The sequence below is a fragment of the Nyctereutes procyonoides genome, unplaced genomic scaffold, assembly GCF_905146905.1.
Source record: "Nyctereutes procyonoides isolate TBG_1078 unplaced genomic scaffold, NYPRO_anot_genome, whole genome shotgun sequence".
NCBI lineage: Eukaryota > Metazoa > Chordata > Mammalia > Carnivora > Canidae > Nyctereutes > Nyctereutes procyonoides.
Window position 1 is genome coordinate 19,909,863 of NW_026575020.1, and position 224,413 is coordinate 20,134,275.

General features: G+C 40.5%; 3 protein-coding genes, 1 long non-coding RNA gene, 1 other non-coding gene and 3 pseudogenes across 6 annotated transcripts; 4 read left to right on the forward strand and 4 right to left on the reverse strand.

Moving 5' to 3' along the window:
* Nucleotides 1-7,562: 7,562 nt before the first annotated feature.
* On the reverse strand, nucleotides 7,563-137,981 carry AP2B1 (adaptor related protein complex 2 subunit beta 1). 2 transcript variants are annotated; one of them, XM_055320846.1, is made up of 22 exons: nucleotides 137,837-137,981; nucleotides 131,309-131,368; nucleotides 125,125-125,230; nucleotides 118,182-118,317; nucleotides 116,883-117,128; nucleotides 99,319-99,509; nucleotides 96,755-96,976; nucleotides 96,098-96,218; nucleotides 95,873-95,968; nucleotides 88,683-88,798; nucleotides 86,365-86,530; nucleotides 85,089-85,187; nucleotides 77,041-77,300; nucleotides 70,022-70,214; nucleotides 57,226-57,267; nucleotides 56,203-56,349; nucleotides 53,015-53,160; nucleotides 45,530-45,659; nucleotides 22,163-22,247; nucleotides 21,134-21,220; nucleotides 14,775-14,929; nucleotides 7,563-8,022 (listed from the first exon to the last, which is right to left on the reverse strand). In XM_055320846.1, exons 2-22 carry the CDS (start codon nucleotides 131,343-131,345, stop codon nucleotides 7,948-7,950), a joined length of 2,856 nt encoding a protein of 951 aa, XP_055176821.1. In that variant the 5' UTR covers nucleotides 131,346-131,368; nucleotides 137,837-137,981; the 3' UTR covers nucleotides 7,563-7,947. The 2 variants fall into 2 exon arrangements, with proteins under 2 accessions (XP_055176821.1, XP_055176829.1); XM_055320854.1 differs by lacking the exon at nucleotides 57,226-57,267.
* Nucleotides 10,682-12,422, forward strand: LOC129509040 (60S ribosomal protein L26-like 1; annotated as a pseudogene).
* LOC129506837 (ubiquitin-conjugating enzyme E2 N-like) lies at nucleotides 90,674-91,132 on the reverse strand (annotated as a pseudogene).
* Nucleotides 137,982-140,631: 2,650 nt separating the features above from the next.
* Nucleotides 140,632-144,908, forward strand: PEX12 (peroxisomal biogenesis factor 12). The gene is made up of 3 exons (XM_055301361.1): nucleotides 140,632-141,380; nucleotides 141,707-142,260; nucleotides 143,078-144,908. Exons 1-3 carry the CDS (start codon nucleotides 141,255-141,257, stop codon nucleotides 143,475-143,477), a joined length of 1,080 nt encoding a protein of 359 aa, XP_055157336.1. The 5' UTR covers nucleotides 140,632-141,254; the 3' UTR covers nucleotides 143,478-144,908.
* A 614-nt stretch (nucleotides 144,909-145,522) lies between these two features.
* LOC129511573 (uncharacterized) lies at nucleotides 145,523-148,266 on the reverse strand. Its single transcript, XR_008664863.1, has 2 exons — nucleotides 148,220-148,266; nucleotides 145,523-145,635 (listed from the first exon to the last, which is right to left on the reverse strand). It is a non-coding gene; the product is annotated as an uncharacterized LOC129511573 (long non-coding RNA).
* LOC129518319 (Z30 small nucleolar RNA) lies at nucleotides 145,769-145,865 on the reverse strand. The gene has a single exon (XR_008666166.1). It is a non-coding gene; the product is annotated as a Z30 small nucleolar RNA (small nucleolar RNA).
* A 4,073-nt stretch (nucleotides 148,267-152,339) lies between the features above and the next one.
* On the forward strand, nucleotides 152,340-153,328 carry LOC129515236 (palmitoyl-protein thioesterase 1-like; annotated as a pseudogene).
* A 5,144-nt stretch (nucleotides 153,329-158,472) lies between these two features.
* On the forward strand, nucleotides 158,473-167,255 carry LOC129503342 (protein SLFN14-like). The gene is made up of 4 exons (XM_055315330.1): nucleotides 158,473-159,532; nucleotides 161,872-161,991; nucleotides 163,664-164,378; nucleotides 166,421-167,255. Exons 1-4 carry the CDS (start codon nucleotides 158,473-158,475, stop codon nucleotides 167,253-167,255), a joined length of 2,730 nt encoding a protein of 909 aa, XP_055171305.1.
* Nucleotides 167,256-224,413: the final 57,158 nt, after the last annotated feature.

Below are 224,413 nucleotides of genomic sequence, written 5' to 3' on the forward strand. Positions count from 1 at the left end.
GATAGTGGAGGCTGGAAGGGCCCAGTTACTGGTCTTAGGGCAAAATTTAGAATACAAAGATGGGATCCCTACTTGGGCGGCCCTCCCAGCCCAAGGGGGAGAAGCAGACCCAGCAGCACCAATTCTGTGTAGCTGAAAAGCCAAGGTTCTGGGTGGGGGGGCTGAGGGAGGGGCCCAGCTAGTTAGAGGAGTGGCAGGCCTCAGGGGAGGCAACTCTGAAAGGAAGGAGTTTTGAAAGTAGTGGATTTGGGGCTTTGGGTGTGAGGGAGGTTATGGGAGAGGAGGGCTGCAGGTGAGAGAAGGTGGGAGCAGGTACAGGGGTTTGGGAAGGGAGTCCACCGGGGGTGGGGGGATGCTCCTGAGAGGAGGCAGGGAGGGGCATTGAAGTGAGGTCTCAAAGTCCGTGGTCGCTGTTTAAGGAGTTTGGACCTAGCCTCTGTGCTGGATCAGAAGGCAGTGAAGGGTTTTGAAGCAGGGCAGGAAAGTGGCCAAAGTTGCTGTTTAGTTACCTGCAGGACAGGGAGAAGGAAGGGGAAGCTCAGAGCACTCTTCCGAATTTCTTACCCCTGGGATCCAGCATTCTCCACTATGACTTTCTATTACTTTCTAGACTTTCTATTACTCGTGGGCTCAGGATTCCTCACAGAGCCAGTTTCCTCCTCCCTTTGGGCTCTGGCATTTTGGGCATGTTCCCAATTGTTCCTCCTCCCTCTCCCATCAAGACAGAAAGCGTAGTGGTTATGAGCCTGGGCCTCAGAATGGGACAGATCTGGATTTAAATCCTGGCCCTACTACTTTCTACATGACCGTGACTGAAGGCACATGACTTGAACTATCCTAACTCTATTACCTTATTATTATTATTTTTTTAATTTATGATAGTCACAGAGAGAGAGAGAGGCAGAGACACAGGCAGAGGGAGAAGCAGGCTCCATGCACCGGGAGCCCGACGTGGGATTTGATCCCGGGTCTCCAGGATCAAGCCCTGGGCCAAAGGCAGGCGCCAAACCGCTGCGCCACCCAGGGATCCCTATTACCTTATTTGTAAAGTGGAGATGTGATCAGGTGTCCTCAAGGGCATAAAGGAGTTACAGGTGTACCAGAGTTCTTATGGCGCTGCCTGACTGTAGGAAGTCTCAATGTGTGGCCTTAATTTTTTCGTGTCTTTTTAAAAGACATACAGTCATTCATATGGGAGGTTGGACACCAACTCGGGAAAGCGTTTCCATTTATTCTAGGGGGGCTCCTAGGGCATTGGGGTGGGGTATGAGAAGGAACAGGGCAGCGGCTAGAAGCAAATACAGGGCTGAAAAGGATATGGCTTCCTCCCAGAAGAATTTGCAGGGAGAAATTGGAGTTTATGGACCCTTGTGGGGTCAACAACAGGGTCACTGAGAGCTTTTCCTAACTTGACTAAATTGTCCAGAGCACCGTCCATCCTCCATTCTGTCTCAAAATCATTAATGCTTACTCTGCCCAAGGATCTCAGACTTTATGTCTACTCCCCTGGCCATCACCCTACATTGTTCTACTTCAGCCCAAAGTGGACTAGAAGTACAAATTGTGCAATATTCACACTCATACCTTGGTGCCAGGCTTCCCAAAAGCTTCTCCTGCTAGGAGAACACAAAGCCATAGGTTAATTATGGGATTTCATCCTTGCCTTCAGTGGTAGGTCATTTAAAACATTATTTTTATATAAAAAACAAGCAGCCACGGTATTAACATAAAATGCAAAATATGCCTGCATTTAACATTCCGCTAAGTCATTTTGGTTTTTTTGAGTCACTTTGGGCTAGAACTTACACCAAAGAGGCCTGCTCACTCTATCATTACAATTACTTTGGTGAAAAAGTTTGAGAGGCCCTGTCTTTAGGTCTGTGCCCTGTCTTAAGCCTCACGTGGCTCTGGCTCAGCTGGGGATGCCTGAGGTACAAGCGGGGACTCTGGGAGAGCACATGTGTAGGTCTACTTGCAGCATCTGAGGCCCAGACACCCAAGTGGGTCAGAAGAAACAAAGACCATGTGCTCCACCCCTGCATCCCATCACAGCTTGAAAACCCCACTGAGCTTTCAGAGGCTGTAGGACCAGATTTTGGAGCCTAAGACCGGAAGTGGAGAGTGAATGAACCGATGGAGGGAAAGCCAGAGGCTGGATGTGAACATCCTCCTCTAATACCTATATGGTGGGAGATGCTGCTGAGCAGTTCTCTGGGTCCCAGAGTGCTGGGGCAGTCCTGTTTCAAAGCAATACTTCAGGAGACTACATTTGGATCCAATCAACCCCCAAATCAGCCTTCCCCTTGTTGGCAGCATCAAGAATGGCAGGGCAAAAAGCTAAATGAGAAACTGAGATGGCAAGTTTGCAGCCAACTGGGAAACTTTTCAAGAAACATCCTTGTTGCTAATAACATGTCTGGGGGCTGGCTGGGATTCTAGGATTAGTGCTCAGGAGATAGAAACGGGTAACAACGGGGAGGTGTGATCTTTCCAAAGTGCCACACCAGGTATTAAAATAAACAGGCTCTTGCCTCCTGGAGCTGGGGGTGGCAGGGAAAAGAAATCTGGGTCCAAGCAAAATCAGAAAAAGCATCAATGCATGAGGTGGGAGTAGAAAAGCTCAAACCCGGGAGTCCTCAACTGTTTTCAGGCTTCAGAAACAACGTACCTGAGATTTCAGTATTTCCTAGTTGCCATTCCGGGGCTGAGAAGGATGGTGCAAGGGAAGGTCAAAGTCTGCGGGCCAGCGTGCTCTGCTTTTAGTTCTACAGACTTGTAGTTTGGGGGGCCTAGCAGGTCGGGCCATTGGCCTGGTGGAGGGCGGGGAGGGCCTGTTACAGAACTTTCAGTAGAACTAAAAGGGAAATCTGTAGCGTCTTGGGATAAGGACACGCACAGGGAGTCAAAAGATGTGAGTGGCTCTGCCACACCTCACCTGGAAGATGGGGATAATGCCGGATTCATGGGGTAGGCAGGTATCATGGGCATAAAAAGTGCTTTACCATTTTTCCTTTATTTTCCAGTATGTGTCCGGGTCACTGGCATTTTATTTGGCAACTTTTTTCTTGGTTATTTTTAAAAACTGAAGTATAGCTGACATACAATATATCCATTTCAGGTGTACAAGAGTGATTTGACAATTATGAAATATTCACCATGTATATGTAGTTACCCCGTCACCATGCAAAACTTTCACATTATTGACTGTATTCCCTATGCTATTCACCCCCATGACTTATAACCAGAAGCTTGTACCTCTTTTTTTAAGCTTGTACCTCTTAATCCTCTTTGCCTATTTCACCAAAACTCCCCACCATCCCAGTGCTTTAGCATTTTTCCACCTGTTACAGGAACACCAGCATTCCTTTAAAAGTAAGTAGGCAAACAGGTGTGTCTTTCGCAGGCAGTTGAGGTTCAGCTGCGCAGTACAAACACCTGAGGAGTTTTAAAATTTTTTTTTGTTTTTGAAAGTAGAAGCAGGGGGTGCGGGGCAGGCAGGGCAGGAGAAACAAGACTCCCTGCTGAGCAGGGAACCCAACTGAGTGACTTCGGGGCTCAATCCTAGGACTCTGGGATCTTGACCAAAGTGGAGAGAAGAGGCCCAATGGACAGCCAGCCAGGCACCCCCTGAGTTTTATTTATCTATCTATCTATCTATCTATCTATCTATCTATCTATCTATCTATCTATTTATTTTATGATAGTCACACACACAGAGAGAGAGAAAGAGAGGCAGAGACATAGGCAGAGGGAGAAGCAGGCTCCATGCACCGGGAGCCGACGTGGGATTCGATCCCGCGTCTCCAGGATCTCGCCCTGGGCCAAAGGCAGGCGCTAAACCGCAGCGCCACCCAGGGATCCCCCCTGAGTTTTTTTAAATGCAGATTTTCCCCAGGTCCCGCCCTGGCCTGGCTGAGCAGAAATCATCAGCTTTTGAAACCTGATGTGGTATTAATATGCATATAAGAGTTGAGTGTCTGTGGGGGCGCCTGGCTAGCTTAGTCAGTGGAGCATGGTACTCTTGATCTCAGGGTTGCAGGTTTGAGCCCCATGTTGTGTTGAAATTAAAATCTTAAAAAAAAAAAAAAAAGAGTTGAAAGCCTCTGCCCTGAGAGTTTGCCCGACCTGACATCATTCTTAGTTGGTGAATCCAGAGATATCTTTAGAAGGCCCGTCTCTCTTAATTTCTTTAACCTTGAACCTCAACAAAGACCATCCTGGCCCCACTATTTCCCAAGTGTCATTCCTTTTACAGCTTTAACTAACTGCAATTCAGCAACATGGTGACAACTAAAAAGTTGCTGGCTCCCAAAGACCGTTCTTTCATGGAGCTTGGACATCCAAGTAATAAAAGCAACTACTGTCCTGCACACCAAAATGTTGAACACTGTGCAAAGCAGCTTACATACATTTACTCTAGTGGGGACAGGTCCAAGGACTAGTCTAAGGGCATCTTGGTGTTGGATCCCTCTGCCTCCTTCTCCCACTCCAGGTTGTGAGACTTCAGAGGCTGTTGCTCGTCAGAATCTAGGGAGGGGCCTCTATCTTGACAACACCTGGGTCTTCTGCTCCTGAGACGTACCTGCAATGTAGGTGACTAGACTTAAACTCCTAGGAAAGCTTGCTTTCAGGCACGAATTCTATTCACTTGAGGGCACCTGAGTGGCTCAGTGGTTGGGCATCCGCCTTTGGCTCAGGTCATGATCCCAGGATCCCGGGATCTAGTCTCACACTGGGCTCCCTGCAGGGAGCCTACTTCTCCGTCTGTCTGTGTCTCTGCCTCTGTGTCTCTCATGAATAAATAAAAAAAAAATTCTATTCACTTGGGAACATTTGAGCCCTGAGTCCAGGTCCCAGAGGCTTTTTATACATTTCAAGATGAATCATCCTGGGTAACAGGAAACTGGTGAGTAGCTCTGCTGTGCTGCTTCTGCCCCTGGGACTACGTGCCTAGGACCCTAGCAGGGAATCCAGACTGGCTCCTGTGAGCAATTCCTGCCTGTGGTGGTGGTGGTGATATGGGGCTTTGTTAACAGGAGCCTCCGCAAGGTATAGGATTCTTCCTCATGTCAATCTTAATTCTATCTGGCTAAATCCCTGGGAGGGCTGGGCAGCCAGAAAAAAAAGTTCTAGTAGTATGGTTATTATTGCCCTATCCCTTTTCTGGGCAGCAGTGTTGTGCCCTAGAGTGTCAGTTCTGGGGAAAAAAATACATACCACAAACTTCATTTTGTGTAAATGAGTTTATTGACGAAGATACAAGGTCAAGCTTCCCCCCTGACCCCCACCCGCCCCAAGAACAGATCCCAACAACCAAAGAATGATAAGCATTCTTAGGTCAACATTTACCCCTCCCACTCCCAGTTTCTCTCCAGAGTCCCAAGCTTCACAACACAGACACACAAAACAGGCTCGGGCGAGGACACTCAGGGAATCTCTGACTAGCAAGAGTTCTGGGTATGTGTGTTTCCCTGCCCTTTGTATGACACCAGCTGATGTTACAAAAAGACACACTGAGGCAGAGAAGAGGAGAATGGAGGGCCATCTCCCCGCGGTCTCCCCACTTCGGCCGAGCTCGGCACGGGCCAAAAGGGAAGCTGCAGTGGAGGCAAATAGGTGCTGTCTCTTCAGGAGATAGGTCCTCTTCTTGGAGCAGAATCCCTCCCTAAGCGCTCAGGGGTGCAGTGGGAGGCAGCCTCCCCAAGGCATGAAGAATTCCCAGATTGGCTCAGTCAGGTGAGCTGAGAATAGCAGCTGTTACCCATTGCTACTGGGGGTTGAGAGAAGCCCCATTTCAGGGGCAAAGGGACACACTCTGGTATAAAATTGTGTTGTCTGCTTAGCTGACACATACACTTCTTTGTGGAACTAGTTTGCTCTGAGATGAGAACATGGTATTTGTAGTGTGAACCTTCTTTACTGCCTGTATCCATCCGATTCCATGAATGATTTCCCAACCAGGAAACCATCAACCTGCTTTTCCATTTGACACACAACCAATCTACCCACTCCCAACATTTATTTCCTGTGCTACTTCCTATTCTCCACGTGGTTCAGGGTAGGTGAGTGCAGGAAAGAGTTCCTCACTTCTCCCCCATACCCCTACCCCAGTCATTCTTCTTGTGGAGTCTCAAGGCTTTAGAAAACTGCTTTGGGGGGGGCCCATTCCCTCCAACCTCTATAACTGGTATGAATCAGGGTTATTTCAGACATGACTGGGCTGTGGGGTGGTTTCTGTTCTTGTTTTCTAGGATTCTTCCTCTTGGACTCACTCTGAGGTCTGAGTCAATGTGAGGCCTGTGGGCCCCAAAGTGTCTCTGACTTGTGTGGGCCATCCGAGAAGAGCAGTGGTGTTCATAGACCTGAATACTGGGTACTAGGCAATGTGATAAATGCCCAGAGATGTAACAGTGTGAACACCGCTGAACAGTTGGTGCTTTGGGCACAAAGCATTCTTTGACAAAACACACCCAAAGTGTTAAGGAAGGAGACTTCACATCTCCCAACCTTCAGAGAGAGGTCAAGAACTGCCTGACCCTCCAAGATGGTCTCGACTGCGATAGAGCCTAAGTAACAAGGCAGATCAGAGAGCTAAGGGGATAAAGTGAGTCTGTGACCTCTCTAAGCTCACTTCATCTCTGCACCCACCCTGCTGGCCTCAAGAACTGGGGCTCTGGGAGCATGTGGGGAAATATTTAGCTACTCTCTCACTCTGGCATCTGGGTTTACCCTCCAGTAATTGAAGATACTCTGATGCCAATGAATGGAGTGCCAAAATCAGTATGGAGTGTGAGAAGAGTCACAAAAAAGCAGGCACAGAGAAGGCAAGAGAAAGACATTTTCCTTTCGGAAAATTAGTGAGACACTCCTGTAGTGAAAACAACATTGATGGGAATTTAGGAGACCCAGTTCCCGCCCTCTGCTTTGCTACTCACCAGCTAAAAGGCCACAGGTAGTTAACATCTTTTTTGCCTTTTGTCTTTTTCCATTTTAGGAAAAACAGGGTTGGATAAGTTAAAGTCTGTTTCAACTCTAAAACCATGATTTTAGATCTGAATTGGACCGGAGAATTAAATTAAATCCAGGGGAGGGAGAGGGGACAGCACATTTTGGTTCCTGTTCCCAATCTCTACTCAAATTCCTTGATCAGTGTTATCTGCAGGTTAGATTGAGGAAAAGGAATGCAGTAAGTTCTAGTTTCTCTCAGCTTTAGTGCCAATGGGCCCTACCTATTTCCTGCACCTTAAAACACCATTCAAGGAAGACCACCATTCCTGACTGCAGAGCTATCAACTGAGATGGTAATAGGTAGGGTAGGGAGAGTCACATGGAAAGAGTTTGAGGAGGGGATACAGAAAAAAAAAAAAAAAAAAGTGAAGACCAAAATGAGCAGGGCCAGAGTTGCCACAGATAAGAGAAGTACAACCAGCATAGGCAAATAACTGCATCTCTTCCTCCAGGATTATGTGGTTAATGATGGCCAGTTGTTTAAACACTTTCTACCAGGTACATTATTCCCTCCATCTCTCATATGTACAAAAATATAAAACGATAAAGTGCAGTTTATGTTTCAGTGACACTTTTCCTTGCTTTAATATTTTTTGTCATTTTCTGCTTTTGAAATGAGCTCTCAATGACAAAATCTGAAACTACTCTCAGAAATGCCAGCCACCGGCAGGTTATGAAGAAGCTCACAGGTAAGGACAGAGCAGTGGCAGGGGGCAGGAGGTGGGAAGTGACAGAAGCAGTGGTTACAAACGTTCACAGGAAGCTAAAACTATCCACAGCTTGTGCCCTAATGTTAGCACAGGTTAGACTAGTCACTACCTTGGTGGGTGGCCTCAGTGTGTTTGGGTTCAGATTCTATGAGGCAAGACGATTTCTTCCAGTTAAGAATTCTTGGCTTGCACCGATCGCGGGGCGGCTGGAGGGCACCAGACCTGTCTGTTAGTTTTTCAAAATGCTGTCGTAGACCTGATAGATATACTGACAGACTTCAGGAGCTCTACACTTCAGCGACAGCTGTTAGGAGGAAAAGGAGAAGATTAGCATGGAGGCTGGCATTAGTTCAAAAGATATCCCACCCTCAGTTCAAGGAAATCTCCTGATTCAAAGAGAGGAGCTTCCATCAGTCAGAAGCTAAACCAGGAGATTCTGTTAAGAAGTTCTGTGGTTTTCAGTTTCTAATTCAATCAATGTCATGTTGTACTATGTCTTCTACCTACGTTCTCAGCACGTCTATGAGGTTGGGAACCATCCATACTAAAAACATCAAAGTAGGGGAATAACTGCTCCAGTGCTCTGCTGATAGTCACAGAGTTCTTACCAAACAAGAAGGGAAGGGCTAAACCTTAACTTGTTGGTGGTCACTTCCACTACCTGCCCCAGTCTCTCACTCAGACAAGGATGGTTATCTCAGGCCCAGTTCAAGAGGATGTGAAACCAAGTAAAATAAAAGCGAGGTACAAAAAAAAAAAAAAAAAAAAAAAAAAAAGTGAGGTACATCCAAGATACCCTTCTGTATTACAATGAGGATGCAAACAAACATGTTATGGAAGGAAAACAAGAACACAGAGAGACTCAGTATAAGCAGACAGCAGTTCATGGCAACAGCTTCCTTATTTACTCACTGCCTCACTGAAAAGGCAAATCATATACTCCTGGTGTCACTCCTCTGCCACCTCTCTTCTTCTAGTCCCACAATTACCAAATCAAGATGAAAACATTTTTTTAAAAGATTTTATTTATTCATTCATGAGAGACAGAGAGAGAGAGAGAGAGAGAGAAAGAGAGAGAGAGAGAGAGAGAGAGAGAGAGAGAGAGAGAGAGAGGCAGACACAGGCAGAGGGAGAAGCAGGCTCCATGCAGGGAGCCTGACATGGGACTCGATCCTGGGTCTCCAGGATCAGGCCCTGGGCTGAAGGCGGCACTAAACTGCTGAGCCACCTGGGCTGCCCAAGATGAAAACATTTAAAAAGATTTTAATGTTACACACTGAGGTTTTCACTGTGTGGGTCCATGAGAACAAAACTTAGACCTAGACTTGAAATCCTTGATTGTATCAGAGTAGGCAAAATATTATTAAAAATAATGTAATAGTAGATGCATGTAAACTGCCTTTAGAACCAGAAAATATGGGATCCCAAGGTGGCGCAGTGGTTTGGCGCCTGCCTTTGGCCCAGGGCGCAATCCTGGAGACCCGGGATCGAATCCCACATCGGGCTCCCAGTGCATGGAGCCTGCTTCTCCCTCTGCCTGTGTCTCTGCCTCTCTCTCTCTCTCTCTCTCTCTCTCTCTCTCTGTGACTATCATAAATAAATAAAAATTAAAAAAAAAAGAACCAGAAAATATAACATCTGCTTTCTGCATTGCTGGCACTGTTGTCCCTATCTATTAGGGGAGACAGGCAAAACTTGTCTTTAATGATATAGCACTATGAGATTTTAGATTATTTTACCTCTTTATTATCAGAGATACCAGATGATTTCACACAGTACAAAAGGTGAGAATATTTTTGGCAAAAATATCAAAATATTGGTCAGCCCCAAATTTCATGAAAAAACTCACATCCTCAAAACTTAAAAAATGCAAAAAAAAAAAACCCCATGGTGCCTGGCTGGCTCAGTCAGAACAGCATCTGCCTCTTGATCTCAGGGGTTGTGAGTTCCAGTTCCACCTTAGGCACAGAGGGGAAAAAGGGGGGGGGGGCAAAAAACCAAAAAAAGAACATCAAAAAAGGCTCTATTATTTACAGCTATAATATTCAGTCTCTAATGCACTTCCAAAGTTGTTACTTGACATTAATCAAGAAAGCAATTCTGACAAATATAAAAACAAAACAAAACAAAAAAGCCCCCCCCCCCCCCAGAGCCCAAACTCTCAAAAAAAGCCCCAACTAATTTAAGAGTATAAATATGCATAGAAAACAGCTCCCTATTTGGTCAAAGTTGCAGCTATAGGCATGTCCCTGACTTTCAAGCTCTCTATAGAATAGGCAATTCTGTACCTCTTCCTCCACAGCCTCTCTGCTGTCAATGTTGTGGAAAGTTCTTGTGGGAGAGTAAGTGGGTTCAGAGGAGGAGGAGGAGGAGGAGAGGAAGCTAAAACGAGTAAGAACAGCCTATGGTAGTTAACTCCCAGACTAAAGAGCGGTGGTTCCTCTCCTCCAAATATTTTTGTCCACATTCTTTGTAACAATACTTGAAGATCTACCAGTTGGGAGACTGATTTTTTTTTTTGGTGGGGTCCATGACTGAAAAGGAAATGTTGCCTACAGAAGCCCAATCTGCCAAGGCTAGCACTGGGAGGACAGGGGAGTCATCATGGATCGATCATGCCTGGATCGGAGTTTCTGCTGCTCTTTGGGGTGGAGCAGATGGGGGTGATGAGGAAGAATCAATCAATCTCTCCCTTTCCCTCCCCTTGTATCATATCATACTCCCCTCCCTAAGCCATGCCAATCTTTAACAAAGGGTCAGGTTTCAACTTAAACTTATCCTTTGCTTTCCAACTAGTATAACGAAGACAAGCTAGAATGAATTTTTAAAAAAGAAAGAAAAAGCATTTTGCTAAATCCTGAAGAAAGTACAAGGGAAACATACATAAAGAACAAAGTAGCTAAATAATCTGGCTTATAAAATAAATCTAGGACTTTGGGTCTCATTTTGTAAGGCTCCTTAGGGAAAAGAGATCTTACTAGGGTTTTAACTTTTGAACTGGTCTGCTTCTGTGACACATCCTTAATCCCAACCACTCAGGAATGTCACCCATCTAGAACCACCATGGAAAGAAGAGTCACCTCTCATGGTAAGTAAGCCAAGGACTTAACATATCCACTTCTGGTTTACAGTATGGAATACATACATACTTTTCCATCAGAGACAAGTTACCTTCCAAATAAGATGCAGCAACTTGGGAGTGATAGGACCTCATCCTTACAAGACAAACATACTTTCCTAATGAAATACAGTAAGAACTGGGTAAGGGGTGGGGGAAAGTGATTTATCAACCTCTTAGGAGGCTAAGGAACCATCAGTCCTCATGCATTAGTACTGGCTCAACCAGATTTCCTTTCCTTTTTTTTTTTTTTAAGATTTATTTATTTATTTATGATAGACAGAGAGAGAGAGAGAGAGAGAGAGAGAGAGAGAGAGAGAGAGAGAGGCAGAAACACAGGAGGAGGGGGAAGCAGGCTCCATGCCGAGAGCCCAACGTGGGACTGGATCCTGGGACTCCAGGATCGCGACCTGGGCCAAAGGCAGGCGCTAAACCGCTGAGCCACCCAGGGATTCCCCCAGATTTCCTTTCATGAATATTGTAATGGGTGTTTAGCATGATGGAGGGGAGGGAATGGACCTGAGGGATTCTGAAGTCTGTAGCACCATTTAGGGGAATGGATTAGGTCTGTGTCAGATGTTGTGATGGAAAATTTGGATTGTTCTGTGGGCAGAAGGAACCTAGTCACCAGATGGATGGAAAACAGGAAAAAGGAGAAGGAAGTATAAACAAATTTACCATTTATAAATATAAGGAAAGAAGAAGGTGGGTATGGCTATAAAAAGGCACCATGAGTCAGGGCATCTGGGTGGCTCAGTGGGTTAAGCATCCAACTCTTGGTTTTGGCTCAGGTAATGACCTCAGGGTTGTGAGATCAAGCCCTATGTTGGGCTCTGTGCTCACTGGGGAGTCTGCTTGACATTCTATCTCTCCCCCACCCCTCTCTCAAATAAACAAACAAATCTTTAAAAAAAAGGGGCACCATGAGAACAAAATCCCACTGGATTATTTCTTACAAGTGCACATAAATCTATAATTATTTAATAAAAATTAAAAAATATTTGGGGGCCCTTTCCTTTTGCAGCCATTTCTGAAGCACCAGCAGCCAAAATGAAGTTCAATCCCTTTGTGACTTCTGACTGGAGCAGGAACCATAAAAGGCATTTCAATGTACCCTCCCACATTTACAGGAAGCTTATGTTTTCCCCTCTTTCCAAAGAGCTGAGACAGAAGTACAATGTGCAATCCATGTCCATCTGAAAGGATGATGAAGTACGGGTTGTGTGAGGACACTTTACAAAGGTCAGCAAATTGGCAAAGTAGTTCAGGTTTACGGGAAGAAATATCTCATCTACACTGAATGAGTGCTGCGAGAGAAGCTGGATGGCGCAACTGTCCATGTGGGCACTGACCCTGGCAAGATGGTTATCACTGGAGTAAAACTGTACAACGACTGCAAAAAGATCCCTGAACATAAAGCCAAATCTCACCAAGTAGGAAAGGAAAGGAGCAAATATAAAGAACAATTGAGAAGAAGCAGGAATATAGGAATCTCCTATATGACTTTAAATAAAAACTGTCAAAATGAAAAAACTATATATATAGGGGAAGAAATGACCTTCAACAGGTGGATGGGTAAACTGTAGTACATCCATATAGGGGACTACTACTTGGTCATGAAAAAGAACTATTGATGCATTAACAACCTGAATGAATGTCAAGGGTATTATCATAAATGGGGAAAAAAATCTCAAAAGGTTTCATACTCTATGAATTTAAATTTATATAACACTCTCAAAATGACAAAATTATAGTAATGGAAAAAAGCATGAGTGGTTGCCCACGCTTAGGGCTGGGTGAGAGTCTAACTATAAAGGGACAGCAAGAACATCATTTTTTTTGTGGTGATGGAACAGTTCTAAGTCCTGCCTGTGGTAGTGGTTATATAAATCTATGCAAATGTGATAAGACTGCGCAGTGCTGTCTACTTCCCAACCACCACTGTCAACAACAAACAGTAATGTACGACCTGGTAAAATCTGAGTAAGGTCTATAGTTTAAATAGTGTACCAATATCAATCCCCTGTTTGAAAATGTACTATGGGGGTGCCTGGTTGGCTCAGTTGATAAAGCATGCATTTCTCAATCTCCAGATCATCCGTTCGAGACCCATGCTGGGCATGGAACCTACTTTAAAAAAAATGAAAGAAAATGTACTATGGATGTGTAAGATCTTATCAATGGGGAAAACTGGGTGAAAGACACTTGGGAACTTGGAACCACTTCAAAAATTTTTGTGGGTCTCAGATTATTTCAAAATAAAAAGTTAAAAAAAGTTAAAGAAATTATGTTTAAGAGAGTGACATTAAGAGGTCCTTTTCAAAATTCTCATTATCCTTACAATGAATACGGTAGAAAGGGTCAGGAGATGATCCAAATTCTAAGCACAACATACCTATCAACAAATTATATGATCTTGAACAAGTTGCTAATTATTCTTTTTTTGGAGGGTGGGGGAGGGAGAGAGAATCTAAGCAGGCTCTGTGCTGGGTGTGGAACCCCCATCATGAGGCTTGATCTTACAACCCTGAGATCATGACCTGAGCCAAAATCAAGAGTCAGATGCTTATTTGAGCCACCCAGGCACCCCAAGTCACTAATCATTCTTAACTCTGGTTTCCTTATCTTCAAACTAGGAGTAAATCATATGCTTCTTTAACTTAACTGAGATGAAAGAATGTATACAAAATGAATGATAAAACAAAACAAAACAAAACACACACACGCTCTCTCTCTCTGAGCACATTTCTAAGGAAGAAAAGGGAGTTATTTCACAAGATCTTGGTTTTACAGAGAAGACATGCCCTTCCAGGAACAACACAGAAGGGCTTTTTCCTTTCTCGGGGAACTCAAAGTAAATGATGGGGTAGTTTCTTTCCAAAAAAGATGAGATTGTTGGAGGAGAAGGTGGGTGGGAGGAGTGTCTACTTCATGGAGGAAGCCTGAAGTTTCCCACTCAAATATCTAGCTTGATAGAATCAAGCCCATGTGCCTATGCATGTACACGTGCGTGTGTGCATGCACACGCGCGTGCACACACACGCACACACTCTTCTAGCTGCTTCAAGGGAGGGAACTAGTGGGGAAAACACCAAGAATTCTCAGTTCTGGGTGGTAGTATTCCCTTGACGTACGCTAAAGAAAACAGAATTGGCTGTTAAAATTAAGGAATGCAGCCACAGGCTTTTCTCTAAAATGCTCCCTTAATCTCCTGTTCAGCTTTTTCAGAGTTACTCAATATTGAACTGTATTCTCCTCTGTCCCTTCCTTCAAAATAGCCTACAGAAACCTCAAAGATAATATAAGAATAAGATGTTTTCCCTCTCCCAAGGGCTTTTATTTTACAAAATGTGATGACAAGCAGCATCCTTTTGGGAGAGTCATTAGAGCAAACAAATGTCCGGTGCCTGCAGGGTCAGTCTCTGTCTTTCCAGGCAATCCCTCCTGCTCTAAAAATATTGCCAGAACTTTAATTTTAGTCCAGTATGGTGCTAAAGGAGTCTTCCACACCACAGTCCCCTTGTAGTCTTCCAAAGGTGTACTACAGTTTTGCTGCACCTTTCTCAGCAGACACTTCGGCGCATAGGATGCTGCTACAACAGGGCTCACAGGTCTATGACTCTGACAGCCTTAGCAGCTCATGACCGCCAAAAGTAGGAAAGAAGGCCTTGTCAAAATGAGCTATGTCAACAACCCTCTCAGTGGCTTGTTAGAGCACCAGAAATGCTAGGTGAGTATCTTGAGTAGCTCAGCCTATACCAGGGCAAGTCCACAGCCCTCCTTAGGAGAAGGTCTTCCAAGGAGGTGACTGGGGACTTCTTAACGGCTTTTTTGGCTCTCTGGGGTCTGAAGTACCTCCCCCAGTCCTTTCCACAGTGCTAAACAATTAAACTTCCCTCCTCAAACCCATCCCATCTGGGTTTCAAGAAAAGCCTTACCGTATAATTTGGGTTTCCTGGCTGGATACGTAGCTCAGCCAAAATCCAGATACCATTAGTGAGCTTCAGGGATTGGTACAGCATGTCCTGCCCTTCCACATTCCTTTTAGCGATAGTATAAACGTTGTTGTTCTGTAATTTGCTGGAAACAGTGTCTAGAAACACAGATTCAAAATCCAACACCTTCAGTTAAAATATCAAACAAATGCATTTAACTTTTCTGACGTCCTCATGTCCTTACGAGCCACATGTCCACAATCTCCTGAGGAGTACCATCACACATTTCAGAAAGCCCTTCTGCCACAATAGCGTAGGGTGAGGAAGAGGCTCTTTAAGTGTCTAACAGATTCCAGGGCAGAAAAAAGAGTAAGGTGCAACTAAACATTAGTGTAAACGTTACCTGTGGAGATTATGGTGAATCAGCAGAGTTGGTGATCTTAAATTAGATGCTAGACAGATAAAAATGCTCCGAAGAAGACAAAGACAGCAATGGGTGTATGGGTGGTGCCACAGTGACTGCCATGTTGATATTCATTTCTCGAACACTGATCCTAGAGCTACAGGGATACACAGACTGATGATCAAATCCACACTTACTCCCCAAGTCGCTACTCACTTCACTGTGAGCCACTCTGGCCTCAACTGCCAGGATTAGAAAAGGGCACAGAGTTGCAGAAATCCTGCAAGTCAAATTTATTAACCTGGATGCTTAACAGTTTTTTTTTTAAGCAGGTAAATGATTTTTTAGGCCTGTAGGGAATATCATGTCTCCAAATGAATAAAGAAAAAGTCTTAAGCAAAGACTTTGATAAAGACTGAAGGTGTGCTAAGATGAATGCCACCAGGTTCTATATGCCCTGAGCCATGACTGCTAGTCCCAGCAGAGGCCTCTGCAGTTACCAACCCAGGGTGAGAAGAGGCTGGCATCTGAGGTCTTCCCTGTAACTACCACATCAAAGAGACATGAAAGTCTGGAATGAAAGGTCATTTTGCTCTTCTTGTTCTCTTACTGCTTAGAGGAAAGATGCTGAAGCATCAGAGAAAGAAACTTGAAAAATAGAGATGATACACACTGCTTTGTTGATAGTTTATGATGTTCATTTCTCATGAGAATTCTAAATTACTCATGCTGACTACAGGAATTCTCCACATAAAAATCCATCCTATTCTGTTGTGCTCTCTAGGAAAGGGATGCAAATGATGGCTGGCTTCTCTGCTCTGAGAGAGGAAGCTTTCTGCGCACAGGGGTCCTGGAGCATTTCATCCCCACACTTCCCACGGTACATAATGGGTACTTGCCATCAACATCTGTGAATAAACCTCTGGCTCCACGGCTGGAGATGCTGACACATATGTATTGCCAAAGGCATTAAACACCACCTACTTGGATGTGAGCTAATTTTGGAAGCAGTTCTTGCTCCTATGTCTTTCTCCAACATTCAGACCAATGAGAGCTCAGGGGAGGAGGCATGAAAGCCCAGTCGTTAGACATCTGTACCACATTTAGCTGTTACTTGACTCTTTCCCTTTTCCCTCCAAGGTTTTCACTAACACCAAGCAGAGCAACTATAGCTTAAGAACCGGCTTTCTTTAAGGAGCTAGAAAGTCTATCTCAGGGCTGCTATATGCAAAACTGTTGGAGGAGGGGCCTCCATGTGCTTTTTAACCACCTTCCTGGGGGTCAGGCAGTTCTGCCACCTTGCTTCCCATAATGAAGGGCTCTGGGGGCTTAGACAGAGTTGCTAAGCAACACCACCAGCTGGAGTTTGGCTAATGCATTTTGACAGGAAAGTCTTGTTTTCAAAGACATGGGGGGGCTTGTTTTAAGTTCTAAAAGCCATTCCTAACTTTCAAGGCTCTTGCCCATTTCCAAGGAAACAGAAAACACACAGGAGCCTTTACTGAAGAGCTGCCTTGCTGCACAGGCACAGACACGTTCTTAGACCATGTATACAACCAGGCCCAGATTCCTATAAACTTCTCATCATTTCACCACTTACAGAAGAGAGGGCAGGCTAAGAAATGGAAGCACAAAAACATACTTCCAGAATCAGAAAACGTGGCAAACAGCCAGGTATAATAAACAAGCTGAATGAAGGTAAACTTTAATACATTTAGGAAACATTCTGGCCAGAGACCTGGCTCTGCCCCTACAGAATGGCTGTATAAGACTTCTACCAGAAACTAAATGAAGGGAGGGCTCCAGAACATTAGTATGTGTGAGTCAATTTTATAAATCTTAGATATTAGGTTTGAACCTGAGGACGCATAGAAGAAAGGGTAATCAGACTATGCTAAATGTTCTTATTAAGAATAGCAAAGGGAAAAAAAAAAGAATAGCAAAGGGAACCAGACTTAAGGAGGCTTCCCAGCCAAACTGAGATACACTTCTGTTGTTTTTTTTAAAGTTTATTTACTTATTTAGTAATCTCTACACCCAACAAGAGGCTCAAACTTACGACCCTGAGATCAAGAACCACATGCTCTTCTGACTGAGCCAGCCAGGTGCCCCTTGATTGGAATATACATACTTCTTGATAAAATGCCATAGTTTTTCCTTTCATCTACCTGAATCCTGGGAAATAAGATGTCATCTTACCACTGTTGTGAGAGTCTGAGAATGAGAAGGCAATGTAAAGACATGGAGATTTGCCTCAAAGGATACAGTAAAAAAAAAAAAAAAAAAAAAAAAGATGTCAAATAGGTTTATACTTGCTTCCAGATGTGATTTCTTCTAGTTCATTTGTCTTCTTTCCCAAAGTTGGCTCTTTGAGTCTGAGGAGGTGTGGATGTGATCTTCATCTTCCTACTGTAGCTAAGGTCACACTTTTAGCAGCAATGAGTGAGGACGGTACTTGTATTAGAGAATGGGAAGGGGAAATTTGCACTTAGGGCCAACCAAGTCCAAAACTACTCTGACTGCTGAAAACAACACTTTATACCATTTGAGCAACCAAACTATAATGCTGGTCAGCGAAGCCTTTCATTTATGAAATGTTCCACAGGATAGAGAGAACTACAGCAAAACAGAGAAACAGAACTCACCCCTACCAAAGTCCCCACACCAGAAGAAAGATCTGTTCCTAACTGTAGTGCCTAACTTGTATGTATAGATACATCATGCCACTGAGCTTTTCAGAATAAACAATTAAAAAAACAGGCTTGTAAACTACTTGCTGGAAAGATTCTCTTCTAGAGCTGCAACTCATTCTTGTGCTATTAAGATAGTGGTGTCAGACAGACACTAACCCCAAATGTAGCTATCATGGTAGGCTGCCAAACAGATTCATATAGAACTCTTGACACCACTAGAGATGATAAGTGCTAGCAAGCAGGGAGATCCATACGGTAGTGCTTTCATGATTTAAAGTTGTCTAGTGTTTATACAACTAGTGGTCCCACAAGCACCTCTATCATACACATCTTTCTATTAAAATCAGATTCATTATTAAGGCATGGGAAGAGGGTTTCTTGTTTCTTCTCTAGAAAGAAATAGAAGAGCAAAAGTAAAGGCAGAAGGCTAGGCTGGAAGACACCTGTGTGGCTCAGTGGCTGAGCATCTGCCTTCAGCTCAGGGCGTGATCCCTGGGGTCCGAGATCGAGTCCCACATCAGGCTCCTTGCAGGGAGCCTGATTCTCCCTCTGTCTATGTCTCTGCCTCTCATGAATAAATAAATAAAATCCTTTAAAAAAAAAAAAAAAGGCTAGGTTGGTAAAGTCCTTGAAGCCTGTGACTTCCTATAGCCCTCAGAGTTCCATCTGTCAAATGTCTACTCTGGCACAGAAAAGCTATTTAAAGTGTTGGTGCTGTTGTGATTAGGGCAGATCAGCTGGAAAGGATGGTATTTTTAGCTCCCAGCTAGACCCAAAGTGTTGAATCAGAAGGCACCAAACCTGGAAACGTACTGTTAATAGAACCCTCAGGACTGGAAAGAAATGTAAAGGCCGGGCCACTCCAGACCCTGGATGCAGAGGAAAAGCTAGAAAAGGAATTTAGTACAGGAAGTGGTCCTGCAAGATTAGCACTGATTTAGTGTGGGGAAAATGATGGCCTTTGGCTCCCAGAGAAAACAAAAATGGCTGTTTTCTTTTCCACCCCATGTGTGGCACTGCTATAAAGTAGTATGTCACTAAAAAACTCATCCGTTGGTATTTGGAGCACCCAAGGCAGTGAGGAACTGGCATGAAGCCATGGCAGAACTGATCAAAACTGAATTTGCTTCTGAAAAACTGTGCCAGGCTACAGCAAAGGACACGGCCCCACTGGGAGAAAGGCCAGACACCTCTTTTTTGGCAAAGATCATAAATGATGGTACAATAAGGGTTCAGAACTCCAATCTGGAAGCAGGGGGATCTTTATTATTTTGGCAGGCCAGACTAAAACCCGCAGTCATCCAAACTTTTTTTTCTTTTTGAAAAAGCATTTCTCTTTCACACTGGATGTCTGAAACCAAACCTTTTTTCCAATTATTCTGGCTTTTCTTTGTTCTCTATAGGCCAGTGTTTCTCAGATCTTGCTCAAGAGCATTGGTGTTGGGACAGCTGGCTGGGTCAGCCAGTGGAGCAACTCTTGATCTTGGAGCCCCATGTTGGGTGTAAAGATTATTTAAAGAGAAAATCTTAAAAAAAAAAAAAAAAAAAGAAAAGAAAAAAAAAAAAGGAACACTTGTGTTCCACAAGATGTTAATAAGCATTTTGTAATTTTAAATTCCATGGTCAATAAATTCAATTAACATTGAGTTAAACAGGTTTCCTCAACAGTGAAGTCCTCAGGTTTTATGTCTGCTTACATGCAAGGGCAACTTCTAGCAGAGGCTTGCCACACACTGCAGTTTTCAGCTTTAACTGATACAGAACCTCCTTTTATTCTTTGAGGGACAAGTATTCTCAGGACAGTAATACAAGAAATGTTGCCATAAGACCAATTACCATAAGAGTGACTACAATGAAGTATCTCTTCCAAGATGGGTACGGAAGCTGCTTCTCTAACAGGATCTGCTCTGGTTCTCACCATGAGCTACTTTGGATTCTGCACCTGAAAAGCATGGCTTATACCCAAGCTCCTACATTCATGAAATGAGGTTTGTAGTAACTGACCGTGAGTCTCACAGAGGACAGATAACACTGTCATCTACCTAGAATATGGCACCAAAAGCAGCTCAATTTGAGTATGATTTTTTGTGAAAATGCAGCAAAAACTTAAGTTTTGCTTAATAAACATACACACATAACCAGTCAGGGTGAGAAACCTAGAGCAGGAATATGTTAGGAAGAAGGTAAATGTGTGGTATTCCTGAAGAGAATCAACTTAGTAGTTACTAAAACAAATTACAGAAGACTACCTCCTCAGACACCTCTCCAAAGGCTCAGGAAGCCTCATAAGAGATTTGTCTGAACACAGAGGATGAATCATAGAGCTCCGAAAAATGAAAATTAAGAAGAAAGGGTTGGAAGGAGAGGACAGTGAGTTTCTCCCCCTTCTCCATAGTTTCATTTTGCCTCTTCCTCCCAGTGTCATGCTCTAGCTACACTGGGAGGGCAGCACGCAGGAAACCCCATCTGAGAACTACCAATCCTCGAGGAAGAAAGAGATAAAAGAAAGAGAAGGCACTGACTAAGCACCAAGGCTCATTTTCAGTCAAACTCAGAAAGCCTTATACTAATCTCAAAAAAGAGCAAATGGGACCAAGGTGGGACAATGCAGAGCTCAGGGCCCTTCCACTTCTGGGAAAACTGTGTGAGATAAGCCCTATCGGTATCAAGCCCTAGAGATTGATAGCTACTATTTCTCCTCTTGGGTAACTGCCTTGATATTCTATTATAGTAATAAAATTAACTACAGAAGGGTCTGGGGCCTTTTAATGATGATTAAAGAGGTTAGTATCACCATATGAAAGCTGATTCAAGGCCAGGAAAAAAAGAGGCTGATTTAATCAACTATGATGTATTTTTATTTAATAATGAACACAAGATTCTACCTAAGGATCTCAGAGAGTCACCTTTCTTTCAATACCACAGAGGTTAAGACAAAGGATGAGAGTCCTTTACATCTCTGGGGGGATGCATATACTCAAGTGGCGCTTCAATCACCCGAGGATCACCACAGGCCTCACAAGTGACATGACTAACACACATTCAACTACTGAACTGGGTGGATGGACCCATCCTAAATTTGTTTCCTAAATCTGTTAGTACTAGTAATCTAGTACTTATATCAAAACACCACGTTTTTCAAGAGCAGTTTACCAAATCAAATATCTACCATGTACCCACCAGAAACAGGTAGATGTGGAAAGAAAAGGTAAGACAACATTTTCAAATACTTAGTAAGATGCACATGAAATTCAGTCATTACTCACCAGCATTTAAATGACATTCCTTAATCTGAAACTGAAGTTCATTTTCATTGGGAATATCCTTCCATGTTGCAAGGAAGACCTGGCGTTCTGTACGGGGAGGCAGAGGGAAAGAAAGGATGTGCACAGTCTGTCAATATTATGATTTCTAGTGCCTCACACCATTTCTCTTTTGGAGTGCTGGCTCTTACAATACATCCAGGAGCAGCCTGGAACTGGAGCCAATTCTTAGCTATGCAGAGGTGCCACATTCCACATCAATGAATCTTGTATCAGTAGCACTAAGACACACTGGAAGAAGGTGTCATCTAGGGTATAGTCTTGGCTCCACTATTTTCATGACTCTGGTTAAGTCTTGGGATCTTTCTGATCCTTAATTTCATCACATATAATTACATCTGGCTTCCCTACCCAAAAAACCATTATAAGGATCAAATCAATTAAGTGCCAATATAATTAATATGTATCAGTATAAGTGAGTTTTATTAGATGGTGGTTTCATAAGTAGGGGAAGAGAGAAACATCAATAGCCACTAGGGGAGTATTAATGTTTATTACGAATTATTGAGTTCTTATTTTGAGACAGTAAGAACTTAGTACAGGGCTGGCTAAGTGTTAAATTTGCATATATTACCTCACCCAGCCTTTATAATAACTATTTCTGCTTTGCAAACTTGGAAACTGAAACTCAGAAAAGTTAAGCACCTTGTTACAATCACACAGCGAATACACAGTCAAGGTGAGACTCAAATCCACATCTCTTTGTCACTAAACCACTTACTCTATGCTGGTGTGACTGGATTATTCAGAAAACTGGCAATGTGATATAGAGACCAACAGCAAGGCAAGAACAACTGTGACTCAGGAGGATAAATATGTTTAGCAAGCATTAGACCTTTAAAACAGCTTTATCCCCCTTCCCTTTTTTTTTTAATCTCAAAAAAAAAACTTGTACTTCTGGGCTTTGCTCGGCCTGACATTCAGAGGAAGGGCAGAGGTATATCTGGCAGAAGGACAGGAGGAAGTACTTACCCATTTTGCCATCTTCTACAAAAAGCACGTTGAGTGGGATGAGGCAGCTGAAGTAGAAGACGTCAATATTGTTTTTCACAGCCACCTGCCAGGAAAGAAATGAGGGAGAATTAGGACATTATAGGAAGCCAGGTAGGAGGGAAAGAATGATATGTGTCTAGAAACATATCATTCTATTTCCTTCCTCTTAGTGCGGGACTCCCAAGATGAAGACCTACCAGCCCATATGCTGCAAAGCACATCCTTACTCATTCCACTTCGGACCTCTGCAATAAGCTGCAACTCTACGTCCTTCCAGAAGCAGCCCCTGGAAGGATAAGCTGAAGGCACAAGTTCTGCACCCAAAATAACCCATTCAGTTATTGTTTGCTTCTATAGTTATTAATAGTAGGCTCCTGTTACCACTTACTAAGTACTGTTAATGATACCTCTTCTACTTCTCATTATTACCATCCCAAAGTAGGTGTTACTCTCCTCTTACTTTGCAGATGAGGAATGGAGGTTCAGAAAGATTAAGTAATGGATCCAGGATCACACTGCTAGTGCATAGAAGAACCAGGATCAAATGCAAATTTACTCTAAACCTTTATTTCCTCCTCTTTCCAAGGTAAATGGTGCCATACAGTGGCCCTCCCCACTTTCCTAGATATAAGTTCTATTTAATTTATTTTTTATTTTTATTTTTATTTTTATTTATTCATGATAGTCACACACAGAGAGAGAGAGAGACAGGCAGAGGCACAGGCAGAGGGAGAAGCAGGCCCCATGCACCGGGAGCCCGACGTGGGACTCGATCCCGGGTCCCCAGAATCACGCCCTGGGCCAAAGGCAGGCGCCAAACCGCTGCACCACCCAGGGATCCCCTAGATATAAGTTTTAAAGTTGCTTTTAAATAAATCTTGTTTCTTAAGTCCTACGGTCAGAAAAAGCTTGTTGGGTCAACCGCTTTGTTAAACCTGACAACTAGAAGAAGGAAAAGCCACAAAGAAATGTATTTTCTCCTCACAATACAAGCTTCTGATTTAGGTAGGCTGCAATTCTACCACGATCCCTTCAGTTCAGAGCATGCTGTTTGTATTTCTAAAAAGCTACAATAAGTACTTTTATTTGAGGGTGACAGTGATTGGTGTATATACACAGCAACAGGCAGGTTCCACTGCAGCAGATTATAAAAACCACATACTTTAAGAAAGGCGAGGAGGAGGAGAACCACTCTAAACCACCACTTCCCACTGGCTTCTGTCACTAGTAACTCATCTACGCTCTCGGCACTACAGGAAAACATTTTTCTGGGCAAGTCCCATAATCGGTAACCATGCCTATTTCCTTTTTCATTTTGCTCTAAGCAAATCAAGTAAAAAAAGTGCTACCCCCCTGCCCCTTCGGGGCAAATGTCCACACTCCAACAGCATATCTAGCTATTTATCAAAATTTTGGCTATGGGATCCAGATATCCTTTTTTTAAGTTCTTCTAGTTCTCTTACTAGAAGAACTAGATTATCAACTCCTCTCCCTTAGCTTTAACAGTATCTTTATTTCCTCTTCACAATGTGCTTATGTCTACTCAACACCATCCTTCTCTTCTTGCTCTCTCAGAAGAACCCATCAAATTACTTTGTAATTTGTGCTTTTAAATGACAAATCCCCTAGGAGTTTCTGACCTATGTCCTATAATCTGATGCCCAAAATGCTGAGACAGCAGGATTCTCAAAAAGCTTGAGTCTGGTAAATATAAGCAGAGTAACTAACCCCAGGAACGATGTCCTCAAACATCCTTTTAGATGTAGTAGAGCACCACTTGAAAAGATTTATACCAGTTGTGGGCTGCTGGGAAAGAGAGTATTTTCTAATGCATCCAGTCCTCAGCAATGAGAAAAGAACTCTTATTTCAAATAAGGATAGTGCCAGGCACCCTCAAGGGTATTTAGAAGGGCAAACTGGGGTGGTGTAGGTTATGGTTCTGGGTTATGGAAAGGTCTTATGTGAAAGGTGAGTGATTATCTTTACTATCATCTTTGAATAAAAAGCAGTCATATTTCACAATGTGCCATCCATTCAAATGTTCATTAGTGTTTTACTATGTCCCAAACATTTGTGATACAATGAAGAATGCAGAAAATATAATCTTTGTCCTCCAGGTGGCTCTATTAATGATTCTTTTTTTTAAAAAAAGATTTAATTTATTAATTTGAGAGAGAGTGAGCAAGCGAGAAAAGAGGCAGAGGGAAAGAGGGAGAAGCAGACTCTCTGCTGAGCAGAGAGCCTGCCGTGGGGCTTGATCCCAGGACCCCAGGATCATGACCTGAGCCGAAGGCAAACGTTCAACTGACTGAACCATCCAAGTGCCCCCACACTGGCGGTTTTTAATCAGACATATTAGAATCACCTGGAGAGATTTTTTTTCCAAAACACATGCCAGCGTTTCATCCCATGTAAATAACAATCTAAATCTGGGACCTGGCATGTGTATTTTGGGAAAAGTCCCTAGGAAGATCAACCAGATAAGCAATTAATTTAGAATAATGTCAGCTAAGAAGTATGAACAGGCTTACAATATCTAGTTCTTCTGAGGGAATCCCTCTTCTAAATGGAGCTCTTTAGCAATGGAAAAAGACAGAAAAAGCTCCTCTAGGTCAGTATTACTAAACCATTCTTCCTTGGGACACTTTTGACAAATAGACTTAAGTCTTGGAGACTCTTCCTGAAAAACATGCATGCAACATTTTAACATATAATCAGGGGTTTCAGGACATCCTGAAGACTATCCTTGGATTTTTGCTCTAGAATAATTCTGAGAAGTGGGACACCCAAGTCAGTGGACTTGGGAACCAGACCAGACCACCTGATCTCAAATTCTGACCCTGGCACACTGACTAGCTATGTGACTGTGGGTGAGCAGTACTCAGCTCAGGGTCCTGCTGCAGATGGAGACAATGGTACAAAATCCACTGGTTGCTATGGGAAGAGTGAGTTAATATCTGCAGCAAAGCACTTAGAATGGTGCCTGGCTTATAGGAAGTAATAGAACAAGTATTTGTGAAAGAAAAATTCTCTTTTTTCACCATCTCTTTTACATATTTACTCAGAATTCTGATAACTATAATAGATGTAAGTGAAATCTTACAGATGCTCTAACGTAGTATTACTACTATGCTAAAAAGGGACTGGACAAGAGGGAAAACAGGCTTATTAGCAAACTGTTGGCCTAATGATTCTTCTTGCTACTGTGTTCTTAGTAAATATCTCTTTATAGGATCGACAGCACAGGTCACACTAGGGGAGGCAGTTCCCTTCTTTTACATTGGCTTTTCAAACACTGCATTTTGTAGCTCTCAAAGTTGTACTGTTGGCTAGAACTGCATTGATTCAAGAATATATGGTTCTCCAGAAACTTCAGCTGCCTGGAAAATACCTATTTAATCTTAAGATTCAGTTCAAGCTTAAGATTTTTTTTAAAGATTTTATTTATTTATTTATTTATTTATTTATTTATTTATTTATTTATTTATTTATTTATGAGAGAGAGAGAGAGAGAGAGAGAGAGAGAGAGAGAGAGAAAGAGAGAGGCAGAGACACAGGCAGAGGGAGAAGCAGGCTCCCATGCAGGGAGCCCAATGTGGGACTTGATCCTGGGTCTCTAGGATCACACCCTGGACTGAAGGCAGCGCTAAACCGCTGAGCCACTGGGGCTGCCCCAAGCTTAAGATTTCTGAGGAAAACTCTCGTCTCTCCCCATAGCACCTAGTGCATATACTTCTACCATAACATAAAAAGACTGTATACATCTGCCTCACTCACAATATAATGAGCTGAGTGCAGGGCCTCTCACTCACTGGCTTAAGAAATATTTGTTGCATGAAATTAAAGGGAAGATATTGAGCAAATGGAAAGAAACACCGATTTCCCAACCCCTTTTCTACCTCTATTATTATCTGTATGCATAACACAATTCTATTAACAACTCTCGTTAGGCAAATTGGTACTCAACAAGGCAGGGATAATAGATAAAAGCTATTTTTTTATTTCAAATCGCTGAGCTAAAATAACATCTGTATGCTAAGAATAACATAGGTAGTAAATCACAACCCAAATACTAGATTCTCCAAAGATATGCCAATCACTCTTTAGAGGAGTTTAAGCCAAAAAGAATCAAGGGAAAAACAGCATGAAGCCAGTTCTACTCCAATCCGGATGGTACCTTCTCTTACTCAAACAGAACCTTTAAGAGTATAATATTGATTGCTTCACTTTTCTTATTTTGAAATTCACTGTCCCAACAGGTCCAGAGTATAAAGACATAATCCAGACAAGCTGGAGAACTATTTTCTAAGAGTTTTAAAATCAATGCCTATGGTAAGCCCTGGTGGCTCAGCCTATGGGAAATAAATTATGACATATATATCCCAACGGCCTTAGTATCTTCACCTGGATAACTAATCTCTCAATATGAACAAGTCCAAAACTGATTTCTTGATTTCCCCTCCCATCCCTAAACAGAACCTCCTACTGTCCTTCCAAACTCAATAAATAGAATACCACAAAGCCTTCTAATAGTCCCCCTGCTTCTGCACCTGCCTCTTCCACCTCCTGTAACACTTAGCTTCTCCAATCTATTCTCAACACAGCAGCCAGAGGGATCTTAAAATGTGGGTCAGCTCATAAATACCTCTGTGCTCAAACCTCCAATGACTTCCCATTTCACTCAGAATAAAAACCAAAGTTACAATCGCCTATAATCCGATGCCTATTATCTCTTTGATGTTATGTGCTGTGACTCTCTCTCTCTCTGCTAACTCCATGTCAGTCACAGGAGCCTGCTGTTTTCCCTTGCACATAATAGGCACTCTGCTATCTCATGGCTTTGTGCATTTGCTGGATCTTCTGTCTCCAATTCTCTCCCTCCAGAAATCTGCATGGCTCATTCCCAGCCTCCTTAAGTCATTGCTTAATCGAATATTATCTTTCCACATAGGTTTTCCACAACCAACATATTTAAAAAAATCCACATGATCTTATCTCTAACCCAAGGACTGCCTAGCCAAATCTTGGCTTTATTTTTCCTCCCTTGCCCTCATCTGACATACGATTTTACTTATTCATTGATTTATTGCTTGTCCCTGTGCCACAGATACCCTACTCTCCAGCAAAATATAAAGCTATGAAAGAAGGGGTTGTCTCTTGTTCACTACTGTATTCTCAGTTTCCACAACAGCGACTGGTACAGAGTACTCAAGAATACTACTTGTAAAATATACTACTCAAAGTACTTGGAAACCATTTAGGTTTAGAAAACATATAAACTTAATCTAAAGTTTCCAAAAGGACAGTACTTCTCAAATTTTTTCTAGCATACTTCCCTTAACAGAACAGGAAAGTATGGATGTATATACTGAGGTGGAAGTAGCAGGCAGGGTCAGGACTGGGAGTATAATGTCAAGTAGCCCACCATAAGAACAAAATTTATTTGAAGGTCCATGCTATTCCATAATGCATCTGTACGTTTTAATATGAAAAAACATTTATTCCTCTCCTTTGAGTAAAACTGATGCTCCAGGAAAAATGTGCCACATGTATTCTTCACTTTAAGTACCTCCTAGCAGTTTAAAAATTGTGGCTCATGATCAAATGATGCTTCTTAAAATTAATACAGTGGTTGAAACTGGTATAAAAAAATAAAATAGAGGGGCCCCCCGGGTGGTGCAGCCAGTTAAGCATCTGACTCTTGGTTTTGGCTCCAGTCATGATTTCAGGTCATGAGATCAAGCCCTGTGTCAGGCTCCACACTCAGTGGGGAGTCTGCTTAAGATCTCTCCTTCTCCCTCTGCCCCTTCTGCCAGAGCTCTCTTAAAATAAATAAATAAATCTTTAAAAAAATAAAATAGAATGGAAAATATCAGTGCATCTCATGAAGAGTTAAGTGGTTTCCCAATACTGTTTCAGTTTTACGTATGTGTTGTGTATATGTGTGTGTGTGTGGGGGGGGGTATATAGTGTGAAATACATTTCACATTTCTTCCTGTAAGTTTTGGTCAAGAAAGTATAAAAGCCATAATATACACCATATTAAAGGCAAGCAGTGAGGAAATGGATTCAACGGGCATAGGAACAGAATGCACACCTCAGCTTCTGCTCTGAGGATGCTTAAAACAGATCACAGATGGTACTAAAGAGCAGATGACCTAATCCTCTACTCCTCTGTTCTGTCACGTGCAACATGTGGCCATCGCAATATGAACTCGCTTCTCAGGGACATCAATAGGAGGAGCAAATAGAAATGATTATAAGGTACTTGAAAAACATAGAGCGGGCTATAAATGCTAAATAATAATAATGATTTTTAAAAGTTACTTTCAGTGGCTGCTGGGGAAAGTGCAGCCTGTCAGCTTCAGCCTGTAACCAGCAATTAGTTTCCTCCCATAGTATAGGAAGCCTACTGCAATAGCTGCAGTCTCTTTATGGCGCACAGCTGGAGACGAACAGGCTAAATTAATATTCTAACCTTGTTCCAGTGTACTCAAAAGTACTATAAAAAGGTACGAGATGAACTCAGTCTGAACTCTGGTAAATGCGGCCAGAGATAACTGCAGGAGGCATTGCCACAGGAAAAACCCAGGCAAGTGGCACAAGGCTCACCTCTGAGAGTGTATCATCTACTCTTCCATGACGTCACTTGTGACCTTTCCAAGTCTCTGAAGAATATTTTTTTCTTTCATTCCTCCTCTCCATTTAGCTTTTGGAAAGATTATTTGCAGGCTGGTCCAAGCTAGGACCAGGCAGTGACGCCAACCATCTCCAGTTCTCTGAGGAATGATGATTCAGATGTGTTTTAAGCGCCATACCACCTAGTCCACAGATCCTGGGGGAATAGCTCTGAGTGACAGGTTTTTAATGGCACTGACTCCAACTGTGTGATATATGTCATGTGAGACTCAAGTAGAAGTAGCTCTTTCTGGTAGCTGCTGGAGTTACTAGCTGTAGTTCTGCGTTCCTGGTCAATGCCAAAAAATATCTATCATCTTTAGTATAAATATGGTCTTCCATTTCAAGCCCTATTAATCAATACATTGAGAATTCTCAAAAATTGAAGTTTAAAGTAGTAAAGAAATTACAGTTAAAAATATAGCAGAAATAAAAAAAAATAGGAGAAATAATAACGAAACCTGCCACTGAAAATGTCAATTTACTTTCCTTCTGATGCTAATTAAATTTGAACTTGGAACTGCATCTTTCTTTAAGTTTACTTCCAATACTGAGATTCAAACTTAAACCTTCTCTCTGTTTTCTTACTCCACCCAACAAATCAGATGGGATTATCTGGCAGCTGAGCAGCCCTTAAACAGTAACAGTCTGTTGCTTATCATAGATAAAAGCCATACTTGTTTAGTCTCAAAAGGTTAGTACTTTCTCATTGTTAAGAGTGCGTGGACAGTGGAACTTCTTACTGGGAAAATTTGACAGGTTTCCCATCTCCTGATAATGCAGTGGCTCCGGGACACCTGAGTGGCTCAGTGGTTGAGCGTCTGCCTTAGGCTCAGGGCATGATCCTGGAGTCCTAGGATCAAGTCTCGCATCAGGTTCCCTGCATGGAGCCTGCTTCTCCTCCCTCTGCCTATGTCTCTGCCCCTCTCTCTCTGTCTCTCATGAATAAACAAATAAAATCTTTTTTTTTTTTTTAAAGTAGTGGCTTCATGTCTCTAATTTCCTCTTGGGCAACAACATGCACTGCAGCATTTGAAGGTTCCATGTTCAAACAGCTCTTAGAAGGGAAAGAAAAGATCCCCAGATGAGCTCAAACTGTAAATCCTCTAGTAGCACATATAATTACTGGGCTTTAGAAAGGCAACGAGATGCTAAGAGCCAAGCTCTCTCAGTAGGCCCTGTTTTGAAAGGAGGTGAAAAGAAACCAAAATAACCAAGACTCCCCTGGTCTCTATCCTATCATAGGATCTACTTAATCTCAATCTCAAAAAATTCCCAAAGAGTTTACACTACGAATTAGAACACAGGCTGACTTAAAATCTCTAGAACACCAACGAGATTAAGATTGTAAAGTGGTATGGATAGAAGGTAGTTTAAAAGACTCTTGGATTAAAAGAGTAAAAAATCTTCTCACTGGGGCAGGAATAAATCAGAATGATGACTGTCCACTGGAAGAACCCCCAAGGTGCAGCAGGGTTAGCTACTAAAAACTGGGTAATTCTTTTGAAACTTGAATCAGACCCTCAAGCACTGCCTTAAAAAATAATTCCCCTTCCTTCAAAGCCATTTGGAAATGAGGTGGATAGGTCACAATTCTCATACAAGATGACCCGTGTGTGTGTGTGGGGGGGGGGGAGCAGAAAAAGCAGCCCACCCCTCGAGGTCACTAAAGCCACATGAACCACACCCTCACTATCAGCAGTCTCCAGTGCCAGCTTTGTAACAGCTCATGCCAGAGTGGATTTCAGCTTAAAGGGGTCTCAACCTTTTTACTCCTTATCTCTGAATTTAAAAATAATCACACCCATTCCCACCAAAGTAAACTCTTCTGATAGCAAGTGCAAACATTCTGGAATTGAGAAGTGCTAGACCATTCACTTTCAAAAATTTCTTTACTTTTTTTCCCTCTTTAAAGGCAAAAGTTAAGACTGTCTTGAGTATTTGAAAAAATTGTTTTCTAGCAAAGAATTGAGCAATGAGATACAATGAATATCTATTGGCAAAGGCAACCTTTTTTGCTCTTCCTATTAAAATTTGTCTCCTTGTAGCTCTGTATCTATCAGGACTATGAAAAAGGCTTCTTTCTGGTCTCACAGTAAAAGGGAATTGTTCAGCTCTAATTCCTACCAGGCATTCAAATGATTTTGATTTTCTCTGAGGCTCTAAGACACTTATAGAGCACCCTTCAGCTTCCAAATTTACTCTGAAAATATTATCCAAAATAGTCTAAGGCAATTAGGATAGCAGTTTAAGTAAGTAGCTGCAGGGTGGCAGTTTGTTTTATTTAAAGTGGCACACGGACAAAGATTAGCAGCAGAAAAAGTTCTCCAAATACTAGAACAGTAACATATTCTATTTTCCTACTTCTCTCCAATCTTGGAATTAGGTTCATTAATGTGCTGAGCTCTTGCCCCTTCAAATACTGATGAACAGAGTAAAGAAGCAACAGCTTCTAATGTCTGCTCAGCCCATTTAAGAGAAAATGAATTGGTACTTGTGGTCCTCAGATGAGAACTGGGACTGAGGGGCATCTGGCTTGGCTCAGTCAGTGGAGCATGTGACTCTTGATCTCGGGGTTATAAATTTGAGCCCCACATTGGGTGTAGTGATTACTTAAAAATAAAATCTTAAAAAAAAAAATTAGGACTGGGACCAGACCCACCCAGGTAAAAGGGTATTAATTCAGAGTCAGGGGGTAGACTATAAGGCCACTGAGAACAGCAGCCAGAGACAGTTATCTAGGGATACTCTGCTTGCTAAGACAAGGAGATGGCCTTGCTAAGTTTGGTTCAAGAACCACATGCATCTGATATTTGTAAATACTTCCTTAAATGAAAACAAAAAGTTCATTCAACAACAAATATTTATTAAGTACTGTGTGCCACAGGTACTCTTACTGTTCTAGATGCTGGGAGATAATACCAGTGCAGAAAAAACCCAGAGACACAAAAACTGCTGCCCATTTAGTCTGCATTCTAGTGGGAGAGGAGGTGGAGGTGATCAGGAATAAGCACATTAAATAGTATTTAACATGGATAAATGCTCTGGGGAAAAATAATAAGGGTAAGGGAGGGTCAAGAGTACTTGGAACAGAGAGAGGAAGACTTGTTAAAAAGGTACTGTTTTAGCAAAGGCCTGAAGAAGGAAGTAAGGCATGCAGATATAGAGACTGGGAAAAGGAACATTCCAGTCATGGGACACAGCAAATCCAAAGGCTCTTCAGTGGCAGCATACCTATCTAAGAATCAGCAAGAGAGCCAGTGTGGCCACAGTGGAGTAAGGAAAGGGGTGCCAGATGCAATCAAGGAGGTATGGCTAGATCACAAAGGGCCCTAGAGACCACTGCTGGCATTTTGACTTTTCCACTTAGAAAAAAATATCAACACAAGTTCTTCCAGATTGGCAGGACTCTACCAGGGCAGGGTATAGCAAAAATTAAGCAGTCATCACCACTCTGATAGAACCAGTGGAGAGGGTCACTGGAGAGGGCAGCTGTGTGCTTCATAAGGAACCTGGGTCAAGGGAAAATAATGCTAAGATCCATGGCATCTGTTTCCGTTCCAGGTAGCTCCCACAGTTTTAAGAAGTTTTAGATGTCACGCAAATTAAATCAGAAACCTAGAGCAAATGTAAATGTGATCTCGTTCTGCCAATATAGAACCCACCTGCCATAATGTGCTGACCAATCTGGTTACTATCCAGAAGCCTCTACTGCAAACCCCAGATTCTCTCTCCCTCTAGAAGCCTACAACAGAAGGACTCTATCCAGTTTCAGTTGCCAGATATAGCCAGCAATATTTTCATAGACCTTTCACCCTGCCTGACAGTTCCTCAAACTCTACAGTCTTACCCTGAAGAGGTTCTGCGAGACCCATACAGGCTCTAAACCTAAAGGCACCACTTTCTCTCTCTTTCCCTTGAGAGGTCTGGCTGATGTGCCTTTGGCTGTGGCTGCCACCTCTCAGAATACTACTTGCTGTGACAGCATGAACTTTTTGCTATGTAGGGCTTATTGTTAAACTTAAAAATACATTTAATACATACCGTACTGAATCACAAAACAGTAAAGACAGGACTAGTGAACTAACTACCAGTTAAAGTGATTAGATGATCTACACCTCAATCTGGTATGTCATAAGACAGAAGACCCAATGGAAATTCACAGACCTCAATAATGAGAAAGAATGAACATTACTCATTTTAAAATCCTAGGCTAAAAGTGATCTAGAACCTAAAGCAGGTTCTAGGTGCTAAACATACAGCCTCAGATTAGTTAGCAGCAAATCAGAAATCAAATGGGTTCAAAGGTGTGTATGTGCTTTTTGCCCAGGTATATTATCTAACCTTAATGTGGGCAAAAGGAGGGCATATGGTTTCCAAGATGACTGGGCACATGGGCAGGCCACCATGTGCAGATGCTGGCTCAGTACTTTTACTGGGGCAACCGGTCAGACATAGAAGGGACAGAAATTATTCTCAGAAGCATGAGCTGTGGAATTGAGAAGTTTTGTGCTTTTAGCTTTTCCACTCCTTCCTGGAAAGGAACACTGCTACCAAACCAAGGACCACCATTTATTCACACTTCTCAAAAATGATTAAATATTTTCCTTGGTCTCTAAACTGTTAACTGATTCTAAGTACATTTACCAGTGTCTCTATTTCTAGCCAATTTTTCTACTTAAAACTAGAACAATGAAACTGACATCTATTTGCAGTGCATACAAAGGCTTTCCTGAAGTGGACTGAAAGGGAAAATGAATTCAGACTGAATATATTTTCATTATAGGCTCACCTAACTGATTTTTAGACCCTATGAGCCTTAATTCAGAGAGAAACTTATTCTATAAAACCACAAGCTGAAAATAAACAAAAATATAAAGCCACAAACTGTTGAACTAGGTTCTACAGATAGAATTGAAAGGAAGACATATTTTAGTTCATTACAAGTAACTTTAACAGTTTTAAGAAGAACAGGACATTTTAGGGTAGTAAATGACTAGTAGTATTCCTGTAGATGTTGAGATGTCATCACTGTGAATACAAAGTAAACTCCATCGGAAATAGGGCTTGGGGCTGAGTGGCTCAGTTGGTTAAGTGTCTTACTAGTGGTTTTGGCTCAGGTCATGTCATCAGGCTCAACCCACTGAGCCCAGCAGTGGGTTCTGCCACTCAACATGCAGTCTGCTTGATATTCTCTCTCTCCCCATCTCCTGTCCCTTCCCTTTTGCTCTCTCTCTCAAATAAATAAATCTTAAAAAAAAAAAAGAAAATAGAGCTTGAAAGTTTTATTTTAAGGTGTATGGACCTCAATATCATGAAGCCTATGCATAACTCCTACATAAAAATTGTGAATAAAGGAAATTCTTTTATGTCATTGAACATGGTACTACAGCAAAATATGACAGTATAAATATGAATGAGGGCGGGATATGGCTCTCAAGTGGGCTTTAATCCAGCTGAGAAAAATCCCAGTGAGCCCTCTTTAATTCCAACGCATGGGGCAGCCCCGGTGGCACAGCGGTTTGGCGCCGCCTGCACCCTGGGGTGATCCTGGAGACCCAGGATCGTGTCCCACATCGGGCTCCCTGCACAGAGCCTGCTTCTCCCTCTGCCTGTGTCTCTGCCTCTCTCTATGAATAAATAAATAAAACCTTTAAAAAAGAAAATAATTCCAACGTATGATATAGCATAAGGCTTTAAGGCTTTGCATAAAGATTATCAGCCATAATGAGAACACAGGGACTAGAAAGAAGTATCCACTTTTTATTCAAAGTCCTCTACTGCATAAAGATCCCATGGTTAAATCTACTTTCCAATTATTATTTTTTTAAGGACTTTTTATTTATTTAGGAGAGAGAGAGAGGCAGAGACACAGGCAGAGGGAGAAGCAGGCTCCATGCAGGGAGCCCGACATGGGACTCGATCCCGGATTTCCAGGATCACGCCCTGGACTGAAGGCGGCACTAAACCGTTGAGCCACGGGGGCTGCCCCTACTTTCCAATTATTTATTAAATCAAAATTGATTCCATTTTTCTTTCTTTTTTTTTTAAAGATTTATTTATTTATGATAGTCACACAGAGAGAGAGAGAGAGAGAGAGAGGCAGAGACATAGGCAGAGAGAGAAGCAGGCTCCATGCACCGGGAGCCTGACGTGGGATTCGATCGCGGGTCTCCAGGATCGCGCCCTGGGCCAAAGGCAGGCGCCAAACCGCTGCGCCACCCAGGGATCCCTGATTCCATGTTTCATCATCAACTCCTAACTTACCTTCATGATATAAAGATGGCTGGGATTTTAATAGATGACAGCCTATAAATTAGTATACCACTTTAGAATTACTGTGTGAAATTCATTATTTGCTCAAGGTTTGCAGGCTGGGCCTCTGTTACTTGAGTAATCTGATCTCAGAGTCCCCCTTTTTTTATGATGAACAAGGTCCCAAGGTTGGGCGTTTTTATTTTTTTTTAAGACTTTTATTTATTTATTTATTTATTTATTTATTTATTTATTTATTTATTTATTTATTTATTTATGTGAGAGAGAGAGAGAGAGAGAGAGAGAGAGAGAGAGAGGCAGAGACATAGGCAGAGGGAGAAGCAGGCTCCTTGCACCGGGAGTCCGATGTGGGACTCGATACAGGGTCTCCAGGATCGCGCCCTGGACCAAAGGCAGGCGCTAAACTGCTGCGCCACCCAGGGATCCCAAGGTTGGGTGTTTTTAGAATTGAATTCTGGATTTTAGGAACAACCATGTCCTGCCATTGATGCCAGATTTCTTTTTTTTTTTTTTAATTTTTTTTATTTATTTATGATAGTCACAGAGAGAGAAAGAGGAAGAGACATAGGCAGAGGGAGAAGCAGGCTCCATGCACCGGGAGCCCGATATGGGATTCGATCCCGGGTCTCCAGGATCGCGCCCTGGGCCAAAGGCAGGCGCCAAACCGCTGCGCCACCCAGGGATCCCTGATGCCAGATTTCTGATTCACTAGACCATCTCTGCTTATCAGAATCAAACTTGTCTACTGCTTATGAGTGGTTATTCAAACAGGGCAGTTGCTATTAATATATATATCCTAAAAGAGAGTCCCAGAAGCCAGTAGTTGAGTGACGGTTAAAGAAAGACAAAAGATATTGCCTAGTAGAATCTTGATTACCTTAATAAAAAGGATAAGGAGTATTCTCAACAGGAATAATTGAGTAAAAAAGCAATATCTAGTATGTAAGATAACTATAATTTCTCAGATGAAACATGAAAAATATATCAAATTGGAATCAGCAATCACAGAAAATAAGATTCTCTTTTCTTTAGTAGTAAAATGTTTTGATCCTTCATAACCAAGCCTCCATGACCTACATATTGCTAACGGAATATTTCAGGTTCTAGCCTGTCTACAGGGGTTATTTTCAGTACTGGGTCTATCTGTCCAACTTGGGAACCTCTTATAGTTCCCATAAAATCCACCACTTCAAGGACTCCACATCTATTCAAGCAGCAAGCAGTCCCATAAAAGCCATCAGAGTGCACAGTCCTCAACTATGGATCCTGGAAGACCAAAGGAGGGTTTTAATACTGATTTTGTTTGGCTTGCACAACAGTCTAGAAAAGTCAGCAAATGCCAAGCTGGTTAGCTTCATCTGATAGAAGCTGCTGAAAGGTCTTCCATTTGGAAGCATTTATCAGGTTTTCTGGTACAATAGCTACAGCTGTGAGCTTTCTGAGTGTGAACTGACATATGTAAGCCATGAAATATCAGGGACAGGCACCATCTGCAACTGATTGTCTCACAGCCTGGGACTCAAATGTAGGAGTAGCAAGGGACAGAATTTTCTCAGGGCCACACGCTGGTAAAAAAAAAAAAAAAAAAAAAAAAAAAAAAAAAAAAAAAAAAAAAAAAAAAAAAAAAAACCCACAAAAAAAGCAAACAAACCCTTTTGGTTGACAAAGATCTTAAAGTTATGAATAAATAGGATTATAAGATTGTGTTCTTTGCAGCTGGGATTTTCAGCACTTTCTGCCCTAATTATTCAAAGGTTAAAATGAACAGAAGTTGGGGCACCTGGGTGGCTCAATTGGTTAAGTGTCTGCCTTCTGCTCAGGTCATGATCTCAGGGTCTTGGGATCAAGCCCTGCATTGGGCTCCCCAGTCAGCAGAGTCTCCTTCTCCCTCTGCCCCTGCCCTTGCCCCACAGCTCATGCTCACAATCTCTTTCTCAAATAAATAAAAAAAATCTTAAAAAAAAAAAAAGATGAATAGAAGTTGTTTTACAAGAGACATTCAAAGACAAAAAACCAAAAGGTATTTTCATTAACTAACATTCATCCTCTTATCAAACAATCCTTATGTGGGGTTTAAAGGCGATAGATTGATAAACCATTGGGAAAACCCCAATTCTTTATCCATAGTTTACCTGTTAAGGCTCCTAATTATAAACTGGTATAGAAGGAAGGAAGGATTTTTATAAAGGTGCTATTAGACTTTCGGGTAAAGACAGTAGACCAAAAATCATAACTAAATTTTCTTCTTCCTGGAAGAAATTCTGCCATAATTACAGAAAAAAAAATTAAAGGTATAAATTACACACAGGATTGGCAGCACCTCTGGAACTGTATGAAGGGGAAAGAATGAAGATTAAGATGCTGTTGGAGTCCTATATCCCTACCCACCACTCTAAGCTACCTTAGCCCCTCAGCCCCTGCAAAAAAAGGTAAAAACTCATTCTTTTAGAGGATAAAATACATGGTACTTTGAAGGGAATGCCAGACATGGCCGAGGGATGGTGGATTCAGTGAATTTATGCATAATCAATGCTGAGACTCTCCCGTCATCTTGCCTAACTTAGCTGCCAGAAAGCTGGCAGAAAGCCTTTATATTCTAGACAAGAGAGTCAAAGATAATTTTTGAAAAAATTAAGCCAGCCCAAGCAGACAGATGTAAAAGTACTGACAGAGGATTCCAGCTGCCCACAGTGAAGAGTAAACTGGAGCTCTGGTCCTGGGTCTCATGGTTTAGAAAGACATACTCTGTGATTCTCCTCTGGCCTCCCTGCAACCCATGGACAGAAGAATCCTCAGAACCCAAGAGATATGCCCAAATAAAACACACAGAATCTCCTAGCAGACACACCTAACACTGTTTTCAGGGCCTAGTTGAGATACTTCTACTAATCTTTTTTCCTGAGGGTCAGTAAGCATAGCTTTAGGTCCAAGGGATGGCCAAAGGGTAGAGTTAGGATGCAGAGTAGAAGGTGAAACAAGTTTCTCCAGTTGTACTCCTGAGTGAACAAAGGGGGAATTTTAGCAAAGAACCAAACAGAAATCCTAGAAATGAAAAGTACAATTTGTGAAATGGAAATTATAGTGGATGAATTTAACAGAAGGCTGTAGCATACAGAAGAGTTGATACACTTGAAGACAGATCAATAGGAATTATCCAATCCGAAGAACAGAGAGAAAGAAGATGGAAAGAACAGCTTTAGTAATCTGAAGGACAATATCAAGTGGTTTAACATTTTTGTATAACTGGAGTTCCAGAAGAAGAGAGATAATTGGGCAGGGAAAATTTGAAGAAATAATGGCAAAATTTTCCCAAATTTAGGAGAAACTATTAACTTATAGATCCAACGTTAGTGACCCCCCAGCCAAACATAAGGAAAACACCTAGGTCCCTAATGGCTAAATCGCTGAAAACCAAAGATTAAAAAAAAAAAAGAGAGAGAGAGAGAGAGAGAACCCATAGATGAGTACCGTTCAAGAAAACTTTCTGCAAAGGTGGAAAAATTCTACTTCCACAATGCCCAATCTAGAAACTACTAGCCACGTGAGCATTTGAAATGTGGCCGATGCAACCAGGAAAATGAGATCCTTATTTAATTTTAATTAATTTCAATTTATATAGCCACATATGGCTAGTACCCATCATAATGAACAGTATACCCAAAGAGAATTATGACATACTAAGCCATCATAATATATGCACCTTACTGATTCAAACAAATAGCAACAATAAAAACAAAACAGTTTAAGGTACTGAAATAACTGGAAACCTAGACACCGGGTGTTTCATGTTAAGGAATTTTTACTAATTTTTTAATGTGTACAGCAGTTATTGTGGTTGTACTTTTAAAAAGAAACCTGCTTTAAATATATATATATCGAAATATTCACAGACAAAACGGTATGTCTGAGATTTGCCTCAAAATAATATGGAATAGGGCTGTGGAGAGGGGTATAGATGAAATAATATTAACTATGGATAATCACTGATGCTCAATGATGGATATGGTTTACAGAGACTCATTACACTATTGTGTTTACTTCTGTAATGTTAAGAATTTTCCATAAAAAATTTTTAGAAAGTTAAGCAAAAGGAGAAAGAGATGGGAAATAAGAGGGAAAAACAGGAATTGGCCCAGAAGGGTTAACGTCCAATGACAAGACTTCTCTTAAGAGAAACAGAAAATAAAGGGAAAGCTACAAAAAAAAAAAAAAAAAAAAAATCCCAGGACTGAGGGCTACAAGTTTCCACTTTGAAAGAGCCCAATGAAAAACAAACAAACAAACAAAATGAAAGAGCCCAATGAGTACCTAGTATAATAGGTGAAAAGGGAGTCATACCTCTTGAGGCACATCACTGTGAAATTTCAGAACATAAGAGATAAAGAAAGGATCTTACAAGCTTTCAATGAGAAAACACCATGCAGGAAAAAAAAAAAAATCAAGAATCATAATGGCATCAGATTAGGAAGAAGATGATTTCTAACCTAGAATGTTATACAGAAACTGTCAAAAAGCATGAAGACATTTTAGAACACATGAAACTTGAAAAACTTTATTGTCTATATACTCACTCTCAGAAAGTTACTGATGAATGTTTTTCATCAAAATGAGAAAGTAAACAAAGAAAAGAATAGGAGACCCAACATAGAAGAGAGCCAATGAACTGAAGAGTGATGATGAAGGGAGATCCCAGGATGACAGCCATATTTCACTCACAAAAGAATCAATCCTGAATAGAGCAGGTCAAAAGACTACAGCAGGGGGATCCCTGGGTGGCTCGGCAGTTTAGCGCCTGCCTTCAGCCCGGAGTCCCGGAATCAAGTCCCACGATGGGCTCCCAGCATGGAGCATGCTTTTCCCTCTGCCTGTGTCTCTGCTTCTCTCTGTCTCTCATGAATAAATAAATAAAATCTTAAAAAAAAAAAAAAAAGACTCCAGGGGAGACTTCAAGAAAGTGATGGGACTGTTTTGAAGAGTCTGATCTCATGGGAAGTTGGGACTGAATTATAGTTAAAAACACAAAAAATTAAGCAAACAAGAAGAGACAGGTATTAATAGTTAAGTATCCAACTACATACAAAAAGTTTTATGGAGAAAAAAATAATTACACTTTATAGCTCAGCTTTGAAGTATAGTCCTAATAACTTAAAACCAGGGGTGCCTGAGTGGTTCAGTCAGTGTTTAACAGACTGAACCCCAACCAGTGTCATGGGATTGAGCTCCGTGTCAGGCTCCCTGCTCGGGGGAATTTGTCCCTCTCCCTCTGCTCCTCCCCCAACCCTGAATCAATAAATAAAATCTTTAAAAAAATAATGTAAACACTGAACTCTGATTAAAAGCAAATTCTTAGCTAGCTCTGTTGGGGAAATGGGATGACAGGACATAGGCATGAAGAGGACATCAGTGAGTGTGGAAAGATGTCAAGGACACCTAAATGGAAAAAATCCAGAAGTCACAATACAAGCATATTATTCAGAGACAGAGAAGTAAATACAAAAAGTTTCAACTGCAAGAGGCAAGAGAGATTGACTAGGGGAAAGAGAAACCGGGGCCAAGTTGGGGAGAGAAGGCTGGGGACTGGGCTCTTGTTAACGAACTACAGAACTAGTTGACTCTTGGGTGTGTGGGTGACTCAGTGGTTGAGCATCTGCCACTGGCTCAGGTCATGATCCCAGGGTCCTGGGATCGAGTCCTGCGTCAGGCTCCCTGTGGGGAGCCTGCTTCTCCCTCTGCCCATGTCTCTGCCTCTGTGTCTCTCATGAATAAATAAATAAAAATCTAAAAAAAAAAAAAAAAGGAAAAAAAGAAACCAGTTGACTCTTCATATTGTTTTTAAACAATGGACAAAATTAAAACCAATGATCTCAGTGAGAAAGGAAGCCAAGCAGCTGTAAGAACTCTACAGCATTTGTACAAAGCCCAGGATTCGCATATGTTATGTTGTAAGTCTATTGTTTTTTTGCAGACACTTGAAGAAGCAGACACTTGCCAGGGGTCAAGTTTGAAGAAGAAACACTGGGAAAATGTTTCTAAGCAACTAACACAGATGAAAGTCAAGGATATCAGAGTCAGAGAAGACTCATTTAGAAATAATTCATTTAGACATTTGTTAATGTTTTTGTTTTATTTAAATAGATGGAATCAATTTTCTTTTTAAAAGAATATAACTGTATGCTATAAATAAACTCAAGAGAAGATACCACCAGAGGCAAGCTAAACTTTGTGTACTATTTATAAGTTGAATTCACAAAGGCTTTAACACAACCAACATCAGTACAGTAGAGACATTTTCTAGGCTCACATCTCTACTAGGTACCCAATTCTTGTCTCTAAGGTAGAATCTATTTTACATTTTAAGAGAGAACAGTGTTTTTAACTTTTCAATAGTGTTCCCGACGGACTGTAAGCCAGTAAGTAGTTTGATAAGCACTGTAATGAAATATTTTTGTGCTGGTGCTATAATGACAGTTCTGGCAGTTAGTTGGGTTTATCTGTCCTATATATTGATACAAAATTAGCCAAAACAGTTAAACCCACACTGCCTTCAAAATTTCATTTCCTCAAACCCCATCTTTTCTTTCCTGATTTTATGGTCTAAAGGAGGAAAGCACTAATTTTCCCACATGAGTTCTTGAAATTAAACACTATGCAAATATAATGTTTAAATGCCAATCAATCTTTACCTGGCTTTACCTGGATCTTTATGACCTAAGCTTGTTGGGAGTTAATATTTGATTCTTTTTGTTTATACTGGGACAAGTACAGGATGGAAGCCGAAATCTAAAGTAACCCACCCACCTTAAGCTAGCCATTCCTTTCAACTAGCACCAGGAGACATTAAATAGAGCTGCTCAAAGGAGAAAAAAAAAAGTGTTTAAGTTTTTGCTTATTTTCTCCACTGGGAAATGTCATTAATGAGAAAACAATCATAATTATCACATCCCTGAAAGAAGATGGGAAATTTTTAAAAGCTTGCTTCTTATACTTCAGGTTTGCAAAAACAAAAACTTATTAGTCTTAATCAATACTTTTGAGGGAAGGCTTTGGACTAAGATGCAACTGCTCTTATGAGAGTTCCTTATTTGGGATGCTCATTTCACTGCATAAGAAATGGAAATACAAATAGGAAGGCAAACTGACATTCATTTATTTATTGTTTCCTTTTTGTTTTAAGAACAGAAAATTTTGCCCTGGTTTCTGTGACCCAAATTCCTTTCCTAGTTCTAAAGTAAAGCATTCTTGCATTCATGCTGACTGTCCTCAAATACTGTGCTGGAGGCTCTATGGGCCAACAGGAGGTTAGATTTCAATGAAAAAGGAGCAGGTGTAGATTTGGGTTAGTTCCTTACTTCAGGATTCTGTGCTGGAAAAGCCCCTTAACACACTGCTCTCATCATAGTAACAGCCAATTCCATCTGTACAGTAATCCTTGTTTTATTCTTCTAGCCTGAGCCAAGTTCCATCATGACTCACTCATCTTTGCTCCAAATCATTATACCCTTTACCGAGAAAGAGGCATCCACTAATTGTGGCAATAAGGTAGTGAACTGGTGAACAGGTGTGCTGGTATTTAAACTACCAAAGAATATTAGTCGTAACTCCAAGTAATTGTACTGTCGATGTCTCACCATCAATAGGACTAGGATCTCACACTGGTATTTCCAGAGATTAAGCAATGGTATCCATCCCACCTGTCTTGACTGGGAAGTGGAAGATTATTTTTCTTTAACCATTTTAAACATATTTTGTATTTTTAGCCTCATTTAAACTATTCATTTTAAGTTCTTCGTGGAAGGGGAAATACTCATGCAGTCTGCTCTTCTGTTTTTCATAGTACAAATTTCCCTCTTTTTATGGTTCAATTTGTGAGGCTTTTTTATTTTTATTTTATTTTTATTTTTTAAAGATTTTTATTTATTTATTCATGAGAGACAGACAGACAGAGAGAGGCACAGAGGGAGAAGCAGACTCCACACAGGGAGCCCGACATGGGACTCGATCCTGGGTCACCAGGATCAGGCCCTGGGCTGAAGGTGGCGCTAAACCGCTGAGCCAGGCTGCCCTTTTTTTTTTTTTTTTTTAAAAGATTTTATTTGGGGATCCCTGGGTGGCTCAGCGGTTTGGTGCCTGCCTTCGTCCCAGGGCGTGATCCTGGAGTCCCGGGATCAAGTCCTGCGTCGGGCCCCGGCATGGAGCCTGCTTCTCCCTCTGTGTCTCTGCCTCTCTCTCTCTATGTCTATCACGAACAAATAAATAAAATCTTTAAAAAAAATAAAGATTTTATTTATTTGAGAGAGAGAGAGAGAGAGAGAGAGAGAGAGAGAGAAGAACTGGGGGGACGGAGTGCAGAGGGAGAGGAAGAAGCAGACTCCTGCTGAGCAAGAAGCCTGATACAGGACTTAATCCCAGGACTCTGAGATCATGACCTGAGCCGAAGGCAGATGTTTAACTGACTGAACCACCCAGGCACTCCTGTGAACTCACTTCCAAAAGAGATTTTCTTTTCAGCTGGGAGTCTGGACAGTCCCTGAAATGGACTGCTGTGCATTTGCTTCTGCCAGGTTCCCTGGGTTTTACCAGTCTGGGACCAATTTTACATTAACTTATTGATTTGGAGAACACTGTACCTACATATCTTGTATACATTTGGACTATATGCCCATATATTATGTCATATGTGGCAAAACACTGGGCCTCGGATTTGTCATAAGAGGGTATCCAGAACACTGGTCAGAGAGAAACTTCTCCATCCCCTGTCGTAATGGAAACACTTTTTCCAGTTACCCTTCCAGGGTACCAACTCTGTGCAGAGATCAGTTACAGTTTCCAATCTCAGGTGGACCCAGGGCTGTCTCTCTTGACCTTATGAGCACTTCATTTTTTTTTTTTTGAGCACTTCAAAACCCCCTATATATCTACAGCTTATATCTGTATTCATAATCCTTCAACACTGCTACACTCAAGCTTACTAGTCTGCCTTCATGTTACTTGAACCCCAGAAGGCTTATATTTCAAAGAGAAATTCAAAACAGATGAAAACTGAATGAAATTCTCAGCTAGTACTTAAGCATTCTAAAAAATACCAGTATTTTCAAGATCGAGGCTCTAGTAGATCTGATAAAGTTCTGAGCTCCTGTAAGACGCTGCTACTTATCATGGTTATGTGCTAATAGGGGGCCTTTAAATCCAGATAACTGTATTTGTGGTTGCATGTTCAAAGACAACCACTATGTAAATCTATTCTTTTATAAATAAAAATTCACTATAAAAATCTTTAGAAAAAAGGTTTGTAAATAAGATCTTTAAAAGTTTAAAATGTTTGTTGAGTAAAAGAATGAGTACCTTCCCATGTCAAGGTATGACTTTATTTTTTAAAGTAAAAAAAATAAAGGTCGTGCCTGAACTCACGACCCTGAGATCAAGACTGAGCTGAGACCAAGATTTGAACTCTTAACTGACTGAGCCATCCAGGTGCCCTGGTATGCTTTTATAATCTGCTTTTATTTTTATTTATTTTTATATACGTATACTTTAAATTTTTTTATGTATTTGAGAGAGAGAATGAGCACGAGCAGGGGGAGGAGTAGAGGGAGAGGAAGAAACAAACTTCCTGTGAGCAGGAAGCCCAATGTGCGTCTTGATCCTGATCCCAGGATTCTGGGATCATGATCTGAGCTGAAGGCAGACACTTAACTGAGCCACCCAGACACCCCAATCTGTTTTTATTTTTTATTTTTATTTTTTTTAAATTTTTATTTATTTTATGATAGTCACACACACAGAGAGAGAGAGAGAGAGAGAGAGAGAGAGAGAGAGAGAGGCAGAGACATAGGCAGAGGGAGAAGCAGGCTCCATGTACTGGGAGCCCGACGTGGGATTCGATCCAGGGTCTCCAGAATCGCGCCCTGGGCCAAAGGCAGGCGCCAAACCGCTGCGCCACCCAGGGATCCCTGTTTTTATTTTTAAATTAAACTCTACATCCAATGTGAGGTGTGAGGCTTGAAATCATGACCCCAAGATCAAGAGTAGCATGCTCTACCAACTGAGCCAGCCAAGCACCATTATGACTTTTTAAAAAATAAAAAATAAAGGGCACCAGGGTGGCTAAGTTGGTTAAACATCCAACTCTTGATTTTAGCTCAGGACATGATCTCAGGGTCATGAGACTGAGCCCTGTTTTGGGCTCGGAGCCTACTTAAGATTCTCTCTACCTCTCCGTCTGTCCCTCCCCTCTGCTCTTTAAACAAACAAACAAACAAGGAAGCAAACTTTTCCATAGTTACTTTAAACCTGAATGTTCCATGACCAAATCTGAGGAAAAGAGAGGGGTTATTTATATATAAATGAAAAATTTGGAACGATATCAAGTTGCACTTGAAGTAAAACCCTAACCTGCAGGTTATTCAGAGGTTCCATCTTCATGACCGGGCCCAGGGTGTTGAGAGGCAGGGAGACATCAATACTCTGGTTTGGCATCAGTGGTGTATGGATGGCCAGAGGAGTGCTGGGGATGACACCAAAGCTAGGAAAAAAGGATTAAAAAATTCCAGAGGTTAATCAGGAGGCATGATTTAGTCACATCTTTGGATTTCAATGGCTTTTTACTCCATTTGGAGGAAATATAATTTTTAATAAAATTAAATGGGAAGAATAGCAGGAACCAAGATGCTTAATCCTAATTTGCTAAAACACTGATTACAATATAACCCATTTCCCATTAAATGGATCTGAGGAAGGAGAAAACACTCATTAAGTACAGAAGTACTTTGTTAGTTTCTAATGTTTCACACTACTGGAGGGTCAGATTTAATAAGTTTCTCTCTTTTCTTAAAAAACATTTTTCCCGGATCCCTGGGTGGCTCAGCGGTTTAGCGCCTGCCTTCAGCCCAGGGCACGATCCTGAAGTCCTAGGATCGAGTCTCACATTGGGCTCCCTGCATGGAGCCTGCTTCTCCCTCTGCCTGTGTCTCTGCCTCTCTCTCTCCTGCCCCCCCCCTCATGAATAAATAAAATCTTAAAAAAAATTTTTTTCCTTAGATAATCCTTGGGAGAAAGATGACTTAAGAATATACACTCTGTAAAGTACAATAAATTGACATTATTTCACTAGCTTGATACCCTGTTTTAGCAATCCAGATTATTTACTGGCAATTCTTTTTTTTTTTTTAAGATTTATTTATTAATTTATCATAGACAGAGAGAGAGAGAGCGAGGCAGAGACACAGGAGGAGGGAGAAGCAGGCTCCATACTGGGAGCCTGACGTGGGACTCGATCCCGGGACTCCAGGATAGCGCCCTGGGCCAAAGGCAGGCGCTAAACCCACTGAGCCACCCAGGGATCCCCCTATTTACTGGCAATTCTAATTTTCTTTTTTATTTACCTATGTAAGACAAAAATCACTGAAACAGAGCCAGTGAAAGTAAAGCAACACTGATTGACTTAGACATTCCAAATGACTAGGACATTCTGGTCACTTTCTAAGCCTAAGGCAGGAGTGTGTACCCACCAGTTTGACTCCACAGAGCAGCCTGTCTAGTAGCAATACAGAAATAGTAAAGAGATAGGAAAAACCTGAGTCTGGAGTTACATAAATAACAAATATGTATGACAAGCAGACGTGTTTTGTTTTTGCTTTGAGAGAGCGGGAGTACGCACCCAAGCAGGGAGTGGGGGAGGGACAGAGGGAGAGAGAGAATTCTGTTTAAGATTCTCACCCACCACAAGATTCTCACCCACCACGGGAGCCCAGTACAGGGCTCAATCTCACTACCCTGAGATCATGACCTAAGCTGAAATCAAGAGTTGGACAATTAACGGACTGGGCTACCTAGGTGCCCCAAGAACAGACATGTCTATGTTCAAGAAATTTAAGAATAAAATTTCAGATAGAATGAGCAGGTATAACAAATACACAAGTGAACAACATAAATTTATATTGAATTTGTTTTCTAATTAGCCTCAGGAAGGAAGATGAGACTATAATATTTATAAAATAACTATAGAGTTTATGTAGGGACTATCTTTAAAAAAATCACAGGAAGGGAGAAGAAACATTTTATTTTTCCTAAACTATGCTTCAGAGTATCAAAATATAATAAAGTGATCCTGAGAATATACATCACTCATTTTGGTATAACATTTATAGATCAAAAAAACCATGCTGCTTTTGTGATCTTGCTCTCATGGTCAGTGAACTCCGTCTGAAGGCAATATTGGGATAGAAATATGGCAGTAGCTTTGTTTTACAAACAAAACATACTTGAAAATAAATTGCCATAGAAACAATGGAAATTATGGGGGCACCTCGGTGGTTCAGCTGGTTAAGCGTCTGCCTTTTGTTCAGGTCATGATCTCAGGGTCCTAGGATTGAGCCATGGACTCAGCCATGGCTGAGCTTGCTCAGCTAGGAACCCGCTTCTCCCTCTCCACCTCCACTTCCCCACCCTTCATTTGTGCTCTCTCTCTTCAATAAAGAAATAAAATATTTTTAAAAAATGGAAATTATGAAACATTTATACAGAAGGGGAAAATACACTTAATAAAATGACTAGTCACCAAAGGAGAACACGTAACAGTGAAGGAAGAACTGGGGGAAGAGATGACCAGACAAGAGAAGTAAAGGAGAGCCAGTAAAACCCAGCTAAGAAATAATAATAAAAAAATAATAAATCATGCCAGAAATGAATTAAACTACATCCAGAACACAGATGCAAAAAAAATACTCAAAAAATTTTAGCAAATCAGCTTCAACAATATATAAAAGTAGACAATATATCCTGACCAGACGGGATTTATCCCAAGAATACAAGACTGGAGTAGCAGTCAAAAAATCAATCACTGTGAGCCACCATATAAATAGACTAAAAAAGAACCACATGATCATTTCAATAAATGAAGCATCTGACATTAATTTTTATCCACTTGTAATAAATTAATAATTCATAATCAACTTAATTCCCACTCATAGTAAAACTCAACAAACTAGGAAGAGAAGGAACTCCCTCAACCTCCATGAAAAATCTACAGTTAACACTGCATTTAATGGTGAAAGATGAATGCTTTCCCCTAGAGAACTAGAACATGACAAAGAAGTCCCTTCTTAGCACATGAACATTCACTGCAGATCCCAGTATAGTCAGGCAAGGAAAGAAAAGGCATAAGACTAAAAAGAAAAGATAAAACAGTCTCTATTCACAGACAAAACAATTTATCTATATAGAAAACTATAAGGAATCTATAAGAAAGCTACTGGAACTAGTAGGGGAATATAACAAAGTTGTACAATATAAGTTCAACATACAAAAATCAATTCTACTTCTATGTATCAGTAAAAAACAAATATTAAAATGAGAAGAAAGTTATTTACTATACCATCAAAACCATGAAACACTTAAATCTGACGGACATGTAAGCACACAAGAAATTATAAAACAGTGCAAAGAGAAGTTAAAGATGACCTAAATAAAGCAAGTTGATGGATTAAAACTCAATATTGTTTGATGTCAATTCTCTCCCAAATTCTCTACATATTTACTGCATTCTCAATCAAAATTCCATCAGGTAAAGGACCTAGAACAGCCAAAACAATTTTGAAAAAAGAACTAAGATGGAGAGTTTGTACTATCTGATTTCAAGGCTATATATATTTTAAAAAGTTTACTTTGACTCTTATTTTACACCATATTTAAAAATTATCTCAAAATGGATTATAAAAGTTAATGTAGGAGCTAAATCTCTACCACTTCTATTAAAACAACAACAACAACAACAACAAAAAACCCCTTTGTATCCATAGGCCAGGCAAAGATTTCTTAGAACACAAAGAGCATAAGCAAATACAAAACTTTTTGAAGACACTCTTAAGAAAATAAAACCAGAGAAAATATTTGTAAGACATATATCTGACAAAGGACTTGTATCCATAATATATAAAGAACTTTTACTACTTGATAATAAAATTAAAAAAAAAGAAAGATCAGGGCAGCCCTGGTGGCTCAGAGGTTTAGCGCCACCTTCAGCCCAGAGTGTGATCCTGGAGACCCAGGATCGAGTCCCATATCAGGCTCCCTGCATTGAGCCTGGTTCTCTCTCTGCCTGTGTCTTTGCCTCTCTCTGTCTTTCTCTCTCTCTCTGTGTCTCTCATGAATAAATAAAATCTTAAAAAATAATAAAATAAAATAAAAAAAATAAAGATCTGAGCAGATACTTCACTAAAGATATAATGGTCAATACACTGATGAAAAAATTGCTCAATATCATTAGTTGTTAGGGAAATGAAAAATAAATTAAAATGCATATTCATAAGAACAGCTAAAATTGGTAAGGCTATACAATATCTAAAACTCTCACATTTACCATATGCCCCAGCAATACTACTCTAGGTAATTCCCCAGGAAAACTGAAAACATATACTCACACAAAGACTTGATTATGAATATTCCTAGCAGCTTTAATCATAGAAGACAAAACAGGAAACAACCCTAAATTCTACCAACTGGTAAAAGGTAAACAAATCGTGGTATACTCATCAACGGATACTACTCATCAATAAAATGGAACAGATTACTGATTTATCTCCAAGCATTACGCTAAGCAAAAGAAACCAGATGCAAAAGCCTTCATACTATGTGATTTCACTTACAAAAGAGTAAAGAAAAAGCACAATTACAGTGATAGGGAGAGAGTTACACAGAAGAAAAGAGACCACATGGCAAGTACCGTGTATACTGAGAATAAAATCACTGCCTTCCCTGTAGCACTCTTGCCAGAGGATGAAGTGTAAATCTGATCATGCTTATAGATCTGCCTCCAATTTATAGATGTAATCGGCAAAATCTAGATTGTGGGAAACTCCACAGATAAAAGATGTAATTTCTCCTGTAAATAAATTTCAAGAAAAAAAAAAAAAAAACAGAGAGGAGAAATCTATAGAAGAGACTTAAGATACTTATCAACCAACTGGTATAAATGGGGACCTTATTGGGGCCCTGTTCAGACAAAACAAACTGTACAAAAACATCACACAACTGTGAAAACCCATAGATTGGATGTTTAAGGATATTAGAGAATTTCTGGTATGATAACAGTGTTATGGTTATGAGTAAAAAAAGGTATGAGGCATATATTGTAATAGTTACAGATAAGAAAAAATCAGGGAGGAAAAAAAGTATTTATAAAAGATAGACAAAGAAGAGTTAATATAAACATAGTTCTCCAGAGAAGAAAATCCAAACAATGGAACAATATAAAACTTTAAACAAACAAACAAACAAACAAAAACTTTAAACATATGGGGGCACCTGGGTGGCCCTGTCACTTAGGCATCTGCCTTTAGCTCAGGCCATGATCTCAGAGTCCTGGGATCAAGCCCCACATTGGGGGTCCCTACTCAAAAAGGAGCCTGCTTCTCCCTCTCCATCTGCCCGTCTCCCTGCTCACATGTGCTCACACACACACTCTCTCTCTCAAATAAATAAATAAAATCTTTTAAAAAAATAAAATTTTATTTTTTTAAGATTTTTATTTATTTATTCATGAGAGACACAGAGAGAAAGAAAGAGGTAGAGACACAGGCAGGGGGAGAAGCAGGCCTCATGCAGGAAGCCTGACACGGAACTCGATCCCGGGTCTCCAGGATCACAACCTGGACTGAAGGTGATGGTAAACCGCTGAGCCACCCGGGCTGCCCTATTAAAAATTTTAAACATATAAACCCTAAGAATCTTCCTACAGTAAAACACTTGAAGGTACACATTGAATGGGCACACCTTATTCCATGAAAAACTGACCAAGATTGGTTAATACTAGGAATATCCTAGTAAAATTATTGGACCTCAAAACTTTGGGCAGCCGGACAAAATGATGTCATCACTTATATGGGGAAAAATCAGGCTGGCCAAGGACTTTTTCCACAGGAACATTCGATGACAAAAGACACTAGAGTGAAACACTTAAAGAATTTGAGTCAAGAATTTTCAAGTATAAAGGTCACAGTTTTGACCACATAAAAATTCAAAGACTGTTGTTTACATGAGCCCCCTTTGAGGAACCTACTAAAAGACATCCAAGAAAGGGCAGTGGGAACTTAAATGAGTGGCAGTAAGCACAAGTCCCAGATAAAACAAGGATGAAGTATAAAGGAAAAAAAAAGTGTAGAAATGATACAATTTACAAAAATGAGAGGAAGAGGAGGCAAGTGGGTGGAAAGCAGAATAACTAGCTCTGGCCTCATCAGTCATAAATGGACTTCAAAGACAACAAATCAATTAGTAGAATTTTAGTCATACTTCAAGTACAAAAGTAAATCCAAAGAAAGACAGTACTATTGACATTAGGGAATATGGGGGACAAAGAAAATATGTTACGGTAGGAAATTAAGAGACTTCCGACCGAAAGCAGGAACTAAGAAGATATTATAAAAGAAAAAGCAGGGATCCCTGGGTGGGGCAGCGGTTTGGCGCCTGCCTTTGGCCCAGGGCGTGATCCTGGAGACCCAGGATCGAATCCCACATCAGGCTCCTGGTGCACAGAGCCTGCTTCTCCCTCTGCCTATGTCTCTGCCTCTCTCTCTCTCTGACTACCATTAAAAAAAAAAAAAGCGTAACTATCAACAAAAATATAAAGTTTTCTAAATATCAGACTACTTAAAAGAAAAAAAAGCAAACACAAACAGAAATGAAGTATGAAGGCAGGCTATGAAAATGGTTATTAATACACCAGCCTTAGCTTTTAACATGGCCAGCTCCCCCCAAAATAACTGGAAAAAAACTAGTCTGCCAAAAGGAAACACAGACTTTCTAAATACTTAAATTGTTTCTAATGTGCCTAACTTTCAAATCTAGGGTAGAAAAGTTATTTCCAAATGCTTAGAAATAAGTAAGACAGTTACTGATACAAGTTGTCACTGACAAATTTTATTAAATCTGATTTAAAGGTCCAATTACTACTTTGTTACAAACAAGTCTGATTATCTAGTATTTATGAATAAATGGACCTGCCATCAAAGCCTTAACAGGCAGGTTCCTGAACCATGGTATTTAATAAAAAAGTGACATTTCAGAACTATAGAAAATCAGTATTTACATCTTCATGCTCTCTTCCTTATTAAGGCAGAGAATTCATTGCTAAAAGCAGACCTCCCACCTATATTATTCAGCTAACAGGTATATTATGTTTCAAACTTTTGACATCAACCAAAGTATGTGCCCCCCCCCCAATAAATTGGACACTTATTGTTTCGTTCATTACTCTAGCCCCAGCACCTAGAAATGTCTGGCACATAGATGCTAACCAATTATTTGTTGAACAAATAAATGGATTTCAATTAAAACTTTTTTTTGGGTAAATGGTTTATTAAAAACATTGTAGTCCTACAACCCTTTAAGAAGGCAGTAAGTTAGTTCTGGTTTCTTTTTTCCATATGGATGAGTTTCCCAACAAAATTCTCTAAGGCCTCCAGAATGGAAGCTGACAAGTAAACAGAATGTAAAAGTCAGCTCTCACTCTACATTCAACATCTGCCAACATGAGAATTTTTTTTTTTTTAAAAGCACATTATTTTTTTTATTTAATTTTTTTTTTTTTTATTTATTTATGATAGTCACCCAGAGAGAGAGAGAGAGAGAGAGAGAGAGAGAGAGAGGCAGAGACATAGGCAGAGGGAGAAGCAGGCTCCATGCACCGGGAGCCCGATGTGGGATTCGATCCCGGGTCTCCAGGATCGCGCCCTGGGCCAAAGGCAGGCGCCAAACCACTGCGCCACCCAGGGATCCCCCAACATGAGAATTTTTAACGCATTGTTAAAAATGGAACATTATTTTGCTGGACACAAGGCACAATGCTGCTTCACAATCGAGCCGAGGACTCAGACTTCTTACCTATTCTTGTTAAACTGGATTGCAAAGTCTGTCATGTGCTGCAGAGCTTTGTTGGTGAAGTTCATTTCCATATAGATGTGCCCTTGGCGGTGAGTAAATGTTCCAGAAATCTCCAAGCCTTTAGCTTTTACTGCAGGCAGCCAGACCTAAAAGACAGTATAAAACCCAATGGAACCACGCAAGATTTATCTTGATGCTATTTGTTTGAATATACAAAGATGAAATTAAGACTTCACTTATTTGGGCAACTGGTGATTTTTATACTATAAATATCAAGTCAGATGCCAAAGGCTCTGGATAAAGTCATATTCTCTGAATTTTGAGACTGTTCTCAATTGAAGAACCAAACTAAACCAAGCCAAATCCACAAAAGTCTATGAATAACCCTGGCTAGTTCTCCATCTTCTATTCAACTTGGTCATTTTACTGCTTGACTACTGCTACCAAATGTGTATACATAAGGAAAAGAGAAATTCCAGTGAGTATAGTGTGTGTGTGTGTGTGTGTGTGTGTGTGTGTGTGTTTATTAGCACCTTTGGTAAAAGACTTAAAAGGGAAGAAACTGAATCTACTAATGAAAATAGCATGTCTATATCTTTGAAGACTTTTTTTTTTTTTTCATCACTATACCCATTAACAGTAATCTCTAGGGCAAGGACCATGTCTTATGTATATTTTTTAACTCTTGTTATAGCTTCTGGTAAACAGGACTTAGATGTGGTTTAAGTAGTTTGAATGCCTATCTTCTCAATATAATCCATTACCCATCTCTGGTCCTAAAACCTGTGATACTCCTGGAATGTAAGAGTTAATTTAAAAGGTGGGGGGGCACCTGGGTGCCCCAGTCAGTAAAGTGTCTGATTCTTGATTTTTGGTTGAGGTCATGATCTCAGGGTCATGAGACTGAGCTCCAAGTTGGGCTCTGAGTTCAGCGGGGAGTCAGCTGAAGATCTCCCTTGCCTCTGCCTCTTTCCCTGCTCTCTCTAAAAATAAATAAATCTTGGGGATCCCTGGGTGGTGCAGCGGTTTAGCGCCTGCCTTTGGCCCAGGGCACGATCCTGGAGACCCGGGATCGAATCCCACGTCGGGCTCCCGGTGTATGGAGCCTGCTTCTCCCTCTGCCTGTGTCTCTGCCTCTCTCTCTCATTCTGTGTGACTATCATAAATAAATAAAAATTAAAAAAAATAAATAAATCTTAAAAAAAATCAGGAAATTTATGAACTGTTTTGACCATCTCAGACAGAATACCAAAGCTTCAGTGGGTGGCTGAATAAACATGAAAACATATTTAGCCATATTAAGGAAAAAAAAGGAAAGAAGAAAGTGAAATCAAACAACCATAAGCTATCAGAGGGTCAAAAATCCTAAAAACCAATAATACTCAATGGAAAATATAAGCAATCTGGCACTCTGTACTGTGTTGCTGGGAATATAATCTAATGTTAACTTTTGGAAGGCAAGTTGAGAACGTCTATTTTAAAATGTTTAAATGATCAAGCACACTGCAGGTTTATCCTGTAGCTATAATTACAAAAATACACCAGGATAAAAAATATATATATTTACCAAGATATGCATACAATAAAGATGTTCACTGCAACACTGTAATAGCAAAAAAGGGTGATAAAAAAAAAGGTGGTGATGGACTTTATGTCCATCAACAGGAGAATGATTAAATAAGTTGTGACACGTCAATACGGTGGATACAGACATTCAAAATAATATGATAGAGAAAAACATGACACAAAACAGTATATTCCATTGACATAGTACTGTTAAAGGACACAGACATATAGGCATATGCACAATCCTTTTCTTTTCATAGGACACACAAGAAAGTAATAGTGACTATGGGAAAGTGAGGAAACTTAATTTTCCATCTGTTGTTTCTACATTACTTAAACTTGTCATTTGTATGTATTACTTTAATGTTACTAAACAAATGCATTAGATAATCTTTTAACCAATAATTAAAAGTCTGTGGGATAACACCCAATACAGAAACCTCACAACAAAGTTACTGAATTGTGCCAAAATTTTATGGCTCAGTTTTAAATCCTGTTTTTGGTTACTCTATTCAGCAGCTGTGTAGAAAAAGTTATGACCCCTGGAATGGACAACTGGTCTACATTTCTGTAGTAGGGATCCTTTAGAGTCAGAAGAGCAGGGTAAAGAATTCAGGAAACAAACAGGCATGTTGTCCCTCAGAAAGGCATCATTATAAGAAACTGGGCCTAGCTAAAGATGGCACTATACTCTGAGGCTGAAATAAGCTTCACTTACATCGAGTTTCCACTTTTGAAATTCAGTCTGAGTAGAACATTAAGGTTGAGACTAGAAAAGCACCAGTGATAGAAACCTAAATCAGGACTCTAAAAAGGTACACTAAAATCCATGAAAGCCAAATTGTGAGCAACAGCACTCTAGAATTTGTATATAATACCAATCAAAAAAGGGAATGGAAGAAATGAGAAGAATGTTACTCCCCTACGCTATAGTCTGCCCCCACCCCCACCCTCTGGCCCTTGCTGTTATGTTGTGAACTGGGTCACACTAGATTGACTTCAATACTGACAAACAAGACATTTCTAAACAGGATAACAAAATACAGGGATGCCTGGGTGGCTCAGCAGTTAAGTGTCTGCTTTTGGCTCAGGGCGTGATCTTTGGGTCTGGGGATCAAGTCACACATCAGAATCCCTGCGGGGAGCCTGCTTCTCTGTCTGCCTATGTCTTTGCCTCTCTCTCTGTCTCTCTCACGAATAAATAAATAAGATCTTTAAAAAAAGAAAACAGTTTGGCACCTGCCTTCGGCCCAGGGCATGATCCTGGAGTCCCAGGATCAAGTCCCACATCGGGCTCCCTGCATGGAGCCTCCTTCTCCCTCTGCCTGTGTCTCTGCCTCTCTCTCTATGTCTCTCATGAATAAATAAAATCTTTAAAAAAATAAAAAGAAAAAAAGAAAACAAAATACAAATATTTAAGATTTCCAATTTTAAGTCTAATTATAAAAATAGTTAATATGGATGCTACGGTGTTTCTTATTGCTAAGTTTCAGGCTACTTTTCATCTTCTTCTTAAATCCTGTAGGACAAGGGCCCAACCCTTGGCTTTATGATCAGGGGAAGTAATAAAACATGTTAAGTAATTCAGGTGTTCTACATTACGAAAGTATTGCTTTACTTACAGCCTTAGGAGCCACATATCCACCAGGTGCCATGCCTATTCCCGTGGAGAGTTCAAACAGGTCATTCAGACCACTGCTGACCACAGCAGGAGTAGGTGAGGGAGCAAAGGTTGCAGGCACTGATGATGGGATGAATGACTGTCCCACCTGCAGGGAAAAAGGGAAGGGGAGTGGAAAACCAGGAAGAACAGATTAATAGCCCTTAACATGTTGCTCTTAGCCCTTAACATGTTGCTCTATATTTCAGAAGTATTGATCAAATAATAAGAACACACCATAATTACAAATTTTTGGAGCTGAATTAGTATATTCTTTGTCCTTTTAATCATCACAATTATTTTTTCATCATTGATAATATACAAACACTCTTTAAAAGTTCTAACACAGAGTAATCAGTAGGACCAGGAACACAGTGATCCAAGATCTTTTCTGTTTGTTTCCAATTTTAGCTTCCATGATTCTGTGCAAAAGGCCTACAGATACCCTAACAAAGGGAGTCTGTTTCTATAGAAAGAAGAAGCATCCAACTTAGAAAGCAGTTCTATTTCCACTTGGGTGCAGACAAGTCTTACTTTCCCATTTAGGCATAAATATCTAGTAGGAAACTCTCCTGGGGGGGAAGAGGGATATTCATACCCCCCAACCTCAGTCACTTACAAGGAGAGTCTCCCTCTGAGTCCAGCTGACTCTCTCAAGTTCTTTGTAGATGATACTAGAGAATAAGAGCATTCTCCAGTCAAGATGGGAGGTTCCATTTCCTTTAGCTCTTTAATGTCAGGAAGACAAAGATCTCTGTAGACACCACAGTGCCAATCCCTAAAGATGTCCCTACACCACATGTGGTGTATGCCTCTGAAGAATCCAAGTAACCCTATGCTACTTTCTACTCTTCATATACTGTTATAGAGGTTTTGGTGTACAATGCTAGATAGCAGCGGTGGCTGGTCTGAGAATGTGTGCATAGGAAAAGGCATCAAACAGGGGGCAGCGCATCCCATGGTGAAAAAAACGGATGGCACTTACTGCCGGACTTCCTCCAATGCCCCCGCCAAGGTCACTGCCAAGCTGAAAGAGAGAAAGGAGAGAGAGGAGAGAGAGGTAGAGTTCATTTAGCTAAGTACTAGATGCCCATATAGAATCTGTAAATCTCTACCAAGTTGCTGGGAATACATGCTGTTCAACTGGACTCCCAAAGCCTAAAGAAATTCTAGATTACAAAGAAATATGTCCTAGGGGAATCGAGTAGTGGTACTGATGCTGTGTGGGAGTTCTGAGAAAACTTGGAAAGAAGATGGAGCTGGGACATCTCAGTGATGTTTCAGATCCAATCTTCCCACTGGGGTACACAGGCACAAACCTCAACCAGATTTAAAGAATTTACATATTCCAAGAAGCTCTACCTCCAAGCAATAATGTCTTGAAAGTGTTTTACTTTTTTTCCCCTAAAAAGAAATTTAAGGGAGGAAAAAAAAGAAAAGCAAAGAAAAACTAAAATGTGCTTTGATCTAAAAAACCTGCTATCCTACTGAGAAAGTGGGAACCAAATCAGCATTGAGCAATTTCAAGCTTCAAAAATTATAGGTGGAACAAGAGTGATTTTTAGAATTTAGAACTTTCCTAAGCAAGAAAACAGCTGGGAGAGGAAGATATCCTACCTGGGGAGGAAGTAGGAAGGCATGCAATGCTTCAAATCTCTTTCACAATCAATAGTACTAAGGAGAAATGCTGTGATTTATCTGGAGATCATGTAAAAGGATGCTAACTATTGGAGAATTAGATGAACTTAATTAGCTAGGTGACAGGAAAACCATTCCATATGGTCTTAATCTGGCCTTTTTCCCCTTCAGGGCTTTAATATAATTCACCCTGAAGTCAGGCTTCCATGACAAAAGTATTAAAGAAGAACTGAAACTGAAAATAGCTGGCATGGAGAAACATAAAACATACATATACACAACTAACAGTGCTGTTTAAGAAGCAAACACCACCTTTTTTGGCTACAGTTTCACATTTGTCTCTTCCCTAGTTCTCACTGTGCATCTGAAATTCCTCTGAGTCACCAAATGCCTTGTCTGCTCTACAAACACTGTTTCCTTTATTATCTGTCATTTAGTGGTAAAAACTTGGAAATCTTTGTGCTGTGGTTATGTTAAAAAGCAAAACTTGGGCAGCCCCGGTGTCGCAGCGGTTTGGAGTCGCCTGCAGCCCGGGGCGTGATCTTGGAGACCCGGGATGGAGTCCCACATCGGGCTTCCTGCATGGAGCCTGCTTCTCCCTCTGCCTGTGTCTCTGCCTCTCTCTCACTCTCTCAATGAATAAATAAATAAATCTTAAAAAAAAAAAAAAAAGCAAAACTCTACAGGTTTTCAGGATTTGAGAAAGAGGATTTAGCTTCTTAGTGAAAAAATACATGAAACAGTGTTGCCAAAATCTAAAAAATAATCTATACTGAAAAACGTCAAAATCTATGACAAAACTGTTTCTACTATGACAGAAAACGGGCTGGGCAGATGCTTTGTAACCAGCATTAATAACCATTCTCTGTGCTAAGTTATAGAGCACTACAAACCTTGAAGAGCCATTTCTAGAACCTGATTCCAGAAGATTACTTAATGGTTGAAAATAAGCCAAAAAGCACATGTGTAAATAAATGAAAAGGTCACCACAATGAAGAATTCAAACTGGCAAAGTCTGAAAGCAAAGAGAAAAAATATCACACATCCACTTTCTCTCCGGTTCTGTAATGGCACACATCTGTAGCATGACATCAGAAAACCACCTTTTATTCAAACAAACACTGAAGTAACATCAATTGGATACAGGAAACTATGAGTGGAATACACAGATGAATAAGATCCAGACTTTGCAAACTGGCAGGAGAAATAAAACATGAATGCAAAACTACACAGAATGAACTAAAGCAAACAAAGAGAAGTACTGAAGGGAAGAGCCTCCTTTCGGCTGAAGGATAATGAAAAGCTTTACAAGAGGTGGTAGTGTGGGATTATAAAAGCAAGAAGGATTATAAAAGCAAATAGCATGCACAAACGCTGCAAAAAACATGAATAAAAGCAAGATCAGGAAGAATGAATAGTGCAATTAGAGTGAGCACAGAGTAGATATGTGTGGGGGAAAAAAGGTCACAGAAATTAAGTTTGCAAAGACAGGCTAACTAAAGGCAGGGAGGTCTTTAGTTTTTTTTTTTCTTTTTTTCTTTAGGTCTTTAGTTTTTAATTTCTCCTTCATAAAACCTTGGGAGGTTTCATAAGATGTAAACTTTCTTAGAGTACTAATAACTACTTCGGTTGTGTCCTATCAACTATGGTTTTCAACCTTAGATACCTAAATCAACCACCTATGTGTGTGTATAGTGGGAGGCATTTAAAAAAATACTGATGCTTCTCACCCCGAGAGGTAGTGATTTTTTCTTTAAGGATTTTATTTGAGAGAGTGAGAGAGTAAGCGAGAGAGAGAGAGAGAGAGAGAGAGAAGAGCAGGGGGAGGGGCAGAGGAAGAGGGAGAAGCAGACTCCCCACTGAGCAGGGGGGCTCAATCCTGGACTCCAGGATCATGACCTGAGCCAAAAGCAGAGGCTTGACTGACCAAACCACCCAGGCACCCCACCAGAGGTAGTGATTTAACCGTTCTAGGGTGGAGCCTGGGCATCAGAACTCTGAAAAGCTCTCCTAGTGATTCTAATGTATAAACAAGATTGAGAACCAATGCTTTGGAGAATTAACTAATGTTTGGAATCAGAAAAGATTTACCTGTTTGAAAATGACTTTGGAGCTAACACCTGAATAAAAAGAAAGCTAGACCTGGAGAAGAAGAAAAAAACCCAAAACCCTTAATTAAGGAAAAGGAGGATGCACAATATCTTGTTTGTCCTGATGCTTTTTGATCTGGTTTGACTTTCTAATGGGCTTACCCTTTCTTCCCCTCAACCATTCTCTTCCCTTCTGGCCAGGCTTATAAGCCAAGCTTCATAGAGATGGAATTCTGTATGTACCTGGTTGGCACTCAGTGGCAAGAAAGAAAAAATACACTGGAAGAGAAATGGTGGTTTTTATCCAATAGGCTAAATTCAATAAAAGGCATTGAGAAAAGACACTCATTGGTGGTGTTACTTCCAAAGTAAAGCCCATGTATAGCCCATACTTTCTTAGATTTCATTCTTGTTATCTTTGAGTATTGTATGAACATTATCTTAGCTGGATAAGATCTGAATGTATTCTCCCCACCATGCTGCTTGTGAATTTCATTCAAAAACATGAAATTGAAAAGCAATCCCAATAGTCCCATGTTTGTTTTTTTTTTTAATTTTTTTAATTTTTATTTTATGATCGTCACAGAGAGAGAGAGAGAGAGGCAGAGACACAGGCAGAGTGAGAAGCAGGCTCCATGCACCGGGAGCCCGACATGGGATTCGATCCCGGGTCTCCAGGATCGCGCCCTGGGCCAAAGGCAGGCGCCAAACCGCTGCGCCACCCAGGGATCCCCCAATAGTCCCATGTTTATGTTTAGTGTATCAGATACAATTCAGCCTCAACATAGAATCAAGAACTCTGATCTTAAGAGACAGAATCCAAAGGGTATTAAGAGACACGTAGCCAAAAATATAAATGTTCACCTGTGTCGTTATGTCCAGAGAGCAAAGGGAAAGGATAATTTCAAAACATGTTTGCTACCCAGCAAATCTATAACTTACTCAGACTTTATTCAGCATCTTTCCTTTTGCCTGAAGAAGCTTCAGGTTATCATCTTCATCTCGGAAAATATGACAGGGGTGATAGCATAGTGATGGGTAGGAGTGACTAATAAAGAGATGTCAGCAAGCATGGGAGGCAGTTACCCAGGGAATGGTCTTTCCTGTTCACAGCGACAAGCAGGATGATACAGGTAGTAATCAAGAAAAAGAAAGAAGAAAAAAAAAAAAAAAGAAGAAGAAAGCTGAATAAAATACAGAGAAATTCTTCTTGTATGGCCTGGACAAGCCATTAACCATTTCAGTTCAGTTGTTGGTATTATCTGGAGTCAGACAAGAGTTATCTGCCTGGTCATACTTATCAGGTAGGGTACAAAATCAGCCAACTGAGGACTTGTAAAAATTCAGTGGTATCTGTTACCTAGTGAGCTGGTGAGAGCCGAGTGAAAAGGCTAGGTGTGCAAGTCATGGCTTCAATCTCCATTTTAGGTGTCTAGCTACTGTGTTTTAAGTGTCTCTTGGAGCTATCTAATTCCCGCTGTTCCTAGGATTCCCTGCCATTTTTTCCATGAAGAAAATAATGTCAGGATAGAGGAAGATGTAGAAAAGCAAAGTGCCAATCTTAGCAAAAGAATATTTCCAACGTTGAAAATTGAGCAGAATTTTCCTAAAGGTCTGTAGCTGATATCCAAGTCCAAATGGTGGCATGGTTAGTGGTATGCAAGCCATAGTGGTTTGGTTCTCATAATCCTCAATCTAAATCCTGGTAGTTGTAGTCATTAAATGGCACTGAGAATACTACTAAACATTTGGCTACTGCCAAAGAGTGGCCACTTTACCATTCCTGAAGTAGTGCTGAATTGGGCTCAGTTCATGTTCAACTACATAGTAATATGTCCTTGCAGTGTTGAAATCGAGTAACTGGATGGAAAACAATGATTTCATGGTGACTTATTGTAATTTATGTGCTAAAGGGATTTCAGCAGAGTTACATGATCTCTGCAACAGAGCCAGGTTAAGCCAAAAGTTTAAGCTGAGCCTGCCCACAGCTCTAGTTCAGCTAGATACCAAAAGGAAACACCCTCATCCAATGACAATATACTACAATAGCAGAAATAGGGAGGGAGAACTCCTGAGTAAGGTTCTCTAAGGCAACAAGTCTACCTGAGTCCAAGAAAAGAAAGTCTTTTATAAAAGAGTATCAACTGAGATGGCCACTAAGTAGACCCCCTCCACTCCAAATCCCACAAATGATTACAATGGCTGATCTTGGTTAGCCCCTTTCAGGTACATATATCAGACTCGTCCAAAATACACCTACTTTCTTCTAAACCTGTGGTGCTGAATATCTGAAGACATTCTCTTAATTAGAGGTACAGATCTTAAGCTCAGAAATTTCTTTGCTCCTGTCTAGTTATTACCTTTTTCATTTGATGCTTTTCAGAATGGATTTAATTAATGGGAGTCTACAGGAATGCTGCCAGTTATATAGCTTACCAACAGCTCTATTACTCAGGAGTCAAAATAAATGATGTAAAAATAGTACACAGTGATTACCACCACAAACAAAGAATTTTAGACCCAAATCCTATTGGTGTCAAAAACAGCAGTCTGTGTTCTTCCTATTAGGGTTTCAGATTTTAGAAGGTACATATCATCTCCTAGGTAAAAGTGTAATTTTCAGCTGTTTGGCTGCCAATATTAATTTGATCTTCAAAAAGCTATTCAGAAAAGCATCATAAAATTTCACTAATCAAATTGGTGAAGAGAATCTGTAACCATGCAAAAGCTATTAAATAAGCTGATGGCTAAGAATGGACTTGATGTAGAATAGCATGAGTTATGATCATATAAAATCATCCAAAGACTCCTTAGCTTGATGGGAAAAAAAGGTTTATATCAAAAGAAAGGTTTATATCAAAAGAAAACGAGGAAGATGTAAGAGAATACTTCCTGAGATGGAATAGGGAACAGAAGAATGTGGCACTATCAGTCTCTTAGGCCCGACAGAACCCCATGATGAGTAGAGTAAAAATCTGTTTCATTTTCTTTTGCAATACTTACTATCCAACTATATCGTTTCATCTCTCTTCCCCAACTAGAATATAAGCTTGCAAGGACAAGTCACAACTATATTCCTAGTACACAGAATAAAGTTTGATATAGAATCAGCACTCAAATAATGATTCGGTGAATGAATGTTCTATTAACCACATAAGCAGGGCTACTGGCAGTATTACTTCTTGGGGAGATAATTTTGAAATGAATCATTTTATTGGAGAAAATTATCACAAAATGGACAGAAGGCTGAAGAAATGGTTGCATCAACTGGCTTAGCACAACCTATCAGCATCGGTATTTCCAAAACACAGGAATGGAACCAATCAAGGAAAAAAAAAGGCCAGCCCTCATCCCAAGCCAAAGTCCTCTCTAAAAAAGAAATATATTATTGTCTGAGCAGTTCTTTTTTTTTTTTTTTTTTAATTTATTTATGATAGTCAGACAGAGAGACAGAGAGGCAGAGACACAGGCAGAGGGAGAAGCAGGCTCCATGCACCGGGAGCCCGATGTGGGACTCGATCCCGGGTCTCCAGGATAGCGCCCTGGGCCAAAGGCAGGCGCCAAACTGCTGCGCCACCCAGGGATCCCTGTCTGAGCAGTTGTGACAGCAAGTTTTCAGCAGAAGAATGCACTGTGCATCATTTATTTGCTCTGAAAGCAGTTGGTGTCTCATACCACAGCTCACTGCCAACAGATGAGAAGATAAGATTTCACAGCTCTGCTTACAAGAGGGTAAAATGAATGATCTTGTTCCTTTTGCTGCATGATATATGTATGAACTTACCTAGTCCCTCTTTTCACAAATGAATACACTTCTCGTCTTTCTCAAACTTTCATAATGTGTCCTAGTGGCAAGCCAGCCCAAACGCATATACCCAGAGCACTGGGGAGGTACAGTGAGAAAAGGCACAGGGCAAACAAGCCTTGTGTTCTACTATAAGCATTTCTGCAATTTTACATTCTAAACCTTAACACAGCAGTGTTTAGTCCGTATTTACAATCCTTACCATCAAGAAGAATGACACTGTAAGATGGGAGAGTCAAGTTTGTTCTACATCCTGTACTCCACTGTGTACTCCAGAGACTGTGTACACTCATTTGAGAAGGACCAAAGTTAAGTCAGACTGGACTCTATTCAAGACGATGACAATAACAAACAAACTGGAGGAATCACAGGATAGTCTTGGATTCAAATCTTGACTCTGAGACTTACTTGCTATGTCACCTTTCTGTTTTCTGTGAAACGGGGCCCAATACAGATTTCCTTGCAGAGTTATTTTGGGGATTAGAAATTATAAAAGTTCTAAGCACAGGAAACTGGAACAGAAATAGAAACTCAGTATTGGGTAATTATTTAGTCCTATGGGCTAAAACAACTACAATCATCACTGAAATAGTACCAGACTTAAAATTTCTGAAAGGTTAAATTTTTTTTTTTTTTTCTGAAAGGTAAAAATAAAAACCTGTAAGATAGGACATCTGGGTGGCTCAACGGTTGAGCACCTGCCTTCGGCCCAGGGCGTGATCCTAGAGTCCCAGGATCGAGTCCCGCATAGGGCTCCCTGCATGGAGCCTGCTTCTCTCTCTGCCTCTCTCATGAATAAATAAATAAAATCTTTTTTAAAAATCTGTTCTTTAAAAAAAAAAAAACACTTGTAAGAAACAGGGTAGGAGGGTACACTTATCATGATAAGCACTGAAAAGCGTAAAGAACTGCTGGATCACTATATCATACACCTGACATTAACCCTGTACATTAATTACACTGGAGAGAAAACAACAACAGATAGTGGGAGGATTTGAAAAACATACACTGCAGTTAGGAAAAGGCAGTTTCTCCTCTAGCCTACACTACTCCAGCTGGGCACACTGAAAGGACATTTCTCTGGATGGAAAACCTTTGTCAGCAAAAAGAAAAAGGCATTCTGGATAATGCTTCCTTTCCAGTCTTGATGCAAAATAGCACCATTTATCTAAATAGAATAATAGAATAATGCACAGCACCTTGGATGAATAAAAGGCTTTTAACCAAGGCCTCTGCTGACACACTGAAAGTAAAGGTGACAAAAAAAAAAAAAAAATCAAGATTCAATTATTACTTTAGTGATTCTCACAGATGTCAGACTTATTAGCAAATAATGTATCTTTATAACATGTATGCAAGAGTTATGAACATGGACATCAGGTTACCTCCCACACTACACCAAAATAGGATTTGAACTGTCAGAAAAGTTATACACTCAGAATGAGCACTTTCTTAGGTTCCACATGAGAGGCATAAAAAACCCATAGAAGATTTCTGAAACGAAGAAACAAAAAGACTCAAATAACTTTGTAAGCCTATATTTAGATCCTGCTATCCTGCTTTACATGTAGAACACATCAACCACATAAGTTTCACTAAAATCAATCCATATCAAGGTGACAGTTAAGTTTATAGTAACAGAAAGAGGAAACTATCTGCAGAGTTCAAGCAAAAGAGAATACGCTGAGATAGGCAGAAACTAAAAATGAGGATATTTCAGTAAGGAGAATGAAAAGAATATGGAAGAAACCCATTTTGATTTGAGTCCTATGGTGAAAAAGCATTCCATTTTTAAAATCTGAAGCTCTGCCTAAATCAATGATTTTCAAAGGTACCTGCCTCCACAATATATAAATAAGAATCAACTAGGAGGCATGGAGGGTATATGTGTGTGTTTTCTTTACATAGCAATATCCACTCTTTTTTTTTTTTTTTGTAAATTTTTTTTTTTTTTTTAAATTTATTTACAATAGTCATACAGAGAGAGAGAGAGGCAGAGACACAGGCAGAGGGAGAAGCAGGCTCCATGCACCGGGAGCCTGACGTGGGATTCGATCCCGGGTCTCCAGGATCGCGCCCTGGGCCAAAGGTAGGCGCCAAACCGCTGCGCCACCCAGGGATCCCTCCCCACTCATTCTTTTTAGTTAAAAAATCACAGCTGTTATGAGTCACTATTATTGATGGAAGAAGGCTGGAGTCTTCAGGTATGTTGTGACAAATAATGATAGAGTAAATAAAGTACTTCCTTAATGACAATTCTGATTCTCAATTCACTAAATCTCAAAATTTTACAACTACAACAATGGAAGAAGGTTAACGAGATCTAAGGGGAGGATCACCAGAATATGAAAAGAGAAGAATAACTTTCACTGGTTAATATGCAAATTTTAAGTCAGAAGTACAGAGGGGCGCCTGGGTGGCTCAGCTGATTAAGTGTCCAACTCTTGGTTTCAGCTCAGGTCATGATCTTAAGGTTTTGAGATTGAGCGCCATGTTGGGCTCCGCACTGAACACGAGCCTACTTGGGATTCTCTCTCTCCCTCTCCCTTTGCCCCTCTGCCTGGCCCTGTGTGCATACTCTCTCTTTTCATATTAAAAAAAAAAAAAAAGAGGAACAGAGAAATAAGTGACAATCTAAAATACAAAAATGACTTTCAATCTCTAATTATGCAAAATGAACAGAGGTAGAAAGAACCCTGGGACTGAGCAATTAAATCTAAATTGGTCAAATTCGACTTTTGGCCAATTTCTGGTAGGCTGGACTACCTAACTGCAAAATACAATAAAAATGTCCTGGGGCAGGGGAATGAACACAGGTAAAGTCAGAGAGGTCTGCTGTGTAGGAGGTACTGAAGCGGCTCATCAGAACATAATTCTTTGGTAGAAATCATTGTCTTGGCCTAGAGTTCAATTTTTAACATCTCTACCTATCTCCATTTGGAACTTCCTTTGGCTCAATGTTCTGAACCTTGGATACAAAATAAAAATAACCCGGGCTATCTTTCCAAAATATCAATGTCTAGGTCCTGTCTCCCAGAAATTCTGTTTAATTGCTCTAGGATTGGGCCTAAACACTGACAATTTTGTTTTGTTTTTAAGATTTATTTATTTGAGAGAGAGAGCGTGAGCATATATAAGCAGAGATAGGGGCATGGGAGAGAATCTCAAGCCAACTCCCTTCTGAGTGTGGAGCCTGACTCAGCTTGATCTCAAGACCTAAGCTGAAACTGAGTCACCCAGGCACCTCGATAATTTTTTTTTTTTTAATTTATGGTACTAATGTGGGACTAACTCTGCAGCTGTAATTGAGAACCCCAAAGCTTAAATAAAAGGTCTGTAGCTGCCATACTTCATTAGCAGCACACCACTGACCCCTATGGGAAGGGTTCTGTTAGCAATAATAAAAGCAGTAGAAATCATAGAGGCCTCACTGTCTGCCCTTCTGAAGTGAACACTAAGGTAATCTCTTTGCCAGGTGAACACATAACTCTAACTCAGGCCAATTTTTTTATCGGGGTCTGGATGAAAAGCTATGACTCCCAGCAACACTATTCTTCTTAGAAAATAAAAGAAGGACCTTTCCTTCTTTAATTATTATCCAAAATAATTTCAGGAGTTTCTTGCTCTCCCTCAATTTGGGGCAGAGGAGGGACTCTCTTTCCAGGAGTGTGCTTACTGCTGAAGTCAAGAGAAAAAGACATCTGGGTTTACCAAAAACTATGGTTCAAGCACCAAACTGAAGTGGTTCATAGTGGTCCCAGAAATGCTATGGCTTTATGCAAAATATGGCCCATGGAGCCAGGAATTTGTTAGAAATGCAGATTCCTTGGTCTCACTACAGACCAACTAAGTCAGAATCTGCTTTATACAAGATCTCTAGGAGATATATAGAATTTATATAGATTTACACTATAGTTTGAGAAACACTGCTGTAAGAAAAATAATCATTCAAGAAACAGCACTATCTATATAGATTAAAAACTTCAAGGACTATTTCCCTCTTTAAATTAGATAATTTACAAAAGAACAATAAAAGCATTTTAAAAACAGCATAGACTACAGCTGCCTTGGAAACTCACCTTCCACACAGATTTAGGCCTTCCTTGTGATGTTCTCTTAAAAGGATCTTATTTCTCTGAGTGAATATATATTTAACCCCATACAGATCCAAAGCAAAAAGAAAAGTTTTTTACTCATTTTTATTTCTGAGATATATTTATATCACAGAATAAGTTGAAAACTGCATGACTTTCTAGGGCTATAACACCAAGTATATACCATTTTGAATCCTGAAGTCAAGAAGTCATAAAATACAGTTACAAAGGAACATTAATGGGCCTAGATAGCAAAGGCTGTAAAATATTTACAAATCCAAATAGAAAAATAATGTACTCCCAACCCCAAAAAGAACATCCTTTATGAAAAAAGAAAGAAAAAGGCCCATGTGTGACTTTGGCTACTACAACCTAAAAATGTGACACTTTTTCTATTTAAAGTAATACCTGTGGGAATCCTAACAGAGGAGTGGATAGCTAAGCAAAATATAAGGAGAAAACTCATGGGTGTTAAGGGCCAGCAATTGCTAATACAAAGCCACACAGAAATACCATGGCTCTTTCCTTCCACGCTAAAGTGGGTCAAGAAGCAAGAGCATAAAATCCTGGGCCAGACAACATTAAAATCTAGGGCCTCTTTCTCCCCTCCATCCTATAAGCTTAAATGTCATTTTTAGGTTCAGAGTGAGTCCATCATATTGTCAGCCGCCAGATAAATTAATAAGTAGGGTTGTTAAGGCATAAACTTGAAGAGAACATATAACATATAACCTGTGGGTGATGTGTCAACAGAACAGGGAGAGTTATTTCAAAGGTTATGTGGGATTTCTGGGAGAATCCATTAATATTTCAGTATTCATTTTTAATCTCCTGAGAGACTCCACAGATTCTTCTGAGTCTACAGGGTGGCTAGACAGCCATGACAATTATATGAGGAAACTATCCTTATATAATTGGTCAACTCCATTCATTAAAGAAATGAGTATGAAAAGCAAATGCTAATATTCCCAAGAAACACAATAAGGAATGTTATTTGCATTTTTATGAGCTGGTGTCTAGAGCTTGGTCAGTGTACAGACTGAAAGCAGTGACTTTCCATTACTAAAAAGCACAACCCAGAGAGAGAGGACTGTAACCCTATTTTCTTAGACCCTCTGCCAGCCAAGAATTAAATGTACCTGTACTGGCTGGCATATATCCCAGACATAATGCTGCTCATAAGGTAGAAAAGAAAATGCTGGTGTGTGTAGCAGAAAGTGAGGCTGTTTAGTTTATGTAATCTCTGAGAACATATATTTTCATATCTATGGCATGTCTTCCAATTTCTGATGTTGGGAAATAAGTTTGTTGGGCATCTTTGGAGAAAAACATGTACAAATGTCTAGCTGAAAGAGCCCCTCTAATTCTACCACAATTAAAAACCTGGTTTGTAGGGAGCCATGTGATGTGACCTATTATTTTTCCAGCCTTCTCTACACAGATGGAAGGTCATCCTTAATATTTCTCATTTATTTTGTACAGCAACAGAAACTAATTTTAGTTCCACTGGTGGCACATATTCACAGATACTCTAGACTTTGGAGCCTTTTATTATTAGAATCCTGGAAGCTAATTAAATTGGAAGTATGGGTGGGAGGAAGAAGGGGGACAAGAAGAACCAATCAAGCAGTACCTCCCAACTGGAATAAAGGTACATTTTTTACACAAATGGCTCAAATGGCTGCCTCAAAACCTTTCAGAATTAGGGCATACACCAATAAAATATAAAAAAGGCAAAGGTTTGAAAGCCTCAAAACAGGATGATCTCTATGAGGTCATTTAAATGCTGTTCAAGGAAAAAAGGAATTATAGGGGCTCTCCAGAGTTAAGAAGCGGGAATAATAATAAGCTCTGGAAAAGATACTAAATATTAAAGAGTGCTGAACAACAGGTGGGCTAAATATCAAGCTTCTGTTTACAGGCAAAACAAAACAATCTCGTACACAACTGCAAACATGCCCCATAAGGATTAATTAATTAATTGACAGTATCAACTAATTCTATGAAGACAAATAATCCTGTCCTTTATCAAAGGACATTGCTCTGCTCATCAAGGAAAGGTCCAATTCTAAAAAGCTGAGTAATTTAAAGCTCTTCAGCATATCAAGAATGAAAAATAACCAAAAGAAAGAATGAAGGAAGAAAAATACTTACCAGACTATCTAGTCCTCCTCCCAAGAGATCCACTGCTCCCATCTGCATTGAGGACACCTGTGGCACATTGACTGGGGGACCAAGGTCAAGGTTTAAGAGATCTCCTAGAAGGTCACCTTGAGAGGGGATAACCTGAGGCTGTTCCAGGTTCGTGGCAGTGGTGGTGCCAACAGGGCTGTCACCTGCATCAGTGCTGCAGTCACACACACAAAGAGGGGAAAAGAAAAAAAGTCACTTTCACCCAGGACATAATAACAAGGCAACAAGTGAATGTCAGATCCAGAAAATAGAGAAGGGAAAAAGAAACACCAAAAAATCCCCACACACTTTATTTTATTCATTTATTTTTTTTAGCAGTGTTATTTTTTTAAAAGATTTTATTTTTAAACAATCTCTACACTCAATGTGGGGCTCAAACTCACAACACTAAGATGAAGGGTTCCATGCTCTACCAATTAAGCCAGTTAGGCACCCCTAAAAAAACTTATTTCATAATCATTTGTTGATGTATATGAAGAGATGATAGCAATTCTTATTTTTATCAAAATAAATAAAAATAAATAGTTGCTACAATGAAAATTAATGTATACTATGTAACCTCATCAGTCAGTCCATTTTAACTGAGTACCTACACTATGACAGAGCACTGTAATGAGAACCCTGGGGCTGTATTTTTTTTTTTTAAGATTTTATTTATTTATTCATGAGAGACAGAGAGAGAGAGAGGCAGGCAGAGACATAGGTAGAGGGAGAAGCAGGCTCCATGCACGGAGCCCGATGTGGGACTTGATCCGGGGACCATGGGATCACACCCTGAGCCGAAGGCAGATGCTCAACCCCTGAGCCACCCAGGCGTCCCTTGGGGCTATATTTTTTTTGGGGGGGGGGCTATGTTTTTAAAAAAGGAAATATATCTCCTGTCCTCAACTTAAACAACAACAAAAAGCAGCATTTACAAGATGACTGCAAAGCATATTCACTGTGTAACAGCAGAAATGAGTACTGTATGAGTGTCTGCATATGGACGGGATATAGATGACAAGCAAAACAAGCCAGGTAGGACTGATTCTAAAAGCTTCTGAGAATGATTTTATGACTAGAGTTTGAAGAATAGCAGTTATGAGGAACTACCTCCCCTAAAGGAAGGGATGGTTTGTGCAAAGGCACAGAAATGAACAATCTGACAGTAGAGGTGGTAAAAAATGATGTTGGCAGGGGCAGGGATTGGGATTAAGATTCTGGGAAACAGAAGATGGGGAGATAAAACTTTGAAAACTAGCCTGAAAAATTAATTTTTTATGATAAGCAATACAGAATCACTTTGATTTGTTGAACAAAGAACTAAAAGTAACATTTCAGAAACATCCCTCTAGCAGCTGTGTCTCAAATGGACTAAAGGTGGAAAAATGAGCATGGAGATCAGAAAAGAGTAATCTCAACTGCTACATAAAAACAAAAAGCAGGATCCCTGGGTGGCTCAGCAGTTTGGCACCTGCCTTCGGCCCAGGGCATGATCCTGGAGTCCCGGGATTGAGTCCCACATCATGCCTGCTTCTCCCTCTCCCTGTGTCTCTGCGTCTCTCTCTGTGTCTCTTGTGAATAAATAAATAAAATCTTTTTAAAAAATAAAATAAGGGATCCCTGGGTGGCGCAGCGGTTTGGCGCCTGCCTTTGGCCCAGGGCGCGATCCTGGAGTCCCGGGATCGAATCCCACGTCGGGCTCCCGGTGCATGGAGCCTGCTTCTCCCTCTGCCTATGACTCTGCCTCTCTTTCTCTCTCTGTGTGTGACTATCATAAATAAATAGAAAAAAAATTAAAAAAAAAAGAAAATCTAAAAATAGTTAAGACTGCTTGTGTAATATTAAATAATTTTTTCTAATTAGGCTGGATAATTTATTGATTTTTTTAACATTTTATTTATTTATTCATGAGAGACACTCAGAGAGAGGCAAAGACACAGGCAAAGGGAGAAGTAGGCTCCCCATGGGGCACCCAATGTGGGACTCAACCCCAAGACCCTGGGATCATGACCTGAGCCAAAGGCAGATGCTCAACCACTGAGCCACCCAGGTGCCCTGTGATTTTTTTTTTTTAAAGTCCTTATCTGTTAGAGATACCAAATAAAGGTAAAATGAGAGGAAGTCTGGGATTTGACTTAAAGTACTCCAGCTCCCTCAAAAAATAAAAAATTGTGGGGGAGATACATGAAACAAGTTTGGCAAAATAGTAAGAACTGCTGAACCTGAGTGAAGAGTAGACAGGAATTTGTTATCCCACTCTATCTTGCATGTTTTCTGAGATTAATATAATACAAAGAAAAAATACTGTAAAAATTCTATTAATGATATTTTCTTGAACATAAAAGAGAGAAAAATGAATAACCAAACTCAGAATAAACAAACAAAAACTAAGAAGCAAAAAGACTGCTGATGCTCCTCACAATGACAGAGGAATCTGAAAGGATGATGGGAAAAACAAATGTCGTGCTCAACTGTTAAATTTCAAGTATGAGACACAAGTGAAGAAATCAAACAGGGCAGCCCGGGTGGCTCAGCAGTTTAGCGCCTGCCTTCAGCCCAGGGTGTGATCCTAGAGACCCGGGATCAAGTCCCATGTTGGGCTCCCTGTATGGAGCCTGCTTCTCCCTCTGCCAGTCTCTGCCTCTCTTTCTCTCTCTCTCTCATGAATAAATAAATAAAATCTTTATTTAAAAAAAAAAAAAGAAGTCAAACAGATAGCCAAGGACAAGGGACTGGCAGTCAGAGTTCGGGAAGAAATCAGACACACAACTCAGGTGAAATCAGCAGAGCACCGTGAGTGTGGCAGGAGGCAGGAGGAGTAGTAGGGGGTCTAGAGTAAGCAGACAGAGATCAAATGTTGGCTCCAAAAATGACCATGTGATCTTGGGCAAGTGACAACTTTTCTGAGACAAAGACTCCTCATCATAAAATGGTAATAACAATGTTACCCAAACACAGGGATCTATTTTAGGCAGGATGAAATGAAAACATGGTATAAAATGGAAAAGCCTTGTAATACATCAGTGGCTGTGCTTAGTAGATCAGACCCAGAAGGGAATACAAAGAGAAGCACAGAGAGAGCAAGCAAGTTCAGAATGAGCCTCGCAGCACATTCAAGATCAATGACTAGAAAGAGAATGAACACAGAACAGCAAAGATTAAAGACAGAATAACAATCTAAGAAAGATGACTTAGGAGCAAAAAGTGTCAAGAAAACCAAGATGAGAAGTATCTAGAGTGGGGGAAGAGGAGCATATACAGCCAAAAATTAATAAAGAAGTCAAAAGAGGGAAGCAATTTCATATGCACCTGCCAAGAAATACATGAAATCTCTATAAAGGATGTTCTCTGAACACGAAATTCTATCATCTCATGACATGTGCCATTTAAGAAGTGTTCTGTCATATTGCTTATCAGGACCTCTACACAGAAGGCAAAAGAAGTAACAGTGCACATATTTTCCTTCCATGAGAAGAAAAACAGAGTTAGATGAAAAGAAGTAAATGATCCTATGGTTTCAACAAGAAGATGGCAAACCATTATGCATTTTTTCTAAATGACAAACACAAGAAAACACGAAAATGTTCTCCATTGTAAACTCCTGGAAATAACTGCCTAATTGTCATCAAAGCAGTATTTTTTAAAAGGTGAGATTTTTCTAAATTAGGCAACTATTTACCCTCACCTCCCTGCTGCCCAGAGCAGCTGACAAGTTTTAGTAAGCAATACCCAACTGAAAAGCACTTTTTGCTTTCCCAAGTAGATATTAAAAGATTTAGTTAAGTAAGCATTTTTAGATCTCTAGAAGAGGCAGAGTAAGGTTTTACAGTCTAGCTGTATTTCATGTCAGAGCCTTATCCCTTCTTAACTGAATGCTGCAGAAGAGAGCTAGGTAATGTCTGTGCTATTACAGATATACCATTTGGAGTAATATATCATCCCCGTTTATTTCAAAGGGAATTTTTATGCATTTGTGTTTCCTTTAAAAAGATAATACAAGCACAATGGACCAAAAAATCCTTTTTTTGTCTAAAAAGGAACCATATAAGGAATTGTGAAGGTAACAAATTAAAGACTATTAATCAGATAAAGATCTTATGTAAGAGATTGTTTCTTTTTTCTTTTTTAAAAATTTATTTAATTATTTATTCATGAGTGAGACAGAGAGAGGGAGAGACACAGGCAGAGGGAGAAGCAGGCTCCATGCAGAGAGCCTGGCATGGGACTCGATCCTGGGTCTCCAGGATCACACCCTGGGCTGCAGGCGGCGCTAAACCGCTGTGCCACCAGGGCTGACCCTGTTTCTTTTTCTAGTATAAATATTGGTTCTTTCCTTATGTTCAAGAAAGCGTTGTTTTTATTTGTTGATTTTTTTTCACTTCCCCTCCCAAGGGTCAAAAGCTATCAATATTGTGATATTACTTATCACAAGTAATCTAAATGGCATATAAATATGGTTATGGAGCCAAGTTAAAAAGAAAATCCCTATTTATTACCCAAACTTAACAGACTAGGAGGTGGTGTACTTATTAGTCAAATGGTCATATCTAGGTTAAATACATATGCCTACAAGAGAAACATCCTACTGTTACAAGGTCTAATCCTTATGAAGCCACAACTTCCTTTGAGTAAAAATCACAGCATCTGCACTAAAACCAGATTCAACTCATGTGAAGGCTAATGAATATCAATAAACATTTGCTTGGATGTTGCCCTTTCCTCTTTAAATAAGTCCTTTCTCTTCCTTTTTTCGATGAGCCTGACTATAGGCTTATCAATTTTATTGATCTTTTCAGAGAACCAGCTCCTAGTTTCCTTAATCTATTGTTATTTTTTTTTTGTCTCTATTTCATTTATTTTTGCTCTAATCTTTATTATTTCCTTCCTTCTACTGGCTTTGTGATTTGTTTTTTTTCTACTTGCTTTAGGTATAAGGTGAGGTTGGGATTTTATTTATTTCCTAAATTGGCCTCAGGAAGGTACTGCTATAATCTTCCCTCTTAGAACAGCACTGCTGCATCTCAACTCTGTTTAAATGTTCTAATCAAAAAAACGAGTGACTGAATGGATTAAAAAAAAACAAGAGCCGGGCAGCCCTGGTGGCGCAGTGGTTTAGCGCCGCCTGCAGCCCAGGGCGTGATCCTGGAGACCTGGGTCGAGTCCCGCATCAGGCTCCCTGCATGGTGCCTGCTTCTCCTTCTGCCTGTGTCTCTGCCTCTCTCTCTCTAGCTGTGTCTCTATGAATAAATAAATAAAATCTTAAAAAACAAAACAAAACAAAACAAAACAACAAGAGCCAGGCAGCCCAGGTGGCTCAGCAGTTTAGTACCACCCTTGGCCCAGGGCCTGATCCTGGAGACCAGGGATCGAGTCCCACGTCAGGCTCCCTGCATGGAGCCTGCTTCTCCTCCCTCTGCCACTCTCGTTCTCTCTGTGTATCTCTCATTAATAAATAAATAAAATCTTAAAAAAAAAAACAAAAAACAAGAGCCAAATATACTCTCCCCACAAGAGACTCACTTCAGACCTAAAGACACATGCAGACTGAAAATAGAGTGGAAAAACATTTACCATGCAAATGGAAGCAAAAAAAGAAAGATAGGGTAGTAATATTTATACTGGACCAAACAGACTTTAAAACAAAGACTATAACAAAAAACAAAGATGGATACCACCTAATGGGAGGAAATAATCCAACAAGAGAATATAACAATTATAAATATCCATGTACCCAATATGGGAGTGCCTAAATACATAAAGCCACTATTATTAGACATTAAGGAAGAAATTGACAGTAGTTCAATAACAGCAGGGGACAAGACCCTACTTACATCATGGATATATCTCCCACACAGAAGACCAACAAGAAGCAGTGGCTTTGAATGACATGCAGGAGCAGATGCTTTTTTAACAGATATATTCAAAACATTCATTCAAAAACAGCAGAATACACATTTCTGCGTGTATCCCAAGTGCACATGCAACATTCTCCAAAACAGACCACGTGTTAGGTCCCAAAACAAATCTCATAAATTCAAAAAGACTGAAATCATATCATGCATCTTTTTTGACCACAATGTTATAAAACTAGCAATCAATCACAATAAATAATCTGGAGGGAACATAAATTCACAGAGGCTAAATATGCTCCTAAACAATGAATGAGTCAACCAAGAAATCAAAGAAGAAATTAAAAAAAAAATACATAGAGGCAAATGAAAATGAAAACACAACTGTCCCAAATCTTTGGGATGCAGCAAAAGCTGTTCTAAGAGGAAGGTAACAGCAACATAGGCCTACCTCAGGAAGCAAGAAACCTAATCTTATCCCTTAAGGAGCTAGAAAAAAAAAACAAAGCCCAAAGCCAGTAGAAGGAATGAATCTAGGCTGCTTTTATAAAACAATCCTGCAAATGTTATTTCATTATCAGCTTTACAGCATAAAATAAGTATCTGCTAACTTTATCCATACACTTCAACCAAAGTTATGCTAAAGGTAGGGGAGCTCAGGTGGTTCTGTCAGTTAAACAGCCGCCTTCAGCTCAGGTTATGATCCATGTTGGGCTCCCTGCTCAGCAGGGAGTCTGGTTCTCCCTTTGCACCAACCCTCCCCACTCCTGTTCTCTTGCTCTCAAATAAATAAAATCTGAAAGGAAAAAAAGAAAAGAAAGCTAAAGGTACATATAGGCTTTCTTCCAAATTTTCAGCCCTGACAAGATTTCCAGTGCCATCTGCAGACTTAAGCAAGTTTCAAACTTACTAGTTTAGAAGTTTTCACCATTTTCTAAAGCCATTATCTTATCTACTCCCAGTTTAGAACACACAGAGGCCTTTCACCTATTATGTTTGTGGTCACTGGTCTTCAGATGGAGCCCCCAGGGCAGTGTAACAGGTTTGCAAAATGCACAGCAAGTTCTTTTCTAGACTATAAAAGCATGAGGAAAACCAACTCTGTTCTAAACAGTTACTTCTCACTCAAAATCTAGTTCATCTGCTTACCTCCCATGATGTATTGGCAAGTGTTTACGATGGATTCCATGACTTCCTTCCACAAAAGCATTAGGAGGCTTATGGTATACTGAAGCCAAAGATCCAATGTGGCAGATGAGCTCATCCAGCAAAGTTGGCTCAATAAGATCTGTTTCCTCAGAAATCAGTGGCTTCTCAGACAAGACTACTTCTTTGGCTGTGACAGGGTCCGTTGAGAGAAGGCGCCAATAAATATAGCCCCGGTCTCGAAGGTCAGGATTATCAGAATCCTAATGAAAGGCAAGGGCAAGAAGGTTTAAATGGAACTTTTCTCCATACAGAAAACCAACCTGCTAGATTTATTATCAAGGCAATGCTGTAGTGATTTATAAAGAGTTGGCTATTAAGATATTTAAACTCAACATAGTTTTAACACATTCATAATTCTATAATCTTTAGTGTTTCAAAGAGTTTAAATTGAAAGGTTAGTCCTATGACTGAAATTCAAGGAACATTGGGAAAAGGAAAATAGAAATTTAATCAGGCAGAAATTTACTCCCTGAGATGGCCTCAGAACACAAAAATAATATTTTTTAACTGCTATAAATATTAGGATTATTCATAAAATATACCTTACAAATATTTTACCCATACCTTCTTTTTTCATTCAAATATTTATTAAGTATCTCCTATGGAGATACTGTCTAGGCCCTGAAAATTAAGAGATAATGGGCAGCCCGGGTGGCTCAGCGGTTTAGCGCCTGCCTTCGGCCCAGGGTATGATCCAGGAGACCCAGGATGGAGTCCCGCGTTGGGCTCCCTGCGTGGGGCCTGCTTCTCCCTCTGCCTGTGTCTCTGCCTCTCTATCTTTCTCTCTCTCTCATGAATAAATGAATAAAATCTTAAGAAAAGAAAGAAGAAAGAGAAGAAAGAAAGAAAGAAAGAAAGAAAGAAAGAAAGAAAGAAAGAAAAGAAAAGAAAAGAAAAAGAAAAAGAAGGAAGGGAAAAGAAAGAAAAGAAAGAAAATTAAGAGATAATAACAGAGAGTACCTGACTTTAATAAGCGCAGAGTACTAATTATTACAATATAGTATGAGAGGTAGTAGTATTTAAAATAATAAAAAATTGTCAAAGATAACAACAGAACTAAGTGCTTCCCAAAGGGATGACATTTGGCCGGGGCGGGGGGGGGGGGTAGGGGAAAGAAGGAGAGAATCTTTTTAAGATTTTATTATTAGAGAGAGATGGAGAGAATGCACACGCAAGGGGAGGGGGGCAGAAGGAGAGAGATAAGCAGGCTCCCCGCTGAGTGGGGAGCTGGATGCAGGACTCAATCCCAGGACCCTGAGATCATGACTTGAGCTATGGTTAGACACTTAACCAACTGAGCCACCCAGGCGCCCCCGCAAAGGGATGACATTTTAATCTAGTGGTCTTGTTTTATCTGTGGTAGTTTTAAAATAATTTTATATACTTATGACAAAAAAAATTATCAATGCCATATCACAATTAGAGGTTTGTAACATAAAAATAAGTCTCTGAGGCACCTGGCTAGCTCAGTTAGTGGAGTTAACAACTCTTGATCTTAGGGGTCATGAGTTCAAGTCCCATGCTGGGTGTACAAATAAAATCTTAAAAAAATTTTAATTAAAAAAATAAAAATACAGGGACACCTGGGTGGCTCAGTGGTTGGGCACCTGCCTTTGGCTCAGGTTGTGATCCTGGGATCCAGGACTGAGTACCGCATCAGGCTCCCTGTGAGGAGCCTGCTTCTCTCTGTGTATGTCTCTGCTTCTCTCTCTCTGTGTCTCTCATGAATAAATAAATATTTACATCCTTTCTCCATTTTAACTCTCCACCCCCAACATAGCCATATTAACAGTGTGGTATGCATCCTTCCAGAATGCTCCTAAGCACACATATATTCATTTTATATAAAACCAGTTTCACATTATATATACTGCTCTGCAAGGTGCTTTCTACATTCACATGTATACCTGCAAATTTCTCCTCTTTGTACAGCCCTGCATCATTATGGACTAGTGTCCTATTGAAGAGCATTTAGATGCTGCCTCTTTCTCCTTCCTTCCTGCCATTCATTCATTCATATGATTATAAAGTGGCAATAAATATCCTGGTATCTACCTCTCAGAGTATATGTATATGGTAGCATGTATGCCCAAGCTGTTCCAATACTACAACAGTAAGCCCTGTTTCAGTATCTGTATTAAAACACACATACAAAAATATTTTCTTTAAAACTGGTCCAATTTGAGGGCTTCCATGTGAGTTTCTAAACGGGCAGATGAACTTGTTCGTGATTTAAAACACATAAGGAAATTAGTGTTCAGCTTAATACTAGCAGTGAATCTGATGGTTTTGAATACATGGTTTTAAATGGTTTTTCTTAGTCATATATTGTTTAATTTGCATCTGCAGTAGATTACTGCTTACAAACAAAAAAGCATTAGAAATGCCAAGATATGGGAAGTTAGTGAATAAAATTATCAAAATGGTAAACATAATCTAAAATAATCTTTATCACATAAACTGCATCATTATAATAGAAGTGCATATATATACGTATTACATACCATATCAAAATGTTTGTAGTATTTGAAATGTCAGGGTTAAAAAAAGGAAACAGTGATCTAGTGTCCCATTTACATGATTTTGTTTTTGTTTTTGAGGAGTTGGGTAATTTGTTTCTAAATAGCAGCCTGAAACCTCACTTAGATTTTCATTTGGAAACAAAGCTTGAACATTATAGAACATAAATAAACTGATTTTATAAGAGAGTTGAATATGAATTTTCCAAAATAAAAGGCCAGGAAAGGAATCCCCACCCCAGCTTTTGTTGATACATAAATTAAGAATTAAATCTTAAAAAATAAAAAATAAAATAAAATAAATAAAAATAAAAATTAAATCTTAACTTATATATTCAATCCCCAGAGCACACCATTTGAAATTTGTAGACTATGCTTTTTATTATACAATTAAAATGAATATTGCACATCACTTGACTGGAAAAATTTAGTCTCCCATCTTTACAGATTAGTAACATTGTTGAGGTATTTAACTTTGTAATACAATTTAATAATATACTTATTAAAAATTTGAGTCCCATCCCCCCACAAATTCAAAACACTGCAACAGGGCAAAATGCTGCATATGGAATCACTGGACTAAATGGTATATATGTTAGGGGTGCCTAGGTGGCTCAGTCAGTTGAGTCTGACCCTTTTTAAGATTTTATTTATCTGAGAGTGAGGGAGCGAGCTGAGGGGGGGGTGGTGGGAGGTAGAGGGGTATGGGGAGAGGCAGAAGGAGAAGCAGACTCACCAGTGAGCAGGAAGCATGATGCAGGGCCCCATCCCAGGACTCCAAGATCATGACTGAGCCAAAGGCAGACACTTAACCAACTGAGCCACCCAGGTGCCCCAGTTAAGTCTGACTCTTGATTTTCATTTAGGTCATGATCTTAGGGTCTTGAGACTGAGCTTCATGTAGGGCTCTGCACTGGGCATGGAGACTGCTTGAGATTCTCTCCCTCCATCTCCCTCAGCCTCCCTTCCCTCACACACTCAGGCTCTCTCTAAAAAAAAGTTAAATAAATAAATAGTAAAGGATATACATACTGCAAATCTTAATAGACTTTAAAAATATAGCCCTGGGGCAGCCCCAGTGGCGCAGCAGTTTAGCACTGCCTGCAGCCCAGGGCGTGATCCTGGAGACCCGCGATGGAGTCCCACGTCAGGCTCCCTGCGTGGAGCCCGCTTCTCCCTCTGCCTGTGTCTCTGCCCCTCTCTCTCTTTCTCTGTGTCTCTATGAATAAATAAATAAAATCTTTAAAAATATATATATAGTCCTGTAAGAAATGATTATCAATTTTCTAAGACCTGAAGTTAAAAACAGGTAAGATCTCCACTGTTTGAACACTGCTGTTCTGAGAGCTGACTTGTTAGGCCTACTATAAGCTGGCCTTCACTGCCTCACTCTTCACCTGGAGCCACAAGAAATCAGTCCTAGTCAAGACTTGGAACACGAAAACAGAAACCTTTTATGATTTTAGGGTGCCATTATGTGTTTAGTGACTCAGAAAATTTGGTTTTGAATCTGCTTTTCCGCTAGCCCCATAGTTCCTTGCCAGGATCTGGAAAAGTAGTACATTTCTAAAAATTTGAGGGCTTCCAAAACAATTCTTACCAGGCAAACTCTATAACAGTAATTCTTAAACTAGACTTTGCATCAACATTATAGCACACCAGGGAAGCCACTCAGTGAGAGATTCCAGGGCCGTATCACAGATTTTCATTCATTATATCAAGAGCAGGCCCAGGAATTTATACTTCCAACCAACAAGCAGCACAGGTGATTTTGATGATGATGGTTTCTAGTTTACAGATAGAGAAGTCTTCATCTTATTTTTTCTTTCATATATTATAATAGGCTAATTATTAAAGTCTGGACACTTCTGTGTATATTAACTAATTCCTAACTACCAAAGCAAAGAAGACAAATCTTTAAAATGAAGCCTTGGATTCAAAGGTTCATTTTATTTTCCTCTAATAATATTTCTTTTTTTTTTTTTTTTTTTTTTTTTTTTTAATTTTTATTTACTTAGGATAGTCACAGAGAGAGAGAGAGGCAGAGACACAGGCAGAGGGAGAAGCAGGCTCCATGCACCAGGAGCCCGACATGGGATTTGATCCCAGGTCTCCAGGATCACGCCCTGGGTCAAAGGCAGGCGCCAAACCGCTGCGCCACCCAGGGATCCCTATTTTCCTCTAATAATATTTCTAATTATATCACCAGTTTATTTAAAATTAGAAGAATATTTTACACAGTTCACTGAATTCTCAGTACAGTTAAAAAATAGTATTAATTAACTCAACTGTAGAGATGGGAAAGGAACAGTATTAAAAAGAAATTTGCTCAATCATGTCCTGAACCTGAGATGTGGCAGAAACAGAACCCTATCAGCCAATTCAAATTAATACAACTTAGCATATCACACTGCCCTCAATTTAAATTGGTACCAGTCATAAGTATTAGGTTCTTATTTCACAAACTTGAAGGGGGCAAAAAGAGAAAAAACTTCATGGAAATTATATATAATATATAAATATATATACAAAATATGCAAGCACAATATATAAATGTGCTTGTTCTTTTATGCTCCTCAGATCTCATTAGCTGGATAAAAACAGCAGGGCTAGGGAAATTGCTTAATAAGTATTCATAATCAAATATGAAATAATCATCCACAATGATCTTAAAACTACTAAGTTTATTTGTATGTACTGATTTATGCACAAGAGTGCTTTAAATAGAGAAAGCAGGGAATGTGTAGTCTCAAAGTCATCCCTGACTTTCACATTAGAGAAGCAGCACAGCATAGTAGATAGGGACAAAGACACTGAAGCCAGGCTTCCTGGGTTTGAGTCCTAGCTCTGACCCATACTAATTGGGCCTATGTCTCAGATTTCTCATCTACAAAATAGGAATAATACAACAGTAGAAACCCTTATTGAAATTAAGTTATTATGTAAAGTGCTTACTAGAATGCCTGGTATACAGTAAGCATAATACAAATAGTTATCATTAAAGATTCTATACTATTCTATACAAAAAGTCTAGAATTGGGAATATCTGATGGTTTACTTATATCCTCCCCTGTCCTAGAAAAGAACTTAGTCAAAGTTTACAAAAATGCATTGAAGGCTTGAGAGCCTAAATCAAACTAAAAACAGAAAAATGCATGCCACAAGAACTACACTTTTTCTACAGGAGATCCTTAAATTTGATTCTAAGGTTTCCAACTGATACAAACAAGAAATCTGGTCAGGTAAGCCATTCAGATGGGCAGTTAACTACATATTAATGCTTAGGAGAATCCAAAACTGGTTAGGAATTTGTTTGATGGGACTTCATAAAGAAAAAAACATAATGGAATAACAAATGACTGACAACAGATTCAAAGAGGATAGTTTCTCATGACAATCCTTAATACAAGATGATATAATTTAGTAAATGCAATTCTCTTGAGGGTCAGGTACAATGAGTCTAGATAGCCAGCCCTGGCTGAATTAGGCTTGATTCAGTGGTGAATTTCAACTATCAGTAAGAATAGAGAGTCCTTGTATCATTTAATCAATCCTCCCTAAATACTTTATCTCAGGCAAGTTTTGGTAAATACCAGGAGATGGTAAGATTGAGTTTGAACTCTAACAAGAATCCAAAATACAGCTCTCTTATGATGCCTTTTAAATACAGATCCATAAGCCTTAAATAGGAGATGGAGACAGGGTTGAGAACTTGTGAATACAATGGAACCTACCAAGGACACTTGCTTGATTATAAGCCTATCCCTATCTAGAGATGAGCAGAGAGAACATAGCCCAAATTCTTTTTAGAAAACTTGCTTTAAGAGAAAGAAAAGAAAAAAAAAAAGAAAAGAAAGAAAGAAAACTTGTTTTAAGGACACCTGGGTGGCTCAGTGGTTGAATGTCTGTCTGCCTTTGGGTCCTGGGATTGAGTCCTGCATCGGGCTCACCACAGGGAGCCTGCTTCTCCCTCTGCCTATGTCTCTGCCTCTCTGTGTCGCTCATGAATAAATAAATAAAATCTTTAAAAAGGGGTGGGGAGGGGAACGTAAGACGCTGGGGTGGCTCAGCAGTTGAGCATCTGCCTTCATTTCAGGGCGTTATCCTGAGTCTGGGATCGAGTCCTGCATTGGGCTCCCTGCAAGGAGTCTGCTTCTCCCTCTGTGTCTCTGCCTCTGTGTGTCCCTCATGAATAAATAAAATCTTTAATAAATAGATAAATAAAACTTGTTTTAAATACATCTTAACACAGATACAAACGAGTGATCAAGGGTCTAGACTGGGAAGTCTACAATCCTCATTTTAAAAACAAGTAATATTAAATAACCACTGCCTTGATAGTTCCAGAAACTGCTTCGCTTCAGGCAAAGGAAGACTTAAGTAGAAAAGGGAAGTTAAAAAAAAATACATTTTGGGGAGCCTGGGTGGCTCAGTTGGTTTAAGCAGCTGCCTTTGGCTTGAATCATGATCTCAGGGTCCTGGGATCAAGCCTTGCATCAGGCTCCCTGCTCAATGGGTAGCCTATTTCTCCCTTTCTACCACTTGTCTCTCTCATGCTCACTCTCTCAAATAAATAAATAAAACTTTAAAAGACAAAACAACAACAAAAAACACATCAAAGGACTCTTACAAATAAATTTTAAAAGATGTAAAATCAGTAATAGGAAAGATGACAGGTCAGAACTAGGCACAGTACTGTGAAAAGATTTTAAATTTGATAAAATACCACTATAAAGAGACAAATAAGAAAAAATGGTAAACTGAAGATCTGAATCAGATTCATGTGTAGACACACACCTGAACTTTCAATGGCCTGCTATAGCCAGCCTGTTCAGAAATTCAATTAAGAACATAACCAAATTAAAAAAAATAAATTATGAAGAATCGATGATTACTATTCTAGTTACATTAGATAAAATAACTATTTTCATCTCTGTGGATCTAAAACAGTGACCTGATCCTTTTGGCCGGCTGCCACATTCCAGAAATCAGAACTCATCCTAGGAAGGACCAAAAACATTCAATGATTAAGGAGGCAGCATAAGCATTTTAAAATTATTTCAAGAGACAGGCTATCAACTCAAGGCACTTACTAGCATTACATGGTGCTTTCATTTCAAAGCTGGAATTAAGTCACCCAGAAGAAGTGAGACTCAAGTGAGTCACCCAATACTGTAAGACTCAATGTCATTTTCATCATTTTCACATAGGTTCTTGACTAATAGTAAAAAAAAAAAAAAAAAAAAAAATCTAATTTTCATGAATAATCATAAAAATGAGTCAGTCAATTCACTTAAAAGCCATAGAACCAGCTATAATTCAGTGGTATAAGAGACACTTTGTATATTTTAACAGGATTTAAAGACTGTACCCAATTAAAACCTCCCCGAATGAATTTTCTTAGAGTTTCATAATTTCCTAAATATAAAACCAGACAAATCAAACCCATGCTTTTTCTAGATTTCATACCTGTGTTGCCAAACTCAACACTTGCTGTACCAGCTCCTGTGTTTCTGATGGTTTTTTGAGAAACAGCTTCACTATGGCAGTAAGCAGAGTGAGCTGCACCTAAGGGGAGGACACAATTTAACAAAGATAAAATGAAAGGCATTTACATTATTCCCTACCATCATTTCCAAAGCAGTGCTTACCCATTTATGAATTACTATGGGGGCTTTCTGATTTTGATGAAGAGATTAAGGCTAAAACTCAACCATTATCAAAAAGAGTAAGTTAAAGGTATTCATCAACTAAACACTCACTAGCCGCTTATCCCCAAATTGTGTTGTTGGTGTCAAAAATTGCTTATTATTTATTAAATCCTTTATTATATAATTCTATCAAAAGATACAAATTTGAGAATTAGGAAATTACCTGTCATACTAGGCCAAGAGCCAAAAAACAGTAAAATTGTACCAGATCACAGCTAATTAAGAGTGGGCTGCTGAATCACACACAAAACTACAGGCTTATATGTGTTCCTTATAAAGACCCATTAAAATTACTATGATAGATTACATACATGACCTTCAATTTGCAGTGAGTGCAAATGCCTGGGGAAAAGGGTTTTATAATATATCTGCTTCTCTGGGCCTGTGGCTGTGAGGTCAGGTCTCTCCATTTCGGTAGAGGAGAGACAGAAGATGGGAGGAAGTCTATCCATCCATAGAGATTCTTTCTAAACTACACATGCCAGTCCTTACCCCAGCCCCAGGTAAGAAGCTCCGTTGTAATGAGCCACAACCACTGTGGAATAAGGAATAAGTCATCTTATCCCTGGAATAGGAATGAGTCATCTGCTTCTGGTGACAGAAAATTTAAAAAGTGGTAACTACTGCTCTCAGCCAGTAGTTGTTACAGTGTGGTTCCTGACCACTAGCAGCTGCAGCACTCTAAACCTGATGAGAAATGAAAATGCTTAAGCCCATCTCAGACCCACTGAGTCAGAAACACTAAAGGTGGGGCCCAGCAACCTGTGTTTTTAACAAACTCTCTAGGTTCATTAAAGTTTGAGAACCGCCAATCTAAGGCAGATTTGTCCCACCAGAAATCAGCACAAATGAAAAAATGACCCCTTTGGGGAGAAAAAGGTACTATATATTATATATATATATATATATATATATATATATATATATATATATATATATATATATATTCACACACAAACAAATGAAAGTGCATAACCTTTACTTTCCTTGAAATCTTTCCCAAGAGATCTGACACAAGACAGATAAGAACTTACCTGGGTGCTTTCATCATGAAAACCCTCCAGGAAGCTCTCTAGTAACTCATCTGCATTGTCAATTCTCTCAGCATATTCTCCCACAATCCAAATCATAGCTGCTCGAGCATCTGGTTCATCAAGTGAATCTAAGTTCTCACACAGAGTGGCAATGATACTTTCATACCTGATTTAACAAAATGGACTATGGTTAATTGAACACATATAAGAACCGTATTTAACAACGAAGGTTAAAAACAAAACCACCAAAAACAAAACAAAACAAAACCACCAACAAGGTACCCTAAACCAAACCACCAAATATAAAGGCTTTTGGCCAAGAGAATGCACAGGCTTTAAGCCAGAATATTATACATGTCTTAAATTTCTCTTCAAATATGTTTTCATAACTGGACCATAAACTGTTATAAAAGCTCATCAGATATCCTTTTCACAAGGAAAAATTACCCTGTGGTATAAGATATGCCACTAACTTATATTTCTAACAATCTTTCCTATAACTACATCAGAGAATTTTCTTATGTATTATTCCATTTTCCCTTTATGACAGAGGAAAACAAATTCCACTTTACTTTTATTAAAAGAGTTAGACAACAACAGCATCCAGACTGGAAACAGTAATTTTGTCCATTAATCCACTATCTCTGCTTTTTATAGAGATCTTTATGTTCTTTCCTCCCAAGGCACCCACACTAATGACCTGTTTCTCCAAAGAAATAATTCAAGTATTTATTTTTATTTGTACAGGTCTATAGTGTTCTCATTTTTACCACATTGAATCCATCTCCTTGGTTAATGTAGTTTTAAACATAGAAATGATTATGTGGGGGTGACTGGGTGGTGCAGTTGGTTGAGCATCCAACTCTGGTTTCAGCTTAGGTCATGATCCTGGGGTCATGGGATTGAATCCCATATTGGGCTCTGTGCTCAGCAGAGTCTGCTTAAGTTTTGTTTTTTTTTTTTCTCCCTCTACCCCTCCCCCCTTGCTCACTCTCTCTCAAAAACATATAAATTTTTATAAAAATGACAATGTGTAACAAGTTAGATGTAGACAAGTGAATAGTACATTTAATTGTTTGCCCTACCTTCCACTGATTAAATCAGGTTCTTGATAGCACTTTCTTAAACTGTCATAACCCCTTATTAATAGAAATCAGAAATGAACACATTTCTCTGCTAATCACAGTGAAATATACATCATCTCCACCCTTAATCTTTCTAAATTTAGAAGGCCAACTCTCCTCTTTTCTGGGAGAGTGGTAAAAGCATATGGTCCTTTTCCCAAAAATACCACTTCTAAAATTTAAAAAAACACATATAATGTTTTTTCTTATATATAATGCTTTTAATAAACCACTACCTTGCTAAATAAAGTATTTCTTCTAATTCTGAGTCCACCACTAAGCTAACTTACTGCAAGTTGCTTCATTTAACAATATCTTCAAAGACTAATCAGAAACTTTAGCACAACACATCTCTATGATTTTAAGGCAAAATGAGATCTAGGATGCTTACAAGACCTGTTCTTATTTTACCCTTGTAGATCTTTTAATCACTTGCCTTCAAAATCAATCTAATGAAGCATTTTTGCTTCATAAACTAAGAGGGCTTAATGTGAAAAACCTGTGGAAAGAAATTGTAGAGTTTACACATCTTTATGGGAATAGCTATAATACTACAGAGAAGGACAGACACTGATAATTTGTTACATATTCTATAATTTTCTACAAAGTAGAAGGTAACACGCAAACAGTGCAACTGTTACCTTTCTGGTTTTTATAATCATGTGGCTATTAATTTATCATTCAAACTGAAACATTTATTTCTGAGTGAAAAGCAGCACAAACATTAATTACGCCTGGTAACATGCATAAACTGAAATATGCCTGGACAGTCTGTAATACATGAGCTTTCTATTTAATAGTAACATCACCCAACAAAAAAAAATCTGGTCAACTTCAATATATGCCAACTGACTATAATTCAGCTTCAATTCCTCTCAAAGTAATAAAGCAGGATGAAAAATCAGGTTTTAATACCTGTGCTAACCACCTTATTTTAGCACTTAAAACATACTTTTATGTTTTTAATTATGTTTAATTTAAATATTATTTTTCATAAAAATATCCTATTTTAATAGGATTTTTTTTCTATTTTAATAGGATTTTAAACAAAGTATCCTATTATACTTTACATTACAAAGAATTATTACATTACAAAGTTACATTACAAAGAATAATTCTTACCTAGCCAATTTTAAAATGCCTTAAACATTTCCTTAATGATTTGAGAAAGAGGGTAGAATTATTTGGACATACTTGTTGGGGTATTTGCGAAAGATGTCCCTGATGACAACAATTGCCTCTTGGACCACATAATTTACTTTGGTCTGGATGAGATCAAGCAATGTGCTTACACAGCGCTCTGCAGATTGCTAGGAAGAAGAACATAACAAATAACAAGTCAGATGATCTCTCCAATAATGTAACTTCAATATAAAAATTACTTTGAAACATATGGGTGTACCAACTAGACTAAAACATCAGGCACTTAATTTGACCAAGATATACTAGAAGCTAGGCTATTTGATGGAGATACACAGAGGTTCCAGATAGACTCCACATTTTATTCGTTGCAAAATAGAATGACAGATAAATCAATTCAAATGAAAATAATCATCTTGGATAGCTACGGAGGATAGAAATGTTAAAAAAGAATGAGTCAAGGAAGGTAGGAGGAAAGAAAGAAGAATTAAAAATAAGCCAAGGTAGATCTTTTTCTGGAGTTCATGGTAAGTGCAGAAAACAGAAGGCATCCTAAATGAAACCACTCCAAGCAATTTAATAAAAACAAAACTGCATCTTGCAGTTATTCATATGATGACTCTGTTGCACCATGAAATGGTTTTGCCATCTTTTATGTATTTTTTTCCATTTTTGGATTCTGTTTTATTCATTTTTGGCTAGTAATTCTTGTGCAGTTACTGTAACAGCAAAATAATGGGAAAAATTTAAATATATAAATTGTGATAATTATAAAGTATATAAAATATACGCTGCTATAAGATTTATATTATCATAAATTAAATAATACATGGGCGGCCCCAGTGGCTCAGCAGTTTAGCGCCACCTTCAGCCTAGGGCGGGATCCCGGAGGCCCAGGATTGAGTCCCACATTGGGCTCCCTGCATGGAGCCTGCTTCTCCCTCTGCCTGTGTCTCTGCCTCTATGTCTCTCATGAATAAATTAAATCTTTAAAATTAATTAATTAATTAATTAATAATACTAATACAGTGGTTAACACAGGGCTTGATATAAAGCCCACATTTAGTGAGCCCTTCCTACCATTATTATAATAAAGACAGAAGGCCATTTCCTATGATGCATCAATAATTGAAAAATATTTAAGTCTGGGACATAATGGTGAGTTTTATAGAAGTTTGAGATGAAGCATAATCTTCTAGGTGTGCCACTAAATAACTGCTGAGAAAACAAAAGAACTCACCATGTAAGGAAATGTAAACTTCTGTGTATCAAGACATCAAATGAAACAGAAATGGAAAATAATTGCTAACAAAATGAAAGATTAGTATCTTTAATTATAAAGGATTTTTTTTTTAGAATAACAAAAAATATTTTACTAAAACATAAGATTTACAGAAGTTTCCAAACAAGCCATACAAAATGGTCACAAGCTTTTTTTTGAAGGAAGGATTCTACACTTGACAGCAAAGTCACAATGTTATTAGTGAGGGCTGTAATGTTTGTTTAATGTTCCCATTTTGGTTCAAACAATCAAGCTTGTCCATCTACAGCCTCTAAATAAAGTTAGACTTGGCTAGAGAGCATATTCTAAAGAACTGGTTAGCTGCTTTTAACCGATGCAATTAGATCACCATAAAAAGGGGGAAAGGAGCCCATAAAATTAAAATAAAACCACCTCTCCCCCTCAAAAATAATGATAAAGAAAAACACCCACACCCCTGCAGCTAACCCTGACAACTACGTTCATTCACAGTGCTTTATACTTAAACCATGATGGGGGAAATGAATAAAAGCAGAGAGGGGCCACTGCTTTTAAACGTTTCACAACAATCCAGACGGTACTTCTAGCCTCTGCTCATGCTTTACAACAGTGAATCAGGACAAGACATAGATTTGCTAATGTGCATTTAATCACCAAAGGACTGAAGATGTCTGGGCTTTTATTCTGTAATGTTTCTAAGACTGTGTCCATTAAATGCAAACAAAAAAGGAAGAAGTCTTGGCAGAACAGAAGAAGTGATGCACACTTGATGATCAGATCAATTTTAAATATTATTCATGGCATATAGCCTACTCTATGCTCTAGCTGTTTCTATGGCTTGGGCTTTGTTGGTCTTCCACTGCTCCACTACATCATTTGCTAACGGATCATCTGGATTGGGAGCACTTAACAAAGCCTGGATCGATAGCAGAACTGTACGGATCTGCAGTGCTGGGGACCACTTATCTTTCAAAATATCTAAACATATTCTTCCCAACTTGTCTACATTAGGATGATAAATTTTGGTCATGAAACGTACTTTAGGGGCTGCCATCGGGTATTATTCTGGAAGGAATAGTTCCAGTTTAAAAGTCCCTCCCTCAAAGGGGGAATCCTGGGGGCCAGCAACGACCAGATGAAAATAATGGGTGTTGCTCTCATCTGGTTCTGCTTTAATGCCAGGAACTGGTTCTGCCAGCAAATGCTGGGTTTCCTTGATAATCCAGTGGGGCAGCCCGGCCATCTTGTCAGATCCCAGAGTTCGGCCTCTGCTCTCGACCCTCTATAAAGGATTTTTTTAAAAAATCAATGTGGGGATCCCTGGGTGGCGCAGCGGTTTGGCGCCTGCCTTTGGCCCAGGGCGCGATCCTGGAGACCCGGGATCGAATCCCACGTCGGGCTCCCGGTGCATGGAGCCTGCTTCTCCCTCTGCCTGTGTCTCTGCCTCTCTCTCTCTCTCTCTGCGTGTGTGACTATCATAAATAAAAAAAAAAAAAAAAAAAAAAAAGAAAGCTTTAAAAAATCAATGTGGAAAAGCCCATAGGAAAAAGGTGCACAGGACGCAAAAAAGCAATTCCAAATGGCTAACAAAAGAAAAAATGCTCGGCTTCAGCAGAGAGCAGAGATTTGGTTACAAAGTCTTCTTTATACTATTATTTGGAAAAATAGTAAGAACTTCAAGGTCCAATAAGAGGAAGATCAAATAAATAATGAAGCAATCATATATTATGTCTATAATCCACAAAAAATTGTCAAATATCAGTAAAATGGAAAAATGTCCATGTATAATTTAATGAAAATGGCAGACTACAAAGTAAATACTATTTGTAGGATGATCTCATTTGTGTGAAAAGTACACCTGTGTACAATAGACTACAGAGACAAAGACTGAAAATCACATCCATGTCATCTCTGGGAGGGTGGAATGAGTAGGAGAAAATACAGTGTTCCACTTTCACTTAACACTGGTCCTATTTTATATATATATTTTTAGTAAACAGTTTTCCTAACAGGAAAAAATAGAACTTTTGTTTTTAACTTAAGGGATGAGACACACATCAGTACCTTATTTGATTTACAAAAATTAGAAACAGTAAACACCAGAGAGCAGAAGACTAGGAAATTAGAGCTTAGTGTCTTAATCTCTCTCAAAGAAATGAAGTCATTTGATTGTATTTGGAAGACTAAGAACCCAGGGGTTTATCTCCTCCTTATAGAAACAGGTATACGCTGTAAATATATAAAACTTTGTAAATCATACCTCAATAAAGCTGGGGGTTGGGGAGTAAAATCTAAAAAAAAACAAAAATCAGACAAAAGAGAAATAGGCAAAAATTACTGAAAAAACTATACTATGGGATTGCCTTTCCAATGCTATTTTTTGATTGAGCAGCTTACTGCTTAATCTTTAATCTAGCCAAGGGAATGTAAGAAAATTATATATTTTTGGACACCTGGGTGGCTCCGTGGTTGAACTTTTGGCTCACTCAGGTCATGATCCCAGGGGCCTGGGATCGAGTCCTGCATCAGGCCCTACAGGGAGCCTGCTTCTCCCTCAGCCTATGTCTCTGCCTCTTTGCGTCTCTCATGAATAAACAAACAAAATGTTTAAAATATATATATATTTTTTCCACTTCAGGATACTTATAGCAATAAAGAAACAACTGTACTTATACTTACAGTTATGATAAAAATACAACTCAAACTCTTAAAGACACCTGAACTTTCTAATAGGCCCTGCTCTTGCACCTAAACATTAAACTAAAATTCATTTTTTCTCATCTGTCATATCTTTAGAACCACTACACATTACAAAAAAGGGTTCAGAAGCCCTGAAAGAATGCAGCAGCTTGGTTTAGAGGCCACCCAGGAAGTCTACTACAATTCCCTCATTGGTTCTTCTCCCTTCCCATTAATGCTTAGTTAGAAATAGGCAATCATCATCTCTCCTGCCCCAATTACTGTGTCTGGGCCAGGCAACTCTTTCCAACTGATAACCTTCAGGATTGAAACAGGTCTAGGAAAAGTGCTCCAACAAATGCAGGCAACCTAAGAGAGCACTAGCTAGAAGACAGGAGTCTTGAAGGCTGATCTTACATTTCTAGACAAAGTTCATTCCTCGCATACTCTCATATTCCCACGAGGGCACCCTGAGTCAAAGGAAGAAGTGAAAGCCATCAGAAGTTTATCCCTTCCAGGAGATAATGGAATATTTTTCCATTAGTCACAATACATGGCATTAACAGCCTCTAGGAATCCAGATGGAGAATACTTTCTAGTAATTCCAGGGATAGAAAATCTCTTTTAACTTCTGAATGATATAATTTTGTATGAGTTATTTAGAGCTTTGCCAGAGAAGTCAATGAGACAATGATAGTCTGGCAATGAAAAGCACAAAGTGACTCTTACGCTACCAAAATCCCTCTGAAAATTATCTAATAGTAAGTGGGTAAGAAAAGAAAAAGAAGAAAAGATAAGAATGTGAAGAGTGGTGATACAAAAAGATGTATCAAGATCTGATAATCAGACATGCCCATTTCTCACTGGAGCAACAGAATATTAAACACCTGAAGCAACTAAGCTACGAGAACCAAGAGTAGAGGATGCTTGGGTGGCTCAGTGGTTGAGCGGCTGCCTTCAGCTCAGGGCGTGATCCGGGGGTGCCGGGATCGAGTCCTGCATCGGGCTCCCTGCATGGAGCCTGTTTCTCCCTCTACCTGTGTCTGCTTCTCTCTCTCTGTCTCTCAAGAATAAATAAATAAAATCTTAAAAAAAAAAAAAAAAAAAAAGAGAGAGCCAGGAGTAGAAACCGGGATGAATGAACTTCTTGCTCCAATAACTAGTCTGCTGAATGATTTACCAATGGTAACTACATGAAGCAGTCATCTCAAATAAAAACAAGGAAAGCCAATCAGGAACTTAGCTTTTACAGACACTTCTCTGACACAGCATGTTTCTTTCCGTTCCCATGAAGTATTGGACAGACTATACAAATTATTTTAGTATCCTTGAGAAATCATATGGTCCAACCCTCTGACTTTAAGCAGAATTGCAAACAGTCAAGTAGCAATACTACTACTGAATTCTACCCCCTCTGAATCCACACCATCATAGCAAACAGAGGCCTTCATAAATTCCAATATATTTCTTTTTTTTTTTTTTTTTAATTTATTTATTTATGATAGTCACAGAGAGAGAGAGAGAGGCAGAGACACAGGCAGAGGGAGAAGCAGGCTCCATGCACCGGGAGCCCGATATGGGATTCGATCCCGGGTCTCCAGGATCGCGCCCTGAGCCAAAGGCAGGCGCCAAACCGCTGCGCCACCCAGGGATCCCCCAATATATTTCTGAATAATGAAGACTAAATGGAGGACCGGAGACTGATAAAGCAGGGCAGTGTAAACTGTAGCCCATACAACTGGAAGGCTGCAACCAAGCTAAAAATTGAAACAAGTTCAACTCCGTGCCCTAAAGCAGAAACCTGTTAGTTAAGATCCCTGCTTATGTTCACAGAAGTCCTGACTGACTTTTCTGTTATCCCATTCTTAAATATAAATGGGTTGCAATTTACTATATGCATGCTATACTCTTCAATTAAAAAATTATACAGACATTGAACAATCACCATACGATACTCCAGATAATTAAATTTAAACTGCAAACACGGGCAGCCCTGGTGGCGCAGCGGTTTAGCACCGCCTGTAGCCCAGGGTGTGATCCTGGAGACCTGGGATCGAGGCCCATGTCGGGCTCCCTGCATGGAGCCTGCTTCTCCCTCTGCCTGTGTCTCTGCCTCTCTCTCTGTGTATCTCTCATGAATAAGTAAATAAAATCTTAAAAAATAAATAAAAAATAAACTGCAAACACAAAACACTGTCCCCAGAGACTAAGAAGCTATCACAATCACACTAAAAGGAATGCCGTGAAAGAAGTACCAATAAAAAGAAAGAGCAATGAAAAGAGGCGCCATGGAATAATGGCTGTGCAGAGGCCAAATAAACAATAAGCCAGGCTGGAGCAAGTGAGAGGACAGAGGACTAGAAGACAGAAGGGTCCAGGACAAAAGAAAGTATACAGATTTGATACTATGCTTGAAAAGCTGGAAGAATATAGGGATGCTATGAAGACACATAATGCAAGAAAAAAAAGAAAGGCCATTACAGAAACTCCAGAAAAACGAAAGACTCTGTAAGAAAGAAAATACAATCATTTGAATTATACTGCTCTACATATTTGGTCATAATATGCATATAACGTTTTGCAAGCTTTCAGTTGATAGAACAATAAAAGAAGGCCTTGTATCTCAATTTATAAAGATAATCGATGTAGGAACAACAAAACTTCATGATACAACTATTGGAGAACATGAATAAATAAGTAAAATTAAAAAAAAAAAAAAAGAGGCAATTTCCTTTCGATGCCTGGGTGGCTCAGCATTTGAGCATCTGCCTTCAGCTCAGGGTCAGCTTAGGGCATGATCCCAGGGTCCTGGGATAGAGGAGATAGAATCCTACATTAGGCTCCCTGCAGGGAGCCTGCTTCTCCCTCTGCCTATGTTTCTGCCTCTCTCTCTCTGTGTCTCTCATGAATAAATAAAATCTTAAAAAAAAAAAAAAAGAGGTAGCTATTGGAGAACAGGAGGGTTCAAAAGTAGGAATGGTGGGGTAGAGGGATCCCTGGATGGCTCAGCGGTTTAGCGCCTGCCTTCACAACCAGGATGTGATCTCGGAGACCCAGGATCGAGTCCCACATCGGGCTCCCTACATGGAGCCTGCCTCCCTCCCTCCCGCCCCCCTCCTTCCTCTCTCTCTCTCTCTCTCATGAATAAATAAAATCTTAAAAAAAAAAAAAAAAGATTCCCTCTAGGAATCTTAACTGTGTGCTTCATTATTTTTAAAAAAATTTTCTAAAGCATTTTTAAAAAAGCAGTGAAGAGCACACTCTGAATCCCATAATGTGATCACAACTACCATTAGACACTTGCCTCCACTTTGATGGCACACCGTCCGATGGCCCGCACAGCTTTGCGAACAAAGTCAACATCCACCTCTGTGGCATATTCCTTTAACTCTGCCAGAACCTGTTAAAAATCCAGGAAGTAGACAATCATTAAGGATTCTCAATCAGTGATTTCATAGCCTAGCTTCTTCTGAAGACCAGACCTTAACATATAAGTGATTTATAAACTTGAGTCTGCTTTAAGTCTGACCTGAGCAATGTTGGCTTGGGATGCTAAACGAATCATGATGTCCAGTTTCTCTAGTTTAACATAGATAGGATCATTGTACTTCACAAAGAAGACTTTGATTTCCTGCTTCAAGATTTCAGGCCTGTGGTACACAGAAACACATGATAAGTGGAACATGTATTGATATGCCCTTCTAAATCTGTATTAGTATCTAATTAACCTAAATAGATATTAGATTATTATCTAATCCATGCTTCTCTGCTCTCCAGCCACTCCTCTTCCTCATCCAAACCTCACACACTTCCTTTATACTCCCTAACCAGTTCCCCATTTGGCAGACCATTTTTAAGGGTTAGGGCACTTATTGCTAAGAACTGCTGGAAGAACAAAAATCTGACTCTAAACTATGGCCTAAGTCATATAAAGCAAGCACTACTGGTCCACTATTAGCAGACCTATCAGGAAACAAACTAAACTGTAGAGCAACACCAACTGTTTATCACAGGAACACTCCAAAAACAAATGTTACTCTCTCCGGATTCCAGGCAAGTTGCCCTATCATAAAATATTTTCATTTCCATATATTAACAAGAACTTAACACTGGCCTCTGTAATATTGATATTATTAAGCTTAATTCAAAATCACAAACTTTCATCACCAATTCATTGTTTCCTAACCTTTTTTGGACAATTAGATTGATATTCCTCAGGGCGACGTACTGCACCTCTGGTTCCCCAGACAGCAAAGTGACAAGTGGAGGGGCCAACTTCTTCAGCAGCATGTTATAGTAGTCAGAGTCCTTGGGTAACAACTCTAGAAACTTCATTAGGACTTTTACCGCTGAAAGAACCACGGCTGAGTTGGCATGAGATAGCCGGGGAGTTACACGCTCACAGATGCTAAGGGCAGAAAAGGAAAATTAGTATCTTAAATTATAATTTCTTGCTCAATCCAGCCCATAGCACACTGTATCAGAGTCCCATGGCCCAAGAATTAAGAAACTAGACAATCAGTTAGAAAGTCAAAGCTCCATGTGTAGACAAAACTGGGATCCTGCACTGCAGAAGCTTCATTCCCAGCAAGCTACAGACAGAGCAGAGCAGGGCCATCAGAAGACTTCAGGAAACCAGCAATAAGGGATGCTTAAACTGGAAGGAAAGTAGACAATATCCAAAACATTTGAGGCTCACACCATTTACTCTCCTGTTTTAGTCTTCTCTGCCTCCCCATATTATGTAAGGCTCCCTGCCTCAGAGTCCACTTCTCCTCTGCCTACAAGATGTCAAATTAAGTTCTGAGAGTTACTTCATAGTTAGAGATATCAACCAACCATGACTGAAGTTTCATAAGATGCAGGAGTTGAGGTGAGTTGAGCAGGAAAATAATACAACCCCTTGTCTTCAAGATAATAAAAAAAATCTCTGAAAAGTTTGTTTTTGTTTTTTTAAGATTTATTTATTCATGAGAGGCAGAGACAGAGAGGCAGAGACACAGGCAGAAGGTGAAGCAGGGCTCTACCGGAAGCCTGACACAGAACTTGATCCCAGGGGCCTGGAATCATGACCTGAGTCGAAGGCAGACACTCAACCACTGAGCCACCCAGGCACCCCTCCAAAAGGGTTAAGTGACAGAACACCACTACAATATTCTCCAAACCTCCTCCCCCATCCACTTAGTCCCTGCTACCTACACTTAAAGGCCTCACTAGATCTTGAGTTTTTAATTATCTGTTGAGGGTTCTTCAGAAATTAACCTAATTTTGATAGCTCTTGGGCAACATGAGAGGCTAGCTGATTATATTCAGTTAAGTTCAAGATAAGTACACAGGGCTTCTCTCCCTTCCTCCTGTATCTAACTGGCTCCTTGACCTCCCTCAGGTCTTTATACAAATGGCACCTTCTCAGTGAGGCCTTCCCTGACTACCCTTTTACAAAATATAATTCCTCATCTCCAAATGTCCTGCATATCTTAGACCTCCTCCCTACTTTATCTTTCTCATTAGTGCTTATCATCCTCTGACATTATACTGTGTTATATGTATTTCTGCCCCATCCCTCAGAATAAGTGTTCATGAGGGCTATGATTCTGTTGACAGTATATACTCAGGGCCTAGAATAATACCTGGCATGTAGCACAGCCTCAATAAATATTTGCTAAGTGAATGCATGAGTAAGTGTGAGATGTTGGGCAGCCTGGGTGGCTCAACGGTTTAGCGCCACCTTCAGCCCAGGATCTGATCCTGAAGACCTGGAATTGAGTCCCATGTCGGGCTTCCTGCATGGAGCCTGCTTCTGCTTCTTCCTCTGCCTGTTTCTCTCTCTCTCTCACTCTCTCTCTCATGAATGAATAAATAAAATCTTTAAAAAAAAAAAAGTGTGAGATGTCAATGACTAACAAAAAATAAAATTCTACATAAAGTCTTTCCATAAGATTACATGTACTTTTTAAATGACACTTGTAGTTTTGATAGTGGAAAGAAACGATCAGGGGGAGCTTTAGTTAGGTCCAGAGGGAACAATTTCCCAGACAAGTGAAGAGAACTTACGTTATGGTAACTTGAACTTCAGCCAGGCAAGGAAGGTTCTTATCTACCATAATTAAAACATGTCAACTTTAATGAAGAGCCAACATTTCTTCTGAAGTACTTTACCTAGTACAGTGCCTATATACACAGAATGCTCAAGAAAATCTGTAACAGTGAACTTGGTAAAGGGCTGAGGAGAACAGTCCAGGTGCAGCTTCCAAAATCTTTTCCAAATTCAGACTGACATGATTTCTGTATCTAATAAAGACACCAAATGTTTTGCGGGCTTTGATACATTTTTTTCTACTACTGAATTATAGGTATAGTTCAGCTCAGTAACTAGTATCAAGTCACTTAGTATGTATCTAATAGAATGAAAAGTTTGTCACAGTGGTTAAGAGACACTCAAAAACCTTTATGTGCCAAATGGCCAGACACAGCTGTATGGGAGATGTGGACCATGATGAGGGAAATTTCAGCAGAAGGTAACTGCAGTATTCAAACAATACACACCTTATAGGAAGAGATATTTTTGCGTGGTTCACTCTACCACCTAAAATGTTCCTAAAATCCAGTGGGAAAATACCACAGAGATAGCAACATCTACCCCACAAATCACAATCTTTGCCAACATAAGAGATTCTTATTCTAATACAGACAGTAGAACTTATTCAAACAGGCAAATCTCCAGATACTACCCAGGAAAACAGAACGGACCTCTGAGCCTCCCGGTCATCTTTAGGGTTGTAATTAGACAGGCAGTCCAAGATGAAAATCTGGCCCCATTCAGTGCACTCATTCAGGGCTGTCAGCAGCTTGTTAATGTTCTGTGGGTTCAGATCGAGTAGGTTGCTGTTTGGGTGAGATTCACTGATTTCAGATAATGCTGCTACAGCATTAGCCACCACCTGGGAAAGAAACAGACGAGACCCTAAATTACCAAGAATAGGACAATTATTAACAAATACTTAATTTTCTCTGGATCACTTCACAGATCTCACCTCATAACCATTCCTCAACATTTTACCTAATCAGCTAGAAACATAAACTGCATTCAAAACATGTATTAGGGATCCCTGGGTGGCGCAGCGGTTTGGCGCCTGCCTTTGGCCCAGGGCGTGATTCTGGAGACCCAGGATCGAATCCCACATCAGGCTCCCGGTGCATGGAGCCTGCTTCTCCCTCTGCCTGTGTCTCTGCCTCTCTCTCTCTCTCACTGTGTGACTATCATAAATAAAAAAGAAAAAAAATAAAAAAAAAAAAACCACATGTATTAAACCACCAATAATGGCATACATAGCTTCCTGGTGGTCAGGAACCCAGAATTAAAACAATTCATGTCTTAGCAGAGGGTCACACACAATTTACTATTAAAACATTAACAATTGGGATCCCTGGGTGGCGCAGCGGTTTGGCGCCTGCCTTTGGCCCAGGGCGCGATCCTGGAGACCCGGGATCGAATCCCACGTCGGGCTCCCGGTGCATGGAGCCTGCTTCTCCCTCTGCCTGTGTCTCTGCCTCTCTCTCTCTCATTCTATGTGACTATCATAAATAAATTAAAAAAAAAAATTAAAAAAAAAAAAAAAAGATTCTCTCCCACTCCCTCTGGCTGATACACCCCGCCCCCAGCTTGAATGTTTGCATGCTTTCTTTCTCTCAAAAAAAATAAAAATAAAAAAAATAAAAAAAAACATTAACAATTTTAATAGTATTCAACATTATCATTAGAATCAAGACATGTGACCAGTTTTGAGATGAATAAAGTTTAAACATGTACAGTAGGCAAGCAAAGGACAGAAAAATATAGACTAAATAATTTTAAAGCTGTATGGGTATATGTGTATGGGGGGGGAATTGATACTTTCAATCATGTCATGAGTCACAGAGTGAGAAAACGTAAGCTTGAAACCTTAGTTCACTATTGAACGACGTTAGGAGATGTTCCACATCTGAAAACTCGGGATAACTTTTTTTTTTTTTAAGATTTTATTTATTTATTCATGGGAGGCACAGAGAGAGAGACAGGCAGAGACCCAGGCAGAGGGAGAAGCAGGCTCCCTGCAGGGAGCCCGACATGGGACTCGATCCCAGGTCTTCAGGATCACACCCTGGGCCAAAGGCAGGCACTTAACTGCTGAGCCACCCAGGGATTCCCAAAACTGGGGATAATTTAATCCACCTCACGTATTATGGTTTAAGGATCAAATCAGATAACACACTTAAGTGCTTTCTATAAAGTCTTATGCAAATTTTAGGTGGTACTACTACCATAACTCATCAAGACTAAGTTACACAGTTTTTCACATTAACATCTCTGAAACCGAGATGCATTCTATAATCAAAGGCATTTCAGTTGGGGGTGCAGACAGTTAAATGTCCAACTCTTGGTTTTGGCTCAGGTAGTGATCTTATGGTCATGAGACTGAGCCCACATGGTGCTCCACGCTCAGCACATAATCTGCTTAAGACTGACTCTTATCATAAAAATGACTGACTCTCCTTCTCCCTCTGCCCCTCTCCACCACACACTCACATGTGCACTCTCACATAAATAAATCTTTAAAAAAAAAAAAAAGAGGGAGAATGTCAGTTTAACAGGAAGCACATTTCTTTCCAAGTAACATAGAAAATAACAATGCATCTTATAATCAATGCCATCTCAGAATCAATGAAATATGGTACCTCAAATATAACCTTTCAGGCAGTATGAAATATGAAAGATTGTGACCTAGGGGCACCTCAGTGGCTCAGTCGTTGACCGTCTGCCTTTGGCTCAGGTCATGATCCTGAGGTCCTGGGATCGAGTCCTGCATCAGGTTCCCTGTAGTGAGCCTGCTTCTTCCTCTGCCTATGTGCCTATGTCTATGCCTCTCTCTGTGTCTCTCATGAATAAATAAAATCTTTAAAAAACTGCTCCCTAATATAATAAAGTATACTTGGGGGCACATGGGTGGCTCAGTCAGTTAAGCAACTGATTCTTCATTTCAGCTCAGGGCATGATCTCAGGGTTGTGAGATAAAGCCCTGTGTCAGGCTCCACGCTGAACATGGATTCTCTCTCCCCCCTTCTCCCATCCCCATCCTTGCTCACACGCATTCTCTAACTTGAACATGGATTCTCTTAAGATTCTCTCTCTCTCCCCCTCTCCCATCCCCATCCTTTTTTTTTTTTAATTTTTATTTTTATTTATGATAGTTACACAGAGAGAGAGAGAGAGAGAGAGAGAGGCAGAGACACAGGCAGAGGGAGAAGCAGGCTCCATGCACCGGGAGCCCGATGTGGGATTCGATCCCGGGTCTCCAGGATCGTGCCCTGGGCCAAAGGCAGGCGCCAAACCGCTGCGCCACGCAGGGATCCCTCCCATCCCCATCCTTGCTCACACGCATTCTCTATCTCTCTCTCTCTCAAAAAGAAAAAAAAAAAAAAAAGTACACTTGTATCCTGACTTATAGATCTGGGAATCCACATTAGTTGCAAGGAAAAAAATGAATAGTCTTTAACAAAATTATAGATTATTTCTGATATAACTAATACATTTACAGCCAATGATGTTCAATTTAAAAATTGCAAAAGCACCCAAGAAAAAAAAAACCCACAAAAAAAAACCTATAGTATGGTCCTATACAAGTGAATCCAAAGTCGCATTTTTCAAAAGTAATCTCTATGCCCGATGTGGAACTCAAACTCACAACCCCAAGATCAAGAGTCCCATACTCTATCAACTGAGCTAGCCAGAAACCCCTAAAACCACATTTTGCAATGAAGTTCCCAGATGTTATATGACTTTTTTATCACATAATATACTTATGACAATATTATTACATAAAAGATATGGTATCACAGGGTGCCTGGGTGGCTCAGTGGTTAAGCAACCAACTCCTGGTTTCAGCACAGGTCATGATTTTAGGGTCCTGGGATTTTCACTCAGTGCAGAGTCTGCTTGGGATTCTCTGCCCCATCCTGCTCACATGCATACACTCTCGTTCTCTCTAAAAAAATAAATCTTTTTTTTTTCTGAAGATTTTATTTATTTATTCATGAGAGACACAGACTTAGAGAGAGAGGCAGAGACACAGGCAGAGGGAGAAGCAGGCTCCACACAGGGAGCCTGATGTGGGACTCAATCCCGAAATCACACCCTGGGCCGAAGGCAGACACTCAACCACTGAGCCATCCAGGTGTCCCAAATCTTTTTAAAAAAGTATGCTGCTACGAATGGAACCATCTTCAGCTATACTTCAGTGATCACAAAATTCCAAGATGAAAAATCAAAGGCTCATTTGTTTGATTATAGATATATGATTTAACGGTTACTAAGAAAAATCAGGAAGAATTATCTACTCCACCTACCACATGGTACCATGTATAAAGTTCTTTTCTTTTTGTCTGCTATCATCAAGCATGGGATATAGTGACAATCAAAAAGCATGAAGTGTGAAATACTAATCCCCTCCATCATCTCAGGTGTTTTACATGCAGGGAAAAGAGATTTCCCATGTACTATACACTTGATAGAACTGATTATGGTATAAAGGATCAAAATATCATATCAGAAGCCCAAATGCCTATTTTCAACTATTACTGCCAACACATGCCCAATCGTAGTTACTGGCTGTCCAAGATCCTAGGTCCTACCATAACTTACCATTTCTGCCAGTTAAATCCTTTTAATGTTTAAAAAAATTACATGCTAACTATAAAGTCTGTTAATAGGAAATGTAGGGAAAAAAAAGGAAATGTAGAAAAAGAAAAGGTCAGAATTGAGGGAGTGTGGAAGCAATGTGGAATAAAGAGAACAGAAGGATGCTGAACAGAATGAACAACGAGAATTCCTCTGTCATTATCGTAGGCAATTGAAAATTAAACCAAGTGTATAATGTGGCTAATGAAGTATATGTTCTGGTGGCAAAAGAGGCAATTTCCTCTCATTATCACATTAAAACAAAAAAAGAAACAGGGAAAAGTAAATCTAATTAAAAGATCCAGAGAGACCAGATTATAGGATTATGTTTAGAAAAGCTTACATTGAGAAAAGAGATTGCTACCAATCACTGAGCCAATGGCCAACTAGAGAAAAAAGCATCATCAATAACAAAATTCTACTGTTCCTCTCTTCAAGTTCCTTCTGTTCTATCTTTTCACTTTCATCTCCTAATCCTCACAGGAGATTATGGTTTCAGAAACATACTATGGTGGGCCTGTAGGGACCGCTTAGTGTTCTCCTAGTCACTAAACTATGTTTCCCTCAGCCTAATGGGAGCCTACAATAAGCTAGTCACACTGAATCTGAAGTAGAGAAAACATACTGACTTCAAAACAAACTGGGTAGTTAGGGTACACAGGACAACTCACTCGTCAACGTTTATGCTCTGTTTCTTTGGAATTGTGTACTATGTATATAGCACATACATCATCTGTTTCTAAAAATAAACTTTAAAAATAATAGATTGAAACTTAAGATTTGGGATGCCTGAGTGGGTCAGTGGTTGAGCGTCTGCCTTTGGCTCAGGGCATGATCCTGGAATGTGGGATCAAGTCCCCCATAGGGCTTCCCTGCAGGGAGCCTGCTTCTCCCTCTGCCTGTGTCTCCCATAAATAAATAAATAAATAAATAAACAAATAAATAAAAATGAACAAATAAATAAATAAATCTTAAAAAAAAAGAAATTTAAGATTTACTTTCTCTTTCCAAAAGACTTCACTAAAGGATAATTTAGTATCACAAAGTGCAAATTGAACCCTTGCAGTAACTGCCCTGATACACCCATATGTTAAAACAAAAGTTATATCTCTTTCACTTGAACTATCACTTTGAATTTGAGTAAGAATCACATGCACATTTCTCCCCTAGAAATCTCTAGTTTCTCTTAAGAAACACTGCCAGAAAAGAATAATAGCCTTTTAACTAAAATCTCAAAAAGACCCTACAGTTCTCAATAAAGATTTTTTTAAAGATTTTAAGAAATCTCTACACCCCCTCCCAAAAAACAAAGAAATCTCTATTCCCAATATGGGCTCGAACTCACAACCCTGAGATAAGAGTAGCATGTTCCACTGATTGAGCCAACCATGTACCCAGAAGTGTTTCTAAAGAAGTTTTGCTTAAAAATGGATTTATAAATAGGATTTCTTAAATGACTTTCCTCAGTACATTAGCTGATTCACAAAAAGTTGGCATCTAGGGTACAAAGGAAAACATACATGCTGTAAAAAATTTTTTTTTATTCATCTTATCTTCCAATTAAGGTATTTCTGGGGGAGACTGCAACTAAACATTCCTCCTCCCTACCCCACCACTCTAGACCTAATATATTTCATACATAATATTAAACATAAACACCTATATACTTACTTACAAAAAGCACATGTATTTAAATACATATAAAAATCACATCCCATAGTAGACAAATCTTTCTGTCTTGACTACAGAATTCTCTTCAATGTGATAGTTCCTTATGGAGCCTTGGAGTCTGCTGAGTTTAAGGTAAGCAATTTGTGCTTTACTTTATACTAAACCTAACAGAGAAGGCTGCACAGAGATAAAAGACAGTAGTCCCTAAAACGTATTGAACACTTATTATGTGCCACTAATCCTCACAGCAACTCTGAGGTAGTTGCTATCAAAATCCACCTATTACAAATAAGGAAAAAGGCACTTTTTTTTTTTTTAAGAGATTGATTTGGGAGTGAGCGTGTGCAAGCAAGGACCAGGGCAGAGGGAGAGGGGAATCTCAAACAGACACCCTGCTGAGGGCAAAGCTCAATGCAAGACTCGATCCCAGGACCCTGAGATCATGACCTGAGATAAAATCAAGAGTCAGATGCTTTGATCGATTGAGCTACCCAGGTGCCCCAAGGAAACAAGGTTTAACAATGAATTCATAAATCAGTTTAGAGAAGTTAGTGCCTTGCTTAGTCAACACAACTAGAAAGGAAGAGTGCTTGAATATGAACTCAGGGTTTGTGTTGATTCCAGTTTCTGAGTGCTAATTACTCTGCCTCTAGCATTTACAGAAGTGCCAAGAGCTAAGAACTTCAGCTGGGAGAAAGGAAAAGAAAAATCAGACCTGGGGAAGCACAATATAATCAAAACATTATTTCCAAGCAAAAGTGACATGCAGATTTATACAAGGAGAAAAATGTATTCTTCTACTTTATATATTTCAGAGATAATCATATCCTGACATCACTTCAAGAGGCAAGATTTACTATCCAGCTATAAAATCTGATTTATAAGCTACAACTATCTGATATTCACCAATTGTGAGGACATAAATTTGACTCCATTTTTTTTTTTTAAAGAAGCAATCAAGAGCTGCAGGTATGGTCAAAATAAAAATGATCCTGTAAAAAAGAACTCTAGAAGAGAAATCTAGATCTATAGAAAAACTAGAGTGTCACAGACAGAAGCTCCTTTATGAGAAATCTCTCACCCATTTTCCTGTCCCTTTGAATGACTTTCATCCTGCACCTTCATTTCTATAGCCACAGAACCCAAAGCAGAGATCATTTTCCAGTACAGTGACTTCCTATTAACAAATTACTATTTAGAAGACTTTCATTTCCAGCAACGACCTTCAAGGTCACACAATCAAAGCAGATTTATACTTCAGTTATCCTGTTCAATTTATCATCCTTTTGGCTGGTACCCCTAAAGACAATTTTTTTTAAAGATTTTTATTTATTTATTCATGAGACATGGGGGAGTGGGGGGCAGAGACAGAGGCAGAGGGAGAAGCAGGCTCCATGCAGGGAGCCTGATGTGGGACTCGATCCTGGGTCTCCAGGATCATGCCCTGGGCTGAAGGCGGTGCTAAACTGCTGAGCCATCAGGGCTGCCTCCCTAAAGACAATTAAATCAAGTGAAAGCAAAATAACTGACCAAAACTATTATGCTGAAATATACAGGAGGTGTATACTTTTATCCGACTAAAAATCAGCAACATTAGGAATCTTTCTCCTTCATGGAGCTGCCCCAAATGACGCGTAAAAGCACAGGGCAACATGTATTTGTCCTCACCATGTTTTAATCATTATCGGCTCCTTAAGGACACAGTGACTACGTGGTACCAGTTCATTTTTTTCCCCTCAAATAAGTAAAACCGAGGGCAGCCTGGGTGGCTCAGCAGTTTAGCGCCTGCCTTCAGCCCAGGGCATGATCCTGGAGACCTGAGATCGAGTCCCACGTGGGGCTCCCTGCATGGAACCTGCTTCTCCCTCTGCCTGTTTCTCTGCCTCTCTCTGTCATGAATGAATAAATAAAATCTTAAAAAAAAAAAAAAACAAAAACCTGAGAGCTCATACTTTAATAAACATCCAGGAAGCCAAGAGATAAAATGCCAACCATGTTAACATTCTATAATGTGCCACTGTCCCCCCTCATCTTCCCAGGAATAAGGAAGTTGTCAACACAGCTCACTATGACCAGAAGGTCTGAATACATGGTAACAAAGTTTATGAATAAGACTCAGTAAAATTCATTACTTAAAGTGATTTAAGATGTGGTCTGCAGGGGCACCTGGGTGGCTCAGTGGTTGAGCATCTGCCTTTGGCTCAGGTAATGATTCCAGGATCCTGGGACAGAGTTCTGCATCAGGCTCCTATAGGGAGTCTGCTTCTCCTTCTGCCTATGTCTCTGTGTGTCTCTCATGAATAAATAAAATCTTAAAAAAAAAAATTATGGCCTGAGAAAAATGCAAGTATTCTCAAAGTCAAGACACTACAAGTAGATATTTATAAGCAGACAAAAGGCACTAATAACCAGTTACTTGGCCCACAGACCCTAAAATTACACCAGAGCAAGCTGCAGCATGAACAAAACAAAAAATCTATTATTATACCACTTATTAGCCTTTTTTTTTTTTTAAGATTTTTTAATCACTTATTTGGGAAAGAGCACAACCAGGGAGAGCCGCTGGAGGGAGAAGCAGGCTCCCCGCTGAGCAGGAAGCCCAATGCCCATGCCAGACTCCATCCCAGGATACTGAGATCATGACCTGAACCAAAGGCAGATGCTTAACTGACTGAGCCACCCAGGTGCCCCTTGTTATCCTTTTTGAGAGTAAAGTAATTCTTTGCCACAGTAAACGCCTTGAGATCATCTTAAAGGGGACACTAAGAAAGGAATGAGCTGTGATCTTTTGGGACACTATGTACAAGAGATCCAATTTTCAAGAAGTTGCTGATGAAAACTGCTTTAAAGGTATATCCTTGAATAATTATCTTCTAAAAGTAATTCTGCAATGATGCAGTAAGTAACACTGTAATTATACCTAGGTTCATTTGTGGGTAAACCGCCATCAGAATTACCCTAAAGAGGTGATGAGGTCACGAAGGTTTAGCTCTCACGAATGGGATTTTCGCCCTTATAAAAAATAACCCAGTCCACAGAGCTGCCATGTGGGAGACACAAGAAGAAAGCAGCTCTGAACCAGGAAGTGGGCTTCCACCAGACACCAAATCTGCAGGTGCTTGGGCCATGGACAACAGCCTCTAGCACCTTGAGAAATCTGTGTATGAGCCACCCAATCTCCTCTCTGCTCTTCTGTTACAGCACTGAGGCAAAAAAGTAACCAATTATTGTGCTGTCTTTTTTTGGCATTTTGTTTATTTATTCATGAGAGACTCACAGAGAGGCACAGAGTCACAGACAGAGGGAGAAGTGGGCTCCATCCAGAGAGCCCAACGTGGGTCTCCATCCTGGATCTCCAGGATCACGCCCGGGGCCAAAGGCAGCGCTAAAACGCTGAGCCACCCGGGCTGCCCGTGTGCTGCCTTTTTAAACCATATCTTAAGAAATGTTTTCTTTATATAATATTGTAAATGAGTAAAGAACATTCAGTAAGCAAGGCAAGTATGGAGCATACCACTAAGCTGTGTGCTTTCCCCTAATCTCATCTCACAGCCTACTGTCTGAAAGATAAATATATGCTGAATAATTTCATCATTCCTTCAGTTGGTTTGATAGTTTTATAACATGTACATATCCTTTATATAATCTATTATCTCATTATAATGTAATGTATTTTGTAATATTATAAATACTATATTGCTTAAAAAAATTACCCTAAAATACAATGTCTACCTTTAAATAACATATATTAAAAAATTAAATCTTTTAAAAATAAGTTTGCAATTGAAAGATTAACCCTTCTGGGGATCCCTGGGTGGCTCAGCGGTCTGGCGCCTGCCTTTGGCTCAGAGCGCGATCCTGGAGTCCCGGGATCGAGTCCCGCGTCAGGCTCCCGGCATGGAGCCCGCTTCTCCCTCCTCCTGTGTCTCGGCCTCTCTCTCAATCTCTGTGTCTGTCATGAATAAATAAATAAATAAATCTTTAAAAAAAAAAAAGATTAACCCTTCTAAAATTATTAATATCCAACTCCATAATGACTATACAATATGGACCATAAATGGCAATTATCTTATAAAGGGCTTCATCTCTACCATGGTCAAGATTAAGTGCTATGCAAGCCCTCTATCCTTCAATGTTCACAACAATCCTTTGATAGAAGGATTATTTACTACTTCCACTTTGTACATGAGGATACTAAGAAGCTTAGGGAGCTGAGAAATGACAGAACCAGGATACAAACCAAAGTCTTTTTGACTCAAGAGTCTAACCACTATGTTATATGGTACTGAGGGGAAAATACCATCTCATAATTACAAAGAACTTTTCTGTTTTTTAGAAACTTTTCATACAGAGTGAGTCAACTGATTAAATGCAATTTGGTATTTTGGACTGAATCCTAGAATAGCAAAAGGACATTTGTGTTAAAACAGGTGAAGTTCAAATAAAATCTGTACTTTAGTTAATAATAATGTACCAATGCTAATTTTTAGTTTTGAACAAATGTGCCATGGTTATGTAAGATGTTAACATGAAGTGAAACTGAGTGAAGAGTATATGCAAACTTTCTGTACTATCTTTGCAACTTTTCTGTAAATCTAGAATTATTCCTCCACAAATGAGCTTATTAAAAAACCCTGGGGATGCCTGGGTGGCTCAGTGGTTGAGCGCCTGCCTTGGGCTCAGGGAGTGATCCTGGAGTCCTGGGACTGAGTCCCACATCAGGCTTCCTGCAAGGAGACTGCTTTTCCTTCTGCCTGTGTCTCTGCCTCTCTGTGTCTCTCATGAATAAATAAATACAATCTTAAAAAAAAAAACAAACCTGTAAGTTGGTAATAACTGATAAAATAAAAATTGATAATGAATTTTTCAAAAGAAGTGAGAATTACAGAAAGATTTCCAGAGTTTATTATAAAGGAAAACAAAAACATTTGGTTCCCTTGTAAGGAGAAACAAAAAAGCATTCAGATGGATAAGGGAAATTCTAGAGCTGGGCAGTCAGCCTCATATCCAAGCAATGAGTCTACTTACTCCATTCCTGCAGAAATTAACAGTAGATCCTCCATTAGTACCAAATATAACATTACTCACTTGGGAGAACCCAGACAGACTGCATATATTACCTCCCACATTACTGGTTATTAAGTGCCTACCACATACTGACACTTTCACACATGCCTAATACTGTACCAAGCTCTAGAACTCCTTTATGGACTTTTGGCATGAAGAGCATTACGCATTTCTCATTTATGTATGAGATTTTACTTTAATATATATGAAATGTATATCTTACTTATTAATATACATTTGGGAATAACAAGTCATATAAAGTAGTAAATTAAGTGAGGTCATTAAGTATTTCTATGTGTTCTAGATCTATCTTTAATAGAAAATTTAACATAGCCCACAGGACATCATTTATGTTTTTTTTTTAAGATTTATTTATTTATTCATCAGGGAGAGAGAGACAGAGACATAGGTAGAGGGAGAAGCAGGCTTCCCACAGAGAGCCCAATGCAGGACTTGATCCAGGATCACGCCCTGAGCCAAAGGCAGACACTCAACCACTGAGCCACCCAGGCGTCCCAACATCATTTATATTCTGATAAAAATCCTCACATTTACAAAGTCATCTAGAGACTTGAGTTTTTCAATATGTATCATCTCAGACTGATGACAAACCACAACTTTCTAAGTCCTAAATTAAAAAAATTATAATGATCAGAAAGTATGCAATGTTAGCTCTGTTCCTCAATAGTTATTTACCAAATATCAGGCACTATTTTAAATTACTCCTTCGTATTCAAAATAATTGGTAAAACAGGCATCATTACATTCATTCTGCAGATGAGGAAACTGAAGCTCATTTTAAATAACTTGCTCAAGGCCACGTTTCTAGTGAGCAGCCACTCTGGCCCAGAAGGCCACATGCTATTTCCATAATCCAAATTTTTGCAACTTAGCACTACTAAATTTGGGGATGGGTGACCATTTGCTATAAGGGGCTGTCCTGTACATTGTAGAATGTTTAAAGCACCCCTCCCATTAGTTGTGACAACCAAAAAAGTGTTTCCACATATTGCATATTGCCAGATGTCCCCTAGGAAGCAACACTGCTCCCAGTTGACAACCACTGCCATAATACTACGCTGCTTCCACATGCTGGTGTTGGGGATGATCACTGAAAAGATGTGACTGCCAAATGACCTGTGAGCTGGAACCCAGCCCTTAGAGGTTTCTCATCCTATGCCCATCCTTAGAACGAGGTTCCATTACTTTCACCTGCATGGTATACATGACGGAAGCCAGTTAGGGCCTCTTTATAAACTCTTTAAGATTTGACAGGCAGGTGCCAGGCATCCACACTGTCCTGCTGCCACCCAAGACAAGCCTTGTAAGTTCTCTTTGCTTATTAGAAGTGCCATCTACTGATCTGTAGTATTCCACCTCTTTCATCTCTCTGCCTTCCAATTCAAGGGGGCTGGTTTCAGATTATACCAGGGAAGTTCCTAGAAGGCTTAAAAACCAACAGCTGGCTAGCACACAGTTAAAATACATTTTCTGAGAAGAGGTTAGTTTTTATAAAACAACTTTCCAGAATCAGTTCCAATTAAAAGAAGCTAGTGGTTTTAGCCAGAACCTTTGCTAAATGCTACTGTGGGACAAACTGAGGCTATTCTGAGAATATACGACTTGTTCAGAACACTCAACAAATAAAAACAGGTTTTTTACTTATTTAGTAATTTGTGCTTTGGTGGGAGGCAGAGCAGTGGAAGAGAGGCTTCCAAGGGGCAGCTCTCTGAGTAATGGAAGCAGAACTGAGAAGGCTTGGAAGATAGAAATCAAAGGGGCAAAGTCCGTAGGCCAACAGGTCTCAGGAGAACAGAGTTCACACACTAAAGCAAACTGCCCGGTGGGGCTGTTGAGTCAGTCTCTGGAGCAGCAGACTCTGTCATGAATATGTTAACTGAAGTCAGAATGCCTCAAATGCCTTAGAAGAAAAAATATATATATAAATATAAAGGAAAATCCTAATTTGTGGGCAAAATGCTACAGAATAGTCACTATCACCCAAAAGTCCTTTTTTTTTTTTGTATATACACTTAGTGGAAGTTAAAAAAATTCTGACATCTGTGAAGAAATGTGGGAGCTATTTTTCTGTAGCTCCAAAGTGGTTTCTCATTCTGAATACAGGTTAACTTTCAAAATAACGAATAATAAAATCTGTGTCTGAAAATAAATTTGGCTCTAATTCTCTCAAAGTAGATTGTACTGTATGAATTTGTACAGCTATCAAAGGACTCAGGACATTTGAAGCTACTATTGTAGCAATAATGTTAACATTTGCCTAATGTCTACTTCATGATTACCCAGCAGGAGCCATTACTCTCGGGCTCCCATGAGCCAAGTACCTGAATACATGCTTCTTATGCAACAGCTCAATAAATACTCCCAACACTTTTCTACAATGGTTCCCCTCATTCAGCAGAAGAGGAAACAACAAGGAAGTTGAGCTAGATTTTAACAAAAAATGTTTTTACTTCAAAGCCTACCTTTTCTCCTTTAAATAGTATTTGACTGAAAGTCTGCTCTAACTGGTATAAAGGGTATAACTGCAGGAAAATGAGGCGTGATTCCCCACAGAAGGAGAATGAGAACACACTAAAGTTCTATCACTTGCATCAAGGTACAGTAGCCCCAGGAATCAGCCTGAAGATCAAAATAACCTGCAAAAAATTCAGATCTTGATCAACATTTTACTCTCAGATTTCAAAGTCACTTCTGCAGGTGTTCTAGTGCTCTCACATGTACGATGACCTGAAACGCACTAAGAAAATTCCCAAGGCAGAACCCTCTGGAAATGTTCATTTTAAGTTTTGTGAGAGATTCTTGCTGGTTCAGTGCTGCCACCATGCGGAACAACTGCAAAAGTGGGGCAAAATTACTCCACGAGCAGGAAGAGAGGACTCATGCCCATCATCACAGTAAGAGGACAGCATTTCCATAGTAAGACAGATAAAGACTTCCATATGTTCAAAATCTTAACCATTTCAAGAAAATCAACTGTTCTACAGGTATATGTGTAAATATACACACCTACACCCTGTCACATACATACATACATCCATGAAGGCAGTGACCAGTAATGGGTATTGGGATTCAGAACTAGGTCAAGATCCTGGCTACGTTACCAGCTGTCTGATTTTGGCAAAATGGCCTGAGCGGACATTTTTTGATCTCTAACATGGAATACCCTCCACTTCACTGGGAAGATATGAGAACTATGTAATATACCTAAAAGCATCTATCTGGCATAGTACGCAATTACATTTAAATTCCCTTTTTCAGGGCAGCCCAGGTGGCTCAGCGGTTTAGTGCCACCTTCAGCCCAGGGTGTGATCCTGGAGACCCAGGATTGAGTCCCACTTCGGGCTCCCTGCATGGAGCCTGCTTCTCCCTCTGCCTGTGTCTCTGCCTCTCTCTCTCTGTGTGTGTGTGTCTCTCATGAATGAATAAATAAAATATTTAATAAATAAATAAATTAATTAATTAATTCCCTTTTTCCTAATGACACCTGGTCATCAGAAACCTTAGGAATTTCTCAGGTGTTTGAGCTACTGTACTTTCATGCACTCATCTGTTTCCTATCAACAGCATTTGACCCGGCTGATAAAAAAAGGAAAATCAGTGGTCTAAATGCCAGTGGTAAGGCTTTTTGGTAAAAAGCAGGATATACAGTAGAGATGAAGAGTACAGGTTCAAGATCAAAAGCAGGCATGTATATTTTAACCCAAGTTTTTCAGTTCTTTACTAAAACAAGCATGAAGAGCTCAAAAATCGATTTGAATCTAAGGCCAGGGCAAGAGTAGGGCAATCAAGGCACAAATTTAAGGAGGCATTCCACTTTCAGGCTTGTGCAGGTATAGAGGTGATGCCTAAATGTGAGTACCACCTTAAATTTTGCACTCTGTACACTTTGCTAGAGCTCGGTGAAAGCTTTGCTAGAGCTCGGTGGAACAATACTAGGGAAACAATATCGGGAAAATTCTGCTACTGAAAAATCTGACAAGAATCAGAAATATTTTCTATTTGGAGGGCAATAGGTCCAACAATAATGCTGATATGTGCTCTAGAAAAATCAACAATAAAGACAGTAAAATAAGTCATTCCTGAAAGTTTCTCAAAATCTACCAAGTAATCTTAAATTTTCTCTAAAGTTTTCTCAAAGATAATTGTGAAAATCTCTCCAAATCACCTCCTGATTTGTAAAAACAGGTTAAGAAATTTTAAGAGTATTATAGTTTATTATAGTGTTTTATTACATTCAAAGAGACCCATTGATGTGTTGCCTGTTTAAATCACATATGTGTAAGTATGAAACAGGGGACAACAGATGATGATAAATGGGCTCATTTTATTTATCTATTGTTTTCATTTAGTCACTCTAAGTTTGAATACGTTTGAAAATTCCAATAATAAAAAATAAACATATGTATAAACATATATATTACTTGAGAATATGGTGGGCGGGACAAAAACCAGTCCCTCCTCCACAAAAAAAAACTTAAAATAGGTCAAATTAGGCTTGTTCCAGAATCCTTCCATCCTCTCAACTGGACAAAAATCTAAGCGCTTGGGTACCAAACAAACGAACAAAAATTCTTTATTAAACCATCAGTTAGCCCCTATCCCTGACCATCTAATTTTACAGGTTCTATTTCAAGAAATTTACATTATTGCAAAGATGCCTTTTTCTCCCTAAACTGGAATTACCTATATGAGTTATAATTCATTTTCACCTCACTCCACTGCACATTGTTAGCCCCACTGGGTATTTAACAAGTTTCCATGGATTGCATGATATCCTGTTTATTTGGAAGCCTGAAACCTGGAGCATGGAGCCCAAACACTTATTATCTTCTCTTTTGTCCTCAAGTAGAAAATTTCAAAGACAGTGGCTCAGGGTAAGAGTGACTCAAAAGCAACACCAAAACACAACTTGGGACCAGCTAAACATTCTATAAAATAGATACTAATGCCCTGTATCTTTCCTTATGGAATTAAAAATAAAATGTGCCACATGGTCTTACTCGAGGGAAAAAAAGAAAGGTTGAATCTTCTAATGCTGGTGGTGATACCTATAAGAAGTCAGGGTTTAAGCACATACACACCTGCATCAGCTTCTGTGCCTGGAAGGTGGCTACAAGATTTTTTTTTTTTTAAGATTTTTATTTATTTATTCATGAGAGACACAGAGGGAGAGAGAGGCAGAGACACAGGCAGAAAGAGAAGCAGGCTCCATGCAGGGAGCCCGATGCGGGACTCCATCCCCGGACTCCAGGATCACACCCTGGGCCAAAGGCAGGCGCTCAATCGCTGAGCCACCCAGGCATCCCATGGCTAAAAGATTCCTAATGATAGGTACCATAGTACCTTAAAACAAAACAAAACAAAACGTGGTTTTCTTCATCCCTTGACCTTGATGCTAAACTTGAAAGATAATAAAAGCCAAGGCTACTCAAAGAATAAGATGAACCAGATGAAATATTAAAGCAGAGAACTGAGCACATGATTTGCAAGTAAGAGACAATGTCTATTTCAAGGCAAATTCCAACTCTATTTCAAAAAGTTCAACAGCAAAGAAAGCATTCAGAGGTTATTCAGTGATTAACTCAAAGTTATTCACCTCCAAGTAAAGAGTGCATTAGGCAAAAAGGGGAGGCCTTATTCCTCCATCTTCTCAATAATGGCACCTAGTAATCAATCACTCCATTCAAATGAGCTCCAGTTACTAGCAGAGTCAACATACCACTTGGGACTTTCTCCCCTTCATTATATGGACAAAGTTAAAAATATTAGTAAGAGAAATAAAAGGTCCTCAAACTTTAAAGTGTTATGTTCTAGCTGCCAAACACTTAGAATATTAATTGTCGAAAAGAATTTTGTCTTAGAATTTTCCTGTATAAGAATGCATTACAATAATTAGGCAATAAATAAAACTTTGTTTCTACTTCCACACCAGAAAAGACCACAAACGTCTGAAGAAATAATCTTTAAAAAAAACTGATATAGGGACGTCTGTGTGGGTCAGTGATTGAGCATCTGCCTTCGGTTCAGGATGTGATCCTGGGGTCCTAGGATACAGTTCTGCATCAGGCTGCCTGCAGGGAGCCTGTTTCTCCTCTGCCGATGTTTCTGCCTCTCTGTGTGTGTCTCTCATGAATGAATAAAATATATATAAATTTAAGGTAAAACTCTTAAAAAATTATTAAAGAGCCAAGGTTTCTGAGCAAACACAGGGGTAGGTATGATACAAATGTTTGCTTTAAGACCCCTGTATTTTAGTAGCACTTGGTTTTCACTTGAGAAAACAACTACTGTGTGAGACATAATCTGAGGGACACACAGAATTCATGTTTCTCATATCTAATCTGTTTCAATACCCCAGAGACAAGATTTGTTTTAAATATGCTTTTTAGGGGATCCCTGGGTGGCTCAGCAGTTTGGCGCCTGCCTTTGGCCCAGGCATGATCCTGGAGTCCCGGGACCGAGTCCTGCGCCAGGCTCCCGGCATGGAGCCTGTTTCCCCCTCTACCTGTGTCTCTGCCTCTCTCTAGGTCTATCATGAATAAATAAATAAATAAATCTTTAAAAAATTTAAAAATAAAAATAAACATGCTTTTTAGGGAAGCCTCGGTGGCTCAGAGGTTTAGCGCCATCTTCAGCCCAGGGCGTGATCTTGGAGACCCGGGATGGAGTCCCATATTGGGCTTCCTGCATGGAGTCTGCTTCTCCCTCTGCCTGTGTCTCTGCCTCTGTCTCTCTCTGTGTCTCTCATGAATAAAGAAATAAATAATCTTAAAAAAATAAACATTCTTTTTAAAGGGATGCATTTTAAGTACTGCTCTCTATAAAAGCAGAAGCTTATTACCATTGGATTTGAATCTGCTATGAGATCCCGCAGAGAATCCAGAAATCCCTGATCTTCCACCATTTGGGCATTGATATCATGGAGTTTTGCCACACAAACTGCTGCTGTTTTCCGAACATAGGGATCTTCATCCTTTAAGCACTTGCGTAGAGGCTCACAGAGATATTCTGTAATCTTGTCCACCCGGATGCACCCCATGGTCCTGACTGCCAAGGCCCGAATTAGAGGATTGGGATCTTCACAATCCTAAAAAGAAAGAGAAAGAGAGAAAGAGAGAAAGAGAGAAAGAAAGAGAAAGAGAAAGAGAGAGAGAGAGAGAGAGAGAAGAAAAAAAAGAGGAAGAGGAAGAAGAAAAAAAGAAAAAAATCATTGACAACTACAGGTATACATGGTGATTAAAAAGTAAACAGTCTAGTTTATACAAGCCTCAGAAGAACATTTCCTTTATGTAAGCTTCCAGTTACACTCTGTATCAGACACTAATCCCCCATACTATTGTTTCCTAAGTACAAATCTTAATTGCCTATTTAAGAGTTTAGGTTAGGAATTCATTTAACTATTTTACAAACACAATGAAGAAATGCCCAGTAGTATTCATTCCATGGTGAGGCAGAAGTCAGCTGGTACTACCATCACCATGGCTGTTACTGGATGTGCCTTAACAACAGGAAAAAAATAAGGAATTGGAAAAACGTGTACCACTCCCAAGTCAGTCTGCAAATATCCCCCACCCTGCACATGCATTCACTTTCTTGCTCTCTCAAATGAATAAATCTTAAAAGGAGATCTTACAAGGATGAAATGATTTTTCATCTTTATGTTTGGAATCTGCTTTAAAATTATCCATTAGGAGGAGTGGGAGTCAGGAAAGCATGTATAGGGAGAATAAATAAGATTGGTCATGGGTTGGGGTGCCTGAAATATGTAATTTAAAAATTAAAATTAAAAATTAAAAATTACTTTAATTTCAGTGTTACTGAAACTTCAATGATACGCCTAACCTTTGTCAGCCTGGGAAGGTTTCTTCTGGCTTTCTTCTCCCATCTGGCAAGGATGCACCAAAACCAGCTAACAGAAGGCTCTCCATATGGTCTGAACTGGATGACGAATGCTGGCATAAAGAATGCTTAAAAACCTGAACACTCTTAGTCACTGCCAGTACTTCTCTAGAGGCTCTCTTTTGCAACAGAGGTTGCTTATTTGCAATGCAGACATTACCTACATCAAACAATACTTTTCTGAAAAGCCTACTTGAGGTAGACGAGACTGGTCTTGAGTTCCTAGGGGTGGAAATGTTACCTTCACAAAGCTGTTGACAGCCATGATGGCCATGTCTGGCTGACTCTTGGCATAGTTCATCAAATAGAGATAAACAAGCTTCTTTAATTCCAGGTTGTCGGTTTGCATACAGTTTACTACATCTGGAAAAAGAGAGCTGAGAAGAGAAAAAAGAAAAGGAAAATGAATAGATGTTGGTGCCAAGCTATTCGATAGAATATGGAGAAATAGCCTTTACAAAGTGATCTGATGCAAAGAAGTATGTCCCCACAGTGATAACAATTAACACTGATCTCAATTTCTAAGGAAACTGTAGTACAAGACCCAAGAAGATCTCTGAAATAGATTTAAGGGGATCCCTGGGTGGCTCAGCAGTTTAGCGCCTGCCTTTGGCCCAGGGCGCGATCCTGGAGTCCTGGGATCGAGTCCCACGTTGGGTTCCCAGCATGGAGCCTGCTTCTCCCTCCTCCTATGTCTCTGCCTCTCTATGTCTATCATAAATAAATCTTTAAAAAAAATAAAAATAAAAAATAAAATAGATTTAAGAAACTTTTCATTGTTAGCAAAAAAAAATTTTTTAAGTTTATTTATTTATTCATGAGAAACACCGAGAGAGAGAGGGAGGCAGAGACACAGGTAGAGGGAGAAGCAGGCTCCTCGCAGGGAGCCCGATGTGGGACTCGATCCCGGATCCCGGGATCACGCCCTGAGACAAAAGCAGATGCTCAAACGCTGAGCCACCCAGGCGTCCCAGCAAATTTTCTAACAAAATAGAGCAATATGGGCAGCCCGGTGGCTCAGCAGTTTAGCGTCACCTTTAGCCCAGGGCCTGATCCTGGAGACCCGGGATCATGTCCCATGTCAGGCTCCCTGCATGGAGCCTGCTTCTCCCTCTGCCTGTGTCTCTGTCTCTCTCTCTGTGTCTCTCATGAATAAATAAAAAAATCTTAAAAAAAAAAAAAAGTAGAGCAATATAATGAACCCAATGTATCCATCACCCAGCTGCAAAGAAGCATTAATACATGTCCAATCTTGTTTTATACATGTCCTCAATCCAATATCCCTTCCCCTGTCCCTATCCCACCTAGTTGCTCTGGATTTTTTTCCCAACATAGGACTTGAACTCATGACCCTGAGATCAGGACCTGAGCTGAGATCAAGAATTGCACACTTAACCGCCTGAGCTACACCCAGGAGCCCCAGTCTGGATTATTTTTAACCAAATCCTAGACATTATGTAATTTCATACATATTTTAGGGCATATCTTTAGGAATCTTGTTTTTTATTATTATTTATTTATTTTTTTGGAATCTTGTTTTTTAAAAGCACAATCTTTATCACACACAGAAATTAACAGTAATTCTACATATTGCAGGTTCGAAGCACTATGGCTGCTACCTTTTTAATGTTCATATTCTATCCTTGGGCAGTGGGAACTTACTCAGCTAGCTTCTGAGTTCCTGTGATGTAATCCTGCATTTTCATCAGCCTCCTCACTTTCTGGTAGGACACGATTCACTAACCAAGATTTCTTTGTACATTTCTAATCTCAAAACTGAAACCAGTCATTTTTCTAAGAAGTCTTGATTCCCTTCTAGAATTTATTCTTAATATTACAAACTCAGACAAATGAAAATTTCAGTGTCCTCAGATATAAAAGCTTACACTTTTCCAAAGTTCAAGTCATTTCATGATTTCCTATACTCTTATAAAGCCAAACAGTGGCTTTATTTTGGAATGGCCTCCAAATCATTAGCTTGGAAGGAATGAATTTATTTGATTTTAAAATATAAGCTGGTTTTTTTTCAAGTACACGTTAACTATAATTTTTTAGGAGAGACTGGTAATTAACCTTCCTCCTAGGCTTTATCAAAGTACTACATAAATTTTAAATACTTTTTTAAAAATTTATTTGAGAGAGAGAGAGAGAGAGAGAGAGAGAAAGAGAGAACAGGCACAAGCACGAGTGGGAGGGGCAAAGAGAGAAGGAGAAAGAATCCCAAGTAGACTCTGAGCCTTAGGTGGAGCTTGACCTCACAACCCTGAGATCATGACTGGAGCTGAAACCAAGAGTCAGATGCTTAACTTACTGGGCCATCCAGGAGCCCCTGAATTTTAAGAACTTAACAGCTTACTACAAGTACAGAAAAAGCAAACATCAATATATTTCTACAGGAAAGAGAATGACTGAAATAACTAGTCACATGGTAATGGCTCCTGTACACACACAAAATAAGCAGAAAGTTATTTACAAATAGGAAGATGTTTTGCAAAGTCAAAGAATCCACCATATCTCCAACAAACCAATGACTTCTGCTCTAAATGTCATTTAACCTGAGTGTACATACCTAATGTAGTTTCATGCACATGTATTCAATAAACATTACACTCCCCCAAAATGAATGTCTTACCATTTCCTAGAGTAACTCATGGGCAAAACAACTGTAAAACTGGTAATAAATGTGACACATTAGCAAATGTAAGATCCTGAACAATTCCAACAACCTGCACAAGATCAAGATCTTGATCAAGAACAAGTTCTAGAGGTAAAAACTGTTAAGTACCAACCTATAAAGCTAGAAACCTCAACTTTCTACTATGGTAGCCACTAGTCATGTGTAGCTCACTGGCAATGTGACCAATCTGAACCGAAATGTGATGTATATATAAAACACACATTAGATCTTGAATATTTAGTATGAAAAATACAACATAAAACACCTCATTAAATTTATTTCATGCTGAAATGATACTTTGGATGTACCGCATTAAATAAAATATATTATTAAAATTAACTTCATCTATATTTTCCTTTTTCAAACTTGGCTATCAGAAAATGTAAAATTATGTATGTGGTTCGCATTGTATTTCTACCACAGAGCACTGAACTTGAAGTTACTTGCAAGTAACTGAAATGTGATCATCTACGAATACCTAATCTCTATTTATTCTGTTCCTTTGAGCTATCTAGGCCCAGTACAAATCCCATCTCCTACAAGAAGTGTTCCTCAACTATTCCTATTTACTTGGATCTCCCCTTTGCAGAACTCCTATTGCCTTTAATGTACACATTCTAGTACCTAATCACAAAACTGTATTTTATTATCCCCTAATTTTTCAAATTTTGGGTCTCCTCAACTACATAGTAAGTGCAGTGAAGGCTAAAAAAACATCTACTATCCTTTTAAATTATGATATGTGGGATAGCATAAGCACAAAATAAATCATTAGCAATTAACAGATTAACTAGTATTTACCAAGCATACAAAAGGAAACTCAAAGAGGTTTAACTTTTCTAGGTTATAGAAGTAATCTTGGTGAGAACACAAAGCCCACTAATCAAGTATGTTGACTTACCAGTTCATCAGTACTGATGTTCTCATGCTACATTTATTCCTTGGCAAAAATAGCCCACCAGGGACTAGATTGATCCAGAGTAGGAAAACTATAGCCTGTGCACGAAATACAGCCCACCACTAGTTTTGCATGAGCCATAAGCTCAAAGTGGTTTTTAGATGGACATTTAATGATTTAATGATAGAGAATATTTACTTTGGACCCCAGTTAAACAAAACATTATGCCCCCCCCCCGCAAAAGAATTCTATCTTCTCATTAGATTTGTAGTAGGAAATTATTATACTTAGGTTTCATCAACAAATTGTGGTAAATTGGTTGCTCTTTTGTTATATAATTGCCTATATAATATCTTCCACTTTTTTTTTGCCTCTTGGATTGCTACACCTAAAGTATTTCCTCTCTTGCCCTTCCCAGAAAAAGTCTACCAACCTCTGAGACAGACGGTCACAGAACAGCAGGTTAAGAACTAAATGTGTATATGCTAACAAACAACTCCAGTAACAAAAACCACCTCAGAGCAGCAACACCTGAAGCACAAGAAGATATCGGAGTCTCTGACTGCCACGGTTTCAACCTGGGCCCCTGATCTGGTTGAGGAAGCTGCTCTCACCTTCCTCGTCTCAGGAAACCCTTTACACTCTAAAAATTATTGAGATCCCAAAGAGTTTTTGTTCATGTGGGTTATACCTTCTGATATTTTATGGTATCAGGAATTAAAACTGAGAAATATTTTAAAACACCGATCCATTTAAAATAATAAACGTGGGATGTCAAGGTGGCTCAGTGGTTGAACGTCTGCCTTTGGCTCAGGGCGTGATCACGGGGTCCAGGATCCAGTCCTGTATCGGGCTCCTCTTGAGGAGTCTGCTTCTCCCTCTGCCTATGTCTCTGCCTCTCTCTGTCTCTCATGAATAAATAAAATATTTAAAAAACAATAATAAATGCATTTCATATTAACAAACATTTTATTGCAAAAATTTTTTATCTTTTAAAAATTAAGATGACGGCAGCTCGGGTGGCCCAGTGGTTTAGCACTGCCTTCAGCCCAGGGCCTGATCCTGGAAACCCAGGATCGAGACCCGGGATCGAGTCCCACGTCGGGTTCCCTGCATAGAGCCTGCTTCTCCCTCTGCCTGTCTCTCTCTCTCTCTCTTTCTGTGTGTCTCTCATGAATAAATAAATAAAATCTTAAATAAATAAATAATAATTAAGATGACATTGGTACACCTGGGTGGCTCAGTGGTTGAGCACCTGCTTTTGGCTCAGGGTGTGATCCTGGGGTCCGGGATCGAGTCCCACATCTGGTTCCCTGCAGGAAGCTTGCTTCTCCCTCTGATCTGTGTCTCTGCCATTCCTCTCTCTGTCTCTCATGAATAATAAAATCTTTTAAAAAAAATGTTTTTCATTTTTGCAAATCTCTTAATGTCTAGTTTAAGCAAAGATAGCTCCATCTTCATATTTGCCCCTGCATTCAACCTGCTGTAGAATACTGTTTTAATTGAAGTATAAGAAAATCATATACATATATTAATTGGAAAAGGGAGGAATTTTTTTTTTTTATTTGAGAGAGAGAGAGAGAGCGCTATGAACAGGGGGGAGGGGAAGAAGGAGAGGGAGAAGCAGACACCTGCTGAGCAGGGAGCCCAATTCAGGATTCGATCTCAGGACCCTAGGATCATGACCTGAGCCAAAGGTAGACACTTAACTGAGGCACCCAGACACCCAAGGGAGGAGTATTTTAACGGTTTTTTTCATTTTAACTGGATATTCCTTGATACATTAAAGCTAGATAAATACTTTGTTTTTCTTTTTCTTTTCTTTTTCAGTTCACAAATGGTAGTTCCATAAAAGTTAGTTGTAGGGGTGCCTGGGTGGCTCAGTGGGTTAACTGTCTGCTTTAGGTCATGATCACCTGTCACCTCAGGTCATGATCTCAAGACCATGGAATCAAGACCTGTATCAGGCTCTGTGCTCAGTGGAAAGTCTGCTTGAGATTCTCTCCCTCTGTCTCTTCCCTGCTTGCACATTCATGCTCTCTTCCTCTCTTTAAAATAAGTAAATCTTGGGGCAGCCCGGGTGGCTCAGTGGTTTAGCGCCGCCTTCAGCCCAGGGCCTGATCCTGGAGACTGAGGATCGAGTCCCATATCGGGCTCCCTGCATGGAGCCTGCTTCTCCCTCTGCCTGTATCTCTGCCTCTCTCTCTCTCTGTCTCTCATGAATAAATAAGTAAAATCCTAAAAAAAATAAAATAAAATAAAATAAAAAAATAAATAAGTAAATCTTAAAAAAAAAAGTTGCTATGTGGAATCTGAAACCATATCAAACTTTTAATAATTGACTGCATTAAAATCTATTCATTTGTCACTTATTTTGAATGGATCTTTTACCCATAATTTTGTGATATATGCATTGGTCATTTGGAAAATATTGGTTGAGTTTAGGCAGATCTTCCCAATGATGATACAATCTATATAACAGAAAATAATACATTCACTAATTTCACCACCAAGCTCATTAGAGAAGTCTGTAATTACTGGGAAGCTGTCAAGCTCATGTTGCAAGATACAAGTTTTCCAACAATCTAATTTTTACTTTAAAGCTCGAAATGTATCTACTGTCAAATTTTTTTCTCTAAAAGTGACAGGTTCACTTTGTTCGTTTTTGAGAAAATGTCCCCAAATACTGAAGTCTGATTAACTATAATTTGTCTGTCAATCATTCTTTCATTTAAAAATGGTGTTCCCATAAAAAAAAAAATGGTGTTCCCATTTCAAACAATTGTGCAAGGGCTTTTTTCCAAGTCAACTATCACACTTTGCTATGCCACAGAAGAGCTTTATGGATAACTCCTACTTTATCATATATTAAAATGATCTGTACTCAAGGTTCAAAGCTTAATAAAATAAATTCTAAATGCTTCATGAAGAGTAGTCTTAAGTGAAACTGCCCTTTTTTCCTGCAAGTATTAGTGGTGACAAATACAACAACTACTGTTACAGTTTGACACTGCTACTCTGATTCACATTAAGGCACCAGTAATGCAAATGTCAACACAGTGAAAAAAGCAAATAATACTATGTATAAGAATAGCTTTGACCTCACAAATCCCCCAGAAAGGATCCTGTGAATCCTTGGGGGCCTGTGGATAATCCGTACCTATTTCCAAATGGTCTGGCTGAATTACAGAGGTGGGGAGAAAAGACACAATGGACTTTGTTAACATCGATTTTCATCTTGAATTCAGCAACTGATTCTACCATTGTAGAGTTAAGGACACTAGCTTGAACCGATTAAAGAACATATGAGCTTCTGCTTCTCAGTACACTTCTATCTTCTAAAACTACTTCAGCAGCAGGTCTATAACTGTGCCAGTTCTCAGGAGGTTTTATGCTAGATCTCTATGCAACAAAATCAAACTGGTTTCATTCTTCAGAAAAATGTAAGTCATGGTGTTAATGTAAAAGCAAATATACTTCCTCATGGTCTTTCAGTGGGACAAGCCCATTCTTATAGATTCTACAATTACGAAAGTTAAATGAAAAGTAGTAAAACCACAAACAGGGTATGGGTCAAAAGTGACCAACAGCAGGAGTGATTACCCTTACCTAACGTCCTTCCCCACAGTCATGGCAGCAATCACTTTCTTCACAGCCTCCTTCCTCTTTTCTTTCTTTTCATTATTGAGTTCAGCCTTTAATTCAAAGATTTCTCCTACAAAAGAGAGCAAACTGGTGAGATCCAAAGACCAGAAAACTAGAACAAAATACTACACTCTGTAATAAATGACAGCTGACCAGAGGCAGGGCAGCAACTAAAGAGAATTTAAAAATTACAGGACAGGTACAATTCAAATCCATAGAAGATTATTTGACCCATTGATAAAGATACCATCTTTGAGGTTATGGCCAGAGAGGAAGGTGCAATCCAGATCTTAGGAAGTACAGGAGTGGGGGAAAAAACATATCTCATGATATCTTACTACAATAGGGAGGGAATGGCAGCTGAGTGATGATCTTCCATCAGAATTTCAAGGTCCCAAGGAAAAAATAAATGTAGGTACAAAACAGGTTCACAAATCTGTTTTCAAACCAAAGAGACTCCAGGTATCCACATTCATTCACTCAAGCTCAACTTCAAAAAAAAAAAAAAGAAAAAAAAAAAAAAAAAAAAAAAGAACTGAGGCTCAAAGATCACAAAGCGAGTTCATGACAGAGCTGCCCTTAGAACTTGTCTCCGGACTGCTGAATCCAGAGGTTTCCAACGTGGGCCACACAGTAATATTACCTGGGAGGTATTTATAAAAATAACAATTCTAAGATTCTACTCTGGACCAAATAAATCAGCCTGTCAAGGAGAACTCATACATTCCTATTTTTTAAAGTTCCTCCAAGTGATTCTAACACACAACCAGACCTGAGAATCCCTGCTCTAATTAGCACTTTAAGAAGTTAATGGGCTTCAAGGCTCCATCCTATTCAATCGATCTAACAAAAAAATATAATCTTGAAGCTTCAAGAATGGTACAAACCAGAGTCATTTTTAAAGGCACAATCTTGAATGAGTGCTCAGGCCCTGCACTGTGAAATGCCAGGGCTGTCTGTCATCACTATCTTAAGGACCAGGCTCACCTATCTTCAGAAAGCTGGAGCTGAAAGAAAAGAAGGTAATAGGGTACCTGGGTGGCTCAGTCAGTTAAGCATCTGCCTTCGGCTCAGGTCATGATCTCAGGGTCCTGGGATCAAGCCCCACATCTGGCTCCCTGCTCAACAGAGAGTCTGCTTCTCCCTCTGCTCCTTCCCCCTGCTTGTGCACTTGCTCTTTCTCCCAAATAAAATCTTTGCAAAAAAAAAATTTTTTTTAAAGAAAAGAAGGTAATAGTCCTCAACTGGTTTTAAAGAAAGAAGAGGGCAGCCCAGGTGGCTCAGCGGTTTGGTGCCTGCCTTCGGCCCGGGGCGTGATCCTGGAGTCCCGGGATCGAGTCCCACATCGGGCTCCCTACATGGAGCCTGCTTCTCCCTCTGCCTGTGTCTCTGCCTCTCTGTGTATCTCTCATGAATAAATAAACAAAATTAAAAAGAAAAACAAAATAAAAAAGAAAATACACCACTAAGCCCATAAAAAAAAAAAAAAAAAAGCTGGCTACTTTCAGTTCAACCTTCCATCTATACCCTTAAACTCTTCAACAATACTGCCATGTTTATGACTCCGCTTGATGTTCATTTTAACCAGATCTCATTCACCAGCATAGAAACAGTGGGGACAGCAAACTATGGAATCTGCTAAATCCTTTATATGGGAAGGATGAAACTGGTAAGAAACACAGATGTCGAGCACTAAAAAAGCCTGTTGTTATGTCAATAACCACTGCCAACAAGGCAAACAAATTAAAGTTACAAAAATCAGTTTTATTTAATCAACAACTGCAAAAATAGCATAGCCAGAAAAGCTGGGCCCTTGAGAGTCATTCTCCTCTCCATCAAGTCCTCTGCTGCCAAATCTAGCTCTTAGGGATCCCATCATTTACTTCTAGGAACAGTAAAGGACAAGCAGCAGGGTTTCAAAAGTCTGAACTGTGAACAGCAGCCAGGAGCTGAAGAATTAAAACAGGATGTAACTGAAACTATTCCAATTCTAGCATAACCTTAAGGAATATGCTCCAGTGGCAGTTCTGGTGGGTGTTGCAGGAAGTAGAAGGAACACAGTCTATCCATTTTTTTTTAAGATTTTATTTATTTATTCATAGAGACACAGAGAGAGAATGAGAGGGAGAGACACAGGCAAAGGGAGAAGCAGGCTCCATGCAGAGAGCCTGACGTGGGACTCGATCCAGGGTCTCCAGGATCATTCCCTGGACTGCAGGTGGCGCTAAACTGCTGCGTCACCGGGGCTGCCCATATCCATTTTTTATAATACGGTATTTACCAGCTGTGATTCAATCTGCAGGTCTTAAACTTTTACAAATACCTGAATGAAAAAGAGTTACCAGGACTCATTATAAGAGAAGGTTTGAAGAGTTAGGTGATGTTCCTTTTATTATTATTATTATTATTACTATTATTATTATTAAAGATATATTTATTTTAGAGGAAGAAGGGGGAAAAAAAAGAGGGAGAGACTCTCAAGCAGACTCCCTGAGTGTAGAGCCCGATGATCAGGGCTCAACCCCACAACCCTGAAATCATGACTTGAGCCAAAACCAAGAATCAGATGCTTAACCGACTGAACCACCCAAGCGCCCCGAGTTAGGTGAGTTTTTAAATGACACCTTTTTAAAAATAATAAATAAATAAATAACACCTTTTTATGTCATAGACATCTTGGTCATCAAAGCACACAAAATGTTAACAGAAGAAGTACTATTTCAGAGAATCAAAAAAGAAAAGCTGACAATGAATGACAAGCAAGGTTAATGGTTTTTCTGAAGTGTAAATAAGGAAGATAGGGAAGAAGCTGGTAGGAGCCAAAGAGTGCAACAAGTGAGACATGGTATCTCATACTCATAACTTTATTAAATTCTTACATTTTTCCTTTCCTCCACCCCCTAATCAAATCTACCAAACATGGCTAGCAGCTAACATGGTTCTCAATCTTGGCTACAGATGAGAGAAAGGTGGGGATCTTTAAAAAAAATCCCACACCCAGGCCATATCCCAGAACAATGAAATCAGGGTATCTCAGTTGCAAGGACTTAATTAGTATTGTTTTACATTTACCTGGATAATTCCAATGTTAGACAAGGTTGAAAGCCACTGACTAGTAGCTAGCTGATAAAAAGAAGAAACTCACTATGTGAGTTTTCCATATTGTAATAGAAGAACTTGTTTACCCTATGTAACTCCAAATGCCCAGAATAGGACAGGTATGTTTGCACTTTCTAGAAAATGTTTTGGTGCTCTTTGCTCACTCCAGGGCACCACAGTGTGCCCTCCTATTTTTTTTTTTTTTTTAAAGAGTTTGAGTAATCTCTACACTCAATGTGGGACTCAAACTCATGACTCCAAGATCAAGAGTTGTATGCTCCACCAACTAAGCCAGCCAGGTTGCTCATATATTCTCCTTTATTAGCTGCAGGTTTTGATAATGTCCTTCATAGCAATTTTACCACCATCCCCTTTAGGCCAGGATCCAATCCAGGGTCAAATGTAGATTTATTGTCATGTCTCTTGAGTCCTTTTTTTTTTTTAAAGATTTTATTCGGGATCCCTGGGTGGCGCAGCGGTTTGGCGCCTGCCTTTGGCCCAGGGCGCGATCCTGGCGACCCGGGATCGAATCCCACATCGGGCTCCCGATGCATGGAGCCTGCTTCTCTCTCTCTCCTCTCTCTCTCTCTCTCTCTCTCTGTGTGTGACTATCATAAATAAATAAATAAAAATAAAAAGATTTAAAAAAAAATAAAAAAAAAATAAAGATTTTATTCATTTATTCATAGACACACACACACACAGAGAGAGGGAGGGGGAGGGAGGGAGAGGGAGAGGGAGGGAGAGGGAGAGGGAAAGGGAGGGAGAGGGAGAGAGAGAGAGAGAGGCAGAGACACAGGCAGAGGGAGAAGCAGGCTCCATGCAGGGACCCCGACGTGGGACTCAATCCCAGGTCTCCAGGATCACACCCCAGGCTGCAGGCGGCACTAAACCGCTGCGCCACGGGGGCTGCCCTCTTGAGTCTTCTTTAAACTGAAACAGTTCTTCGGCCTTTGTCTTTCATGATATGATTTTTTTTTTAATTTTTATTTATGATAGTCACACACACACACAGAGAGAGAGAGAGAGGCAGAGACATAGGCAGAGGGAGAAGCAGGCTCCATGCACCGGGAGCCCGACGTGGGATTTGATCCCGGGTCTCCAGGATCGCGCCCCGGGCCAAAGGCAGGCGCTAAAGCGCTGCGCCACCCAGGGATCCCCATGATACGATTTTTTAAAGCTATCGGGCAGTTATTTTATAGAATGCCCTCAGTTTGGGCATGTTATGGGTGTTCCCTCATGATTATACTCTGAGATTATGCATTTTGATAGGCGTAATTCTTAGGGGATGTTATGTTCTTCTCAGTACATGACATCAGAGACAAATAATGCTAATGTGTCCCATTACTGATGATGTTAACATTGAAGACTTGGTTAAGGGAATAAATAGGTTCTGGCATTGTAAAGTTATTTTTTCCTTTATAATTAATTTGTGAAAGGAAACTTTGAGACTATTTAAACATCCTGTTTGTTTCTCATCAAACTTTCACCTGCTAGTCATTTTAGCATTCACTGATAACTCTTGCCTGAATCAATTCTATAATTTATGTGTGTGTGTGTGTGTGTGTGTATATATGTATTTTTCAAGGGTTATAATCCACTAATATCATATTTCAGCCTCTGGAAGGGAGGTGAAAAGATCCATCTGAGAAGGAAACTTGTTAGAGAGTAAGAGGAATGACAGTTGGTGTCATGCCCAGAATACTTAAGTAAATATAAGACTGCTAAATACAAAACACATGCACGCCACAAAAGGGAGAGGGAAAGAATCTTAAGCAGATTCCACAATCAGCACAGAGGCTGATGCAGGGCAAGCTCATGACCCCAAGATCAAGACTTGAGCCAAAAGTAATAGTTGGATGCTCAAATGACTGAGCCACCCAGGCACCCTGTAAACCAGTATTGTATTTCTGATGACAAAGACAATGATGTCAATAAATTCAAAGCTATTTTCAAGTAATCCAGTCTGTGACTTAAAAATCCTGGAATTGACTCTAGAGGTTCCCTGTTTTAAGAACAAAGAATGTATTTGGGGGCGCCTGGGTGGCTCAGTCAGTTAAGCATCTGTCTTCGGCTCGAGTAATGATCTCCAGGTCCAGTGATCAAGCCCCATATCTGGCTCCCTGCTCAGTAAGGGAAGAGGGATCTTCTTTTCTCTCTCTCCTTCTGTCCCTCTTCCCTGCTTGTTCTCACTCTCTCTCAAATAAAATCTTAACAACAACAACAACAAAAAATTATCTATATAAAGCCCAAACAAAGAATGAGGTAGATCTATCTGGAAGGATATAAAATAATCAAGTTTCTATGTACTGTTACATGTCCCTTTTTGTTAAAGATAAAAAACTATTGGGGATCTCCGGTGGCTCAGCAGTTTAGTGCCTGCCTTTGGCCCCGGGCATGATCCTTGAGTCCCAGGATCAAGTCCCACATTAGGCTCTCTGCATAGATCTTGCTTCTCCCTCTGCCTGTGTCTCTGCTTGCCTCCCTCTCTCTCTGTCTCTCATGAATAAATAAGCAAAATCTTAAAAAAAAAAAAAAAAAAGATAAAAAACTAATCATATGGATTAATACCTGCATTTATATGCACAGAAAAAGACTAAGGATACACCCTGAGTTCACCTCAGGAACAGAAACAGAGTGAAAGAAAACTTGCATTTTCACTTTTGCACAATCTATATTAATAGTCTTTGTTATAAAGTTATTTTCAAGAAAAAAAAAAAAAAAGAATGAATGTTCTGCTTTTTCCTCTTCTGCCTTCCCCAGATCTACCAATCTTCAATGGATCAAAGTTGGAGTTCATCATTTTACCATAATAGAACCTTCAAATCAAAATAATGTGCATCACAGCCCTATGTCTACAAACCTATCCTTTAATAATTTATTCAAAGACACTTTTCTGTATAAATAATAGGCTCCGCAATGAGACAGTCAACAATATGTATAACTGAAGACGTCAGGAACATTCTAGGTGGAACAATCTCACACCACAACTTTTGAAGAAACTTTTCAAAAGAGCTCAAAAGTTCTTTGATCAAGTTTTCATACTTACCTTTTTTATTGGTTGTGAAGTACTTGGAGTCAGTCATGGTTCTGGATCTTTAATGTGCACCTTCAACGAGAAAAAAAAATCTTTATCCAAATGATTTATGTCCAGCAGACATTTGATTAATTTTAAGGCCATTTATAAGAATTTCTATACTCAAATGAGTATTTTCTTCCTTACCACCATTATTCGTGACTCAAGGGATGCTAAGATAATTAAGAACGTAACTCTTGCCTCAAGATCTAACCAGAGCAAAATCCATAGGCTAACTGGAATGCACTAATAATCTAAACCTATTGTGGCCTTGTAATTTTATCCATAATTATCTCTTCAAAGCTTCCAAGACCTAAAGCTAGACCTTTCTGCAAATACATCTCCAATTAGGCGCTCAAATATTTAAAATAAGAAAAAGTTTTGAAAGCTCTCTCCATTACTTTCCATTCAGGAAAATCTGATTTATTTCCTACTCAAGATGGAGTCATTCCAAAGCACATATCCTGAAGCAATGGTAAGGCTGAAAGAGAAGATAATTGTGCCAACCTATTCACCATTACATGAATCTCTTTTTTTGTTTGTTTTGTTTTTTACACGAATCTCTTGAAAAAAGTAATTTCTCTCAGAATAAAGAGCCTACATTAATAGGACGATATTCTTTCACAACAAGTATCTTTCCCCCCCCCCTAAAGATTTATTCATGAGAGACCCATAGAGAGAGAGAGAGAGAGAGAGAGAGAGAGAGAGGCAGGCTCCATGCAGAGAGCCGGACATGGGACTCGATCCTGGGTCCCCAGGATCAGGCCCTGGACTGAAGGCAGCGCTAAACCACTGAGCCACCCGGGCTGCCTCACAACAAGTATCTAGAGACAAATATACATTGCACATGGATTTATTATAGTTTTCATACTTGCAACAATCTATACTTAGCCCAAAAGTATTCCCAAATAATAAATAATACACTTTACAGTTAAAAACAAGGCAAAAAAAAAAAAAAAAGATTATCCAGTCACATTGCATATAAAAGACAATCAGAACTGGTGTTAAAACTTAAAAGACCATGGATCCCAGTCTCAAATTTAATGCTTCTGTTCCAATTCCCAGGAGAATTACTCTGACACATGGTTCCACTAGTGAAACAAAAATGGCAAAAATGACTGGTCACATTTCTCCCCCAAATAACTAGACAATGTTTTCTGATTTAAGTCACACTTACGACTTTGTCCAAGGTACTTGATATCTTTAAATGTATTAAAATTTTCATTTAATAATATTTCTTCAGCACTCAGAAATGTGTTTCTTCCTTACCATCCTCATTAACAATACTTATTACCAGATTTGGGACTGATGCCTGGCACCTGCTCATTGTCAGGCCAAAACAACATGAGTGATAATACACTTGGCAAACTTGAGCAATACCACATTTGGCAAACAACAGTAAATATGGATGAGAGAGAAAAGATCTAAGCAATAAATCACTGTAATTAAGCAAAAGGAAAAAGAACCAAATAAACATGAAATAATGAAAAAAGCCTGGCTCAAATCTGATCTCTAAAATGTGCTACTTGGATAGCCTAAGGGAAATTAGACTCAGCTGAGATCTTTAAAAGTCACTACTATTTACAGTCCTGATCCTTATGCAAGAATGCTTTAGGTTGTACTAGAATTTCACAAAATTACTTCTTAAAAGATGTGAGCTAGAACTCACAAATATTACGGAATACACAAATTCCCATTTTGATAGCTCTTATAATTAAAAATTAACCTGTAACAGGGGTTTGCCTTATGCAATATTTTCATAATGTCTTTCTTTAAAAAAAAAAGATTTTATTTATTTATTCATGAGACACATAGAGAGGCAGAGACACAGGCGGAGAGAGAAGCAGGCTCCACGCAGGGAACCCAATGCGGGACCTGATCCTGGAACTCTGGGACAACGCTCTGGGCCGAAGGCAGGCACTCAACCACTGAGCCACCCAGGAGTCCCTCATAATGCCTTTCTTTTTTTTTTTTTTTTAAGTGTTTTTTTTTTAATTTTTTTTTAATTTTTATTTATTTATGATAGTCACACACAGAGAGAGAGAGAGGCAGAGACACAGGCAGAGGGAGAAGCAGGCTCCATGCACCGGGAGCCTGACGTGGGATTCGATCCGGGGTCTCCAGGATCACGCCCTGGGCCAAAGGCAGGCACCAAACCGCTGCGCCACCCAGGGATCCCTCATAATGCCTTTCTAGCAAAAATTCAAAGAACACTATAATCATTTAATCCATTCACAATGTACACTAAATGTGAAATGGCAAACTGAAGAAAAGAGTCCTTCACATAACATATCTGGAATAAATCTGAAGTTATCATGTAAGAACTCATATATACAAAGAGAGAAACCGGTATACAGAAATGATTATTAGACAGGAGAGCCATAGCTCAAGGCCATTATGCTCTGTCTAGGATGTTATTATGCCATTTTAAGTCCATAGAATCCTCAAAACTTAAAACTTACTTAGGATCTAAAAACAAAATCTGCTTGAAAACAAAATTTTTCATCCAGTTTCTTTGAAAAGGGGCACAAAAATTATTGTTTTCTATAGATCTCATACACATATACACATATTAAATCCTTAAGGGGAGCCTTAATTAACCAGACTGTTAAACATAAAATTAACCTCGTCTTAAATTCTACCTTTATTAGTGACCCACACATTTCACTATCTCCCTTAAATTTCATTGTCAAGGAATGTATTTCTGTCCTATTCATTGTGAGCACTGTGTTCTTAAAGAATAATGTATCCAACCACAAACTTTCAGGGAAAAGAGTCCAGTAATCTTAGATCCTAAATTAAGAATCTCTGCTCTTAAAGAAAGGGAGAAACCTATCTCTTTTAGCTTCCACTGTTGTAAACAACAGTAATGAAATATCCTTTACCCCTATCCACAGGGAAACATTGTATTAAGTCAGTTCCTGCCTTAAGCCAAAAGAAAACTCCAAGAAAAATAAAAATAGTCTAAACAAAAACAAGTGGGAAGAAGTGGTAGTTGCACAACACTGTGAATGCACTGTCTCTGAACTGTTCACTTTAAAATGGTTAATTTTATGTTATGTGAATTACACTTCAAAAAATTACATATGTATTTTTTAAAAGAGATAATCACATGCCAGAGATAACATAACCAGATTCTCCAAAACACAGGATGGTGAAAACTGTAGCCTGCATTAGAAGGCAAAGAAAAGCAGCCAAGATAGAGCTGGGGGGAAAAAAAGTCAAATATTCACTGAAGAGCCTCAAAAATCAAGCTCCTCTTGGAAAAAAATTTTTCTTTTTGTTGCTACAGCAGAACCCCAGGAAGAAACAAAGCCATCATGGAATTTGAACTCACACCAGCCACCCACCCACCAGATCACACTAGACACTGACTGTTCCAGGACCTGCAGTATGGCCTAGGAATACTGCTACACGACAAAGCTGCCACAGGGAAAGCATGCACTCACTCTTACTTGTCCTCGCTTGGAGTGTGATGTCACTGTATTTTCAGAGAAAGCCTCCCTGCACAGGATGATATATATGGATATAACATAACCTAGTTTCAACCAATTATAGGTTGTGAAAGACCCTTCTATTCCTCCCTCCTCACAGTGCCCCTAAAGAAAATAAGGCCAGAAAAAAATTAATAGGGTCAATTTCAAATGGCTCTTTGGGAAATAGCACCTAAATTAGACTTGGGGAGGCACCTAAATCCCTTCTTTTACAGAGTTAGGCTTTACACAGTTTGGTGCTCATAGCGAAAAACTGGCTGGAGTTAACCCAATTAGAGAGCAAAATGGCCATTCAGACATCTTTTATTACAAGGGTGAGAGACTCTGAGATTTCAAATATTCCAATAATTAGATATTTCAATGCAAAGGTAATAGTGCCTTCCATTATCATTTAGTTCATAAAAAATCACAAGACACCTAATTACAACAGACACCTCTGCAATTTCTTTTCTTTTTTTTTTTTAAGATTTATTTAATTTAGAGAGAGAAGGGATGCTTGGGTGGCTCAGCGGTTGAGCATCTGCCTTTGGCTCAGGGCGTGATCCAGGAGTCCCAGGATTGAGTCCCACATCAGGCTTCTTGCATGGAGCCTGCTTCTCCCTCTGCCTCTGTCTCTGTCTGCCTCTCTCTGTCTCTCTCATGAAAAAATAAAAATATTTATAAAAAAAAATTTAGAGAAAAAGTGTGTGTGGCGGGGAAAAGCAGAGGGAAAGGGACAAGCAGACACTGTGCTGAACCTGAAGCCTGACATGAGTTTGACCCCATGACTCAGAGATCACGACCTGAGCAGAAATCAAGAGTTGAAGGATTAACCGACTGAGCCACTTAGGCACCCCCACATTTGTGATTTCTTTTTTTTTTTTAAACTGAAGTTTTTTTTTATTTTTTTAAATTTTTTTTTTAATTTTTATTTATTTATGATGGTCACACAGAGAGAGAGAGAGGCAGAGACACAGGCAGAGGGAGAAGCAGGCTCCATGCACCAGGAGCCTGATGTGGGATTCGATCCCGGGTCTCCAGGATCGGGCCCTGGGCCAAAGGCAGGCGCCAAACCGCTGCGCCACCCAGGGATCCCACATTTGTGATTTCTATTTAACTATGGCAGGCTACAAGTAATGTTAATATTATACAATAAGAAAGAAGTTCTAAAGTTTTACATCGGATTTTTTTTTTTTAAGATTTTATTTAAGAGAAAGAATGAGCAAGGGGCAGAGGGACATGTAGACTCCTCACTGACCAAAAGCCAGACATGGGGCTGGATCCCAGGACCCCAAGGCCATGACCTGAGCCGAAGCCGGACACCCAACAAACTGAGCCACCCGGGGGGCCCAAGTTTTACACCCAATTCTTAACCAAAATACCAAAACCCTGGAAAACTTAAGCCTATAAGAAGGAAGAAAGAAGGTATGGTATCTAATTCACTTCTTGCTCAGCTTAGGTCAAACCTGTGCATAAAAATGTAGTATCTTAAAATATGGATGTTTAAGGGGGGAATAAAAAAAAAGATGAAGAACTAGACTTTTCTTGAGTCTCTCTTAACTCACAGAATGTTAGCTTTTGTGTTAATTTTACCACCCAACTTTCCAGTGAGGCCGTTTACAGAACACACTATCCTTTCTGCTTCCTTGGGAGTTTAAATTGTTAAGATACCTGCAAACAGTTCTCACTTTACCACCATGCTTAGTCATCACTGGAATGTGTTACACGTTTTCTTGCACAGGTGCATCTCCTCCATCTGCTGCTTTCTATTACTACTCTTAAGTGTACCCTGAGGCTAAGCAATACACTTCCAGAAAGGTAATTAAATCATTTAAATTGTTCCTCCTTGAGACCACCTTCTTGGTCATCCCGCCTTTTCTAAACATGGGGCATTTTCTTTTTCCTCTAAACCGAAATGATCATCAAAACAGTATCTGGCATTTAAAACACACTTCTTGGGGCGCGTGGGTAGCTCAGTCAGTTAAGCGTCTGCCATCGGCTCAGGTCATGATCTCCAAGTCCTGGATCAAGCCCCACCTCACGCTCCCTGTTGGGGGGGGGGGGTGGAGTCTGCTTCTCCCTCTCTCTCTCTCTCTCTCTCTCTGCCTCTCCCCCTAGCTTGTGCATGCTCTCTCCCAAATAAATAAAATCTTTTAAAAAGAAATGTTAAAAATAAAACACACTTCTTTTAAAAAAAAAAAAAAAGTTTAACGAAGCATCAACACTTGATGCACACTGCTCCAGAAAGAAAAGGCCAGGTGAGTTCGATAAAAGCCTCTCTCCCCAGGTAAGAAGACTGCTCTGAAAACAAACGGCACAAATTAATTCTTCGGATTCAAAGAACATGGAAGTAAACAGGGCATTCCGGTTTCTTTACCTCTACAGCACTTCTCAAACCAGATCATTCCAGCTGAGCCCAGAAAGAAAAGAATTCTGGGCTAAGATTTACCCCTACTTGCTTCCTCTTCTCTTCTCTTCCCTCCAGTGTCAGGAATTCCTCTTCTGCCCACCCCCCCCCCGGGGGGTGGGGAGGTCAACATCGTAGGGATGTAGTCCTCCATTACGAGGTGGGAGAGAGGTGTCGCTTAACCCCAAATTACGGGAAACTGGCGAGTTTTGCCCGGCAATGGACAAAGCTGTGGGGGAATCCCGCTCCCTTTTTCCTTAGCTGGGCATGTCCCAGCCTCAGAGGGAACGCAAGCGGGGAAGAAGGAAGATCTCTCGCCTTCGGCCTCTACGGGCCGCACCCCGGCCTCCGGCCCTAACCTCCGACCTCGAACATGATCTTCCCTCCGGTGCCCCCGACTCCCAGCTGCCACACCCGAGGATTCCCTCGCCACGACAGAGCGGCGGACTCCCTCTCTCCAACCCTCTTCCTCACAACGGTCACACCCGACGGCTCACTCCATCCTCAACGGTCACGCTCCTAGGATTCCCTCTCCCCCCTGCCAGCCTCCAAGGCAACCTGGGGTCCTCCCCCCCGCAATCAATGAGGGAAACACCCCGAAGTTAGCCGCCTCGAACTCACCGGAGGCAAGGGCGGGGGTGGCGGCAGCAGCCAGAGAGCACGGCCCGAGTGGTGTTGTAATGGTTTCCTGCACGTCACGACTCCTTCTCCAGGTCTAAGCCACTGCGCAAAACCCACTTTGCCAGGGACAAAGATGGTGGACGGGAAACTCTGACGTCAGAGAACCTCGCCGCGAACCGTCATCCCCGCGCGCGGGAGAACCTGAACGGCGGCGAGCTCTGTAGCCTTGGAGACGGGCGGGTTTCGATTGGAAACCGGAGGCGGGACCGGCCCGGGAAGTGGCTCTGCAGAGGGATATATGAAACAGGCTGCTGTTCTCTGCACTTGATTCATCACACAGGCGCTCTCTAAAAACTCTCACATAGAAAAGGTGAAATATCCTGTCCTTTTATTAAAAAAAATTTTTTTTAAAGCTCAGTTAATGGGCAGCCCGGGTGGCTCAGCGGTTTAGCACCACCTTCAGTCCAGGGCCTGATTCTGGAGACCCTGGATGGAGTCCCACGTCGGGCTCCCTGCGTGGAGCCTGCTTCTACCTCTGCCTGTGACTCTGCCTCTCTCTCTCTCTCTCTCTGTGTCTCTCATGAATAAATAAATAAAATCTTTAAAAAAAAATTCACATACTAACCTGATGGCTCTGAATACCTCTTCATGTAAATACGCTTTTTATGTGTTTTATTTATTACAATATAAACCTGAGAATGGGACTTATGATGAAGTGGTTATTATTTGTTGGCTTTAATAATTGCCATTAATTGCAGCATCTGGACGGCTCAGTCAGTTAAGCATTCAACTCTTGATTTTGGCTCAGGTCACCATCTTAGGGTGGTGAGTTCAAGCCCGTGTGGGGCTCTGCGCACAGTGAGAAGTCCACTTGAGATTCTCTCTTTTCCTCTCCCTCTCCCAGCTTGCATACTCTCACTAAAATATATAAAATCATTTTTAAAAATTGACATTAGTTATTTTTTACTGCCATAAAGCGGAGGCCTCTCTTCCAGGAACCGCAGGAACCTTTCTCATCCTTTTTCTCATAATTCCAATTTACTTTTGGGGTATCCTCAAAGGACTATTTAATCAAGGCATCTTGCCCTCCTTTTCCCCCCCAAGATTTACTTATTTAGAGACAGCGAGTAAACAAGCGAGCACAGGGGTGAGGGGAGAAGCAGAGGGGTCGGGAAACAATCCCAAGTGAACTCTGCTCTGAGCATGGAGCCAAACGCCAGCCAGATCTCACAACCCTGAGATCATGACCTGAGCTGAAACCAAGCGTTGGATGCCTAACCAACTGAGCCACCCAGGAACCCCAGTCTTGCCCTCTTCTAAAAGTGAAACGGAGCAGAGGAAATCCAAACTTGAATCTGAATCATAAGTACAGTGACAGAAATTTGTTGAAACCCATTCCTGCAACACTGCCTGGGTGAGACAATTCTTACTTGAGAACTTCAATAGTGCTGTAGTTCCTGTCTTTTTAGAGATGGCTTTCCTTGTTTTGTTAACTACTCTATATATTTCCAATAAACTTTTTAGTTTAAATATTAGCCTGTTTCTTTGCTTGTAAACAAAGAACCCTCATTGATACAAACGCTTAATTTTCCCACTTGTAGTTAATACTAAATCTCGTTTATCTTCGTAAGAAAAGCCTGCGTATAACAGCTACCATTGTTAGAGCACCTAATACGTCGTCAGGTAAAAGTCTTTTATCAATGTGGTTTTCGCTGGCAGGTTATTTGGTAGAGTAAAAAAACAAAAAAAAAAAAAAAAACCACGTTTTAGAACTATAATTTTAACTTGCAAGATTTTATTGAAAAGTTACATGCAAACCTTGTCTTTGAGAGTTCTCATTATGCAAACCAATGAACTTTATATCATAAGGTCCTTTAAGGCAGTGAATAATCCCCCCCTTTTATTCCTATCCATTTAGCACAGAAGTGGGGAAGGGCTGGAAAGAGGAATAGTTGAACTTGTAACTCGTCGAAATTCAATAAACCTGTTGCTTTAAAGCAACTCAAACGAGGTGAAGTCGCATACGGTGTAAAAGCACTTTGCAAACCATAAGGCAGGTTACGTTAACTTTGATATACAGTGAAAAGTACCATCGACCAAGCGTCCCCAGTTCGTTCTAGTTAGAACTCATCAGGATGCCTCCGTCTTAGCACTGTAGTCTTATCGCTGTGGCACATACAACCGTGGACGAGAGGAGGCACTTTTTTTTTTCCATCGAGTGTGGCAGGTACCTCGTTATGCTTGAACGTAACTACACCTAGAAAAGTCGATTTACCAGCTAGAATGGAAAGTAATCGTTCCCAGTTCTGACGAACCGCAGGAACCTTTCTCATTCTCATCATCTTTTGAAACATCGGCCACAAAGCTGAAGGATGCTCGGCCCAGCTGCGTCTCTCCAAAGCACCCCCGGAAGGTGGCGGAATGTAAAATCAACCACCACCCCCGCCGCGCGCAGAGAGAACTTCCGTGCGTCCATACTCCCTTTCCTCCTCCCACCTCTAACTGTATCGCCCAAGGGAACCAAGGCCTCAGCAACGGGCCCGGAACTCTTGGCTCCGGGTGCCAGACGTCGGCGCGGCGCCCCAAACATCTTGCCAAAATGACCTCTGCAGAGGGAGATTCACAGGTGCGGCGTCCCGCCGGGGACGCGATGCAAAACCGCCGAAGAAAAGTAAAACCAACGAGCAAAGGACTCCCCTTTAAGCCCGCCCCCAAGTGACTTAATTTCAGCGGGAGCGGAAGCGGAAATCCCGGTGGGGTCATAGAGTCGGCTAGTTCCGGTTCCCAGGCCACGGTCCTGGCTAGAGCGCCTCTCCTCGGGCGGCCGTCCCTGTCCCCTGCCGCTTCTATTTCCGGGTGCGGCTTCTGTCATAAAGCGGAGGCCTTTTTTCCAACGTGGCGTCGTGAGTGTTTCGCGCCCCGCAGGGCAGAGGTCCGCGCGCGAGCTCAGGCGCGGGCGTTTGGCAGCCAGCAGCGGGAGCGGGTCCTGGCGTGCCGGGCCCGCGCTGCCACCTCTAACCCCTCCGAGCTTGCGGGCTTTTAAGCTCTCACGATGGAGAGTCCCTGATCCGCAGCCTCCAGGACCGCAGCTCCCGAGGAGAGCTCCTTCGCCCATGCCGGTGCCCCGTAGGCATGCTCTGCCCTTCGAGGCGCAGCATCTGACAAGTCACCCCCACCCCACACACCACGGCCACCCGCGTCTGCCTTAATTTCGTTCTTAATCTCCTTAATTCGAGACCCCTCCCCCGCTCTGCCTCCAGAAGAGGTCTTTTTTTCCCCGCCCAGTTCTGTAAAAGGACTTTTGGGCCTCCTGCAGAAAGATCACCTTTAGGACTGAGCACCTCTTTGGTAACTAAAACAAATTCATGCTTACTAAAGGGCTTGTGGGTAAAGCGAAACCCAGTGCACATAGGAAACTATGGCTGAGCATGGGGCTCACATCACAACTGCTGCTGTGGTGGATGACCAGCCATCCATCTTTGAGGTGGTAGCACAGGACAGTTTAATGACAGCAGTGAGACCTGCTCTTCAGCATGTGGTCAAGGTAAGGTATTAATTCTCTAAAAGGTTTTAGGGACGACTGGGTAAAAAAAAAAAAAAAAAAAAAATCAAACCAGTAACACGAGTTTATTCAGTTGCCTAAGTTTTGAAATTGCCAATTAGCATATAATTCATTTCCAGAGATTTAACAGTTTTTGAGTCCCTGTTATAAGAGTCCTGTACTGAATACGCAGCACTTCAGGGACAATAGGGCAGACCCCGAAAGAAGCAATTTGTTTAAGCCCAAAGTATCAGAAATTAGAGGGGGGAAAAAAAGGAAATGTGAATATGAAATGGAATGAAGTTTACTAATTTACTAATTTGCTTTAGGTTCTTGCAGAATCAAATCCTGCCCACTATGGCTTCTTTTGGAGGTGGTTTGATGAAATCTTCACCCTGCTAGATCTTCTGCTCCAGCAACATTACCTGTCTAAAACTAGTGCCTCATTTTCTGAAAATTTTTATGGCTTGAAGCGCATTGTAATGGGAGACACACACAAGCTTGAGAGACTGGCCAGCGCTGGTCTCCCAAAGAAGCAGTTTTGGAAGTCAATTATGTTCCTGGTTCTTTTTCCCTACCTGAAAGTTAAGCTGGAGAAGCTGATTTCTAGCCTGAGAGAAGAGGATGAGTATTCTATCCATCCCCCTTCTTCCCGCTGGAAACAGTTTTATAGAGCCTTCCTGGCAGCCTACCCATTTGTAAACATGGCATGGGAAGGCTGTTTTTTTGTACAACAACTTCGATACATCCTAGGGAAGGCTCAGCATCATTCACCACTGCTGAGGCTGGCTGGAGTTCGGCTAGGTCGACTTACAGTTCAGGACATACAGGCTCTGGAGCACAAGCCAGCTGAAGCCAGCATGATGCAGCAACCAGCCAGGAGGTAAGGCTTTAACATTTCCCAGAATCTTACACTAAGAAATTCTAAAACCTTAACCTAATTTTATGAAACTCACCCTCCTTGGTCCACTTTGAGGTATTTCATAAATCACAGAAAAATTCTTATGTTCATAAAACCAGAGTTGCCATCCTGGTAACCTTCCTCCTTATACTAGCTACATTTTTGTGCATGGCTTGCTGTGTGCCAGGCCCTGTGCTGTTTGATTTACGTACATTATCTCAATCCTCATCACAACTCCATGAAATAAATTCATTACCCTGTTTAACGCTTGATGAAACTAAGCCCTATTAGCTAGGTACCTTGCCAAGGCCACATAGCTAGAAGGTGGGAGAACTGAGATTCAAGCCAGATCAACAGTTCTCTGTAAGACTGTACTCTTAATCACAATGCCACTGTTTCTAGTTGGTATCTGTACGCTCCTACAAATTCAAATATATATTCCTCAATATTGCTAGGTTATTTTTTGTTAAGTGAGCTACTTTTTTCTGGATATTCTATCACACACACACACACAATCAATATAATCAGTATCTCATTAATTTTTTTCTCTAAACAAAAACAAAACTCTAGTCATTAAATACAAAGTTTAGCTCCTGTGCTCCCAAAATAGTGTAAGTAAGAAAAAGGAAATCATTTAGAATAGACACTAAAGGAGACCGTGCCAATCTAGCAGGTACTCAAACTCCAAAGTGAATCAGTAATTCTGATGACAAATATAAGAGCTACATTGATATCGGTCACTCTGTGATCAAACCTAAACAGTTTCTCCTTTTGCCTCCTTGTTCTATTCTCCCACCAGTGTTGGTGACAAAATAAAGTCATCTCTGAAGAAAGCTCTGGGAGGTGCTGCCTTAACCCTGTCTACTGGCCTTTCTGTGGGAGTATTCTTTCTGCAGTTCCTTGAATGGTGGTACTCCTCTGAAAATCAAGAAACAATCAAATCACTGACTGCCCTGCCTACTCCTCCACCACCTGTACACCTAGACTACAATTCCGATTCTCCCCTGCTACCCAAAATGAAGACTGTGTGCCCACTGTGTCGTAAAACCCGGGTGAATGATACTGTTCTTGCCACCTCTGGCTATGTGTTTTGTTATCGCTGTGTGTTTAATTATGTAAGGAGTCACCAAACTTGTCCCATAACAGGTTATCCAACAGAAGTACAACATCTAATTAAACTGTACTCCCCTGAAAACTGAAAGGAATCAGCATTTTATCTCACAACAAAATTATTGCACATAAGGCTGAAAAACCGATTTTCAGCATGGTACCTAGCATTGATTCTTCTAATCCTCAATTCATAATTATAAGAACTTTACACAAGTAGAGTTGACCCCTGAATGATGTGTGTTAATGGTGCCGATACCACCCGCCCCCAGTAGAAAAATTTATGTGTAACTTTTGACTCTCCCAAAACTTAACTATTAATAGCCTACTGTTGACCGGAAGCCTTACCACTAACACAAACAATTAACACATTTTCTGTTATGTCAGATGTATTATATACTGTATTCTTACAGTAAAGCTAAAGAAAATATTAAGAAAATTATAACAGAATATAGTACTGTACTATAAAAAATCCACATACAAATGGACCCACACAGTTCAAATCTGTGTTCAAGGGTCAACTGTATATGGATTTCTTTAAAAGGATATATCCATTGATCTAAACCTTTTAACCTGCTCTCTAGACTCCTACTTAGAGTTTAGCAAGCTGGTTAGAATAAGAGAATCAGGATTGACAGGGGACATGAAGGTCAGTGTAGAGGAAGAAGATGAAAGAGGATAGTACAGAAGCTTTTCCTTGAAGCAAGAGGTATAGAAGCTCTCAGGAAAAAACCCAAGTTAGACCTCATAAAGTGGGTGATGGGGAAGCAGGCCTTTTCTTGAGAAAAGCATTTATCTGCCTATGAGGAAGAGATTTTATCAATGTGCAAACAATGTGAAATGTGGACCTACTCTTTATAGAAATAATTAGAAACACTTTAGAAAAACAAAGCACCTTCCATATACTGTGATCCACTTGTTAAGTAGCATCTGCTGTAGTATATCAACTTTTAAATAAGATTCCTTTATGAGCCATACGTATCTTTTCTTGGGAAACTGGTTAAAGAAAAATAGCAGTTGAGGGTAATACTGAGCAGTTTGAAGATTTAGGTGTGAAAGCAAAACTAATAAGCAATCAAGAGATGACATAAAATACTGATTTAACTATGTGCAAAAGAATCTTTTAATAAGGTCTTTCTTCTTGTTAAGAGTTTGCTAAATAGGCACAAATTATTCTGGCTATTACTAAGTTTCTATGAAACGCTTAAGTAAATTTTAAGAATAAATGTTTTTGGCAAAGAGGTGTCCCGAGTTTCATGGTTATGTGGAAACTTAACAAGTACTTGCTTGAGGTGGGGGTACCTGGGTGGCTCAGTCGGGTAAGTGACATCCAACTCTTGGTTTTGGCTCAGGTCATAATCTCAGGGTTGTAAGATCAAAGCCCCACAGGGGGCTCTGCTGCTCAACATGGAGTCTGCTTGGGATCCTCTCCCTCTCCCTCTACTCCTTCCCCTTCTTGCTCTTTCCCTAAAATCTTTAAAAAAAAATTGAGTTGTTTAAAGCACATTTTTCCTTCAGACCATCTTTGAGGTATTTTTGTATTGACATTTTGCTTTTTCTGCTAATCCAATTCTTGGAGGGAAAAAAACCCTCTATTCCAGCAGCAAGAATTCAGCATTGTGTGAAAGTCCCCGTATTACAGAAACACTTAATTTGCTTATGTAGTAAAATTCATGCCACTGGATTATCAGGTTGGTGAAGATATATGGGTAGAGAAAGGATGAAAATAATTTAAGCACCTCTGCTGAGAGAGATGTTTTCTAATATTTAGCAATTCAAAGCACATTCTCTGATAGCGCAAAGTTAATAAAATTAAAATTTGAAATGGAATAACTTACAGATTTAAAAACACTTTTCTGGGGACGCCTGGGTGGCTTAGCGATTAAGCATCTGCCTTCAGCCCAGGGCGAGATCCTGGAGTTCCAGGATTGAGTCCCACATCGGGCTCTGTGTGTGGAGCCTGCTTCTCCCTCTGCCTGTGTCTCTGCCTCTCTCTTTCTGTGTCTCTCATGAATAAATGAAATCTAAAAAAATTAAATAAATAAAATACAAACACTTTTCTGTACCATAAGAATATAATGGGTATTTGTTAAAGTTCTTGTTAAATCCCAAGGTTTTACCAAAACAAACACCACAGTTAATTAAACATTTTTAATATAGTAATAAATCAGTAAGAAAACTGAACCAGATTCAGGATTGAAATAATGTAGTCCTCCATGAAGATATCAAAGCCAGATTTTTCACCTCTACCTAAGAAGAAAAACATGAAACATAAAAGTATCAGCAATTCAAGAGTATCAAAGAAACACATAATAATAAATATATAATAATAAAAGCAGTATCCAAATAGATTGAGAACATTCCAATGTGGAAAAACCAGAATCAGCTCAGAGAGAAGATTATGGAATCATACCCTGGTCAAAGCCAACACTGAAGCAATGGCAATACCAGGTCAGACGATACTTCACTCATCATCGCATCATTGCATTTCACGTCCTTATAAAAGCAACCCTATTTTCACATCTAAGAAGACTTACGTTAACCTATTAAATAAAGGCTTCTTTATAGATAAGTTTCAAGCATGGACTTTTGATAAATATTTTATTTTCCACTATGGTTGCTTTAAAGACTCTGCTGTATGGGGGATCCCTGGGTGGCGCAGCGGTTTGGCGCCTGCCTTTGGCCCAGGGCACGATCCTGGAGACCCGGGATCGAATCCCACATCGGGCTCCCTGCATGGAGCCTGCTTCTCCCTCTGCCTGTGTCTCTGCCTCTCTCTCTCTCTCTCTGTGACTATTATAAATAAATAAAAATTAAAAAAAAAAGACTCTGCTGTATGAAAATACAAACTTAAGTTTTGGTTTGGAGGAATTTTTTTGTTTTTGAAATATAGAATGGAGAAGCATTTATGATTCAAAAACTTTAATAAACCCAAACACAATGCATGAAAAAATTCCAGGGATGTCAAAGATTTTTCTATACTAAATTTCATTATAAAGTAAACTCCTGTTCATTTAATATACAATTTGATTTACAATTCTGCAGCCAACAAAGATAAAAAGTATAAAACTTTTATACTGGAATCTTCTATCGTAAGAGTGCTAGACCCAGAGAGGCTATGTTCTGGCAAAGTCCACAGCAAATTAACAGTAGAGCCAGAGAGAGAACAGAGATCTGATTACCAGATTTATATTTTTCCACTACCAACTAAATATGGAGTTTAATTTCATTTTTCTCCAGGCCATGGGCAAGATAAAAGAAGCAATGCAAGGGTGCCTTGCTGGCTCAGTCAGTGGAGCATGGAACACTATCTTAGGACTGTGAGTTGGAGCCCCACACTGGATGTGGATTACAAAAAATCTTAAAAAAAAAAAAAAAAGGCAATGCAAAGTCTAGGTAATTCACAACTTGGATAATCAATTTCTGAGTAAGAAAGCTGACTGCAATCACTGACATGTAAAAGTACTTGGATCACAATGTCACCCTCCCCAGCGTATCAGCAAAGTATAGTCAGTATTTAAGTAACAATTCTGGAGACCGCACAGGCTCCAGAATTCAGCCACCTACAAATGTCAAGATTGATACTCCTTAAAAACTGGAGGCTAGGGATCCCTGGGTGGCGCAGTGGTTTGGCGCCTGCCTTTGGCTCAGGGCGCGATCCTGGAGACCCGGGATCGAATCCCACGTCGGGCTCCCGGTGCATGGAGCCTGCTTCTCCCTCTGCCTGTGTCTCTGCCTCTCTCTCTCTCTCTCTGTGTGTGACTATCATAAATAAATAAAAATTAAAAAAAAAAAAAAACTGGAGGCTAAGGCGCATGGGTGGTTCAGTGGTTAAGCATCTGCCTTTGGCTCAGGTTGTGATCCTGGGGTCCTGGAATCGAGTCCCATATAGGGCTCCCTGTAGGAAGCCTGCTTCTCCCTCTGCCTGTGTCTCTGCCTCTCTCTGTGAGTCTTTCACGAATAAATAAATCTTGAAAAACAACAATAACAACAACAACGAACTGGCACCTGTTGGTCTGCGTTGGCCATTCAGCAACTAAATTCCATAAAAAGAGAGAAACTATCAAAGTGCCTGTTTTACAGGGGTTATGCTTGAGCCTTTAGCTCATCATCCTCTACAGGTGAAGTACATGTTTAAAATGAGGAAAACAGGCTGAGAGATCTTAACTTTGTCTAAAAGCATGAAACTTGGGAGCAGAGCTCCAAGTGTGCTCCCACCATACACACATCCCTAGTTCTCTACCTCATTAACACGTTGCTCCATCTGGACAGCTCCATCTTCCCCTAATCCTTGCAATCCGAAAAACGCCTCATTATAGTTTTAAAACCTTACCCAAACGTCACCTCAGTAAAGTGGTCTGGAAGCCTCAGTCATCCTCCCTTCTGCCTCCCACAGCACTTTTCCCCACCACATCACATGTCCCCTATTCAGCCATGCACATCCCCCGCATTCCGTCTGTCCCACCACCCCATGACAGAGTTCCTACAGAACCAGGACAGGGTCTTACTGGCCTTTGCATACACCACACTCAGGTGCCTGGTACATAGGATGAGTCTCAATAAACGAACGTTTAGGGCAGCCCGGGCGGCTCAGCGCCGCCTTCAGCCCAGGGCATGACCCTGGGGTCCGGGGATCGAGTCCCACATCGGGCTCCCTGCATGCAGCCTCCTTCTCCCCCTGCCTGTGTCTCTGCCTCTCTCTCTCTCTGTCTCTCACGAATAAAATAAAAATAAAATAAAAATAAATGAACGTTTAATTAGGTCAATGAGCGGGCCTCCCTCCTAAACCTTAAGCTACTAGATTATAAAAGTATCAGCACAAAAAGCAACTTACCTTCAACACTGCAGGTGGGTAAGGGACAGACCCCTGGCGTCTCTAAGCCCTCCCTCCCTCCCTCCCCCCGCCTCCACGTCACGGCAGTCTCCACGGCGCCCGGCGCAGGACAACCAGTACTTCTATACAGTGGACCCTCAACAAGATAACGATAATGAAGTCCAACCCCCAACTTCAGCGAAGGCTGAGAGGCGCCGTCCTTGCGCGGAAATACGTGTACGGCCGAAGTCAGGGCTCAAACCAAAGACCCCGACAGAAGTCTGCAGCCCGCCTTCTGAGCGCCTCAGGCTCCTATGCCGTGTCTCGGGGGGTTCGCTCCGGCCCGCAGATGCCCTCGGCCTTCCGGAGCCCGGCCGCAGGCCGCCCCGCGTCCCGCTCCCCGCTTCCCGCGGGCGCCCGCCTCGCGGTCCCTCCGCCCTCCCCCGCCAGTAAAGCCGTCGCCGGGCGACCAATCCTACGGCCGCCGGCGGGTCACGTGGGCGGCAGCCTCTGTGGGCGTGGTTGCGAGGAGCAGCCAATCGGAGGGCGAGGCGGCCGTCGGGGGTGGAGCGGCCGGAAGGCGGGGTCGCCTTTTGCGTCGCTTCCGCGCTTGGGGTCTGTGGCCGCGGGCTCGTGCGTTTCCCGGTTCTGAGCCTTCCTGCTGCCTCTCAACCCCGTTCCTTGGACTTTTGGGACGTCTGTTGCCGGTTCCTTGCTTCAGCAACTGCAGAGGGCATCTGAGAGAGTTGTGCCCTGCCTGGATTTCTGGGAAGAATTACCGATTGGGCTAGGGATCCGACAGGGTTTCCTGCGCATGTCCGATCCCCGCGGGAGGCCTAGGGCCCGGGGTGGACGGAGGAGGGATGCGTCCCTCTCCGGCCCGGGATCTCTTTGGCTGGCCGGGCGCCTGGACGCTTCCTGGATAAGCAGGAGATGCCACGAGAAGAGTGCAGCTGAATATCAAAGAAATGCGCAGGAGAGCGGGAAGGACTTCCTGGGAGAGGTGGCATTTGATCTGAGTCTTAAAGATGGATAGGTTTTAAGAAGTAGGAGATGCTGGGAGACGGAATAGTTTAACGCCCGTATTAAATGGTAAAGCATTGGGGGAACTTACAAATTTAGGAAAAGTCGAAAAAGTGTAGAGTTTCAAAATTCGGTGAGTTAGAAACACCGGGAGGAAACGTCACAATATATAATGTCCTATAGCATCAAAAGTCCAAAAAAAAAAAAAAAACAAAAACCCAAAATAACCTGGGACACAGTCCAGACTTACTGAATCAAATATTCGAGGTTTGGAGCCCAGGCAGACGTATTTTTAAGAGGTGCCCCAGGGATGATTCTGATTCACACCAAAGTTTGAGGACCACTGTTAGTGTTAAAGAAAGGGGGTGGTAGGAGATTTGAAAGACAAATCAAGACTTTGTCAAGGATGGGGGCTAGCTGGCTGTGTAGATTACACTACTCTGGAGTCACTGGGAAATTTGAAGATTTCAGTCAGAGGAGGTGGATGATCAGAAAACTGTACTTTAGAAAACTCTAAATGCAGGGCACCTGGATGACTCAGTGTTTGAGCGTCTGCCTTTGTTTGGGTAGTGATCCCGGGGTCCTGGCTTCTCCCTCTGCTTATGTCTCTGCCCGCTTTGTGTGTGTCTCTCATGAATAAAGACATAAAATCTTAAAAAAAAAAATAAATGCAACTGTGTTTTTAAATAGATTGAAGGAAGGCAATGTAAAAGAAGGGGGGCTATTGCAAGTGATTGCAATGTTTTAGGTGACAGGAGCCTAAATTACTGTTGTGGCAGTAGAAATGGGGAGGTATTATATGAAAAGCATGTGAGGAATATGATGAATGTCAGGTAGGGATCAGAAATGGAGGTGGTATATGAAAGGCAGGCGAGGAATGTGATGTCAGGTTGACGGTGTCAAATAGGAAAATTGAGGCAAGCTCAAAATTGTCAAAAAGATGGGTTTATTCGGGAATTGCAGTTCGAGACATGCAAACTGTAGCAAACCACAGTGAGTTCCTTGAGGGTTTAGGGTAGGCTGTATTAATGGGCAGGGAATGTAAGGAGAAGAGAGCTCAGTTAGAGCCTGTTAAAAGCCACAGGAGACCAGCTTTGAAAATGCACCAAGCAGACCAAACTAGTCCAGTCATATAAACAAAACTCAATTCAGCTTATGTTGCAAGACCAACCCAACCTAGGTCATTTCTTGTTCATACCTCTGGAAGCCACGTGCAAAACTTCCCAAGGTTGATAGGAGGCAACCCCTGACCAAGTCCCAATCATTTAAGAAAATTCCAATATCAGTTTTCTGTAAATGACGCATTTATGGGAAATGAGTCAATCCTTAAGTTTTATCTCCCTGAGGGCACGTGTGTGAAATTCATTTTATATCCTCTGGTTACATTTTTTGTTTAAAAGATTTTATTTGACAAACAAGGGAAGCAGACACTACGTACAGAACACAGTAAGTGCTTCATAATTGCTTCTCAACTGAAAAACTGACATTATGTGCCAGGCACCGTGATAAGCTCTTTATGTACATCATTTCATTTCATTCTCACAAGAATTGTGCAGGGAAGGAAGGCACTGTTACTGTCTCCAATTCATACAGAAGGCATTTGACACTTAGATTTGCATAACCAGTTCTCAAAGCTAGAAAGTGCCAGAGCAAGGATTTCAATGTCTTTGGTGTTCAAAAAAATAGCTGGTTGGGGCAGCCCCTGTGGCGCAGCGGTTTGGCGCCGCCTGCAGCCCAGGGCGTGATCCTGGAGACCCTGGATCAAGTCCCACATCGGGCTCTCTGCATGGAGCCTGCTTCTCCCTCTGCCTGTGTCTCTGCCTCTCTCTCTCTCTCTGCATCTCTATGAATGAATAAATAATCTTAAAAAAGATTAAAAAAAAAGAACAACAGATTTATTAAAAAAAATAGCTGGTTGAATGAGAGAATGAAAGTTAGGAGACCTACCCAGTGTCAGTTAGTGGCAAGGGAGAGTCAGCATGGTTGCTCTTGGTCACTGTGCTCTCCATAGTCTTTGAATCATCTCTCTGAATGAACTGAGAGAAGGTAGAAGCCAGTATTTGGCAGTTTGTGTCTACGTCTAAAGGCTGTGCCCTAACTACCTTTGTTGATAAACTGAAGTGCTTAGTTGAAGAAACACATCTTAAATTGGAGGCTCTGGCGTTTAGCCAGTTGTCAGCAGCATGGCCAGATCGATTTCCCAAGAACTAAGAAAGAGCACTGCCCAAGCTATTGATTTCAAGTTGTTTTGTATCATGGACATTTGCACTGATGTATCAGAGTCAGGATGTGAGATCCTCTCTGGCCTGATGACCTAACCATTCATATCCAGGAGGCTTAACTAAGGAAATTCGAAGAAGGAAGAGAAACTCCCTCTGTTCATCATTCACATTGTCCCTCCTTCTCCCAATTTGGTTCCCCAGAGTGCACTGAAAAAGGAGGAGGAGGAGGAGGAGGAGGAGGAGGAGGAGGAGGAGGAGGAGGAAAGGAAGGAGAAGAAGAAAAGGGGAGGAGAAGGAGGAAACAATCCAGTTCCTAGTTTTCCTGCCCAAATAATGTTCTTCTTGTTCACTGGGAAGAAAAAGAGGGATGTTTAAGTAGGTTTCAGATTTTGAAGACTCCTAAGCAGTCCAAAATCCCACACTTGAAAGGCAGCGGAAGTAGTAGGTGCATTTGTAGTCGGCAGACGTGGCTTTGAGCCCTGACTCTCTTACTGGCCATGTAACCTCGGTATCCATGTGGTGTGTCACACTGTCACGCTCCTGGATTGACCTCTTGTATCCCAAAGCACATGTCCGGTAAATGATGGTCATTTTTATCTTTCTAAACATATCAGAAGGATATCAGTGTGAGAGTGAGGCTGAGAGTTGAGCAGGTGACAGAACAAAAAGTGAGATGGAATTTAGAGGTAAAGTGTGTGAAAAGGCTGAACGCAGGCCTTTGGAGTTTATTATGTTGCCGTGCTGATTGTGCATGATAGCATCTGTTCTGTCTTCCATCCTGGAAACTGGTTCAGACAAACAGGTGTAAAGGGGTAATGCCAGCAAAGCAGAACTTGGTAGGAACAGTAACCTCAGTTACTTTTAAAAACTAGGGATGTCCAGAAACCTACTTGAGAATGTCAGGTCACGATGAACAAATTAAAACACAGGCAGAGGTCAAGGTGGCATCGCCCAGCTGCTTGTGGCTCCTGGTCGTCACTCTCCTGCCGGGATCCGGCGCTGCCCGGGTGCCGTGGCGTGTCGACCCGGCCACGCCGCTGCCGCTGGTGACTGGCATGGGATGGAAGACAGCTGTTATAATCCCTTAAGCATGAGAGCTATCAAAAAAAATGGTTGAGAAAAAAATACCCGGAATTTACATCTTATCTTTAAAGATTGGGAAGACCCTGATGGAGGATGTGGAGAACAGCTTCTTCTTGAATGTCAATTCCCAAGTAACAACAGTGTGTCAGATTCTTGCTAAGGATCTTAAATTGCAGCAAGGCTACAATGCTATGGGATTCTCCCAAGGAGGCCAATTTCTGAGGGCAGTGGCTTAGAGATGCCCATCACCTCCCATGATCAATCTGATCTCGATTGGGAGACAACATCAAAGTGTATATGGACTCCCTCGGTGCCCAGGGAGAGCTCTCACATCTGTGACTTGATCAGAAAAGCACTGAATGCTGGGGCTTACAACAAAGCTATTCAAGAACCCCTGGTGCAAAAAAAAAAGAATCCCTGGTGCAAGCAGAATACTGACACGACCCCATAAAGGAGGACATGTATCACAACCACAGCATCTTCTTGGCCATATTAATCAGGAGTGAGGCGTCAATGAATCCTACAAGAGAAACCTGATGGCCTTGAAGAAGTTTGTGATGGAGAAATTTCTCAATGATTCTATTGTGGATCCTGTGGACTCTGAGTGGTTTGGGATTTTACAGAAGTGGCCAAGCCAAGGAAACCATTCCCTTGCAGGAGACCTCTCTGTACACACAGGACTGCCTGGGGCTAAAGGAAATGGATAATGCAGGACAGCTAGTGTTCCTGGCTGTAGAAGGGGGACCATCTTCAACTGTCTCAGGAATGGTTTTATGCCCATATCATACCCTTCCTTCGGTGAAACCCTTGTAGTCTGCACCAGAGCTCAGGGAGCCCCGAGCACTTCTAAACCAGTAGGAGACCATTACCCTCATGCCTAAGCCTAAGCTCCCATCCAGCTTGCAACTAATCCTTCCCTTTAGTTATCACCTATCATGCCCTGCTCAGAAAGATCTAAGACTCAAATCTTATACTTTGCTTCATCCTATCAGCATATGGTGTTGAATGCAAATTTTATTAGTTAATAACCATGCTTGGAGATTATTTTACAACCCCTTGATGTGGTCAGGCTGCCTTAGGAAACCGAGTCTGCTGCAGGTCAGTGTCAGAACTGTGCCCAGACGAGGATGAAACTGAAGCAATTAGAGTCTAAGGGCAGACACCTTTTCCAGGAAAGCCTCACCACATTTCAAACCCAAGAGGTGGCCAGTATCCAGGGTTGTGACCATAAATGCTTTCTCGGTTTTGCTGGTGGAGATACAACCAGTGCTTAGGAAAATATTGCTTAGATAGCGTTTCTGCATTCTTTCTTGAGACTACCCTCTTTGCACAGTACGTTGTCTTCTGTGGTGTCTCAGCATTTGGCCTGTTCTGCTGGGCCACAATCTTGTCTCAGCAGCACTCTTTTGGTCTCTTCAGGTAGTGCTGACTTAATTGCTCTGTTACAAAAGAGGGGAAGTAGTGCCCAATTGGATTGCTTAAGGTAGGGGCGCAGGGGTGGGGGGGGGACATCGTGCTTAACTTAAGGGAGTGAAGAAAAATATACAACTCTGTATGTCAACTATACTTCAATTGAGCAAACGGTGTACAAGCAGAAATGAAAATGAGGACGCAGATGCTCCCTTCCACTCCATCCTTGATTAACCTGTCCCCTTCTCAGTGTGGCCAGTGGTCTGCATTCTAGAATCACTCTGTTGCTGGTGTTAGCGGACGTGGGAAGAGATCGGGCTTTCTAACTCCCATCTCAAAAGACTATAGTACACTCTAAACTATTTCTGATGCATTTAATGAAAAAAAAAAGATTATTTGTTCAAAAAGCTTGGGGTAGTATTGCACATCCCTTTTCTCCTGTTGGAGATCAACTCACATTAGGCTACTAAGGATTGAGAATTCCAGCTACAATAAAGAAAACTAACCTTTACCTACTGTTTCCTGACACTATTAGAGCATGGACATCTTAGCCTCCCACTCCCCCATCTGAAAAAAACCTATCAGCACTTTCTGGAAGACTGTTCTGCAGAATGCCAGTGTGAGGGCCCACTTCTATGCTGGAGGGAAGCATCTTGTTAGTGCTGCTAAGTTTTTACCCTTTATGATTTTCCCTCACCTCCTCAAGCTTTATTTCTCAACTAAAAGATGAGGATTAAGGCTAACAAGTGGGGGGATATGAAAAAAGTTTTATGATGTTGTCTAAAAGAATAGTTTCTTAAAAAAAAAACACACATGCAGAGTTGTCTGATGGTATGATTTAGAGGGAGACAAGTATATTGGTTTCCTTTGGGTGCTATTACAAATTGCCACAAAATTGGTTGTTTAAAGCAACAGAAATTTATTCTCTCAGCCGGAAGTTTGACATCGGTTTCACTGGGCACAAATCATAGCTATGGTGGCAGGGCTGTGCTCCCTCCAGAGGCTCTAGGGGAGAATCTACTCTGCTCCTCTTCCAGCTTCTGGTGGCTGTTGGCATTCCTTCTCTTGGGTGGCCACATTTCTTGCTTGACTCTCTGCCTCTTTGGTCACATCACGGCCTCGTCTTGTATGTATCACATCCTTCTGCCTCTGTCTTAGGAGAACACTGGACTGAATGCAGGGCCCACCCAAATAATGGAGGATAATCCCCTCATCTCAAGATCTTTACTTAATCACATCTGCAAAGACTTCTTTTCCTTATAAATTAACACAGGTTTGTAATTCTAATCATCAGTGGCTGTTATTCAGCCTACTACAAGGAGCTTGCTCCAGTTTAATCAGCATCCTCAAATCAGAGATAACTCATCTGTTGTTGTTTTTTTTCCTATTTAGCTGGGTTGTTTTAATTATAAAAAACAATTGCTGTTCATAGCAGACATTCAGGAAAAACAAAAAAAAGTTTAAAAAAAGAAAAGGAAAGGAAAAGAAATTAGATTTTAAAAAATCGTGTGTAATCCTCTCACCCAGGGATAGATAGCCCCTCACCAATTAGCATTTTTCTAGGCTGTGTCTTTTGCCCAATGAAAAGGAAGAGCAGAAAAAAAGAAGATAAAGGTAAACAGAACAAGTGATTTGGAGGGTAATGGCATGTGCTGGCAATTTTTATAACGGATATATATAGAGGGGAGCCCACTTTAAAATAAATGTACAACTACGAAATGACGTTACCTGGGGCAGGAAATGCTTGTACCATATGTGGTCATGGCAGTCTGTTCTTCAAGGGTGGGAAGTCTAGCTTTGGCCACTCACTGGAAAACAGCTGAATTTTTCCATTACCACTTCATTCACTCCCAGAGGTCAGAGCCTGGCCTGCTAATCTGCCCTGTCATAGGCTTCTCTCGGGTTCTTATCAGCCTTCCTCAGTGGGTCAATGTTATGAGGACTAGGGGAGTCTGGCATGTTCCTGCTCCTCCCAGGCTGATATCAAAGGGCAGCAGGAGCTGTGACAGAAGGCAAATATTCAGACCAGAGCCAGATGTGGAACTGAAACAGCAAGAGGAAAAAAGCAAGAACACAGGTAAAAAAAAAAAAAAAATTTTTTTAAATCTCATCCATCTCATCTTAGGTATAATTCATGTCTGAGCACACAAAGGGCTTAGTAAAAGACTAGCTAACTTGTAGACTTGAAAAGGATAGTGAGGGGTCCCTGGGTGGCGCAGCGGTTTGGCGCCTGCCTTTGGCCCAGGGTGCGATCTTAGAGACCCGGGATGGAATCTCACGTCGGGCTCCCAGTGCATGGAGCCTGCTTCTCCCTCTGCCTGTGTCTCTGCCTCTCTCTCGCTCTCTCTCTCTCTCTCTCTCTCTCTGTGTGTGTGTGTGTGTGTGAGACCATCATAAATAAAAAATAAAAAAGAAATTAAAAAAAAGAAAAGGATAGTGAGTGAGAAATTTGGGGAAGTGTAGAAGAATGTTCATATGGACCTAGAAACTCAGAAAACTTTCTTTCTGTGATAGTTGTTATCAGTATTCAAGTGACATCAATCAGACTTGGCAGTCAAGAGAGTATAGGTCTTTCTAGTTCAAAAGCAATTAGATTTGTTCTTTGGGCCCCAGCAGGTGGAAATTATAGGAAGGTGAATTAGAGTTGAAAAATCAGGAAGCCAAGAGCCTGGGTGGCTCAGTCGGTTAAGCATTTGGCTTCAGCTCAGGTCATGATTCCAGGGTTCTTTGATAGAGCCCTGTGTCGGGCTCCCTGCTCAGCAGGGGATCTGCTTCTCCCTCTCCTCTCTCCCTCACCCCTCTCTTATGTGTGCACTCTCTCTCTCTCTCAAATAAATAAAATCTTAAAAGAAAAATCAGGGAGCCATTCCTTCTTTTTTAAGATTTTATTTATTTATTCATGAGAGACACAGAGACAGAGACATAGGCAGAGGGAGAATCAGGCTTCAGGATCACCCCCTGAGTCGAAGACAGATGCTCAACCACTCAACTGCTGAGCTACGCAGAAGTCCCCAGAAAGCCATTTCTAACACAGCTTTCAGAAAACAGAAGGGTCTAATTTGAGAGGTAGTGAGTTACTGGTTGCTGGAGGTGTTCAAGCAGTTGCTGGAAAGCAATTTGTTTGGATTTGGGAATATTACAGAGAGGACTTGAGACTCAAATAAATGGGAGCACCTGCCTGGCTCAGTTGGGGGAGTGTGTGACTCTTGATCTCAGAGTCGTGAGTTCAAGCTCCATGTTGAGTGTAGAGATTACTTAAAATAAATAATTTTTTAAAAGAGAATCAGATAAATGGTTAGACCAGAAGGTCTTTAAAGTTCTTTCCAAACACTTCTGTGATTCTATTATATGAATAAAATGTTTTCAGAAATTTCTCTAAGAGCCATACTTTTACATTTGCCTAGAGAAGATGCTTATGTATGAAAAAACAATTCATAGGTTGATTCTGGTTTGCCTGCAGAAAGTGAGAAGGTGACCAAGAGCAAACTAATGGCAGGAGAGGGTACCCATCCTTTGGGATGCCTACTCTTTCCCCAGTTGGTGGGTATAAACAACACCCACATGGTCTGTGCTTGGCGAAGATCACACAGAAGAAATGGTCTCTTCTTTTAGAGGAAGAATTTTGACTTAGGTTAGCCAAATTTTGTTTTGCAATTAGCAAAAGCTAAGGGGGTTGTTTCTAAAACATTTGCTTCAGAACCCTGATTTCAACTCGGGTGGCTGTTCTCTGGTCTGTGAAGCAAAAAGGAGGCTGACAACAGTTTAATGACTTTGTATGTCCCAAAGGCTCAGTTCTCTTCCAAGCCTTATAGGTTCCCATGGCACAGAGCAGAACTACTTAGGAGGGAAAGAAAACTCCTGCTCCTACCTCACATTGTGTATCAAGAAATGTATCTTTAGGAGGTTTGAGGAGCTAAAATGATTTCTGCATTTGGTATCAGTAGCAATTCTTTCAGGAGTAAAATTTTTTAAATCTATAAAATAGCACATAAAGAATACCAAATGCTATGTTTGTTTTTATAGCAAGATCTTATATCAAGATCTTCTACATCACATATACACCCCAGTACTATCCTCTCTTAGTGCTCTGTTGCCTTCCTTCCCATCCCCTTTGAATTATAAATTGGAGCATCTTTTGGCTTCAACCCCTACTTCTGCATATTGTCTAATAACTTGCTTTAGCTCCCATGCCAACCCATGCCCATTATATCTGGGCTCACTATTGCCACTTCCTAATTTTAACTGAAAAACAACTGAAAATTTTAGCAATGTAATTTTTCCATTATGGCCAAATATTAAGCATTCACCTTTATCTATGCCTGCTCCTGCTGGAAAGGCTCGGGCTCTTGTCCAAGTAGTTAGAGAATGGTAATATCAAAGATTATTTCCAATGTTAAAATGTGTCTCCAATAATTTATGACTTCGAAGAAAATACCTTGAATCTCTGGGATTCTTGTTAATATAGAAATGTTTGTGTCCAGGTTATTTACTGGAACCTCGTTCTGTTACCACTTGGAGCACAGAGGGGCTGCTGGAATGGCGGGCCTCCAGACTGATGTGGAAATGCTCTATCCCGAGACAGTTGTACACGTGGGCAGGGTGACTTTTGGAGAAGAGAACAGGAAGAAGATGATCAATAGCTATCTGAAAAGAACTGAGAATAAGAAGATCATCCAAGCCACCTGCGCGCTGTTAAATTCTGGAGGGGGTGTGATCAAAGCAGAGATTGATGATGAAACCTACAGTTACCAATGCCACGGGCTGGGACAGGATCTGGAAACTTCTTTCCAAAAGCTCCTTCCTTCAGGTTCACATAAATACCTGGACTACGTGCAGCAGGGGCACAATCTCCTGATTTTTGTGAAGTCCTGGAATCCAGATGTTTTCAGCCTTCCCCTACGGATTTGCAGCTTGCACTCCAATCTATACCAGAGAGCTTTGACTTCCACCATCAATTTGACTGCCAGGAGTGCCCTGGAGCTTCTCAGAGAGAAGCAGTCTAGAGCCCAAAGAGGAAGATCAAGGGTGAGGGACCTGAATTCTCAGACAGTTCCTGACAGAGACATTCAGGAAGAGAAAGATATGAGGAGTTCTGCCTCAGAATTGTTTCAAAAGGACAGGCTCATGTATAAAGAGAAACTCAATTTTACTGAGTCAACCCATGTCGAGTTCAAAAGGTTCACCACCAAAAAGATTGTCCCCCGGGTTAAAGAGATCCTGTCCCATTATGTTTCTGCATTTGCCAACACCCTTGGAGGATACCTAATTTTGGGGGTAGATGATAAGAGCAAAGAAGTGTTTGGATGTAAGCGAGAAAAAGTGAACCCCGACTTACTAAAAAAAGAAATAGAAAACTGTGTAGAAAAGTTGCCAACATTCCACTTCTGCTGTGAGAAGCCAAAGGTGCATTTCACTACCAAAATCTTGAATGTCTACCAAAATGATGTCCTGTACGGTTACGTCTGCATGGTTCAAGTGGAGCCCTTCTGCTGTGTAGTATTCACAGAGGCCCCGGATTCCTGGATCATGAGGAATGATGCTGTCACAAGGCTGACGGTGGAGCACTGGGTGGCCATGATGTTGGATGTTCACTCAAGTAAAACAGAAGAGAAGTCGTCATCCAGTTGGCAGGGAGGAACCCCTTTGGTATCTTCTGTGGCTGTTCAGTCAGGTATTTTAATAGAAGAGTAGAAAGCTGTTTTGTGGGGCAACTCGGTGGCTCAGTGGTTGAGTGTCTGCCTTTGGTGCAGACCGTGATCCCAGGGTCCTGAGATGGAGTCCTACATCAGGCTCCCCATGGAGAACCTGCTTCTCCTTTCTGCCTATGTCTCTGCCTCTCTGTGTCTCTCATGAATAAATAAGTAAAAATCTTGAAAGAAAGAAAGCTATTTTTGCTTACAAATAATCTCCCATTATAAGTTTCTTTTAAAAATAGTGTCCAAAAAAAAAAATAAAAATAAAAATAGTGTCCGTTCCAGGGTGCCTGGCTGACTCAATCTGTGAACCATGCAACTCTTGATCTTGGGGTCTTGATTTCAAGCCCCAAGTTGGGTGTAGAGATTACTTTAAAACGAAATCTTGGGCAGCCCCAGTGGCTCAGCGGTTTAGTGCTGCCTTCAGCCCGGGGTGTGATCCTTGAGACCCGGGATCGAGTCCCACATCAGGCTCCCTGCCTGGGGCCTGTTTCTTCCTCTGCCTGTGCCTCTGCCTCTCTCTCTCTCTCTCTCTCTCTCTCTCTGTCTCTCTCTGTGTGTGTGCGTGTTTGTCTCATGAATAAATAAATAAAATCTCAAAAAAAAAAAAATCTTAGGGACACCTGTGTGGCTCAGCAGTTGAGCATCTGCCTTCGGCCCAGGATGTGATCCGGGTCAGGTCCAGGAGTCCCAGGATCGAGTCCCACATTGAGCTTCCTGCATGGAGGCTGCTTCTCTCTTGCCTGTGTCTCTGCCTCTCTTTCTCTCTCTCTCTGTCTCTCATGAATAATAAAATTTAAAAATTTTTAAATAAAAAAAATCTTTAAAAATTTTTTTTCAGTTCTGAAGACTCAGAATATTAACTCTTTGGGGTCAAGTAATGCTTGGATTTTAGTCCACTTTGGGAAAGTTATCCCATCAGCTATGAGTTAGTGAGAGTTCCCTTTTATGCACTGTAACTGCCTGTTGAAAGAATTTTGCAGCCTGATAGTCCTAGTCAAAAACATTCACCAACAGTGTCACCCTCTAAAGATGGTATTTGAGAGAAACACATTAAGGATGACTCTGCTAATTCTTTCAAGGGAAGCTTGTTGACAAACCTCAATGGTTCCTGTAACATTAGGAGCTAACACCTTCAGCCCGCGGGCTTGAAGCACCACCAAGTGGGGGGAAAATGATGCAAAGGAGATGCTGGACAGGGGGTGGAGGTGGGGAGGAAGACTCCTAGCATTTTTACTTCCTTCATGGTTTGGCTCAGAATCAGCCCTGGTGATTTCTAATCAGTCCAGTAAGGGCTTACAGGCTGAATAAAACTTATCGGTGTGACTTCATGGTCAATATGTTTCAAATTTAATAAAAGAAGCCGGGATCAAGACTTGAGTGATTTTGCTGGATCATTTTCCTGTCCTAAATTTGAGTTTGCTTTTCTCATATACACACATACCCCAAACTAGAGATCCACCACTTTCTGCTCCATCTAAACTTTCAATGGGGGCTTAAACAAACTATAACAATATAAAAAAATACGGTGCTTAACTTTTTCTGATCCCCCACTATAAGTTTTTCCTCTTAGGGATGACCAAGAATCAGAATATCAGAGTTAGAAGGAAACGTAGGAGTCACCAGCTCACTCTGGCATGTGAGAGGGGATAAATGACTTGCCCAGGATGAGTCACACAGTGACTTAGAAGATGAATTAAAAAAAGAAGAAGAAGAAGAAGAAGGATAACCCTGCTGGAGTCCCCCAGGCTTCTTCTCCTGACATATGTGTATTGTTTGAGGCATAGAAAGTGTGAGAGTGGCTCAGGTACTGATGCATATCACATGTCAACAGTAGTAAAAGCAAGAGAGAAAGTTTTCTGGAGTGCCGGTGTGGCTCAGTCAGTTAAGCGTCTGACTTTTGATTTTGGCTCAGGTCATGTGTGGAGCCTGCTTATTTCCCCTCTCCTCCCCCTCTGCCCTCCCCGTCTCTCACTCTTTCCCTCTCTTATTTTTTTTTTTAAGATTTTATTTATTTATTCATGAGAGACACAGAGAGAGCGAGAGGCAGAGACACAGGCAGAGGGAGAAGCAGGCTCCATGCAGGGAGCCCGATGCGGGACTCGATCCCGGGACCCCAGAATCACATCCCAGGCCAAAGGCAGGCACCAAACCGCCGAGCCACCCAGGGATCCCTCTTTCCCTCTCTTAAAAAAAAAAGTTTTCTTTTTCATCTGAGACAGTTTGCCATGTATTTGTTTAGCAACTTCCAGTTTGGCCGCTGACTCCCTGTGTGCACCAGCTCCATCAACACTAGGAAGCCCATCATTTCCCATAAAAGTCTTGGAATTTAAGGGGCCTCTGCAACAGCGTCTGTTTCCAGGTATTCTTTCTTGATTTCAGCTGAAGGGACTATTTTCTAAAATTAAGGTGGAGGGGGGCACCTGACTGGCCTAGTCAGTACAGCATGTGATTTAATCTCGGGGTTGTGAGTTTGAACCCCACGTTGGGCATAGAGTTCACTAAATAAATAAATAAATAAGTTGGGAGGAACTGGTAGCAATTAGTCCTAGGCTTTCTCCTTAGAGGAGGTTAAGTGCAGGACTTAGCACACATAATGGTCCTGAAATAATAATTACAACTGACTCTTGCTTCTCACTTGTTGTATCCACACTACATTTCTGTATCCTTTGGGGCTTCCAGTTACACATGACTTTTGTTCTCTAAATTTGAGAGTCTACACCACAAGAGAACTGCCCCCTGGCTTTCCAATGAGAAGGAGGTGAGCCACGGGGTCACCTGGACTCTTCTTAAAACAGAGTTTCTCAATCTTGGCACTACTGATATTTGAACTGGATAATTCTTTGTTGAGAGGGGATGCTTTGTGAATTGTTGAATGTTTAGCAGCCTTCCTGCCCTCTACTCACTATAGATGCTAGTAGCACCTCTCCGGCTATGACAAAAAATATTCCAGACATTGCCAAATGTCCCCCAGGGGGCAAAATTGCCACATGGTTAGGAACGGATGTTCTAAAGGAAAGTTCTTATTTCCTTACAGCATCAGGTTCACACACACACACACACACACACACACACACACACACACACAACCCTTAGCTGGAAGGAATACCTTCCTTGTGGTAGTAGGTAACTTGGGGTTGGGGAGGGGGTGCTAGAAGGTTATTCTGTGAAGACCTCTGTTACCTTCCCCTGTACAAGAGCTGCCATAAATGGGAACTTCATAGTCCTGGCCTGTGAAGAGAGGGTGCTTTCTTTTAAAAAAAAATTTTTTTTTAATTTTAATTTCAGTATAGTTAACATACAATGTTATATTAGTTGCAGGTGTATAATACAGTGATTCAGCAGTTCCATATATTACTCAGTGCTCATCAAGATAAGTGTACTCTTAACCTTCTTCACCTAATTTATTCATACCCCCCCACCTCCTCTCTGATAACCATCTGATTGTACTCTATAGTTAAGAGTCTGCTTTTTGGTTTGTGTCTTTTTCCTCCTTCGTTCATTTGTTTTGTTTCTTAAATTCCACATATGAGTGAAATCATATGGTATTTGTCCTTCTCTAACTTACATTGCCTAGCATTTTACTCTCTCGATCCATCCATGTCATTGCAAATGGCAAGATTTCATTCTTTTTTATGGCTGAACAACATCCTGTTGAATGTATATACCATACCTTTTTTATCCATTAATCTATGGATGGACATTTGGGCTGTTTTCATAGTTTTGCTATTGTAAGTAATGCTGCAATAAACATAGGGGTGACTATATGCTTCCTATTAGTGTTTTCGTATTCTTCAGGTAAATACTGGGTTTTGTGATTACTGGATCTTTCTAGATAGGTCTCCAGAGGCAAGGAAAACAAAAGCAAAAACAAATTATTGGAACTACATCAAAATAAGAGTGGGTGCTTTCTGTGTACCCAAGGAAACCCATAGTTCCATGGCTAGATTCATTTCTTCCTATGATGTTGCAGGAATACTTACAATGTGCTTTTGTAAATTTTAGTTAGTAACTTCTATTTCTTGCATTTTCAGTGACACAGGAAGAGATACAGTTTAAACCAGAATCCCTCTGTAAGAAGCTCTTCTTGGATCATAAAGGACTCGAGGAATTAATGAAGACACAGATATATCCTTGTTCTCAGGGGATTGTGATATTTTCTAGAAGCTGGGCTAGTGATATTGGCTTAAGGAAAGAGGAGGCTGTTCTGTGTGATGCTCTCCTAATAGCAGTTAACAGTCCCCCGGTACTCTATACAATCTTAAAAAACCCCAGTTGGAATGGAGGGCTTGAGTATGCCCGAAACACTGCTCATCAGTTAAAGCAGAAACTGGGAACTGTTGGTGGTTACACAGGGAAAGTGTGTGTTATCCCAAGGCTGATGTACCTGCCCAGCATACAGTGTAGCCCTGGTGAAATCCTCGTGCACTACCCCCAATCCTACAGGCTTACTACCAAGGATGAAATGGAAGACCTGTTACAGGCCCTTATTGTAGTCTCACTGTGTTCCAGATCTCTTCTGAGTGACCAGCTGGGCTGTGAGTTTTTCAACTTGCTCATAGAGGAGCAGTGTGAGTTACTCTCAGAAAGCCTTCAGGAGACACGTGAATTGTTCATCCACTGCTTTCCGGGAACCAGAAAGACAGCCCTAGCCATAAAGATCATGGAGAAAATCAAAGATTTGTTCCAGTGCAAACCAAAAGAGATTCTTTATGTTTGTGAAACTGACTCCTTAAAGGATTACGTAATGTAAGAGTTCCACTGACTCAACACAATATACATAGCATTTAGTCAGTCTTTTCCACAGTATCACAAAAGCAGTTTGTGTTTTTAGCTTAAGACTTGATGATGCCTTAGCTGGATAAATGTGAGAGCCCAGACTGTATGCACATTTCCAAACCATCAGGTAGTTAAGCTATCGGTGGGTACTTTGCAATGCTCAGGCTTAAACATCTCATTACAAATTAGTCAACTATATATCACTTTAAATTTCTCTAACTAGAAACACTTTTCCCCTACAATCTCTGGCCTTAACTCTAAAAAAAGAAGATATAAACTTGTCCTGCTTTACATATATATTTTGCTTGATATTTAATGCTTTAAAGCCAAAGAGTATTTCAGTTCATTAGACATTATACCTAACAGGAACTTGAATTTAAATACCATTTGTTTTTGTTTATAAAACATTTTCATTTGTTTGACTTTTTCTGAACCAACAATTTCAGAAAACATGCAAATCTGCCTCTGATTTAAATATTTACCTATCAATTTAGTAAAAGAAATTGGTTGTTATACAATCCAACAAATGAGGGCAAACTCATTTTAATTTTTGGTTTGGTTTACTTATTTATGCAATAAATCTTTTTGAGCACCACTTCTATGCTAGGAATGTGTACTTTTAGTATTAGCAGGTGAAAAACATATTGAAGACCTGGCCATAAAGTCTAAAAGAGGAGACAAAAAAATAAACAATGTGAGTGTTGTGTAACAACACATTTATGCAGCTAAGGCATCACTCAACATGGTTTTAAAGGTATGCTCATCTTAACTTATGCTGGAGGTTGATCAACAGATAGTCCCCAAGGAAGGAAATCCTTGGGCATACTCTTAAGAAGTCAGGAGGAGGAGTGAGTAAAATGAGGGCTTTTTAGGTAAAGGGCACACAGCAAGTGCAAAGGCACATGAGAGAATCAAAATAGTGGGTCTGTCTAGGGCAGTGAGAGAATGGGGGTACGTGGCAGATGATGAAATTGGAAAGGAGATAGATGCCAAATTATGGAGGATCTCATAAACTATGCTGAGGGCTATGTTTTATAGGTAAGTCAAAAAATATCCCAGTCTAAAGGCAAATTCAACAAGTATCTATTGAACCCCTGGTATGAGGGGGCTAAGAACAGTGCTTTTCTTCAAGAAGTCTACACAGTCCCAACTGGTGGAGAACATGAGTAGCTGTGATTCAAAGCATAAGGGGTAAAACCCCAAGGACTGCATACGTAAAATCAGGAAATGTGTGAGAATAAGTGATATAACTTAGATTCAAATTAGAGGGGGCAAGAAACAGCCAAGTTATATAAATTTTTTAACAAACTTGGTCATATAATAATATGGTAATAAACTTGGTTGTTTCTTGCCTCCTCTAATATGTTGAAACATACTATAAAGGAAAATTGAGCTAAGGAAACACAGTAGCAGTTCCAGAGAACCATAGCCCTGTAGATTTGTTACCCTACTTGACATGTCACAGAACTCAGCAACCTCCTGATGTTTTCCTTACCAAAACCTAGGGAGGCTTTGGTTTTGTACTACAAGGGGAAGGGGAGATAGGACTTGCTTTAGAGGTATTTGTTCTAGCTCATACCTTTTTGCACATAAAAATTGTCTCTAGGGACCTGTTCTCCAGCTCTAAAAAGGACAGAAAGTTAAGTAACAGTAGTAGCAAGTATAAGTTACTTTTGAGATTTCCTTTCCATATAATGAGCTTGTCTTCAGAGATTGCCAAGCAGCAGAAAAAGAGTAGTAATAGAAATAAAATCTCCTACCTGGGTTCATCTCAAAAAGTTTCACATGCAGATTTAGTTAGATAACCCCAAAGAGGAAGGTTTGCAATTATGTATTCTGTCTGCAGATACATACTTGTAAGTAGAGCAGTTCTGTAGTGTTCCAGACACCACGAATCCATGGATCAGCCTCTCATGAGAACCAGCCTCTGATTCCAATCCATGTAGTAATGAATACGTGTTGGTCCCTTTGTTTATATGCCTGAAACCTTATTCTCTCTTTCATCCTCTCAGCCAACAAACCACCTGCCAAGCTGTGACCCGGAAGATCTTCTTACAAGGGGAGTTCCTTAAGATTAAACACATAGTGATGGATGATACTGAGAATTTCTGCAGTAAATATGGAGACTGGTACTTGAAGGCCAGGAGCATCACTCATCCAAAGGTGAAGGGAGCTGGCAGTGAAAACCTTCATCACGGGATCCTCTGGATTTTTCTGGACCCTTTTCAGATCCATTGTGCAGATATTAATGGTCTTCCCACTCCATCTGCTCAGTTTCCCCGAAAAACAATCACCAATGGGATCCACTGTGCTCTGGAAATAGCAATGGTCATGAAAGAGGAAATGAAGAGGATCAAAGCAAATCCTCCCTCCAGCCTGGCCCCAGACACACTGTCATTGTTCAGGGAAGCTGCCTACGAGGAAGCAGTGGGTGCCCAGGCTCTGCCTGGGGTGTTTGAGACAGAGACTAGCCTGACTATGGAACAAATTGTGAAACGGGTGGCCGAAAGGTGTCACAACCTGTTCCAATGTGGCTATCAGCCTCAAGACATTGCAATTCTGTGCAGGAAAGGGGAGGACAGAGGACACTATGAGTGTGCACTTCTAAAAGCAATGGAATTATTTGAAACCCATGGAGTGACAAAGGTTGTGTTTAGCCAGGCCTCTGGAGTTTGGGGCAGTTGCATTGTTTTAGACAGTATTCAGCAGTTTGCAGGCCTGGAGAGGAATATTGTGTTTGGGCTTAGTCCAGAATGGACCCTGTCAGAAGAAGCTCATAAGCTCCGCTTTGCCTCACGGGCCATTAAACACCTCTACCTGTTTTATGAAAAGAGGGCAGCTTTCTGAAAATTATTTTTAACAGTACAGGCAGCCAGGAAGGGCAGTGTCCCTTCTCCCAGGCAGGTGGCGGCCACTCCTTCTCATGTATTATCAGTGAGGAAATCAAGGCACAGTAAGTATGGATAGTGTGGAGCCACGGGGACGTGTCTTGGGCGAGACCCTTCCATTCTATGCGCTGTCACTGTCCTTTTCCCCATCCACTTCACCTCCTCCTGTACAATGATAGCAGACTGAAGATTGGTCCTCTGCCTCTGGTCTTCCTAGACCAGTCCATCTTTCAGGGACCAGACCTCGTCCTTAGATAAAGAATGGAGTGTGTGGCATCCCCTGCCAATATATCTGCAGTGAGTCCCTGAAGTTTTCAGGTCAAACCCATTTCCAAGGTATTCCATGATACACCCTGACTTATTCTTCTAACACATCTTTTGTTCTACTTCCTCTCCCAATATGTATAAGGCACCCCCAGCCTTGCTGGCCTATTTTGAGAGTAGGAAATAGGATGCCCTCCAGGCTATGAACATTGATTGGCTATCTCAAGGGCAGCACCTTGGTTAGTACCTCTTACTGGCTTTGGGTCTCAAGATTTATGGGCCTAGAACTTGATTTCCTCTTTGCACTAAGTATGGATTAGTCTCTTGGGGATGGCTTTATGGTAATCAAGCTCACAAAAGACCAATGCATAAGTGAAAATATCACTCTATCAATTCATAGTAAGGATTGTAGTAACAAGTGGGCCAGATACTTTTGCTAATCATTATATTCAACACTAACATAGGAAGCCAAATTATACAAGCAGAGCTTTGCAACAATGGTAATCTCATTCAAATGTATGAAGACTCTAGGCAATGTTAGACTACTGCAATCATCTCTAAAATAGGGATATTTCACCACAAGGACTAGATAGGTCAGGTTTACAAAATAATGCAAATTTAGAATGCTAAAGGTGACAAAACGTTCCACATTCTCTGCCTCAGATGAAATTCCTCTTCTCTCCTAGTTTCTAAAGTTTTCAGGTTGACCGCCAACCTTCGCCCTCACTCCTCCCAACACAGACGCACTTTGCTCACATTCATTCTCTACATATTGTTACATTCACCTAGGCTCAAAACTGCTTATACTCTGCTGCTGGCCTGAGAAATGGTCTGTGTATAGGAGGCCTTTGTACATCTCTGAGCTCTTCCATTATGATTTGGTGTTAATTTTAATCTAGCTCATAAGTTTACAGGGAGCCTGGATGACAATGCTACTACCTATACCACCCCACCCGTACATACTCCTGGCTCCTGGCTGTGTTCTCTTCTCAGCTTTCAAACCCTTGTCTGCCCCTCTACCTGCTGAAATCCTTACTTGCCAACAAGTTCTTGTTCAAATGTCCAACTCCTCAAGTAAACTTTCACCATCCCCCTAACTTAAATTTGGTCTCTCCTTTTTGCAGCCATTCTGTGGCTTAAAAGACTTGATGATAGTGCCAAACTCATTCTAAAGTATGCCACAGAAGTAGCTGTTGGCATCATCATATCTATGCAACATGTTCCTATCATGTCTTCTTTCCAACGTATGTGAAATAGAAATAAAATCAGAAGTTCCCTTTCTCTAGTCAGCCCCCAAAATTGCTAAGCTCTTCAATGCAATCTTGCTTTCCTGTTTGTAAGGATTTTTAAGCTGCTTTGAAGATACTCTGATTTCCAGATTGTTTTTAAGTCCTGGAAAGGTTTAGGACAACTTTATTGATGCCAGGGAGGCTTGAGTGCAAAAGAAAGTGTGGAAATATTCCTCTGGCTATAATTTCAGATAAAATTTATCAGCTTTCTAAGAGATGAGAAAACAGGCAGGGCTTGGAAAAGCACTCAAACCTCTCAAAATCACTCAGGCCACCAGATGGGCCAGTCTGAACCTAATGGCCAGATGTCTTGGTGAAAGGATTGAACAGAAGAACTTCTCCCCTGCCTCTTGCTGCTTCAATTACTTGACATTTCAACCTTTTTACCTTTCCTTGGGGTTTTGGGTACTTTGGGTACTTTGGGTGGGAGACACAAAGTTCGACAATTAATTAATTTCAGATGAAGCAGAAGATAGCAGTGCATTAATATTTGGAGATGTGTGCATTCTCGAAAAATAGTCAAAAGTGGAGAGGGATTAGGGAATAGGAAAAACAGGGAACTGTTATAATTTAGTCATAAGCATCAGTATCATTCAACTTTTTAAAACTCTATGTATAATTTGATAAAATAACTCATTTGAAAATGAATCGTTTTATATATTGAATGTGAGAGTCTACCAGCTCTTAGTCTACTCAAACAGCTCAGTCTGACTGAAAGTAGAAAACCTAACTCAGTGGTTCTCAATTCTGGCTACTCATTAAAATCATCTGCCCCCCCCCCGGGGGGGTGGGGGACAAAGAGGCTTTAAAAAATCCCTGTGATCTGGGGAGTGTGAATGGCTCAGTGAAGAGCCTGATTCTTGATTTCAGCTCAGGTGTTGATCTCAGGGTTGTGAGTTCAAGCCCCATGTTGGGCTCCATGCTGGGTGTGGAGTCTACTTTAAAAAACAAAAACTAAAACCAGTGATCAGCCCCAACACCTAACCAATGAAACAAGCATCTTCAGCCGCAGGCTTGAGCATCAATATTCATTAAAAGCTGTCCAGATGATTCTAATATGCCACCAGGGTTGAGAACTATTGAACCCTTCTTCACATCTGTTCTTTCTGTCCTCAGATAGATATATACACATTTCTCTTCCCATCAGACTGTGAGCTCCTTGAGAGTAAGGATGGTCACTCAGGCATCTTTATTTCCCCAAATGCATGCAACTAGTGCAGTGCCTCGAACATGGAAAGTGCTCAATAATTATTTGTTGAATGGACCTGCTGCTTTGAAAATCAGAATCTACTAGGGACAATGCCTCTATTCACTGAAATGGATATCTAATTTTAGAATCTTCAAAGAGTTCAGTGTGGAGAATAATCAACACTGACATAATGAAGAACAGGAGAATGAAGGAATTTAAACTGTTTTTAGGCAAGGGGCAAAATTAAAGGTCCAGGTTGCTGGAAGTTCATTAGATTTGAGTTGGAAAGGAGCACCTGGGTGGCTCAGTGGTTGAACATCTGCCTTTAGCTCGTGATCCCCGGCTCCTGGGACGGAGTCCTGTATCGGGCTCCCTGCAGGCAGCCTGCTTCTCCCTTTGCCTATGGCTCTGCCTCTCTCTGTGTCTCTCATGAATAAATAAATAAAATCTTAAAAAAAAAAAAGATTTGAGTTGGAGATTTGGAATTGGTGGGGACTAAGAATAATTGACTTAGAAATCTAAACTTTTCTGTAGACTCTTAATATAATGCATAAAACAATTTGATGAAATAACTTACCTATTACAAGCATCTAAAACTTACTTTAAAAAAGAAGGGTGACAGGGGATCCCCAGGTGGCTCAGCAGTTTAGCGCCTGCCTTTGGCCCAGGGCGTGATCCTGGAGTCCCAGAATCGAGTCCCGGGCTCAAGTCCCAGGGTGGAGTCCTGCGTTGGGCTCCCTGCATGGAGCCTCCTTCTCCCTCTGCCTGTGTCTCTGCCTCCCTCTCTCTCTCTTTGTCTCCCATGAATAAATTTAAAAAAATCTTTTTTTAAAAAAGAAGGGTGACATAATTCTATTATGTAAGTTTGAGAAATGGAGAAAGACAACATAAAAAGTTCTTATCTTGTTATTCAGGCATAATTTTTTCATATTTGCTTATTTATTTCCATTCTTTGTTGATATACAAAAATAGTATGTTATGATCGAGTTGTACAATCAATTTTATATCTTGGGTGCGTTTTCTCCACTGAAACTTTTTGTGAAGCCTGGTTGTAGATTGCATTACTGTTCCCAACACTCCATCACTGTAGTTCCTAACACTGGAGCAGGAGTATATTTCTACCCCCTTGATGTGGGTTTGGCCGTGTGACTTTATATGGCTGGTTAAATGTCAATGGTTGTGATGTGCACAGAGGCTTTACCACTTCAGCAGTAGGGCTGTTCTCTTGGGCTTCCGCTCTGGCCATGCAAAAACTATGTCTTGGGCAGCCGAGCAGTCACTGATGAGTGAGAGATATGAAGTGGACTTGCAGTCAGCTCACAGCCTGGAGCCAGGTTCAACTGATCCCTACTAGGTTAAACAAAACCCAGCTGACCTGGGGGCTCCTCAGTAACTCAATCGGTTAAGTATCTGCCTTTGTCTCGGGTCATGGTCCCAGGGTCCTAGGATGGAGCCCCATATGGGGAAGGCTCAGTGGGAAGCCTGCTTCTCCCTCTGCCCCTGCCTGCCTGCTCCACCTACTTGTGCTCTCTCTCTCTCTGTGTCAAATAAATAAATAAAATCGTTTTTAAGAACCCAAACCCCAGCTGACTGCAAATGCATATGTGAGAAATACGTGCTTATTATTGTACACCTGAGATTTCAAGGTTGCTTGTTTTGCAGCACAGTATCCCAGCAGATTAAAATAATTTTGCACTATTAAAATTAAGTCAGCCACATAGGCAGATGGCCTTTTCTTTCTTTGATTGGTATATTTATAAATTCCAGAGATGAGATTACTGGATGAAAAAGGTGACCTGGATAAAAGATTCACCTCATTTATGTTGGTTCTACTAGGAAAACCCCTATACTTGACCATGCAATGCAGATTTGTTGCCTTAAATAAGAAAACAAGATGCTGACATCAGATTTGATGACAAAAGAGGCACTGGTATCTCAGAAGCAGGTGGGTCAGAATATGCTGTCTACATGGAGAATAAAACCATTGCTCATCACCCCGCCCAGAACCTAAGAGGAAGTTCTTAACTTGGAGAATTACAGATAGGAACATTATATAACCTTAACATTTTCCATTTAGGAGAGATGGGGAGGAAGTGTAGAGGTGAACAAGATTTCCTAAGAAGCTGAGCTGCCTCAGTTTCCCTAAGGTTTGGGGGAGGCTGAACATTAAATTGTTTTCAAGAAGCTTCAATTTGAAATAAGTACAAAATTTAAAATAAGTGTGTGTTATTATTTATCGAGCTCTAACTACAACCAGCTACTGATGCTGATTGCTAATGCTTTGCCTATATTCTCACATCTCTGTGAGATACACATACATTATCTCCATTTTATTTTTTATTATTTTTAAGATTATTTATTTATTTATTCAGAGAGAGAGAGAGAGAGAGAGAGAGAGAGAGGCAGACTCCATGCAGGGAGCCTGAAGTGGAACTCGATTCTGAGTCTCCAGGATCACACCCTGGACCAAAGGTGGCGCTAAACCGCTGCGCCACCGGGGCTGCCCTTTATCTCCATTTTAGAGATAATAAAACGGAGGCACAGAGAATTCAACTTTCTCAAAGGTACACATCTGGTAAGTGTCCAAGCTGGTAAATAAGTAGATTCTTTGATATGGTAATCTTAACACTGAGAATGTATAAATACTCTGAAAATACTCTCCGGAGGTAAAAATACTCACATTTGCTAACAAGATCCCCTGTAAGGCTTTCATTTTTAGAAAGCATTGGCCTCCATTGTTAAGGAAAACAGCTGACTAGTCTATACTGTTTCCTGTATTTAACATCTGTCACATCTCCCAGAAGCTCCTGATCATTCTAGAAAAATCTGAATTTCTTCTTCTGCAAAGTTCAAGATTAGACTCAGGCCATATTCCTGGCTCATCTAAGGTCAGGCACTCCTAACACGAGCAGCTGCTAACTATGTATAAGAGTAGAGTAGTATCTATCTATGTATAAGAGTAGATCTTGATGGTTATCAAATGGAATGGGCATTTCAAAAGTTTCAGAGAAGCCATAGCTGCCTCATCAATATTGCAGTTGACAGAGGCAATATGATTTTTTGTTGTTGTTTGTTTTAATTGAAGTTTGATTTGTCAACATATCACATAACACCCAGTGCTCATCCCATCAAGTGCCCCCTCAGTGCCCATCACCCAGTTACCCCCCCCCCCGCCCACCTCCCCTTCCACTCACTACCCCTTGTTCATTTCCCAGAGTTAGGAGTCTCTTATGGTTTGTCTTCCTCTCTAATATTCCCCACTCAGTTCCCCTCCTTTCCCTTATAATCTTTTTCACTATTTCTTATATTCCCCATATGAGTGAAACCATCTGATGATTGTCCTTCTCCGATTGATTTACTTCACTCAGCATAATACCCTCCAGTTCCATTCATGTCGAAGCAAATGGTGGGTATGCGTCCTTTCTGAAGGCTGAGTAATATTCCATTGTATATAAAGACCACATCTTCTTTATCCATTCATCTGTTGAAGGACATTGAGGCTCCTTCCACAATTTGGCTATTGTGGACATTGCTGCTATGAACATGATTTTGAAATAAAATTTCAATCAATAAGCTTCAAATAATTAAGTTTTCAATTTTGTTCCTTCTTTCATCTAGGCCTAAAATGGAAGTGAAGAATGAAGAATTGGGACATCGCCACTATGTCCCAATACTTATTGTTTACTGCTTCAGAATTATCTCAGTCTATTTGTATTTAAAATCCACCTTCAGGGCAGCCCGGGTGGCTCAGCAGTTTAGCGCCGCCTTCAGCCCAGGGCCTGATCCTGGAGACCAGGAATTGAGTCCCACATCGAGCTCCCTGCATGGAGCCTGCTTCTCCCTCTGCCTGTGTCTCTGCCTCTCTCTCTCTCTCTATCATGAATAAATAAATAAAATCTTAAAAAGAAATAAATGTGACTGATGGGTGGAAAGCTCTCTAAAAATTTCAGCTCTGATTAGATTTAATTTAGTTGAGGAAGCTGCGACTTAAAGGTAAAATACCCTGCCCAAGATCACAGACCTAGTAAGTTCTGAACCCAAGATCTGAACTCATGTCTGCCTGACTCCAAAGTCCACTTTAGCCTCTATGCTCTTCTGCTTTCCTATACAATGTTAAAGGGATGAGTCTCCATATTGACAGGAATTTGACTTGATACTGAGACTAGGATAGGGTATATTTAGAGTATTGTGATATTAAGCAACAAGGTTATTCCTAACTTCTAAAATTTTCCTAGAGGGGCACCTGAGTGGCTTAGTGGTTGAGTGCCTTTAGCTCAGGTCGTGATCCCGGGGTCCTGGGATCAACTCCTGCATGGGGCTTTCTGTGGAGAGCCTGCTTCTCCCTCTGCCTGTGTCTCTCTCTGTGTGTCTCTTACAATAAATAAATAAAATCTTTTAATATTAATATTAATCTTATAACTTAAAAATAACATTTTTCTTTTTTTTTTAAGATTTTATTTATTTCTTCATAGAGATGCAGAGAGAGAGAGAGTAGCAGAGACACAGGCAGAGGGAGAGCAGGCTCCATGCAGAGAGCCTGACGTGGGACTCGATTCCGGGTCTCCAGGATCACGCCCCGGGCTGCAGGCGGCGCTAAACCGCTGCGCCACCGGGACTGCCCGAAAAAGAACATTTTTCTAGAAAATCTATATGATACCTAAAATGACTTACATAACAGAAATGTTCGGAGAAAAGCATCTTCTACACCAAGAAATTTAAAAAATATACCTTTCATCACTAGGTCTGTATGGTGACATTACAGAAAGATTAAATGTAGAGAGGGACAAAAGAAAACACATCCCCATTCCTGCCACCATATCACACAGCTGTTTTCATTTCTGCTTATTCATTTCCAGTGTCGGTTGGTTGGCAGATATATTTTAGCAGAGCTGTAATCACAGTGCACACTCTATTTTGTATCCTGTTTGGGTTGATTGTTCTGCAGGCCCTCTGCACTCTGCAGTGTCCTATACAGTAAGTGAGACATTTTCCACTTTGTGGCCGAGGGAGGGGCGGTTCTCAGTGCAGCAGAGACCCTCCAATGTCCCTATGGGTTTCTTGGTCCAGCCCACCTGATCTTGAGCCCACAGAGAAGATGATGACAGGAAGTCAAAGATGCAAAAGCTCTTCAGCTCCATAAAATACCGGAGTGAGGGTGAAAGTGCCGACATTTCAGGGAACTCCACAATAGAATAACACAATTAGGACAGAAGCGTTCTTCTTCCCTCCTTTGCCCACAGGTCAGTGTGGGAAGCTGGCGTTGGTGGTCGGGCCCTCCCTGAGGAGTGGCAATTGCCAGGTGCACCACTCAGGAGGCCTATAAAACTCTGCTTGTCTGAAGGTACTTAAATTTGCCTGCCAAGAATCACCTAGTCTGATTGTTAAACTTCCAGATTCCCTGCGCCCCACCTCCATACCCACTCAACCCTAGGGCAGGTACCTGAGGATCTGTAATTTGGAGACTAGTTGGGAAGCTTTGTATTGAATGTTGAAATGCATGCGGCCAGTGCTTGGATGACAGGAAGAACACCCACCAAGATTGCTTTGCAGGAATGACCACAGTTTCCATGGAGCTGAGCTTTAAGGCATTCATGTGCTTGTGTGGGTTTCAGAGTCAGATGTGACAAGGTTCAAATAAGGATTCAAGCATCCAAATGTAATCTGGACAAGTTAACTGATTTTTCTTATATCAGATGGAAAAAAATAACATTATATCCCTCAGATGGTTGTAAAGAGTAAATGCTTTTTTTCATGGACTTGATATGAACCCAAGTGTCAACAAACAGTAGGTAGTAAATCACTACTAAATTCTCAGAGCCTTGCATATAGGCAAACTGTGTTTAGAAGTTATTTTATCTTCAAAAAAATTATTTTATTTATTTATTCACGAGAGACACACACACAGAGAGGCGGAGACAGAGCAGGCTTGCTGCAGGGAGCCCAATGCGGGACTCAATCCCAGGACCCTGGGATCATGACCTGAGCTAAATAAAGGTAGACGTTCAACCACAGAGCCACCCAGGTGCCCCTAGAAGTTATTTTATCAACAGTGTTACTTAACCCTTCTGAAGCTTCCTTCCTTCCTAGGGATAAGGAGGTACTATGAAATGCTTATTAACACAAGGTTTGGCACAACACTGATCCTTTGTGAACAGTGGTTATTAAGACATTAAGATGTCTTAGTTTTTCTCTGGACTCTGCTGGGTTTTTCTCAGTGGATGCTTTTCAAGTATGATTTTTTAAGAGGCTGTATGTCTCTCAGCTAATTTGTGGGTTATAATACTTTTCTGAGACCAGATAATTACCTGCTCTGTTTGCCACATGTAGGCAATGCCATGAAGTGATAATGTTGGTCAGATTTGGTACAAATTGGATTTGGGGGGCAAGCTATAATACTACTGATTGCTATGACAGTCCACCATGAATAGTAAGCCAATAGTCTGTGATAATAAGAGAGGGGAAAATGGGAGGCTAGTAGTTCCTGAAACTTGTTGACCATACAACCCCTGGCCCTCTTAAAAATACTACTGAGTCATTATTTGACTCTATGTATCTGGAGGAGGAGCCCTAGAATGTGCATTTAAAAAAAAAGTGTTATGAAAGGTTCTGATGAGCAGCCAAGTTTGAGAATTAATGATGACATCTCAAACCCAATTCCCTCTAGTGCACACCTTTTCTCATGGCTAAAAATGATTGCTAAATCTATATTGTAGTGTTCTTGCAATCTCTAACGATGGGCACCCAAAAGAAACCAAACAAGAGCTCAACGGAACTGTGACTTGTATGAACTGTGAAAGCAAGTTGCAGATTAAAGTGATAATTAGAAGAATGTAATAAAAAAACATTGCAACTCCTTTAGAAGCCAAAGCAATAAAAGGAAATTCAGCAAAAGTTTAATTGGCCTTAACTACTACTGTTGAAATTATAGAAGCTACTAGAAAAATTAAGTGAGAAAGTCAGTGAGATACACTAATTCCCTATCTGGCTTGAGCACTGCTTTTCTTTATTTCATGAAACATTTCTTGAGTAACTCAGGCTTACTTCACAAAATAATAATTCCTCTCTCCCTCTCTATCTTCTTCCTCTCCAATTCCACTTCCCTGAGTTTCCTCCTTAATTAACAGTTTGGTGTGTAATCCAAATAGGCTTTTCTTTGGCATCATTTTCCTCGTGATAAACAGTTCCTTTAGAGTCAAACCAGAACTAACTAGCCTTTCCTTTCACCTACTTATTTAAAATGGTGAATTTCCATTAATAGATGTGAAACAGCTTTCTTTTCTTTCTTCTTGAGATGGGGAAGGCAGGCATTAAGAGGTGAGAACATTCTTCTTCTCCTTCTTTAATAACCAACTCCCAAATTTTATGCTCATTTTCCGGACTTCTATCAGTTTCTTGACTTAGGTAACATTAGCAAGAAAATCTTTTTGGTAAATTGAGCAGTTGAAAACTCAACTGGACCTTGGCATCATCGCCTGAGCCAAAGGCAGACACACTCAACCACTGAGCCATTCGGGCATCCCTGAGGAATCAATCTTCTTATTACTGAAGATTCAAGTAAAGATGTCAAGACTCAGATGTCTTTTTAAAAAAATATTTTATTCATTTATTCATGAGAGACATGGAGGGAGAGGCAGAGACATAGGCAGAGACATAGGCAGAGGGAGAAGCAGGCTCCCTGCAGGGAGACCAACGCGGGATTCCATCCCAGGACCCCGGGATCACAACCTGAGCCGAAGGCAGTTGCTCAACCACTGAGCCACCCAAGTGCCCCAAAGTGAGAACATTCCAATTTAATTTTCTGGGAAATTGAAACCTAAAAGACAGGAGCACATCTAGCCTAATTTTCCAAGAAATTGAAACTTTAAAAAGGAGAGAATATTCTAGTTTCGTTTTCCAAAGCGATCAAAACTGGGCACTCCTTCTGGAGGCGTACTTTTTGTCCTGGGGGCTCAGATTTACTATCCATTTCTCTTCTTCTCCCTTGTCAAGTTGCAGACACCCAGACAGATCCAGGACGTCCAGGAGCTTTCTCTTCAACACCCCAACCCTGAGAAAAAAATTTTTTTTTTAATATTTCATCTATCTATTCATGAGAAACACAGAGAGAGGCAGAGACATAGGCAGAGGAAGAAGCAGGCTCCCTGCGGGGAGCCTGATGTGGGACTTGATCCCAGGACCCCGGCATCATCACCTGAGCCAAAGGCAGACACTCAACCACTGAGCCATTCAGGCATCCCTGAGGAATCTTCTTATTACTGAGGTAAGTACAGACTGCCTGAAGAGATCCGAGCCATGCCTTTTCCACAGAAAGAATGGGCACTAAAAAGGACCACAGAACTCTGAATGAAAATCCAAGGGTACCTGCGTGGCTCAGTCAGTTAAACAACTGATCTTGATTTCAGCTCAGGTCATGATCTCAGGGTCATGAGATCGAACCCTGCTTTGGGCTCCACACTGAGCATGGAACAGGCTTAGGATTCTCTCTCTCCCTCTCCCTCTGCTCTGCCCACCCCCACCCCACCTCCACTGCTCACATTCCCTCTTGTGCCTACAGACCCTTTAAGATATATCCACTTTAGGCAAGAGAGGTGGCAGGGGACATGTTAAGGCTACACTTTTCCTGAATTAGCCAAACAGACCATGAGGATAGCTGAGACTCACCTTTCAGTTGAGGCCAGGGCTGCAGGATGCAGGATGCCGGACAATCTGGCAGAGAGGTCTGAGACAGGCAGGGGTATAGAGGATGACAGAGCAGACTTAGCAAAGAACAAATACATTTGGCTATTTTATTCACCAACATTAATTAAACACACTGGAAAGTGAACTTGCCCAACTTTAACAAATTTTTTCTTTACATCCTTTTGGAGATGGGACACAAATGAATATATAATTATGAATACTTCAGCAGGTGGAGAGTAAAGAAATAGTTCCTCTGTAAGAGGAACACAATCATCTGTACCAACAGATACTTATTTCGCCAGAGAGAGGTAACACCTACATATATTCTGGATGTTTTCTCTAGACATCAATCAATATCCTCACTTTTACGACACAAATATGCTTTTATTACCTTAGCCATAAATGTAAGATGAATTTTAGACCCAAATTAAGTGAACTGTTTCAGTATGTGTGTGAACAATAAACTGCTGGAGAGCAGAATCAGAGCAGTGAGGTGAGGGAAAGAAAGAAATCAGAGGAGGTTATCTAATACTGCTTGTAATACTGGGCAGGCCATACTGTTCTGACTTGAGGCTTCATCTGTGAAGTACAAGGTAATACAGCATGATGCTGGGGAGCAGAGCCAGGCCTAAGGATGTGGGTCTCCTCCCTCCTGTGTCTGTTGTTTGTTTTTTTGTGGATTGTAATTTTCTGGCTCCCTCATAACCCTACTTCCCTTCACCATGGACCACTCCTCACCTCATCATCTCCAAACGACCCACACTCATTCAGATATACGAACACTTGCTCTAGTTCCCACACCCCAACCCACTTGTGTGGCCCTGCCACCAGGGCCTAGCAGTGTGTGTGTGTGTGTGTGTGTGTGTGTGTGTGTGTGTGTGTTTGTGTGTGTGTAGACTGATGTTGCCTCAAGTCTTTTTCTTTTTTTTTTAAAGACTTTATTTATTTATTCATGAGAGAGAGAGAGAGAGAGAGAGAGAGAGAGAGAGAGAGAGAGAGAGGCTCCATGCAGGAAGTCTGATGTGGGACTTGATCCCGGGACTCCAGGATCACGCCCTGGGCCAAAGGCAGGCGCTAAACCGCTGAGCCACCCAGGGATCCCCTGCCTCAAGTCTTTTTCAAATTAAAAACCAAACCAAACCAAAACCTTCCTGTTAATATTCTAAAATAATGCTTCTCTAGAACACTTTTTGAGTGAATATTATAAAACAGATTTTTGTATTTGAGACTATTTTGACTTTCTATTAATTGTTCATGTGATACTTTATATTAATTAATGGCTTTCTGGTACAATCTTGTATCCTGGGATAAGCCCCATTTTGGGCTTGTGTGGTGTATGTGTAATAATAGCAAGGAAAATGAACTTATATAAGTACAAAGATAAATGACAAAAATTTCTTTCCTTACCCCAGATTTTTGTTATCTCTTTGCCCCAAATTAATACCTGTTGGCATTTTGCTATAGTTACTTCAAGCCTTTTTAAAATTCAATAAATAAAATATTGTAGATAAATTTGTTTCTTTTTGCCTTTCATCCCCAATTTATTTTTCTCTCCTTTTCTCAGAGGTAACCAATATTCTGAGTTTGCTGCATATCTTTACAGCCTTTTTCACATACACTGTTTACACACACCTATCCAGGAACAACATGTAACATTGTTGTATGTGCATGTTTAGCTGATTAAGATGGTATAAATCTATATGTATGCTTCTGCAACTTGATTTTTTAACTTTTTTTCTTTGTTTCTCACATATATGTCAATGCGTGTGTTATAGTTTATTTTTTAAAGTTATTCCTAATATTCCCTCCAACAAATATTAGGAGATTTTATTTCTTCATTCCATTATTGATGCACAGTTAAGCTATTTCCAAAATTTGGTGTTCCAGAAAGTGCTAAAATGACTATTCTTGTCTCCTTGTGCACATTATTGACATATTTGGGTTTTGTTTTTTTTTTTTTTTACTAAAGTACAAGCCAAAATGTGGAATTGATGGGTAAAGGTTATGTACATTTCCAGTTTTACTATAAACTATAAAATTTTCTCCACATTGTCGCACCATTTTATACTGCTACCAATAACAAATCAGAGTTCCAATTTTCCTACATTTTGGTCAAGACTTCATGTTGTCAGGCTTACAAAATGTCTGCCAATGCCAATCTGAAGGGAATGAAATGATAACTCTGCAGTTTTCCTTTACATTTCTCCAATTACTCCGAAGCTGAGCATCTTCTCTTATATTTGTTGGCCAGTTGCGTTTCTTCTTCAATTCTGTTCAATTATTTTCGCATATTCCTATTTGTTTGTTTTAATCTTTTTATTTTTCTATTTGTTAATCTTTTTGACAAAAAGATTTATTTTTTAAATTTTTCTTTATTTATTTATGATAGTCACACACAGAGAGAGAGAGAGAGAGGGAGAGACACAGTCAGAGGGAGAAGCAGGCTCCATGCACCAGGAGCCCGACGTGGGACCCGATCCCGGGTCTCCAGGATCGCGCCCCAGGTCAAAGGCAAGCGCCAAACCGCTGCGCCACCCAGGGATCCCGACAAAAAGATTTAAATCCTATTTGTTATCTTTTTATTTGTTTTATTTGTATATTCTTTTTTTTAAATTCTTTGTATATTCTGATGCTAATACGGTCATTTATGTGTTGCATATATATCCTTTCAACCCATACTTGCCTTTTTAAGAAAACTTTTTATTTTGGGGGCGCCTGAGTGGCTCAGTTGGTTAAGTGTCCAACTCTTGATTTTGGCTCAGGTCATGATCTCAAGAGTCCTGGGATTGAGGCTCACATCAGGCTCATGCCAACGTGGACCCTGCTTGAGATTCTCTCTCCCTCTCCCTCTGAACCGCGCCCCCCACCCATGTCCCCTGGCTCACATGCAAGCATGAGCTCTTTCGCTCTCTCTCTCTCTCTCTCTCTCTAAAACAAGATCTTTTTATTTAGAAATAATTATATATTCACAGGAAGTTTCAAAGTTCTTGGAGAGAGGTCCTGTGTACCATTTTAGTTTCTTCCAATGGCTACATCTTATGTAATTATAGTATATCAAAACCAGGAAATTTATATTGGTACAATGGTAGAGTTTTATTGTAAATTTGTATACCTACCACCCTAATCAAGAATAATTCCATTATAGGGCAGCCCGGGTGGCTCGGCGGTTTAGCACTGCCTTCAGCCCAGAGCGTGATCCTGGAGACCTGGGATCGAGTCCCATGTCGGGTTCCCTGCATAGAGCCTGCTTCTCCCTCTCTTTGTCTCTCTCTCTCTCATGAATAAATTTAAAAAAATTTTTTTTAAAAGAACAATTCCATCACAAAGATCTCCATTATGCTACTCCTTTATAGTTATATACATGCATCCCCTCCACCACCATCCCTAACCTCTGGCAACTAATCTTTATTTTATCTCTATAATTTTGTAACTTCAAGAATATTATATAAATGAAATCATAAAGTATATGACTTTTTGAAATTGGTTGTTCTCACTCAGCATAATGCCTTTAGGATTTATCCAGTTGTGTCTATCGATAGTTTGTTCCTTTTTATTTCTGAGTGGTATTTCATGGTATGGATGGACCAGAGTTTGTTGAACTATTCCTCTATTGAGGGGCACTTTGGTTGCTTCCAGTTTGGAGCTATTACAGATAAAGCTGCTATAAATAATTATGTACAGGTTTTGAGTGGACATAGATTTTCATTTCTTGAAATAAATGCCTGGGAGCACAGTTGCTAGGTCCTGTGATAAGTGCATATTTCTTTTTTTAAGAAACTTTTCCAGAATGCCTGTACCATTTCATATTCTCATGAGTAATCTATGAGAGATCCAGTTTCTCTGTATCTTTACTAGCATTTGGTGTTGTTGCTATTTATTTTACTATAGCAACATCTAACCAGGGCCTTAATTTGCATTTCCCAATGGCTAGTGATACTGAATGTTTTTTCATGTGCTTATTTGCTATGTATATCTTCTTTGATGAATGTCTCTTGTTCATTTTCTTTTTTTTTTTTAAGATTTTATTTATTCATGAGAGACACACAGAGAGAGAGGCAGAGACATAGGCAGAAGAATAAGCAGGCTCCATGCAGGAAGCCTGATGTGGGACTTGATCCCGGGTCTCCAGGATCAGGCCCTAAGCCAAAGGCAGACGCTTAACCGCATCCCTCTTGTTCATTTTCTAACTGGATTTTCAAAACTTAATACTTTATTTTTCAAGGTAGTTCTAGCTTTACAGGAAAATTGAGCACAAAATACAAATATATACTTCCTTACTCCCCTTCTAGTTTTCCCTATTTATATCTTTCCTTAGTGTAGAATTCATAATAATTGGTGAGCCAATATTGATTAATTCTTATTAATTAAAGTCCATAGTTAAGTCCATATTAGAGCCCACTTTTGTGTTTTACATTCTGTGGGTTTTTGACAAACGTGTAATAATATGTATGCTCCATTACAGTATCATGCAGAACAGTTGCACTGTCCTAAAAATCCCTGTCTCCACCTATTCTCCCTACCACAGTCCCTCCTTCTGAACTGTGGACAACCACTGATCTTTTTACTGTCTTTCCCAGGATGTCATATAGATGGAATCATACAGTATGTAGCTTTTTCAGAGTGTATTTCTATCCCCTTTAAATATTTCCATGTCTGGGACACCTGAGTGGCTTAGCAGTTGAGCGTCTGCCTTTGGCCCAGGGTGTGATCCTGGAGTCCGGGGATCGAGTCCCACATTGGGCTCCCTTTGCCTGGAGCCTCCTTCTCCTCCCTCTTCCTGTGTCTCTGCCTCTCTCTGTATGTCTCTTATGAATAAATAAATAAAATCTTATAAATAAATAAATAAATAATAATAAATAAATAAATAAATATCTCCATATTTAATCAGATCAAAGTGAGGGGGTGCCTTGAAACTTGATAGACTGAGCTTTCTTAAACTGTTAATGAACTGATAAATGCAATGAGGAATCCTGGGGAAAGCCATGCCCCAGTTGGGACCCCAATATATCTGATGCTGAAGTAATATAGTTCAAAAAGCTGTTTGCTCCTTGTGAGGTGGTGAGGATATGCTAAGGATAATTAAGAGAAGTAGCTGCCTTTGAAAAATAGCCTATCTTCAGAAGGTATTAGAAAATAAATGCACGAATGCTCTCAAATCCTATGGTTATATTGATCAGTTTCAACATACAGCCAAGGGCTCATATAAATCTAATAGAGGGGATTTCAGGAAAAAAAAATAAGAAAATAAGCCAAAATCTCTAATCCTTTAAATATGTCAACCCTTTAAGAAATACTCTCCACGCATAGAGAAGAAAATACTAGCTCAGTGGGTCACCCTATAAACATGACTCTGAAACTTGCATAAACACATTAAATTCATTAACAAATTTAATTTTCAGACAAGTTTTGTTTTCTGCTTGAAAAAAAGTTAAAATTGAGAAACAAAATATTTAAAGGTAAATACTACATTCAATAGAATAAACATGAAAATTAATGTAGAAACAAGAAATAAAATTTAAACAATACTCTTTCTTTTCTTTTTTTTTTTAAAGATTTTATTTCTTTATTCATGAGACACAGAAAGAGAGACAGGCAGAGGGAGAAGCAGGCTCCATGAGGAAGCAGGAGGTAGCACTTGATCCCAGGACTCCAGGATCACACACTGGGCCGAAGACAGGTGCTCAACCGCTGAGCCACCAAGGTGTCCTATATTCTATCTTTCTAATATAAATCATTTCTCTCTAAAAACTTTTGAATTGAGAAACAGGGAAATCTGACTTCAAAAGTATGGGCTTATTGCTGATAAGGAAACAATCTATTTAAATTAACTTTAGGCCAGAAATTAGTGGTACTTTAAAAGTTTAGGAATCTCAGGCCCCTGGGTAGCTTAGTCAGTTAAGCATCTACCTTCGCTCAGGTCATGATCCCAGGTTCCTGAAATCAAGTCTTACCTCAGGTTCTGTCTTCTTGGGGGTCAGGAGGTGAATAAAATCTTTAAATAAAATAAAAATTTAAGAATCCTTTCTTTACTAATACTTTTTTCCCCCCAACCCTCAATACAGAACTTTATTAGGGGCGGGATGGTAAGAGAAGGTCCCTGTGTTGAACAGATTACATCATAGAGCCCTGGAGCCTGGAGAGGTTGGTGCAGGGGAGTTAAGGGAGCTTTTTGGAGGGGTCCTGGCTGTTGTGCCTAAGATCGCAAATCCGAGAAACCACCAAGGACCCGACACCGATGCAAGCGCAGGAGGGTTTATTAGCAAGCTCGAGCTTGGGTCCAAGTATACCCGACACAGTGGAGCAGGGACTTGGACACCGAAGTGGTTTACAACAGCTGGGTTTTTTATAGGCTGGTCTAGGGGATTTTCAGAAGGGGTGGAGGAATTTCTCAAGTTCTGTTTACATTCTGATGTGGGGCTTTCAAGGGCATTGAGCTCTGTTCTCATTCTAATATGGGATTTTCTACCACTGGCGGGCGTGGGCTCTGTTGTCTTTCTGATACGGGGTTCTCTGCCCAGGGCAATTCTGAGCTCTGTTGTCTTTCTGATATGGGATTCTTTCTGCAGTTTTTCCTATAAAGTTCAGCTCTTATTCACAGGGGCCTAAGATGGCTGTACTTGTGCTAATGCTAAACTTGAGGTGGAATGGCCTTGATTTTTCTCCGCCTCCACACCGGCTAGGTGGAGGTCACCTGTCACGGTGGAGGTCAAGGGAACCAGGGTCTCAGAAGCAGCCAAGCCCGTGGTCTGGGGAAAGTCGTCGCCGTTCTTTCTCGGGGACAGAGGCCGGTATGGGACCTAGGGGGTGACTAGCTTCTTGGGTGGCATCAGAGCTGGTGCACAGGGACTGCTATCCAGATTGGAGATCCAAACTGGTCTTGGGTTTGGGAGCTTGGAGTTCCGATTGGTTTTGGAGTTAAGACTTAAGCGCTGGTCTTGGGCTGGTGCTCAGGCCTGCGCCTGGGGTCCTCGCCCACCCAGCTGACGTCGGGGGTTCCAGGAGCTGGGGCGCAGGTGTACGAAGTCGCAGCTGCCACCGCGGGGACACTCGCCCACCTCACACGGCCGACAGCGACCGCGTGGCTCCGGGACGTCGGTGACAGACGGCAGCTCAGCACTACCCACCGCCTGCCAGTTGACCCGCGGGGGCGGAGTCCGGGCTGCCTGCCCTGCGCTCTCCCTGCGCCGCCGCAACAGGACAGAGGCGCTGCCCACCAGGTGGCCCCGGGGTAGTCGACACGTTCATCTCTCGGTACTTTCCCTGCAGCCTCCTCCAGGTCCTCGCAGTGTTCTTGCACCTCCACGTGGCTCATATGACAATTCGGTCTGCGCGCGGTTTGGGCGGTGCTCCTGGATTCCCGTGCAGACAGAGGAACTCTACCTTCTGGCTGAAAGTCGGTTTGTTTGCTGTGAAGCCCGGGGCACAAGCCCCGAGGCCCGCAGGTCCCGATCTGTCCTTCTCAATCCCGAATATCGGCTAAATATTCAACCATTTTTACGTGAACCCTCCAACGCTATCTTAACTAATACTTTTGATGGAGACTTAGAGAGCTTTAATACTATTTGGTAAAATAGACACAAGAGAATTAAATTCAGGGCTTTCGAATGAGGCATTTCCCCTTTGTCAACCTCGTTTCTTAATTCGTGGTCTACAAAAGGATCGTATATCCGCTCCTCGATTTTCCATGTTGTGAACTAGAGCAAAGAAGTCATTTTCAAGGGCAGCCCGGGTGGCTCAGCGGTTTAGTGCCGCCTGCAGCCCAAGGCGTGATCCTGGAGTCCCAGGATCGAGTCCCAGGATCGAGTCCCAGGATCGAGTCCCAGGATCGAGTCCCAGGATCGAGTCCCAGGATCGAGTCCCACGTCGGGCTCCCTGCATGGGGCCTGCTTCTCCCTCTGCCTGTGTCTGTGTCTCTCATGAATAAATAAAATCTTAAAAATAAAAAAATAAATAAAAGAAGTCATTTTCAAGACTTTTGGGTTGCTCTGGAATTTCCAAAACGACTACACTTGGCTACTAAGTCAGAGGAGCGTAACACCTCCGCTAAATAAAAAGGACGATTTGTGAATGGACAAAAGAGGGGGAGGAGGGGAGATGAAAAGTAGAAGGTGGGGAGGGGGAGGAACGAGGCCCCGGAGGGAAGATACAGGACTCTGCAGGTGTAGTGGCATTTGTTTCCTAGGGTGGAGGTAGATTCACGGGGGGGAGGTATGCCTTTTTGTACATCTGAAATATTTCATAATAAAAACTAAACGAATCATTCTTAACTTCATCCCCCCAGGGGTGGCCACACGTGGTACCGCCCGGTCTCCTGGGGAACCGGACGCACCTTCAGTGCGCTCCGCCGCACCCCCTCCCGCTCGGGCGGTGCCTGCCACTCCGCGGGTGGGGCGACCGACACCTGCAGAGGACGCGCTCCGCGCCTCCAGGAAGGGGCTCAGGAGGCCCGTGTTTCTCCGCGGGGAATGGGAACGCGCTCCCGGCCCGGCAGCGGACAGCGCTCGCCCGCCGGCGCGGGGAAGGTGGAGAAGGTGCGCGGGCACCAACCTCGGCAGCAGGGCGCGCCCCGGCGGGGCTGCGGCTCCCGCGCGCTCCCGAGAGGACTCGTTGCGCCTGGAGGCTCAGGGCCCCGGCGCCAAGCGCGGTGCCTTGGGTGGGGATGTGGGTTTCGGCTTTCGCGGGGCTGGGTGCTCCAGTCTCGGCGGGAAGACCGCAGCTTCGGTGAGAGCTCACCCACAATGAGCCTACAGTCTATTTCTTACAATGCTTTTTAAAAACAGGTGTCCTGAAAAAGAATTTAAAAAATAAAAACAGGGGATCCCTGGGTGGCTCAGCGGTTTGGCGCCTGCCTTTGGCCCGGGGCGTGATCCTGGAGTCCTGGGATTGAGTCCCACATCGGGCTCCCGGTGCATGGAGCCTGCTTCTCCCTCTGCCTGTATCTCTGCCTCTCTCTCTCTCTCTCTCTCTCTCTCTCTCTCTCTCTCTCATGAATAAATAAATAAAACCTTTAAAAAAATAAAAACAGCTGTCTTGAAGTATAATTAACATACATTAAACTGCACATGTTTAAAGCATACAATGTGATGAATTTTGACATAGGTCTAAAGCCTTGAAACCATCATAGTAACTATATTTAAGTTAAGAAACGTATCAGGGCTGGCTAGCGGAAGGAGAATGAGGCACCAGTCACCGCTATAAAATTTAAGGACGCACTCTTCCTCTCCACGACACCTCCCCTTCCCCCCCAAAACTTTTCAGTAATTAAGATAAATACTATCTTTAAAAAATCAGGGGGATCCCTGGGTGGCGCAGCAGTTTGGCGCCTGCCTTTGGCCCAGGGCGCGATCCTGGAGACCCTGGATCGAATCCCACGTCAGGCTCCCGGTGCATGGAGCCTGCTTCTCCCTCTGCCTGTGTCTCTGCCTCTCTCTCTCTCTCTGTATGACTATCGTAAATAAATAAAAAATAAAATAAAATAAAAAATCAAAATTAATGCAAAACTCCACAATGAACAAAATATCAAAATCTGAACACCAGGGTGCCACCCGTCAGTTGCACAACACTGCCTCACTCCCCCCACCCTAGTCCTGGCCCTATGCGAGTTTGAGTTCGCTCCCTCTTCCACCTCGCTCCCTTTCTGTGGCCTAAATCAGGTGACTGTGAATTGTCTGCTTCTCAATTCTCCTGTCTCCTTAATCTGTGGGCCTTCTGCATTTCAGTGTCTTAATATTGTTCTTTGTTGTTCTTCAAGATTGTTTGGCTATTCTTGCCTTATCGCACTGAGGTCTCTGGTACAGTGTTGAATAGAAGTAAAAATAAAGAGCACCCTTCTCTTATTCCAAAACTCTAGAGGAGAGGTTTCAATATTTCCTTATTGGGTGTGATTTTTAATGGGTCTTATTTTGTAAGTCATCTTTATCAGATTCAGGAAAGTGTTCTTTATTCTCCAAAAGATTTGTGTAAGGTTGGTGCTCTTTCTTGAATACTGTTTAGAGTAAGTTTTCCAAGTAAAAGACAAACATTATTGAACCAAATAGAAAACTATATGGACACCCAGCTAAAAACTACATTGCTGTACTACTAAGCCATTAGATATGGCTTGTTCCCAAGATCTGGCCAGTGGGATGTGATTAGAAATTATGTGTGTAATTTTTGTATTGTGTCCTTAAAAAGAAAGTGAAATCCCACCTTCTCTCTTTTCTGCTAGCTGAACTGCGGACAAGATGCCAGAAGCTGGTCAGGCATCCTGGGGCATAGTGTGGTAAATTGTAATATTTTCAACATGGTTGGTGTCCCTAAGAAGTAGATCATATTCTGTGCCCCACTGGTTTCAGGACTTGTAACATGATTTGTTTTGAGCAATGGAATATGAGCAGACATAGTGTGTGTTACCTCTGACACATAGTGTGTGTTTTCTTTTCCTTCTGACACAAGATGGGCAATATTCCACATTCAGCGTGGGTCCTGAAATGAAATAGATAGATAGGTAGATAGATGATAGACAGAAAGATAGATAGATACATAGAGAGTCAAATCAATATTTGTTGTTTTAAGTCACTGAGACTTTTGGACTAACTTGTTACCACAACAAAATCTGGCCTGGTCTGACTGATACAGAAATTGGTGCTTAGGGGGAACACTGCAAAACAACAAAACACTAAAATATGCAGCTTTGTTTCCAGAACCAAGCAGTGTACAATGAAAAGGTATTACTGGAGACTGAATAGATGACAACCTATGTTATGTTGTAGTTAAATATTTGACAAAAAAGTTACCTTTAATACGTTGGAATGAAGGTAATGTGTTAAGTGAGCCTGTGGATTTTGAGTAAGCGATCAGGAAACAGGTGTTAGTAATTCACCTTGGTTGCTATTTGATAAGATAATACAGAAGGGAAAAAAACTGATGTGCTTGGAAAAGCATTTATTTGTTTACAGGAAAGAAGGAAAGATAATAGAGAGTATAGACACTTTTGAACTTTTCAGGGCAGAAAGTTGCAAATATGCCTCATCTCCAACTAATAAAAGAAATCTAAGAAAGTCTTGTGGTGACAATGACTAATTCAAACTTAGCCTCTTAGCAGAGATACAGTTAATGAAGTGGCCATTAAGCCTCTGATTGAAACCTCTGAATCAATTAAGTTGGCAGCAAATAAATACTTTCAGTGGACAATATGGTTCAGAGAAAAGAGCCTGAGTGCATGGATATCCTATGGAAGGCTGTTAAGCTCAAGGTACATGTAATTAAATCTACAGAGAGAAGTGTAACTCAAAAAGAATTATAGGGGGACACCTGGGTAGCTCAGTGGTTGAGCATTTGCCTTCAGCTCCGGGCATGATCCCGGAATCCTGGTATCGAGTCCTACATCAGGCTTCCTGCGAGGAGCCTGCTTCTCCCTCTGCCTGTGTCTCTGCCTCTCTTTTTTAGATCCTTTTTTTTTTTAAAGATTTTTATTTATTTATTCATGAGAGACACACACACACACAGAGGCAGAGACACAGGTAGAGGGAGAAGCAGGCTCCATGCAGGGAGCCCGATGTGGGACTTGATCCCAGGTCTCCAGGATCAGACCCTGGGCTGAAGGCGGTGCTAAACCGCTGAGCCACCTGGGCTGCCCTTTAGATCCTTTTCATTCAGAGTAAGTCAACTCTTTATAAAAAGAAGTGATTAAATGCAATTTGGTATTTTGGACTGAATCCTAGAATAGCAAAAGACACTTGTGTTAAAACAGGTGAAGTTCAAATAAAATCTGTACTTTAGTTATTATAATGTACCACTGCTAATTTTTAATTTTGACAAATGTGCCATGGTTATGTAAGATGTTAATTAACATAAAGTGAAACCGAGTAAAGAGTATATGCAAACTTTCTGTACTATCTTTGCAACTTTTTTGTGAATCTAGAATTATTCCTCCCTTAATGAGCTTTTAAAAAAAAACTGGGGATGCCTGGGTAGCTCAGCAGTTGAGCGCTTGCCTTCGGCTCAGGGCATGATCCTGGAGTCCTGGGATCAAGTCCCACATCAGGCTTCCTGCAAGGAGACTGCTTCTCCCTCTGCCTGTATCTCTGCCTCTGTGTGTGTGACTCTCATGAATAAATAAATAAAATCTTTAAAAAATTATAGGTATGTGCACATGGAGTAAACTGGAGCCAAATAGATTCAAACAACAACAACAAAAGTGTTTTTGATAAAGGTAAATCACCAAAGAACCATAATCTGGACTAAGAAAACAAAAATTCTGGCTCTTTGTGACTTAAAACAACCCATTAGACCCATTCTGTGGACAAGTGGTATGTTGAGAAAGTTGCTCAGCGTCCAGGGAGCGCATGGTTCCCAATTCCCTCTTTAAATGTGGTTGAAGAAGATGATGGGAAAGAAGGGACTCCATGAGGGTAAAAATCAAGAACCAGAGGGAATAATGAATGGAGGAACCACTTACTGGGAGTAAAATTGATCAGGGAACACTCCCCACCCCAGGTAAAAAACCCTTACGATGTCTGCCCAGAGGGACTTGAGAATTTCTGTGACTACTCTGTCCCTCCCATTCTTCCTCTGTCCAAATTGGAGGTGCGGGGACTGAAGTTATCCCATTACTGTTCCACATTGTATAGAGTATAAATGTTTTGTGTGGAGGAAAGATAACTTGTATGTCTAATTCATAAATATCCAAAGGAGTCATATCCAGACCTGATATAAAGACTATTACAAGGGACACCTGGGTGGTTAGTGGTTGAGTGTCTTGCCTTTGGCTCAGGGCATAATCCCTGAGTCCCAGGATCAAGTCAGGCATCCAGCTCCCCATGGGAAGCCTGCTTCTCCCTCTGCCCTTGTCTCTGTCTTGCTTTGTGTGTCTCTCATGAATAAGTAAGTAAAATCTTTTTAAAAAGACTATCACAAGATTTGGACTTTGTCCATGATGGGACATCCCATTGGATGGAATTTTTGAGATGTTTCCTTAAAGTGTTTGTGGGGGTGTATTTTGAATAGGAAAGAAAGGAAAGTGAATCTTTGTGAGCAAATATATATATATTTTTGTATTTTTTTTCCAAAATATTTTCTGCCCCTCTCTAGGTTAGTAAATGTAATCATTTACTGCCCCATTGAAAGCAAACCTGACCATGTGATTTGCTTTGGCCAATTAAATGTGAGTAGAAGTAAAGTGTGCTATTCTGAGCTAAACCTCAAAGAGCCATCATGTGGTTTCTCCTTGCTCTTGTTTCCTTCTACCAGAAGACTGGCAATGTCTCAGATAGGGAGTCTCCTGGCTGCCTGGATCTCCACATGAGAAGGATGTGGAGCTAAGCCAATGTGAGCTTCCAATAGGCATGGAATATAGTCAAGAAACAAAATGTTTGTTGTAAGCCATTGAGATTTGGGGATTTGTTCTTGTACCACAACCTAGGCTAATTGATTTTGATGTGAAGCATGATGACTGAGGCAAGCAACAGAAAAGAAGGAATCTTGGATTTTGATGACTTCTCAGAGAAGAGCTAAGATCATTTTTCAACTTCTCTATGAGAAATAAGCTTCTAATTTCTTTTCACCATGGTCAGTTTGGGATTTCTTTGAAAGCATCAGAAAAAAAGACATTTTACTACCTAGTGTAAGAGAGACCAAGAAGAGAGGGCCTTGGCTGAGCATGAAAGGAGGTGAAGAGAAGGTGACATGTATCTTTGTTCATAATCAGCTATGTTTGCCACACTGTTTCTCTTTCTTATGGCTACAGAGTCTACTATGTCCTCTTATCCCATGCTGCAAGCTGAGTTCTCCAGAAGCAGATGCTGAGATGGAGTTTCAGGTGCAAGATGTTTAGGACAGATTGACACTGCAAAGAAAAGGGGAAGGAAGCAGAATTGGGCAAAGAAAGAAGTCGAACAGTGATGGAGTTCTCAAGGAAACCTCAGCCAACTCAAGCAGGAAGAAGTGGAATGAATTGTGCAACAACAGAGTTGTCTTGCTTTGAGCTGAATGGCTGAGTCTTTATATTGTCACATGACATGTCTCATTCTCCAGTAGCCAGTTGAGAGTTGTGAGTCTAAGAGTGGCTCACGACCAGAGGCAATGCAGCTCACCTCAGCGGAGTCAAGTTCTGGAGGAGCTTACATTAAGAGGCTACTGACGCCCTTTCCGAATCTGGGTAGCAAGTCTGTCCTTGAAGGCGGGGTCTGGGTGGTGCATCCCCCTGTTTACCACATCCTATTTTCCTACAACCTCCTTTTATTCTCTTTTGTATAAGGCTGTCATGATCCCATCCCTTCTTATCTATTTCCCGGTTCAAGGCATGGATCACATTTACAACATAGGTTATGTAGTTCTGAAAACTGGGTGAGGTTCCCTTCATACAGTCGTGAATCTACCTGACTCCAAACTACTTGGCACCTGTTTTTACTCTCTCTTGACTCTAGGTTTGACACAAAGAAAGGGAGGGAGGGCTGAACCATTTAGTTCAATTTCTTAACTTTATGGCAGAGAAAAGTTTTCTCCAAACTGTCAGTGTTACTGAGATTTTTAAAGCCCAATTGATATTGTATGAGCAATGGTGTGTAAATACTGAAAGTTTGATCTATTTTCTAGTTTCCTTCTATTGAGATTTCTGAGAATGCCAGAAATGCATCCACAGTCCACAAACCTCTTCTGGTAGTCTCCTGTCACTTTCTGCTTTGGACCGGTGTGCCAAGACCTCTGCTGGCACATTCTGGATTGACATGACAGCTTTTCCAAGCTTTGCCCCCCTCCATGCACCTCTATATCTCAAGAAGAAAAATCTCTTCTTTTATTTCCTAAATTACAAGGAATATCAGACCCTACTTAGAGCAAAACTTGTAGAGGTTTGCACATAATGAAAGGTGAACATTTAAAATTAGATATTAGATGTCACTGTGACCAGAGTCCTTTGACCACAGATTATCCTGATGGCCTTCTCTCTCCTTGTCCCGGTGCCGCCTCCTCCTGCCATTTTTTTCCCTGAAATATTTGAGAATAAATTACAGACACGCTAGTCCTTCACCTCTAATAGGTAGGTGTTTCCTAAAACTAAGGACATTCACGGTACAATAATAAAAATCAGAAGTTAACGCTGATACAATGTAATCATCTAACCTACAGACCTTATTTGAATTTTATCCATAATCCAATAAATATCTGCACGGCAAAAGAAAAAAAATTTCTGGTCTAGGATTTAATCTAGGATTACATGTTCTGTTTAGTTTGCATGTTTTTAAGTCTCCTTTACTCTGGAACCATTCTCCAGACTTTGTCTTTGATGACCTTGTCACTGTCGAAGAGGATAGAGAAGATCTTTCCTAACTAATTTCATGAAACTAGTATAACCTTGATAAGCAATTGGAGAGGTAAAATATGAAAAGACAATTGTAGATCATCATCACTCATATCTAGATGAAAATTTTGGCAAACCAAATCCATCAACATGTAAAGTAATACATCCTACCAGGATGGCTTAAATTAGGAATTTACCATTGATTCTAGCATTAGAAAATCAGTGTAATTTGTGACAGATTAAAGAATCAAAAGAGAAAAATCACATGATCATCCAAGTAGATGATGAAATAGCTTTTGATAAAGTTCGGTACTCCTTCAGTAGACACAGTGAATTTTCGCCCACATGAATATTATGTCTTTGCAGCTTTAGGTTTATTTGATGTTTTCTTACAAGCAAAATTGTTAACTTTAAATCCATTGTTTATCTGAGGAAGAGATGTACACATATACAAATAAAGTATAAAGTACCCAGAAGGGCTAGTTATTTGGATTTCTTACACAACCATTTAGCTTTTTGTAAGTTCAACATGTAAAATTTAAAGACAAATATGGAGAGACCTATGAGTTTGAAATACAAATGATATATGGATTAGCATGTACCTGGGTATCATTAAACATGCAATGAACTGACTGTAAGTGACATCTAATTCTATGACTAGCAGTGTAATTTATTCAGATTATATTTTTGTAGACAGCAGTGCATACTATCCTATATCTCTGTGTCCTCTTTAATGCCTAAAACTACTTACAAATTTCATCTGTCTTAAAAAATATATTTCATACTGTCTGTGCTATAGTATCTCCATTGCTGTTCTTTATTCATTATTTTAAAATATATACGTTGTGTTTACTACTTAAATATAATCCTTGGTATTCTCGTTATTTATTCTAACAATCTTCTGGGGGAAACCTACTTATTACTCCAGTGATTTTTGGGTCTGCAGTTTCATAATCAGTTCTTCATTTCATGATTTTTGTAGCTGACATGAAGTTATCTATGTGGAAAAAGCAAAACATTAAAGTGGCTTCACTGAAAAAAATAGTTCGATGCCTATTTATGATAAAAACCCTTAGCAAATTAGAAATATTACTTTCTATTATTTCTATTATTATTAATAAATAATAATTTATTCAAATAAATAAAAGTTTTATTTTCCAAAATAAAGCTTTTGGAAATTGACAAAGTATTTACAACAAAAATATGCACCAAACATAGTGAAAGAAATAAAAAAAAAAAATCAGAGATGTCCCCTTAAGGTAAAGAACATAATTAAAGTGACTACTCTCATCACTTCTATTTAGTGTTGCCCTAGAGGTTTTAGCTAATCCATTTGCACAAGAAAAACTTTCTAAAGGGCATAAGGTTTTGAAAGAAGGTGATCTGATTGGCTATATTAAAATAAGAAGTGCAGGGGTACCTGGGTGACTCAATGGTTGAGCAGCTGGCTGCCTTGGCCCAGGTGGTGATCCTGGGGTCCTGGATGGAGTTCTGCATCAGGATCCCCTGCAGGGAGCCTGCATCTCCCTCTGCCTATGTTTCTGCCTCTGTGTGTCTCTCATGAAAAAATAAATAAAATCTAAAAATAAAAATAAATAAAATAAGAAGTGCGGAAAAATCATTAAAGTAATGAAGAAACGCGTCAATTTGTTGGATCCAGAAGTCTATGAGTAGAAAGCAATTCTATTTATATTATTGAGCAGGTAAAACAAATTATTTTTTTAAGACACCATTTAAAACTGCCTCAAAAAGTAAGGATATGGAGGTAGCCCGGTGGCTCAGCCCTGGTGGCTCAGCAGTTTAGTGCCACCTTCGGTCCAGAGCGTGATCCTGGAGACCTGGGATCCAGTTCCACATTGGGCTCCCTGCATGGAGCCTGTGTCTCTGCCTCTCTGTGTCTCTCATGAATAAATAAGTAAAATCTTAAAAAAAAAAATTAAGGATATGGGACTATCTAGCAAAAGCTTGCAAGATCTTTTTTTAAAAAATATTTTATTTATTTATTCATGAGGGATACGGAGAGAGAGTCAGAGACATATGCAGAGGGAGAAACAGGCTCCCTGTGGGGAGCCTGATGCAGGACTCCATTCCAGGACCCTGGGATCATGACCTCAGCCAAAGGCAGATGCTTAACCCCTGAGCCACCCAGGTGCCCCAGCTTCCAAGATCTTTACAGAATATTGTGCATAACTTCATTGTAAGACATTGAAGAAAATGTAAATAAATATGGAAATATATTATGTTCATGGACTGGAAATCATAATCTCATAGAGATCTCATTGTTTCCAGACTGATCTATAGATATTTGCAGCACATGTAACAAAAAAAAAATTGTAAATAGTATGATTGGAAAACTTTTAAAGTCTAAAAATATCAAATTTGGGGATCCCTGTGTGGCTCAGCGGTTTGGCCCTGCCTTTGGACCGGGCGCAATCCTGGAGTCCCGGGATCAAGTCCCATGTCGGGCTCCCTGCGTGGAGCCTGCTTCTCCCTCTGCCTGTGTCTCTGCCTCTTTCTCCCCCTATGTCTATCATGAATAAATAGATAAAATCTTTTTAAAAAAAATAAATAAAAATATCAAATTTGGGAAGTGCTTAGAAAAGGAGAGCGTGTATATGCTCTGTGACATAATTGGATCTGGGAGATGACACTTGGGTTCAAAACGTTAGCTACTCCCTTCCTATATGAGGAGTATGAGATTCAGGAGAAAGTATGAGATTTCAGGGGAAAGACAGCCACAAAAAGAGGTCAGAGAAGAATATACATGGTATCGATCCAGTTACTATAGATGTGTAAGAAATTCAAGTTACATAAACAACCACTCATTATGCTCCTGGATCCTGAGGGTCTGGAATGCAGACAGGTCACACTGGAGAAGGTTTGTTTATGCTTCATTCACTTTCAGCTTGAGGTGGCTTGAAGGTTGGGATTGGCATCCTCCGGAGGTTCTCTCCCACGTCTGCAGTGAGGGTAGGGAGATTTCAGCAGGTGGGGGTCCCTCGAGCATCTCTCGCTGTCTCTATCCTTCCCCGGCCCCCAGCCCTCTACCTGCTTCTGTTTCTCGCTGATCTTGTTTTAAAACCTGGCTTCCCTGCACCAAAAGCTGTGGGTTCTGGCAACAGGTCTTGGATGCAGTGAGCTGGAGAAACATATAAAGCGGACCTAAGAGGGGGCGCCTGGGTGGCTCAGTGGTTGAGCATCTGCCTTTGACTCAGGGTGTGATCCCGAGGTCCCGAGATCGAATCCCATATCAGGCTGCCTGCAGGGAGCCTGCTTCTCCCTCTGCCTATGTCTCTGCCTCTTTATGTTTCTCTCACGAATAAATAAAATCTTAAAAACAACAACAACAAAGCCTGAGGGGGTGGACCTAAGAAAAGCAAAGGGCCAGGAGGGCTGTATCTCCCCAGAGAAACCACTGGAGCGGGGGTTTGGACTAGTGATGTCGGATAGCCCCAAGGTGCTCCTAACGCCCCTGATCCCAAGGTGCTCCTTACACCGGGAGAGACGTGTGTGTCGGAGTCCGCCTTCCGCAGAGCAGCCAGCTTTTCGCCCCTTGGTCCTCTCTGCGCATTAACCGCAGCTCTAGTCGGTCCCCAGCAGTATTTGCTGCTCCGGAAATGCGAGGAAAGCTAGAAAGGTCCTCCCTAGTACAATCATCCCGCCGGGAGGTGGACACTTGGTCAGCTGTGATGAAACAAATAACACTCGTGCTAAAAAGCTCACGGAAGCTCATTTGCGCGCGCGGGCAAACCTGTAACGTGGGTTGGCTAACGACTGCAGACTCTGCAAATTCCCGCTCCGAGCCCCGCCAAGCGCGGGCGGGCCTGGCGCTGGTGCTCAGAGAATGTGCGCGATGGCCCGGCCCACCCGGCAGGTGGGCGAGGGCGGACCACAGCGAGGGCCTCTCCAGCGTCTGCCTTTGTTTTTAACTGGCCTTTATTCTTACCATATAGAACAGAAAATACAGATAAGCAAACAGGAAAGGAAAAATGTGTCTCCTCTCAGAGATAGTCACCCTTATGGTTTTTTTTTTTTTTCTTTAAGTCATCTCTATACCCAAAGTGGGGCTTGGATTTTTTTTTTTTTTTAAGGTTTTATTGATTTACTCATGAGAGACGCGGGAGAGAGAGAGGAGAGACAGAGACACAGGCAGAGGGAGAAGCAGGCTCCACACGGGGAACCCTAGACGGACTCAATCCCGGACCTGGGATCACACCCTGAGCCAAAGGCAGACGATCAAACCCTGAGCCACTCAGGCCTCCCTTCCTTATCCTTTTGCCTATTGCTGGACACTTAGGTTATGTCCGTACCTTGGCTATTGTAAATAATGCTGCAATGAACATAGGGGTGTATATATCTTTTCAAATTAGTGTTTTTGTTTTCTTTGAGTAAATACCCAGCAGTGGAATTATTGTGTCATATGGTATTTTTATTTTTAATTTTTTGAAGAACTTCTATACTGGTTTCCATAGTGGCTGCACCAATTTACATTTCCACCAACAGTGAACGAGGATTCCTTTTTCTCCACATCCTTGCCAGCACTTGTTATTTCTTATCTTTTTTATTTTAGCCATTCTGACAGATGGCGAGGTAATATCTCATTGGAGTTTTGATTTGCATTTTCCTGATGATGAGTGACCCTGAGCAGTTTTTCATGTGATAGTTGGCCCTCTGTATCAAAATACTCACTTTAGATCTAAGAACACACATAAGTTGAAAGTGGAAGATGGAAAAAATTATTCTATGCAAATAGCAACCAAAAGAACAGAGATGGCTACACTAATATTAGACAAATTACACTTTAAATCAAAAATGGTTATAAGGGACAAAGACATTATATAATGATAAAAGGATGAGTTCACCAAGAAGTTGTAGTAACTGTAAACATGTGTGAATCAAACATCAGAGCTCCTAATTACGTAAACCAAATATTTGATAGAATTCTAGGAGAAATAGACAGCTGTGCAATAATAGGTGGAGTCTTAAATAGGATGAGAGGAATTTTGGAGGGACACAAACATTCAATTCATAATAGTTGTTTACATATGATTGGGAATTTACAGAGACAGAGGTGATATTCCTAGCCTATAGCTGAGCCTCTGAGGGATACTGGCCTAGCAGCAGTAGACAAGATTATTCTGACCCCCTTATAACCTTTCGTAGTCTAGTATAGTGATTACTACCTGTGATAGACTCTCCTCTCAACTGTCTTTAGGCCATCTGTAGCAAAGCTGGGATACCAGTAGACAGAAAGGGACAGAATTAATGGATTAGGGATACTTATACTAAAGCAGACATCTTGTGTATAAGAATTTTACCTCACTGAAAATATGGCTATCTGATAGGAAGAGGGCACAGTAACTTGGCCCACCTTGCATAAGATCAATCAGCCAAAATTTGTGAATCTTATTCATGCAAGACAGAAAAATTATTAATGTGGCATTGTGGGATGTCTTTAGACTGCAACGGAGAATTTTCCTGGGGGATTCCCCAATAAAAGGAAATTAAGGCAAAAGTTGGAAGTATTAAAAATAAAAGTATAAGAGGCACCTGGGTGGCTGAAACCACCTGCCTTCAGTTCAGGTCATGGTCTCGGGTCCTCGGATCAAACCCCACATTGGGTTCCCTGCTCAGGGGGGAGGCTGCTTCTCCCTCTGCTCCTCCCCTTGCTCCCGTTCTCTCTCTCTCTCTCTCTCTCTCAAATAAATAAAATTGCTTTAAAAATAAAAGTATAAGTAATATATAAAATTTGGTTCACTGAAAAGATAAAAAACATAGATAAGCTTCTTCAGGGGCTTATTTAAGAAAAGGACTAGGTGGCGGGCACTGAGGGGGGCACTTGACGGGATGAGCACTGGGTGTTATTCTGTATGTTGGCAAATTGAGCACCAATAAAAAATAAATTTATTATTAAAAAAAGAAAAGGAGAAAGAAAATAAGTTATACAATATTAGCAATATTAGAGATTAGAAAGGGGTTATAAACACAGATAAATATGAGATTAAAAAATTAGAAGAGGATCATACAAGACTATGGCAAAAAACTGAAAATTTCAGGGTGCCTGACTGGTTCAGTTGACAGAGCATGAGATTTTTTATCTCAGAGTTATATGTTCAAGCCCCATTTTCGGTGTAGAGATTACTTAAAAATAAATAAAAAATAAAAAATAAATTGAGCAGCACCTGGCTGGCTCAGTTGGGGGGGGGGGGGACTGTGCAAGTCTTGATCTCCAGGTTGTGAGTTCTAGCCCCACATTGGTTATAAAGATTACTTTGAAAAAAGTGGAATCTTTAGGGAAAAAAAAAACTTCATAGGAGTAGAAATTTTTATAGTCTTAGCTCAAAATCTGTCCAAAAAAAAAAAAAAAAAAGACTTTACCCTGTATCTTTTCCATAGCATCCAGTGGACTATATACAGCAAAGAATTTTGCTGGGTTTGCCTCACAATACAGAATTTGCTGTCTCCTACCCAGGTTCTAAACTCATGGCTCTGTCTTTTTTTTTTTTTTTTTTTTAGGAAAGGATTTCTGCTTGGAAATTGAACGACTAGTAGGAAAATGAACATTAGTATTGATTTTGAAACTATGCTGAGCTGGATTTAGATGTGAGAAGAGTCACTCTTGGGGAGAAGAATAGGAAAAAAAAATGAAAGATTGTCAGCTGCGAAAAAAGCAGAATGAAAACATATTACAAGCTATTATTGCTTTGCTGAATTCTGGAGGGGGAATTATCAAGGTTGAAATTGAGGATGAAAACTATAGTTACTAAAAAGATGGAATAGGATTAGATGTGGAAAGTTCTATTGGAAATATTCTTCCATCTGTTCCTAAATACCTAGACTTTATGCAGCAAGGTAAATATTTTCTAATCTTTGTCAAATCATGCAGCTCAGAAACCTCTGGTTTACAGATTGTCACCTTGAGGTCGAATTTGTACAAAAGGGATATATCATGTACAAGTATCATGGATGCTACCGCTACACTGGAGTTCCTCAAAGACAAGACAAAACTGGAGGGAGATTGTATAGACCTAAATTGCCTCCAAAGTGGGATGTATGAGAAGAGAGTAACATAGAGGCCTTTGCTGATGACTTTTTTTTTTAACAGGACACAACTTAGGTGGAAAGAAAACCTCCCCTTTACTGAATCCACACATGCTGAAATTAAAGCCAACTCAACAGAAAAGTTGTTATAATGCACTAAAGAGATTCTCCCTTAATATGTTTCTACATTTTCAAATACTAATGGGGGATATTTGTGTACTGGTGGGTTTTTTTTCTTAAAGATTTTACTTATTTATTCCTGAGAGAATAAATAAGAGAGAAGCAGAGACATAGACCGAGGGAGAAGCAGGCTCCTCACAGGGAGCCCAAAGTGGGACTCGATCCCCAGACTGGGATCACGCCCTGAGCCAAAGGCAGATGCTCAACCGCTGAGCCACCCAAGTGTCCCTTGTTTATTGGTTTAAATGAAGATGGAGTAATTGGCTTTAAAAGAGGAGTGAATGATCTTAACAAGTTAATTCCAGAAATAGAAAAATTCATTAGGAAGTTGCCTATCATTTCTGTATGGAGAAGAAGGCGATAAATTACTCACGTAAATTGCTTCAAGTATATGATGAAGGGAATCTTCGTGGATATGTCTGTGCCTTCAAAATAGAGCCATTTTGCTGTGCAGTGTTTGCTAAAGAGCCAGAATCCTAGCATGTGAAAGACAACCATGTGTGACAATTTACCATGGAGGAATGGATTTCCAAGAGAAGAAGGAAGATTAGAAAGGATGTTGTGTTGGGCTAGGATGGAAGATTAGAAGAAGGAAGATTAGAAAGGATGCTGTGTTGGGCTAGGATGACAGGTAGGTTTTCATTTGGGATTTGAGGGAACATCTTAGTTTTCACATTTCAACACCTAATTTACTAATGTCTGGTGTATACAATCAATCATTCTCTCTCTTATTTTCTTCTACCCACTTAGATGATGGATATTTTATACAGAAACCACATTACCTCTATCAGTAGCACAAGATGGTACTAAGATCAAATTAACCCTATTTTTCTTCCCTACCACCTCTTTACTCTCAATGAGATAGCCTGTTGAATCCTTGTTCTTTCTGAGCTCAGTTTTAGTAACTGACCATTTCTTTCTGTCAGGACCACTTGCCTCTTCTATTCACCTTTCCTTCATCTTTCTTTACACCTTTCTGTTTATCTCCTCTAAAACCTCTTCCCTCTTCCTCTTCCATCTTTCCATCTAGCGGCCAAAATGTAACCCTAAATTAAAAAAAGAATAATGCTGGTATTTTATCTGATTTTGGAAAATGAATGCCTCAAATAAAGTTAAACCACACTAGCAACTTTAAAATCTCTGAAAATACAAGGCTTTTCCTTAGAACATGCACGGAACTCAGCTGTCCTTCACTAGCCATCTCATCTTCCAATTTTAATTGCCTTTGAAATGAACCCAATACATAATAATGTATTCAATGGCTATTAATGCATTTTTCCTATTGATTTTCATTCCATGCACAGTGTGTTCCAGCAGCACCAAGGCTTAAAATGGATTAAAATTGTAATTTGTAGGATGCTGGGGTGGCTCAGCCAGTTAAGCATCCAACTCTTGATTTCAACTCAGGTCATGATCTCAGGATTATGAATGGAGCCTTGTCTCAGGCTCTGCACTGGGTGTGGAGTCTGCTTAAGATTCTCTGTCTCTCCCCCTCCTGATCTCCCACTGCCCCTCCCCTGCATTCTCTCTCTCTTTCTCTCTCTCTCAAAAAAAAAATGTTGGAAAAAATAGTTTTAATATTGCAATTTGTGGGGCACCTAGCTGGCTTAGTTGGTAGAGCATATGACTCTTTTATTTTTACCCTTTTTAAAGATTTTATTTATTTATTCATGAGAGACACACACAGAGAGAGGCAGAGACACAGGCAGAGGGGAAGAAGCAGGCTCCATGGAGAGAGCCCAACGTGGGACTCGATCCCGGGTCTCCAGGATCATGCCCTGAGCCAAAAGCGCGCCAAACCACTGAGCCACCTGGGCCACCCCTGTGACTCTTTTAAAAGAAATTTATTTATTTATTTATTTATTTATTTATTTATTTATTTATTTATTTATTTATAGCAAGGGAGGGCAGAGAGAGAGAGAGAGAGAATCCCAAGCAGGATCCACGCCTAGCATGGAGCCTGATGTGGGACTGTATGCCGTGACCCAAATCAAGATTTCCTGTGAGCCAAAATCAAGAGTCAAATACTTAACCAACTGAATCACCAGGCACCCTAGAGCATGTGACTCTTGATCATGACGTTGTGAATTTAAACCCCATGTTGGGTGTAGAGATTACTTAAAAATAATAGGGGTACTTGGTTGGTGGTTTGCAGTTGTTGGTTGTACTGCTTTTATACGTCATTTAGGCTAAGTAATTAATTGTGTTGTTCAAATATACTGTGTCCTGGGCACCTGGGTGGCTCAGTCAGTTAAATATCTGACTTTGGCTCAGGTCATGATCTCAGGGTCCTGGGATCAAGCCCCACATCAGGCTCCCTGCCCAGTGAGGAGTCTGCTTCTTCCTCTCCCTCTGCCCTTCCCCTGCTCATGCTCTTTCGCTCTCATAAATAAATAAAATCTTTTAAAAAAATCTATGTGTCTTTAGTGATTTTTGTTGTTTGCCTCTGAAGATTCTGTTTATCAGTTAGTGTTAAATTATTCAACTTAAATTGTCTGTATCTCCTTTTTGTTTGGTCAAATTTGTCTCCTGTATTTTGAACCCATGTTATCAGGTACATACAAATGTGTTGTATTTTCCTTTGACTTGACTCTTTTATCAATATAAAATGGATTTTCTATGTGGACAACCTTATTTTCTGTGATAGAAAAGTTTTAGTATTTCCTTTCTGATCTTAATAACTCTTATTTCTTCACCTTACTATACTGCCTAGGATTAAGACCTCAGGAAAAGGCTGAATACAAGAACTGAAAACAGAAAAATTTCCTTCTCAGTCTTTTTTTAAAAGATTTTATTTATTTATTCAAGAGAGACACAGAGAGAGAGGCAGAGATATAGGCAGAGGGAGAAGCAGGCTCCCTCTGGGGAGCCCGATGCAGGACTCGAACCCAGGACTCCAGGGGTCATGCCCTGAGCTGAAGGCAGAGGCTCAACCACTGAGCCAACCACTGAGCCAGGCATCCCTTTCCTTCTCAATCTTAAGGAGAAAGTGTTCTGTATTTCTTTTCTTAGATACCCTTTATCAGATTGATAAAGTTCCCCTTTATTCTCATTTTCTGAGAGTACTAGGGAAATCATGAATAGATACTGAATTTTATCAAATGTTTTTTCTGGATCTATTAAAATGACCACACCCACCTGCCCCTTGGCCTTTTTCTGTTAATATGGTGAATTATAATGGTTGGTATTTTTTTAATGCTGGACATACCTTGCATTCCAAAATAAACTCCATTTAGCCGTGTTGTATTATCCTATTTATATATATCTAGATTTTTTAAAAAGATTTTATTTATTTATTCATGAGGGACACAGAGAGAGAGGCAGAGACATAGGCAGAAGGAGAAGCAGGCTCCATGCAAGGAGCCTGATGTGGGACTCGATCCCCGTATTCCAGGATCAGGCCCTGAGCCAAAGGTAGATGCTCAATTGCTGAGCCACCCAGGCATTCCTGTATTTCTAGATTCTGTTTGCTAATGTTTTGCTGAGAAATTCTTTTTGTCTGTGTTTATGAGGGATATTGACCTGGAGCTTTCTTTTCTCGCATTGTCAGGATTTAGAATCAGAATGCTCTGAGAAATGTTCATTGTTCCTGTTTTCTGAAAAAGTTTGAGTAAAAGTGGTGATATTTCTTCTTTATATAGTTTATAAAAGTCACTGTTGAAACTCCTTGAAGTTTTCCTACTGGGAAGATTTTGGTAATAAACTAAATTTCTATATCTAATATAGATCTAATGATACAGATTTGTTCAGATTTTCTGTTTTTTTCTCATGTCAGTTTTAGTGTATTGTTTTCATAGATTTTTGTCCATTTCATCTAATTTGTCAAATATATTGACAAAAGATGTTTATTGTTTATAGCATTCTCTCTCTCTCTCTCTCTCTCTCTCTCTTAGAGTGAGGGAGAGCAGGAGTGGGGAGGGGCAGAGGGAGAAAGAGAAAGAGAATGTTAAGCAGGCCTCATGCTTAGCACAAAGCCTGACACAGGGCCCAATCTCACAACCCTGAGATCATGACCTGAACCAAAATCAGGAGTTGGACAGTTAACTGAATGAGCCACCCAAGTCCCTCTATAGCATTCTCTTTTAATCTTTTTAATGTGTGTAGATCTGTACTGATACAGTATTTTTATTTCTGTTGTTCATATATATTTTTACTCTTTTTTGTGATGAATCTTGTAAAGAGTTTATCAATTTAATTTTATTTTCAAAGAACCAACTTACGGACTTGGTAATTTTATCTGTTGTTTGTTTTCATTGATTTCTGTGCTGCTATTATAATTTCCTTTCTTCTACTTACTTTGGGTTTGTTAAAGTGGAAACTAAATTCATTTAATTTTAAGGCTTTTCCTTTTTTAACACAAGCTTTATATTTCTCTACTAAAAAGCAGTCTACTAAAGTAGCACTACTACTTTATTTGCAATTTTCCAATTTTTATATGTTGAATTTTAATTATTCAGTTCGAAAATCTTTCTAATTTTCCTTATGAATTCTTTGATAGATGGGTTATTTAGAATTTTACCATTTAGTTTACAAATACTTGGGGATTCTGTAGACATCTTATAGTTTTTTGGTTTTGTTTTTTAAAAGATTTTACTTATTTATTCATGAGAGAGACAGAGAAAGAGAAAGAGACATAGGCAGAGGGAGAAGCAGGCTCCTTGTGAGGAGCCCGATGTAGAAATCAATCCCAGGACCCCACGATCACAACCTGAGCCAAAGGCAGATGCTCAACCACTGAGCCACCGAGGTACCCCTAGACATCTTATAGTTATTGATGTTTAATTTAATTGTGTTGTGATCAGAGAACATATTCTGTAAGATTTAAGTCTTTTGAAATGTACCTGACAGCCAACATTTCCAACCTATTTTTCTTCAGCCTAGTAAAACTGCTGATTTCTGCTTGGGCTCTATTCACTCCTAACACAATATAGAAAATATCCTTAAGCCAAAACCTGGGGTAAATGTGGAGAAACCTCTTGTTCTTCCTGTCTATCAAAGATTGCAGTCTTTTAAGTCATATTCATATTGGTTGTTCCGCAGGTCTTCAAATCACTCTTATTTATTTTATACAGCTTCCCTAGTTATTTTTGGTGGGAAGATTGGTCTGAGACAAGCTACTCTTTCATGGTTGGAATTAAAAGTTGCCCAGTGATTTAAAATTTATTCTAATTGTTTTCATATGCAGTGGCACCAGGACAGAGATATGTTCCAGAAGCCTTCTACAAGGAACTGTTCTCACAACAAGAAGGACTTGCAGAGTTAACATATATAAAGAAATGGACTCTGTTAGTCAAGGTACATTGATCTTTTCGAGGAGCTGGTCTTTGGATCTGGGCTCGCAAGAGAATCAGAATGTAATCTGTGATGTTCTTCTAATTGCCCAGGACCATCCACTAGTCTTATATACTTTATTCAGGGTACTGAATAAGGAGTTAACAGGCTACTCTTTGCAAGCTACTTTCACTTTAAAGCATAAGCTGGTAAAAATTTGTGGTTACACTGGGAAAATGTGTGTAGTACGAAAGATCTTCTATGTGAGTGGAGAACCTTCTACATTGATTGAAGACAGTGCAAGCTCTTTTCATGACATAAGCTTCCAGATATTTTATCCTAAATCCTACAATCTTGAAGACACTCAAACAGCAAGAAACTTGAATAAAGTCCTTCATACAGTCCTGATGACACATTTTTGAGTTACCAGTTTATTTCTGAGATTTGTCAGCACCTCTTAGATAACTTGTATGTAATATTTTCAAAGGAATGACACAATGATCTTGATTTAAATCTTGTCCAAGTCACACCTGAATCATGGCAATGTTTTTCATTGTATAGTCAATAATATCTTTAATTCTGTAAAAAATATGCCTTTGAAAAACTTTGCAAGGTAAGAAATTTGTTGGAATGTTAGAAAATCAAGGTAGTCTTTACTTCTTCCTAAATTTTCTTTATAGATGTTACTTAAGGGTTATTTAGGAACATTGATTTGTTAGTCTCTCTGTGCACAGTTGTTATTTACTCTGTGAATAGTTCATGGATAGATTTTCTTCCATTTTTAAATTGGAAAAAACATGCAATAGTTTATTTTTAACAACAAGAATAACAATAACAATGGAAATTTCCCAAGATGTAACAGAAAACCTATATTACTTAGAAAAGATTGGGCGCCAGGCTGGCTCGTTTGGTAGAGCATGTAACTCTTTTTTTTTTAAATAAATTTATTTTTTATTGGTGTTCAATTTGCCAACATATAGAATAACACCCAGTGCTCATCCCATCAAGTGCCCCCCTCAGTGCCCATCACCCAGTCACCCCCACCCCCGCCCACCTCCCCTTCCACCACCCCTAATTTGTTTCCTAGAGTTAGGAGTCTCTCATGTTCTGTCTCTCTTTCTGATATTTTCCATTCATTTTTTCTCCTTTCCCCTTTATTCCCTTTCACTATTTTTTATATTCCCCAAATGAATTAGACCATATAATGTTTGTCCTTCTCCGATTGACTTATTTCACTCAGCATAATACCCTCCAGTTCCATCCACGTCAAAGCAAATGGTGGGTATTTGTCATTTCTAATGGCTGAGTAATATTCCATTGTATACATAAACCACATCTTCTTTATCCATTCATCTTTCGATGGACACGGAGGCTCCTTCCACAGTTTGGCTATTGTGGACATTACTGCTATAAACATCGGGGTGCAGGTGTCCCGGAGTTTCATTGCATCTGTATCTTTGGGGTAAATCCCCAGCAGTGCAATTGCTGGGTCGTAGGGCAGGTCTATTTTTAACTCTTTGAGGAACCTCCACACAGTTTTCCAGAGTGGCTGCACCAGTTCACATTCCCACCAACAGTGCAAGAGGGTTCCCCCTTCTCCACATCCTCTCCATTTGTGGTTTCCCGCCTTGTTAATTTTCCCCATTCTCACTGGTGTGAGGTGGTATCTCATTGTGGTTTTGATTTGTATTTCCCTGATGGCCAGTGATGCGGAGCATTTTCTCATGTGCTTGTTGGCCATGTCTGTGTCTTCCTCTGTGAGATTTCTGTTCATGTCTTTTTCCCATTTCATGATTGGATTGTTTGTTTCTTTGCTGTTGAGTTTAATAAGTTCTTTATAGATCTTGGAAACTAGCCCTTTATCTGATACGTCATTTGCAAATATCTTCTCCCATTCTGTAGGTTGTCTTTTAGTATTGTTGACTGTATCTTTTGCTGTGCAAAAGCTTCTTATCTTGATGAAGTCCCAATAGTTCATTTTTGCTTTTGTTTCTCTTGCCTTCATGGATGTATCTTGCAAGAAGTTACTGTGGCCAAGTTCAAAAAGGGTGTTGCCTGTGTTCTCCTCTAGGATTTTGATGGAATCTTGTCTCACATTTAGATCTTTCATCCATTTTGAGTTTATCTTTGTGTATGGTGCAAGAGAGTGGTCTAGTTTCATTCTTCTGCATGTGGCTGTCCAATTTTCCCAGCACCATTTATTGAAGAGACTGTCTTTTTTTTTCCAGTGGATAGTCTTTCCTCCTTTGTCAAATATTAGTTGACCATAAAGTTGAGGGTCCACTTCTAGATTCTCTATTCTGTTCCATTGATCTATGTGTCTATTTTTGTGCCAGTACCACACTGTCTTGATGACCACTGCTTTGTAGTACAACCTGAAATCTGGCTTTGTGATGCCCCCAGCTATGGTTTTCTTTTTTAATATTCCTCTAGCTATTCAGGGCCTTTTCTGATTCCCCACAAATCTTAAAATAATTTGTTCCAATAATAATAATAATAATAATAATAATAATAATAATAATAAATAATTTGTTCCAACTCTCTGAAGAAAGTCCATGGTATTTTGATAGGGATTGCATTAAACGTGTAAATTGCCCTGGGTAACATTGACATTTTCACAATATTAATTCTGCCAATCCATGAGCATGGAATATTTTTCCATCTCTTTGTGTCTTCCTCAATTTCTTTCAGAAATGTTCTGTAGTTTTTAGGGTATAGATCTTTTACCTCTTTGGTTAGGTTTATTCCTAGGTATCTTATGCTTTTGGGTGCAATTGTAAATGGGATTGACTCCTTAATTTCTCTTTCTTCAGTCTCATTGTTAGTGTATAGAAATGCCACTGATTTCTGGGCATTGATTTTGTATCCTGCCACACTGCCAAATTGCTGTATGAGTTCTAGCAATCTTGGGGTGGAGGCTTTTGGGTTTTCTATGTAGAGTATCATGTCATTGGCGAAGAGGGAGAGTTTGACTTCTTTGCAAATTTGAATGCCTTTTATTTCTTTTTGTTGTCTGATTGCTGAGGCTAAGACTTCTAGTACTACATTGAATAGCAGTGGTGAGAGTGGACATCCCTGTCTTGTTCCTGATCTTAGGGGAAAGGCTCCCAGTGCTTCCCCATTGAGAATGATATTTGCTGTGGGCTTTTCGTAGATGGCTTTTAAAGATGTTGAGGAAGAGTTTTGATCAGGAATGGATGCTGTATTTTGTTAAATAGAGCATGTAACTCTTGATCTGAGTCGTGAGTTTAAGCCCTAGAGCTTACTTAAACAAAATTTTTTTTAAAGAAAACGGAAGATCATCATTGATGATACTCACAATTTCCATAATAGAAACGAAGAAGGCAAAACTTGTTATCCCTTCCCTTAAAATCTCTTGATCTTCATAGACTATTTTTACACAATTCAGTTGGATGAGTTACAGCTTTTCTAATTGTTCAGCTAGCACCCTAAGAACTCACCAGAATGGTCACTTTATTTTTCTATAGGCAGTTATTAATAAAGAAGGTGAACTGAAAAAAATCCAGAAAATTCTCTTGAACATAGTTTTGGAGGAAAGCAGCCAGAGTATGAGTAGAAGCCCTTTAAAACAATGACTGTTTTCATCAAGAAAGATAAGGAGCACCAGGATTTGACATTTTCCAGTCATCTAAGATGAGCTGGGGACTAAGATAAAGCTCAATAGAGCCAGATGAACCTTTGGCTGGGTATTGTGAATCCATGTCTAAGACATTCAGTTATAATGAATTTAGTGGGATCTTGGAACAGAGAATAGAACCCAAGTTCACCAGCAAGGCTCAGCCTTCTCTATCACTGTGTTCAATGCCAGAAGAAGTAATGCATTGCATACAGAATTCTGGGGAAAATTAAGTTTTACATAGGCGTATTTTACCAAACCAAGATCTCACTTGACTATAAAGTAAATAAGCACTTAAAAAAAAGAAGATTTTATTTATTTATTTGAGAGAGTATGTGAACACAAGTGGGGGCGGGACGGTAGGAGTGGGCGGAGGGAGAGGAAGAGGGAGAAGCAGGCTCCCCACTGAGCCTGACAACAGGGCTTGATCCCAGGACCCTGGGATTATGACCTGAGCCAAAGGCAGACACTTAACTGACTGAGCCACACAGGCACCCCAATAAGCAAACACTCTTATCGATGAACTTAGGGAACATAATTCTCTAATATCTTCTTGAAAAACAATCTTTTAGTGAAATCCAGTTAATGAATGTATGAACCAAAACAGAATACAAAAAAAAAAGTGAGCACACATTTACTCCCCAAGTCTCTCCAGTGCCAAATCCCAGCTGCTTTTCCCCAGCCTTGCCTAGCATAACAGGCCAGTTGCCAGGATGCAAACCTTGTGGAAGAGCACCTACACAAGCTGTTGGTGTTCAACAATGAAGGCATAGACAAAACCAGCTTCAAGCACTACATGCACCAGAATTCGTCACACTACCAAGCCACCATTGGCATGGACTTTGTACTCAAGGTGCTCCACTGGAACTTGCAGACCTTGGCATACCTGGCACATTGCAGGTCAAGAAAGATTTGGAAAAATGACAAGGTTATATTACCTGGAATCAATGAATTGCTTATTGTCTTCAATATCAGTAGGCAACTATTTCTGAAACAGAGGCAAATTGGAAAAAAACGATTTGGATTCAAAGTTAATCAAAGGCAAAAAAAAAAAAAAGTTAACCAACAGCAAGCAAGTTTCAGTGGTTCTGCTGACCAAAAAATGTGATCATAGGAAGAACATGCTTATGAACAATGGACCAGCTCATGGTACATGATATTATACCATGATTTGAAACCTCCACAAGGAAACTGTAAACACTGATGAAGACTCCAGATGCCTGGAGAAGCATATGAAAATATACCTGGGACTTTTTAAAGATTTTATTTATTTATTTATTTATTTATGACAGACACATAGAGACAGAGGCAGAGACGGAGGCAGAGGGAGAAGCAGGCTCCAAGCAGGGAGCCCGATGCAGAACTCGATCCCGCAACCCCAGGTTCATGACCTGAGCCAAAGGCAGATGCTCAACTGCTGAGCCAGGCATACCTATAACTGGGATTTTAATTTATTTTAATTTATGGACTAACTGCCTGCAGTTGTCTAGAAGGCATAAGGGGAGAACTGCTAACTTCTGGAAGTTAATGTCTTGTTTTTATTAACACAAGTGTGTTTACTTTGTGAAAATGTATTGAGCCATACACTTGTGAAATGCATATTTTTATTTTATTTTATTTTTATTTATTCATGAGAGACACACACATACAGAGGCAGAGACACAGACAGAGGGAGAAGCAGGTTCCATGCTGGAAGCCAGATGTGGGACTCGATCACAGGAGCCCGAGATCACACCCCGAGCCAAAGGCAGATGTTCAACCGCTGAGCCACCCAGCGTCCCTGAAATGCGTATTTTTAAATATGAACATAACACTTAATAAAAGGTTAAAATGAAAAATAAGTAAACTGTCATGGAAAGAAGGCTTGAATACACACACACACACACACACACACACAGTAGTAGTAGTAGTATTTGTATGTGACCAAAGGAAATGAGTAGCCATGGTCAGAGATGCAGGACAGGAGGTCATGGTGGACAACTGGAAGGATTAGTGGGAGAAGGCATTGTGATTGAGTTGTCCTTTCCCCAGGATATCCTGAGTTTGACTAATATAAGGCAGATGGTTCTGGGGAAAGCAATAGTCTCCTTGGTTTTTAGAATGGCATAGATAGTAGTTGCCTCTATCAGATTTTCCTCTAGACATGGGAGTGTAGGGGTTTACAGTTTGTCAGAAAGCAAGCAGTATACCAGGATCATGGACTAGGCACATGCTTAAAAAAATAAAGCAAAAAAAGCTTGTGAGCTAAAGAGAAACTGTTCCTGTGACAGCCTCCCAGGGGAGAAACGGACAAGTGGGACATGGTTTTCTAGGAACACCTCCCATCCTCCTGTGCTCTGGAAGGGTCATGAAGCATTCTGTCAAGATTCAGATTGGTGACAGTTTAAGCCTTTGCCTCTATAGCCATGGTAGACACATTAAAAATACCATAAGTAAAAACAAAAACACCAAAAACCAGAGTGTGATCCCTTAATGTTCCTACCCTATTCTTGCCCCAATTCAAGTCTTTCTGAAGCAAAGGCAGACTGAGAAAAACTGCAGAGAAGAGAGAAGGAATCTAATGACAGACAAAATGTTGATCTAAAACCATCACCAGAGGGATCCCTGGGTGGCACAGCGGTTTGGCGCCTGCCTTTGGCCCAGGGCGCGATCCTGGAGACCCGGGATCGAATCCCATATTGGGCTCCCGGTGCATGGAGCCTGCTTCTCCCTCTGCCTGTGTCTCTGCCTCTCTCTCTCTCTCTCTCTGTGACTATCATAAATAAATAAAAATTAAAAAAATAAAAAATAAATAAAACCATCACCAGAAAGACTTAATGAACTATAAGTCTGAAAATAGTTTTTAAAAGTGTCATGGTAGATCAGAGCACAGACTATAGCTTAAGGGCTTAATAGATAATGGAAGTTATGGATATATTTAAAGTATGATAAGAGGACAATTCATAGCACTAGATACTTTTATCAGTAAAAATGAAGAATAGGAATAAATAAATACCCATTAAAAAGTAGAGTTCCAGGGACTCCTGGGTGGCTCAGTGGTTGAGCATCTGCCTCCGGCCCAGGGCATGATCCTAGAGACCAGGGATCAAGTCCCACGTCAGGCTCCTTGCATGGAGCCTGTTTCTCCCTCTTCCTGTGTCTCTGCCACTCTCTCTCTCTCTCTCTCTGTCTCTCTCATAAATAAATAAATAAAATCCAAAAAAAAAAGTCTTTTTAAAAAAATAAATAAATAAAAATAAAAATAAATAAATAAATAGAGTTCCAGTTTAAGATAACAACATAAAAAGCATCTAAGCTCACCTTCTCCTATGGACACACTAAATCTACAGCTACACATGGAACACTTTTCTTTGAAAGAAATCTAGAAACTAGCTGAGTAAGTTCTATATATCTGGCAAATGAGAAAATACAATAGCAGTAGAAAAAGCTAAGACACACTCTCACCAGAAGTCTCACATCCAGCACAGCAGCATGGAAGAGAACTTGCTACTCCCAGCTTGTCCCTGAGGAGCAAAGGGTTTGTGCCCAATATCTGATGTGTAAACTTCTGAGATATCTGCCAGAAGATGGGTGCCCTAAACACCTAGCTCTGAATGCCAATAGGGCTTGCCTCAAAAGACCCACAAGGCTATGGCAAATAAATAAACAGTTCTTACCAGGTTCACAATGACTCACTGTAGCTGTTTCCTCCAGGGATCAATACAGAGAGAGTGGACAGAAACGCCCATCACCTACTATATCTCTGAAAGATTCCTATTTGGACACTTTAAAAGCTGCTGACTGGGCAGCCCTGGTGGCTCAGCGGTTTAGCGCCGCCTTCAGGCCAGGGCATGATCCTGGAGACCTGGGATCAAGTCCCAGGTCGGGCTCCCTACGTAGAGCTTGCTTCTCCCTCTGCCTTTGTCTCTGCCTCTCTCTCTGTGTCTCTTATGAATAAATAAATAAAAATCTTAAAAAAAAAAAAAAAAGCTGCTGGCTGAGAGGCTCTAATCTAGCACAAATCTGGGGGCTGGATCTCCCCTGGAGACTGGTGATACCAATGAGCACTGTCTCCACATTCTCCCTCCACATTCTCCCTCTGGCTCATTAAGGTTGTCAGTGCTAAGGTTGTTAAGGTTGTCAATGGCTCATTAAGGTTTTCGGTGTCTCCTTGGAAGGAGCTTGTGTACATGTCTGGTGCCCCTGCCCAAAATGCATGTTTTCTTTGTGTGGCTTTGGTCGCCAGTGAGGCTGGAATTTGCAGGTCTCACTGGACTGTAGCAAATAAAGAAACCATTCTTAGCCAGCTATCCATCCAGGGATCAGTGAAGAGGGAGCAGACAAAAACAGCCATCTCCCTGTCTTTTCCAGAAAGAGATCTTTAAAAGCTGCTGCCTGAGGGGCAGCTTCCAACCAGCTTGCATCTAGGAGCTGACAGATCCTCTCTTCTGGGACACTGACAGGTCTTGGAACACCTTCAACTACTGTGAGTCACAGAGAGCAAAGAAAGTAGCATGGACAACCATGAGGTTTGAGAGACCACTAAGAGCTTGGGCCAGCCTGAACAATAAAGTTCATTTCTTACATGAGACCAAGACTGGAGGAGGTAGCTGTTTTATCTAATGCAAAGAAACCAATACAGGGAGTCAAGGGAAATGGAGAAACAGAGAAATATGTACCAAACAGAACAAAACTCCAGAAGCAGACCTTAATGAAATAGACATAAGTGATTTGCTGATAGAGAATTTAAAATAATGGTCATAAAGATACTCACCAGGGTCAGGAGAAAAATGCATGAACAAAGGGAAATTTTCAATAAAGAGAAAATATACGAAAGTGCCAAACAAAAATCACAGAACTGAAGAATATATTAACTGAGCTGAAATTTTCAGTAGTGGGGTTTACAACACACTAGATCAGACAAAAAAAAGGGTCGGTAAACTCAAAGACAGGGCTGAGTAGCAAGAAGGAAAAAGAATGGAAAAGAGTGAAGATAGCTTAAGGGATTTATGGGACAGCATCAGGCAGACCAATATTCATAGAGGCGTTCCAGAGAAGAGAGGAAGGAGCAGAAAGCTCATTCAAAGAAATAATGGCTGAAAACTTCTTAATTTAGGGAAACAGGGAGCCATATCCAGGAAGCTCATATAATTCCAAAGTCAAGTGGAGAAAGATAAATACTGTATGATCTCACTTATAGTGGAATCTATTTTTTTTATTTTTTATTTTTATTTTTATTTATTTATTTATGAGAGTCACAGAGAGAGAGAGAGGCAGAGACATAGGCAGAGGGAGAAGCAGGCTCCATGCACCGGGAGCCCGACGTGGGATTCGATCCCGGGTCTCCAGGATCGCGCCCCGGGCCAAAGGCAGGCGCCAAACCGCTGCGCCACCCAGGGATCCCCTTATAGTGGAATCTAAAACAAACAAACAAACAAACAAACAAACAAACTCATGGATATAGAGAATATATTGGTGCTTACCAGAGATAGGGAGTAGGGGGTAGCCAGTGAAATGTGTGAAGGAAGTTAAAAAGTACAAAGCTCTAGCAACAAAATAAGTCACATATAATGCATAGCATAGTGACTCTAGTTAATAATACTGTATTGTATTTATTTGAGAGAGAGAGCGAGCACAAGCAGGGGGAGGGGCACAGGGGTAGGGAGAAGCAGACTCCCCACTGAGCAATGAACCTGACATGACATGGGATCATGACCCGAGTGGAGGTTAAGGCAGATGCTTAACCAACTGAGCCACCCAGGCACCCCTGTACTGTATATTTGAAAGTTGTTGAGAGAGTAAATCTTAAAAGTGTTCATCATAACAAAAAAACCATAACAGTATATGATGATTGATGTTAATTGGACTTATTGTGGTGATCATTTTGCAATATATACAAGTACCAAATCATTATGTTGTATATCTGACACTATTATAGTATTATATGTCCATTATACATAATTTTTAAGGTAATATGTCTTTATTTTCTTTGTCTTTGGTGTTTAATGGTTTAATATGATGTGTCTGTGTATATTTGTTAAATTTATCCTTCTTGGGATTCACAAAATGTCATAAATCTGGGGACTTTGCTTGTGTTTTGGAATTTTTAAAGCATTATCTTTTAAAGAAAATATCTTCCTGGGGTATCTGAGTGGCTCAGCGGTTGAGAGTCTGCCTTTGGCTCAGGTCATGATCCCAGGTCCTGGGATTGAGTCCTGCATCAGGGTCCCCATGGGGAGCCTGCTTCTCCTTCTGCCTATGTCTCTACCTCTCTCTGTGTGTCTCTTATTAATAAATAAGTAAAATATTTAAAAAAAAAAGAAAAAGAAAAAAGAAAATATCTCCCTTGAACTATCTCATATCACTGTAGGATCCAAAATGAATATACTCTTAACCTTTTCACTATGTCCCATATGATAGTTTACTCTTTTACCTGAATTTTCACTCTTCTTTTTCCCTCTGTATTCTTCAATCTAAATATTTTCATCAGTCTTCTAGTTCACAAATTCTTTTTCTTGTTGTATCTAATTTTCTATTAAGTTTATCTATCATATGTTTAATTTCAGTTATCATATTACTTACTTCTAGAATTCCCGTTGGCATCTTTCTATAGATTTAATTCTTTGACAGTTTTCTTCACCTTTTCATTTATCATCTTTCTCTTTTGCTCTATTTTCTTAAGCATATAAATAATAGTTCTTTTTCCAGTATGATGATTCCACTATTTAGATTACCTCTGGTCTATTTATATTGTATTTTCTTTCCCCTAAATTTCAGTCATAGGGCCCTGTATTTTGGCATACCAGGTAATTTTCCGTTAAATGCCATATACTGTGTATGAAAAAATTGTGGAGGATCTAGCTGATACTGTCTTCTTCTCAAAAGGATTCATACTTTCCTTTGCAAGGTAGGTAAAATAGCAGCTGAATATCTTAACCAATTAGAGACTTAGCTGACCCAAGGATAGTTTTGACACTTTGAGCTATCTGATTTGTCTTTGCAATTCCGATTTGTTTAAGCAAAGCAAAGCTGGTTACCTTAGCTTTCTAATACCTTGTATATTAAAGCTGCCTTTTCTACCTGTCCTCAGTGGAAATGTTAGCTTACAAGTGAGGCTGTATACCTCTTTTTCTTTTACCTCTTTTGTACAATATTTCAAAAAAATTTTAAATTTTAATAGTGATAACCAACACATTCATTTGATAACATTTTAGTGTGAAAAAGCTATAATTTTTATCTGAGTTCAAAATATCTTTATTGTGTGCAATAGCATTTAGCTATCTTAATGTACCATAGGTACCCAAAATGTACCCAACTGAACTGTTTTTCTTCCTCTCTTCCATGGTTAAGGAAACTAAAGAGATACAAAAATTAAATTCAAATAATGATTCTGAACTGGATATTTTGTTATAAAGGACACTGCTGGGACAACCAACATACTTTTAATGGTATCTAAGGATTAGGTGGTAATAATCTATAAATAATAATGTCCTGATTTTGATGGTTGTATTTTTTTTATGGTTGTATTTTGATTATTTATGGGAATGTCCTTGTTGATAGGCAAAACATACTCAAGTATTATGGGACTAATGGCATAATGTTGGCAACTTACTCTCAAATAGGAAAAAACAGTTATTTGTACTACATTTGCAACTTTTTTGTAAATTTGAGATTATTTCAAAGTAAAAATTAGTAATAAGACTCAATTCAAGCATCATCTCATTTAGAAATAAATCTAATCCTTATTGATTTCAATGTACCTCTTCCTGGTGTTTCCATATGGCCCATGCATTGTTCTCTCATTTTAATTCATAGAATCATAATTATCTTTTCGTCTCTGATTATGCCAGTGTATTATGATCTCTTTAAAACCAGAAACTGGGATCCCTGGGTGGCGCAGCGGTTTAGCGCCTGCCTTTGGCCCAGGGAGCAATCCTGGAGACCCGGGATCGAATCCCACGTCGGGCTCCCGGTGCATGGAGCCTGCTTCTCCCTCTGCCTGTGTCCTCTCTCTCTCTCTCTCTCTCTCTCTGTGACTATCATAAATAAATAAAAATTTAAAAAAAGTTATAAAAAATAAAAAATAAAAAAATAAAACCAGAAACTGTGTTATATTTATGTTACCAGCCCCAACCCCAGGAACTGGTATAGGATAAGCTCTCTAGTATTGATTGAGGGGCACCTGGGTGGCTCAGTTGGTTAGGTGACTGCCTTCGGCTCAGGTAATGATCTTGGGGTACAGAGATCGGTGTCTGCCTTGGGCTCAGATCATGTTCTTAGGGTCCTGGGATCGAGCCCCATGTCAGGCTCCCTGCTCAACAGGGAGTCTGCTTTTCCCTCTCTTTCTGCCCCTCACCCTGCTCATGCTCTCTCTCTCTCCCAAATAAATAAATAAATAAATAAATAAATAAATAAATAAATAAAATCTTGTTAAAAATAATATTGATTGAATTATTATAGATAATGATGATTGTCACCTTCTCTGAGGATTTTCTAATTTTTCCAGATCTTCCCTTTCAGATACTAGAAGTGTATATGGCAACTTTAGTCATAGTTGCAAAACCTGGAAGCAACCAAGATGTCCTTCAGTAGGTGAGTGGACACATTTACTGTGGTATATCCAAACAATGGAACATTATTTAGCACTAAAAAGAAATGACCTCTAAAGCCATGAAAAGATGGGAGGAACCTTAAATGCATGTTAGTAAGTAAAAGAACCAATTTGAAAAGGCTTCATTGTGTGATTTCAACTATATGACATTCTGGGAAGGCCAAAACTCTGTGGACAGTAAAAAAGTCAATGGTTGCCAGATGTTGGAGGGCAGGGAAGGATGAATAGGCAGAGCACAGAGCATTTTGTTAGGACAGTGAAAACATTCTGTATAATACTGTAATGGGGATACATGTCATTATGTATTGGCCCAAACCTATAAAATACCAAGAGTGAGCCATAATATATACTATAGACTGGGTGATTATGATGTGAACATAAAATAACCCTGGAACAGGCCTTCTTTTCAGCATCTGGACTACATTGGGATCTAACTTACCATTACATGGGTTGGTTTTAAGAACAATCAGCATCAGATTGTGAGGCAGCTAGCCTAAGTACAGTCATTCAGTTCTAGAAAGGCTTTTTTGTTTGGGAAGGCTGGTTCTCCAGGCAGTGTAGCTAACCTGTCAAAATGTATTTAGGTGGAGTGCCTGAGTGGCTCAGTTGGTTAAGCATCTGCCTTAGGCTTGAGTGATGATCCAAGGGTCCTAGGATTGAGCCCCACATTGGATTCCTGTTCAGTGGGGAGCTTGCTTCTCCTCCCACCCCTTATGCTCTCTCTCTCAAATAGATAAATAAAATCTTGAAGAAGAAGAAGCAGCTGAAGCCAGAGGAGGAGGAGAAGGAGGAGGAGGAAGAGGAGGAAGAAGAGGAGAAGAAGAAGAAGAAGAAGAAGAAGAAGAAGAAGAAGAAGAAGAAGAAGAAGAAGAAGAAGAAGAAGAAGAAGAAGAAGAAGAAGAAGAAGAAGAAGAAGAAGAAGAAGAAGAAGAAGAAGAAAGAAGAAGAAGAAGAAAGAAGAAGAAGAGAAGAAAGAAGAAGAAGAAGAAGAAGAAAGAAGAAAGAAGAAGAAGAAGAAGAAGAAAAAAGAAGAAGAAGAAGAAGAAGAAGAAGAAGAAGAAGAAGAAGAAGAAGAAGAAGAAGAAGAAGAAAAGAAGAAGAAGAAGAAAAGGTATTGGGTATCCACAGTTTTCACTCAGCATCTGCCCAAATGTCCTTATCCATATTTCAAGCTCTCACTTCTTCCACACAATGCCCTTCCCATAGTGTAAGAGACGTGGTGTGGTTGCAAATTTCATCAGCATGGAACACTCAAGCCCTTGTCTTGATGCTGAGCCATAGCTGCTTGGCAATGACAGGGAATGAAGAACTCTTCCTAAACTGTGAAGGTTTGGGGGTTTTCTGTGGATCTCCTCAGCTGGATAGTTTTGCTCTCAATGTCAACTTTTTCACTGTCTATACTTCTTGGACCTATCAGAAAAAAACAGTTTACTCTCCAATTTTTATAATTATCATTGTTATCATACCATTCTATGTCATTAAATGCCATAGTCACATGATTTCCCAGAGCCTAGCACTCCATCTTCACTTCATCCTCTACCACTCTTGAGAATAATGATGTGGCCCTGTGCATATGTAAAACTATTAACAGCTTGAAAGGATACCCATCAAAATCATGATGGTTTTTGCTGCTGGGGAAAGGGGAGAGAAATTGGATGGGGTAAAGAAGAAAGAAGAATTCAAATTTTACAAAGGTATTTTATTTTTCTTACTTAAAAAGAAAACTATTTCATGATTGGATTGTTTGTTTCTTTGGTGTTGAGTTTAATAAGTTCTTTATAGGTCTTGGAAACTAGCCCTTTATCTGATATGTCATTTGCAAATATCTTCTCCCATTCTGTAGGTTGTCTTTTAGTTTTGTTGACAGGAGGAGCACTGGGTGTTATTCTGTATGTTGGTAAATTGAACACCAATAAAAAATAAATTTATTTAAAAAAAAAGAAAGAAAACTAGAAGCAAATATGAAAAAAGATGTTAATACAAATCCCAATTGGTGAAGGTTTATAATATTATTTTTTAACTTTTTGTATTTTTCAAAATTTATGCCTGCCCACTTCCCATACAAAACTAAGAAAGTAAGTCATAAAACTGTTATATCAAGAATATACACACACACTCATGTGCACACGAACACACTGCAATATTCACATCAGGAAATACTCGAAATCGTTAGATTGTATAAAATCCAAGTCACAAAAAGCAAAAGCTGTGTTTTACTCATCTGTGTTCCCCTGATGGTCACTTGTCCTTCCCTAGAACCAAACACTATTACCAGTTTTTTAGTATGCTTCAAAAGATATTTAGTGCATTCATAAGCACATACCTGTATCAATTCTATAAGCATAAGATAGACATTTTTCCACATGTTGCTTTGTCTTATATTCAATGAAGAAATGGTCTCCAGCCAATACATATAGCTACATAGCTTCATAGTGTTACAATGTGTCAATATGCTCTAAGTTAATCAAGTTGACCCTTTACAGTGAATATCTACTATGTTGCAGTCTTCTGCTATTAGAAATAAAGTGAATTTCAATTAACTGTACAGAAATCATTTCATACATGTTTGAGTATGTTGAATAAATTCCTAAAAGATGAATTATTAGATAAAGGGATATGTGCATTTATTTGTTTATTTTTTTAAAAATGGTTTACTTGAAAGGGACAGCACAACAGAGCATGAGCTGGGGGCAGGGCAGAGGGGGATGGCAAGAAGCAGACTTTCTGCCAAGCATGGAGCAGATGTGAGGCATTGTCACACAACCATGATACCATGACCTGAGCCAAAATCAAGAGTCCTACATGCAACTGACTGAGCCACGTGCCCCAGGGATATGTGTATTTAAAATTTTCATAGCATCTATCAGATGCTATCAAGAACACTTGATAGAACTTTACGGCAATGTATGATAGTGTCCCACCAAACAATAAAACCATTAGGTTTGAACTTAATGATTTTTTTCAGTCTAATAAATGAAAAAGAGTAATGTCTTATAGTTTTTAATAGATACTTCTATATCATGACTTAAGTCTCTGTATGTTTAGGAAGTATTCTAAATTCCTTTTCTGTGTTCTTCTGTACTCACATCCTTTGCCCATTTTTCTCTTCGGAGCTTAGAATATTTCTCTTTGATTTGTAGAGACTTTTTTAAAAGTAAGGAGTTAACTATCTGTCTTTGAATTTTGTTGCAAATATTTCCCCATTGTGTTGCTTCTTGACCTCATTGTGGTGTTTTTGCCACAAAGATAATTTTGTTTAAAATAATCGGTATGTTCAGGGTGCCTGGGTGTCTCAGTCAACTAAATGTCTGACTCTTGGTTTCGGCTCAGTTCATGATCTCAGTTGTGGGATTGACCCCTGCATCTGGCACTGCACTCAGCACAGAGTCTGCTTCAGGTTCGCTCTCCCTCTCCCTCCCTCTCACTGTCACTCTCTCCTCCTGTCAAATAATTAATTAATAAAATCTTTTTAAAATGATAATAAAATAAAATAGGGAATGTTAAAAAATAGTCACTTTTCCTTCATGGTTTCTGATGGAGGTCTCTATTTAGTCCTTCCCTATACTAAGATTATAATAATAAATGCCCCACTTTTTCCTCATGTACTTCTGTGATTTCCACATTTTTATATGTAAGTATTGGGTCTACCTGGAATGTATTTGGTGTCAAGCGTGATGTATGACATAGCTTAATTTTTTTCAGATAGGTCCCCAAGTCATTTAGCATCATTTATTGAATAATCCATTTTTCCCAACTAATCTGAATGCCACCTTCAACATATGCTATATTTGCACACATAGTTGAATTTATTTTTGGACATTCTATTTTTTTAAAGATTTTATTTATTTATTCATGAAAGACAGAGAGAGAGAGAAGCAGAGACACAGGCAGAGGGAGAAGCAGGCTCTCCGCAGGGAGCCTGATGTGGGACTGAGATCATGCCCTGGGCAGAAGGCAGACCCTCAACAGCTGAGCCACCCAGGTGTCCCTAAATTAACATTTCTAACTCCAAAACTGCTTTCATGCTTGGAGGCTGACCTTCCCTACTGGTATAGGCATTGGGAACTCTCACTCCAGCCCCAAGCAACTAGGAGTCAATTCCCCTTGTGCCAACCAGCACACATGCTGCTCTCCCAACTGCAAGCAGCATCAGCTCTCCTGGCAGTGGTGGCTCCTCCATTCCTTCCCATGACCTCCATTACCTTTTTTTTTTTTTTAATGTTAAGAGTTTATTTGTAACACTTCTTTGTTGTACAGAAAGTAAAATATAACCTCAGGGTAACTGGTAGTCATGGATAGTTATGACTCATTCACCAACCATTGTTATCTACACCATAGCAAGAAGCTTTCATGAAAACCTGAGGACACTTTCAATTTGTTGGTTTAAAATCCCCAAATTTGGTGGAAGGCAGAATGTCACAGGAACTCTGCTTTTTTGGGTAGGTACATAGGTATCGTGCGGTCAGTACCACAAGCATGTGTTTTTTTGTGGGTTTTTTTTACAACTACCAAATTCATATGAGCAGCCCAATCAATCCTAAAGAAGATCCTAGCACTCTCCCTTCCCAAACTCCAGGGACATCCTCAGCCCACTTTTCAGTTCCCCCAGCATCAGGCTCTGCCCTAGAGGAATCCTTTCTAGCTCCCATACCCACTACAAAAAGAGGGAAGAGGAAATCTTTCTTCATGCAGGCCCCAAAGTCTGGGACTGTACCCATGGGATCTAGTTGACCTTTATGATGGGATACACAGGTTCTAGGGGCTCACCCGGCACCTACCCACCACATCCAATGCTGTTCTTCCAAGACAGTGACTCACAGGCAATCATCTGGAATACAACACTTTGTAAAATCATCTCAAGAACCTGTTCATACCTGAGATCCCAAACCCACCTACCTCACTTGGATCCCAGAACCTTAGCTGATAGTGTGGCTGTTTCCTCTGAAATCTTTCACATTGTATAAAAGATTCTATGAACCAAGAGGAAATCCATTACCTTGGTGTGTAGATGGAGTAAGTTTTGGACTTCAATATTGAGAGGGAAACAGCTTGCTGCCCCCAAAGGTCAGTGCCAAAGTGGCTCCTAGTAGTACCCCATAAACAAGGGAGGGGATAGATGTGTCCTGGTATTTTACCGTATTAGAGTGTTTTCTTCACCTCTATCCCCTTGATAGGTTATACAATCCTACTGGCTCCGCACAGAGTAGCACAGCAGAGGCACCTGCAACTGCTCTTCCGCGCCTCTCCCCACTCTCAGACCCTGGGGGAGGAGGGACGGTCGTCCAGGAACTCTGGAGACATGCCTGATGGAGTGTCCTCAGACCTGTCCGTGCAAAGGGCCCTTCACTGTTGTGCCAGGCTGCTACTGCTTCTCCTCTCTCACCCCAAAGCCCCCCTCCTTTCTCTGTGCTCTATGCTCCCCATGCCTGCAGGTGGTGGCACCTGGCTTCGCTCCCTCTCTACCCACCCCGTGGCCCAGGTCACCCCAGCCTTAAGGCCTCCGCGCTGGTCTTTCTGGGAAGTCTCTGCAGACTCTGGAGCCCAGAAGCGACCACACCCAGCTAGGAGAGGAGCCCGCAGGGCAGTGCCAGCAGCAAAGGTGCCGTCCTGCTAACAGCCATCTCGAGCACACTAGACTCCTGAGTAGGAGGGGGGAAGCGAGGTTTTGAGGACCTGAGCCAAGTTGCCATAAGAACCTCC

Coding starts and splice junctions, on each gene's coding strand:
- AP2B1 (XM_055320846.1), bottom strand. CDS start 131,345: ATGACTGACTCCAAGTACTTCACAACCAATAAAAAAG. Junction 118,318..125,124: donor ACTGTGGGGAAGGACGTTAG/GTAAGGGTAATC, acceptor TTCTCTTCTCAG/CTCTCTTTTTCCAGATGTAG. Junction 70,215..77,040: donor TTGCCAATACATCATGGGAG/GTAAGCAGATGA, acceptor GTGTGACTGCAG/CACTGATGCAGGTGACAGCC.
- PEX12 (XM_055301361.1), top strand. CDS start 141,255: ATGGCTGAGCATGGGGCTCACATCACAACTGCTGCTGTGGTGGATGAC. Junction 141,381..141,706: donor CTCTTCAGCATGTGGTCAAG/GTAAGGTATTAA, acceptor AATTTGCTTTAG/GTTCTTGCAGAATCAAATCC. Junction 142,261..143,077: donor ATGCAGCAACCAGCCAGGAG/GTAAGGCTTTAA, acceptor TTCTCCCACCAG/TGTTGGTGACAAAATAAAGT.
- LOC129503342 (XM_055315330.1), top strand. CDS start 158,473: ATGGCGGGCCTCCAGACTGATGTGGAAATGCTCTATCCCGAGACAGTT. Junction 161,992..163,663: donor GCAACAGCGTCTGTTTCCAG/GTATTCTTTCTT, acceptor TTGCATTTTCAG/TGACACAGGAAGAGATACAG. Junction 164,379..166,420: donor TCCTTAAAGGATTACGTAAT/GTAAGAGTTCCA, acceptor TCATCCTCTCAG/CCAACAAACCACCTGCCAAG.